This window comes from Antechinus flavipes, chromosome 4 (assembly GCF_016432865.1).
Source record: "Antechinus flavipes isolate AdamAnt ecotype Samford, QLD, Australia chromosome 4, AdamAnt_v2, whole genome shotgun sequence".
Taxonomy (NCBI): Eukaryota; Metazoa; Chordata; class Mammalia; order Dasyuromorphia; family Dasyuridae; genus Antechinus; species Antechinus flavipes.
The window spans coordinates 110,539,472-110,827,829 of record NC_067401.1 but is presented as its reverse complement, the minus strand read 5'-3'; the positions used below and the strand labels follow the sequence as shown (position 1 = coordinate 110,827,829).

At 35.9% G+C, this 288,358-nt stretch overlaps 3 protein-coding genes across 8 annotated transcripts; 2 read left to right on the top strand and 1 right to left on the bottom strand.

The window, feature by feature from the left end:
* Positions 1-6,818: 6,818 nt before the first annotated feature.
* Positions 6,819-15,910, top strand: FDPS (farnesyl diphosphate synthase). 2 transcript variants are annotated; one of them, XM_051993866.1, is made up of 10 exons: positions 6,819-6,917; positions 8,721-8,859; positions 11,849-11,989; positions 12,710-12,790; positions 13,011-13,133; positions 13,974-14,062; positions 14,171-14,243; positions 14,731-14,808; positions 14,899-15,033; positions 15,612-15,910. In XM_051993866.1, the coding sequence occupies exons 2-10, from the start codon at positions 8,722-8,724 to the stop codon at positions 15,810-15,812; spliced, it is 1,059 nt and encodes a 352-aa protein (XP_051849826.1). In that variant the 5' UTR covers positions 6,819-6,917; position 8,721; the 3' UTR covers positions 15,813-15,910. The 2 variants fall into 2 exon arrangements, with proteins under 2 accessions (XP_051849826.1, XP_051849825.1); XM_051993865.1 differs by lacking the exon at positions 6,819-6,917 and adding an exon at positions 6,979-8,601.
* A 521-nt stretch (positions 15,911-16,431) lies between these two features.
* Positions 16,432-25,631, top strand: RUSC1 (RUN and SH3 domain containing 1). 4 transcript variants are annotated; one of them, XM_051993860.1, is made up of 11 exons: positions 16,432-16,565; positions 17,558-19,080; positions 19,430-19,834; positions 21,953-22,051; positions 22,226-22,302; positions 22,483-22,657; positions 22,846-22,951; positions 23,337-23,383; positions 23,675-24,206; positions 24,751-24,879; positions 24,961-25,631. In XM_051993860.1, the coding sequence occupies exons 2-11, from the start codon at positions 17,646-17,648 to the stop codon at positions 25,127-25,129; spliced, it is 3,174 nt and encodes a 1,057-aa protein (XP_051849820.1). In that variant the 5' UTR covers positions 16,432-16,565; positions 17,558-17,645; the 3' UTR covers positions 25,130-25,631. The 4 variants fall into 4 exon arrangements, with proteins under 4 accessions (XP_051849820.1, XP_051849821.1, XP_051849822.1 ...); XM_051993861.1 differs by lacking the exon at positions 19,430-19,834 and having other exon boundaries at positions 16,434-16,565; positions 17,558-19,107; XM_051993862.1 differs by lacking the exon at positions 19,430-19,834 and having other exon boundaries at positions 16,435-16,565.
* Positions 25,632-55,833: 30,202 nt separating this feature from the next.
* ASH1L (ASH1 like histone lysine methyltransferase) lies at positions 55,834-272,521 on the bottom strand. Of its 2 annotated transcripts, XM_051993845.1 has the most exons (29): positions 272,425-272,521; positions 228,942-229,453; positions 228,536-228,607; positions 188,163-192,741; positions 164,295-164,396; positions 158,307-159,054; positions 153,039-153,218; positions 137,820-137,914; positions 116,062-116,135; positions 114,127-114,172; positions 113,835-113,943; positions 107,792-107,998; positions 107,492-107,638; positions 76,173-76,281; positions 75,577-75,738; positions 75,312-75,406; positions 72,105-72,262; positions 70,812-70,964; positions 68,366-68,420; positions 68,147-68,279; positions 66,714-66,962; positions 65,570-65,656; positions 64,883-64,973; positions 62,812-62,950; positions 62,502-62,674; positions 61,638-61,804; positions 60,522-60,562; positions 59,116-59,417; positions 55,834-58,300 (listed from the first exon to the last, which is right to left on the bottom strand). In XM_051993845.1, the coding sequence occupies exons 2-29, from the start codon at positions 229,356-229,358 to the stop codon at positions 58,209-58,211; spliced, it is 8,982 nt and encodes a 2,993-aa protein (XP_051849805.1). In that variant the 5' UTR covers positions 229,359-229,453; positions 272,425-272,521; the 3' UTR covers positions 55,834-58,208. The 2 variants fall into 2 exon arrangements, with proteins under 2 accessions (XP_051849805.1, XP_051849806.1); XM_051993846.1 differs by lacking the exon at positions 228,536-228,607.
* Positions 272,522-288,358: the final 15,837 nt, after the last annotated feature.

The window sequence follows — 288,358 nt, the reverse complement described above, 5'->3', positions numbered from 1 at the left end:
GCAACTGATTTCCTTAAAAATTTTAAAGACATTTTTTTTATTTCTAAAGAAATAAAGAAATTATTTTTTAAATAAACAAAAATTTTTAAATAAAGAAATTTGATCTGACATCTTGCAGGTAATAGAGATCATATTTGCTGGATTACTAATTCTCATAGACTATCCCACATAAAATATTTGTAATTATTTTAAAATCAGAATTCTATAATTTTATATTCAGAACTTTCAAAACTATAAATAAAATAAAATTTTATATTTTGTAATTATAATTATAAATACACATCTTAATTTGTAACTTTTTGGGGCAAAAGTATCATTATTGTTATTACAAATACTTAATGAATAAATATAAAATTATGAATAGTGAATTGAAGTAGTATATTGAAGGTTCATCACATATTTCTTTTGTTGAAAGGGATTAGCAGAACCAAAAATATTGGTAACCTCTGCACTACATATAATCATATAGTCAATAAGCATCTATTAAGCATTTAGTATGAGTGAGGCACTGTGATAAATGCTAGGGATGCAAAGAAAGGTAAAAGATAGACCCTGTCCTCAAGGAGCTTACAATCTAATGGGAACACAACAAGCAAAGAAATATGTACAGACAAGCTAAATGCAAGATAAATAATTGGAAATAATCAACAGAGGGAAGATATTAGAATCAAAAAAGGCTTTTTGTAAAAGATGGGAGTTTAGTTGGGACTTGAGGAAAGGCAGGAAAGAGAGAGCAAGAGGGAAAGCATTCTAGGAAAGGGGCCTTTCAAAGGAAGAGGTGTAAAATGATTCAAACATGCAACCTTATCTTTTGAAGTCGACAAGTTTCCCTTGGGATACTGGGTCCTATGATCCTATAGTCATTAATATATTCGCTATCTCTTTAATAATCTTTTCTGGAATTTTTCCAGGAATGAAAGCCAAGTTCTTACTGACTGATAATCTATTGATTTTATCCCCTCTTCCCTTTTTTGAAACTCAGGATAACTGGCTTCACTTTGCCATCTTGGATCAGGTATAAGGTAGTGAGGGTCCATACCAGAATGGTGGCAATGTCAGGCAGGAGAGAGGGCTCTTATTGGTTTTTTGGATAGATCAAGATATGTCCTGACACTCCCAGAAACTATCCACTTGAATCATTGATCTAGACTTTGTTTTCAATTCTGGTTTGTTATAATCATGGCAGAAAACATCTCAAGATACTATATTAGCAGTAACAATAGCAGTTACAGCTTTCAGATGAGTCTTTTCTGCTCTCAATTGCGTAGAATTGCATCCTGGTCTCCCAGGATAAACCTGAGAAACAACTTGTGGAGGGGAAATGGGAACAACAAACATTTTGCAGCATTTCTATAGATAATCTAGAGATGATCTGTCCCCTTCCTCCAAACCACCTGGTGCCCTAACAATGGAATACTCCCAACCAACTGTTGAAGAAGAAACTTAAAAAAATAAAATATGCAAATATGATGAGGATTGGTCAGGATTAGTAGGAGTCTTGGGAAAAGAATTGCAGGGAGGAAGTCAGTTCATACTCAAGAGAGATTTTGTGATTGGCAAGGAAGACAGACTTAATCTTTAAAGGACTATCAGCCACCTAGACAAAATGTCCCATATTGATACCATTGATGTTATGGCTTGAGTTAGTTTTTATATGTATAATTAACCACAAAAATAGACAAATAGCCATGTGCAGGGAGCTTGGCAATGCTACTTTCTTTTTTTTTTTTTCACTCAATCTTTTATTTTATTTTTTGTTTGTTTACAGTTATTTTATTTTTATTATAGCTTTTTATCGACAGAACATATGCATGGGTAATTTTTCAACATTGATCTTTGCAATCATTTCTGTTCCAACTTTTCTCTTTTTCTCCACCCTCTCCCCTACATGGCAGGCAGTCTCATACATGTTAAACATATTAAGGTATATCTTAAATATAATATATGTGTACATATTTACACAGTTCTCTTGTTGCACAAGAAAAATTGTATTTAGAAAGGTAAAAATAATCTGGGAAGAAAAACAAAAATGCAAGCAATCCACATTCATTTCCCAGTGTTCTTTCGCTGGGTGTAGCTGGTTTTGTTCATTACTGATCAATTGGAACTGATTTGGATCCTCTCATTGTTGAAGAGAGCCACTTCCATAAGAAGTGATGCTCATATAGTATTGTTGTTGAAGTGTATAATGATCTCCTAGTTCTGCCCACTTCATTTAGCATCAGTTCATGTAAGTCTTTTCAGGTTTTTCTGAAATCAGCTTGCTCATCATTTTTTTATAGAACAATAATATTCCAGTACATTTATTACAGTCGCAACTTGCTCAGCCATTCCCCAAATGATGAGCATCCACTCAGTTTCTAGTTCCTTGTCACTATAAAAAGAGCTGCTATAAACATTTTTTGCGTATATGGGTTATTTTCCCTCTTTTATGATTTCTTTGGAATACAGATCTAGTAGTGACACTGCTAGATCAAAGGGTATGTACAGTTTTATAGTCCTTTGACCCCAATACTTTTCAAGAAACTCCTGTCACCAGGCCTTGAGGATGAAGTATTCACCTTAGAAATATGGTTATTGGGAGTGATGTGACCTAGCCTTGGAGAATGTGTGTGAAAGAGAGGAAGTTGGGTCTGATATCTTTATTCCACTAAACTATCCTTCAAGGGTGTCTGGATTTTCATCCAAAAGGCTGAGTTGCTATCTTACAATCTGGACTTACACAGATTTCCTGAAAGAAAAAAGGGGATCATTGTTAGCCCCCATTACCAAACTTCGATTAGCATGTGAACCCCAATCCCATGATGTCATTTACTCTGCTCTGTTCTTTGTTCTATACTCCCTAACCCTTATAAATTTACCTGTTTGTTCCATGCTCTTTGCTACCTTTCTCTCTTGGAATTTTATCCACTTTAATTGGTAATGGAATTATAATAAAATTTTGCTTCTTGACTTAGAAATTATCTAAGTTTCCAATTGTTTTTTATATACCCACAACACTGGCCCCAAACTCCAATATATTTTTGGGATCCTCTGCACCCCAACAAATTTAGTTTCCTATCTTTGACCCACAGTCATTGGAACCTCCACTCTCCCAAAAAATACCATTCTGCTCAGTAGAAATAATTCCGTGACCCAGCAAAAAGAGGAAGAAAGGTTGCGTGGTATCCACACACAAGATTTCATCATGACCTTACTGCACAACTTCCTACATGTTCTGAACTGACACTCAGACACAGATCACTGTGTCTGAGTTACTTGTGTCAGTGGAACTGAACTAGTCTGTAACCTGAGGATAGCTGGAGTGGAACAGAGCAGGAGACAGGAGAGTCAGGAATCAAACATTTAATTTCAATTTGACGGAAGACTTGTAAGCAAAGAGGGAGATTAGACACTTGTGCCAGGGTCTCCATCCCAATGGGAAGATCTGAGGCAGAGAGGGGAGATTTTAATACTTATATCAATGGCTTGCAGTGAGCTGTAATGCTGACAATGAAGTGTAATAGCAGCAATGAGACAAGTTTGATTCATGGTAGGGTTTTGTAACCAGAACATGGGTACTTGTCCTAGCTTGTCTGAGCTCAGGGAGAACAGCTGATACTAGTCAAAGCCATACAATAATTATGTGGGATTTTGCCAGAGAGTAAGATCATCCATAAAATGAGTGCAAAGGATTGTTGTTATGCCAAGCTCAGAGCATTGCTTGCTTGCTGCACTTTAGCTCTGGAAAACAGGGTGTCTCCTAATATCTTGACACTTGTTGTGTAGCTTTAAAAATCTAAATTGGTAAGTTCAATGAGCTTTTAAGGGGTCTCTTTGGACATTTACTGCTTTTTTCCCCCATGCCAATCTAGCTGGCAAAAGGATCTTCCTAAAGTTCAGATATGATCATGTCAATCCTCTACTCAAAGAAGCCCTCAGTCCCTTATCACCTCCTGGATCAAATATAAAATGTTTGACTTTTAAAACCTTTCACAATCTTGGCTCCTTCCTATCTTTCCAGTCTTCTTACACTTTACTATTCTCCAAGTGCTGCTCTGCTGTTCATCAACAATGAGTTTGGGGTTTCTTACATGTGATACTCCATGTTGCTACTTTGTCCTTTTTCATTGGCTGTTCTATATGCCTGGGATGTTATTTTTTTCTCTCCTCCAAATTTAATTTCGTTCCCACCTTCTGAAAAAGGCCTTTGTTGGTCCCACAGCCACCCTGACAAATGCCTTCTGAGATCACTACTTATCTACCCTGTGTACATCTTGCATGTACAGAATATTTGTATATTGTCTCTACTTAGGTTCTTGAGGGCAAGAACTATTCTTGCTTTTTTCAGTATCATTAGAACTTAGCATGCTTGTTGATTTGACTTTTCCTCCTCATTGAAATGTTTTTGTGTCTTTAGAATTTCATTCTTGAGAACTTCCCATCCTTTCTGAAGAGATTTCTCCTTTAGAATATCGGTTCTCGAGAAACTACCCATCCTTCCTTATAAACCTTTGACATTTGCTTTTTAATAATAAGGGTTAGGGAATGGTAATTTCCCCCTAATGTTCTCATCGTTTTCACTCTGCACTTAGCTCCTATGAGAATCAGACTCAGAATAGAATTTCTAGATTGTCACCAAGGAAGGATTTTAGAAAACACAGATGAAGTCAGTAAGAATAGTAAAAAAAAAAAAAAAAAAAATTATGCTCTCTGAAGATTGTCCAAAGAAATTAATGTTTATTTTGAAGAACATATATACCTACACACATACATTTATATGTGTGTGTGTGCCTGTAATGGATGAGGTGGAGTAGGGAGGTGAGGTTATGTATGCGTCTAAAAATAATACTTAATTGTTAATGTTTTCTTCTTTACACTGTAAAGTTTCTTACACTATAAGTTTCTTGAGAGGAGAGATTATCTTTTTTCTTTGTATCTCTACAGGGTTTAGCACAGAGCTTAGTGTAAAGCAGGTGCTTAATAAATGTTTATTGATTGATATAAGGGCTGATACATCAGAAATGTTACACCACTTCTTTTCAATAGGGGAAAAAACTAGGAGCAATAGAGGGAAGATATAAGACAGACTTAGGCTAAGTATATTGCTACTTTTCTTCATAAATAGAGTTATCCAAAAGTGAAATGGGCTGCCTTCATTGTTGGTAATTCTTTCTCACCGAAGGTCTTCAGGATAACTATCCCTTAGATATGATGTAAATTATGTCCCCTTTAACCTTTGGAGGCCCTGAAATTGTGTCCCCTTTAATCTGTGGGGGAAAGGTGATTCAGGGTCTCAAATTCTCCCCTAGGAGGGGCACACCCTCATGTCCATGAAAGAAATGCCTATAATTCAATTTTGAATTGAATTGAATTGAATTGAAAAATCAGTCTCTCAGATTCATCCAGAGATTAGGTCCCCGGTTTGGGACTAAAGATCAAAGCAGCCCCAATATATGTAGAGTTGTATGTCCAGACGCCCTAAAAGGACCTTGCCCACTGTTGAAGATATTTTCTTCTCAGTGTAACCCACCTTTGCTGTATTCTTTGCCCACTAAGAAGTCTGTCTTCCTAGCAAGCTGGCTTCTTAGTGTAATTAAATCCCATTCTCTGCCACAAATCTCGTGCCTGTATTCATTGAGGTTTGTGAATTCTCAAAGCCTGCCACTGGATGTCTTTCCCTCTATTGTCGCACCTAGTCATTTACACCTCATCAGATATAGTTAATCTTGTTTAGGTCTGGGATAGAGCGTCTGAGATTTTTCCCAACATCTAGTTTCTGCAAAATGGTAATTTTTAGCCTAGAGATTTTAAAAAGAACCTGTCAGCTGACTTAAATATTAAAGGATTATCAACTGGAAAGAGGATAAAATGTATTCTGCTAAGGCCCAGGGAACATAACTAAGATCAATGAAAGTACAATCAGATTCCATCTTGATTTACTAAAAAGATTCCTTTGTGAGTAGAGCAGTTCAGAAGCAAGATAGTGGTTCTCTTTCACAACTGGATGACTCTCTTAGGGATTTAGCCCAGATTCTGCCATTTAGAGATTGGGCTGAGGTCCTTCCCAACTCTGGACTTCATCCAAAGGGATGCTAAGGGATGGAAAAGGGAATGAAATGGGGCAATCATAGATGGAACTCTTTAAAGCTCAAGAAATGCCTGAGACCCGATAAGTAGGATTTTGTAAGACTTCCAAGAATTGGGAGTGGGGTGGCAGGTTGATGGTAGGAGTCAGGGAGAAGGTGGAAGGTGCACACGCGTATATCAAAACGTGTTTGGGGGGGAATGATGACTGGGTTTAATGGGGAAACTGAGTCACAGAATTGGGCTGGGGCTCAGGCAGCCCACAATCTTCCAGACCACGCGCCCTCTCGGCCCCCTTTTTCAGCCTCCAATTCTGCATCTGTGAAATGAGGTCGAAAGATCATACATGCTCTAATATCTTTCGGGCCGATTCGAAGTGGGACACTTTCAGCCCAACTGATCAAAGTATTTATAGAAGGTCAAGAACGGACTTGCCAAATAGGCGGACCTAAGATGACTAAAGTTACCACTGAATACTTCCCCCCAGCCTTAGTCCAACCACCTGTCTAAGGCCAGCCCCTAGCTTGCAGGCTTGCCGAAGTGCGCTGCACTTATTGGCTATCTGTCCTAGGGCCCCATCCTCATACGAGATGGAGCAGCCAATCAAAGGAAAGATCCTGCAGACGCCGGGCTCTGACCCAAATGGAGTGGTCCTGAGGCCCCGCCCCCACGAGCCTCTGGAACTCTGGGAGGTGTGGTCCACAGTTGCGTCCGCGGTGTGGAGTTGAAGGGAGCGGAAACTACTTGCCCCAGGATGCTGTGCGTGGCTTCGAACTCGCTTTTTAGAAGCTGCGCTCCTCCTCCCTCCCCCCAACCCCTGAGAGAAGGCTGTGGCTGCATCCCGTTACCAGGTGAGTGAAGCCGGGACTGTGGGGTCTGGAGAGGGCGGCGGCGGTGGCTCCATATCTAGGGACCGCGCGCCCACCCGGCTAGTGGCAGCCGGGATCCTCAGCTTCCGCGGCAATCTTTGTTAGAGCAAGTCCGAGGGTGCCCACCCCTTCTGGGGTCCGGGCGTGCACTCTCGGGGGCCGCCTGCACGGACAGACTTGTCCCGGGCAGCGCCCGTTTAAAGGGCCTGCGCTTGCCTCCCGCGGTGTCCTTCTGTAACGTGTGTGCCCACCTGTAAAGCGGTGTGACCCTCCCACCTGTAACGTGTGTGCCTACCTGTAAAGGTGGGACATTCCCCTCACCTGTGATACCCGAAGTAAAGCTGGGACTACTCTTTCATTTGTGTTATGTGTGCCCCGGCGGTGCCCAACTGTGTCACTTATCTTGTGGTGTCCACCTTTATCTTCATTTGTCTCCGAAAACCCTTGTCTGCCAGGGCTTGTGCCCTCCTGCTTCTAGAAACCTCGGCTCTGCCCCAGAGCCACTGCCAGCGGGCTTTGTTCTGCACTCCCTGGAGGGCCATCACTGTGTCCCTTGGGCCAGGTGCTGTCCCCTAGAGCCACCTGCACTTTCCCCACTGACCACCACCTTGCCTGCAAAGAGCCTCCCATTGCTGCTGGCATCCTCTAGAGAGCGAGTCCTCTGCCATCCTTAGGACTCAGAGTCCTTGCAGGTCCTTTCTAGGTCCCTTGAGGTATCCCTCCTTGCACCAGTGCATCTTGTAGAGCCATCTCCGTTCCAAGTCTTTCTCTACTTTTCCTGCTCCACAGGTGCTTCCACATATTTCATCCTCGCCTACATTTACAATCCTTTTGACTCTATCCCTTGCTTAGGGCACAATATCTTTCACCAATACCACACCATTGACTTTCCACCATCCATCCCCTACCTTTCTCCACTTTTCAGACAAAGTCCACTTTTCCAGAAAAGTTGTCCTGGCAAACCTTTCCCAATGTAGATCATCTATTTTTTGCCACGAAAAGACCACTGGTCAGAGGCTTGATTGTAGTTTTAGCTCTGACATGGGCTCCAACCATTGCCCTTTCTAGGCTTTACTTGCATCCATAGGCATGAGATTAGATGAGATTTTCCAGTTTTGAGAACTTAAGATTCTGTTTTGTACCACACACTCCCCTTTACCACACACATTTACAACTTATGGATCCGCTACAACAGTGACTTGGTCTTTCATTTTTTATAGTCATCAATCATTTTTCCAGCTAGTCTCTAAGTAACATCTCAAGGATAGATTGTTTTTCTTTCTAAATATTACCTGTGTGCTTTCCTGCCTCCTCTGTCTATACCCTTTTCCTAGGGGACAAAGCAATATTGTCTGCCTAATTGTACAAATTAGTGAAGAAAGCAGGGTGGGAAATGGGCTGGGGTAGTTACCACTGTGCATCTGCCTCCAGTCCTTGCCCCTCTGCAGGGAATACCTGGTGCCCCCCCTTCCCCTGCTACCCCTTCGATGCCCCCAGCCCGCTGGCTGAGATCGGCAGGGGCCCTCCTGCTGCCAGCCCCCCGCTGGCTGCCTTGGGAGAGGCAACTGGGTCCCCCATGGCAACCCTCTCAGGCAAATGGGGGTCCAGCCCTGGGGGCTCAGCACAGTGCTCGCCACTGGTGCCAATCTTGGAGAGAGGAACCTCGGTAAGTGTATGTGTGGGGCTATTTTGAACTTAGGGGACAAGGGTGGGGGTGGGTCTAATGAATTATCATTTAGGTTTATAACTCTTTATTTCCCCAACCCCGATCCCTCTCCCCCACAGAATGAATGGAGATCATAAATCAGTTTTTGCCCAGGAGAAGCAAGACTTTGTCCAGCATTTCTCCCAGATTGTAAAGATCCTGACAGAAGATGGCATGGGGCATCCTGAGGTGGGAGATGCCATAACCAGGCTCAAGGAGGTGAGACATTGGGCATGATGGTAGAATCTGAAAGGAATCTCAGGGAATTTGGAAGAGAAGCTGGGGAGGAAGGGATGTAATTTACTCTTCATTAAAATTTCTTGTGTCCATAGCCCTTCCTTCTTGTTGGGAATGGAAATTTGGAGGAAGAAAATGCCTTGGGCAGTGTTAACTCATATTTAGATAATGCAAATTTATACAGAAAAGCACCCCCAAAATTCCAATCCCAAATCTGAGCCCTCAAGAAATTTTCACTGTATTGGAGAAATAGCATATATGCAAAGCAGTTTGATTAGAGAGCTCAGGAAAGGTTTCAGGGTGGAGATGATACTTGAGTTGAGTCTTAAAGTCAGACATGAGTAATCTTGGGGAATTACTAGGGATATTCACAGACCTAAGAGATGAGAGATCTGATTGTCCAGCACATATAGTGTCTGAAGGAATCTAAGGCTAGATTGTAGGTGGTTTTAAATGCCAGGCTGAGGAATTTGTATTTCACTGTAGACACAATAGGACACGAGTGAAGCATGTTTTTCTTTTTGAACAGGAGAATAGCATGGTAAGACTTCTGCTTAAGGAAGATTATGTTGATAACTGTATAAAGGATGAATTGGAAAGGGGAGAAAGTAGGGTAAAAGAAACAAATTAAAAGTCTATTGAAGAAATTAGGTCAAAGGATCATAATGACTCAAATATGACAGAATTTGACTACTGAGCATATGTAACAGGATGTAGGGAAAAGAGTTTAGGATAGCTCCAAGGTTAAAGTTCTTAGTGTCTGGGCAGCTGTCCATGGTGAGAAATTCAAATCAATTCTACTTAGTAATCGAATTGATTTCATAATGTAATTGATTCTATATCTTGCTAAATCCCATTACTATGCCCTTTAGTTAAATTCAGGAATTAAATTTTCCTTTCTGAGTTAAAGGTCAATCTGACCAGTTTTTTTGTTCAGTCGTGTCTGATTCTTCATGACCCAATTTGGGGTTTTCTTGGCAAAGATATTGAAGTAGTTTGCTTTTTCCTTCTCTAGCTCATTTTACTGATGAGAATATAGGGTTAAATTGCCCAGGGTCACAATAGCCAATAAGTACCTGAGGCCAGATGCACTGCATTTTGTTCACTGCACTACCTAGTTTGACTATAAGTCTCTGTAATTAAGTCACCTTCTTTATTAGGAGTTCTTAGGTAAATATCAAGAAACTTGGTGTTATCTTTAAATCCTGAAATTAACTCTTAAGAGATAGTATCCCTGAACTGTCCTTGTACCATTAAAGAAAGTTACATTCTTGACAAACCTTTTTAGGCACCAGATCTGCTAACTCAGGTTCACTAACAAGGTTTACAATATGCATATGAATTCCATAAATCAGTCAACATTCCTTTATGACCAAGGGAAGTTGTCACTAGTCCCATGTAAGTATTAGCCCACTTGCCTTGATGGAAATAATCATGTTATCTCTTTGCTCATGATGCTGTCTACCCTATAACCAGTCACGTCTTTCCCATGTATCCAACTATGTTCTTTGTTCTGTGCTTCCCTAAAACATGTTTTAAATTCCATAACTGGGTCTTAGCTTTGCTGAGGAAACTAGGAACCTATTTATTGAAAAACTCGCACTTTAAACTCTGGGAGATGACTATGAACCATTACATAGAACTCCCAATCCCTATATTTTTGTCCGCCTGCATTTTTGATTTCCTTCACAGGCTAATAGTACACTATTTCAAAGTCCGATTCTTTTTGTACAGCAAAATAACTGTTAAGACATGTATACTTATATTGTTTTTAATTTATATTTTAATATATTTAACATGTATTGGTCAATCTGCCATCTAGGGGAGGGAATGGGAGGGAAAAAATTGGAACAAAAGGTTTGGCAATTGTCAGTGCTGTAAAATTACCCATGCATATAATTTATAAATAAAAGGCTATAATAAAAATAAATAAAAAAAACCTCACACTTTATTAATAAATTAATGTGCTCAGAGCTTTGTGCCTGTTTACCTTAATTTTCAAATGTAACAATAAGAAGATTTCTCCCAGATACAATTTTATGAAGAAATTTAGGGAATAAAGAATGGATCATCTCTCCCTTTCCCCTTCCCTGTTATGTCCCAGAACTGAGAAGCAAGCATCATTAAGCAATTCTAGGTTCTAGGTACCATGCTAAACACTGAGGATATAAAGGGGAAAAGAAAAAAAAAACAACCAGTACCTGTTCTCAAGGAGCATATATTGTAATGGAGAAGCTATGTGTATATACATACACACAAATATGATGCATACAGAATAAATGGAAGATAACTTTAGAAGGGAAGTTATTAACAGCTCAGGAGACAAGACTTTCTGCAATAAATGACACTTGAATTTTGAAGGAAAGCTAGGAATTCTGATGGTTGTGAGGAAGGAGATTATTCCAGTCATGAAACTAACCAGTAATAAAAGACTATGAGTGCCCTCTACAGTGATAGGGAGGATGGAAGAGGCAAGGTTTTGGGGAAAACATAAGCTCTGTTTTGGGTGTGTTGAGTTTGAAGTCCGTGGAAAATCTGTTTCAGCGTTAGGAGACAGTAATAGCTCTGGCATTTGTATACTCTGTGGCAGGCAGTGCTAAGTATTGCCAGTATCTCATTTGATCCTTATAACTAACTTGGGAGCTATCTATTAGTTAACTAATTCTCCCAAGGTAGGTGCTTTATTCCTTATTTTATAGTTGAGGAAACTGGCAAATAGGTCCTTGGCCAAGGTCCCACAATTAGCATGTGCCTGAGGCTGGATTTGAACTTGGCTCTTCCTGACTCCAGGTCTACTGCTTTATTTACTGTGCACCAGCTTGGCAGAGTCACTAGCCACAATAGATAGATATGAACTTCATCTGCAACCTTGTTAAGTGACAGTAGAAATTTTGGAAGGCTAAGAGATGGGCCATAATGCTCAATGTTCTTTTCTCCTAAGTTTGCCTTCCCCAATCTTTTGCCCTTGCAGGTCCTAGAGTACAATGCTCTGGGAGGAAAATACAACCGAGGCTTGTCAGTGCTCATGGTCTTCCGGGAACTGGTGGAACCCCAAAAACAGGATGCTGACAGTCTACAAAGAGCACTAGCAGTGGGCTGGTGTGTGGAGTTGGTGAGATTCAGTAGTAGTGAAGCAGGGGAGGAATTGGGGGAAAGATTGAGAAATAATCCTGAACTCCACAGTGAGATGTCTTTTGGATAGATGAGTATATTGGAAAATTTAAATTTGTGCCTACAAGTTTAATTTGGGATACATTTGATGTTTCTGCATGAATAGAATATGTACTTTGAAAGACATAGGTAGTATAAACTTTCTTGCTGAAAAATATAATTAAAATTTGTTACAGAGGAAAGTTGGGGAATACAAGCCTTCTGAAAAACTTCTCTTCCAATAATTCCCAAACTAGAAAACTTTTCATTTTTTGATCTACAGAATGACAAAGGCTGTGTTTCCATTTTAGCAATAGAAGTCCTCTTGCTGAGAGTAAATATCTCTATTAGATAATTTTTCTTAAAAATTAGTTCTAGAGTTTTACGCTTTGTTGAAAATTCTGCAACACTGGCAAAAGGCTTAAATACATGTTACCTATCTCAGGTTTTCTATTTGATGTCCCAAATGCCAAATGATCATTTAACCTTCTTGCAATAGTGTATAAGATTGCTTAATAACAGTCCCACCACACTGACAGTTGTCCAGAGATTTTATAATGGACAGGAAGGAATTTGTTTGAGACCCATGTGCAGACTGGAAACCTTAGGCCTGCTTGACATAGCACATTGGGGAAGGCTGGTGGTTTGGAGGAGCCTTATATTCTCTGCTTCTCTTCTCTAGCTCCAGGCTTTCTTCTTAGTAACAGATGACATCATGGATTCTTCCCTTACCCGCCGGGGACAGCCATGCTGGTATAAGAAGGTAAATATGTCCTGAAGATGCCCCTGGGAGAAAGCAGCAGGAGTCAGGGAGTCGGGACTGGGCGAGTAGAGATTAGGTTTGCTAATGGATAGCTGGAGAAATGGTTAAGATGATTTTCATCACCCTGTAATTGCAACCTCTGGTTTCGTGCCTTGGGTACCAAGGTCTTCAAGATCTCCTGTGTCAGAGACCAACCTCTTTGCTCTCTCCCTTGACATAGCCTGGCATCGGCTTGGATGCCATCAATGATGCCATGATGTTGGAAGCCTGTATCTACCGCCTGCTGAAGCATTACTGCCGTGGGCAGCCCTATTACCTGAATCTCATTGAACTTTTCCTTCAGGTAAGTAGGCAGTGAGGATCAGACTGCATAGACTTTAGTCAGAAGTGGAGTATTCTGGGGCTGGCCTTAGTGAATTCTTTCTAGGACTCTGTTTTCTCTTGTGCAAGATGAAGGAAGTTGGACTAAATGATTTTCAAGGATTCTTCCACATCCAGATCATGAGTGGACTAAGACTCCTTTCAAACCCCTTTATGTAATTCTGATATCCCCACCATGACATGAGCATGGCCATCTTTAAGTCTTAGATGCTTGGTTCTGGGCAGGTCATTTTAAAAATGAATTCCAGGCTAGCTTTGAAGATGGAAAGAAATCACAGAAGGACAGAATGATGTGTGGAGGAGAGAGAGGAAGTAGTACCCTATTTCAGTTCCCTGAATTGGTGATAATGGGGCTCTTTGGAGGAGCTAATTAATCCCATTCCATCCATCCTGTAATTGGGATGATAGGATTCATTCAGACACAGTATGACGGAACAGAATGGAGAGACCGCTGGACTTAAAGCCCAGAGACCAGGGTTTGAATCTGATGCTAAGCACTTGATATGTATGTGTCCCTGAGTTACTTTTTCTTTTCAGTAAAATAGGAAAGGAAGGACAATTTTTGGACACAAGCTTTCTCATATTTTGTAGAGTACAGTAGAGATACAAGCTATTAGAAGCCCAGGGATCTTTCATGTACCAGCTGGAGGAACTATTTACCTCTTCTCCATTCTCACTACCTCTCAGCCTTCTCTCCACACCCCCTTCCCCCTTTTCCCCCCCAATTCCTGCAGCCTGTAATGGGGCTCCAGTCCACCATTCACTTTGAATGCTTTGATTTCTTTCTGTCTCTCCCCTCTAGACCACTTACCAGACTGAGATTGGTCAGACCCTGGATCTTATCACAGCCCCTCAGGACAAAGTGGATCTTACCAGATTCAGTGAGCAGAGGTGAGGGGTAGTGAGCACTGGGGTTGGGCTGGGGACAGCCAGGGGATGACTTCTGCCCTTCTGAAAGTTCCTTTCTCCTGATTCCTCTATCTTCTTTCCCTTGCCTAGATATAAGACCATTGTCAAATACAAGACAGCTTTCTACTCCTTCTATTTACCATTTGCTGCCGCTATGTTCATGGTGAGTAACAGTGAGTGCCATTGTTGGTACTGACACTAGTTTGTACCTTACTGACATTAAGAAAGGCCTGGGGAGAACGGGATCAGCTTTCCTTCACTGGAAAATTTTAGGACAGTTCAACAAGCATTTATTAACCTCCCTCTTGGTGCAGTACACTATGCTGGGATCAGAGATCCTACAATGAAATGGTCCTGAGAGGTAAGCAAAGAGCTCACAATCTGGTAGTAAGCTATTGTGCCTGCATTTTTAAGAGGTCGTGACTTAGGATACCTTCAAAAGGCAGGAGAGTAAGAAGGATAAGGGATAAGCAAAAATGTAACAGTCATTGTCCTTAAGGAATTTTCGATCGAATGGGTGGCGGGTTAGGAGTTGTAAACAATCCCTGAACTGTCATGAAGACCAGAACCCACAATTGCTGGATACAGAGTCAGAAGGAGAAGCTTTTGCACCATGAGCATTTTTCAGCCCAGTTTTTATTCTCTTGCAGGCAGGCATAGATGGGGAGAAAGAACACGCCAATGCCAAGACCATCCTTCTGGAGATGGGGGAATTTTTTCAAATTCAGGTAAAAAGCTTCAGGCTCTGATGCAGAATAGTGACCTCCTTGCCTTCCCCGGGTGCACCCTTCATTTTGTGTCCTCCTCTTCCCACTCAGGATGATTACCTTGACCTTTTTGGTGACCCCAGTGTGACTGGCAAGATTGGCACTGACATCCAGGACAACAAATGCAGCTGGCTGGTGGTGACATGCCTTCAGTTGGCATCCTCGGAGCAAAGAAAGATGCTGGAGGTGTCTGGGGGTAGGGGCTAGGGTGGAGGGAAGCATTCTAATCCAGCCTCATCTGGGACTCTGAGAAGACCCCCACAAATGGAAGGGCAGGAGAAAACTGTCTGGATTTGGAAGTTCATCACTGAATATTGAAAGCACATCTAGAATTGAGAGGTCCTGCACGTGTAGGATTGTGATTAAATGGAATAATGACTTTGTAAAAGTCAGAAACACATGACATTATGGATGTCTTATCCCATACCACAAAGTAAATAGAATGAAAATAGGGAGTATGTCCTTTCTAAACTTTGTGTAGCCCTTGGAATGGGAGCTTAGCAGCAGATGGATTTACTATATGCTTGTTGAGTTGAATGCATAAATTGAGAAGGTGTTATGTAGTAATAGAGATGCAGGGGAAGATCTTTGGGAGAGGATCTTGAAATGTAGGTACTGGGAATTGTTCTAGAGAGGAGGGGACTGGCAGAAATGAGTAGACTATTAGAGGGTGCTGGGCAGAAATTCAGCAAAGGGATAGGGCCATGGAGGGCCACACACTTCTCTTTATAACTCTTCTTCCCTTACCCTTTCCCCAACTGCAGGAGTGTTATGGACAGAAAGATGCAGAGAAAGTTGCCAAAGTAAAGGAACTGTATGAGAAACTTGAATTGCCTGCTTTTTTCACCAAGTTTGAGGAAGAAAGTTACAGTAGATTGATGGGGCTCATTGAAAAACATTCATCCCCTCTTCCCCCCTCTATCTTTTTGGAAATGGCGAAGAAGATCTACAAACGGCAGAAATGACCAAGGATTTGGACATAGGCTGGGAGGGGTTGGGAGGGCAGGGAACCATGTGTGGAGTTGGGACAGCACGTACTCTTAATAAATTAATGGCTTTTTGACTCCAGTGTTTCTTTATTTGTCAACCTTCCCCACTCCTACCCAACATAGCGAGATCTGCCCCGAAACAAAATGAGCCAGGGTGTGTAACCTAAGTTCTCAAGGCCCGATTCTCTCCACCCTCTCCTTCATCCTTCCCAACTTATGAACAGTAGAACTTGCAGAAGAAGGGAATGTTCTTACTGTAGATCCCTTGCAGTTGAAATGCCCCACCCTTCCCCCCTGAAAAGAGAGAAAATGCCGTTCAGCTGTCTGGGAAGCCTGCCCTACTGGTTGGGGAAAACCTCGGTATCCAAGGGGATGCTTTCCTCCTTTTCATCTCTGAATCACTGATTTCTGACGTCTCAGGAAATCTCTAGAATTGAGGGTGGACCGACTTACTAGCATTGCCTGACATCCATCTCCCAGCAAGAGCATACGAAGGCAGCGTCTGAGGCTTTTTAGGCAGGTCAGGGTTTGGGGAACCGCTACGGCACTGGCCTCGGGGGCGTGGCCTAAGGGAAAGCCCACCCCTGTGCGTAGGTGCGCAGAGGCGCCGGGAGGACTATGCTAGGGCTCCGCCCTCTCCCCACCCGGTACTGCGGGGCGGGGGCCGGAGCCCGAACCGGGGAGGCAGCCGGGTGGGGAGGGGGAGGAGGCGGCTGCTGGAGGACACAGGTGAGGAGGGGACCGGTGAGCTGGAGCAGGGGAAGGATGGAGAAGTGGGGCGGAAAGGAGGGGCGTATGGACGAGGGCACATCACTGACTGGGATGGAAACAAAAATGAATGAAGAGATGGGGTAAAGGTGGGGATGGACCGGCAGGCCGACCTCTGGTTTGAGGGTGGGTACGGATGAATGGACAGAACCACCGATCTGCGAGCAGGACTGAACCCAAGGTGGGACGAGCACGGATAGAGATGCAAGAACCTGGAAGAAGAGACTAACGGAGATTGAAGAGGGGGCTGCGGCGAGTGAACAAACAAAACGGGTCTGTGGGAGTCCAGTGCACGGCCTTGGAAGGACATTGAGGAGGGTTAGGCAGGGTGCGGATGGACTTCAAGCTATCCCCATTTCTCTTTCTCCGTTAACCCTCTGAGTGCTGCTTGCGGCAGAAGCATCCTGGGGCGGGGCTGCCTCCCTCCCCTTTAGCGTTGCCTTGGGCTCGGAGGAGGGCGGGGCGAGGCCAGGCTTGGGCTAGGGCCCGGGGTGCTGCAGAGCCCGGCACCGCCCTGTGGCTGTCACCCCCAGACCCATCCTCTCTAAGGCTACGCACACCTCCCTCCCCAGAGATTAGGAGATAAAAGCAGGCGCGCTGGGTGGGGGGAGAGGGGAGGGCCGAGGGGCGGGCGGATAGGGTATCCAGGGCGCAGCCGCATTCTCCTTAAGAATTAAAAGGACGGGGTGGGGGGGGGGTTGTAGAAAATAGGGGGAAGGTAAATGTCCGGTGGGACCAGTCTCCACCCAGTAAGCACTGCAGTTCTAATTAACGGCTACTCGATGCTAATTTTATGTCTACGATCTCTCCTTCAACTGGGATAGCCGCTTCTCAACCTCCAGACGACCAAGGTTCACCCCAGTGTCTTTCCAGCCCATGCCCACGACCCAAGAAAATGCTGGTTCTTCCTTTACTGAAATTCCTGTCTTTCTTTTCTTTTCACTCTCTTTCAGGTCTCCAGAGCCGCAGTCAGGTCAATCTGAAAGGCTGGGAGCCCCTTGTTTTCTCGGCTAAGGGTTTCCCCAACCTCCCCTTAGCACCATGCTTTCCCCACAACGGGCCTTGCTCTGTAACCTTAACCACATCCATCTTCAGCATGTCTCCCTAGGCTTGCATCTGTCTCGCCGTCCAGAGCTCAGGGAAGGGCCCCTGAGCACTCCACCCCCTCCTGGAGATACAGGAGGCAAGGAGACTGGAGTCCCCTGTAGTGGGACCTTGGTGGATGCCAACTCCAATAGCCCTGCAGTTCCCTGCCGCTGCTGCCGGGACCATGGTCCAGAACTGGAAAATCGTCAAGGGGAAACAGAGGAGGAAGAAGAGGGGGTGGTATCTCCCTCAGATCCTGGCTGCTCATCTTCACTCAGCACCTGTTCAGACCTCACTCCTGATGAATCTCCTGTCTCTGTGTATTCTCGAGACTTTCCTCCAGAGGAGGAAGCCCATCCGCAGCCTAGCATTATTCCTCTGGATGAAGGCTCTCCTCTGACCACAGGAGGTCCTGACTGTAGCCCAGACAGCTTCTGCTGCTCTCCAGACTCTTGCTCTGGAGCCTCCTCCCCTTCTCTCACCGGCCTAGACTCCAACTGCAATGCTTTGCCTACCTTCCAAAACCATCAATCCTCAGTAGCAGGTAAAGAGGGAGAAGGAAGAGAGCAGGAACCTCCTACCACCAAGTTCCCTGAACAGACCTTGGAAAATGACAATGGGAAAACTGATGCTGGTGGGAAAACTGGATCCACTTGGAAAATCATTTCCAGTTGTAAAATTGATCCTGTTAACACCGACTCTGGCTGGAAAACTGACTCTGAAAATAACGATCTGGGGTGGCAACTCAATGGGAATACTGACTCTATCTGGAAAACTAATACTGAGAATACTGACCCCACTCAGAAACTCACTGAGAATACGGATTCTACCTGGAAAACTGGCCCTGCATACACTGACTCCTCTTGGAAAACTAGCACTGAGAATACCGACTCTAGCTCGAAAGCCAATGCTGGGAAAATTGAAGGTGACGTCACTGGGGAACCTGTGCCCCATCGGACAATCACATCCTTTCACGAGCTGGCCCAGAAGCGGAAGCGGGGCTCAGGACTTCTTCTCCCCCCACAGGCCAAGAAGGACAGGAGTGACTGGTTAATCATCTTCTCCCCAGACACAGAACTGCCCCCCAGTGGGGCTCTGCATGGCTCCCCTGCCCCTCCCAGGGAGGTCACCACCTTCAAGGAGCTTCGCTCCCGAAGCCGGGCCCCACCTCCCCCAGTGCCACCTAGGGATCCCCCAGCTGGCTGGGCTTTGGTCCCACCGAGACCTCCACCCCCACCAGTCCCACCCCGAAGGAAGAAAACTCGATTGGGATTGCAGCCCATTGCTGAAGGGAAGCTTGAGGATGTCAGGCCTAGCAGCCCAGTGACTGCTGATGATGTTCCTGTAGGGAAGGAAGCAGCCCAGCCAAGAGAGCCCCCTGACATAGAGGGTAAGGGGGTTCCCAGCTTTGGGGGAGGTGAGTGGGGCGCTGGGAAGGGCCTGAATGTGGGGGGGCAGATCTGACCTGAGCCCTTCCTTTCTCGGAGCTTCTAGAACCTCTCCTTCATGTGCTGCCCCATTGTCTCCTTCCCATCCCAACTTTTCCCGTCCTGTCCTATCCCCTCCCTCTCCTTTACCGGGGCCTGGGGAAAGCTCTGGGAAAGGGGAGTAGGGGTGGTGTCATAAGGGGAGTGGGACTAATTTTCTGCTCCCCTCTTTCTCCTTGCCCCTCCTCGCCTGGCTGCCCGTCCCGCTGCCCTCACCCCATCCCGCACCTGCTCTGTCCCCACCGCCTGTAGCTGGCCCCCTCCTCCTCCCTCGGCCCTTGGTTTTTCGGTTCTCGGCCGATGGTCGTCCCGTCTTGGAGGGCGCGGGAGGGGGGGGAGCCGGCTCCCTGCTCTTGGCCCCACTGGCTGGGTGGCCTGGCCCGGGGCTGCGACTGCTCGGGGGGCCGAGCCCCACGGAGGAGCAGCTGTTGCCTGTCCGCCTATCACCCGTGGGGGCTTATTCGCCCCCGGCCCGAGGGGCCTTGCCCTGCCTGGCTAGCCCCGAGCTGGCGCTGCTGCTGTCCCCGCTCTTCCCCAGAAGCAGCACCTTTCCCTCCGCGGCTCCCCCATCCCGCCAGGTAGCCGCCCCCCTGCCGCCACCGCCACAGTCGAAGGTCCCGCGCAGACCCAGGAGCCCGCCACCGCCACCCAGGCAACGTAAGATGGACCGTGCCCCCCACATGGCCACGCCCCGCGCACCTGGACCGCACCCCCGCGTCCCGCCTTTCGCGGGGTCTGGGATGCTCTTGTCCCTGCGTGCGGTTCTTCCCTATCCCGGTAACCTCTGGGCTTACGGCTGGGGCTCTGGACCTCCCCGGGCCCAGGAAAGAGCGCTTTCCCCCGAGATCACCAAGAACACTTTACTTGTCCCGGTCCGCTCCAAACTCTTTGTGTCCCCCCCACCGGGTTCTAGTCCCGCCCCCTAGGAATTCATTGGTCCTTGGAGTTCTGGCCTCGCCCCCACCTCGCCGCCGGGGGAAGGACGGGGCCGGGAGAGCCCACGCGAGCCCATTGGTTTATGCAAAGAACTCGTCTGTCCTCCCTGTGGCCTTTTTCCCTGCCGTCCCCTCCCCAATGTGGGCCAGTACTGTAGGAAGCGAGGACAGACGAGGAGAAAAGGCGGGTTTGGGTCCTCGGTCTTCCCCTTTCCAGCCCTTCCCTCCCCCCTTGTCTCGTCTTCCCTTACCCCTGCTTCTGTCTGTCTGTCTGTCCTTTTATTGGCTCTGGTCCCTCACGTGCTCTCACGCCCCGGGTTGGGGCGTGGGCGGGGCGCGGAACCACCCTTCCCCCGGCCCTCGGAGGCCCCGGGCCCCTCCCTCCTCCCTCCTCCTCCTCCCTCCTCCTCCCTCGGCCCTTGGTTTTTCGGTTCTCGGCCGATGGTCGTCCCGTCTTGGAGGGCGCGGGAGGGGGGGGAGCCGGCTCCCTGCTCTTGGCCCCACTGGCTGGGTGGCCTGGCCCGGGGCTGCGACTGCTCGGGGGGCCGAGCCCCACGGAGGAGCAGCTGTTGCCTGTCCGCCTATCACCCGTGGGGGCTTATTCGCCCCCGGCCCGAGGGGCCTTGCCCTGCCTGGCTAGCCCCGAGCTGGCGCTGCTGCTGTCCCCGCTCTTCCCCAGAAGCAGCACCTTTCCCTCCGCGGCTCCCCCATCCCGCCAGGTAGCCGCCCCCCTGCCGCCACCGCCACAGTCGAAGGTCCCGCGCAGACCCAGGAGCCCGCCACCGCCACCCAGGCAACGTAAGATGGACCGTGCCCCCCACATGGCCACGCCCCGCGCACCTGGACCGCACCCCCGCGTCCCGCCTTTCGCGGGGTCTGGGATGCTCTTGTCCCTGCGTGCGGTTCTTCCCTATCCGGTAACCTCTGGGCTTACGGCTGGGGCTCTGGACCTCCCCGGGCCCAGGAAAGAGCGCTTTCCCCCGAGATCACCAAGAACACTTTACTTGTCCCGGTCCGCTCCAAACTCTTTGTGTCCCCCCCACCGGGTTCTAGTCCCGCCCCCTAGGAATTCATTGGTCCTTGGAGTTCTGGCCTCGCCCCCACCTCGCCGCCGGGGGAAGGACGGGGCCGGGAGAGCCCACGCGAGCCCATTGGTTTATGCAAAGAACTCGTCTGTCCTCCCTGTGGCCTTTTTCCCTGCCGTCCCCTCCCCAATGTGGGCCAGTACTGTAGGAAGCGAGGACAGACGAGGAGAAAAGGCGGGTTTGGGTCCTCGGTCTTCCCCTTTCCAGCCCTTCCCTCCCCCCTTGTCTCGTCTTCCCTTACCCCTGCTTCTGTCTGTCTGTCTGTCCTTTTATTGGCTCTGGTCCCTCACGTGCTCTCACGCCCCGGGTTGGGGCGTGGGCGGGGCGCGAACCACCCTTCCCCCGGCCCTCGGAGGCCCCGGGCCCCTCCCTCTTCCCTCCTCCCTCCTCCCTCCTCCCTCCTCCCTACGGGAGGTAATCCTGGCGCTGGACTTCCGGAAATAAAGGACGTGGGAGGCCAGACCGGGAACTAGGAAGGACCTTGGAATCACGCGTGGGGTTTACTGGGAGCCCGAGCTCTGGGGCCACCCCTCAGGCCCCCTGTCCTGCAGTGGCGCCCCCCCTTCCCCGAAGAGCGCTAGGAGTCGCTTCCTGGGGGGCAGTTTAATTCATGTGAAGGTGACTCTCTTAGCCAGGTCCTTCTGGTTTTACCTACCTCCAGAGCAGGGTCTAGTTAAGGCCACGTACACGGCAAATGCTGAATAACTGTTCCTTGAATTAAATCTCTTTTCTGCGTGCCCTGCCCTCCCCCCCAGTCCGGAGTTCCTGGTCTTTCGCCGGTGTACCTGGGGCCCAGTGCCTGTGGATGGCAGAAGCCAAGCAGGGACCTGGCCAGCTGCAAGAGGAGAAGAAAGGTAGTGACCTTGACTTCCGTCTCCGGGCCCCTTTAAGGGACCCTCTGCCAGCCCTTTCCTGCGCCCTTTCTCTGCGGGCACTCATTCTGCACGAGGGAGGGCTGCTCTTCCCGCACGGGAAGCACATCCTTGCGCTATAATCTGAAGGATGCGCGAATTTTCTTTTTCCTGAAGGCCTCCTGATTGCAGTTAGCGCCTCAGTGGACAAAATCATCTCCCATTTTGGGGCAGCCAGGAACCTGGTGCAGAAGGTTGGTGGGACTGGCGGAGACGGGAAGGGCTTGTGTTTGGTGGGAGGCCGGACCCCAGGGCCTTTCTATTAAGACACAGATGAGGAGTGGGGTGGGCGAGGTTCCTGGAGCCGGTCCAGGAGTTGGGAAACCCTGGGACCGAGGGGAGTGATTGGATGGGCCGTCTGTTCCTTTGCCTAGGCCCAGCTGGGGGACAGCCGCCTGAGCCCTGACGTGGGACATCTGGTGCTGACCACGTTATGCCCTGCCCTCCATGCCTTGGTGGCTGATGGACTGAAGCCATTTAGAAAGGATCTTATCACGGGGCAGCGGAGAAGCAATCCTTGGAGTGTTGTGGAAGCATCTGTGAAACCTGGTGAGGTGGGGCAGAGGCTGGCCCTGGGGCTGAGGGCATCCTGAGGGAAGGTGAGGCTCTGGAAGTAGAAGTAGTGTCAGAGAGACAGATGGAGGGGGAGAAAAAGAGAGAGAGAGAGAGAATGTGTGTGAGTGAGTGTGTTTTGTATTAACAGTCTCCACAGTAATATTGTCAGCTCTTGTCCCCAGGTTCCTGTACCCACTCCTTGGGAAACCTGTATAATCAGGTCAGCCGACTGACCCCTCTCAGCAGCAGCCGAAGCCGGTTTCATGCCTTCATCCTCGGCCTCCTCAAGTGAGACCCCAACACCTGTCCCCTGGGACTCCTGCTGCTGTGAGGCTCTCCTGAGTACCTTGTATAGAGTGTCCCAAGCAGACCCTAGGAGATCTTTCCCATCCCTGAGCTCCCACCTCTTCTCCCAGTTTGTTGTTGTATCTTACACAAAAGACAGAAGTGGTAAAGATCCCCTGGATTTGGGTCAGAGGACTTGGGTTAGAGATTGGATCTCATACTTATTTCCTATGTGATCTTTACCTGAATTCCCTCATCTGTAAAAGGAGAGAGTGGAACTAGGTGGTCTCTGACGTCCCTTCCAGATTTGCTCGTAGTTCTGTGAGCTTATTAGGTTTTTCAGGTCCCCAGTTCTCTAACTTCTTTTCTCATCTCTCTCCCCTTATAGCACAAAACAACTGGAGATATGGTTTTCCAACCTCCAAGAAGATACAGGTCAGAGGCCTAGGGATGGTTTGGGGAGCAACTATTTAAAAAGAGGGAGGGTACTTCCTGGGAATGTTGTGGGAAAGCATGTGGACTGCTGGGTGGGGACCATATAGTTGGACTTTATGAGTTTGGTTTTTCCCCCAGCCCCTGAATTAGGCCAGTAGAGCTCAGTGTATATTTTAAAAATAAATCTATGTGAGGATAGTAACTATGAGGGGGTGGAAACAAACTCAGGGGTCTGGATTCTGTGTTAGTATGTGGCTAGCATGTAACGCTTCCCCCCTTTGTCATCTCTAGGCCTCCTGTCCCTATTGTACCTGCCTACAGCCTTCTTTTCACTGGCCCGAGGAGGCTGCCCCTCCCTCTCCACTGAGCTGTTGCTTCTGCTCCAGCCCCTGTCTGTCCTCACCTTCCACCTGGATCTCCTTTTTGAGCACCACCATCACCTGCCCCTGGGACCTCCCCATCCCCCAAGCCCCCCGGGCCCTCCGCCTGCACTGCAGCAGACAGTACAGGCTGTGTTGGGCTGGGGGGAGCGGCTGGCTCAGAGCCTTCGGGGAGGTACAGGTGAAGCCCCCCAAGGTCCCTCTCCAACTAGTGGCTGGTGGGAACAGCTGACCCAGGCTTCCCGGGTCTATGCCTCGGGTGGGGTGGAGGGCTTCCCTCTTCCTCGCTGGGGTTCCCGGAAACAGGGTGTTCCAATGGAGAGCACCAAGGAGAGTCCGCCACCCGGAGACGAGCCGGTGCAGGCCAGACGCATGTGGCTGGGGAGACTGTTTGGGGTTCCGGCGGGGCCAGCAGACACAGACTGCGGTCCACTAAAGTCCAGGTAATTGGGGCTCTCCACAGGTTCCTAACGATCCCCTTGTGCCCTTTTACCTATAACCATTCCGCTTGAAGAACACTTGGAGACCCATAACTCTTCTCTTCCACCATCTTTGTGTGCAGATGGGTGTTTGACATTAATTAGGTCCGCAAAAACACTACCTCAGGCAAAAAAAAAGTTCAGAGGATCAATGTCAAAAAAGGTTGTTTATAGGAAGATGTCACATTGGATTTTGTTCCCTAAGATGGGATTTAGCCATGAGTTATAACAGAATGTGGCTGACAGGGGCAACAAGCAGAGCGTGCTGTATGTGCTTCCAAATATGGTCCCATGGTGAGAGGTCTCCTGGCCTTCCTAGCCCTTGTAGTCACCTGGGGTCCAGGAACACCGCCCTGGTTATCCCGAAACCTTTCTGATCCTATTGCAGTGACATTCAGCCTTTTGATGGCCCTTCAACCTCTCCTCTCACACCAAACTCCCAGTTTTTCCTAGAAGGGGGCATGGTGTGGGAGATGAGTCCAGTCCCTTAAACCTGGCCCCCCTCCAGGAGACCATCCAGCTGGCTGCCTCCTGCTGTGAGCGTGCTGGCCCTGGTGAGAAAGGGCGGCCCCCCTGAGCCAGCCTCCCCTCCAGAAGAACTCGAGGTCCCAGCCCCCAGCGAACTCCCCGTGCAGAGGTGAGGAGGAAAAGGGAAAGGATAACGATAATAGAGGCTTCAGGTGGTCTCGCTCACCCTTATCTCTGTGTATCCTCACAGGGCGGTGCGGGCCCTCTGTGATCACACTGCGGCTGGACCCGACCAGCTGAGCTTCCGGCGTGGGGAGGTACTGCGTGTGGTCTCCACTGTGGATGAAGACTGGCTCCGCTGTGGGCGGGACGGGGCTGAGGGTCTTGTGCCTGTGGGGTACACTTCCCTCATTCTCTAGCCTCAGGATCCTTTCTCTCTTCCCTCCCTGTGTATGTGCCACCTGGGAGCATCCTTCCCCTCACATAAAATGAAGCTTACCAGAAACATTTTCCCCATCTGTAAAATGGAACTATCCTCCTTGCCTCACTCGTATTTAATATGGAACGTTCCTCCTCATACCCCTATCTGTAAATTTCCATCCATCCCTGATCTGTAAAGTGGAACTTGCTCTTTTGCCCAACCCCTCCCAAATGTAATATGGAGCTGTACTCTTCTCCCTGTAAAATGGAAATTCTTATGTCGTCCCCATCTATGGGTAAGCTCTAAAATATACTCACCCCCATCCCATTTTCCCCCTCAACCAAGTGGATGGAATCTTAAATCTGTACCCACCCCTTCCATTGATCTGTATTTATTGAGCAATCATGGTGAATTTACATGCTGTAGCACTGACCTCATTCGGGGGGCCCTTGGAGGCTGCCCCATCTAAGTCACAGTCCCAATAAAGTGGGGGAGCTGAGTTTTCTGTTGTCTGCCTTGGAAAATGCTGCTTGGGTCAAGGGGAAAAAGCCACCCCCTTTTGGTGATTTTGAGGGATCCCCTGGCACTTCCACATCTCCCCAGCCTCGATAAGTGGCCAGTAGCTGGTAAACTACTGGCAGAATTGGAATCCAGATTTGGGGAATGATGATAAAACTAGGTCTGGAAGGGACCTTGCGAGTCGTCTGGTCAAAAAGTCCCCCTTTTCCCTGTTCCTCTCTCTCCTTCGATTTACAGAGGAGGACACTAAAGCCAAATGAGCTGAGGGTATTTGCCTAAAGTCACAGACCATCAGAGCTGGCATTTGAGCCCCAGTCCTGCTCTCCTCAGCACCGCTTTTGTTTTCTGTCTGCTTCCACATAGAACAGGATGCCAGAGACTTGTTCCTGGCTTTGGAGGGAAAAGGAGGCATTATTAATGGCTTAGATTTGGGGGGTTTAGCACAGTAAAGAGGAAGAAAAGAGCTGGATTTGAATTGTCTTGAAGGAAGCCAGGAAACCTAAAGCAGAGGTGAACGGTATAGCCTTCCAAGGCTCTCTGGAAGTAAGAAATGAAGCATCAGGTTCAAGGGATTGATAAGAAGGCTGCTGTTGATTTAAGTCTGGAAAAGTAGGGAAGAGCTGCATTATGAAGAGCTTTATTCTTTTTTTTTTTTTAATTAAGCATTGTCTTTTTACTTGCCCCCTCCTTATTTAGAACACAGGTAGAGAGATACACATTAACTTAAAATGAAGTTGAGCTAAACACATTTAGCCAATTTGCCAAGTCCAAAAACGTAGGTTCGCCTCATGCATCTTGAACACATCCCTCTCTGTCAGGAGGCGGCTGAAGCACACTTCTTCACTGGTCCTTTGGAATCGTGGTTGCTCATTGCATTGGTCAGAGTTCTCAGCTCTTTCAGAGTTTATCTTTACAATATAAATGTGTAAATGATTATCAGGTTTCTCCAAACTACTCCTTTCATCTTTTCTTATAGCACAATAGGATTCTGTCATGTTCATGTAACATGATATATTGAGCCATTCCCTAGTGCAGTGCTTATTTTCCAAGTCCTTGCCACTGCAAAAAGAGTTGTAAAGATAGATTATTAGATAGGTAGATGATTGGTAGATTGATAGCTAGATGAAGCATTTATTAAACCACATTGTACTGAGTACCTGGGATATTCATAAAAGTAAGCAGTGGCAATACCTAGGAACTTAACGACTCATGAGGGAAGAAAGAGAAACAGGAAAGTTGGGGACAAAAGAGTGAAAGGGAAGGAAACGTTTTTCAAAATGGTATGTCAAGTTTTCCAGTTGTTTAATAGCTATATTTAAAACTCTGACCCTCATTTGAGGTTTTTTTTGCCAAAGATACTGGTATGGTTTGCCATTTCCTTCTCCATTGCATTTTACAGATGAGAACTGAGGCAAAGAGGGTTACATGATTATCCAGAGTGATAGAAAGTTTAAGAGAAAGCAAACTGCAAGATAATCAAGCGTGTTAAATTCTGTAGAGAAGTCAAAAAAAGGGAATGAGAAAAGCAGTAGATTGGGTAAAGAAATTATTGGTGGCTTTGGAGAGGACAGTTTCAGTAGGATAATCAGATTAGAAATAAGATTTGAGTTTAGAAGAGACAGATTTTATTTCCAGAAAAGATCAGAGATTTGGCAGAGGGTTGGATTTGATGGCAGAACCTGGATTGAAATTTCAGACAGAGACAACTTTTTCACCACAATTAACCCTGAAGGGGATCCAGGTGAGAGCCAGGATGCCTACAGGACATAGCAGGAGAGAATGTGTGACAGCAGGATTAGGAGGAAACTAGGGCACAGTCACTAATGTTTGCTGCCCTCATGCAAGGACTGGGTTTGGGGGAGGCTTTTCCCCCACAAGATCCCAGTGCCCAAGGCACTCCTGCTGCTTGTCCTTAAGACACTGTAACAGGACCTTATCTTCTGCTCTCACTGAGCAGCCAGGTACATGGGTGGTTTTTACTAACACCTGTCCTGTGCCCCAGCCTCTACTCCTACCTAGATTGTATCACTGAACTCAGAAGGGTGGGACTTCTGAAGCCTGGACTGGCTGCTCTGAACTTACTGGCCTGGTTAAAAGTAGCACCTGCTTGTATCCCAGAGATCATAAAAAAGAGAAAGGGACCCACATGTGCAAAAATATTTGTGGCAGCCCTTTTTGTAGTGGCAGGAAACTGGAAACTGAGTGGATGCCCATGAGTTGGAGAATGGCTGAATAAGTTATGGATGTTATGGAATATTATTGTTGTATAAGAAATGATGAGCAGATTCCAATAGATTGTGATGGAGAGAACCATCTGCATCCAGAAGGAGGACTGGGGGACTGGGAGGAATATGGATCACAACATAATATTTTCACCTATTTTGTTGTTGTTTGCTTACTTTTTTTTTTTGTATTTTTCATTTTTTTCCTTTTTGATCTGATTTTCCTTGTCTAGCATGATAAATGTGGAAATATGTTTAGAAGAATTGCACCTGTTCAATGTATATTGGATTACTTGCTATCTAGGGGAGGGGATGGGAAAAATTTGGAACCCAGGTTTTGCAAGAGTGAATGTTGAAAACTATCTTTGCATGTGTTTTGAAAATAAAAAGCTATTCTTTAAAAAAAAAAAAAAAAAAAAGGAAAGAAATGATGAACAGGCTGATTTCAGAAAGCCCTGGAGAGACTTAAATGAACTGATACTGAGTGAAGTTGGCAGAATTAAGAAAACAGCAACAAAATTATGTGATGATCAACTGTGATGGACTTCAACAATGAGGTCATTCAGGGCAATTCCAATAGACTTGTGCTGGAGAGAGCCATCTGCATCCAGAAAGAGAAATATGGGGACTGAATGTAAATCCCCCTTTTTGTTGTTGTTTGCTTGTTTTTTCTTTTTTTCTTGTGTTCTATTTTTACCTTTTGATCTGATTGTTCTTGTGCAGCATGACAAATATGGAAATATGTTTAGCAAAATTGCACATGTTTAACCTATATTGGATTGCTTGCTATCTAGGGGAGGAAGAGGGAGAAAATTTGGATCACAAGGTTTTGCAAAAGTGAATGTTGAAAAATATTTGTGCATGTATTTGAAAAAATAAAAAGCTATTTAAAAAAAAAGAAAAAAAGTAGCACCTACTCTCCCCTTGGTTGTTACAAACCTCCCATTTCCCATCAGGCATTTAGGTAGCTGGGGGTCTCCATTAAGACCATGGCTTTTGCCTCTGTGTCTTCTCCCTTTCCTTTTACTGTTAGTCAATTAGGCACTGTGCCAGACCCAGGGATTCAAGAAAAGGTAAAGAACAGTCTTTGCTGTCAAGTCTTCAAGTCTTAAGAAGACAATGTGCAGACAATTAATTCTGAGCTGTGTAAAGGGAAACCTGGAAATATGCCATAGATGGAAATCACTAGACTTAAGGGGATCAGGAAATGTTTCCTGTAGAAGGTGAGACTTCAGCTGGGCGCTGAGGGAAGCCAGGAGGCAGAGATGTGGAGGGAGAGTTTCCAGGCAGGGAAAATGACTGCTTCTCAGAGTTGAGAGATGCAGGGTCTTGTGAAAAGAAGAGCAAAAAAGACCAGGATTATAGGATTGCTTAATATGTGGGGCAGGGAAAAGGGTGAAAGACATGAGATATAAGAATGAAAAACTGTTGGGGCAAAGGATCAGGAAAGTGTCAAACCATTTTATATTTGATCCTGGAGGTGACCCACAGGGAGCCACTGGAATAGAAGGATTACCTGGTTAGATCTTGGCACCTGAGTGGACTTGAGGCACGGAAGTTATTACAGTAGTCTAGGGGATGTGGGCCTGTCCCTTTGAGATGGTGGTACCCTGGAGAGAGACATGTGTCTGGGAGAGGCGTTTGAAGGTAAATGAGCATTACCACATCAGGCACTGTGCTAATCTCCGAGCAGATTGGAGATGGAGGGTGAGAGTGAAGAGTCTGGGAAGACACTTGGGTTTTGAACCTGGGAGGATGACGGTCCTCTCAACAGTAATAGAGAAGTTAGGAAGAGGAGAGTGTGGGGAGAAGAGTTTACTTGTGGGCATGGTGAATTTCTGATATCTAATGGGACATCCTGTGGGAGAGATTTAATAGATTTGGAGATGCAAGATTGAAAATGAACAGAGATCAGGGAAGGATAGGTAGATGTGAGAATTATCAGTACAGGGGCAGCTAAGTGACATTAGCTATGTGACCCTAGGCAAGTCACTCCCTCAAAAACTATTAATGTATACAAATCCATGAGAGATGTTGTTCTTCCTTTGTTCTCAAAGAGGACCAGTGACATCCTGAGGGTGTGATCTGGATGTGAATTGGATTTCAGTAAGGCAGAGGTGGGCAAAGCCCTGAGCCCTACTCTGTCCTCCAGGGTCACTGACAACCCATGGGAAATGATGAGATTGCCAAGTGAAGCAGCATAAAGGAAGGTAGAAAGGGTCCAGGGCAGAGCCCTGGTCAGTGGGCATGACCTGGATGAAGATGAGTAAAAGGATATTGAGCAGGAATGATCCGGGTGGGAGGAGAACCAGGAGAGAGAAGTGTCACAGTAAACCCGAGAGAGATCAGAGAATCAAGCAGAGGAGGAAGGTGATGGACAATGTCAGTGGCTGCAAAAAATTGAGGAGGATGAGGATGGAGGAAAGGGCCTAGATCTGTCAATTCAGAGATCATTAGTAACTTTGGAGAGAACAGTTTCTGTTCTGGAATTGATGAGCCTGGAAGCCAGAATATGAAGAGCTTGGAGGGGAGTCATTTATTATAGACAGCCTTCTTGTGGAGTTTAGCCAAAACAGGGAGGAAAGATATGGGATGATACCTGGAGGGGATGGATGGTTTTCTGAGGGTGAAGGATACAGGGTATGTGTGTGCAAACTAGGGAAATAGCCAGTAGACAGGGATAGACTAAAGATTAGTGAGAGAGGGCAGCCAGGTGGTGCAATGGATAGAGCACCAGCCCTGAAGTCAGGAGGACCTGAGTTCAATATGTTCTCAGATATTTAACACTTCCTAGCTGTGTGACAACCCCAATTGCCTCAGGAAAAAAAAAAGAGAGCGGAGATAAAAGAAAGCAACCCGCTGGAGAAGATGGGATAGAAGAGGATTACTTGTACCTGTAGAGGTGTTTACCTTGGCAAGAAGAAGGGCCTCCTCCTTATGTGGACAACTGAAGAAGGAGATGTTAGCAAAAGGTATCTGAGTGAGATAGGATGAGGAGGGCAGGAAACTCAGTGAATGATCTCATTTTTTTCCGCAGTAAAATATGAGGCACAGTTCAGAACTGAGATGTTACGGGGAGGAGAAGTCGTGGGAACTCTGGGGAGGGAGGAAAAAGTTTGGAAGAGCTCCTGTGGTGAGTGGGATAATGAGTTAATTAGAGAGATGTAAAAGGATTGTTTTGCAGCAGTGATGGCCCAGTTGAGGACATGTTACATAAATTTGTAGTAGACCCAATCTAGCTTTCTCTAGTTTCATTCAGTAGTATATTTTAAGGATTGAAGGCAAAGGATGATGGGAGTGATCCAAGGTTGAGACTTGGCAGGGTAAGAGTCATGATTTGCTAAGAGGGGGAGTGACTCAAGAGTAGAGTTGGTTCACCAAGGAGTGAGTAATGGTAATGGGTAAGGAAAGAAAATATAGCTAATGCAAGGGTGATATTCTGGGAGAGACCTGAGGGCTTGAGGGATCATGGTATGTAAGACTAGGGTTTGGGGTTGCAAGGCAGAAGTGAATTAATAAAAGATTTGATAGAGAAGGGAATTTTAGAGTTCATGAACATAGAAGTGATAGATTTGTAGGTGAAGACAAGATTAAAGGTATGACCTTTGTGTAAGACTAGGTAGGGAGGAGAAGTAGGAGTAAGCTGAGAAACTAAGAGTAGGGTGTTTGAAGTCCCCTAGCCAGGCGCTGACCTCGCTGAAGAAAGAAACGGGAATATACTGGAAAGTGGTCCACAATAGCTACGGAATTTTGATTCGGTGGTAGATATGGATTGAATCAAAGGAGCAGAGGTTCCTTCGTGCTGGAAGGTGGAAGCCACAGACAAATACTGCTGTTCTGGATTATAAAGTGCTTAGCACAGTGCCTGACTCATAACTCTGTATAAATACTTATTCCTCCCCATCATGTTCCTATGTCTATCAGACCTCTAGCTCCTCCTCTCCTCTCCTAATCCCTCTGATTTAGTCACCTAGATTACCTGGGCAAAACCTCCTCTTGTAGCATTCTGGAATCCACCTCGGCTCTATCCCTCCCCAGTCCCTGTCCTGGCCATGCCCGAGTTTTGATTTGTTCTCCTCCCCCGGAGGCACTAGAGGGTGTATGGTTAGAATAGCTCTTTGGGCTGCTATATCTGGGGGGGCCCCCAGATGGTAGGCTGAGGACGAACTCCCAGCTCCAGTCACCAGAAATGCATAGGTAGGGCTGAGCAGCCCTAAACTTTAAGTCACCGACTGCAGTAGCAACAAAAGCAAACCCTCTTGGGCTTTTCCAGATCTTTATATTTCCCCAGTTGCCTTTAAGGCAAAGAGGTAGTGCAGTGATTAGAGTGCTGTCCCTGAAATCAGGAAGGACCTGAATTCAAATCCTGCCTCAGAAACTTACTAACTATATGACTGGACAAGTCATTTAACTCTATTTCCTTCAGTTTCCTCACCTGTAAAATGAGCTGCAGAAGGAAATGGTAGAGCACCCCAGTATCTGGCAGGGAAATCTCAATGGGGTCACAGAGAGTTGGACACAACTGAACAATAAGTCGCCTCTTAATTCCTCCGTAACATGCACTCCTGATGCTATGGACTTTCTACCATATCCCTGTTCCAGAAACCTTCATCTCTTCCTCTCCATCCTTATTCCCTCCTTTAAAGGCAGAATGTAAGCTCCTTGGAGTCAGGAACTGTCTGCTACTATTCATCTTCCCAGTGCTTGACCTAGTGCCTGGCACAGAGTAAACACACATGCTTGTTGACTTAAATCGCCTCCATTTCTAAGCGTATAATAACATAATTTAATTGGTTCTTTATATTTCTTTTCCTGGTTAGTTTCTTGATTTGTTTACTTTTCTTACTATGACTCCACAGAAGAATTCTATTCAATGAGCATTTAAATTAAATTGTATTAAGAAACTAGAAACTGAGTGGATGCCCATCAGTTGGAGAATGGTTGGATAAATTGTGGTATATGAATGTTATGGAATATTATTGTTCTGTAAGAAATGACCAGCAGGATGAATACAGAGAGGATTGGAGAGACTTACATGAACTGATGCTGAGTGAAGTGAGCAGCACCAGGAGATCATTGTACACAGCAACAACAAGATTATACAATGATCAATTCTGATGGACATGGTTTTTTTCAACAATGAGAAGATTCAGGCCAGTTCCAATGGTCTCGTGATGGAGAAAGCCATCTCACCCAAAGAGAGAACTGTGGAGACTGAGTGTAGATTACAATACACAGTATTTTCACTTCTTTTGTTGTTACTTATTTGCATTCCGTTTTCTTTCTCATTTTTTTTCCTTTTGGATATGATTTTTCTTGTAGGTAATTGTAGAAATATGTATAGAAGAATTGCACATATTTATCATATATTGGATTACTTGCTGTCTAGGGGAGGAGGTAGGGGGAAGGGAGGGAAAAATTCGGAACACAAGGTTTTTCAAGGGTGAATACTGAAAATTATCTATGCATATGTTTTGAAAATAAAAAGCTTTAATAAAAAATTAAATTGCATTTACTGAAGCAAAATTAAAAGCAAAAGAAGCAGCTTTTCAAATCCTCAAGCAGGGCTGCTTTATTGTTCCTAAGGCCTATTTTCAACTCCCCCACTTCCCCCATCCCGCCCAGACACACCAAAAAGCATTTTTAGTAAGCATTTCATTGTCTCAGAATCACAGCATCTTCTCCATCATCATACCTTCCCTCAATGAGAGGGCTTTCTTTTTCTGGGGATCTTTCCTGATCCCTGGGGTTTCTTTTCCCACACATCCCACTCTGCCTACTATTTTCTTTGTTTCTTTTTCTTTTTTTGTATTTTTTCACTTTTCATTTTTATTTTCAGTTCCAATGTTCTCTTTCCCATTCACCACCCACTGAGAAGGCAAGAAATACCATATCCTTTATACATATGAAACCATTCAAAACATTTCCACCTTAGTCATGTTGCCAAAAAAAAAAAAGCAAGGAAAAAAAGAGATTAAAAAACAGACTTCAATCTGTATTCAGAATCCACCAGTTCTCTCTCTCTAGAGGGGGGTATCATTTTTCTTTGGAATCCTTTGGAATTGTCATGGGTCTTTGTGCTGATTATTAGAGTTGCTAAGCTTTTCACAGTTTAACATCATTAGAATATTTCTGTTACTGTATGCATTGTTCTTCTGGCTCTGCTTTCTTTACTTTGCCTCAGCTCATACAAATCTTCCCAGGTTTTTCTGAAACCAATCACCAACATCATTTCTCATAACACAGTAGGATTCTACTCCATTCATATACCATAACTTTTCCAGTCATCCTCCAATTAATGGGTATCCCCTCGGTTTTCAATTCCTTGATATCACAAGAATTGTTATAAATATTTTTCTCTATGCAGATCCTTTTTCTTCCTTCCTCCCCTCCTTCTTCCCTTCCTCCCCTTCTTCCTCCCTTCCTACCCTTCTCCCTCCCTCCTTCCTTTCCTCCTTTCTTCCCTTCTTCCCTCCCTTCCTCCCTCCCTCCCTTCCTCTCTTCCTTCCTTCTTTCCTCTTTTTCTTTCTTTCTTTCCTTTTTTTTAAAATTTCCTTGGTATATAGAACTAGTTAGTAGCAATATTCCTGGATTAGAGGATATGCACAATTTAAAGCCTTTTTGGGCATACTTCCAGATAGTTCTTCAGCCCATTTATTTTCTGTATTTCAGATATTTTAAATCTTATATGTATAAATTTGTTTAAATGTTAGAGCTTCTTGAGGGCAGCAATACTGTCTTTGTCTTTATGTTGCTGGCATTTAGCACAGTGTCTGGAACATTTATTGTTCAGTTTTTCAATCATGTCTGAATCTTTGTCACCTCATTTGGGGTTTTCTTGGCAAAGATACTGGAGTCATTTGCCATTTCCTTCTCCAGCTCATTTTACAGTTGAGGAAACTGAGGTAGATAAAGTTAAATAATTTTTCCAGGTCACACAGCTAAGAAGTGTCTAAGGCTACTGTAGACCTGGCCCTCTATCCATCACACCACCTAGCTGCACTCACTGCATTTCAGAAAAGACATAGATAAACTAGAGCACATGTGGGATTAAGGATATTTATTTTAGAGAAGGTTAACAGAAGACATGATATCTTGTCTTCAACTGTTCAAAGGGTTGTCATGTGAATAAGGGATTGGATCTGTTTTTTCTTAGTGCCAGTGAGCAGAAATGGGTGTAAAGGTTAGAAGTCAGAGATAATCCTATTTTAACTTTACCTGATGAAAAACTTCTGAACAATTACTGATCAACCAGGTTGCTCTGATCTGTTCTGTTGCCAATCTGGGTCTGTTTGTCCCTCTTAGACAATTTGATACCCCTTCCCCATATCTAGGGACTCTCCATAACTGAACTTAACATTGTTGAGTTTTAAATCCTATTGATATCAACCCCCTGCCCCTCAGAACTTCTTAGCTCAAGAGATCTACCAGCCTCAGCTTCCCCAAGAGCTAGGATTATAGGGGTATGCTGCCATGCTGAGCTTATCTTTGAACATAATGGACAGGTATACTGTATATGCCTTCATTCAAGCCATTGGTAAAAAGGTTGAACATCACAAAGCCAGGCCTGTCCAAGATATCCTAGTGAAAGCCAGCATGGAACCATTAATGAAGAATATTTGGGAATTAACATTCAATCAGTTACAGAAAAACAAATGAAGTCAGTCTGGTTTGACTTTTTGAGGAAGCCAAAGCGATTTTTTAGCGATTGCTACTACATTCTTTCCAGGTAACTAACAAATTATCCTTTAACTCCTGTCCCAAGGCCACCTGTATGAGACTATTTCCTTATTGGTAAAGGTGAACGGTCTGCTCTGTAGGACGTGCCCGGCCAGGGCTGCCTTTGGGGACTAGTGAAGTTTCTAGTGCAGAATTTTACTAAGACGAGGAGTTAACCTCATCGTCTATGGTTTGCAGATGGTACCTTCTTCCTTTCTTTGAAATTGTAGGTCACATTTGCCCTTTTCTAGTTCCTCGGTTCCTCCTCTTATTCCTTCAGGGATCAATACTTCTGGTTCTTTGGTGACCCTGGATGCAGCACATGCAAGCTGGGCAGCATGAAACCATTGTGGGGTAATTAGGGAATCTGATTCCAGTCTCTCTGTCTAAGTGGGTTCCACATTCCTTTCCCCTGTGCCCTAAATTCTCAAGCCCTAAATGATGTTCTCCATTCATGGCATTACCTCTCCTTTCTCCATAACTGCACAGCTGGGGGCTCATGGCTGGCATTCTCTCCACCCTGACCTCCACTTCTTGAGCCTTAGGCCCCTTCAAGTCTCAGTTCAAGGGCCATCTCCTTCAAGAGATCTTTCCTGATTCCCTCATTTGCTAGCCCCACTCCAAATCATTTTTCTTGGTGCCAGAGAGCAGAAATGGGTGTAAAGGCTAGAAGTCAGAGATAATCCTATTTTAAATTTATGTGACTAAAAATTTCTGAGCAATTACTGATCTGCCAGGGTGCTTTGATCTGCTCTGTTTCCAATCTGGGTCTGTTTGTTCCTCTTAGACAATTTATTTAGTATATAACCTGTATTTATCTGTAATTACTTTTACTCTCTGCTCCCCAGTAAAATATAAGCTTTTTGGGAAAGGGACTAACATGTACAAAAATATTTGTCACAGCCCTTTTTGTAGTGGCAAGAAATTGGAAACCGAGTGGATGCCCATCAGTTGGAGAATGGCTGAATAAGTTGTGGTATATGAATATTATGGTATATTATTGTTCTGTAAGAAATGACCAGCAGGATGATTCCAGAGAGGCCTGGAGGGACTTACATAAACTGATGCTAAGTGAAATGAGCAGAACCAGGAGATCATTGTACATGGCAACATCAATATCATATGATGATCAATTCTGATGGACGTGGCTCTTTTCAACAATGAAATGATCCATCTAATAGATGCAGAAAAAGCATTTGATAAAATCCAATATCCATTCCTATTAAAAACACTTGAGAGTACAGGAATAAATGGACTTTTCCCTAAAATAGTCAGGAGCATCTATTTAAAACCACCAGTGAGGATCATATGTAATGGGGATAAACTGGAATCATTCCCAGTAATATCAGGAGTGAAACAAGGTTGCCCACTATCACCATTACTATTCAATATTGTATTAGAAATGCTAGCTTCGGCAATAAGAGATTAAAGGAATTAGAGTAGGTAATGAGAAAACCAAAGTATCACTCTTTGCAGATGATATGATGGTATACTTAGAGAACCCCAGAGATTCTACTAAAAAGCTATTAGAAATAATCCACACCTTCAGCAAAGTTGCAGGACACAAACTAAATCCACATTTTTATACATTAACCACTATTTCTACTCATATGAAAGAGTGCTCCAAATCACTATTGATCAGAGAAATGCAAATAAAGACAACTCTGAGATACCACTACACACCTCTCAGATTGGCTAGAGTGACAGGAAAAGATAAATGACGAATGCTGGAGGGGATGTGGGAAAACTGGCACATTGATACATTATTGGTGGCACTGTGAACAGATCCAACCATTCTGGAGAGCAATTTGGAACTGTGCATACCCTTTGACCCAGCAATGTCTCTACTGGGCTTATATCCCAGAGAGATCTTAAAGGAGGGAAAGGGATCCACATGTGCAAAAATGTTTGTGGCAGTCCTTCTTAGAGTGGTTGAAAAGGTTCCACTTTTAAACAATCTCCCTCAAGTAGTAGTTCCATTGTTTGATGTTCTCTCCTTGCCCAGGGTCACACAACTAGGAAGTGTTAGTGTCTGAGGTCAGATTTGAACTCAGGTCCTCCTGACTTCAGGCTGGTGCTCTATCCACTGCGCCACCTAGCTGCCTCTGTTTGATCTATTCTTGCCCTTTCAATGTCACTTAAAAGATCACTTTTTGTTATCCCTAACATTCATTGCAATTGTCACCTCTTTCTGCACTTTAGCATTCCTGATAGTATCCTACTGAGACTTTGAGTCCATCTTCCACATGAAAATACTACTCCTTTGATTTTTAAAATTCATTTTAAAAAATGTAATATTTAATTTCCCCCCTCCCACCCACCCCCCTTATATGTATACACAATTTGTAACATTAAAAAAACTTTTTTTTTTTGAGTTTTAGAGTCTTTTTTTCTTCCCTTCCCACCCCGGCACATTGAGAATGGAAGCACTTCAATGTAGATTATACACAGGTATGGTCATGTTGTGAAAGGAAAACATGCACCAAAAAACCTGGAGACTACGGATGATTAAACAAGTCCACTTGATTTCATAAGCAACAGAAAATGTCATGAGTTTGACTCGATAAGGAAAATGGGCGTCCCTGTTCCGATTTTAGCCATGACGTATTCAAAGACCCCAGAGCAGAGTTCTCTCGGCAGCAGAAGGCCCCAGAAGGTGGGTTAGAATATGCTGACAGCAAGACCCTGGCTCTCGCTGCCGGTGGGTCAGACAGGCCGAGACTGGCAAGTCGCCCATCTTTGTCTCGCTGAGCGTTTGAGAGCAAGGCAACCCCTCAGAAATGCCTGCTGCCCTTTGCTGCCCCCCTCTGGTTCTGGGGAGAAAACCGCGGTGGCGTTCAGCCGCTTCCGTCTCCAGCATTCTGGCCCTGGGGTTCGGTGACTTGCCCCGATTATTCGGCGCGGCGGGCCTCGAACTCTCGGTTCTCTGCCTCCAGGCCGACTGTCCCCGCCTGGGGGCCGCTCTTCGCCCGCGGGGGGAGGAGCCGGGCCGCATTGCCCAGAAAGGCCGCTAGAGCCGCTCGCTGATTCTCCGGAGTGAGGGACCCGCCTCTCCGGGAGCGGGAAACGCTGCCCCAGAGCCCTAGGAAGGAGCACTCTGCAAAGCTCCTCCCTGCGTCAGCACTTTTACAGTAGGGAAGGAGCAGAGCAGTAAGGCTCCGGGAGGGAGCTCGTGGCCGAGAAACGGCGTCCCACAATGCAGTCTGTTCACGATGGGGCCGAGAACCCGAGAGATGAGAGTTGCCTGCGTGGGCTGTTGTCCTTCGTGCGTTTCCGGGTTAGCTCTCGGCAAGAATGTGCTGGAGGCAGAATATGATCCACACTTAGGGTAATTATGGTATTTATGATGCTTCATCTCTGCAGTCGCCATACATCGAGTACCCATACATTCTTTTTGCCTTAAGTAAATATTTAAGAGTTAGTGATGTCGTCACTGTGATTAAGTCATTCGTGTAGGTGACAGTCGTCATAGTGCTGGGGACTCAGGAGCCTCAGCGGTCAGTGGAAGTCATCTATCCCCTCACAACTATTTGCTATCTACGCGGCTTTAAAGAGGGAATTGTGTTAGACTTGGGATGGAAATTGCTTATCTAGACAGAGAACTATGGAGACGGAATGTAGATTGAAGCATATTCTTTTTTTTTTCATAAAATTTTAAAAATATATTTTAAAAATGTTCCCATTACATGTAATTTTTTTACATTTATTTTTAAAACTTTGAGTTCCAGATTCTCCCCTTTCCTCCTCGGTCCCAACCCCATTATGAAGACACATATGAAGTTACGAAAAATGTTTCCATTAGTTGTGTTGTGAAAGAAAACATAGATCCCTCCTTCCCCTCAAAAAAACCTAAAGAAAAATAAAGTTAAGAAAAAGTGTATGCCTCAATCTGTATTCGGACACAATCAATTCTTTTTCTGGGTCCGAATGGCATTTTTCATCATTAGTTCTTCAGAACAGTCTTGGATCACTGTATTGCTGAGAATAGCAAAGTCATTCACATCTGATCATCCCACTGCTATTGCTATTACTTTGTATACAGCACATTTTACTTTGCTTGAATTCATGGAGGATCTTCTAGGTTTTTTCTGAGAGCGTTCTGCTCATCATTTCCCATAGAATACTAGAATTCGATCATAATCATATACAACACTTTAGTCAGTCATTGTTCAATTGATGGCCATACTCTCAATTTCCAATTCTTTATCCTAAAAGCTGCTATATTTTGATCCATATAGATGCTTAAAAAAAAATTGGGGGGATTTATCCCTAGTAGTGATATTGTTAGGTCAAAGGATATGCATGATTTTATAGCCTTTGGGCATAGTGCAGATCTTTCGATCTTTCATCTTATATTATGGGCTATGCCTTTTTTAAAAAATTGACTCAGTTCCCTATACATTTGAGAATGAGGCCTTCAGAGAAATTTGCTTCAAAATTTCCCAGTTACTATTGCTAACTATATCTTTGCCCTGTTTATTCTCTTTCTCCTTTCACTCTAACCCTCCTCAAAAGGATTTTTGTTTTGTTACTGACCATCCTCTCCCCCCAAATATCCTCTTTTCTGTCACTCTGCTCCCTTCCCCTATCCTCTTCTCAGGCAAGATAGATTTCTATACTCATATTGAATGTGAATGTTATTTCCTCTTCCCGTCAATTCTGCCAAGAGTAAGGTTCACTCACTCCCCTTCCCCTTCCCCCTTTCCTCCTTCTTTGTAAACATTTTTTCTTGCCCCTTTTATGGCAGGCCTCTTCCGTTCCCATTTTTACAATTCATTCCTCTTAATTTTATTTTTTTAGATATTATCTCTTCATATTCACCTCAAACTGTGCCCTCTGTGTATATGTCCTCCTTCTAATTGCCATAATAAGAAAGTTCTTATGAGTATCATCCTTTTATGTAAGAATGTAAACAGATAAACCTTCCAAGTCCCTTATAATATCCCTATTCTGATTACCTCCTTATGCTTCTTCTGAGTCCTGTATTTAAAAATAAGATTTTCTAATCAGCTTTTGTCTTTTCATCATGAACCTTTAGTCCTGTTTCAGTGAATTCACTAATTCACTCAGTTTTGCTAGTTAGGTGATTCTTGGTTGTAATTCTAGCTCCAATGCTCTCCAGAATATTATATTCCAAGCCCTTCAATCCTTTAATGTAGAAGTTGATAAATCTTGTGTTAATCCTGTCTGTGGCTCCACTACACTTCTTAAATTGTTTCTTTCTAGATGCTTGTGATATTTTCTCCCTCACCTGGGAGTTCTGGAAATTGGCTATAATATTCCTAAGAGTTTTTATTTTGGGATCTTTTCCAGGAGGTGATTGATAGATTCTTTCAATTTCTATTCTACCTTCTGGTTCTAGAATATTAGGGCAATTTTCCTTGATAATTTCTTGAAAGCTGTCTAACCTCTTAAATTGATCATGGTTTTCATGTAGATCAATAATTTTTAAATGACCTCTCCTGGATCTATTTTCTAGGTCAGTTTTTTTTCTTTCCCCAATGACATATTTCACAGTTTTTCTTTTTTTCTTTTGGTTTTGTTTTATTGTTTGATGTCTCATAAAGTCATTTGCTTCCATTTGCTCAATTCAAATTTTCAAGGATTTATTTTCCTCAGTGAGTTTTTGTACCTCTTCCATTTGGTCAATTTTGCTTTTTAAGGTATTCTCATTAGCTTTTTGTATTTCCTTCTGCACCACTCTCAACTTTCTTTCCATTTTTTCCTCATCTCTCTCAATTTTCAAAATCCCTTTTGAGTTCCTCTATGGTCTGAGACTATTTTTCTTGGAGGCTTTGGATGTAAAAGTTTTGACTTTGTTATCTTCTTCTGAGTATGTGTTTTGATCTTTCTTATCCCCATAGTAACTTTCTATGGTCAGAATCTCTTTTTTGTTCATTTCTCATTCCTATTACTCAGCTTTTAATTCTTTGTTAAAATAAGGCTGTATTTCCAGGATGGAGAATGCACTGACCCACACTGTTTTCTGAGAGACTTCTAGGAATCTGACTATTAACATTCTTTTCTGCTCTGGAACTGTGAGTATTCCCACTCCACTGGGATATAAGATCTAGTGTGCTAAAGCAACAGAATAATCTCAGTGTTAGTAGAGACTTCCTGTGAGCTGAGGCCTTTAGGACTGCAAGCTGCCACCACTACCACTCACTCTGGCTCCTGGTAGGCCCTCCCACCCTGTCGATAAACTTTCCTGCTGACCTTCCAAGTTGTCTTTGGTGTCTCTGGGCTGGAGGTCTAGAAATCATCAGTACTGCCACTGATTTGAGAGGCCCAAGGCCCGTTCCAGATTTGCTGGCTTTGGGGCAAGGGCTGGACTTGCACTTTGGTGTCCCAGATCTTTCCTGCTGACCCAAATTGTCTTTGGCTGGAAAATTGTCTTTTTGTGTGTTTTGATGCTCTAAAATTTGTTTAGAGTAATTATTTAAAGGAATTTAGAATGACTTGGAGCTTGGTGAATTCCTGCCTTTACTTTGCCATCTTGGCTCTGTCTCTCTGAAGCATACTATTTTCACTTTTTTTTTTCTTTATGATTTTTCCCTTTTGTTATGATTTTTCATTCACAACATACTAACATGGAAATATATATGTACATATATAATCTATATCACATTGCTTGCTTCTTGGAGAAGAAAAAATTTGGAAAATCAAAATTTTACAAAAATGAATGTTGAAAACTATGTAGTTGGAAAAATAAAATGCTATTCAGAAATAAAAAATTAAGAAAAGGAATTGTATCTATTGCCAATGGCTTTTTCTTCGGAATACAGACTTGCCTATGAGAGTGCAGGTTGAAGTGAATTAGCCATCCCAGACAATGAATGGGTAGCCCATATCTTATCTAACTGTTATGCAAGAACTATAATATCTAGCCTTTTGAAAGTCTTTTTTCCCCTAATTTTATCAATGAAATCCTTGTAAATTTTGGCTCCACATTTTTCACAGAATTTGAGATTTGGAAGGCCATCTAGTTTACCACATGAATAGAGTTCTTACCAAAACATAACCTGGTTTTCTAGGTTCTTTTAGAATAGAATAGATATGTTAGGACCACTAAAGAGGAAGAACACCACAACTTTTAGAGGCTGCTGTTTCCATTTTCAGAGAGGTCTTCTAATTGTGAAGCTTTATATCATACTGAAATTTGACTTTTTATAACTTTGCCCTTTGGAGCCAAACAATAAGTCTATTTTTCTTCCAGGTGAAAGCCTTTCAAACCTTGAAGACAACTGTTGTGTTCCTATTGAGTTTTCTCTAAGCTAAAAATATTCAGTTCGTTTCTTCCCTCATCATATAGCATAGACTCAAGGCCCTTCACTATTCTGATTATCCTCCTTTGTATGTTCTTCAGTTTATCAATGTTCTCCATAAAATTTGGTGCTCTGAGCTGAAGACAAAAGTCTAGATATATGACCAAAAATAGTGGGATTCTCATCATCTTATTTTTGGAAGCTATAGCTCTCCTAATGTAGCTCTCGATCATATTGGCTATCATATCAAACTTCTGATTCATACTGAACTTCTATTTTGGACATATTAATGTGATCTTTTTTGTGTGTGTGTGAGGGGCAATTGGGGTTAAGTGACTTGCCCAGGGTCACACAGCCAGGAAGTGTTAAGTGTCTGAGGCTGGATTTGAACTCAGGTCCTCCTGATTCCAGGGCCAGCGCTCTATCCACTGTGCCATTTAGCTGCCCAGATCTGAGACTGTTTGTAGGATGTTTAGTTTAAAATGTCTAGTCCTCAGTTCATACTTTCCCAACAGAATATAAGTTTCTTGAGGGTAAAGACTTTCACTTTGGTCTTTGTATTCCTAGTACTTAGAACCTCCTGGAACACAGTAGGTGCTTAATACTTGTTGATCTGAAGTGCCACTACACACCTGTCAGATTGGCTAAGATAACAGGAAAAGATAAAGATGAATGGTGGAAGGGATGTGGAAAAATTGATGAGACACTGATACATTGTTGGTGGAATTGTGAATGAATCCAACCATTCTGGAGAGCAGTTTGGAACTATGCTCAAAGGGCTAAAAATCTGCATACTTTTTGAAACATCAGCAGTGTTTCTCTTGGGCCTATATCCCAGAGAGATCATAAAAAAGGGAAAAGGATCCACATGTGTAAAAATGTTTGTGGCAGTTCTTTTTGTAGTAATAAGGAGCTGGAAACTGAGTGGATGCCCATTAGTTGGGGAATAGCTGAATAAATTATGGTATATGAATGTTATGGAATATTTTTGTTCTATAAGAAAACAGTCAGCAGAATGATTTCAGAGAAGTCTGGAGACACTTACATGAATTGATGCTGAGTGAAATGAGCAGAACCAAGAGATCACTGTATACAACAAGATTATACGGTAATCAGGACTAGGTTCTTTTCAACAATGAGGTAATTCAGGCCAATTCCAATAGACTCATGATAGACAGAGCCATCTATATCCAGAGAGAGGACTATGGGAACTGAATGTGGATTACAACATAGTATTTTTATCTCTTTTGTTGTTGTTTGCTTGTATTTGATTTTCTTCTCATTTTTTTCCTTTTTGATGATTTTTCTTGTGCAGTAAGATATTTGTGGAAATATAGATAGAAGAATTGCTCATGTTTAACATACATTGGACTAGTTTTGAAAGGTTAAATGTTGAAAACTATTTTTGCCTCTGTTTTGAAAATAAAAAGCTTTTATTAAAAAAATACATAACACCGACTAGTGATATGGGACTGAACATTATAAAAGTGAATAAAGCTAGATATATAGATCTAGAAGTCCATCTACATTGAAATGAAAATAAAATCCAAATGGGTTGATGAGATCACCAACTGAAAGAATGTAGAAAGAGAAGTGTATTGGGCCTATAATGACATCTTGTGATATGACCAAAGTTAGGAGAGTAGGATTTGGGTAATTATTTTGTAAAGGAGACTGGAACTACTTATCACATAGGTAAAAGGAGAACCAAGAGAATAGTGTCACAAAAACTGAGGTAAGAAATATCCAGGACTGGAAGGTGGCTAACAGAATCAATGTTGCAGACAGAGATGGATGTTTGAAGTTTGAGGAAAGGTCATCATATCTGACAAGTGAGAAATATTGCTAACTTTGGAGAGGATAGTTTTGCTTGAGTGATAAAGTAGGAAGCTGCAATGAAAAAGACTGAGAAGTGAAGGCAATAATTGTAGGAAACCTTATCTAGGGAGTTTGGCTTGAAAGGAGAGAAAAGATATAGAACAGCAGCTTAAGGGGATGAATGAGTTGAGAAAGGTATTTTCATGATGGGCATGTTTGTATGCAGCAGGGCAAGAATAAGTGGATAGGGAGAGAATGAAAATGAGAGAAAGACAGAAATAGGGAAGGGAAAGACAGAAGGAGAGACAGAGAGGAAGGAGAGACAGAGAGGCAAGAGAGATGGAGAGAGGCAAGAGAGAAGGAGGAGGAGAGTAAAATGACAAATAGAGGCATTCAGAAAGAGACAGAAATAGATATATTTGATATGTATAAGAGCAGGATAATCTACTGGAAAAGATGGGAAGAGATGGGATCAGAAGTACATGTAGGAGCAGCTAGGTGGAGCAGTGGTTAGAGCATTTACCTTGAAGTCAGGAGGACCTGAGTTCAAATTTGACCTCAGACACTTAACATTTCCTGGCTGTGTGACCCTCAAGGGGGGAAAAAAAAGAATATCACTTTGCACAGTAGGTCAAGATGAGGATAACTAATGTAATAGATGCTAGAGATGACTGCTGTTTGGATAAAAATTTCCTAGCCTAGCATTCCCCTCTTTAAATCCTGAAGAGTTTTGCCTGACCCTGTGACTCATGGACATGACTTTAAAAGAAATATTTTTTCTATTAACAAACATTTAGTTTCTCTTCTTTCCCATCCTCACTATTGTGGGGGGAAAAAAAGAAAAACAAAACCCTTATAATAAATACAGTCAGGCAAAACAAATTTCCATATTGGCAACATCCAAATATATATGATTCATTCTGAATATTTAGAGGTCATGACTTTCTCTAACAAGCTAATCCCATTTATTCTGGTTTAGAGGAGGGAAAGCTGAAAATGTGGGAAGGATACTGTATAGGAACCAAAAAGATGAAACCTTGGAATTTAGCTACTAGGAATTCATCAATGTCCTCTGGAACCGAGATTAAATAGGCAATGTACTGGCAAGTGGAAATTGGATTTAAGCATAAAGGCAGGATGCAAAGGAATTGAATAAAGATGATGGCACACTAGGACTAGCGCTTAGCTCCATCAGAGATATCCTAGTAAAGAAAAACATGCTAAAAGAAACAATCATAAAGAACACTAAAGGCAATGCATTACACACTCCTATATCCATTCCTGGATGGCAAACAAAGAGCTAGATTCCTGTGTAAATTCTGAGCACAGACAAGCCTGGGCAGGTGGGAGGCCATGTGAATATTTCAAAGCAGGAGATAGGGCCAGAGTAGTGCCAAAAGTAGGTTGGCCGTGGAGACCCAGATTCAGTAGGACACAGGACCAGATAAGTACAGCTTTCATCCAAGCCACTCTAGGGTTCAGTTCAAATGGAGCTTCAGAGAAAAATAAAGACTGGACACAAAAACTAGGAGAGTACTGAATGAAACAAAAGATATAAAACACCAATTAAAGGAAACAACAATTAGAGGGGAAATTATGGCAAAAAGAATTAATAGTGTAGAATAGAGGGGATAAGGCTCATACAAGAATAGAACTGCTTGAAACAAAGAATGAGACAAACAAAATAACAATTCTATGAGACAACAAGAAATATTAAGCAAAATTTAAAAAACAAGAAAATATGAAATGCATATTCTCAAAAACAACTGACTTGGAAAACAGGTAAAGGAGAGATAATCTTAGAATTAATGGACTACCTGATAATCATAGGCAGCATTGCTCCCTCTTCCCTCAACCTGGATATCATATTCCAAAAAATTGTATTTCAAAAACATGGTAACTGTTCAGATTTCTTAGAAACAGAGGGCAAAGTAAAAATAATTTCAGGAGAAAAAGTTTTAAGATCCTACTCAAGTAGGATCTTCTTGAAAATTAAAATGGGTCAGAAAGAAATGATTGCATGAGTCAACAAGAAGCAATGGAACAAAACTAAAAAAGCGAAAAAAGGAGAAAACAAAGTATCTCAAATCAAGAATAACTGGCCTAAAACATATGCTAATGAGGGATAATGTAAAAATCATTTTGTTGTAGTTTTTCAGCTGTCTGACTGTGACTCCATTTGCCAAAGTGGCAAAATTACTGGAATTATTTGCCAATTCCTTCTCTACCTCATTTTATAGATGAGGAAACTTAGACAAACAAGGTTAAAGAAGTTGTCCAGAGTCACAGTCTGACTCTGAGTCTGAGGCCAGATTTGACCTTAGTAAGATAAATCTTCCTGACTTTAGGCCATATACTCTATCCACTGCTCAAGAATCACTGGATTAACTCAAAACCTTGACCACATCAAAAGTCTACATATATCAGATTTGATGAAATTAAGAATAAAAACTGATTAGACCTTTGAGAATTGGTAAGCAAAGTGAGAGTAGAAAGAATCCAATAGTCATCATAGGAAATAAAACCCCAAAATGAAAACTCCCACAAACATCATTCCTCAAATCCATAATATCCAGGTTAAAGAAAAATAGTATAAATAAACCAGAAAAAAAAAAAGACTTCGAGTACAGAGGCAGAATCACATAAGATTTGGCTTCTATGTTTCTAAGGAAGAGTTGAACTTGGGACAGAATATTCTAAAAGGTCAAAGATAAAGGCTTAGAAACAAAAATTAGATGTCTGGCAAAGTGGAGTATAACCCTATAACAAAAAAGGAACCTTTAATGAATCATAGAATTTTTCAAGGATTACTGATGAAAATGCCAGCGTAAATCAACATTAAAATACAGACAATTATCTAATCAACTGGAAGAGACTTTGAGACAATGATTTGCTTACATTCTTTTTCTCCCTACAAGACAATTAGGGTTAAATGACTTGCCGAGGGTCACATAGTGAGTGTCAAGTATCTGAGCTGGATTTGAACTCAGGTCCTTCTGACTACTGGGCTAATATGCTATTCTCTGAGCCATGCTGTTGCCCTACTTATATTCTAAAAGAATAATCAAGTGTTTTACAGAATCCTGATGTTTTCAAAGGACAGAAAAACAAAGCATAAGACAGAAAGAGGGATTAAGGATGGTTTTGTTCTGTTTATGATAGTCTTAGGAGAAGGAAATGGAAAAGAAAGAAATATGTTGGAGGGGGGAAGGAGGAAGGAAGAGGGGGAACTCACTATCTTACATCATAGGACTGCATTCAATAAAGTGTATATGAATATGTAGGAAGGGATGGGAGAACAGATATCCCTAAAACCTCATTTTCAACTGAACTGTACAACTCAAGGCAGAAATATTAAATGCATCCTTTTCAGATCATGATGCAATAAAAATTACGTGCACTAATGATCCATTAAAAGATAAAAATCCCCAATTAAATGCCAAATTAGAAATTCTGGAAATCAAAGGAAAGATTAATAAATATGAAACTAAGGAAACTACTGAACTAATAAATAAAACTAAGACCTGGTTTCATTAAAGAAAAAAACAATAAAATAGATAAACCTTTGATTAATTTGATTAAAAAAACCAAATTATCAATATCAAAAATTAAAAGACTGAATTCACCAATGAAGAGAAAATTAATTAGGAGCTATTTTGCCCAGTTGTATGCCAATAAATCTCACAATTTATGTGAAATGGAGGAATATTTACAAAAATATTAATTGCCTAGATTAACAGAAGAAATAAAATACTTAATCCCATTCTAGAAAAAAGAAATAGAACAAGCCATTAATGAATTAAGAAAAAATTTTCAGGACCAGAAGAATTCCTAAGTGAATTCACCAAACATTTAAATAATAATTAATTCTATATACTATATGCTATGTAAATTATTTGGAAAAAAAAAAAAAGGTGCAATCCTACCAAATTCTTTTAATGACACAAATATATGGTACTGACACCAGGAAGGGCCAAAACAGGCAGAAAATTACAGACCAATATTCTTAATGAATATTAATGCAAGAATTTAAAATGAAATGTTAGCATAGAGGTCATAGAGATTTATCACCAAGATAATACACTATATTGACTAGATAGAATTTATACCAGGAATGAAAGGGTGGAAAGGATTTATACCAGGAATGAAAGTATCAGCATAATTGATGTGGGAAAGATTCCTTTCTAGATTCCTACCCTCTCCTAGTTAATACTGCAAATTACCCTTTAACTCACAAATCCTGGTCCCTTTGAATTCCAATAGAAGATCTGACTTGTCCCCAGCCCCACCTGGATCTGAGCCAACTCTGGAGCTACACCAAAAGCCCCTCAAGCTAAATTTCCCATTATAAAAGGGAGAAACTGGGACCCCTTCTTTGCAGAGATTCCAAACATGCTAGCCATGTGAGGACCCTCTGTCCACTTTAACCTTGCTTACCCAATAATAAGCCTCTTGTTATCAATCTAGCTCTTGGGCCAACAAATGCTTTTATTGGGAACTTGAGCTGCTACTAGAACCCCATTTACGGCCGTATCCTTGCGCCGAATCCAAGGGGGTTGTAGGGGAGCTTTGCTTGACTCCCTGTATCCCAAACCTGCCACTAGACATCAACTAAACCCTAATTTCATTTAGGTACTCCAAATCTAGACAAAAATAACAGGAATCATATGATTAATTTAATAGATGCAAAAAAAAAAAGTCTTTGACAAAATACAACATCCATTCCAATTAAAAACACTAGATGTTTTTAACATTTAGGACAGGAATAAATGGAGTTTTCCTTAAAATAATAAACATTATCTATCTAAAACCATCAGCAAACATTGTCTGTAATGGGGATAAACTAGAAGCTTTTCCAATAAGAACAGGGGCAAAGCAAGGATGTGCTATGGGCCAGATAAAGACAATTGTTATCTAGTTTAGTATAATGCTTAATAGTTCTCTAGTTCAGTACATATACTTAGTACTTAATATAGTTCCACAAGATTCACACCTGTGATAAGAGAGCATATAAGCTTGGACAAATTCAGCCAGAATCAGAGGCAGAGAAGGCAAGAGCTTAAGCTCGCAGAGGGAAGAGAAGAGAAATTCATTTCCACCTTCGATCAGGCTCCTGGTGGCAGGCTCTCCTCCTGCATTTCTCCACTGAGACCAAGGCCAGTCTGAAAGGCTTTCCAGAAAGCTGCCCAGCCCCAGGAAGGAGATAATAAAGAATCCGGACTTGACCCCCTGGCTACTCTTGTGGTGATTACTCTGACTGAAACAAAGGCTGCTCCCAGAGATCCCCAGGAAAATCAAAACAAGAACATTACAAGGATGCCTATTATCATTACTGTTACTCAATACAGTACTAGCAATGCTAGCTTTAGCAATAAGAGAAGAAATCAAAGGAATTAGAACAGGCAATAAAGAAATAAAACTATAATTGTGTGTAGATAATATGACAGTATACTTAGAGAATAAACTAAAAAACTACTTGAAATAATAAACAACTTTAGCAAAGTTGCAGAATATAAAATAAACCCACATAAATCATCAACCCAGCAGCAAGAGATAGAAAGAAAATTTCTATTTAAAATAATTGTAGGCAATATAAAGTATTTGGGAGTCAACCTGCCAAGACAAACCCAGAGACTACATGATCACAATTACAAAACAATTTTCACACAAGTCAGATCTAAATAACTGGAAAAATATCAATTGCTCATGGGTAGGCTGAGCTAATATAATAAAAATGACAATTCCATCTAAATTAAGTTACTTATTCAGTGCCATATCAATCAAACTTGAAAAATTATTTTGTAGAGCTAGAAAAATAATTATTGATATAACTATCTGGAAGAACAAAAATTCAAGAATCAAAAAAAGTAATGAAAAAAATGCAAAGGAAGAGGGCCTAGTCATACCAAATCTAAAACTGTATTATAAAGTGATGTAATCATTAAAGAAATAGAGTGGGGGATCTGTGAAATAGGTTAAGTAATGAAAAAAAATGCAAAGGAAGAGGACCTAGTCATACCAAATCTAAAACTATATTATAAAGTGGTAATCATTAAAGAAATAGAGTGGGGGATCTGTGAAATAGGTCAGGTACACAAGACATAGTAGATAATAACTACAGGAATCAAGTGTTTGATAAACCAAAGACTTCAGCTTCTGGGAAAATTAGAAAATAGTATGGCAGAAACTAGACATTGACTGACATCTCATACCATATACCAAGTTAGGATCAAAATGGGTACATCATGTATACATAAAGAATAATACTATAAAGCAAGTTAGGAGAGCAAGGAATACTTTATCTGTCATATCTATAGAGAAGGGAAAAACTTATTATGACCAAATGAAATAGTGAACATTATGAAATGTAAGATAATCTCAATTACATTAAATTTAAAAGGTTTTGCACAAAACCAATACAATCAAGATTAGAAGGAAAGCAAAGAGCTGAGAAACAATTTTTGCAACCAGTATTTCTGATGGTCTCATTTTTCAAATATATAGAGAACTGACTCAAATTTTTAAGAATGCAAGTCATTCCTTAACTAATAAATGGTCAAAGGATATGAAGAGGCAGTTTTTAGATGAAGAAATTTAAGCCATCTAGTCATATGAAAAAATGCTTTAAATTACTATTGACTAGAGAAATGTAAATTAAACAATTTTGAGATATCATCTCATATCTATGAGATTGAATAATATGGGAGAAAAGGGAACATGATAAATGTTAATAGAGGATGTGGGAAAATTGGAACATTGATGCACTGTTAGTAGAGTTGCTGGAGAGCAATTTGGAACTATGTCCAAAGGGCTATAAAACTGTGCATGCCCTTTGATCCAGCAATACCACTACTAGGTCTCAATCCTAGAAAGAACATAAAAATTGGAAAGGAACCCATATACACAAAAACATTTATAGCAGCTCTCTTTGAGGTGGCAAAGAATTGGAAATTCCCCATAAATTGGGGAATGGCTGGACAAATTGTGGTAGATGACTGTGGAAAATTGTTGTTATATGATGAGCAGGTGGATTTCAGAAAACTATGGAGAGACAAGAACTGATGCTGAATAAAGTGAGCTGAACCAGAACATCGTACAGATCATCAACTCTGATAAGATTTTGTTCTTCACAGCCATACAGTGATCTAAGACAGTTCCAAAAGACTCATGATTGAAAATGCTATCTACATCCATTAAAGTATGAATCTGAATACAGATTGGAGCATATTATTTTTCCCTTTTATTTCTTTTCATGTGTTTTTGCTTTTGTTCAGATTCTTCTTTTACAATATGTAAAATATGGAAATGTTTAATATTAATTTTACATGTATAACCCACATCAGATTGCTCTCTATCTTGAGAGGAGAGGAGGGCATTATAAAAAATGGAAACCAAGATCTTATAAAAGTAAATGTTGAAAACTAATAAATTAAAAAAAAATTGAACTTAGGGTCTCCCTAACCACAAGCCCAGCACTCCTAGCACCATTGTACCACTTATTAGCACTTGCAGGCACAAGCTTTAAAATTTTATGTATTGGAAATTATTCATTTTTTCAACTTTTTCTCTTCTGTTTGGCTTTTCCATCTATCCATTACTTCCATTTATTTTATTTTATGCTTCATTTTTCCTTTTTAGGCTTCTTCCAACACTTTTGGCAACATACCAATGCCATTCCCATCCTTGGCACCCGTTAATCTGTGCCGTCAGGTGCCAGAGGGATATGAATGTAGGCCGAGGGAATCTTCAAGGAGAATCCAAGGAAGGATCAGTCTCCTGGGGTTTGGGTGGGCAACTTGCTGTGGAATTTTCAAAGGAGTTTGCTAAGGGAATCATTGCAGGGTAGGGGAGGGAAGGGACTTATTTCTAAAACTACCTAGAGCTTCCAACTTATAAGTGAAATGACACCAACCCAATGGTAACCTGGAAGACACCTGAGAAAGCAGAGATTGAGGGAAGAAAGGAGTGTGGTACCCGGGGGCAAAATTGGGTTCTATCTGAACCCTGGTGCTTGGCTCCGCATGAAGAAGTTACCTCTTGGCAATAACTTCCCATCAGCTCTGGTCCACAGGGGCCTGCTGAAGGTACAAGTTGGATATGACCCAAAACAGTGTTCCCATATCTGTGGTTCACACATCTCCAGGAATGCGAAGGCACAAGCCTGCTCGGAGTCTGGAGAGAACAGGTGTTGTCAGCTGGCCAGCTGCTGCTACCTGATGGTTCCAAGGCTTGAGTTAGAGCTCTTGTCCAGCTGGCAGGAAGAAAGCAATTGGTCAGGACTTCCAGTGCATGGGACAGTCAGAACTCAGATCACAGCTGTGACCTCATCTCTGGCCTGAAACTGGACATAAACCTCTAACTTCCAAGAGACTTGGAGTCTCCCTCTCTACCTGGATCAGTGGTGTGACTTCAGGATAATAGTAGAATGAGCCCTTTTTATTTTTCTGGATATAATCAACATGTCAGTTAATTTTGCTTTTCTATGCATGTTAACAAAGATTTTCCTTTTCTTTTTGGGGGGTGATGGTGATAGTTGAGGAGAGAAAATAGATTTTTGTGAATTAAAAAAAAAAGAAAACATGGTGATGAAGAGATCAAGAATCAAGGTGTAGTCCCATTACTTACTGGGTTAGTTACTTTGGGCAAGTTACTTTTCTCTGTTTATGCATCTGAAAATTAAGAGTTTAGGATCAGATAATCTCTTAAGATCTCTTCTGAGTTATATTATATATGAATCTTTAAACAGCTATACAGAGAGAACACAATGATCTCCAAAGACTCCAAAGAATAGAATATCACTTATCACACAGCTAGTGCTGAGCAGGCTGCACCACATAACCAAAATCTATCACCAGGAAGCAAATGTATGATAGTAAGAGTTAAACTGGCCATATGACAAAGAAGTGGGATGACAGATAATGACAGTCTTCCACTAGTATTCTTCTAATGTCAAGACGAAATGAGGAAGACCTCTAGCACTACCCCCAAGGATGAACTTTAATGGGGAGATTAGTCAATTCCAAACGATGGAAAAGCATGGATGGGTTAATCTAATATTTGGAGGGAACATGCATTTAGACTCATATACATTTAAGTTCAACAAATATGTATTACGTTCTTATAATGTAAAAGATAATTGAAATCAGCCTTATGTCATAATGGGAAAATAGCATTTAAAAATATTTTGCCCTGATGGCACTGCACTGGAAAAAATATTGAGATTTACAGCCTTAAAAAAAAAGTTAATGAATTTTGTCTGTATAATTTGTTTTCAAGCAAATGAAATCTGGCTCCCATATTCAGTTTTATGTTTATAAATCTATTCTATAATTTTGCGGGGGATTGACATCAAGTTTACTTATTTGTTTCTGGGATCTGTTCCCTCTTTCCTCACTTGAAATATTTTCTAATGGGGCATTTACCTATTAGTTGTTTTTCAGCATCCGCTGTTCCTCAAAGATCATTAGCTGCTGTTAACATATTGATCACATTTGCAGTTCATGAACTTTGTGTAGTTAGTTCATCTGGAGCAGGAGGCTTGAAAGGCAGCTAATAAGTCTCCTTCAGTTCCCTCAACCACATTTGTTTTACATTTTCTGTTTTGAAGATCTTTGATAAAAAGGGTGGAAGCAAACATCTGTTAATATTAAACTATCTGTTCCAAACAAGGCATTTCTCTCCCTGTTATCTTCTTATTCCAAGTTGACTTAAAATAATGTCCTCCTTTTGTTAACATTTTTCACTAAGTCCATTCTGAAGTTTAGCCTTTCAGATGCTATTTTTACAGGATCTAGCTCCTTTTTAAATATTTGTTTTTGCCTCTCTGTGCTTGGTACATTCAATAAATGCTTGATGACAGATTTCTAGCTCTTAAAATATATATGTGTGTGTGTGTGTGTATGTATGTATATAAAACATATATAAATCTGAACTCAATGGAAAGAAGTTGAGTTATTTTTACTTATTTTTCACTGGAAAGTCCAAGTGAATTCAATCACCAGATTTTTGATAGCCTCCTATTTCTATTACAAGCTTTCTTTTTAAGGACTCAAAGCCATGGCATCATACATAATTTTACTGGACTTCTAAAAGTGCAGGGTACAAAATCAGTTATTAGGATTTGGTGCTTTTATTCTTCTAAAACTAGCCACCCTCCCCACATTTGACTGTATCAACAAATTTATTTCTCTTATCTGGTCTAAATGAATATTGTCATTTTTCTAATATTTCTTTCTAAAATGGAATGAGAGTTCTATATTACGATTATTCTCTATATGGAAGCAGCAAAGAAGTTGATTTGAAATTCAAATCTAATGATCTAAAAGTGGAATGGGCCACCACTGAAAGAATAATTATAATGGGGAAGATTCCTATTTAGGTAACTAACTAGTGGATTAGATAGTCTCTGAAGCCCCTCCCAAAGCTAACATTCTTTAATTCAATGATGGCAAGCTGTTTTTTTCTCAACTGCCAAATTATAAGAATTCACTGTTTTTCTCTCAGGATCTCTATCACTTTCTCTTCTACCAGTCCTTTTCCTTGATGATCTGAAGTAATTTGCCTTGTTTCCTCTAAGAGAAAATCCTGATTGTGTCAAGCTAAAGACCTTAAGTTCTCTTAGTGGTGGGAAAATCAGGGAACTCTATGACTTGCTTAAATTCTAACAAAAAGTGATAGGATTTGAACCTTTTGGATCCAGCATTCTTATGACTAGATCTTAACAGCAGCCACATTTATATAGGTCTTTGGAGGAAAACACCCACTGAGATGAATCAATGAAATAAAGAGAAACATATTATTTAAGCATCAGTTCTATGACTAGCCTGGGCATAATTGCAATCTTACTTATCAAAAGTCTCTAGAGGTCTTTTATGGCTTCAGAGGTCTTTTCTGGGGTTCTATCCCATATCTATTCCAAAAGTTGTCATTCATATGAACATTTTCTTGTGTAGCAGAAGTAGAAATGGAGGGATCCAGAGAATTTTCATATTTTTGGTCTTTTACATCAACAGATTCCCCTCCCCCCACGTTGGGAGGTGGGGATAAGAGGTACACAGGCTCTGAGCTGGATTAGAAATTAGAAATCCCTTCCCGCCTTCCTTAGTGACAGATGGAAGGGAAAAGAGAAAAAAAAAAATGGAAAGCTCACCACTCCACAGTTAGGAAAAGTTTTCCATTTAATACTAGACTTTCAAGGATTGAGATGCAAGCTTTTTATGCAATTACATCCAATGTTAAAATTGGTAATACATAATTTACAAAGATTAACATCAAAACAATCATCTATTTAGATATGCTTTTGTAAAAAGGAAATATATTAGCAGCATTTATATTTTCAGCAATCACACAGCCTACAAACATGCAGACTAAATCCGTATCTATTTGCAGTAATGTAGTGCTTCGCCCCGTGTTTCAAACACCAAAACCCACCCAACAGTTGGGGGTTCTTTTTATTTCCGTTATTATAAAATAACCGAAAAATAAAAAAAGGCATTAATTTCTACACCAGTAAGAAAAAACAAGTTTTTGCACTTACCTAACATTTGATTGTCTAAAAAACGTTTCGGTTTTTAGTCTTTCAACAAAAGAAAGATAAAATGACAGAGCGTAGTGTCTTTTGCTTCTGTTTTGCATTTTACAAAGTTTTTTTTCCTTTTGTGTTTTTTTTAAGTGTTTAACACCATTAAAGGAGACAATGAATTATATTTTCTCTTTCTTGTCACTTTCCTGCTTTTGACTAAAAGGAGACCCCCCAAATTCCCCTACTATCCCTCCCCAACCCCCCACCCCCAACAACGAAAACCAAAAGAAACCACCCAAATGGGCTTGGACATGCGATTTTTCCAACTCCACACGTGAGTATTTTATACCCAGGTCTCTTAGTAATGTACAGTGCTTCTCTACAGTAAGAAAATACTCCAAACTATTTTCTTATTTCTCTCTTTTTTTTTTTTTAATAAAATATTTATTCTGCTTTTTCTCTGCTTGAGGGGGATTTTTGTATCCCCTGTATCTTTTGTTTTATTTTTTCTTCAAGATTGACATGGAAAGGAGAAAAAAGATTCAATGGAATGGGGAGGAGAGGAAAGTCAATGGTCTACCTAAAGGAATTAGAGAGAAAAAGAAAGAAGAAGAGAGAGAGACAGACAGAGAGAATCATCATTATAAGGGGGAAATGTACAATTAGGACTGCATTGGTCCAATATTTTAAAAAAAGGAATAGGGACAAGTTAACTATTGTATTGCTTACCAATCACGCAGCAGATATATATATATATATGTATATATATATGTATATATACAACTTGGCACATTTAAAAACGGTCTTTTTTTTTCTTATAAGAACATCTAAAACATATATGCATATGTACGTCTTGAGAGGACAACAACGCAAAGCTTAAAAAAATTTTTTTTTTAAAGAGACAAGTGTATTCTAGTAACCCCTGGCCAGAAGGAAAATGGGAAGAGAGAGAGATGCGTGGGTAGTGAACCCCTAAACCAACTTCATCTTAGACATTCAGGATGATAAAGGGAAGTAGAGATGTGACAGAGCAGAGAAATACACACTGTCTCTTTAAGAGATGGATAATTTGACTGTACAGTTAAGAACACAAGAGTAGTGTTTTCAGTTGATAATCTACAGCTCACAACAAATACTCTGGTAGGTGAATACTGCTTGACATTTCATGTAGTGACATGGGGGAGGATTAGAGTTTTTTCATTTGTTTTTTTTTTTTTTTCTTTTTTCTTTTTTTTTAAACGGATATCCATTCGCACAGCACAGCAGACACACAAGAACCACAGCGCATCAAAACAAACAGTACATGTGCTGGCGGGACCTGGCCTTCCCTTTAGGAAAAAAAATAGTCTGTAAGGGATAAAGGGCAAAACAATTATAATTATACTTGATGGACCCACCTCTTCCTTGATCCCTTGGGGGCTCTCTCTTTATGCCAAGACCCCATGGGTGAGTAGGATAGTTATTACAAGTCAGAGTAAGGGGTAAGGAGGTGGTTGGTAGTTACAAGTGCTTAGACTGTCAACTTATATTTTATTTTGTACTAACTGGGGTTAGAGGGGAGAAACTTTTTTTGTGTGGCTGGGAAGAAACCCTGGCTATGTCTTTTCTGGGTTCCTGTGGGAGCTCTAGGAGTATAAGGACGGCTGGATTTTGAGTCAGGGATGCCCCTTGGCAGTGCCCATAAGGTTAGAGAAAGTTATAAGAAAATAAAAGTCTAAGGGAAGGTATTGCAAGTGCCAATAGGCTCAAATGTGCAACCATTCCCTTGTTCTAATCCTCCATTAGTCCTCCTCTGGATGGGGATGTGGAGAGGAAAATAAATTACACTAGACTGTCTTGGACAGCTCTCCCTTTTCATCTTCTCCATTCAGTACCTAATGTCAGCTTCATGGCCCTAATCCCCTGCCTGGAGGGTCCTCTTCTTATCCCTGAATACACTCAAGTGGAAGCTGGGTCAGGAAGTTGAGTTGACTGGCAATGGGTCCCAGCAGCTTGAGGTCTGGCCTCCAATGGTCACTTTCGGAAGCTGCTCTCTGGGATAAGCAGAGTACGTCTTCGAAGCTTTCTTCCTGATCCTTCCTCCAGCAAGTATGTCACATCGATGGCTAAAAAGAGAGCCATGGAACTCAGTCAGGTGCTGACATTATTACCAAAGAGCTTTCTTGCTCTAAACTTCTCAGCTTTTTTCACCTCCCTCCACGTACCAGTGATATGGTTCACTTCTCCAAGACAGATTGGCCTTTCTCTAACAGGTCTTGGGGAATATAAGTATGGTTTTACCTCCAAATTATAACCACAAAATGGCAGCTAGTTTCTAACAATGGCTTATATAGGGCACTTAAGTCTACAGCCATCATTCCATGAGTTGAAGGAAACAGAGAGGTATGATATAAATGCCATTTTTGGTATTTCCTGATTTTAGTAAAAGACTATTCCCTTAATTTACCACCTTTTTATCCCAAATATCTTTTATTCTTTTCTAATTTTTTTTTTTGCTGAGGAAATTGGGGTTAAGTGACTTGCCCAGGGTCACACAGCTAGGAAGTGTTAAGTGCCTGAGGCCATATTTGCACTCAGATCCTCCTGACTTCAGGGCTGGTGCTCTATCTACTGCGTCACCTAACTGCCCCTATTCTTAAAGGACTAGATCTTTCCTAGTAGCAAAAAGTCTTTACTGTATAACTGTTCACTTCACTTTGACATTCTGCTGTTGGAAGTATATTAAGTCTCCCTCCCCTTCCTTCCCCCCTCCAACCCCCCCAGACACTTTCTTTGAGTGTCCATCCCACAATGGCCATTTTCAGTCTTTTTTTTTTTTTGAACAAACAATGCTGATTTCCTTAAGGAAGTATTCTGCCCTTTTATGGCCCCTTTCTAATGTCTACTTTAAGCTAAAAAGGATAATTTTCATCATTCTCACCATTCTTCCCAGGGATCTTCTCAAGGAGGTTGAGCAGAATCTGGTTGAGTCGCTCCCGTTGGCTGTGTCTCCTCTCTTCAGGTGTGCAGGACCTCTGAGGCTCCTGTCTGCCTTCATCAGTTTTCTTTTCACCCTCAGTTGTTTCACCAGGTGCTACCTCCCGATCAGGTTCTTCTAGGGTGGGCATCTCATTGGCTGCTTGCTCTTGACTGGCCAGTACTTCTTCAATGAGTGGTAGGGCATCATCCTCCTGGCCTAAGTCTTTGATGGGTGGCTTTGAACGTTCTGTCTTCCAGGATGATCTGTGGGAACGATGCACAAGTTCAAGTTAAGCTTAGCAACATAGTGGAGAAAAACAAAGGAGAATAATGAAACAAAGTTGGAGCCTAGGCTCCTCAGATTCTACTGGGTTTGGAGACAAGACACCCGGTTCTCCCCCTCAACTGATTCTAATTTTGCTCCTGACTTGCTTGATATGTTAGGTAATTTACTGATGTTCTTTGGACTTTAGTTTCTTCTTTGTAAAATGGAAAGAATTCATACCTAGAAGGCATAAGGAAATTAGAGACACTAAAGAAAATAAAAAAAACCTAGAGTAATGGCAGGCATTTCATTCTACTATCCTAAATCAATTCAACACAATTGAATCATATCAACAACCCAACAATAAAAATAATTTGTATTGTGCTTTTAATTTTTCAAAAGCACTTTAATTTTGATCAATCCTATAAGGCAGGTAGAGTAAGTACTACTATATCCATTTGACCTGAGGAAAAACTAAGACACAAAAAGATTACAAAGCTTGACTAATAGATTACTCAACTTCTACTCTCATCCCTTTCCTTCTGGACAATTCACCAAAAGCAAATATTAACTATTTACATACAAAGCACTCTAATAGGCACCACAGTTAGACAAAAGAGTGAAATATGAAACAGTTCCTGATCTTAAAGAATATGGAACCTAGTATAAGGGATGAGATATGTTCACATATAATATTATAAAAATAAGGAAGTATATAGGAGGGGATACAAAAGATTGTGATATTCTCAATAGGTTGTGGGCAAAAAAAATCTTACCCCTGGCTACTTAAAAGTTCTGTCCTTCAGGGCCCTGCTTTTTTTCCTCCAATATGAGAGGCATCCACAGTGGTACACTAAGGACAGTGGAAAAGGTTTATGGGCATATATGGAGACTATTATAAGTTTGTTCTGATTTCTAATCCAGTTTCTTCTTGCGTCTCCAGAAAAACTGGATTTGAAACTTCCTTTGTTTTAAATTGTTCTTCTTTGAAGCATTGGCTGGGCTACCTTCACAAAGGATCCCAATCCCTTATGAGGTAGTCCTGTTATTCCACTTTTAAGTTCTCAGTTTATCTGGATTTTTCCCTTCTCTAAGTAACTTACCTTCCTCCATTCCTCTTGTAGTTGTCTGGGACATAATGAGGCTGCAGCAAAGAGAAGAAAGAGATGAGAAGCATGTAGAAAGTGGCAAACTGACTGAGAAGACCTGGTCCCAATTCAAGTTGAGGCGAGAGTGAGATTAGAGCCTTGGCTCTCTTCATTTTCTAATGAGTTAATGTCTTCTTGAAAGACAGCATGGTCTAGTGTAGAGGTTGGTAAACTCTGGGCCCTCTGCAACCTGTTTTTGTACCATCCTTGAATTAAGAATGGTTTTTACACTAAAAAAAACAGGCAGCAGTAGTTTGCTGACCCCTGATTTAGTAGAGAGTTACCTTTAAAGAAGAGCTATCTGGATTCTACGTCTACCTCTAATGTCTATTGGCTCTGTTATCCCACTGAAATCCCCAATTCTCAACGATCTAAGCAGTTCTCAGGATTCAGATTGCAGAGAAGAGGCCAACTTGCATTGGAAGAGGAAGTTTTCTTAGACAGGAGTTGCCTATAACAATGTAATCACAGGCTCAGTCCCTAAGCATAGGTATCTTACAGCTTACCCTTGATGTGAGAAAGAGTCAGTGTGGTCTAAGGCACTAAATACAAGACTGAAAACCAGAAACTTTTGGGACCAGCTCTTATTCTTTTCTACTGATGGGCCTCAGTATCCTTCTGAAACTGAACACATGTATCTTCTGGTTGCTATGTTGTCTTTTTTATCCCAGCTCCTTTTTAGTACTGGATTAAGGAATCAGATCATTTTCCCTCTTGTTTTCACTGATAGAGAGGCTTCTTAGCCAGTGAAAAAGGATGGGCACAGCAAGAATCAGATTAAAAATGACAATTTAATTTTATGATAATTTAAGAATGGTCTCATTGCTCACACAGAAATATATTAAGGTAAATATAATTATAATTATTTAATATATATCGATGAGATTTTTGGAAAAACCTTGTTGGGAAATTAATTTTGGAGCTTCTTGTTTGCTTGAGATAACAAGTACAGTCTTGGTCTAAAATTAGGAGACAAGTAATATACTGGTTCGAAAACTAACTTCTCTGTAACTCAATGTGTAAACTTCTATTCTAAAACTCAGTGGGATAATGGGAAGGAGGTAAGCTTACTGAGAAATCTCTCTTGGGAGTGAGCTTCTTGGGGAAGTGGTCAAAGGCATAGGGTTTGGTGCAGACAGGATAGCGGTTCCGATGAATCTTGTAGAACAGGTGGGCTGATTTATCAAGTCGGTAGTCACAGATATATACATCCTGCTCTTTTACTCCTTTGGGCCTTCCTGAAATCATAGATATTTCAGAGATTCAATTTCTATCACCCTCTTTTATTCCAAATTGCTCATTAATCCCAAACACCACCTGGATGACAGGCAGCACAGTCAGTCTCTTTAAGTAGGTAGCCATTATTGTTCAGCAATTCCCAAGATCACAATAGGGACTAGGGAGATGCTAGATTCTAAAATACACACACAAAAAAATGAGGGATAAAGAGTTAAGGATATTTTGGACCTAGGAAGAGTGATTATTTAGGGAAAGTAGCAGAAAGGAGCCACTATGAAGGAAAGGGGTTGCAAAATAAGAATGATAGAAATAAAATGGGGTAAAATCTGAAAAGTGGGTTTACTTTTAAAAAAGTGACTAAGGGATGTCAGTGCTCCAGAATTCTATGGAATTGTACGAAATGGGCAGTATTCTATACCTTTTGGGATGTCCCTATTCTCATTTTAGACTTAGGATGTTCTGAGAAACAGACAAAAAGAACAGGCTTCTTTAAGTACTATTTGGTGGTGATATACTTAAGAAACAATACTATGTAAGGAAGAAGAGTAAGCAGCAGAGTTTTTTAGTTTTCTAAAAGTCTTTGGAGAATCCTTTATAGAAGACATAAAGAAAGCAATTAATGGGGGATGTTGGGGAGAATCTGAGTCAAGAAAGGGGTGGAGCCTGGAAGCTCTTAACCTAATCTCAAGTACTTACCTTTACAATATGTGTACAGATCTAACACGCAACAGGTCCCCACCACAGCCTCCAAAGGAATGATTTCATATAGTGGCACTCGGAACAGCTCATTATGATAAAATCGACGTGATGGGGAGTGGTGGGTTTCATGGGGACGAAAATAATGATGACCAAAGGCAAACCGCTCCTCTCTGGGGCAGAGAATGATGTGGAGGAAAGAGAAAGAAAAGTCTGGTTGATGGCTTGAAGCAAAAACCTAATAAAAATAATCAGTTTTATGCCTTGTTATTATGTAGAAACAGTTCACGAATTGGACCTATGAACATACTTTTCGTTCTTCCAAAGCTTCTCAATTCTAAAGATATCAAGTTTCTCTCGGTTGATATGGGATAACAATCGATAAGACTGACGAACTGGGTGGCCATCAGGGGTTCTCCGACTATCTCGCATCAGGTATACACAGTCACCTGAAAAGAAAATAAAGAATACATATGACTTCAGATGATGTGGGAAAAAAACTTCAATAGATCCTCTCAAACTCCTGTCTCTCTTCCCTTTCTCAGTCAAAACTCCTTGAAAAAATTATCTACATTTATTACCTCTGTTTCCTCTCTTCTCACTCTGCATTTGGCACTGTAACTATCTGATCATTCCTTTTCAGTCTCCTTTGCTGGTTCATAATTCACATCATGTGAACTGTCTAACTGTAGATATTCTATAAGGTTGTGGGCTAAGTCCTCTTTTCTTCTCTTCCTCTATGCTCTTTATTTATAATTTAAATATATAAATAAATGCCAGGGGTTTGGCTATCATCTCTATGCAGTTGATTTCCAGATCTACACATCCAGGCCCAATTGTTCCTTTGAGCTTCAGACCTATATCACCACTGTCTACTGGATATTTCAAATTCGACATCTTAAACTCAACATGTCTAAATCCAAATTCATTATCTTTTCCTCTAAATCCTCTCCTCTTCCAAATTATCTTATTTCTGGTTAAGATATCATTATTCTTCCACTATCTCAGGTTTACAACCTTAGTATTATCCTCTATTTAGCAAATGTAATCAGCTGCCCAATCTTTCCATTTCTAACAACATCTCTTACATATGACACATATGTGTCATTTTAATTCAGGGCTTTATCACTTCTCCCCTAGATAATTACAACAGATTCTTAATTAGTTTTATTGCCTCAAATCTTTCATTAACTACAATCCATTTAATATACTATTGCCAGATAGTTTTCTTTAAGCACAGATAGTGCTCACACACACACGCACACACACACACACACACGCACTTTATATTAATATTGTATACATGTGGATGTATATAATCTACATATACTTTCTCCCCAATTAGATTATCTATGTACATCCACACATAGATATATGTATCTCTATATGTACTTTCTCCCCCATTAGATTGTAAGCTCAATGTAAAGATATATAGTGCTTTAAAGTAGGTATAGTGTTCTACAAATATCTTACTTTAATCTCAGACCAATACAAAGAAGTAAATGCTATTATTACTCCCATTTTTAAAGATGAGGAAACTGAGGTAAGATAAGAAGTTCAATGACTTGTCCAGGGTTATGAAACTTTTAAGTGTCTGAGGTGAGCTTTGAACTCAAGTTGTCCTGATTCCAGGTCTGTCTCTCTAATCACTGTGCCACCTAGCTGCCAAAATTTTACCTAAGTATCTCATTTGATTCTCATAACAATTCTGTGAGTCGAGTACTATTATTATCTTTATTTTATAAATAAGAAAAACAATCTCAAAGAAGGTTGAATGACTTCCTTATGGTCACAGAGTATTTGAGTTAGGAATCAAATTTAGGTCTTCCTGACTCGTAGGAGCCATCTAGCAATCCCAAATTAATTCTAGTATCACCATTGTAATGCATAATATTTGACACACAGTGAGTACTTAATAAATTCTTTTTGGTTGACTTGTTTTCACTGCTATTTGTCAGGCATCTATGTTAAATACATGCACTCTGGGCTTATACTCAGAGAATGTAACATAGATAAATTTTAAACTGGACAGGAGGGGAAGTTCTAGAAAGAGTTCTGAGAATGCTGGAATTCAGAAATGAAGCGGTCTAAATAATAGTTTTGTAGTGGTGAAAATCAATTGCATGTCATGGGAATGAAGTAAGCTATCGCCTTTTCCTAGACCACTTTTCTTTGCCTCTCAGATTTAAGGTCTTGCTTCATTTTAAAAGGGAGATAAATAGTTTTCTTCCATTGGTAAGAATGACTTGAAATGTGGACTAGATGAAAAAAACTATAAAAAATGTTATCAAAGTTTAATGGACAACTCCACAAATATTAAAAGCTTCTTCGCATTTGAAAATGCCAACTAGAATGGATAGGGCCAAGTTCCACATATGTACCTTGACGTAGCAGCAAGTCATCCCGGAGTAGACAGATGAAGTAGACACAGCCAGGTTGGGCATAATGGGGCCGAGGTATCATGGGTACTTCCTGGTGAGAAGAAGAAACCAAACTGTGAAGGCTGGGTTTCTAATTTACCTTCCTACTAAGTTTCACTAAAGAGAGGTAAGAAACTAAGATTTGTATTCTATGCCTACCAAACATTAAGTTCAATTATATTAATCCACCAAGGATTGACTAAGAGAATTTTCAAACTCACTTTTGAAAAAATGAACTTCTGAGAAAAGATTAAAGCATAGATTTAGTTTGGAAGAGAGGTTGGAGATAGTCTATGTTTCAAAAGGCCATATTAGAGAGTGGTAGCCACTTGTTCTGTCTTTGTTAAAACAGAAAACAAGAAAAAATGAGGTAGATACAGGAGGTATTGAGGCAACAAAATGAACTTTTTGTATTGTCCTTAAATGAAGGAAAGGATAGCATTTCTTTTTCTGGAGCTATTTTAGAACAAGAAATCCTCTAATATACATGGATTGTAGATAAGTAACGGAGAAGTATGATTATCATATTCATTACACAAATGAGGCCCAGGAATTTGAAAGGATAGTGGGGGATGAAGAAGAGGTAAGGTCATATATGTCACATCCCTTGCTTTTTAGGTCACAGAATACTGACATAAGGTTGCTTACCCTGTCCACAGGTCTTGGATCACATTGTTCACAGAGGTAATGTTCTACATCTGAGTTTACTCCCATGCAATCACAGTGCTGCCACACCTGCAGGAAAAAAAAGCTGAAATTAGTGAAGAAAGTTCTCAGATTTATTGAGGAAAGCCCTCCTGAGAATGAAAACAATCAGGCTTAGAACCTTTGGATCTCTTCCTTCTGCTTGGTAGTAGCAAGACCATTCATTATGATGATCAAAGAAAATATATGCAGGAGGTACGGGATTCAGTTGGGGAGACAGAAGCAGAGTGGTAGAAAGGGAAGAAAGAATGAAAATATTTAATAAAGAAGCAAAACAATTTGGTATAAATGCAAAAGAAGAGGTCAAATTTCTAGAGTACTTTAAAGTTTACAAAGGGCTTTCCTTACTTATTCAATACAATTTTTCTAGATACCTGTTGTAAATATCTTTTTTTTTCAGAAGAGACTACTGAAGCCAAAAGAGGTTGAGTGACTAGTCTAAAATCAGTCAATAAGTACTGGAGCTAGGATTTTAATTCAGTTTTCTCCTGATTCCAATTCTCATCATTTCCCAACCATATTATGCTACCATTGCCAAGAGACTGGTAAGATGTAAATCTGTGCAAATAAAATGAAGGAATTAAAGGAAGGAGACAAATAATTGTTCTAAACTACTACTATATACTACTGTAATTTTCCTAAGGATATGAAAGATACTTCCAATAATATTTATATATCTGCATACTATCAATATTATTTCTCATGTCTACATAAGTTGTTACTTAGTTTTACATATTTTTCAGGTTGAAATCTTAGTACTGTACCTTCTGTTTTCTGATTTTATTCTTTCGAGTTCCCTTTTAACACAAACTTACTACTCTAGTTTCCCTTCACAAAGAAATACAGAAAATTAGAAGCATAGAGATATGTGTAGTGCCTTGCATGTAGGCCATTAGTGAATGTTTGCTGAATTGAATAGGAAAAAAGGATGAATAGCAACAGATGCTCCAAACCTTTATACAGCCATAATACATAGGGAGAAAATAGGATGACTAGTGGTATATCTAAGTCAAATAAAGAGTCAGGGATTTGTTGCTTGAAAACACAACTTACAGATCAAAAAATTTTCCATCCTGAATCTTCTTACCATGCACTTGTCACACTGAATCATGAGGCCTTCATCCTTGTAGAGGCCGCAGATACAGCGGATAACATCATCATCCTTCTCGTGCCCATTTTCCTTCTCACAGACTGAGGTTTCGCTGCTGTCTGCCTCACTTGCTGTTTCCCCCACAATCTCATCAATTTGAGCCGATGCCTCATGCCGTGCATTGTAGTATGCTTTGCGTAGTCGACATACATCTCTCCCAATTGGGGACTTGCGCCCATAATATTTCTGAGAGAGAGAAGAGAGAAACCAATCTCAGTCTCCTTAAGTTTTGGTTTCCAAGTATGCCTGAAGTGGGAGAAAGAGTGGCTTTGTCTTCCCATTTTGGTTGGAACATTTTTGGAACAGTGCATAGTATACTAGTAGGAACTTTGTAACTATTTACCAAAATTGAAAAGAAATGAATTGAAAAGCAGCTATGATCATCAAAGTCATCTGATGTACCCACTTTGATTGCCATGTAAATCTTACTATTCTCTATCTCTCAGTGGTCCTAAAGCCTATTTGATTAAAAAAAAAATTTGATTCATTTCATATTGTTGATATTAAGGGACAAGATTGCATCAATTTTATGAAGCTTTTAATACATGTAATGGTGATATTAAGTTTTAACTCACAATAGACACAAATCCATTAAATAATGAACTATGTTAAAATGAGATTCTACTATATGAACTGATTACTGTTTTTAGAACTTTCATATCCTCTCCCTACTTGTCAGTTATTACTTCTTCTTTCCCCCATATGCCCATATCCACACCTCCACTGAAGCTAAACAAATATCTTGTTCCCATTATTCCTCCTTGGCCTTCAAATGCCATACAATTCTTTGATTCCTTTAAATCACAGCTCTAGACTACCTATGACTTCTCCAAAGGTTCCACTAATACTACTATCTACACAATCTCTAACTTTTTTTCTTCAAGGCACTTCCCTAATACACTTATTATTGCAGATTTCTGTTTCCTTTGTCTTAGTCATTGTAACATACTGCAGAGACTATATATCTAACTTTTAATACATGTTCAAGTATTATGGAATTCCTTTATCATGTTGTATCAGTATATAAGCAAACCATGATATGCCAGACTTTTTAATGTATCAGTTTTTTTTTCTTGGGGGAGAGAGTATGATATCACTTGTAATTCACAGAGAACTAGGTTATAATGAATTATACTAGGACAGGTTTTTATTTAAAGCAATTTCCTTATGATTAATATGTTCTATACAGATGCTTAACAAATACTGATGAGCTACAACATCTATTTACTTTTGGTTCTACCCTACTGATCAGTAGGGAAAGCTGAAGGGAGAAGGGGCCAGTGTTTTTGCTTTATAATAGTTATGTGCACCACAAATTCCTTTTCTATGAGCTCAAACATAGAGGTCTCAGGGACTGCACCCAGCCTCACCTCAGCATTCCGGAACACCTTGAGCATGTCAGCATCAAACGCCTCTACTGTCTTGTAATACCCTGTCAGGATCTGCTTCTCAATGGTGATGAGATCTAAGGGGTCAGATATCTTCTCATAATAATCAGCATTCCTGGAACACAAAACCAGGGCTGTCAGTTTGGGACACCTATCTGTCCCCAAATACCCTGGTTAATCCCCAGGAGAATGTGAACATACTTTTTCTTTGGGGGAAGGTTCAACAGTGGAGTTGCCAATGCCTGTCGGGAGGAATCTGCAAAGGAAGGCAATGATTATTAGAAGGACTTTGTGGCAACAACACAATTCTCTTTTAAATAAGGGGAAGAGCCAGAAACTAAAGGGCAGAGGAAATTTAGGTTCCTTTACAGGAATATTACTTTTACACACAAACCAAAAAAATTCCAAAGAGTACATGTATATGTGAATAATAATAATAAATGTGAATTGTTAAGGCCAAAAATCTGCAAGTCTAAGTAGGAACACAAATTAAATACTGCAGATAAGGAGGCATGCTGATACAGTCTATTAGTGTAAAGATTAAGAAAGAAAATAAGTTTCAATTGCTGCATCAGGAATTTTAATTTGTGACAGTAGGAAAATTTTTTTATTAAAAAGTGAGAGAGAGACTACAAAGGAAGGATCTGGAATTCTTTTCATAAAATTTCCAGAGCATAGTGATATCACTTTCTGAAATGAATTAAGTATTACAACTTAATCCCTTACCAAGTACTGTTATAAAGAAAAATAAAAATTATAACAAAGATTATTTCCAAGTCCTGAACAGGGAGCCTGTAGTTAACAGTACTTGTTTGATATGAGAAAATCAAATCCTCCATAATAAAAAACTTAGGATGGTAAATATTTTTTGAACTGCATTTCTATGTAAAATATTGAAAAATATAGATATACTTGTTATAATCTGAATTTACTTGTTAATTCATTCAATTTCTGAAGTTCCTCCAGAGATAAGAGAACTATATAGTTCTAGCTCCAAATATAGCTTATGTCCTCAGTCACTTTCTTCCTGTCTCAGATGAAGGGAGCTGATGCTAAGATGGTATTATAAAAGTAAAGGGAAGAAAAGGGGAGCTAGGAAATTTAGGGCAGGCTGGCTTTTTTTTTTTCTCTTTCTCTTTGTTTGCTTTTATTTTACTCCATTAGGAGATAGGGTATAAAAGTAGCAAGTAGGAAGGACCCCAGAGGAAAAAGAAGAAAAGACCTAAGTTCCTCCCAGTTTCTTTGTTCTGTGTGGGAAGAGAGGCAAGAAGGGAAAGGGAAAGGGAAAGGTCAACCATAAACTGCAGAAAGTAGCACATACCCTTCAATTTCTTTTTTCCACATCAAAACATTCATTATCTTTGGCAGCAAAACTCAACCTAAGCTCACAAAAGACCCATCTTTAGGAATCCCCACTCCTTAGAGATTCCAAAAATTCAAAAAGATGATAGAAATGAAGATGTAAGACTAGAACTTAAAGGAAAATGACAATTTGTGTTGGGTTTCTTTTAATGGGTTTAACAACTTATCTTTTCATTTGTTGATTTGCTGCCCCATTGTGGGAAACCACAGAAAACAAAGATGAGGTCATTATCAATTTGACCTAGGCTCGCATTCTGAGAATGTAATTTCTAGCATTTGGATTACTTATTATAATGAAATCCTTTTGGAGGTTAGGCAGTAAATAGATTATAGATACATCAAACATAGTGAGTCTTTGGTCAGTTTTTGCCAGCTCAATACTTCTAGGTTCTGAGATGCAAAAAAGAATTTTAATGAACCCCAAATTCATATTCTTACAATGGAAAAATGTGGAAGAAGCAATGGAAAGACCTTAAGTCAGGAGAGTTTGGTTCAGCTTCCAGCCTTGCCACTTACTACCTGTGTGACATTGAACAAATCACTGAACCTCTCTTGAGTCTCAAATGTCTCAACTGTAAAATAACAATACCAACACTATCACAGACATTACTATATCCACCAAGAAAAGATATTCTGACTGCCAACTGGTCAGAGTGGGGAAGGCTGAAAAAAAATCAAATAGTTTGCCAGCACTGGGCTTAGGAACACCACAGAGGGTATAGTCACCAGCTTGGGATCCAGCTACTGAAGCAGGGTTTAATGATTAGATCTAAAAATCAGATCTAATGAGAAAACAGATGGTCTGGACACTATTAGGTAAAGCAGAGATGAGAATACATGGAATTTAGAGAAGAATATTTCTTCTTAATCCATTAGGACCAAAAAAAACCTACGATTTAAATAGAGAAATGATGGCAGTTTTTACTCAATAGGGAATGATATATTTTGCTTTTTTTTTTTTTGAACAATTGTTATTCATATGCATACATATACACATATATATTAAGTCTATGTTAACATATTTTATTGCTATCAGGTAAATCAGAAAATGCTGTATCATTTTATAATAATGTTTTTTATGTGCATGTTCAATTTAAATGATCTGTTTTATAAACCTCAAAGGGCTATTGTGAAGATCAAATGAGAATGTGTGGGAAAGCACTTTGCAAATTTTAACATGCAACAGAATGCAGGACATTAACTTCAGTTCTGAGGCAGATGAGAGGGAAAAGGTAACATGATGCGAAGGTAAGAAGGAAGGAACTTTGCTTGGGGATCTAGTCACCTTTGTAGGAGATGATACTGTCACATATCTCTTTGAATATCTGGGCCAGGCGGGCTGCCCGGGCCACTTCAATGTTCTCCTCTGCAGCTGCCAATCTCCTTGTACGAACTGAGCGGGCTGTCTGCAAGGCGGAGAACTGGGTCATGAAGACATCTGGAAAGGCAAAAAGATGACAAGTCTCATTCAGTGTTAAGCCCGAATTCTCTCTATATTTCCCTTGGTTCGACTGAAAAAATTCAGTAGTTTCAAGAGGCCCCTTTCTTTCCTTACAGAATGCAAGAAATATTAGAGTTTCTTGGAAAAACAAAAGATGGGAGTTAACAGTGATTTTAGCCCTTGGACTGATAGGAGACTTATTAAAAATAGAAAAACAGACTATGTAAAAGTTCAGAAAATCACTGCCACTTTAAAAATCAATCAAGCCACTGAAATATCTGGGCAAAGTTCTGAATTTATTTAGGACTTGCTCAGAATATTCTCTTATATATCAGGAAGAAAGCCTCTCCTTCCCCATATTAATGAAAATTCACTTCTTTCCCTTCTATTAACCCCTATTTCCTCCACTGGAAAAGAAAGACAAACAAAAAACTCTTTGAAACAAATATGTACAGGTGAGCTCTTTCCTCAGTTTTTTGAAAATGTTGCAGAGTAGCTAACTGAAAAACAAAAGTAAAGCTCCCAATGACTGTTAAGTATGTTAATTAGTAATTTAAAACTAACACTGGAACTCTCAGGAAACCCAAGAGGAACTAGAAAAAAATGTTCCTGAACATTTTTAACTAAATGGTTATTTAGATTTGCCAGTTATTCTACCTTTAGTCTATATAAAGAACAAAATTCTGAACTCGGCTATGTCTGACATATTAGATTGTTGAAGAATGACAACCCAACTATCTTCTATGTGAAAGGAAAGAAAAAGAAACTCAAAAGTTATATGTTGATTTGAATGAGAAAAATAGCTTATTAATTGCTACACAAGGGCCTTCCTTCCACATCCCTATTATACTTAATTATAATCCAGTCTCTCCTAACTCAGACAATATTTTAGACTAAAGAGTGATAGTAGAAAGAATAACAAGAAGGGGACCCATCTTATTCATAAAATATAGATCAGTATGCTATAGGATTGTGAAAGAAAACATTATTTATTCACACTAATCAATGAACCTTGGTATCAACTTTTCAATCCATTTTCTAGAACTTGGTACTGATTATCCCCTGGAAGATTTATTTGAAGAAAATAAGTTGTGGTCAGCCCTTTGAGATGTAAATGGGTCCCCGTCCATGACTCACCAGATTTGATGTTTCCATCATCTCGGCAGATACCATTCCAGCGGGTATATAAGGAAGCTGAATGGATATTGTCACTGGAGTGTTTTACCTCCTCTTGCTTCTGTCTGATTTTCTCCCAGTTCCGGACCAGGAATACATGATGTTTTAACACAAAGTTCCTTTGGGAAGGGAGAGGGAGCAGTTATCAGTACATTTTGAAGGTGTTACAAAGAGGTCTGCATGTAAATAGGGTTATAGGAGATCTATTTTTTAATTGTGAGGACTTTTCCTAAGTGTGATAGGTAAATATTGTATAGAACATACAAAACATACTTTCTTTCTTCTCGATACCTCCATTTAAAATCAGGAACTCAATTAAACATTATTCTCTAATGACCCCACTGAGGCCACTGTTTAGGCTATCAATGGGAGAGATATGTGATACATGATATGCCTCCTTCAAGAAAGGACTTTTCAAACAGGAAAAAGAATAAGCATTAAAAAAATACCTGAAACATATGAAAAGGTGTTAAACCAATATGGAACTGAATAATAGCATAATCAAAGATGATTGGGTTGATCAAAGCATACAATACAAAGGGACAAAAATCATGGACATATGAACTATATGGAGATACTGTAATAAAATATACAGAAGAATTCAATTTGCTTGCAAATCTCCTAAAGAAATTTTCTGAGATTCTTATTCAGTTCTGTTAAGTATTGCAAGACCTTCTATTCACACCTACCTCTCTCTTCTCCCAACATGCCTAACTGCACAGTATTATCTATAGAAAGTATTTCTTAAATCTGTTTTTATGCTGCGCTTTGTACAATCCAGGATTACAAGGACATAGAAGATCATTTATTCACAGAAAGACCTCAGATACTACCTAGTTCAACAGCACTTGAACCAGAATTCTAACACTTTAAAAAAGGGCTAACTGACCCTCAACAAGGAGTCATTAATTCTTTGCCTGAGATTCTCCAATGAAGGGGAAACTTCCTATTTCCTGAAGGAGCACATTCTATCTTTGCACAGAACTAGTTGAACTTTTCACACATTTTCTATCTGTTATTCCTTGTTCTGTTCTAAGGAGGATACTTCTTCCACATAACAACCCTTCAAATAACTGAAGATGCTTATCTCGCCTCTCTTAAGTTTTTTCTTCTCTGGGACATATATTTCCATTTTCTTTAACTGGTATTCTTGTGGCATTATCTTCAGGTCCTTCACTGGCTTATTGCTTTCCCATTCCCAATTCCAGGAAGTTGATGTATTTTTTAAAGCAAGAATTCCAGAATGGAATATAACATTCCATATGTAATCCAATGTGGATAATAAATCAGTTATTTGAGTTGGCATGCTATTGAATTACACTGAACTTGCACTCCACTAAAAATGCCAAATCTTTTAAAGATAAACTCTATTCTTTCTTGTACATGACTTTTTCTGTTTTGTTTCTTTTTTAACCCAGGTATAAGACTAAGTTATTACTACTAATTCTTTATTAGATTTGGTCCAATATTCCCCTTTACAAGATCTTCGTGGATTCTCTGCAATCCAGTGTGTTAGCTATCCTCCCAGGTTTGCATCATGTGCAAATCTGGTAAGTATGTCATCTATGCCTTCTTCTAAGTTAATGATAAAGATGGTGAACAGCACAAATTCAAGAAGAGCACCTCAAAGCATACTGTTGAATACTTTCTCCCAAGCTGACATCAAGACATTAATAATTATAATTTGCATCCAGTCATTCCATCAGTTTTGAATTAATCTTTACCATCTAATTCATATATCTTCATCTTTTCTAAAGCACAATATGAAGGATTCTATCAAATGTTAAATCTAGAAAAATCATTTACAAGATGATCCTGATTTAGCACTTTAAGAATCCTGTCAATAATAGAAAAGAAGTTATTCTTGACTATTTCTGAGGAGTCTTATTTTATTTTTACAATGCTACAACTTTTGGCTTAACCACTTGAGTTTCATTCAGTCTAAACTATTGTTGCATTATGTTTGGTGCTTTCTTTTCATATCACTTTGATATTTTTCAAAGATTCTCAATGCATTTCATTGTGACATAAACACAACTTTTCAAGAAATAATCCTCATCTCCCCAACTCTGAGTAGAGTAAGAAAAAGGTAGATTATCTCCCACAGTGGCCATGGTCATTGGGCTGAATTTTGTCATCTTTTAGTATTGCTTCCATCTATCATGATCAAGAGTTAAGACATGATGGACAGGCATGAATATGTTTCAAACTGGTCAGTGTAGGGCACAGCCAAATCAATCTGTGCTCTTCAGTATATGGTTCTTTGGTTCTGCTTTCTTCACTTTGCATCAGTTCACACAAGTCTCTCCAAGTTTCATTGTGTTCCTATCTTGTGGCATAATAATATTTCATTATATCCATATACTATTATATTTCCCAATTTGTTTCTACATGTTGCTACTGCAAAGAATGCTGCTGTGAATATTTAGCACATGTAAGGGATATCTATATACCTGGGATATAAATTTGGTAGGACTGTTCTTCAAATAAGAGAGTTCACCTCTTGGCTCTGGACAAAATTTTCTCTGGCTATCTTCATTCCCTGAATTCCCTTCTCACTTCGGCTTACTGGCTCTCTTGTCTTTCAAGTCCCAACAAAAATCCCAACTGCTACAGAAAGACTTTCCCAATTTCTTAACATAGTGTCTTCCCTTCATTAATGACTTTCTATTTATTCATTGTATAGCTGATCTGTACATATTTGTTTGCTTAGAGTCTCTCTCATGAAACGGTGAGCTTGAGGGCCTTTTTGTATTCCCAGTGGTTAGCACATAGTAGGCACTTAATAAAATTTTAGTGAAAAAATTACAGGTACTCAGAAATGAAATAAATAGGTTGCCTTAGGAGGAGTGTATTCTCTGTCACTGAGGAACCTTTAAGAAAATCCTAGATATCCAGTTTTTAAGGGGTGTTGTGGAAGAAATTAATGTTTTAAGTAGGAATTAAAATATATGATCTTGGAAATTACTTATAAATATGCAATTCTCCAGCTGTCCAAGCACTTTCTGTTTTGCTTTTATGTTTTGTTTTGTTGTTATGTATCATTAGGAAAAGAAATAAGCACCTATTAATAATGCTTAATAATAATGTTAAATGATATATATATATAAACTATAGAAAACAAATTCCTGAGCACAAAAAAGTATAAAACCAAATATGGCAAGCTACCTTTCACGGTTGGACATTGGCTTCATTTGCAGTTGGGGGGTCATTCTGGTTGGGGTACTGACATTTTCATTAGGCTCCTCAGAAAGATGGCCTCTCTGGATTAAAAAAAAAATCATGAGTTAGACTTGGGGAGAAAACATGAGAAACAAGAAAATATTTTCTAATAAAACAGAAACTTCTTTTAAGCTGCATATTGGTGCCCTCCCCTCATTCCAACAACGGCTTTAGGCAGCTCTTTAGGGAAGCCATTAGGATCAATATTCACCCTTTTCTTCAACTTGTGCTTGGATTTTCTCTTCTCTTTTGACCGTCCTGGACGTCTGTGTGTGGTCACAGGTTGGCTGCTTTTGCTGGTGAGTCCATTCATGCGTTGGCTCTTGCCTCCAATGATACCCCGGCATTTGTCAAAACCACACTTGCAAAGTTGCTTTGAGGGAAAAGCAGAGAATACTTAACTTGTATCTTAAGTCTACCAAAGAAACTCCTGGGGGATGGTCATCCCACAGTTAATTCATATTAACAAAGGATTTTAATGAGAGAAAGTAATCATTTTTCTCTCTCTCTCTACTGAAGGAAGAAAAATATTAGTATCAAAGCAAAAAGGAGAGAAATTGAACTTTAGTAAAACTTTTTGATTGTCAAGACAAATGAGCAACTAAAGCAGATTAAACAACATTTTTTCTTAGGGTTCTTTATGAAGAAGAGAGATTCAATTGCTTAATTATGTCAGATAATAGGTAAAATGACAAGCAAATACTGCCCAAATATTTTATGAGTTCTATGGACAATGTTAGTTAACAGTTTATCGGATAAACACTAGACAACAAAACCAAAAGTAAGTCCTTGTTTGGGATCTATTACCTGTTTCTCAACATTAAAGGAATGAAAATTGTAGTCATAGGTTAGTTCAGTACCAGCTGGCATATCTTTCAGGGCATAGAGTCCAATCCGGTAGACTCCATTGACAGACCTAAGAATAGAGAAGAGAGCAAGAATTTAAGACAGCGCCTGGGAGCAATAAACCATGAGGTAATCTTTGACTTCCAATTAGTCTTAAAGTACGTTAGAGCCTTAAAATATCTAAATCTATATATCTTAGACATCCTAATCCCTTTTCCTCAGTACCTCAATCTGAATTACAATACAACAATCTAATTGATTTCTTTGACTCTGGCCTTTCTCTTTAAAATATTCTGTGTATTACTGCTAAAAAATATTCATAAACACTATTAATGTATCACATCATTCATCTGCACTAGACTTATAATAGTTCTCTAATTTCAATGGCATCAAATCTAAACTCCATTTAGTATTTAAGGCCCTCCATAATTTGGCTCTGCCCTATGTCAATGCAAGTGTATTTCTTATATTCTCCAACAACTATTTTGTTATGCTGGCATTTTTACTGCCCTCTCTACAATGCTTTATTTATTCCATATCTTCCATATCTTTGCCCATGATTTTCAAATATTCATTGAGAGTTTAATATAAGAGTGCAAAGCACTCTTATAGAAGCTATGTCTTTATTGGGGAGAGTGAGAAAGAGAGACAAAGATAAAAAGATGTAGAGGAATGTCCTCAGAGACTATAATTTGTTAAGATGTAAGATGTGTATATGAATAAGTACATACAAAGAAGCGTATTTTCAGTGCCACAAGATTCATCTATAAAACATTACAAGATAGCAGAAGATGCTGTTTATCTTGTGTCTGATGAGTATTTTTTCCTGTCAATATTCATATATTTGTCAACAATGACCTGTCTGAATTTGGTTGAAGTGAGCTAGTTAATAAACTGAAACAATGTATCTATAGATTTAGTTGGAATCATTTGAATTTGTAAAAAGGGAATTAGAAAAAAAGGGAATTGTAGAATGTATCATCTAATAGGCAGGAAAAGTTGGATTCACACTTGGGTAAAAATAAAACATTTAAAAACTGGCTCATGAAGAAACAAAGTGAGTTTGGAAAGCTGGCAGTTTCCGCTCTAAAGAGGGAGTAGCAAAATTATATCATAAGTTTTATAGAGTATAAGCCATGTTGAGCTAAAGAGGAAGTTGATTCAGTTCAGGCACCATGAAAAAAACATAATAAATACAAGGCAGAAGTGGAAATTATAAAAGCACAACTCATCATATAGTAAGCATTAACTGTTCCTTTTCATAAGTCTTAAACGTGTACCACTGATACTTGGTTTAAATAAGGGGAATACAGTTTGTCACATGAATTAAAGGCAGACATAAAAGATGTAGAAGAGTGGGGGGAAAAGGTTGGAAGTTTTTTGAAAAGACTTTGTATGATTTTGTTGAATACAAAAGATGACTATTTAAAAATAGATGTCATGTATTATGTCATAGCTGTAAATTAATACCAATGCCTTCTGGAATTGACTTAAATTTTTTTTCTAAGTATTGATGTTATTTTAAAAATAACTAAGTACTATTTTAATTGGAAACAAAGGAACTTGCTATGAAGTGTGATTCCTTTAGAATACATATTTATGTTCTGCCTATGAGCTTATAGTAATTCTATTAAGTTTTATGAGACAAACCTTCAATCCACCATGGGGATGGGGTAGGGGCAGGAACCAACTGCTGCCAATTAAGAGTGCTGAGTAGCACATCCCAATTTTAAACCAGTTACAGGTGATTATACATTATTTGGAGCCGAGATAGTAATGGGATCTATCAAAACATCCTCATTGGCTTGTTGCTCCCTTTATGAATGGGAGTTTTTCATCTTTTCCTTTCCCCTCTTAAATTTGTTTCTGATCTTTTAGACTTCAAAATCAATACTTTTACTTCTGCCTTATTTTGAAACTTTCCTTGGTACCCAGGAGTTTCTCATCCTGGAATATTCTATAATCCTTCTGGCATATTAACTATAGAATATCTCTCTGCAAGGCCTGCCTCCATTTCCCATTAGTGGGCTTCTCTTGAAGCTTCTATTTTATAAAGGCTCTTTGGTCTGCATGTCTTTATTCCCCTCTCTCAGTACCATTCTAAATTTTCTGGATTTCAAAACCTGGTAACTTTCATTCCCATCCTAGTCCATAATAACTTTTCAGCTACGTTTTATATGTAGTTTTCCCCTATTAGAGTGTAAGAGCCAAGAAGGCAAAATCATCTTTATTTTGGTTAGTATCTGTACTCCTAGAACTAAGCACAGTGGAACAAATAATACATTAAAAATGCTTCCTTCCTTTTCATAGGCCCTTGGAAACTGCTAGGTTGTGATATATAAGTTAGCGATTAAAACTAAACCAAACAAAAACTCACCTTTAACCAGGATCAGAATATGTAATTGAAATGTCAGTCTTTGAATTTCAGTTCTAGACTTTACATTACAGTTTAAAGCTATTAAAATTCCTCTTTGCCCTAATAGTCCATTCCTCTGGCTATTCCAAGAGACATCCAAATGCAATGTTTCACTGAATCCTGAATCCAATAGAGATATAGTATGGAAAAGCTTTTTAAAATATCAGTTACTTTCTAACTATTGTATGTATCAAAGTTTAAATGGATAGTCAAATAGGATACAGAACCCATTAAAAAAAAAGGTTAATCTTGGTTTATTTAACTAGTTCAAAGTACTCTGGGAAAGCTCACTTGATTATTACATTCTCTCCTTAAATTGTAGATGTGGTCCTGTCTAAACAAATAGAAAGTTGAATCATGATATAAGTGGATCAATTAGGATGTAGAACTTAGTGGAATGCTCATTCTAGGACTTCTCTGCCAGAGCATTAAGAAGTTAAGTGACCTGCCCAAGACACATAGCCATTATGTGTCAAAGGTGGGACCTGATCCCAATCCTCCTGATTTGAGGCCAACTCTCTATCTCTTGTGTCACAATACTTTTCTCTGCTTTTTGTTGCTATTTTTAACTGTCAATTAGGCCAGGAAAACACAAAAAGGGGCACTGTGGGAAATTAAGTACCCTAGGGCCTTCTAAATATTTTGAGAACTATGGCATTTCTCTGGCTTTCTGATAAGTGAAAAATTGGTGAGCATATTGCCAAGATTATGTCCATGTAATCAGCAGAAATGATACAAAACAATGACAGAGATCTCCATATTTTGCACTTTTTTCATTTATTCAATTTTGTGCAGAAATTTTCCAGTTTGTAAATCATAGTTAAAATTTGCTTTAAGTAAAGTCCACTTTGTTAAAATGAAAAACTGGTCAACTGGTACCTTTCTCAACAATTGCTTGGAATAGGAATAAAATGTTTTTGACAGATTTTAAACACAACACAATGAAATCTGTTTCTTCTATATGGTGATTTAAAGGGCAATGGGAGGAAATACTGAGTGTGAGTCAAATGCAAGAAATAGTACAAAATATTATCATCTAGAAAAAAATATAATAAAAAAATAGATGTGTGCCAGTCAGGGGGAAAAAGAGAGCAAAATGAGTGTTTTTTGAAAATCTATGCAATGTTTTTAAAAAAAAAACCCAAAACATCTAAATAAATGAAGGCCATCTAGTGAGCTGAAATCTTCTTTGAAGGACTTTTAGAAGGACATAGACAAGAGACCCACAGTATAATCTGCACTATTGGAGGAACCACTGACATTAATTATACTTTGAAGTATCATAATTTTGAACTTAATTCAATATTGTCTTGTATTTTAATATGGTTTCTTATAAACTTATGATCCCAACTAGAGTCAAAGACAAAGATGACAAAACCCACAAACATATTAAATGGAAAACTGAATAGGAAGAAAATGATTTAAAAAAAAAATCATGTTAAGTACAAATAGATACAAACAAAATGCTATCAGAACTACAGGGGAAGGAAAAAGTATTTTTGGCTATGAAATGACTGAATTTCATAAAAGAAGAAGCTTTTAAACTCAGTCATAAAGGATGGGTTGAATTTCATATTTCTAAAGTGCTTAGCATAGTGCCTGGAACATATTATTTCAAAAAGTGAAGTCAGCAAGTGAGGTCACACCAGAGAGGCCATTCCAGGCAAAGTTTGAAAAAAAGGCAAGGAGTTAGATTGAATGGCTCTATTAAATCTTGACACTTCTAATCTCAAATCTTCCTTACTTATCCCTTTCTCTCTACTCACATACCTATGGTACTAGTTTAGGTGCCCATCCTCTCTCAAGTGGACTATTGCAATAGCCTTTAAGTTGTGGTCTCTCTGCCTCAATTCTCTCCCAACTCCAATCTATCCTTTACTCAGCTACAAAATTGATTTTCCTAAAGTGGAACTGTGATCATATCCCCTCTGCACTCAGTAAAATGCAGTGGTTCATTTTGTTTTATCTGCAGAAACAATTACAAAGTACTCTGGTGTTTAAACCTGTTCAAAACCTGATTCCTTCTTATCTTTCCATCCTTATACTTTGCTTTCCTTCACAGAAGTACAATTCAGTTACTTGCTATTCCTTGTAAACGATACCTTCTCCTATCTCCATGCTTTTGCATTGGCTATAGCAACAAGTAAAATGCTCTTCCTCTTTAACTCTCTCAGGTTCCTTGGCTTCCTTCAAAATTTTGCTTATTCCCCACCTTCTACAGAAGGCCTTCTTCAGTATATAGAACTGCTAGTGCTTCCACATCGGAAATTATCTTCTACCTACTTTGGATATATGTTGTAGGAACCTAGTCAATTACATATGGTCTCTCCTATTAGAATGACAACTTCCAGATGGTTAAGAACTTAGTAAGAACTTAATGTTTGTTAACTAGTAAATGACACTGAAAATGATTTTGCAAAACTGAGAATATTCTTATATGCAAAGAATTCTTTAGTGAAGTAAGGATATTTAATTTTCAGGGGCACAGGCCTTCGATGTGCTAATTTGTCAACCAATTCAAACAGCACTCTAAAATAAAATACAAATAAGTGTGACTCAGTGAGAAAATGTACTCAACTAAGCTTAAGTTATATCTAGCATAAGGGTAAACAAATAATCAAATAACAATTAAAAAAGGCTATCCTATTTGGCCAGGGGCCCCTTTTCTTTCTCAGTCTATGCTACAAAAGCACTTGAGTTTTGCTGAAATGCCAAGGGTTGAATAGTTCTTGATATAGGATTGTTTTATTATTTACAAATCATCTAGTTGCTGAGGCAGTAGATAGAGCCTAGACCTGGACCTGAAACCTTGAGTTTAAATCCAGTTTGAAAAACTTGCTTTTGATGTTGGGCAAGTCACTTAACTTTTCTCAAACTCAAGTGTTATCACCTGTAAAAGGGAAATAATAATAGTGTCTACCTCCCATGGTTACTGTGGGGATTAGATATCTGTAAAGTACTTTGAAAACCTAAAAGTGCTATAAAAATGATATTATTATTATTGCTGCTATTATTGAACTTGATATGCCACAGTAATGCAAGAGTTCATATTTACAATCAACCAAAGTAATGTATCCAGAAACTTGATACATTAGTAGGTATAAAATGAGATCCTAGAATTAATGAAGATTATAATTCAGATTGGTTTGTTCTGGGGAATAAAAGAATGGAATTTGGAAGCAAAATAGTACCATTTCTTCCTTTTTTTTCCAAATTGTTCTATGCCTGTGAAACCTGTTCAGTATACTAGTACTATGCCAGGATACGGAATTGCTCCATCTGAATTGTGTTAGGAAAATTCTGAAGATCACCTGGCAGGTTAAGATTCCAGACTGAGGTCCTTTCTTGAACTAATCAGCTATGCATTCCAATTCTATTAGAGAGAGCACAACTCTGTGGGGCTGGCCACATTGTTTGAATGCCAAATGTGTACATTTGTTAAGTGTACTTAACAAAAACTTGCATAAGGAAAGCACTTACAAAGTGGTCAGAAAAAGCGAATACAAGGAAGCTCTCAAGAATTTTAGAACTGAATGTATGATATTGATTAGAAGACACTGCCCAGCATGGCATGCCCTCATTAAAAGTGCTGTGCTCTCTATGCAAAGGAGAATTGAATTAGCTCAGAATAAATGCAAGATGCAGAGTTAAAGAATCGACCCCAAATGTTCACAGGGACACTATTTGTGTCTGATCTGTGGGAGAGCATTATTCCAAACTTATATTGGTCTGATCAATCACAGCTGAATATGTTAACTTGATTCTAATATAGCGATGTCATTTCCTCTTCAAGGATGAATGACAACCAGGTTACATATTACAATGACAACACTTTAGTCTAAAATAAAAACCCTTACCCAGCTTTTAATATTAACAATTAAACAATTAATCTTAATTATTAAATATTCTTACATAATTCTTATGGCAGAGTCCTGATCAGTTCAAGGACTCCCAAATACTTACTTTTTAAGGTAATTATCAGAGTAGGAGAAGGAGCCTTTTTGAACAACTTAATTAAAAAAAGTTTTTCTAGGATTGACCTTTTATTAGATTGAAAGAAAAATCTTCAGAGTGATTAAAGGTAAAATAGTTTTAGGAAAATAATTCTTCAGGCTCTGCCAAAAAATGTGATTTGTTCTATCTAAAGAATCAAATAATCACCTGAATTTTCTAAGTATATTTTATCTTATTGTGGAATTTTCCCTTTTGTTTTGGGAATACTACAAATTTTAAGTGGGCACTTTGATCTCAGAAATTTTTAAAGGCAGGATGAAGCTGTTCCTTTTAAGTTTTTGTTAGGAAAAATGTTTAGAATAATTTAATCTATCTTTGGTAGATTTGTATTAAAAAAAGATTAGGAACTTGAAGAAAGAATCTTTTAAAAAGGAATCAGACATAAATGGTTTCTAAAGTGGGGACTTGGGAATGATCTTAAAGTAATTCTTAAACTTTTGTGTATTTTGGTCACATCTGGGAGTCTGGTACCTTATTATATAATCAAACAAATAATAAACAAAGTATCAAAATATATTTTAAACAATTTTAGGAATCCCAGGTTTTGAGGATATAAAATAGATAGACTCCAAAGTTCCAGATTTTTGGGTAATGTATAGTGAATAAGATATCCTGACCCTTGTGTTCTTCAAAAAAAAAAATTTTTTTTTAAAAAATATTCTTATTTTATTCAGTTAACAGGGATCTAATGTATCTCTCTATTCTTCCCAAAGCCCACTAGAAAATCATAAAAACAAAATCCTTCTCATAAATATATTTAAGGATATACATACACACAACAGTTAAGCAATATAAACTATACAGCACTGGTCATGTGCAAAATGAAATTTTTCATTTTGCATCTTAAGACCATTCTTTGCCAAGAAGTATAGCATGGCTTCATCTTTATTCCAGTCCTTAATAGTCTAAAGACTTATTATATATAAATTGTTCTCTTGATTTCTACTCATCAAATTCTACATCAGTTTACAGCAGTTTTCCCAGCTATGTCTAATGCTCATTTCATTACAATTACATACCATAATTGGCTCAGCCATTTTCTGATAGTTAACCCCAAATTTCCATTTCTTTGCTACTGTATAAAGAGATGCTACACATTTGGATCCATTTCATTTGATTAATCCTTCATATATTTTGTTTGCCCATAATTATTTGTATGTTGTTTCTTTCATTACAGTTTCTTGACGTCAAGCTGTGTTTTTGCCTTTCTTTTTATCTACAATCCTTGGCACAATTCTTGGCATGTAACAGGTACTTTAATAATAATAGTTTTTTGTTTTCAAAATGCATGCAAAGATAGTTTTCAACATTTATCCTTGCAAAACCTCGTGTTTCAATTTTTTCTCCCTTCTTTCCTCCCACATCCTTCTCCTAGATAGCAAGTAATCCAATATGTTAAATATGTATAATTCTTCCATACAGATTTCCACAACATTAGGTACTTAAATAAATACCTGTTTCCTCTTTGAAATATCGTCTAATAAAGATTTTGCTGGGTCAAAAAAAACACACAGTTTAGTGACTTTAGGGACAGAGGTTCAGATTGCTCTCTAGAAGGATTAGACCAATTCTGAGTTCCAACAGTACTTTGATGTGCCTATTCTATCTGATCAGGAAAAAAAGAAGTTATGTTTGAAATTATTAGCTCATTGATTTTTAGATTAACATAGGAAGGTTTACATGAAATAATAGAGTGAAATGAGCAGAGCCACAAGTTGAGTTGATTTGTATATTACAAATATTCAAATGAATGACAAAGGATCTATGAAGAAGAGGAAGAAGTGTGGGGGAGATCTATCTATCTATATGGATATAGATATGGCTATATAGATATATATCTAATCTTAAACGGTGGCCTCTTCTAGTATGGGATAGGGAAGAAGAGAAAAGGTATACATCTTGGAATTTAAAACATAACCAAAAAAAAGTTAAAAAAAAAAAAAAAGCAGTGTTACTAATATTACTGGAAAAATTTTCTATTTTCCCAATATCTAAGACTATAATTGTGATTTTTTTTTCTTCCTGTTACCAATATGGACAATTATTTTTATTTTTATTTTCCTATTACTGCATCAGCCCTGCATTCCTGGAGTAACTCTAATTTTGACATAGTACATAATCTTTGTGACATGTTGCTATAGCACCATTGCTGATATGTTATTTAAATTTTTGGCATCAGTACTCATTACGGTTTTAGTCTATAAGCTCCCCTCCTTCCTTCCTCTGTTTTAACTTTTTTTGGATATCAAGAGCATCTTTGCATTACAGAAACTTTGGTAAGATACAATTTTTTCTTTTGCAAAGTCTGTAATTCTGGGATTGATCTTTCATAGAATTCATATGAAAATCTATCTGGTTTCACATTTTAAACCTTTCTTGGGATTCTTCAATTTTTTTTCACCCCAAAATTGAGTTATTTAAACATTTGATTTCTTCTCTGAATCAGGTTATTTAATGTTTTCATAAATACTAATTCATTTCACTTTTCAATTCTGTTGGCATACAGCTAAGCAAAAGAGTGCTAAAACATTTTTACATCATATTGTGATTTCTCCTTTTCTATTTTTGATACTGGTACTTTGATTTTCTTCTTCTTTTGAAATACCAAATTAACTAACAAATCTTCTTTTTTTAAAGCAGTTTTTAGTTTTATTAATTTTTTTTTTTTGCTTTTAACTTGTTAAGCTCTTCTTTATTTTCAGAATTTTTATTTTGATGTTTAATCAGGTTTTAAAAAATTATTTAACAGAAGGTTTTGCAAGGGTTAATGCTGAAAAATTACCGATGCATATGTCTTGTAAATGAAGTTATAATAAAAAAAATTTTTAACTTTTTCATTTTCTGTTACTTTGAGAGCCCAATTTAGTGATTGTTAAGTCCCCGATTAGAATCACCATATCATGAAAAAGCTCAACTATGCGGCTCACTCTCCATTTCCAGTTCATATTTTAGTCTGTTATATCACCACAGTGCTCTTTCTACCTCTAGAATAGCTGCCTGTCTTCTTGGACATTATCTTGGACCTCAATGTCATAAAGCTCTCCTTTATGTTTTGTCTCTCCTTATTAGGGTCTAATTTCATTGAGAGTAAGGATCAATCTCCCCTCCCCTTTTTTGTATCCACGGTGAGCACAATCATATCATATAATTTAATGACATATAATAAATGTTCTATCTACCTAGTATGCACAATTCATTGTTTTATCCCTTTAAATTTCTTGCTAAAAGATTGCTTTGGATGAATCCTAAAAAGTTTGGTATGTTGTCATATCTTGTAATTTTTTTAAAAAAAACAAAATTTTACAGTTTTTAGGATTTATTCTTTGAACTACTAGTTCTTTAAGATTATTACTGACTCACCAATTAATTTTAATCCTTTCTTTCACCATCTTTTATTTACTATAATTTTTATTACATTGTTATCACTAAAGGAAATGCTTAATTTTTCTTTTTACTTTTTTTGGTGAGTTTTTTAATATAAATTTTAATAAATGGGATGAGAAATCTATAATCTCATTTCTACTCCCATTAATAACCAAACATCTTTTATACCTAACATTTCTAAAATTCTATTTGATGCCTTAAGTTATTTACTTTATGTTTTCTAGGTCTGAATTATAACAGTTGGGGGAAGGACCTCAATCTCTATTTCTCCCTGTAACTCACTTATCTTTTCCTGTCAGTAGTTAGATATTATACAATTTAGTGTATATATATATTCAATATTAGTAAAAATGCAGTGCACATGATCAGCTTCCCAGATTATCCCTTTTAAGACTTTAGATTTACTTGTACACAGCAACAAGATGATTATATGATGATCAACTGTGATAGACTGAGCTCTTTTCAACAATGAGGTAGATCAGGCCAATTCCAATAGACTTGTGATGGAGAAAGCCATCTGCATCCAGAGAGAGGACTATGGGGACAGAATGTAGATTACCATATAGTATTTTCATCTCTTTTGTTGTTGTTTGCTTACTTTTTTCCCCCCTCTCATTTCCCCTCCCCCTTTTCCATCTGATTTTTCTTGGGCAACATGATAAATGTGGTAATATGTTTAGAAAAACTGCACATGTTTAATCTATATTGGATTACTTATTATCTAGAGGAAAGGGGAAGGGGGGAAAGAAAAATATGGAGCACAAGGTTTTGTAAGGGTGAATGTTGAAAACTATCTTTACATATATTTTGAGAAATAAAAAGCTATTATAAAGGAATGTAATTTTACAACAGCCTTGTCTGAGTTGATTTATTCCTTGATTTTCTGAGTTTAGCAAAAGCAAAATAGTTTTTGACTCAGTTACTTATTCCAAAACTTTATGTGAATCTTTGTGTTTCAATGTGTTCTGCAAAAACATATTGTCGGTATTATGGGCCAGAATTCTTATATTGAAACGAGGATTCTTACAAGACGCTAACTCAGTGGAATTGATGAGATAAGGGTTATCTAGTTTAGTGTGATGATTAATAGTTCTCTAGTTCAGTACATGTACTTAGTACTTAATATAGATTGACACCTATTCTACAAGATTCACACCTATGATAATGTAATTAGAATAGAGGATATAAGCTGGGACAAACTCAGCCAGATTCATTTCATCTTCATCAGTCTCATGTTGGCTGGCCTGTCCTCCTCTCTCCCCACTGAGACCAAGGCTGGTCTGAAAGGCTCTCAAGAAAGCTAGCTGGACCCCAAGCAAGGAAACTATATTGTGAAGGAGATAATACAGCATTTGGACTTTAACACCTGGCTACTCTTGTGGTGATTACTCAACTGAAATGAAGACTGCTCTAAGACCTCCAGAAAACCAATCAAGAACATTACATGTTGGAGTCTACTTTCTAGTGCATTCTGCTATCCTCTTCCAATGTAAGACTGAGTCCTTCTCATTAGTATTCAGTTTTTTTCCCCTGTCAACAGAGTTTATTTTTAAAAGAGGAGTTGGATTTTGCCAATCAAAAGAATGGAATACAAAACAGAAAATAAATGCAAATATAAGCTGTTTTGCAAACCATTTTATAAACATAAAAAAACAATATAGAGATACCCTGTAGAACAAAAACATAACAAAAGCTTAAAAGATTAAGGTGTTTCCTTGGCAAAGCTGGAAGTTTTCAGTGTTCAATACTTGGAAGTTAGAATAATCCATGCCCTAATCAGACCTGAATAGAAGAATAGCAATTTGGCTTAGGTAGAAATTGATGAAGCACTTGAAGTTTCTTGAATCATACAGCCACCAAAGTTCTTTTCCATAACACAGTGCCAGGTACTATTATTTGTACTTCTTATCAAATTTCTTTTAATATAGGTTATGTACTTCTCTCAGTTATTATTTTTCTAGGGCTTGCATTGCATATTCCTCAGTCCTGCTATATCTCACCTCCTCTGCTATGACTACATTTTTTATTATGTCCTTTCAGTCACTGCAAGTTATGAGTACTGGCAGTTTTGGGAAGGTACTGATAGGAGTATGTAGAGGAGGTATAACTCAGGCACTCCAAAAGTAGGTAGATGTTCATGCATGTGTAAATACTTACAGCTATGATAATTGTTTTAATTTGTTCCAACTTCTTTCTTTCTTTCTTTCTTTTTTTTTGATGTTCATTCATTTGCAATTTATTTTCTTACTCATTTTCTTTTTGATCTGCTCTTTCTTGTACAGCAAGATAATTGTTCAAATATGTTTAAATATATTGGATTTAACATATATTTTAACATGTATAAGATATATTGGATTACTTGCCATCTAAGTAGGGAAGGGGGATGGGGGAAAGGAGGGGAAAATTTGGAACACCAGGTTTTGCAAGGATCAATGTTGAAAAATTATCCATGCATATGTTTTGAAAATATAAAGCTTTAATAATAGAAAAAAAAATTTTTTAAGAAAGGCAGGTAGTCTATGGGAGGTGGGAGTCAGAAGCAAAATATGTATGATGGACAAGATAAAAGGAGGAAAGGGGAATAGGATAAATGGGGGAAATAGGATGTTAGGAATCATTCTCTGATAATTCAAGGCCTCATTTCTCAAGTATATAGTGAGCTAAGTCAAATTTATGAGAAAAAGAGCCATTCCCCAATTGATAAATAGTCAAAGGATATGACTAGGCAGTTGTCAGATGAAAGTTATCTATAGTCATATGGGGGGAAATTATCTAAATCACGATTGATTAAAGAAATGCATTTCAAAATACCTCTAAGTGGTTTTCAAACTTTTGTTCTTTATATCTTTACACAATTAAAAGTTTTTGAGGATCTATCCAAAAAGTTTCTGTTTCTTTTTTGTTTATAGATATTGGTTATATTAGAAATAGAAATTAATTTTGAATTTGTAAACCCCCTGAAAGGGTTTCAGAGACTCCCAGGATTCTCTGAATCACACTTTGATAACCTCTGCTCTACGATACCACCCCACACCTATTATTTTGGTGAACATGACAGAAGAAAATGAAAAATGTGAGAGGAGATGTGGAGAACATTGAGACACCAATGCATAATTGGTGGAATTGAGAACTGATCCAACCATTTTTCAGAGAAATTTGGAACTATGTTCAAAGGGCTATAAAACCATGCATACCCATTTGACTAAGTTATATATATATATATATATATATATACATACACACACACACACACATATATATATATCATAAAGATATAAACAACAAAAAAGAAAAGGACCTTACAAAACTTTTTATAGCAGTTCTTTTAGTGGTGGCAAAAATAATGAAAATTCAGGGGATGCCTATCAGTGTTCCAACTTATTTCTTGTACTCTCTTCAAACCTTTCTTTGCCTTTCAAATCCTTAGTGAGAATGTGTTTAGCAACAACCAAATCTCTATACTTAATGCAATTTGCTTTAGCTGTTCTTTTTATATTCCTCCCCTCCCTCCCCCTCCACCCCCCCCGAAAGTCACTTTATTTATTTATTTAAAATAACTTTTTATTGACAGAACCCATGCCAGGGTAATTTTTTACAACATTATCCCTTGCACTCACTTCTGTTCCGATTTTTCCCGTCCCCACCCCTCCCCCAGATGGCAAGCAGTCCTTTACATGTTAAATAGGTTACAGTATATCCTAGATACAATATATGTTTGCAGAACCAAACAGTTCTCTTGTTGCACAGGGAGAATTGGATTCAGAAGGTAAAAATAACCCGGGAAAAAAAACAAAAATGCAAGCAGTTTATATTCATTTCCCAGTGTTCTTTCTTTGGTGTAGCTGCTTCTGTCCATCCTTGATAAAGTGAAACTGAATTAGCTCTGTTTATCGAAGAGATCCACTTCCATCAGAATACATCCTCATACAGTATTATTGTTGAAGTATATAATGATCTCCTGATTCTGCTCATTTCACTTTGCATCAATCCATGTAAGTTTCTCCAAGCTTCTCTGTATTCATCCTGCTGGTCATTTCTTACAGAACAATAATATTCCATAACATTCATATACCACAATTTATTCAGCCATTCTCCAATTGATGGGCATCCATTCATTTTCCAGCTTCTAGCCACTACAAACAGGGCTGCCACAAACATTTTGGCACATACATCCCTTTCCCTTCTTTAGTATCTCTTTGGGGTGTAAGCTCTTTTTATATTCCTAAAACTTACCACAATGTTTGGCATATAGTGGGTGGTTAAAAATGCTTATTGATTATTCACAATCATTTAATACAGTAATTTTTTTGACTCTTCCTATCCTCTTTTTCTTTTAAAACGATTCAAATAAAACAAAACTACTTATAAGGACTCTTATTTAATTTCCTGTGATCCCCGATGACATTAAGATTCTGACACATTTCTCTTCTGCCTATTAGAATGTAAATACATTATTCTTGTATAACTCCTTCCAAATGCTCAAATATATTTGATTTCTTGACTCTTGTGTTTTTATTTTAAGATTTCTACTTCTGTCTTTTAATCAGTAATACTTAGAAGTCTTGTATTTCATTGAAGGTTCATTCTTCAGCTGAAGGATTATACTCAATTTTTAAAAGTTGCTACTGGTTGTAAGCTTCTATCTTCTGTCTTTTGAATATCTTCTTCCAAGCTCTGTTTCTTTGATATGGTAATTTCAAATCTTATGTGATTCTTGAACTCCCTCCCCGCTTCCCCCTTGCTTCCCAAGCCGGTTGCTGTATCATTTTTCTTTGACCTACAAGTTCTGAATTTTTGCTCTGATGTTTCTGTAATTTTCAATTTAGCATTCCTTTTCAGAGGTGACTAGTGAATTCTTTATAATTTCACTTTATACTTTAGTCTTGCTAGGTCTAAGCAGTCTCAATTTGTGATTTCTTGAAATATGATATTCAGACTCCTTTTGCTCATGATCTTTCAGTTATTCTGTGCAGATTTACTTAGCTGGATTATTTTTTCAGTACCCGTAGAAAGGCTATGGCTTATACTGACTTAGGAAAAATATTCCATTATGGGAAAAAAATCTCACTAGATTTTTGCTGGAATAACCGTGAGAGAAAGCTGGCTGTGTTGCTTACCTGTACTCTACAAATCTTTGACAATCTCCTTCTTTTCCTCCCTTTTATTTTCAGTGGGGGAAAAAGTAAGTTAAAAAGGATTTTCAAGTACAGATGAGTTGTAAACTATATATATCAGATCTCATTACATTATTTTTCTCTCCTGAAATACTCCCCTATCCTGTACTTTGCTATTTCCATGGCACTAAAATCTTTCTAGTCACTAATGCTTATGAACTTAGTTTCATCCTCAGATCTCAATTTCCCTCACTTCATAGATCTAATTAATTGCCAAATCTTGTTTCTATCTCCACTATATCTCTCATATTATCTTTTTATTTGATATTTTCCAGAATGATAGTGCTATACTAATTTCTATTCATCTCCAGACCATGAAACCTACATTCTGGCCTGCCTCTTCCTGCCCCCAGGGCCACTAGGTCCTTGGATTCTTTAACAGATGAGTTTTCTTATTTTGTCAGAAATTAAGCTACCATACCAATTCTCAGGCATTTGTAAATCATCATACCACCTCCCCAGCCTCCATTTTAAGTCTTACATTCTTATATTAGAATGTAAAGCAACTTGGAGTGATTGTGAAGACATTGTGAGACCCTAGAGGAGTCCAATGTACTCATAAATATCTGAATAATGCTTTAAAAATGAATCAGAATCAACAAAGATAAAGAAACACTATGTCTAATACTGCACAAAAGGATCATTCAGAATCACGTAGAAAACCACAGTAGGGACAAGATAGGGTAGTTGAGAGGTATACTATAAAGCAACCTGGTAACACAGAAGAGGAATGGGAGCAAACTGGTAGTCTCACCCATATTAAGAGCAAGAGATGAAGCTGGACCAGCATCTACCATGGTAAGGAGTGACCCAGAGATCTCATCAACATCTGGATCAAGAGGTGGGATCAGATTAGCTTCTAAACTGTCTGTATTTTATCCATGCAACAATTCAATGTACAACCTAACGCACTCAAGTACATAGATCTAAGCCACAGCAAGATTAGACAATTCATGAAGAAAGAGTGGTTTTAGCCACAGAATTCAGGATCAAGAGGACAGTCCAGTAAATCAATAGTGGAGTTTAATGCAAACACCAACTCTCAATACTGAAACTGAGGCAGAACATATGAGTAAATAGAAACAAAATGGTTAACACAAGGAATAAATATTTGGACCAAGAGAAGCCCAAGGGATAAACTCAGAAAAAGTATAAATCAACAACAAATCCAAGCAGAATTTCAGAGAAAAGACAAGGACTGGAAGACTACCAAGAAGAAAGCAAACAAGATATAAAATACAATAACTAGGGGGAAGAACATGGCAAAGAGAATGAAGAGTCTTAAAGAGTGGTAAAACTAACTCAAGAATTGACCACTCCAAAAAAAGAGATTAAGATAAAGAAAACTAGTAAGAGATAAAAATTCTGAAACAAGAAATAGTGAATAAAATAAAAAAGCACAAGAAAATAAAGTGTCCAAACAAGTGACTCACAAAATAGGTGAAGGAAGACAAGATAACATAAGCATAACCGTCTTACCTAAAAATCAAGTGGACTAAATTCTACAGATATGACAAATATCAAGAAATCATGAATGAAAAAATTTCTTAGAACTGGAGAACTAAATGAAAAACAGGAAGAATCTAATAGTTACAAAATGTCTCCAAAAAAGTCATAACCTCTAGGTGAAAAAAATATTGCTAACAGCCAAAAAGAAAGGTTTCAAGTACCATAAAGCCATAATAAGAAAACATAAGATCTGGCATCTGTCAATAGAGAGAGAAGAGCTTGGAATAGGAATATTGTAAAAGACAAAAAATAAAAGTTCATAATCAAAGGACAATGTGAAGTTGAAGTGTTTACATGATTTAAGAATAGAAGTAACAAGTATCTTCTCAGAACCCTAGTATCTTTAAGGATTCCAGAGAATAATAATAATAATAATATCTAACATTTACATAGTGTTTTAATATTTGTGAAGTGCTTTAAAATTAAAATATGAAGAAACGTGGTAGGAAGCAGTTAAATATTTTGTCCAGGGTTCACAAAGCTAGCAAGTGTCTAAGGCAGGATTTAAATTCCTATCTTCCTCATATCAACATCCTCTGTAACTCTGATTGAATTTTTTGACTACAGTCTGGGTCATAGATGCCACTGTCACTTTTAAAAGAGGTGGCTGCTCAGTTCAGTTTTTCTCCTATTACCCAGCAGTTGCACTGCTTTTATCTTCTTTGGAATTCTCCATCATGTCTTCCTTCTCTAGGAAAATAATCAATGGGAAAACCAATTATGTTGCAAGACTAAATCTGCCTGATACTCACATCTCATTAGTACCTTCTAGCCTTCTGAATAAACCTCTGGGGCAGAGGCCAGGGCCAAGGACTCCAGGACTTTTACTTAAAATGGAGCTTAGTACAATTTTTCTAACTTCCCACCAGCTACAAAGCTTTTGTACTTCTTCCATCACCTCCATCTGCCCCTCCCCTATATTGAGTAGCTTCTCCCTACTCTTTTAAGCTTCCTTTTGTGTAAGCTAAGCTTTGAGGGTAGGGCTTATCTTTGGTTTTTATTTTTATTCTTAGCACTTCAGGCACAGAACCTAGAATATAGAAGGTACTTAATACAGATTCAACAAGAAATGGAGAAGGGAAAGGTTGAAAGGGATTTTTAAGAGGAAGGATGGAAGCAAAAGGAAATGAAAGAAAAGAAGTAAAGTAAAGAGAGTAAAAACCTGTGGTTGATGGCAAGGAAGGGGAAGAGAACAGGAACAAGGAAGTAAAAACACAGCATAATTCTTAGAAGTATTAGGCAAACTCCCTCTCTTTTACAATCATTATTATCTTCACTGTAAATTGGAGGCTGGGAACAAAGAAAAGAAAAAGTACAAGTAGACAGATATAAAGAAATATAAAACTGACAATCACAATTATGAATTAAGCTAAAGTCACCCACAAAATAAAAGATGAATGCTTTAGAAAGAATAAAAAGTATACAAAAAATAAAGAATAGGAAGGTTCATATAGAGTTGAAACTAGACATCAGAGCAGAATCTATTATGATTTAGCTGAAGTTAAAAAAAAAAAAAGCAAAAATAGTGATCAGAATTTTGAACAACCCTCTAGTAAAAACAGATATGACTAGAGACAAGCTGGGAAACCACATTATTTTTAAAGGCATTTTAGATACCATACTTAAAAAAATTTTATAATAATATGCATAAATGTGTAGGTATTTTATACATATACCCAATGAACAAGATAAATTAAATGAAAAATTAACCAAATTACAGGAAAAAAATAAAGTAGAATTCTAACTGTGGGAGAACTCAATGTATCAATTTTAGACTTAGATAAATCTAACAGGAATAAATGAAATTAAGAATCCAAACTTTGGAAAAATTAGAGCTTGGCACAAATCCTGTGGAGAGGCGAATCAACTCTTTTTATCTCCTGCAAACCAAATGCCACCCACAAAGCAGACAGACCAGCCCAGTTGAAGTATTTGGGCAATCTGAAGGAAAGACACCTCCATCTTGACATTGCCTCCCCTTAGAAACTACTACAAATAAACTCATCATTGCCTTAGGGATTCATACCTCCTAAGTATATTCTGAACCTGGGAGGGTACAGGTACAAACTTTTAGCCTCCATTTTAGAGAGGCAGGCAGGGAAGGACACACATATAAACAGACATCTCACTTCCAACCCACTGCACTCATTTTGGACTTCTATGGTTTAGTTATTGAATTGTCCAGCATGGCAGTGTCTTCCCATGCACTGATACACTCCAACTTTTCAATTTTCTTTTGTATGTTGTTTCCCCCCCATTAATTTGACATTTTAGGCCAGGGTCTGTCTTTTTTTTTTTTTTTTTTTTTTTAAATTAATTGTATCCCCAAAGATTAGCAGAGTGTCTGGCACATAATAAATGCTTATTGGATTATTGCAATTACTGCAAGGTCTACAGAGCTATTGTGCTGATCTCATTATTTTATGATTGTGAAATTGGACAGTACAACATCACCATGCTAGGAAACTCAATTGCTTCAATGCGAATTTGTCTTAGGAAGATACTGAAGAAAAGCTGAAAGAATAAGGTACTAGACAATTGGAGCTACACTGCTAAGCATTTAAATTTTACTGCAAAGAGTGCAATTCTGATGTTCTGGACATTGCTTTTTGAATGCCAAATGTACATTTGCCCAAGACTATTTTACAGAGAACTCACACAAAACAAGTGCTCACATGGAGATCAGAAGAAGCAATACAAGGTCTCTCTGAAGAACTTTGGAACTGATTGTGAGACATGGAAGACACCGGCACAGGACTGCCCAACATGGTGTGCTCATATCAAAGAAAGCCTGTGCTTTATATCATGATCAAGAAAAAAAAGTGTAGCAGCCCAAAAGAATATGAAATGAACAAATTTAAAGACATCTACTACAAATGCTCATCTGACCTATTTATACATGACCTATGGGGAACTACCAAGTTCATACTGATCTGATCAGCCCTATCAGGCACACTGTACCTTGACTCCCACAAAGTGATGTTATTTTGGACTTCTCTGAGCACAAAGGACAACAATCAACTAACAAACTGCAATAATATTTATTCTATTTTGTTTCTCTGCTTCAAAGCTCACCTAATGGCAATCCATTTCTACAGAACAGTTGAATTGATATTTCTAAAGTGCAAGTCTGACTATATTACTAATCTGTTTCAAATTGCTATCAACTCTAGGGTCAAATGTTATTTCACATTTTAATTATATAAATTTTATGTTGAACATAATAGTACAGTATAGTGCACACATAATTTAAATAGATTTTTTTTTTAAACTAATATAGATGGATCAAAAAAGTGGATCACTTTCCCCCTACTCTAACATATACTCTTAGTCTGGGTCCTCAGGTTCAAGTTATTCTGTGGTCTATTCTAAAGGAATGAAGAGGATAAGAAAGGAAGAAGTAAAAGAACATGATTCCTAAACTATATTCTTATGGAGGCTTTGTAGGAGTGGTAAATGAAAAATTAAAATAATTCCATCATTAAAGGTAGAGGAGAGAAGAGATATGAGAGGATTAAGATAAGACCTGTCACAAAAATAACCTGATATTTATATCTGAATATCTAATTTAATAGCTATTACTATAAAGGAGTGGAGAATCTGGAATAAAATTGCAAAAGACAAAAGAACAGCAAGCAAAAATGAGTCTAGTCCCAAAGAGGTGGAAAATGGCCCTTTAATGAAAGAGAGGGACTTCTAAGCATTCCTGATTTAAAGAACATTATCAGCACGGACATTTTAAAATGCAAATGTCAAAGAATAAGTGAAATATAAGAAGGTAAACATGAGCAAGCAGCAGCTAGATGGCACAGTGAATAGGACACTTCTGAAATCAGGAAGAAGTATCTTCTGAATTCAAATCTAGTCTTCTGTCACTATCTTTGTGATGCTGGGCAAGTCACATCATTCTCTTTGTCTCAATTTCCTCATTTACAAAATGAGCTGGAGAAGGAAAATGGCAAACCATTCCAGAATCTTTGCCAAAAAAAAACAAAACCCAAATGGGATCACAAAGACTTAGAACTGAAAAAATGAAGAAACAACAATAAATATGAACAATCATAATGGACTAAAAGATGATAAAACTGTTTATTCTCATGGGGGGGGGGGTGTCCACTCTGAAAATTATCATCATCATAGAGTCTAGACAGAGAGAGTTTAGACATGAGACCTAGGAGTAGCTTTGTATCTTGAAAAGAAGAATGGAAAGGAAAAGTAAGACAGTTAAAGGAGTAATAAGAAAGGAAGAATCAGGAAAATTATTTCACATAATCAAAGTAGAAATCTATGAGAATAGGAAAGGGTATAGGGACAGTGGGTGACATCTAAAACTCACCCTCATGTGAATTGGTCAAAGGAGGGGAAAATATACAACTAACATAAGAGGTAAGTACAGAAATATATTTTATTCAATACAGAGACAACCAGAGAGAAAAGAAGGCAGGAGCTAGGGAATAAGAAAGATTATAGATTAAAGGAGGGATTGGTCATAAACAAAAGTATATATAAAAATATTATAGCAGCTCTTCTTGTGGTGGTGAAGAACTGGAAATGGAGAGGATGTCCATCATTTGGGAATGGCTGCATAAGGTGTGGTATATAAATGTGCTGGAATACTACTATGCTGCAAGAAATGAAAGGGATGGTTTCAGAAAAACAAGTTCATAGAAGAAAACTGGTAATGAACTAACACAATGTGAGGTAAGCAGTGACAACATCTTAAAGACAAATATATGGAAAGCCTTAGAAAGTGATCAATGCAGTGACCAATCATAACTGTACAGGATGCATGAAGAAACAAGCTAGCCAAACCTCCTAACACAGAGGTAATGAACTCAAGAGTTCAGAATGAAATGTTTTTAGACATGGTTGAAGTAAGATTTTTCTTATATATGGGGAACATAATCATAATGGATTTTCTTTTCCTTTCTTTCTTTCTCAATGGGTGAAGAAGAGATTGTAGATTGGGGAAGAGAAAAAGTAGATTTTTGTTGTTTTTAAAAAAAGAAGTGTCAAAGAAAAGTTAAAACCAAAGCTCAGAGTAGAAGGGATGATGACAAATGAAACAGATAAAAGAGCAAAGTGACTCAGTTTCCGTCTTAATTTTGTTTTCCAAGGCAAACGGGAATAAATAACACTTGGACTAGAAACAACAGAACACAAATGTCTAAAAGAGAGTCAACCCCCCAAATAATTAAGAAGATAGCCATCGCTGGTAAATTCCATTGTTGACCTGGATGAATTACATCCATAGGCAATGAAAAAAATGGCATATGTGACCAGAGTTGAAAAATAGCTAATATTGTCCTGATTTACAAAAAGGGAAAGACACTAATGTTTACAAAATATTGATTCTGATTTCTGACAAAATTCTAGAATGAACTATTAAAAAGATTATCTGTGAGTTTATTAGCAGAGAAAAGGATATAATCATCAAGAGTCAGGCATGCCAAGTTAAACTCATTTCCTATTCTGATATTGTTACTAAACCTCTACATTAGGAAAATGCTGCATGTTAAATTTACCTATATTTTAGCAAAACTAATTAAATATTTTATACTATTCTTATGGTAAAAACAGAAATCTGGACATATTCCAGTACAATTAGATGAATTTGGAACTAAATGAATGGTAAGACTAAAAGAATAGTTATTAACAGTTCAATGTCAAACATAAAAGGAGGATTAAAATTGGCCCTGAGTAGATTAGAATCAATGGATGAGAGCTGAAAAGAGGCAAATTTAAGCTTAATGTGAGGTTAAGACTTCCTAAAAACAAAGGCTAGCCAAATAACAGGAGGTAGCAGATGTTCCCTCATCAGAAACTTCAAGCTAATGCAGGAGTTACTAGCCATTTAGACTGAAGATTCTTGTTCAGGCATGGTTTGGTCACTGAGATAGCTTTTAAATGGAAATTCTGTACTTTTGTGATATGGAGAAAGAAAAATTAATGTGGAAAAATAACCAGGAAAATGGAAGACAACAGAAGGAAGAAGAAAAATTGATGATGATGATTTGGTGGGCTATGGAGGAATCATCATGTTTGGAGAGGAGAAATTTGAGAGAACTGAAAGAAAAACTGAAGGAGAAGGGATCAAGGTGAAATTTGGGGAGGATATAAAGGAAATGAAGGTGTAATTCTTGAGGAAGAGGACTTATGTTGAAAGTGCTGGGAAAAAAAAGAGAAAAAGGATCCAAAGAGAAAAATTGTTAAGACAGGGAAAGGGTTTAATGAGAGAAGAAAAAGGAAGTCTAATGTTCTTGTCAAGGTGTTCTTATTTAGTTATATTAACTCTTCATAACTCTATTTGGGTTTCTTGGCAAAGATACCGGGCTAGTTTGCCAAATCCTTCTCCATCTCATTTTACAGATGAGGAAATGAGGCAAACAGAATTAAATGACTTGCCCAGGGTCACACTGAGGCTGGATCTGAACTCAGGAAAATGAATCTTCCTGATTCCAAGACATTCTATCCACTGCACCTAGCAGTCAAGGTGTTAAAATAGTGCTAAAGAGACCATTCAAAGTATTAATGAAGAAAGTGACAACTCTGGGTTTTAAACACTCAAAAGAGTAGCTCAACTATTATTTTTATGGTTTTCTTTATAGCAAAAAAGAACAATCTCACCTCTGTCACCTCAGGAACCTTGGGCCTAGCTATTCCTTTACAAATGAGAAGGTTAAGTGAAATGACTCTTCTGATCCTTTCTGTGATTTTAAGATCACAGAACCTACCTGTTACAAATTAGGATAGTTACAGCTAGTGCAATGATAGAGTGCTGGTCCTTTAGTCAGGAGGACCTGAATTCAAATCTGTTCTCAGACATTTAACACTTCCTGGCTATGGGATCCTGAGCAAGTCACTTACCCCCAATTGCCTCAGCAAAACAAAACAAAACAAAACAAGAAAAGAATATCTGACATTGGAGACAAGTAAGGAAGTTTTAAAAGAAGAGTTACCTGATCACTCTTGACAAATCCAAGACAGCTGGGCCAGATGAACTATATCTGTGGGTATTGAAAAAACTGGCACATTTGACTGCTGAGCCATGGCCAGTGACATCTGAAATAGGAATGGTACTGTGGGGTTAGAAAAAGTAATTTTGTCCCAATTTCCAAGAAAATAGATAGGTCTATATAGGTCAAGAATCTTGACTTCAATTCAGGGCCAAATTTTAGACTGAGGCATAGTTAGGCACAGCCAAGATGGAGGAATAGGAGGAAGCAATATATCTGAATGACTAACCCCAAACTCCTCCAAATAGATCTAGAAAATTTACCAAATCGAAATCTGACAGAGAAATGCAGAAAAAAAAAATCACAATTCTTTTGTCTGGTCCAGTTAACACAGGGAGAACAAAGAGGTCTGTAGACACTGAGAATGGAGTTGGAAGCATGCTGACTAAGGAGCACTCAAAAGAAAGTTGTGCATCAAGGCAAGATGAGACCCTACACCAATACTAGAGCATCTCCAGCCCTCTATCGGAGTCACTGCAAAGAGACAACTTTGTTGCCCACTATGCAATCCTGGGGGCAGTTAGGTGGCACAGTGGATAGAGTGCCAGGTTTGGAGTCAGGAAGACTTGAGTTTAAATCTGGTCTTAGACACTAATCATGTGTCCCTCGGTGAGGCATTTAACCCTGTTTGCCTTAGATTCCTCATCTGTGAAATGAGCTGGAGAAGGAAATGGCAAACTAGTCCAGTATCTTTGTCAAGAAAATCCCAAAAGAGGTAATGAAGATTTGGAAATAACAGAAAAGAATTAAACTACAAGCCAATCCTGGAGTCACAGCTCCTGAGGGAAATGAGAGGGGAAACCCTTGCATAAGGCTGGCATTCTAAGTAGGGAGGCCCTAGGCTGTATTGTTACAAAAGGCGGGTGTTCAGACCCAGCAATTTGGCTCAAGACTGCAGGAGCAAAAGAGGATTTCTGTTCTAGCATCTAGCCTAACCTGCAAAGGAGTAACTTGTTCTGCCTTGAAATCCTGGTCAGGAACTTGCAGAGCTTAAATCAGGAGGTAGAAATCGAACTTTACTCTGGATTAGATTACTCTGGGATTACTGAAAATTTGCAGGTCCCCAGCCTATTGATGAGATACTGGAATAAAACTACTCACAAACCCAAGAAAAAAATAAGACAAACCTAAATCTTCCTTCCAAAAGAACACAGGCTAAGATCAAATCTTGGGTCAAGAGATAGGGTGAAAGAATGGGCAAACAAAGAATCCTACTATAACAAACTATTATAATGGTAGATTCTCTCAAGACACAAAGAAGAAAATGATTCCAAAGTATCGTCAAGCAATGAATCAAAGACAAATACAGCTTGGGCTCAACAAACTCAGTTAGAATTTCAGGAAGGTATGAAGTAAAAGTTTAAAAATGTTTTTATAAATGAAATGAGAACATTTGAGGAAAAATTGGAAAAGAAAGGAGTTATAAAAGAAAGAATTGGAAAGATAATGAACAGTTAGACATAATATTTATTGTTTAAGCAACAAACTTCAAAATTTGAATGGATCAAACAAAAATCAATGACTTACATGAAATAACAAGAAAAATTATAACAAAATCAGAACACTGAAAAATGAGAAAATCTTAGTTATCTCAAAACAAAACCAAATGATTTGGAAAATAAAGGGGAAAAAGTTTAAGAATCAATGAATTATCTAACTACCATGAACTTTATGTGGTTTGTTGTTGTTGTTGTTGTTGTTATTGAGGCAATTGGTATTAAGTGACTTGCCCAGGGTCACACAGTTAGGACTGGTTAAGTCTGAGGTCCTGATTTTAGGACTGATGCTCTATCCACTGTGCCATCTAGCTGCCCCTAAATACCATGACTTAAAAAAAAAAGGTGGGGCGAAGCCCAAGAACTAGATATAATTCAAGAAATCATAAAAGAGATCTCTTAGAGCCAGGAGGCAAAGCAAAAATATAAATAATAAATAATCCACTGGTAACTTTTTGAGAGTCCAAAATGAAAACTACTGAGAGCATCAGAAAGAATCCAAAGCTACCAGGTCAAAGAAAAAATGATGCAAGCTGTCAGAAAGAGAGAATTCATATACCAAGGAGCCACAGACAGGGTCATACACGATTTAGCAACCAACACTATAAATGAGGAGAGTGTTTGAAATATATTTCAGAAGACAAAGCATATGCGCTTACAGACAAAAATAATTTACTCACAAAAATGAGTATAATGCACAGATGCAAAGACCAGAGTTGAAGTTCAAACTCAGGAGTTAAAAAAAAAAAAGCTAAACATATGAACAATAATAATTGATTAGACAAATATAAATTACTAGCTCAATTATCTTCAGGGGTCATAGAAGGAGTCTATTCAGACAAGAATTGAGAATAATTCTGTTTTATCTTAATGACCTTGAGAAAAGCACAGAAAGAGGTGGGGAAAGGGAAGGGAAAATCAACTCATGCAAGAGCATACAAGCAGTTTTCTATATAAACAAGAAGATATGGAAACAGTTTCACACGAACTCTCAGATGAACTGATTAAAGAAAAGAAGACTTATACACACATTTAGGTACAGAAATATATTTCATTCATTAGGAAAACAGTAGGGAAACGGAAGGAGGAGAATGGAATTATAGGAAAGGTAGGCAAAGAGGATTAGTGATAAGCAAAACAAAGGATGTACAAAAATATTAATAGTACTTTTGAAATGAGAATGTCATTAATTAAGGAATGAAAGAATTTGTGGTATATGTGAGAAACATGGGGAAACTGAATACAATGAGAACAAATTATTTGATAATAGCAAAATTATAATGTTAAACAACTATGAAATAATTAAGAACTCTTTAATCAGTACAACAACCAACCAGAATTGCAGAGACCTAATAATGAAACATACTACCCCATTTACTCATAGACCTGTGAAGAATGTAAAAATGCAGAATGAAACAAAAATTTTTTAGACATGAACAATGTGGGAAGTTTTGACTGACATTAAAAATTTGAAATCAGATTTCTTTTTCTTTTTTTGCTGAGGCAATTGGGGTTAAGTGACTTGTCCAGGGTCACACAGCTAAGAAAGTGTTAAATGTCTGAAATCAGATTTGAACTCAGGTCCTCCTAATTTCAGAGTTGGTGCTCTATCCACTGCAGCAATTAGCTGCCTCTTTTCTTTAGTTTTCAAGGAGGAACCAAGTGAGCATGAGGAAAAAGGCAAATTTATACTAATTTTAAAAAATGAAAGCATCATTTGAAAATATTTGGAAAAAGCAAATGGTGATACCAAATATGATATGGCCTCATCAAGAGCAGACCAGGAAACCATAGCCTCATTTCTTTCTCCTCTGGACAGGGTTATTAGACAGTTTATATCAAAGAAACATTGTATATAATTTATGTTTGTTTTAAGTAAAGTAGTTGAAAAGTATCTCATGTTATTCTTTTTTGTTGCTTATTTTGCATTTTCCTTTTCATTCTGTTTTACTTTATTTTTAAAAATGTATTTATTTAAAATACAGAATAGAAAAAGAAAAAAATCATCATGTGCACAGCAGAACATGAAAGGATTAAAAATGTTACAATACTTTTTCATTCAAAATAACATATATAATAGAATACAATATAGTCAGAATTGTCTTGTCTCCTTGTAGGTTCTTTTGTTTTCTGCTGTGCATGTTTTACCTCCCCCCCCCCCATTTCTTCTCTTCCCCTTCTCCCTAACAGATTACAGATAACACATCTTTATGTACACACACACATCCATAATCATATATGTATATACACATATACATTTATGTGAGACTGTATTATGCTTATTTGTCCTTTTTCTCTGAAGATAGATAACATGATGCAACTTGCCTTCCTAGTACTTAATCTCCACCCTCCAACAAGGATCTCTTACTTTTCCTCTCCCTCTATTCTTTATTCTGTTTCCATTAATCTACACACTTTTCTATACCCCAATTTATCCTATTTCATCCCCTTATTTCTTTATAAATTTAGTTTTATATCCTTCTAGATGTTTGTGTGTGTGTGTGTGTGTGTGTGTGTGTAGTTCCTGCTTTAATCCATTCCTGATATCAGAGTAGGATTTCAGAACTACCCATCCTCTTCCCCATCTAATTTCTTCTATATATACAGTTTTGCTTTTTAGAATTGTATCATACTCAACTGTACCCCAATTTGAACTACCTACTTATGACAATCTCAGACATATAGTTTAAATTTAAAAACATAAACATATATGTGTGTGTATATATATAAATAAACATAAATAATTTGCCTTTATTGAGTCCATTAAAATTAATTTTTGACGTTTACCTGTATTATTCTTGGCTCTTATATGTAAAATTGTCTATTAAGTTCAGATTTTTTGGGCAACAAAATCCTGAAAATCTGGGAATTTATTGAATGTCCATTTCCCCCCCATTCAGAGTAAAGCTTAATTTTGTTGGATACTGTATTTTTGACTGTATTTCTAATTCTTTTGATCTGCAATACAGAGTATTCCAAGACCTATGGTCTTTTAGTGAACATGCTAAGAGGTCTTGTGTAATTCTAATTATGATTTCAGCATACTTGAATTTTTTTAAATTGTTGTTGCTTGTAAATTTTTTCTTTGATCTGGAGGTTTTGAAATTTAGCAATGATGTCCCTGTAGGTTTTCCTCATAGGATCTCCTTCAGGGGGGTGATTGGTAAACTTTGGGATAATTTTCTTTAATTATTTCTTGTATTATTGTATCAAGATTCTTTTTTCAGTTATAGCTTTCAAATAGTCCAATTATTCTTGTTTTCTCTTTTTGATTTGTTCTTCAAATTTGCTGTTTTTCTTATGAGATGTTTCCTATTCTCTTCTATTTTTTCTTTTGTCATTTCTTGGATTCTTCAGTGGTTTCCCCATGCCCAATTCTAATTTTCAGAGTCATTTTCTTCCTTAAGATTCCAGCTCTCCTTTTCTAGCTGGTTGAAATTCCTTTCATGATCTTCTCTCTGTGTCTCTGTCTCTGATAAGGACTAATAACCCTTGTTAGGGTAATAACCTCTAGTCTGGGGTACAATGGATGGTGTCATTGGCCTCAGGTTCTCCTACAATTCCCCACCAATTGGAAAACCAAGAACTCCATTCTTTTATAAGTGCCTCCAGCCTAAAGCATTTCTGCTCCATTGCTTCTATACTCACAGGATGTGTGCTGTTTTCCTTGTAGCCCAAGGCTACATCTCAGCCACACAGCTGGGCCTGGCACTCCTTACCAATAGAAGTTCCATCAATCTTCCCAGACTCAGACACCCAACTCCCCACACTGTCTGGGAAGTGAAGTAGTTTGGGGCTGAGGCTACTTCAACCCTGCTAATAACATCAGGACTTGTCACTTGTTGTTTCAGAGGAAATAGCTTGGAGGTATTTTACCCTTCACAGGGGCCAAACCTCCATTCAAATTTTTTCTGATAGTTCCAAGACTGCTTTGCCCCAACTCATATTTTTTTTTTAAAAATTGCTCTATGTTTGCTCTGAGGCATAGTTTTGACTTATTTGTAGGAGGAAATCTGAAAAGCTTGAAATGTTCTGACCTTCTCTGCCATCTTCCCAGAATCCTTTTCTCTATACTAATTTTGTAGAAAAAGATGAAGAGATGTACAGTAGAGGAAAAAATGAATTTAGAATTAATTGAATGGAAGAGACCTAACTAGTAGCTACTGATGGATTAAGGTCAACACTTGAGGTCTCTGAGTAAATCCTCCAGGGATATGTGTTTGTATTGGTATTGTTTAACAATTTAATTAATAACGTAAAGAAGTAGAGGGAATGCTTGATGAATTTGTAAATTATATAAAACTAGAAAGAATAATCATTACATGAGATGAAACTTAGGGTTGGAAAAGATATAAACAGGCTAGATTATTGGCCAAAATCAGTAACAGGACATTTTTATGGCAAAAATCATATTTTAGTTAAAAGCAACTCAAGATCAGAAGGACAATATAGAGGAAATAGGACCATGAAAAAGATTTGAAGATTTTAGTGTCCTGACAATTCCCTGTGTCAAAAATGTGATCAGCAATTCTGATGAACGTGGCTCTCTTCAACAATGAATTGATTCAGACCAGTTCCAATTGTTCAGTAATGAAGAAAACCATCTACACCCAAGGAGAAGACTGGGAACTGAGTAGTGAAGGGTGTGCTATGGACATAGCATTTTCACTCATTCTGTTGTTGCTTGCATTTTTGTTTTCCTTCTCATTTATTTTTTTTTCTAGATCCGATTTTTCTCGTGCAGCAAGATAACTGTATGGATATATATATACAGATATTGGATTTACTATATATTTTAACATGTATTAGAATACCTGCCATCTAGGGAAGGGGGTGAGGGGGAAGGAGGGGAAAATTTGGAACAAAAGGTTTTGCAAGGGTCAGTGTTGAAAAATTACCCATGCTTATGTTTTGCAAATAAAAAGCTATTATTAAAAAAAAAGTGTGATCAGGAAGCCATTATCAACAGGCAAAGTGATCAGGTATAGGCAGATGATAGTTTTATAGTTGCATTTGCTCTAGTCACTTCTGGAATACTTTGTTCAGTTTCTGGAACCAAATTTTAGTAAATATATTTATAAATTGCAAAGCATCCACAGGAGTATTAACATGATAGGTAAGTACCTCAGTATGGCAGAAGTATCTAAGTCTTTAAAAGGTAGTCATGTGGGAGAGGTGGGACAGAGGTAAAACTTCTTCTGTTTAGGACCAGAGGATGGAACTAGTAGGCATGTAGGAAAGATTATCAAAAATCAAATTAAGGGGGCAGCTAGATGGCATAGTGGTTAGATTACTGGCCCTAAAGTCAGGAGGACCTGGTCTCAGACACTTAACCCTTACTAGCTGTGTGACCCTGGGCAAGTCACTTAATCCCAATTGCCTCAAACAACAAGAAAAACCCCAAAACACTTTAAGAGTACATTTAGGCTTTATATAAGGAGAAATTTCAAAACAATTAGAGCTACTCAAAGCATTATGTGTTACTCTGAAAGGTAATTAAGTCCTTCCTCACTTAGTTTAGTCATTTTATAGTCATGTTCAACTCTTTGTAACTCATTACGGGTCTTCTTAGCAAAGATACTGGAGTGGTTTGTCATTTCCTTCTCCAGCTCATTTTATGGATAAGGAAACTGAGTTCAGAGTCACATAGTAAGTGTTTGTCTGAAGTCAAATTTGAACTCACATCTTTTTGACTCTAAGCCCAAAACATCCACTGTGCCACTCAGTTGCCCTTCCTCTCTCACTAGAGGTATTCAAAGAAAGACTGGATGACCACATCAGGTATATAGAAAGAATACCACTTATAATTCTGAATTCCTATGGTTATCAATTTTTGGGACTGCAAGGAATGAGTTCCATGCTTTTCTTGAATCTTTTTTAGTGCCAAATGCAGAACTAGGCAAGTAATATGTATTTGATAAATACTTGACATATGAAATTATTAAATGCTAAACAGATTCTTTACCCCAAAAACCCTGAAGTTAACCATCAATCTAAAATGCTTTTTGTGGAATAGGCTATGGAAAAGGACTACTTAACTAGCGAGAGCAAGGGAACCTACCTAATTTGCTTTGTGTAGAGTTGTCCATCCTTAATTTCTAAATCTAGAAGAATATAATTACTGCCAATTTGCAGTTTGCATTGGTGGCTAGAGTTTCCACACTAGAAAAATCAAGAGTCCCTAAAGTATTAATGATATGCAGATAGTTTCCTGGCGATACAAGGTACCATTTGATTCCCTGTACTTCTGGCTCCACCTTCCCTCTCTTACCATTTCTGCATTTCACAATTTGGGTTACAGCTGTGGTTGATGAACCGGGCCTCATTGCCCATTCGGTAGCTGTCAATCACCATTCCACTGTCCAGATTTAGGCAGTAATGGTCACTGTGATTATGGTACTGTTCAATCATTCGGTTTCTGCAGAGGAAGAGGAATGCGTGAAGACTAAGTTAGCTAAGAGTTTAAAATAAAAGTGTTTTGTTTTGTCTTTATATGTAACATTTGTAACAATGTGTGGCAAAAAGTATTTTGTCTTAATATATAACATTTTTCTGACTTGATTTACTGTACCTGAACTCCTGCTCACTGACAACTTCTCCCAAGTATTCAATAATGAACTGGCCAGCTTTCAAAGGTTCTTTGGTCCGGATCCCCCAGCCCTTTTCCTCAGCTCGGAACCGCTCAAGACACTGTACCCACTCGTGCCTTTGTATCCTCTGATTGCAGCATTGCTCTCCACAGGGGCAGGTATTGGGGGAACACTCAGCAAAGATCATTCTAAGGAGAAAAAAGAGTTAGAGGTCAAATCACAACTTTCACAAGATCTACTGGGTGTCCAACAAGGATAAATGATTAGAAAATGAGATAAATTGCTCATTCAGTGAGAATTAATTTTAACACACAGAAAATCTGAAAAGTAAACAGTATCTGTGAACTGCTGGAAGGTCTCTCGTTCAATGGATCAGTCTCTATTAAGGATTTATGGTAAGGCAATAACCAGAATCGCAGAGGGTGAATGAAGTACAGCCAGGTTGTATATTTTGGGAAGAATTCCAACACTGATGAGATTCCAAATCTGCTGAGGTATGGAAATTCTGTTATAAGGCTCTTAGCCAAGATGACTATCTGGATAGAGGCCCAGAGGCATACATCTAAATCTAGCAAAAATCTAAAAATGGTACCATGTCAAAAATAATCAAGAAAAGTCACTAAAGTGACTTTTTCCACCCCAGAACTTAAAAAAAAAAAAAAAAAGAAAGAAAATTAGTCTGAAGCTTACACGTTTTGCCTTTTGCCTATACTAAGACTTAGAGAAACAAGCCAGTAACTTCCCAGTGTACCAGAGACTGACTAAAGCCACATGTAATTTATAAGGTTCTATATTCCTCAGTAGAATGCCCCAAGAAAGCTGGAAAGACTGAGTTTTAACAACCAGTGTGTTGTGGCTGTATTCAAGGTAGCATTCAGATAAGGGAAACCCCAGACCTACAGTCTCTGAAGGTTCCTAGCTCTCAATTGTGAGATCTCACTGAAGGCTCTGAAAATCTAGAGCTTGAAACCTTAAAGCCTGGGGAGGACTAACTTCTTCAGAGAACACATGCTGACCCTCAGAGAGGGTGGCTAGCATGGCCAAAAGGGTTGGACTTTAAGATCAAGCTACATCGAGGGTCAATGTTGGAAAAATTATCCATGCATATGTTTTGTAAATAAAAAAGCTTTAAAAGGAAAAAAGAAAAGAAGAAAAAAAAAGATCAAGCTCCATAAAAACTGTAGAAATAACTGGCAGATTTCTCATGGAGAAAACTTGGGGAAGACTTGACAACTAACTTCAAGTATTTGAAGAGTTGTCATTTTAAAAAATTAATTTCTTTTTGGTCACAGAAGACAGAACTAGGGAAGTTGAAAATAACTAAGTAAATTTAGGCTCAATAGAAAGAAAAACTTTCTTTTTTATTCATTCATTCATTTATTTATTAATAGCATTTTATTTACAAGTTATATGCATGGATAATTTTACAGCATTGACAATTGCCAAACCTTTTGTTTCAATTTTTCCCCTCCTTCCACCCATCCCCTCCCCTAGATGGCAGGATGACCAGTAGATGTTAAAGATATTAAAGTATAAATTAAATACACAATAAATATACATGACCAAACTGTTATTTTGCTGTACAAAATGAATCAGACTCTGAGATACTGTACAATTAGCCTGTGAAGGAAATCCAAAATGCCGACAGGCAAAAATATAGGGATTGGGAATTCAATGTAATGGTTCTTAGTTATCTCCCAGAGTTCTTTTGCTGGGTGTAGCTGGTTCAGTTCATTACTGCTCCATTGGAACTGATTTGGTTCATCTCATTGATGAAGATGGCCAGGTCCATCAGAATTATCATATAGTATTGTTGTTGAAGTATATAATGATCTCCTGGCTCTGCTCATTTCACTCAGAATCACTTCATGTAAGTCTCTCCAGGCCTTTCTGAAATCATCCTGTTGGTCATTTCTTACCAAACAATAATATTCCATAACATTCATATACCACAATTTATTCAGCCATTCTCCAATTGATGGGCATCTACTCAGTTTCCAGCTTCTGGCCACTACAAAGAGACCTGCCACAAACATTTGTGCACATACAGGCCCCTTTCCCTTCTTTATGATCTTTTTGGGATATAAGCCCAGTAGTAACACTGCTGGATCAAAGGGTAGAAAGAAAAACTTTCTAATAAATAGGGATACCTTAAAATGGAACAGGTCACTTAGGAGATATTAGGTATCCCCATCAATGAAAATTTGTCTGGATGACTATTTCTCAAGTATATTGAAAAGAGGATTCTTGTTTAAGTATAGGTAATTATAATGGTCTTTGAGTTGCTGTGACAGTAAGAAAATGAAACCAGAACAAAGAGAACAGACTTGGGAATGGACAGGCAGGAAGGTACTAGAGGTCAGAGTACAATATTCTTTAATATCTTCTTTACTGTTCTAGTTAGGTTGGTCTATTAGTTAGGTATGGCCCACAATCTTGCCATAGACATCACGTCTTCCCTCATTTTATTCTCCTTGTTTGAAGTCTTCTCATTCAAATCCTACTAAAATTATTTCTTTAAGGTCAACCTATTTCATAAAGCAACCTCTGATTACTCCATTATTTTTTTAAAAATTCATTTAACAAATATTTATTAAAGAAAGTGAAAAAAGTATGCTTCAATCCACATTGAGAGTTCATCATTTCTCTCTGAAGGTGAAAAGCATTTTTCATCAGAATCAAGAGATCAAAGCAGTTAAGTCTTTCAGAGCAGATTATCATTACAACATTGCTATTACAATGTTTTCCTGGTTCCACTCACTTGACAGTAGTTCATATAGGTATTGTATAAGTATTCTTCTGAAATCATCCCCTTCATCATTTCTTATAGCACAATAGTATTCCATCATAACCATACACAACAACTTTTTCAGTCATTCCTCAATTTCCAATTCTTTGCTATCACAAAAAATTGCTGTCAAAATTATTTTTGTACATAAAGATCCTATCTCCTTTTCTTTGATCCTTTTGGGATACAAACCTAGTAGTGGCATTGTTAGGACAAAGGATATTCAGTTTTATGGCTCCTTTGACATAATTCCAAATTTTTCTCTGAAATGGATGGACTAGTGCACAAATCTATCAAAGGTATATTAGTTTTATCAATTTTCACATACTCTCTTTAGAATTTGTCATTTATGATAGGCATGAAGTGATACCTCAGAGTTGTTTAAATTTGCATTTCTCTAATCAACAGTGATTTGGAGTAATTTATGAGTACTGATAATTTTGATTTCTTCTTCTAAAAACTGCCTATTCATATCTTTGACTATTTACCAAATGGGGAATGGTTCTTTTATTTTATAAATTAGGCTCAGTTACTTATATATTTGCGAAATGTGATTACTCTATTTCCATAGAACTCACTCTGAACCATACCACTTAGTTATAACTTATGCTGTTCTCATTATTATAGGATCAAAAGAGTCAGAACATTGAGAACAAAGTTTCTTAATAGCTTGCTGATTAACCAAATACTGTTACTAAAGACCATATTACTTGTCTATTGAAAAGAGTTCCTCCATAAGATAGTTTATCTCTCAGACTTGTGGAGGAGAAAGAAATTTGTGGCCAAAGATGAACTAGAGACCATTACTGATCACAAAATAGAAAATTTTGATTACATCAAATTAAAAAGCCTTTGTACAAATAAAACTAATGCAAACAAGATTAGAAGGGAAGCAACAAACTGGGAAAACATCTTGACAGTTAAAGGTTCTGATAAAGGTCTCATTTCCAAAATATATAGAGAACTGACTCAAATTTATAAGAAATCAAGCCATTCTCCAACTGATAAATGGTCAAAGGATATGAACAGACAATTTTCAGAGGATGAAATTGAAACTATTACCACTCATATGAAAGAGTGTTCCAAATCATTATTGATCAGAGAAATGCAAATTAAGACAACTCTGAGATATCACTACACACCTGTCAGATTGGCTAAGATGACAGGAAAAAATAATGATGAATGTTGGAGGGGATGCGGGAAAACTGGGACACTGATGCATTGTTGGTGGAGTTGTGAACGAATCCAACCATTCTGGAGAGCAATCTGGAATTATGCCCAAAAAGTTATCAAACTGAGCATACCCTTTGATCCAGCAGTGCTACTATTGGGCTTATATCCCAAAGAAATACTAAAGAAGGGAAAGGGACCTGCATGTGCCAAAATGTTTGTAGCAGCCCTATTTGTAGTGGTTAGAAACTGGAAAATGAATGGATGCCCATCAATTGGAGAATGGCTGGGTAAATTGTGGTATATGAATGTTATGGAATATTATTGTTCTGTAAGAAATGACCAGCAGGATGAATACAGAGAGGACTGGCGAGACTTACATGAACTGATGCTAAGTGAAATGAGCAGAACCAGGAGATCATTATACACTTCGACAACGATATTGTATGAGGACATATTTTGATGGAAGTGGATTTCTTTGACAAAGAGACCTAACTAAGTTTCAATTGATAAATGACAGACATAAGCAGCTACACCCAAAGAACGAACACTGGGAAACGAATGTGAACTATTTGCATTTTAGTTTTTCTTCCCGGGTTATTTATACCTTCTGAATCCAATTCTCCCTATGCAACAAGAGAACTGTTCGGTTCTGCAAACATATATTGTATCTAGGATATACTGCAACATATCCAACATATAAAGGACTGCTTGCCATCTAGGGGAGGGAGTGGAGGGAGGGAGGGGGAAAAAAAATCGGAAAAGAAACGAGTCCAAGGAATAATTTTGTCAATATAAAGTAATCATTAAATAAAAAATAAAAATTAAAAAAAAATCTGTTGAATTAACTTAAATTGGATATCATTTTTTTATCCCCCTACTACACTCCTTACTATTGTGCATCCACACATAATTTTCAAAGTGATTTTCCTAAAGTAAAGGTGAGACCATACCATCTCCCTACTCAATAAACTCCAGTTATTCTGAATTAAAAAAAAAAAAAAAAGAAATGACCAGCAGGATGAATACAGAGAGGACTGGTGAGACTTACATGAACTGATGCTAAGTGAAATGAGCAGAACCAGATCATTATACACTTCAACAACGATATTGTATGAGGACATATTTTGATGGAAGTGGATTTCTTTGACAAAGAGACCTAACTGAGTTTCAACTGATAAATGATGGACAGAAGCAGCTACACCCAAAGAAAGAACACTGGGAAACGAATGTGAACTATCCTGCATTTTTGTTTTTCTTCTCAGGTTATTTATACCTTCTGAATCCAATTCTCCCTGTGCAACAAGAGAACTGTTTGGTTCTGCAAACATATATTGTATCTAGGATATACTGCAACATATCTAACATATATAGGACTGCTTGCCATCTAGGGGAGGGGGTGGAAGGAGGGAGGGGAAAAATCGGAACAGAAACGAGTGCAAGGGATAATGTTGTAAAAAAAAATTACCCTTGCATGGATTCTGTCAATATAAAGTAATTATTAAATAAAAATTAAAAAAAAGAAAAGAAAAGAAAAGAAAAGAGTTCCTCACAGAGTATAATGAGATGTTTCTTATTAAGAACTTTAAGATTAATTTATCAAGACTACTGCTTCCAAGCAGGACTAAACCACTTCAGACAAACAATAATTAATATAATTTTTAAAGATTGTGAATAATAGGAATTCCAAAATCTTTTTTTTCCCTAAAGTATTCATGTTGATAAGATTTTTGTATTCAACATGTCATGGATATTTACTATTTGTTATTCTAGCTAAGTTTGTAAGCCAATTTAACTTATTTCATTTATCTAACGGTATAATATGTTATGCATCTCATTTGGTTGTAGCAATATGGCTAATGATAGATGAGGATTTTCAGTGTGAGGAAGACTTGAGGCAAGTAATTTACTTTGGTAACCCTGCTTTCAGGGATAATGATAGCAATTACCTTTAGGGTAGATATAAGGCTCAAATGAGATGATGATGTAATGGAGTACTTTTCAAAAGTTTGTACACTATACAGATACTAGTTAAAATGAGATTTTAAAAATGAGATGAATATTACCTGTTGAGGCAGTCATCCATACAACCCTTCCTATCACCATCATCTGGTTTTTTACAGTTGCAGGTGGTAGCCTCATAGCCAGAAAGAGGTTTGACATCAACGTAGACATCTTGAGGAGGGAGGAAAGAAAAGTCTATGAGTCAGGATAAAATATAATTTTTCAACAGTAAAGCTATGTAAAATTAGGAGGGTGGGATGAGATGGAAGCAGAAAATAAAAGGGGACAGAAGTAGGTTAAGAACAAATGCAGACAAAAGTCATCAGAGTCCTTTGATAGTTACAAGTTACTCACTTGAACGGATTTTTTTGTATAGTGGGACATCTGGCTTTTTATATAGCTAGAAGAAGAAGAAAAAAAATGTCTTGATACAGCATTTAACTTCAAATGTCAGTCAGTAGCAACAATCACTACAAAGACAGGAAATTATCAGTAAACTCTGCTCATAAGAAAATATTTTAAAAGAATTTCTGTATAGAATATGCTTGAAGACAACTCTTGCTGAAGTTTTAACTTTGGATAGAGGGAACCTTCACTAGAAGAGAGGGAAAAAGAATTGGAATTACTAGGAGAAGCCAGAATTATATAAAGAACTGAGTGGCATTTTGTCTGATAGCCTTAACCAGAACCTCAAGAATAAAGAGATATCAATATTCTCTTTGCCATCAGGGTGTGAAGTGGGGTGGGGTGAGGAAAGAGGCATGCAGAAGACTTCTACTGGATTAGTTGGGTGGTCTGGGTGCATAGGATTGTAGTAGATGACTATAGGTATTCAGGCTCAGAATTGGAAGAAAGGTAATTTTCCTTTTCTAATTAAGGCAATTAAATCAATGAATTAGTGCATGAAAGGCCTGAAAAGGGAGCCCCCACATTTAAATATTTATCAATGCAAACAAGAATGTACTATAGAAGTGAGGCTATCTGGTAACATTAAGCTGTAGAACAGTTGGTATCAAACTCAAATAGAAACAGATCCCTGTGGGCATCTCGTTGACTTAGAAAGCCACAAATGAATATTATCTATGTGGGTATTTTTTATTTATTTTGTTAAACATTTTCCAATTATATCTTCGTCTGGTTCAAACATACTCAGGAGTTTTGCTGCCAATACCTCTACTGTAGAGGATAATATATATATATATAAAACAGCTTCTTAGCCCAAGTTGGTAGGATTAGCTTTTAGAACTGTCATTTCAATTGCATGGGGAACTTCCTAAAAGTAAAGAGTCTTAAGAGAGCTGTCTAGAACACTGAGAGGTTAAATGATTTGTCCAGTATCACAGCTAGTGTGTGCCAGAGGCAGAATTTGAATCCTGGTCTTCCAGACTTTGAGACCAGCTCTCTATCCATTGTAACAACTCTCAAGTTAGAAATGAATATTTATTAATTTGCTGAGAATAAGCCCAATATCATTTCTCAGTGGATATATTAAAATACTGATTTTCCTTCAGAATTAAATGGCCTTTCAGTTGATTATAATCTAACATAATTATCTTCCCAGAATCAAAAAAAAGTTGCTAAATAACACAGAGGGAAAAGTCAACAGCCTTTACCCTTTTAAAATTAAACTTTAATGGGATTTTGGTAAAGGCTGGGAATATATCCAGTTTATTTGCATGGTTAGTCCTGTTACCTCATAGTTATTTCTCATTGTGAGGCCGAGGGTCCAGGGCTGAAGCCTAATGCAAAATCAGTGGTGAAAACTTTCCAATTAGAGAAGGAAGAAAAGAAAAAAGATCTTCCTATTTTTAGTTTCTCACGCATTTAAAGCCCCTCCTCCCCCAATTTAAATGTTAAATAATTTCTTTGCTTTCCTTAGTAGAATAATCTTAATTTACAAGTGAATAATAAATTCCACACTACTGGTAGAAAGCCAACAAAAATAAGACCTAAAATTTCTTCATCCTGTTGGCAGTACATCTGAATTCTCCAGAGACTTGCCTCACAGAGGATCTTTGCAGAACATTTTGCTACCAAAATAAAAGTCTATAAGTTGTACAAGAGAAGGGTCAATTTGGGAATCTAGGGCCTATTATCATTTCTGAGTACAGGTCAAAGGCAAGTAGGCCAAATCAAAAAATAAGTGAAATTTCCTTCAGTCTCTAACCTTCACAGGGACTTTTCTCAATATTTGCTAAAATGCCAACATAACAAATAGATAAGGGACAAAGGTTTTAATTTTTCTTTTTCTACATGAGAATAACATCCAAAGAATCATGTTCTTTGTACCTGATTGTGTTTCCATTGCCAGAGGATGTCATAGGGAAGCTGAAAGTCAATTCTCTTTTGTCTCAGATACTTTCCTGAAACATAAGCATCGTGAAGTTTAACATTTAGGTAACAGTCATACAATAATCATAAAGTTCAATCTAGAATGGATGAAAAAGGAGAAAGCTTTCAATTATACATACATATACACATAATACCAATGCAAAACCCATTTATAATAAGAAAATACTTTACTCTTAAGCAAATGAGGTATGATAAATTAATTTTAGAGGGAATTCTCAGGTTAAAGGGCTGGCATCTTTTCTGCATTGTCTGGGAAACTGCTGATAAAACATTATATGTCCTTCTAGCTTTAAAGTCAGCTCTTTATTATACCCCATTACTTCTCTAATGTATTCAAAGTCAAATAAAAAGAATTTTTGTATTATCAACCTTTTTTAATTATGTCAATTACTTCCCTTAATTACTCTGTATAACTGGCAAGTGACTCTATAAGAAGGATTCTGAAAAACTTTCTACATTTGAAACTCCAAGATTCAGGTTAGTTGTTGCTTTCTCCCAAAAGAATCACAACTGTCTAAAGGTGATATTTCAACAGCACAAGTAGCCAAGAGAAAACAGTAAAAGGACGGCTATACCTTGCAGAGGAATAGAATTCATTCTTCCAGAACATCAAACTTAACCATTTTAAAACTAAATCTTAAATTAACATATAAGATTCTGACCATTTCAGTTGAGATTCCAGAGTTATTTTCCTCAAGAAACACAAGAAATAAGCCTTTGGATATTCTAAAATAATACTATTTTTCTGGGGAAAACATCCATGCCCAGTTCTGCAGTAGACCATTATTCTGCGTTCTCAGTCTGACATTCTGAATTTTAATTAGAAGGAAAGTGCAACAGGCTGCCACAGTTGTATCTGGCAGGTTAATGAATTTTCTATAGTCTTTTGCATTCCTCTTCTATATGTTTGAGGGTGGATTAGGGAAGGGATGATGATGGGTTCGTTCATCTTTACTTTCTTCTTTTAGTTTGTGAAAATGAAGTTAACTGATTTGTTTACAAAAGGTTGGAAGCATTTGGAGTGTACTACTTGATCATAGTTGGAGAGTTATCCTGGTTCAGTGATGCAATGAATAGAGTGCAGGACCTGGAGCCAGAAAGACTGAGTTCAAATCTGGCCTCACACACATACTAGCTGTGTAACTTTGGGCAAATCACTTAACCTCTGTCCACTTCAGTTTCTTCAATCATGATATAACAGTACCTACCTCCCAGGATTGTTATAAGGATTAATTAAGATTATCTTTGCAAAGTACTTAGCACACAGGAGACATTAATAATAAATATTTGCTCTATCTGCCTTCCTTCAATAGGAGAAAGAAAGATGGCTTTCGAATTTCATGTCTTCTACTCACTATTTTTGTTTCCTTGAGCAATTTACATCTATCTGGGCCTTAGTTCTTCATCTGTAAAATGAGAGGATTAAAAAAAAAAAACAGCTTCTACAGTCTCATTCAGCTCTTGTTTTAAAATTCTAGGACAGTCCAGGAAAATTATTCTTATTTATACAGCTCTTGTCTAAAGGAATAAAAGTTTATTTTCAGTCCCAGAACTAGATAAAAAGAAAAATCACTTAACTTGTCTTGATATTTTTCAGAGGAATTAGGAATATGTTTTGAGATACACATAATGTAGTAAAGTGGTTACTTAGCCAGTAGTAGAGAACGTTTTCTGTTTCATCCTATCCCCAACCCCAACTGAAAGCATTAAAATAAACTACTTAACAAAAGGAATGTAGGCAATCTTAGTCTGTATGCAGGTTTGAATTTCGAACACATAATTTGTTGGTGACATTTTAAGCTGGAACTAATTTTCTTTCCTCTGCAGAAGTGCAGGGAGTCTCTTATGAGAGAACTTTTATTTTGGGAGAAAAGAAAAGGAGGACAGTTGTAAGGAAAAAAGGGTAAGTAGTGATGGTGAAGCCAAAAAGAAAGAGCACCAATGAAAAATTATTTTTTAAAAATAAAAAGGACAAAACAGAAGGAAATTCAGAAGGGTACAGTGACAAAATGTGCAGTGTTGGTATTATCATGCTAAATTTAATGTATGTTTAAAAAACCCACTAAGCTGTAATTAGAGACTCAAAACTTTGCATACAATTCTTTTTCACTTCTTTGTTTAAGAAAATGTGTTTTTAAAGTTAATATTTTAAAAAAAGAAAATAAGAAGTACAGGAAATTCTATTACTTTTTACAACTCTGAAGAAAAACAAAATGACCATCTAGGCAGGGAAAAGAATAATCAGGTAAATCGCTACAAAGACATTTGCTGTTAATCAGGTACTAAAGAAAAAAAAAGGAAATAAAGAATGTTAATAGAGAGCTCAGAGAGAAGCATAAAGTGAGATAAAACTTAGGTCTGTTTGGCCTATTCTCTTAGCTATTTCCTATTCTCCTCCATTCTTAAACAACCTTCACATTGTCCTCCTTTTCATGGCTTAAATCCTTGAGAAAATCATCTACACTCAGTAGTGGCTCTATTTCTCTCATTTCTTTCCACATCCACTACAATCTAGCTTCTGATCTCATCATTAACTGAATCTCCCCTTTCTGTGGTTATCAGTGATCTCCTAACTGTTAAATCTAGTGACCTTTTCTCAATTCTTATGCTTCTTGATTTTCTACAGCAATCAATCTTTTCCCAATTTTCCTTTGTAGATTTTTATGACATTCTCTCTCCAACATTTAGCATAGTTCCTGGAACACAGCAGACTCTTAAATGTTTATGCTGACTGCTCCCATCTTAGTTTCCATTGGTTCTTCATCCATATCAAGTCCACTAAATATAAATGCTTCATACCAAGTTTTCTAGATGTGGTTGTTCCAAGGCTCCTTTTTCTTCTCATTTATATTATTGAACTCAATCTTATTAGCTCCCATGGGTTCAATGATTATCTTTATAAAGGTGATCCCTAGTTTTTTTTTTTTTAATCTAGCTCTAGTTTATTTTCTGAGTTACAAGTCAGGTACCAGCATGATATAATAAACTCAACATGTTTTGTTATCTTTGTTGAATTGAAATGTTTAATTGTAACATGTTCAATATGAACTCATTTCATGACAAAAGCCATCTGATAACTAATAAGAAATACTCGGGGAAAGGGAGAAGGAAAGATGGATAGTAAAGAATTTGTCAAGTGTTTATTCAATCAGTAAATAAGCATTTATTATGTCCTTATCTGTCATGCACTGTGCTATGTACTGAGGAGACAAAGAAAGACAAACATATGCCTGCCATTAAGGAGATCATAATCTAATGAGGGGCACAATTTATAAGTAACTAAGTACATATAAGACACACTCACAGTAGACAGAAGGTAATCACAGAATTAGAAATATTATCAACTTCAAGGAATGAGAAAGTTCAGCAAAAGACTGAACTTGAACTAAGTTCTTTTTTAAAAAAAGTTCTTTTATTAAAGCTTTTTATTGACAAAACATATGCATGAATAATTTTTCAACATTAACTCTTGCAAAGCCTTCTGTTCCAAATTATCCCCTCCTTCCCCTCATCTCCTCCACTAGATACCAAGTAGCCCAATACATATTAAATATATTGAACTGAGTTCTAAAGGAAGCTGGGGAACCTAAGGCAGAACATTCTACTAATGACAGGACATGCAGTGCAAAGATTGGAGATGATTTTTGAGGATCTGAAAAGTGACTGGTATAGCTTTCTTTATTTACATGGAAGGCACACGATTGGAATGGTATGAAGAGATCAGGTTCTTGTCCAAAGGACAAGGTAACTTCTGCTTAATGTTAATATTCTGGACACTAACAATATGTATTTTATATTGGGGCAGAGATAACAGCCCAAAGTCTATCATTACTTGGATATGAGATTATCTGACTTTCTATGAGTATCTCATGAGATTACAGACTTCCTATGACCTGATGCTATGGTTACCAAGCAACTTTGAAATTAATTTAGTTTTCTAGGTGCAATGATACTGGAAAAAAGGATACTTTGAAGGGTAGACAGAAGTATTATATTTGGCAAAATATAATTCTATATTAATAGATTGATATTCTGGCTTACAAATCAAATTGTTGTCATAAACATGACTCCCTTCCTCAAGAGGCTAATCCTTCTGAGGTACATTAATGAAAAAGTAAGTTCCTCAAATTCTAAGGCTTGAGATAAGACACAAAGATTTGTCAAAGTGGAAGACATTCTAAAAGTCATTTCTTTAAAATCTTATTAACTACAAAAGACTGATTTAAATTCAACAAACATTTAAGTCCTTACAACCCTCAGACAATGTGTGTTAAGGGTATTCAGACACATAAAAGCAGAAGTTGGTTTTTTTTTTTTTTTTTTTTTGTCTTTAAGGAGCTTACATTTTACAAAAGCCACTGAACCCTCAGAAAAGTCTTGTCCCACAACAATTTTCCCTGAATTTAAGACAAGTATGATAGACAAAAGAAAACAAAAACAATAACCACAAACAAGTCTTCCCAAATTTTTCTATGGACCAACTATCAATTAGTTCAATAATTTAAAGCAGTAGTTCTCAAAGTATGGTCTAGAGAATCCTGGGGATTTCTGAAACCCTTTTAGAGGGTCTACAAATTCAAAAATAGTTTTTATTTCCAATATGGTAAATGTCTATAAATATAATCCAGATAAACAAAAATGCTTTGGAGAGATCCTCAATAATTTTTAATAGGATAAAGATACTGAAAATAAAAGTTTGAGAACCACTGATTTAAAGTATTCTTGATAAGACTTAAGCATTCTATAAGGCAAGAATCTTTATTCTGAGTACCTTGCCCACTGTTTGGTTAGAGTTGCTGCCCTATTTCTAAACCTTTTGGATTTAAATAAGTTCCCCCAGATTCCTTTTGAACAGTCTTAGGCTTTATTCTAAGATTTAGGCTAACCAAATTGCCATCTCGGATCAAACTGGTAATAATCAAAATAGTCATGTTTTCCTTTAGAGCTGGTCTTTTAAAGTAGTACTTATTTTTCAAAGCTCTATTTATCCTTAGTAGTAGGTTCCAGGAAATAGCTAAATCTTCTGGGACTCAGCTTTCACTTCTATGACCTCACTAGCTTAAAACAAAAGGCTCTTTCAGAAGAACTTTGGCATTAAGCCCAGATATTATAGAACTCTTTTACCCTCATAAAGCAGACACCAGTAAAGTTTTCTAGCATAAAATTAAACCATGTAACTCTATTCTGCAGTTGAACCACTCTATAGCCATCCAATAAAGAACAATTTAAAAAGCCTAATCTTTATTGCAGAACTTATTTATGTCAGATGTTTCAAAGCTGCTGCTGGTGTGGCATTTGCAGGAGACTGAAAAAAGACAGACTTTTATTTTATAAAATTGAAGCCCTATAGTCAGGTGAAAATTAAGAGTTTTAGCGACTTTTATAAAGCAAAGACAAGCTCCTGCTAAGTGAGGAAGGTGCTTACTACTTATAAACAAGGCCATTATGGAAAATAAACATTTAAAAATTATAAGTTCACTTAAATCTTACTTGGTCTAAAAAATTAATATTTATTTTGACCATATTTATTATTTCCAAATTACTCCTTCTTATCAATGATAGATATCACTATGTTCCTGATGGTTCCTATTTCCATAGCAAAAAGAATGATAGAAAAAGAACTGACTCTGGAATCAGAGCATGTAGAGTTTAAATCTTATATGTGAGACTTAAAGCAAGTCAATCTCTCTAATCTCAGTTTCCTCATCTATAAAATAACAGGATAGCCTGTGAGGTCCCTTCTAATTCTAGATTTATACTCCCATTAAATACATTTAAATAATTGCCTTCTAGAAAGAATCTCATGAAAATGAACATAATGTTGGGGAGGGGTAGGGAAACAGGTATTTTTTCTTTCTTTCTTTCTTTTTTTATTCCTGGACTTAATTTTGAGTATGCTTTCTTTGATTTCTTGAACTAGGACATTAGGTCATTATTATTATTAGGCATTATTACCAAAAGGTAAAGAGGAACCCTGTGGAGAAAGCCAGTGGTTGGCAGAGAGCTTTTTCTCTTTTTCCACAGCTATTACTATGGGGACAGCTGCAAAGGGCAGTGAGTTTTCTCCAAAACCTTCTGGGTCCTTTTCCACAGTATTTTAACCCTTCAAGGAAACAAAAAGTCAAGTAAATATTCCACATGAGAAGTACAATATGCTAGCTATCACGGGAATTTTATAGTCTCCTAGGGGTAAATTTACCTTGTATTCATACTTCATTAATTCCTTTGGTCCTAATATGATAATCTTCTACGTACATTTACTGACATTATATACATGTGTGTATATATATCTCTCTCTATATATATCTCCTTTATACTTCTGTCATGATAATTTTTATCATGCAAAAATCTGTTTCAAATTCAAATTCAATTCTCTGTTTCAAAATTTTCAGTGGCTTCCAAATGCCTACCAAATAAAGTTCAAATTTATTTGCCTAATATTTAAGATTCACTATGACCTAAACTTTTCCAGCCTTACTGCAATCCTTGTCCCTATTCTCAACCCTACTTGGTGAATAAGAAGATGACTTTCTATCTCCCTGGTTCAAAACATCAGCACTATATTAGACTCTTTTAGGCTTCCTCATACAACACATCTAACCAAGTTGCCAATATATTGTTCTTTTCACTTCCACAAGATTTCTAGACTTCAGCTCCTTCTCTATTCCCACATAACAACTACCTTACTTCAGGTGCTTATCATCTCTCACCTATATTATTGCCATAGTGTGTGTGTGTGTGTGTGTGTGTGTGTGTGTGTGTGTGTGTGTGTGTGTGTGTGTGTGTGTGTGTGTGTGTTTGTCTGTCTCTCTCTTTCTCTCTCTATATATACGTGCCAAGATAATTTTCCTTAAATGCAGATTTAATTGTGTAACTTTTCTACTCAACATCAGTGGCTCTTTAATACTTCCAGAGTAAAATATAAATTCCTGTTTGGCTTTTAAAGTTTGTTTTAGCCTGACCCCAATCTAACTTACCTGCATCATGGAAAACTCTCTCTTATCCCACATCGAGACAGAGTGCTAAACTAACCTTTTCTGCTTCTCAATCATTACATTCCATTTCCTGTCTTCGTGTCTTCATGCTAGCTGTTCCACATCTCTGTTCATCTTTCCTTTCCTCCACCTTTTACAACCTTTCTCTTCCTTTAGGACACAGTTCAAAGCACCACCTCTACATGATGATTTTCTGGATTCCCCCCAAACTACTTTGTTTTCAGCTATTTTTATATATTTGCATTTATTTACTTTAAATGTTACATCTATGTAAGTATTTGTTTTCTCTCCTGAAAGCATATAAGCTCCTTACACTTAGAGACTTTTTCATTCTTTGTCCTTGCACCATCAATATTTAGAACTGTGCTTAGCACACAGTATATGCTTAATTAAGTTCTTACTGACTTCTTGAATGACATAACCTGGTTGTTTGGGCAAGATACTTAACCTCTCCATCCTCCAGATACTTAGGATTTTGAGTTACAAAAAATGTATTGCATTGGCATGAGAAGTTTTTTCCTGGGAGTTTTCTATGTTAATGACATCACAGATCTAGTTCCCATTCCCATCCTAACATATTTCAAATTATTTATAATTTGTTAAAATTGGTCATATTAATTTTAAAAAAATTTATATAATATTTTATTTCCCCCAGTAATGTGCAAAAAACAATTTTTAACATTCATTTAGAGTTCCTTCCCCTCATCTCTGTCATTGAGAATACAACCAATTCAACAACTGTTATAGATGTGTAGTCATATAAAACATTTTCAAAAAGTGTTATGTTGTTAAAGAAAACAGACCAAAAGACAAAACAAAACAAATCCAACCAAACCTTCAAGAAAAATAGAGTTTAAAAAAAAAACACAACACATCTGTACTCAAATACATCTCTGGGTTTAGATGCATCCCTCTCATCACTTCCCATAGCATCATTGCATTCCCTCACAATTACATAACACAATTTATTCAGTTATTCCTCAACTAATGGGCATTGCCATAATTTCAATTCCCTCTCCTATACTACTAGAGCTACTATAAATGTATTTCGTACACATCGGTCCTTTCTCTTCCATTTTCCATCTCTTTTGGGCTATAGACCCAGCAGTGGTATCCCTAGATCAAATGGCATACATGGTTCATCGGCCCTTTGACATTATTTCATACTGTAACACAGAATGGTTGAATTAGCTCACAACTCCACCAATATTGTATTAAAATTTCAAATTTTCCCATATACCCCCCCAAAACCATCCTCTCTCTCTGTCCTATTAGCAAATCTAATAGGTATGCTAGTACTTTAGAATAGTTTTAATTTGCATTTTTACAATGTATTAAAGCATTTTTCATATGGCCAAAGATAGCTATGGTTACTTTATCTGAAAACTAATCTTTTGATCATTTATCAGTTGAGGAATGGCTTCTATTTTCATAATTTTGACCCAGTTCTCCACATAACTTTAACAAAGTACCCCTTCCCAAGAAACCTCTCAAAAACCCAACCCTTTGTGTTTTCATGTTTCCTGATCACAGGAAAAATACTGTTTTGGGTTTGTTTGGTTTTTTTTGTTGCTGCTAATTTTTATATAGAGTTCAGTAAATATATTTTCCCAATTTCCTTTCTGGCCTCAAAAAGCCTTCTCTGCAAGAATGTGTTTTAAAATCTAACCAACTGGAAAAATATTAAATGCTCTTGGATTGGGCAAGCAAATATAATAAAGATGACAATACTACCTAAACTAATCTATTTATTTAGCGCTATACCAATCAGACTCCCAAAAAACTATTTTGATGACCTAGAAAAAATAACAACAAAGTTCATATGGAAAAACAAAAGGTCAAGAATTTCAAGAGAATTAATGGAAAAAAAAAATCAAATGAAGGTGGCCTAGCTGTACCAGATCTAAAATTATATTATAAAGCAGCAGTTACTAAAACCATCTGGTATTGGCTAAGAAATAGACTAGTTGATCAATGGAATAGGTTAGGTTCAAAGGACAAAACAGCCAATAACTTTAATAATATAGTGTTTGACAAACCCAAAGACCCCAGTTTTGGGGATAAGAACCCATTATTTGACAAAAATTGCTAGGAAAATCAGAAATTAGTATGGCAGAAACTAGGCATTGACCCACACTTAACACCGTATACCAAGATAAGGTCAAAATGGGTTCATGACCTAGGCATAAAGAATGAGATTATAAATAAATTGGAAGAGCATAGGATAGTTTACCTCTCAGACTTGTGGAAGAGGGAGGAATTTATGACCTAAGAAGAACTAGAGATCACTAGTGACCCCAAAATAGAAAATTTTGATTATATCAAATTGAAAAGTTTTTGTACAAACAAAATTAATACAGATAAGATTAGAAGGGAAACAATAAACTGGGAAAATATTTTTACAGTCAAAGGTTCTGATAAAGGCCTCATTTCCAAAATATATAGAGAACTGACTCTGATTTATAAGAAATCAAACCATTCTTCAATTGATAAATGGTCAAAGGATATGAACAAACAATTCTCAGACGAAGAAATTAAAACTATTTATAGCCATATGAAAATATGCTCCAAATCATTATTAATCAGAGAAATGCAAATTAAGACAACTCTGAGATACCACTACATACCTGTCAGATTGGCTAGAATGACAGGGAAAGATAATGCGGAATGCTGGAGGGGATGTGGGAAAACAGGGACACTGATACATTGTTGGTGGAATTGTGAACACATCCAGCCATTCTGGAGAGCAATTTGGAATCATGCTCAAAAAGTTATCAAGCTGTGCATACCCTTTGATCCAGCAGTGTTTCTACTGGGCTTATACCCCAAAGAGATACTAAAGAAGGGAAAGGGACCTGTACGTGCCAAAATGTTTGTGGCAGCCCGGTTTGTAGTGGCTAGAAGCTGGAAAATGAATGGATGCCCATCAATTGGAGAATGGTTGAGTAAATTGTGGTATATGAATGTTATGGAATATTATTGTTCTGTAAAAAATGACCAGCAGGATGAATACAGAGAGGACTGGAGAGACCTACATGAACTGATGCTGAGTGAAATGAGCAGAACTAGGAGATCATTATATACCTCAACAACGATACTGTTTGAGGATGTATTGTGATGGAAGTGGATTTCTTCGACAAAGAGAAGATCTAACTCAGTTTCAATTGATCAAGGATGGACAGAAGCAGCTACACCCAAAGAAAGAACACTGGGAAATGAGTGTAAACTATTTGTATTTTTGTTTTTCTTCTCGGGTTATTTATACCTTCTGAATCCAATTTTCCCTGTGCAACAAGAGAACTGTTTGGTTCTGCACACTTATATTTTATCTAGGATATACTGTCACCTATTTAACATGTATAGGACTGCTTGCCATCTGGGAGAGGGGGTAGAAGGAGGGAGGGGAAAAATCAGAACAGAAGGGAATGCAAGAGATAATGTTGTAAAAAAAATTACCCTGGCATAGGTTCTGTCAATAAAAAGTTATTTTTTAAAAAAATGTGTTTTAATGCACAATTGGCATGTGGTCATCAAATCTCTATATGATCATTTCCTATTACAAAAAAAGATCACTTTAAACAGCTCTACTGGAAGTTTTTCCTATGTTAGGCTACAATATGCCTCATTATTAACTTTTATTTCCTGGCCTCAGTTTCACCTTCTGTCTATATAGAATAAAGCAAATCACTTTTCCAAATAACAAATAATTTGACAGATATTTTGACGATTTCATTATCTTTTCAACATTATTACTTCCTCCAATAGTACAAAAAAATAAATCATCCTAGCCTAGTCTTCTCATTCCGTCCATATCTTGTTCATAATTTGCTAAAGAGTATCTAATCATGTATTAAGAAACATTCTTCCAGATATTTTAATATTCTATTAATGCAAGTATTATGACTGAGTTATTCAGCTGTTATCTGCCTTGCAACATGACAGGCCAATCTTGCTTCATACTTGATTCTTATTGATGTTTTCTATGTGCATAAGTCAACATTGCTAATATGCTACAGCTTACTTAAAACCACTGTAGACTTCTCTAGATTTCCTGAGACAACAGCATTTTATGGCTGGGTTTGAAATGATAGAGTTTTGTATCAAAGAGCTATTTATGATAACAAAGTACTGAACAATTTTTCACACAATTAGCAATTAAAATCAATAATCTTTTAACAGGAACACATACAGAATTTAGTCATTTGTAGGAAATTCTTCCATTTATAGAAAAATGCTGACTGAGATTGCCTTAAGTTCAGAAGAGATAAAATACAATAGAAAAAACTCAGTAGCAAAACCTATAACTTCAAATATCTACACAGAAATGTCCAATATTTAAGCTGAATATATAAAATGTCAAAACTGATTTGAACCCAATGAAAATAATGACAATTTTAAAAAATATTTTTACCTCAGTAATATATATGTATTACATAATACATGTATTACAAACTATGTATGTATATAGAGATATATCTATTATATGTCTATGTAATACATTATACAGCAAAAGAAAAGTCTTTTTCTTATTCAACTTTTTATTACAAGTACATATATATATATTCCTGCAGAATTTTAAAAATTAAAAAATTCCTGAAATTCTATCTAAAGATAAGCCTAACCTTAGATGATCAAAATGTTTTCACTGTTTTAAAATGTTTTTACCAATGTGAACTGAATTGTTTTTCTTTAAATCTACATATATTCAATGGGTGCAGAATTTTATCCTTTTCTTGGTGAATTTGTATGCTCCGATCAAAGTCAGCATTACTAATTTTTTGATTCACTATTTTTACAGCCTGAAAGGTAAATATAAATTCTTTGAGAATGAATTTCATTTACAACATTACCTGTTTCTTCTGCTTTTCCAAACATCTGCTGATGATGTTATTTGATGTCTAGTATGGTGAATATTTTTGATGGCAGATAAGTCAAGTAAGGAAACTTTTTATTATTTTATTTTCTCCTGTAGTTTTAGCAAATGACCATTCAAAAGTGTTTTGTTTTTGTTTTTAAAGTTAACAGATCTTAAATATTGCAATAGTTCATTAGTCTAAGGAAAAGATTTTGTATTTGGAGACAAAATAAATGACTTGTACATTCTCACATAATGAACTAAAGGTGACTGGATTATATGCAGTATTAATAACTAATTGGTAATGCTTTAAATATAATTTTACTATCTTGCAATATTTTTCAACAACTGTGCTAAAGTAACTTGAAAACAAGTCATCAAAACCAGTTTTAGCCATTCTATGCTTTTTTATGTCACCACTAAAGAACTTGAAATTATTATAAGCTCTCACAGCCGAAGTATTTTAAAACTTCCTTTAAAAAACAAAACAAAACCCAACGCTGGTTTCAATTTAAAATTCCTTTCCAGTTACTTTCATAAAACAAACAAACAAAAAAACCCCCAAAACTGTTAAGTGATCCTTAAGTCTTTAAGTCTAGGATGAGTTTTTTCTTAGAAATGTAAGTTCTGGAAGACACTGCTCCCAACCTCCCCCCCACCCACCCCAACCTCAATAAGCCTGTTTCATCTACATCAAAAATTTGTTGATTGTGTATCCACCTTCTTTGACTATGTTCTTGAAGTACTTAGCTGCTGCATCCTCATCTGCTCTGGCTACCTTCCAGTAATTTTAATATTATGCAATACTTTGATTTTTAAAGCAACAATCAAACCAACAAATGGTTTGCACTGCTTCTTTCTTTACTATCCATTCCATTTGTATTATCATTCATTTGCTTAAAATTAAAGCTTTTGTCTGAATAGTAGCTCTGCGTAGAATAATGTGTTTTCGAGTGCAATCTTCAGTCCATACAACTAAAAGATGCTCCATTTATGTAACTATAGCACTTATATTTTCTTGTAGGTGTTTGCAAACCACAGCAACCCTGCATTTTTCTTTTATTTTGGCTGCATGTTTTATAATATAGATCAGGCATTCCAACACATGCAGTAGATTTAGGCATTCCAATATCTTGTCCTATCTTAGAATTTTATGAGAACCATGCCATTTAATTATATCAAAGTTCTGTTTTAATATAATAACAAGTCTCTTCTTTTTTGTGTGTTGGCAGTGTTTCCATCTGGGGAAAAAAAAAAAAAGACTATTTTTTGAAAAAAATTATACAAAAACTGTTGGTAGTAATATGGTAGACTGTTATGGGCCAGAACTTGAAACAAGGTGCTAAGACAGTGGAATTGATAGACCCAATAATTATCTAATTTAGCATGGTTCAGTATGTTTGATTTAATCCTACAAGGAGATGTTATGGGCCAGAACTTGAAACAAGGTACTAAGTGGAATTGAAGAAAAAGTGGATAAATCTAGTTTAGCATTGATTTAATCCTACAGCAAATAATGGTTTCCTAGTGATATAATGATTGGTGTATACTCAGTGTGGGGCATATAAGGGGGAGCTCTCAGGGCCAAAAGGACAAGCGCACTAGCAGCTCTCGGAGCCTCAGCCAGGATTCAGTTGGGGAGATTCAGAAGCCAGAGCTCAAGCTCTCGGAACCAAGATTACAGAAGGCCTCTAAGAAAGCTAACTGGGCCACAGGAAAGGAGACAAGACTTGGAAAGAGACAATAAAGGATTTGGACTTTTAACACCTGGCTGCATTTGGGTGATTACACTGAACTGAAACTAAGGCTGCTTCCAGAGACCCCAAAAACCCCCAACAAGAGAAAATTACATTTTAGAGAAGAATATTACAGTAGACCACAGCATAACAAATCCACACGAGGCAAATGCAGAAAGATAACATTCTTTTATGTGCTACATTAATTGAATCTTTGCTTGCGTTAACTATAACATGGGATATTTTATGTGTACTAAATCCAATTTTCTTATTAAAACTTGTGTTAAATTACAATCTAGTTGCATATTATAGCTGAGATTCTTTTCAAATATGGGTTGGACTTTGGCTATTGAAGTCCCTTTCAATTCTAAATTGTGTGATTCTGAAGGATATCTATAATAATATTGGCAGATGTTTTTGGTATGTGTAAAGCTTTCTATTTTAAACCTTATTTGATAATTACAAAATCATTAGATAAGTCATCTTAATAACTTTACCAACTAAGCAATCTTTTATAATCTCAACTTACATAGAGAGGTCACCTAATTGGATAATCTTTCAGATTCAATTTTCATTCTCCTCCTAGTACTGCTTCTGACTTTCTGGACTTTGCCAGCATGCTTTGGTAACTGGAGTCTGCTTACCCAGGAATATCCATCAGTTTGTGATCCTCTATAGCCTTCTACCATGCTGATGCCTTCTCCTCCCTCCCTCCCCAATTCCTTTTTAAAAAGGAAAAAAAAAGTCTATGGTAAATGTGTATGAGGTAACATTTAAACCCAAATCTTCTTGATTCCACAAAGGGTATCCTATTCATAGCTGGTAATTGTTATTTCAGCCATTTCAGTAGTATCTGGGTCTTCAAGACCCCATTTGGGGTTTTCTTGGTAAAGATATCAGAGTGATTTATAATTTCCTTCTGCAGCTCATTTTACAAATGAGGAAACTGAGCCAAACAGGGTTAAAGGATTTGCCTAAAGTCACACAGTTAAGAAGTCTCTGAGGCCAGATTTGAATTCAGGGAAGATGAGTCTTCCTGATTACCAGCCTAGTGTTCTGTAAATCCACTATGCCGACTAGCTGTCTTTTTTTTTTACTCCCCTCCCCAATGTCTTACTTTTTTGATTGTATTGATGAATTGAACAGGGTGAATTCATCCTGACTTTGCTTTTGCATTTCCTGAATTTGATACCATAGTCCTGCAAGGGTATATTCTCCCTGCTTGTCCTTTTTGTTCTCTTTTATGAATTATTGTCCCCTATTAAGAGGTCTTTTGAAGATTCCGTTTCTTTTTTCCTGTTGTATTTGTTATCTCTAGCACTCAGAACAACTAGCACACAAGTGCTTAATAAACAGCATACCATGTCTTTAATTAAATCAAATGTTTTTTTAAAATAAGCAACAAATAAGAAATCAAATTTCGTGCTTATTCTACTTTTTCCACCTGTTTGATTATGAACATTTAGTTGTTGTAGAATATCTGCAAAATCCTGCCTACTGTGACTTAATTTTTTATAAAGGAAACCCTAAACTTATGGGTAATAAGTTCAGCTATATTTTATTCTGAAATAGCTTTTAAAGCATTTGTATACAGCTATCATGTTCTTTCCTAATTCCTCTTCCAGGCACACAAAAAATATGCTTACTTTTTAAACCTTCATTATTCTATTTTACCCTCCCCCCCCCTTTTTTTTTAAACCTTCTACATTGCCTTTTTTTTTTTTTTTTTTTTGATAGGGTTCAATATAGCAGTATCTACCTTAAAATGTAACATCTGGAAACCAACACAACCCTTTAGATATGGTTTGAGCAGTACTGAAAACAGGATAATTCCAAGAATCAAGAATTACTTCAAAAGATCAACAATTTCATCAATGTGAGCAATTCTTCCAGAAATAAACCCATCTATGCCTATGTTGGAACTTCTGACTATGGTTTTTCTTCTTTTATGAAGCAGTTGGGGTTAAGTGACAGGGTGATACAGCTAATAAGTGTTAAGTGTCTGAGGTTGAATTTCAACTCAGGTAGTCTGACTTGAGGGCTATCTACTCTATCTCTATCTACTCCCCACATCTATCTACTCTATGAACAATACCATTCTTGACTATGTTCTTTTACAAATCCTATATAATATGTTGAAGGGAGGGAGGCTTCTTTCAGATTTTTTTTCACAATGAGTGGATCAAAATCTGTATATGTGTGTATATAGTTTTAATCTGCATTTCTCTAATTATTAGTGATTTGGGACATTTTAAACTTGGATTTCCTGCACTGATAATTGATTATCCTTATCTCTACCATTTATTTTATTGTTTGTATCTCTGTCTACCTTCTGGGAAATGTCTTTTGTTCTTATAAACTGGAATAATTTTTTCATGTATCTTGGAAATGATACCTGTACTAGAGAAACTTTTTGCAAAGATTCAACTCCCCCTATTTCCCCAACTCAGCTAACTGTTTTCCTCCTAATTTTGTCTCTATTAGTTGTATGTGTACACAAAACTTTTAATGTTTTATAAATCAAAATTATCTTTTTTTTTTGAGAAGAGAGGTTAAATGATTTGCTTGGGTCACACATAGAATAAATAGCAGTCACATCTCAAAATTAGCCTATTATTTGTTTGGCCTGTAACTCTTTCTCATTATAGACATTTAAAAGGAAATTTCTTCCTTATCTCTAATTTTTTAAAAAATGTAATCGCTTATACCTAATTCAAGTACCTATTTAGAGTTAATCACATATGGTCTTTGGGATTACTGAACATTAGGTTACTTTTATTTTTTAACCAGTAACAAACTGTTAGTTTCTTTTGCTCCCCACATTTTATATTTCTTGACCTTTTGTTCCCAAAGACAAATCTCATTTACTCTCCTAACTCTGTGACAGAACTATCATTTATTTCCAATGACTTCTTTCATCCAATCTACAACACTGGGAAACTTCACCTGAAATAAGACAAAAATACCCTGTGACTTAAATAGCTTCAATTTTGGTGATGCTGCTTCCTAGTCATCCAGGGGCATTAGGATCTCGTCCTAATCACATGGAATCTGGGCTTCTCAGAATTGATGGTCACGTAAGACCACAGAATCATCATACCTATGACCAGACATGTTTCAGAAGGAGAAAGGAGTAGGGAAGCCCACATAAAGAGAAGCTAAAAGTCATTATATCCTTTATTACAAATATGTATTTCTACAACGTGTTTAAGTTATACTAATAGTACAACTGTCTTTATTTTATAAAATTTGTAGTTATTTAAAATGAATTTATCTGTTCTTTTTGGATTTGGTTCATAAACAGAAATGCTGGATTTATTTTACTACAACTTTGCTGAAGTTATTGCTTCAATTAATTTTTAGCTGACTCTCTAGGGTTTTCTAAGTAAACCAAATTATCTTTAAAATATATATATATATGGAAATATATTATATTATATTATATATTTATAAATATATTATTAAATTATTATTATATAAATTATTAAATAAATATATTTATTAAATAAATAAATTATATATATATATATATATATATATATATATATATATATATATATATATATATATAATTTTATAATAACTTTATATTGACAGAATCCATGCCAGGGTAATTTTTTAAAAAACATTATCCCTTGCACTCGCTTCTGTTCCGATTTTTCCCCTCCTTCTCTCCTTCCACCCCCTCCCCTAGATGGCAAGCAGTCCTATATATGTTAGATATGTTGCAGTACATCCTAGATACAATATATGTTTGCAGAACCAAACAGTTCTCTTGTTGCATAGGGAGAATTGGATTCAGAAGATAAAAATAACCTGGGAAGAAAAACAAAAATGCAAAAAATTCACATTCATTTCCCAATGTTCTTTCTTTGGATATAGCTGCTTCTGTCCATCATTTATCAATTGAAACTGATAAACCAAATTATCATCTGCAAAAAGCACCAAGTGCTTTTTATTTCTTTTTGCCACACTGATTTAGGTAACATTTCTTTTTTTCTTTTAAACATATTTCTATTTTTATCATGATGTGTAAGAAAAATCAGACCAAAAGGGAAAAAAATCATGAGAAAGAGAAAAAAAAAAACCTAGACAACAAACAAATACTATATTTTATTCCACATTTAAGTCTCCATAGTTCTCTCTCTGGATGTGTTTATTTTCCATCACAATACAATCCCAACTCGACTGGAATGGCCCTAAAAGTTTAATCCACACTTAAGTTTCCAAAGTTCTCTTTCTGGAAGGGGATGATATTTTCCATCACACAACAGTATCCTAATTCTATTGAAATTGCCTTAAATCATGGCCTTACTGAGAAAAGCCAAGTCCATCACAGTAGATCATCACATAATCTTATTGTTATTATGTACAACATTCTCTTGGTTTGGCTCCTTTCTCTCAGAATCAGTTCATGTAAATTATAGCTAACATTTCTAGTACTGTATCAAATAATAGTAGTGATAATATTATCTTTGCTTTATCTTATTGAAAATGCCTCCATTTTATTCTATAACACATACTGTTGGCCCACTTGGTTTCACATGGATACTATTTACTATATCAAAGGAAGGTCCCATTGTACAATTTCAAAAAATGCAATCAAATGCACTGTCTTCTTCCAATTCAATTTTGAACCTAGTTTACTAGTCATACTGCTTGTCCAATACATATTTATACTAAGGAACCATATTACACTCTGAACCACAGATACTACTCATCCACTTGGTTTTTCCTTTATGGTTAATTGTGAGCAAGGATCTCATTTAGAAGTTTTTGTAATACTGTGGTATTTGATTATATATCATCAGTGTTTTGTCATAACACACAAAAAATACCTATAAAACCTCACCATCTGTAGGGAAACCTTTTATTTGGACTATACTGAAGTTGCTCTGTTTATTCTTTGTTGTTATTTTCAAGGAATCTTATATGACTGAATATGTGTACTGGAGGTACACAGTGGGAGGAAAATCTTCAAAGGTGATCATAGTATCAAGATTTCTAGAGCTAGAAGTCAATATTGGATACTATCTAATCAAAACTCTCATTTTTTGAGAAAGGAAACATAAGGCCCAGGGAAAAGAGGTTAAATGACACACAGAATAAGTAGCAGTCACAGCTCAAAATTAGGTCCTCTAACTACAAATCAAATAGTACTCCCTCATACCATGCTATATCAAACAGTACTCCCTCATACCATGCTATATAAATTTCGTTCTACTGAATCAATTGCTTTATTATAGCAAATAAACAATAAATACAATCTATATTATCTTGCCTTTCAGCTAATTATAGCTGTATGGTTTGGTATCTATTATTATTCGTGAAAGTTATTTCTTTTCTCCAACTTTCATCAAGAATGCCCTCAGTACATGTTACTACTATTTTCATAAAGTATAAATATGATGGAGATGGGTAAGTAAATATTGGTCAGGAATTGCTAGAATTTTCTCAACTCCCCTCTTTGAGTAATAATAAAGATGGTGACATTATGCAAGCATTCAATATCCTCTTCTCCTTCAGGTATCTTGTGAATCTGAGGCAGCTAGGTGGCAGAGTGGATGGAGCACCAGCCCTGAAGTCAGGAGTTCAAATTTGATCTCAGACACTTAACACTTCCTGGTTGTGGGACCCTGGGCAAGTAACTTAACCCCAATTGCCTCAGGGAGGAAAAAAAAAAGATATCTTGTGAATTGATCCTTTCAGACATTATACTCCTATTAATAAATCCTGATATTATAATACTTTTTTTGGTCAGCCACTATTAGCACATGACTTTTCATTTAAAAAAAACCCTACTCAAATCAACTCTTGTTAGGTATTTTCCATTATTTGCATCTGTAGTTTATGTTTTAAATTCAAGCCTAAGACTTTTATTAACCACAAATCCTCAATCCAGTAACTTCCAATCCATTTTAATGCCAATCTTCTTTGAATTATTTTATTAAAATAGAGTAAACCCTGGGGGGAGAGGAAATCTTACTCCAACATTTCACACAGGTAGAAATTAGAATACTTCAGAAATTCCTGAGACATTGGAGATACTTAAGAAATAGTATTTGATTAGAAATCTACGAAAGCTTTGGTACTGAAAAGCAAAGGGCCAACTGTATTTGCTTAAGGAAATCAATGACAAAAGTCAAGTTTGATTTTCTAAGAAGCAGAATAATTTTTTTTTTTTTTTTTTTTTTTGCTGAGGCAGTTGGGATTAAGTGACTTGCCCAGGGTCACACAGTTAGGAAGGATTAAGTATCTGTCTTGAGATCAAATGTGAACTCAGGTCCTCCTGACTTCAGGGTTGGTGCTCTGTCTACTGCACCACCTAGCTGGCCCAAAGCAGATTGAATTTCAAATGAACCTAGACTAAATCTTTTCTACTCAAAATCAGAAATTCAGTTTCTATATGTTAAAGGCACACATACGATAAATTATGGATTTTAAAGAAAGGATGGATAAAGTAGATTAGTTACATTTGAATATCTACATACAAACATTTGTACTCTCTTGGATATTTTTACTATTTCTCCATTTTTATGTCTCTTGATGTCATGGTGATCATACACAAAATATTTCAAGTGTTTTCTGAAGATTTTTTCCTTTTCTTTTTCCTAAAGACTTTACATAGAGAGCTTTTCAGGAAAAATCATGGGATTTCTGAGTTCAATATGGTTCAATAGTTCAGGGTTTAAATGTCAAATAAATTCATAGAGTTCACATTTGTATTATGCCGAGTTTTAAAATACCAACCTTGTAAAGTAGGTGTTATAAACTATTTTTACTCTTCATTATAGGGATGAAGAAACTAAGACTCTTATTTTGGGTAATCACGTAGAATTTGTTAAGGAAGAAACTTAACAGAGATAAGGAAGTTTGAAAGACAGGAAAGTTAAATGACAAAGAAAATCAAATTTGTCTTAGTTAAGCTAAGTTTGAATTATCACTGAGGCATCCATCAGGTAATCAATAAACCTATCACTGGACTTGAGATTTCAGTTGAATATATAGATTTGAAAGTTATCAGAATAGAGGTGACAAATGAAAGCATAGAAGATGAGAAGGAAAATGTATAAAAGAGAGAAGAGGGTTCAGTATAAAACCATGGAAGAGGCCACAGAGGTATGATCATCATCTAGCAAAGGAGATTGAGAATGGTTAGATGTATAGAAAACAGGAGGCTCTGATAAGAAGAGATACTTTTTCTTCCAAATGATATAAAGAATTTAGAAGCATTTTATAGAGTACTCTTTCTCCTTTCAAGTACTCTGCCTCTTACTCGAATTGACTCATTATCTCCTATTATCACCATACCTTTTCTCATTTTCTCACTTTTGCACATAACATTCTATCTGCTTGAAATGGAGTATTTTCCCAACAGTTTGGTCTCAATTTGGGTGAGAATATCTTCCATGAAGCCCAATTTTCTAATCTGAATGTGATTTTTCTCATTCTTTTTGACAGTTATTGTGATATCTCCTTGAAACATTCCTTAATTTATATTTGTACATGTATTCTGTGTCAAGGATCCTTGATAATTTAGCAATTAAAACAAAGCATGTCAACCTCACCCCCATGATACAATGGAAGAAATATTTGTTTAATCAAATTTATTTTATTCCTTTTGAATTGGGAAAAACTTTTTTTTAAATTGCTAAATATATGTACATGAGTTTCGATGAGAAAACTGGTGATTCAAAAGCTAGGGGACCTTTCAATGGATTGTTTATTTTAAAATTTTTAAATAATTAAAAAAATTTTTTTTCACATCCATGACATATAGTCTTTGACATCTTAAAATTGTTCAAAAGGAAAAAAAAAATCCATAAAGGGCTGTTGGGAGTTGATTGCTGTCCTTTCTTGAAAAGAAACAAATTGACACCACTGTTTTGGGATCAAGGTAGTGTGTCCCACTGTGGTTGATCTGATCAAATGAGTTTGGAAGGATCTATCACAGATTAGACACATTTAAGAGAAATGTTATCTATCAGCAGAGGAAGAGCTTGACTTTGTATAAAGAATAGTAAGGAGAAGATAAAAGCAAGAAGTTTTACTTATATCCAAGAAATACCAGGTAGTTTTCAGCAAAATTAAAAAAAATCAAGTACTTACCAACATGAATAGGGGCTGGGAATAATCCATATTCATGTTCTCCAGGAGTATACTCCAGTTTCTCTTTCTTTAACTGTATCAGTCTGCTCTTTGGGCTAAGAAGGAAAGTAAAGAAAACAGGCAAATCAGAGAGAAACAGTTTCTTTTCTTGGATAAACAGTTATCTGTTTAGTTAATGAAAGCAAGAATGTAAATCAATATCTCAGAGTATAACTATAAATTCTTCCTCCTAACTAGATAGGAGTATTTTATTTCTTAATTTGAAAAATAGTAACTTTAATCAACATTCTTGGAAATTAAAATTCTTAGAACATTCCTAATTTCAAGGATATACTAGTCTCTCATTTCTTAATGCTGGATAAATGGTTAGGCTGTGACAATTATTCCTACTTTTAGCTCTCCTCTCTGTGACAGAAATGAGAAAGAGAAAAAGAGAATAGAAGACTGTAGGATCACAGAAGACTGAAGAATTACTTAATCCAACCTCCTCATTTACAGAAAGGGAAATTAAGATATCCCCCCTCCAAAAAAAAAGTAACTTGCCTAAATTCAAGTATGTAGAAAACAAGCAGTCGTGAAATTCTAACACAGAGCCTCAGACTACAGACCTATCACTGTTTCCATTGTACTATGAAAAGGAAATTAGGATATCTGTCAGTTCATTCCAATTTCACATTAGCCTAGAAATGGCCTAAAGGCAACTCAATAATTAGGGCTAATCACACGTTTTTTGCAGCTTAAATTTCTAAAACAAAATGTCTCCTTTAATTAACAAATCAAAATAACAAATTCTATTTGAGACAAATTGGCAACTAATTTCCCATTTACAGATGAGTAAATTAAGTGATTTGCTCAAAGCAATACAAAAATAAAAGAACCTAAAGCTCTTCACACTAAGGCCTAGCCATTAAATCCTGGAACCTCAGAATAGGAAAATTCTTTTGATGTTATTGAGTTTAATCTCTTTATTTTGCAGACAAAAAGATTAAGGTCCAATGAGGATATGCTTCATTATTTTCTACCTAGCTACTTTCCTAGATTTTATTCTGTAAAATGAAATTAATCTTGAAACTCATTCCTCCTTAATACTCCCTGTATTTGAGGCTCCTCCTTCCCTTTGCCTGGAAAGAATGAAGAATAAAAATTAAAAGATTCCTCCCAAGTCATCCATCATTTAAGGAGGGCTCTCTGAGAATTCATCTCATTTCCTACCTAATTTCCTTGACTTTATAATCTACAGAACTCAACATTCTGCAAAATGAATACAATTGAAACTTTCCACTTCTTCATATCATTTACCCCTTTGGCTACAGAATTTCATGCTCTTAGCGGTAAACCTCCCTTCCTGTTTCTTCCCTCTCCACCTCCACACCTTTTCAGTTTCTTTTTATAGGGGTTCCCTAAAAGTAAGGATTATTTTGTCTAGCTTTGTAGCCTTAGTGGTTAGCACTTGCCTAGCATGTGAAAGACATTTAATAAATCTTTACTGACTTTGACACTTGAGTCTGGATTCTATTGTGTAACATCACAAAATTTAGCAAAACGGATTAGAATTAGGTCTTCTGATTCTTAGGTGCATGCTTTTTTCACAACAATATGCTGCTTCATTTTACTACAGAAAAATGTGTATAGTTCTAAAAAATTATTTTATGCTGACCTGAATTAACACAGTGGTGATCATTTGTAAAAGGCTAACATTCTCAGAAAGGGTTTTAAATGCTAGAAATAAATGTCAGTATATAAATTTTAATTCTTTAGCGGAAGACAGATTAAAGAAAAGGGAAGAAAAACAGTTTATATTTTTGCTAAGTATTTCCAAAGTCTATATTTCTCATTTTACATTACTAAATAATCCATTCAGAACATTATAATCTAAGACAGAGAATGAACCATTTATGCAAACTTTAATTACGAACCATTTTTATTACCTTTTTCATTTTGGAAGTTCATTTTATTCAAATTTATCATCTAATACCAGAATCAAGTAGCAATTATTTATTGGTGCCAATTTTCCTTCCATTCTTGAGGATTTTAGTAACTGGCTGATAAAATTCTCCACTACAAATTCAATCTTTCTACTAGAGGAATTGATGTTATTAGTTGCCCTTAATGAATTCAAATCACACGATTCAAATGAATTATATCCTCAGACCCGTGGGACCTGACAAGAATGGGCAAGTGTGACTAGTGAAACACAGTCAATGATATCTGAAAGATCAATGAAAAGGGGAAATATTGGAGAAAAGTATGTATTGTTTCAGTGATAAGAAGTTTATGTAAATGAATACTTAGTGACCTTCTGACTTCAACTTCTGGTTCAATTCTAGAATGGAGCATTAAAGGGATAACTAAGGGTAACAACAATAATAAAAATAACTAGCATTTATATAGTCTTTAAGGTTTGCAGAATGCTGTATGCATATTAATTTAATTCTCATAAAAATTTATGAGATAGGTATTATTACTATTATCTTCATTTTATAGATAAGGAAACAGGCAAATTGCTCAGTATCAGAGGTGATTTACAAGAGTTAGCATGGCTTCATAAAGAACAAGTCATGGAAGACTAACTTTATTTTCTCTTTTGACAGGGTTACTAAAATGATGAATGAATGACTATTGGCAATATAATTTAGATTTTATGAAAGATTTTGATAAAATAAAGCATATTTTTTTCTTGTGTAAAAGAGGGAAAGATTTAGACTAGATGATACCAAAATTAGATGAACTCAAAACTGGCTGAAGGACCAGACATAATAGGAAGTTTCCAATGGAAATCACATATGATAAGGCATGTATGCCTGGCTCTTGACAAACATGTTTCTTAATGACTGAGATAAAGCTATAGCTGGTATGTTCATCAAATTTGAAAATGTCACTAACTGGGAAAGACTGGATGAATAAGTAATAATTTGAGATTTAGAAAGGATCTTAAAAGTTATCTAATCCAATCTATAAACAAAAGGAATGCTTGCTTTAATGTACTCAACAAGTGACCTTCCATTCTTTGCTTATATATACAATAAGGAAAACTACAAACTCTGAAGGCAGGTCTTTCCACTTTAAGAGATATTTGCTAGAAATTTTTTCCGGACATGAAGCCTAAATTTACTTTTTTGCTGTTTCTAGTCATTGCTCCTTGTTCCACTCTTGGGGATCAAATATACTAATTCTAATCTGTCCTCCCTAAGAAAGCTCTTCAAATAATTGAAAACATTTACTTTGTGGTTCTAGCATTCTGGAGAAAAATTCAGAATTATGTCCAAAGGGCAACAAAACCATGCACACTCTATGCCTGAACAATATCTGCTGCTAGTTCTGAATTCTAAAGAGGTAAAAGAAAAAGAAAGGATTTATATGTACAAAAATTTCTAAAACAACTTTTTTTAAGGTAGCAAATAATTTGAAATTGAAGGGATATCCATCAGCAAAGGTATGGCTCATCAACTTGTAATATTACTATGCTGTAAGAAATGACAGGAAGGATGGATCCAAAAACATCTTAGAAGACACATGTGCACTAATGCAAAATGAAACAAGTACAACCAAAAGAACACTGTACATAGCAGTACCATTCCAAAGGATTCATGATGAAAAATGCTATCTACCTCCTAAGAGAACTGATGAACTTTAAATGTACATTGAAGCATTTTTTTCACTTTATTTTTCTTGTCTTTTTGTGTGTGTTCACATATATGCACATGCATAAGATGGCTAATATGGAAATATGTTTCACATGAATAATGGATACCATATTGCATATCTTCTCAGTAAGTAGTAGAAGAGGGTTAGGGAGAAAATTAGGAATTGGAAGTTTAAGTATGAATTCTTTAAAAATAATAAAAAAAAGAAAATATTTAATCCTAACAAATAAAAATACAATAAAACTTTTTTAAAAAAGAAAAAACATTCTGCTATCAGGATTATTCTCTTCTTTAGACTAAATATCCTCCACCCTCTGGGTTAGAGTATTTTGATTATTTTCCAGCTTATTATTGTTATTTAAAGAAAAAAAATCTAATTTTAAAAAAATCAACAATAATTTATCTTCTTTCTCTCCCAGTTCCTTAGTTTCCATTAATGAGACAGAAAGCTCCTGCAACAAACATATATGATTAAGGAAAATCCCCAAATAGGCTATGTCCAAAAACAAGTATTTTATTCTTAACTCTTAAGTCTACCACCTCCTTATCAGCATATTTTCTGATGAATTCTCTATAACTGCGGTTGATCATTATACTGATAAGTATTTTCCCCCCTCAATTGTATCTAATTTTCCCAAATATATATAAAGATAGTTTTCAAAATTCATTTTTGTAAGACTTTGGGTTCCAAATTTTCTCCCTCCTTGCTTTATCTCCCCGCTCTCCAAGACAGTAAGCAATCTGATATAGCAATTCTTTTAAACTTATTTTCATACTTATCACAAGCAAAAAAGACCAAAAGGAAAAAAATTGTAAGAAAAAAAAAAGATGAAAATACTATATTTCAATCCATATTCAAGCTCCATAGTTTTCTCTCTCTGCATGCAGAGGGCATTTTCCATCTCAAGTCTATGAGAACAGCCTTGAATCACTGCATTGTTGAGCAGAGTCAAGTACATCACAATTGTTCATCACATAATTTTGTTGCTATCTTGTACAATGTTTTTCTGGTTCTGTTCACTTTATTCAGCCACTATTAAGTTTTTAATGCTTTCTAAATTGTTTTCAATTTATAACTGTCACTGTTCACCTCACCCTACATCAGTTCATGTGAGTCTTTTTATGTGAACTTGTTTCTCTGAAACTATCCACTTCATTTCTTACAGCACAAAAATATTCCAAGAACATTTATATACCACAACTTGCTCTGCCATTTCCCAAATGGTGGGCTTCCCTCAGTTTTCAATTCTTTAGTACCATAAGATGAGCTGCTAGAAACCTTTTTCTGTACATCTTTAGTTAGATATTTTGCTTAAGAAAAAGCAGGGAAAAAAAAAAAAAAAAGCAAAACCTTTTCCCATCTCTTCCTGCATCACTGCCTTGTTTTGGCAGAGGGGCTTGTGGAGTTCAATGAAACTATGAGCTATGCTAGTAGGTTACCCAAAACTTACAGAGTGTAAAAAGTTCTGACAAAAGGTGATCTGCTAGAGAAGGAAACAACAAACACTTTGGTATTTTCACTAGGGAATCATAAAGTCAGACATGATAATGACTGAACAACAACAAATCCCTCCCTTACTCTACATTCTTTCTTATTCGTCCCCCATCTCCTATCTTTTCTTTCCTGCCTATCTTCCCTATTGAGTGAATTGTATTTCTCTTTTCATATTATTCTCTCCTTTAACCTGTTCAGATTACAGTGAGGTTCAAATATGACCTACTACTCAAACCCTTCCTTTCTTAATTGTACAAACTTCTACCCTGATTATATGAGATACTTTTCTCCATAATTCCTCAAGCTATGCTATTTGTAAAAAAAATAGGACTGTAATCCTTAAAGCAGTGGTCCTCAAACTTTTGTTCTCAACATCTTTATCCTACTAAAAATGATTGAGGATCTATCCAAAAAGTTTTTGTTTATGTAGGTTATAGTTATAGATATTAATCACATTAAAAATAAAAACCAATTATGAATTTATAGACTCTCTGAAAGGATTTCAGAGATTCTGAGGATGCTCTAGACCAGACTTTGAGAACCACTGCCTTAAAGAGTCACATAAATACTATCAATGTCATTATCTTATACTTCCAAAACTGATTAAAAAAAATAAATAAACCAAGTATAAGACTATACATGTGTCCCTACTGAATTTCTGCCTGGACTTTATATCTAGTCTGATGTGTATGCTTTAGCTCATGTCTCTCTTTTTCCTGTTAATGTTCGCTTCTTGATCTCTATTGCTCTAAATCTCTCACTATTCTAATGTTACACTTCCATGATTAATTGGCCCAAAAGAAAAGCAAGATGCACAAAGTTAGAGTATTCACCCCAAATGTTCATATGGACTATTTGGTCTGACCCATGGCAGAGCATTCCAAGCTTATATTGGTCTGATCAGCCATAGCTGGACATACTAACTAGACTCATAACATAGTAATGTCATTTTGGACCTCTTTGAGAACAAAGAATACCAACCATCCAATCCAACAGGGAATTTTTCCTTGTCTAAATTCTTTTTTTTTTAATTAAATTTTATTTAATAATAACTTTATATTGACAGAATCCATGCCAGGGTAATTTTTTTACATTATCCCTTGCACTCGCTTCTGTTTCAATTTTTCCCCTCCCTCCTTTCACCCCCTCCCCAGATGGCAAGCAGTCCTATATATGTTAGATATGTTGCAGTATATCTTAGATACAATATATGTTTGCAGAACCGAACCGTTCTCTTGTTGCACAGGGAGAATTGGATTCAGAAGGTAAAAATAACCCGGGAAAAAAATCAAAAATGCAAATAGTTCATATTCGTTTCCCAGTGTTCTTTCTTTGGATGTAGCTGATTCTATCCATCATTTATCCATTGAAACTCAGTTAGGTGTCTTTGTCTTTTTTTTTTTTTTTTCCAATTTTTATTTAATAATTACTTTATATTGACAGAATCCATGCCAGGGTAATTTTTTTTTTTTTTTTTACAACATTATCCTTTGCACTCGTTTCTGTTCCATTTTTTTTCCCCTCCCTCCCTCCACCCCCTCCCCTAGATGGCAAGCAGTCCTTTATATGTTGGATATGTTGCAGTATATCCTAGATACAATATATATGTTTGCAGAACCGAACAGTTCTCTTGTTGCATAGGGAGAATTGGATTCAGAAGGTATAAATAACCCGGGAAGAAAAACAAAAATGCAGATAGTTCACATTCGTTTCCAGTGTTCTTTCTTTGGGTGTAGCTGCTTTTGTCCGTCATTTATCAATTGAAACTCAGGTCTCTTTGTCAAAGAAATCCACTTCCATCAAAATATGTCCTCATACAATATCGTTGTCGAAGTGTATAATGATCTCCTGGTTCTGCTCATTTCACTTAGCATCAGTTCATGTAAGTCTCGCCAGTCCTCTCTGTATTCATCCTGCTGGTCATTTCTTACAGAACAATAATATTCCATAACATTCATATACCACAATTTACCCAGCCATTCTCCAATTGATGGGCATCCATTCATTTTCCAGTTTCTAGCCACTACAAATAGGGCTGCTACAAACATTTTGGCACATACAGGTCCCTTTCCCTTCTTTAGTATTTCTTTGGGGTATAAGCCCAATAGAAACACTGCTGGATCAAAGGGTATGCACAATTTGATAATTTTTTGGGCATAATTCCAGATTGCTCTCCAGAATGGTTGGATTCGTTCACAACTCCACCAACAATGCATTAGTGTCCCAGTTTTCCTGCATCCCCTCCAACATTCATCATTATTTTTTCCTGTCATCTTAGCCAATCTGACAGGTGTGTAGTGGTATCTCAGAGTTGTCTTAATTTGCATTTCTCTGATCAATAATGATTTGGAACACTCTTTCATATGAGTGGTAATAGTTTCAATTTCATCCTCTGAAAATTGTCTGTTCATATCCTTTGACCATTTATCAATTGGAGAATGGCTTGATTTCTTATAAATTTGTGTCAGTTCTCTATATATTTTGGAAATGAGGCCTTTATCAGAACCTTTAACTGTGAAGATGTTTTCCCAGTTTGTTGCTTCCCTTCTAATCTTGTTTGCATTAGTTTTGTTTGTACAAAGGCTTTTTAATTTGATGTAATCAAAATTTTCTATTTTGTGATCTGTAATGGTCTCTAGTTCATCTTTGGTCACAAATTTCTTTCTCCTCCACCTTGTCTAAATTCTTACACCACAGTCTGAATCATATAATCTAAAGGTTCACCTTATACAATGACATAAACATGCCTCTACTTTCCAGCATTCTTTAAACAATAAAGGCTCTTTGCAGGTTATTTTTAAAAGTTTATAAAGCAAAGCTTCACTTCTTGAAAGAGACAGAGCTGACAAAATATTACTTATTTTTCTGCTTGCTGTCCCATAACTGATTATTTTTTTCTAAGTGAATCCTCTCCTCTCACCTCCCCACTTTTTTTCCCCCACTGAAGAGTTCAGGATTAGCTAATGAATATATATAAATGTAATAATTTATATTGAACTTAAAGCTGAATTTGGGTACAAAGCAAAGGGCTTAATTCCTTTTCCTTCTAAGATCATGCTCTTAAGAGCAGGTTTCTGAGATAATACACAGAGAGTTTGTCTAAATCAGCTTAAGAGCCTGGCCTCTGAGTCAGATGGGAAAAAAGTGACCTTTGGGAAGGCAAAAGGAACAATTACAACTTTGTTATGACAGGAGACATTGCCAGGGGAGTGGTTTTATCACATTAAAATGACAAACTATTTCACAAATGCCTGACTTTTTGCTGTTTTCAGATTTCTACAATATTTCAAAATCCCTAGACATTATCCCTCATTCTCTCTTCCTTTTACACAGTCTTTAACAATAATGTGATGCATCTAATTTGTCCAGTGGAATCCTTTTATATATCCTTCTTCAGTAGACTGCACATTCCTTATCTACTGGTTCTTTTTTGACTAGTTTCTAATGTATCCAAGTCTATCCTATCCCTAAAAGTTCTTTACTAGATGTTATCTTGCCTTCATTGTTTCATATTCTGTCCCTTCATATTGTTTTATGTCTCCCTTTCCATTTCTAAGCCAAACTCCTAGAAAAAGTTATCTGTATTTTTTACTTATACCCTTCTTTTACAGCTCAAACTTCTGCAGTCTGGATTCTAACCACCACTCGATTCAAATTACTTTTTCCACGGTTATCAAAGATCTTTTAATCACCAAATATATATATTTTGATGCTTCCCTTCACCAACCTGTTGACTTTCTTCCCCAAGATTTCCTTGCATCACTCCTATTTCTCTTCCCAATTTTCCTCTCCTTCTCTCAGTTAATTTTTAAAATCCTTTTTGAGCTTTTCCATGGCCTGAAACCAATGTGAGGCCTTCGGATCTAGGAGTTTTGACTTTGTTGTCTTCTCAGTGTGTCTTTAGATTTTCCTTGTAGACAGAATTTTTTCCTGTTGTTTGCTTTTTTTTCCAGCCTATTGCTAAAATGGGGCTCTCCTTCTAGGGTGAAGAGCTTCAGGGATTTGGTATAGCATTTTCAGAGATTCTTCTAGAAATTGGTTAAGTTTACAGTTTTTCCAAAGTGATATGATTTAAGGAAAGATGTATCTGCTACTGTTCTGGGCTATGAGCAACTATAAGCATTTTCTTCTGCCCTGGGACTGTGAAGAAGATCCCTGTTCCCCTGTGGCTGGGAGCTCTGCTAGTGCTCCTCCTTATCCTGGGACTGAGAATGCAGGACCATGACTCAGACCCAACTATGTGGAAAACAACAGAGTCCTCATCTAGTGCCAGCAAAGAGACCTCTGTAATTTCATTCTTTCCAGATCAGAGAATTACTATTTGTGGATTGAGAGCTCTGGAAATTGCTGCTGCTAATTCAATTGCTTCTAAGCTGGTTTGCTGGTCTAGTTTGGTTTGCTGAGGTCTAGTTTATACTGGCTCAGCCTGTACTGGATTGTGTTCCACTCTCATCCAATACAGCAGATCTTCTAAGTTATCTTTGCCTGGAAAATTGTTTTACTATGTTCTTTTGTGGGTTCTACTGCTCCACAATTTGTTTTGGGGCATTATTTAAAGTTGTTCAGAGTACTTTGAGGAGAGTTCAAGTAAGTCCCTGCCTTTTCTCCAGTATCTTGGTTCTACTCAAACGTCATACTTCTTGACTCAGAATATTCTTTCTTCTTTGGATTCTTGTCAATCACTTCTTCCTGGGGCTTCTATCTTTGCTCAGTCTTCTTAAGACAGTTTTCATCCATGTTGCATCCACTAAGTATGAGTGTATTTCAGCCCTATATTCTGGGCCTCTCTCTTCCTTCCTTTCTCTATTCTTTCTGCCTTGGTGACTTTACTAGCTCTCATCGATTTTATTATCATCTTGATGCAAATGTCTCTCAGATCTATATACCAAGACCCTCTTCTCTCTCTTGAGCTCTGATATTATATTACCAACGTTCTCTTGCACATTTAAAACTACATGTTACTCACACACAACATGGCCAACATGGTTCATAACCCTGCTCCGTTCTCTCTCCCCTTCCTCAATTTCCAAGAATTAGAGCCCTGTCTCAACAATGAGATGATTCAAACCAGTTCCTACTGTCAGTAATGAAGATAGTCAGCTACACCCAGAGAGAAAACTATGGGAAATGAGTGTGGACCACAACATAGTATTTCCACTCTTTCTGTTGTTTAATTGCATTTTTGTTTACCTTCTCAGGTTTTTTCTTTCTTTCTAGATCCAATTTTTCTTGTGCAACAAGTTAACTGTATAAATATGTGTGTGTATATATATAAAATCAGATTCAGCATATACTTTTAACTTATTTAACATGTATGGGACTACCTGCCATCTAGGGAAGGGGGTTGGGGAAAGGAAGGGAAAAGCTGCAACAGAAGGTTTTGCAAGGGTCAATGGTGAAAAATTACCCATGCATGTTTTGTAAATAAAAAGCTATAATAATAATAAAAGAATTAGAGCCCTGGCATTTATCCTTGATTTGTCATTTTCCCTTATCTTACATATTCAATCAGTTGCAAAAGTCTTCCACTTTCTTCCTCTACAACATATCTTATATTTGACCCCTTCCACTTATAGTCACCATCTCAGTTCAGGCCCTCATTACTTTTCACCAAGACTACAGTAGTAGCTAAATAGCTGGTCTCCTAGCTTCAAGTCATCCCACAGTCCCTTTCAGTTCATCTTCTAACAACTGCCAAAGTAATTTTCCTTAAGCAAAAACCTAATGACACTTCCATGCTCAATGAACTCCAGTACCTCCTTTGTTCCTTTGAGAACCCTGTTCGGCTTTTTTAAGCTAAACTTGACCACCTAACCCTAATAATGTATTTTCCAACTTCTCTTCCTATATATTAGTCTAAACAAACCTATGTCTCTATTCCTCAGACACAGTACTCCATTTTCTAACCTGGACCTTTCTACCAGTCATCTTCTTTACCTGGAATATATTCCCTGTTCACTTCTACCTCAAAATATTGTTAATTCTTTTAAGAATGAGCTTAAGTACCACCTTCTTCTGCACAATCATCTGCATGATTAGTTCCCCAATTAGTAATATCTTCCCTTAAATGATCTTGTATTTATTCTCTTCATACTTATTTGACAGATAAATTGATATACTAAGTATCTCCTGATAAAATTTAAGTTAAGAGTAGGGTCACTTCATTTTCTATTTGTATCCCAGGACCAAGCAAAGTGCTAGAATAAGTAACCTAACATAAACAGGCTCTTAATAAATAAGAGATGGGAGTTATATGTTGGAATTATGACATCATGATACTGGAGAAAGAATCTTCTAAATTTAATGTTGTAATTTATAATACTCATTAAAAGGAAAATAGGTTATCAGTTCTCAATTAATAATAGTACAGAAACAGAAACAGTGGTTTCTCCTGGAGCTACTTGACTCTTCTGACACTAGAGGGAGCTATAGTAACATAGCTCATCTATTTCCACACCAGCTTGCTGACATTTTTCTTAGCCATTTAAAATGGAAAGACTAAGCTTATAGAAAATACAAAAAGAATCCAAATGAAAAGATGAGCTCTACCATAACCTTCCCCCTATCTTATGAGGCCTCTTAAGCCTAGACCTTTTAGGAACTACCACCCAAATTGCTGGAAATATACACAATGACAATGCCTTATTCCATTCCATGCTAGTAGTAGAACCAAAGGGGGAAGATTTGCTCAATTGTTTTTTTTTTTACTCATTTGCTCCTCTTCATAAAAACAAGGAGGTTGTAGATACAGTTGCTGGCAGTTAGGTGCCATTTACTGATCAACACACAAAACCTGCTGTTTGTTTTCAGTGGAGATTCCTGGGAGGCTGGGGAGGAAGAAATGCTTGGGAAGAAAAAAAGGAGCGCGAATTTTGAGTGAAGAAGCAGTAGGTGGAAAAGAAAAAGGGAAAAAATGCTATTAATTACAAGAGGAACGGGAGTAGGGCATACGAGAAAGTATGATAATTATTTTTAAATCTTTTTAAACTATGAGCTATTTTTCAAGAGGATGACCGACCTGCTCTAGCTGGATCTTATATAGGCTCCATCATCACACTTTTATCTTATCAAACTTATTTTCATCAGATTGGGACTGAAACTGATTTTATTGGTTGAGGTCCAGGAAAATCATAGTTGAGGAAGCATCTTCCATGTACCTTTTATGCTATTTATAATCTTTAAAAATTACCTGGGCAACTGAATGTTTAGGTGACTTCCTCAAGGTCACACAGTACATGCTAGAAATGTGACCTAAATCCAAGTTTTCTTGGATTCTACATTGTTTCATTGCCCACTGTGCAACAAGAGTAAATATAAGTTAAGAGTAGGGATCATTTCACTCTTTCTATTTGTATCCCAGCTTCAAATAAATGATTTGATTATCACTTGATACTCTTTTCTCTTTTTTTTTTCAGCTGAGTTTTTTTTTTTTTTTTTAACTTTTTATTGACAGAACCCATGCCAGGGTAATTTTTTACAACAATATCCCTTGCACTCACTTCTGTTCTGATTTTTCCCCTTCTTCCCTCTACCCCCTCCCCCAGATGGCAAGCAGTCCTTTATATGTTAAATAGGTTACAGATGCTCTTTTCTCTAGAGACACTCAGCTCCTGAGGTTTTAATTATTATCTCTTTGCAGATTGATTTTCAGATTTATTTGTCCAGTTTGAATCTCTATGTAAATTTACAGTCTTGCATTTCCAACTGCCTTAAATTTATTTCCCATAAACTCATTTTTGTCCCTGTCCTCCCTTCCCCAGCACTCCTCTTTTCCTAACTCCCTTCTTACTGAAAACAATATCACCCTGCACCCAGTTATCCAAGGGGTCCCAAGCTAGCCATCACCCTCACTTCCTTATTCTCTCTCATTGTAATATACCTGATTAGTGGCCAAGTCCTGTCAAGTCTACCTTCAGAACATCTTTCCCATAGCTCTCTTTTGTCCTCTGATGCTGCTACCACTATGATGTAGGTCTTTTAATCACCTCACACTTGAATTACTACAACAACCTGTTAGTCACTTTGTCTCAAGTCTGCATACTTTGGTGAATTTTGAAAACATAAGTCAAAAAATCCAATGCATACAATGATTTCATTTTTTGATCAAAGAATATGCATACTTGCAATTCTAAACTGAAATTTGCTAAAGAAAAAGTCATTTTCATAATTTTTACTTTTATTTTCAAAATAAAATCACAATTGGGGCAGTGAATAGAGCACCAGCCCTGAAGTCAGGAGGGACTGAGTTCAAATCTAGTCTCAGACACTTAACACTTCCTAGCTGTGTGACCCTGGGCAAGTCACTTAACCCCAATTGCCTCAGCAAAAAAAAATTTAAATAAATAAAAATAAAATCACAATCAAACCTATTACAATTACTTATTATGAAATAAGTAACTACCAGAGTTTATTAAAGGGGGAAATGATCTGATCATAGCTATGTTTTATGGCACCTGTGTGGAGAACAGATACCCATATAGATAAGAACTTAGTATCATTCTTAAAGATCTACAATTAAGATTTCTAGTGTGGAATACCCTTTGGTGTTTGACTTTACTTGTATTACCTCTTTAACCAGAGGTGTCAATGTGAAATGCAGGCAGAATGTGGTCCAAAGAGGTGAAAATGTAACAAAATAAATTAAAAATACAATTAAACAAAGATACTGATAGGTGATTTTCTAAGTCAATCGTTAAGTACAGCTTAGTGGTTCCATTTCTGTTTCAGTTTATGCCACATGAGGAAGAATTTTTAAAGCACTCCTTCAGTAACTACTGAGAAACAGCATGTTTTAGAGTAAGACTTCTTCAGTAGATCTGGCTAGCACCCATTATCAAAGCTAAATCTTTGATTAAGGATACAGAGATTGAGGGGGGTAGTTTTCCAAATTTTTTCTGTTAGTGAATGCTTTTCTATCTGAAAGATGGAAAGGTATTATTTGGAAAAGAATCCATATTAACTATAAACATCAAAGAGATTTTTCCCTCCTACATATCCATATTTTCTCTAAACAGAGACCTTCAAGCATTATTACCCAATTTGTTTGTACCTGAAATTGGCCCTAATTATCTTAAAGAATCCTTTGCAAGATTTTCACAGAATAATCACATTTCATTCCTTTATAAGGGTCAATTTTCGGAAACTATAAAAACCTCTTCTTTCTCTAAATGTGACAGTGTTTTGGCTCCATGAAAGCAATCAAATCAACTGAATTAGACTTTACAACTTTAACATAGAGAACATCTGAAAATAATTTCAGAAAACAAAACCAAAAAAATCTCCAGAAACTAATCAGACCACAAAAGGTACTAGTTTGTATGTTCATAAGCAATCACATAGTAAGGTAATGACATAAGCAGTCTTTAATAAAAATCTGAAAGTTCTTGCTCTTCCAGTTTTGTGGAAAGAATTCTATTATTAGCAAAATTAAATTTTAACACAGTTTTGGAGTCAAAGAAGTTACTTTCTGATTGTAGTTACATCTTTTACATTATGGTTTGGATAAAAATAATAGAGGGCATTTTAGTCCTAGTTAAAGGTTTTATTTTATTTCAACTCTACAATACCAAGTGGGAAAAATCTGAAGTTAAGACAACTTAAAAAATACACCCTATTAAACTTTCTTACCCTCTCCCAGGCCTGCATCAAATAACAGTAAATTCCCATTTTTTATGCTTAGCAAACCAAAACCAAACCAGTTCTTTCTAACTCATAAATCAATTACCTTTTTTTTATATTACATTATATGAAAAAGAACAATGGTAAAATATTTCTCTTTTCATTTTACTCCAAACAGTAATTATCACTCACATCATTTTTGATATGGAAGGAATTTTACCCAACTATAAAAATGTTATTAGACTGAAATCTAAGAACTTTGGCAAAAGAAATATATTTAAACCTTTATATATTACCATGGAAGTACAATGGACATTTAAATACCTACAGAGCAGCTCAAGATGGACAAAAGTAATCAATCACCAAGGATTTAAGATCTTACCATGCAATAATAAGAGCCCACAAGGAAATTAGAAAATGAGGAAATTAGACAATAGCATATTGATAAGTGCTATTACTTACTCTGTAGTTTTGTATACATCAGAATAGAGCCCTGCTTTCTGATATTTCTTCTTTGGGGGACGTGGGGCCTTCTTTTCCCGAGGGATAAGAGAAGGCAAAGGCTGCAGGGTATTCTCAGGTTCAGGTGGCTTTGGTGGGGCTTCTGGAGGACTAGGAGATTCAACTGTTGTCTCAGGAAAGCTGGGAATAAAAGTTTAAATAATTTTTTAGTGAGAAACTATCCCCTATTAAAGTAATGTGTGTATGTGCGCACACAGTGTACACACACACATTTATTAAAAATCACATCCATTTGCATTCAAATTAAATGGTTATTTTTTCTCCTGTAGTGGCAGTTTGGGCCAAAGAGTTCATTTGAATACATAAAAATAGCTCCAACTCTAAGCCTTTTTTCATATCTAATCTAAACTAAATTTTTTTCTAGAAATGTTTCCTTGACTAAAAAGGACACACACACACACAAAGAAGAAATAAGACATGAGAAACCAAACTATCTTTTTTATTTTTATTTTTTACAAACCTTTAAAGCTCATATCTTTGGGGGAGGAGCCTTTTCTCTGGTGAGTTCTTTTTAGTTTAGAATGACTAATGCAACTTTCATGGGTCATACATATTAATTAGTGATGAGGAGAAAAAAGGTGATATGCTTCTTTGGTTACAAATAGCTTTCTAAGAACAATGACGTACTAACCACCATTTCTAGTCAACATTTCCTGAGCTATGTTTTTTGTGCATCTTGAAAGTTCTCCTAGTTTGAAAATTATTTACAGAATTTTCCAGGTATGAACTATTATAGAGTGTAACTTATATTTGTTGAATGGCTGTGAAGTAATTTACACTTCTGGAGGAGGGGAGAGAGACAAGGGAAGAAAACAGTAACGGTATTACAATTGTTATCAAAGCAGTTTACCCAGCCTGTTTTGTGGATGTAATGCCACCTGATCCTCCTATTCTCAAATGACCAATGGTTTGGTAATAACAATTTATCTGGTGGCAGAGAGTTATCAATAAAACATGTTATAGAAATTTGTCTCATTGTTTGCAGTAACCTAAGTTCCAACAGGGTATAAGCTCTACTAATCTTCATTACAGGTTTAAACACTGAGAAAATTATTAATTCCTCTTTCTTTGGTTTTTAGTTTATAAAGAAATGTTAATCTTAACATAGCCCTCAGGGCTTCTGTGAATAATAATTAGTAAATAAAAATAAAGCAGCATGCCATTACAAAGAACAATTTCAATGATTATGATAATGATAACAGCAATTAAGATAGGGATTGCTGCCAACGTGACAGCTGTAAAAGAAATACATTTTTGTATTAAAAAGTTACCTTTCTAACCCCAGGGGGTTTGCTTATGTTCTAAGCAAAGGGACTAACAAATGAACGATTCATGAAAAGAGGTTATTTGTTGAAGTTGATAAATGATATTACTAGAAATACCTTTCACAAATTCCTAATAATCATATAAAGACAAATAATGGATATAAGTGAAGCAATAGCTAAGAATTTTTTTTCCCCAAAAAAAGACATTTTTTAAGAAGAGGTTACAGACAAAATGAGGTAAAAATATGCACCAGAAGTGACAGATATGAAGAGATTTTGGGGGAGCAATAAAGGTTAGCAAGGAAAGGAAACTAAAGTATTTGGAAGATTCTATTATAAGAATATGCCTGAGTACACCATTGACTGTCAAGTTAAATCCATAGTGGACTTTAGCAGACTAACCAAAGTTAGCTACAGTAAGGAGAAAGATATCATTAAAAGGAAAATGCTATAAATAGGTTGAGAGAGTACCTCACAGCAGGCTTAGTCCTCCTGGAAAGGACTTAGCTGGTAGCTAAGAATTAAAACCAAATGCAGTGATGGTATGGAAGATGATCCAAAAATATATCTCACTAGCAATTCAGTATGACGTAGAAAATAAGTCCATGGTCGTAGAAAGAAAAAGATTTTCTGAAAATTGGTAAAGAAAATGGGAAGGCTATAACAGTGATAAGACTGATAAGCAACATGTAAAAGGAAAATGATATTCAATGCCTTACTTAAGACAATGCAGCAAAAAAAAAAAAAAAAAAAAAAAAAAAAAAAAAAAAAAAAGGAAAAATCTCATCTGAAAACTAACATTCAATGGCGTTCTGTTTCAAACTGAACATTTTAAAGATAAAAATAATCATCTTTCCTACAAAACTGCACCTCACCTCTCAACTTCCTTATGCCCAGTAATAAGATTAACAGCTACCCTAAAGATAAACATTCTATTGTCCAAATTTTTATTACTTGATAAAATACTTTGTAAATAGCAGGAAATAAATATTTGTTGAATTTATTATCTGTAACTCATTCTGCTTTCTGGTTACAGAGTCCAACAGATTTTTTTCTTTGAAATAACATTCTTATGTCTGATAATTCCTCTTTATTTCCATTGCCATTGTTCTGGCTGAAAAACCTAAGGACTAGAAAGACTTTCAGAATCTATTCCAGCCTGAGAAGAATCACCCTTTACAATATAACTGCCAAGTGATTATGCCCAAAAAATTTTCAGTAAGGAAGAACCTTCAGCGGCAATATATTAAACTTCTATGTAGTTGTAACTGTTATGAAGATTTTTTTTTTTTGATCAAGAACACTACTTCTAGTTCTGCCCTCTAGAGACAAGCAAAATGTGTTTTATTTCCTCTTCTGTATGACAACTTTTGAAATACTTCAACAAAGTTATCAGAAGTCCCTGCCAAATTAATTTTTCTCTAGGCTAAACATCTCTAGATTCCTTCAAAGTGATTCTTGTGAGACATAATCTTATGTTATGCCAAAAACAAACAGTTTTGGAAATGAGATTTGGAAATGAGCAGAATATATCAAGGTTATCCATTACCTTTCTACTTCTAATACAATCCAAAAACCTCTCAATGCACCCTTAAAACCACTTTTTGGGCTACTATTACAATGGCGATTCCTACAGGAACTGCAGTCTACTAAAATTATTGGATCTTTTTCAGATTAATAGTGACTAGTCATGTTTTCCTCATCTCATAATTTAGGCCTTCATCATTTAATGCTTCTTGAATTCTAAGGCTCTCCTCTCCTTCCTTTCTAATTTATACTATGGATTTTTGCCAGACTAATCTTCCTTAAATACTACTTTTATCATGTCATTTTTCTACAAGAGAACTTACAATGACTCCCTATTGTCTACTGTATCAAGTCTAAATTTCACCTAGCTTTCAAGGCTATCTATAACTTTATTCTCCAGCTATAAATCTAACTTATTTCCTGTTCATCACAACAAGAATCCTACCTCAGTTTCTCTACCTGTAAAATGAAGGGTGAGCTAGATTAGTGCTTAAGTCTCCTCTAGTTCTAGACTCCACTCCAGTTACCTGCTTCTGCTACCCTCTTCAGTATAAGGTTTTGTGTTTGTATTTAACAAACACAATGGCATCTCTGACTTTACTCATACAATTCTTACTGGAATAAAATCTAGGGGTTAGAAGGAAATCCAGAGACCATTAGACCACCTATAACTGAAATAGAATTCCCTCTACAAATCTTGAAGACCTCTAGCACGAGAGAACTCATTAGGGAGGTAACTAATTCTATTTTGTGATAGTGATTATTTTAAGGTTTATTTTAAATGTAGATGAAATTTGGCACAGTAAAATGTCCATACACTCCTTCAAGTTGTGGCCTTTGGGGACAAGCAAACCAGTCCAATCTAACTTCCATATGAAAGCCTTTCAAATATTTGAAAGTGGTTATCAAGATACCATTACTATGTTCATATTGAATCCCTTCAATCAAGTCACTGTCCCATTTGCTTCTCAAATTCAGTATGTCCAAAAGGAACTTCATCTTCTCTCCACAAAAAAACTCCTTCTCCTCCAAACTTGCTTATTTTTGCTGCAGACACTAATATCTTCCTAACTACCTTGATTCAGACACTACAAAATTATATTATTATGCTTTACTCTTACTTCTCATCTTCCATATCAAGTTAATGGACAAATATTGTTAATTTCCCCTCCACATATTTTTTCTGCCATGTATTCATTCACATCATCACCACTTAAGTTCAGTCCCCTTTTATATCTTGCCTTACGTATTGCAATAATCATCTTTAACATCTTCTTGCCTCTAATCTCCAGAGAAGGGAGAGAGCTGCAGTCAATGAAAGAATAACTGAATTATTATAGTTGACAGAAAGAAGACCTCTTCCTTTTCTGGATTCTGGAACAGTTTTCTTCTATAAGCTTTAACAAAATGTCCTTTATTTGAATGTACACCATCCTAATGAAAATTAGCTGGTACATTCAAGAAACAATTTGAATAATTCTTTTTATTCATTATTTTTTGGAGGACATTTAAAACGAACTAGAAAAGATAAAAATTTTAGATTCTGTTGCGCTCTGAGAATACATAAGACTGAGATTCAATCTAAACATACTCATTTTTAGGCAGCAACATAGGTCCCTAAATTAGGATAGAGCTTAATCTTACTGGTAGAAATCAAATAAGTTTATTTCACTTTTTCCCAGACTTCCTTTTTTACTCTTCTTTTAAGTATTGTCAGTCAAGATTCACCTCTCAAAGATGGTGCATCTGTTTAAATAATGTCTTATATTTTTATTTTATTTACATATTTTATTTATGTCTTATTATATATTTATTTATATTTATGAAAGGAGAGGGAAATAAGGAAAAGAAAGAATGAGCAGATTTTATGATTTTCATGACTATATATAGATTGTAATCTATGGATTCTGCAACCCAAAAGCATGGCAAAGAGAATTAACTTAGTATGTAAATAAATATACGATATTGGGCTTTTAAAAGCTAAATAGCAATAGAATTCTACTTAAAACAAGTTATGAGCAGAGAAAGGAGAAAAAAACAATATAATATAGGTGGAAAGAATGTTGGATAGGGAGCCAGAAAACCTGTATTCTAGCCCAAATCTATTACTAACTACTACCTATTATTAACTAGTTATATGACATTTCCTTTCTCTGGTCTTCAGTGGCCTAAACTATAAAGAGACAGAATTGGACCAAATATTCTTTAAACCTTAAAATTTTATGATGCTATAACCTTAAATTTTTATGATGCTATAAAAAAGTTACCAGGGAGATATCAGTAATGAAATATACAATATAGAAAGAATAACTTACATAGTTCAAAATAAGACAGAGGGTCAAGAAATTATCTGTATAAATGGAATGTGTAGATAAAGTAAAGTTGAGGTTTCTCCTCTTCAAAACAATTGAGTTACCTTTTATTATTTTCCTGTTCTTCCTCTGGAAGTATCTTCTGTCTTTTCCTTGCCTCTTCCTCCAGAAGCCAACTTTTCCTTTTCCATCCTTTTCTAAGTTCTGGGTTCAGGTTCACACTCTGAACAACAGCCTCAATGACATCTGTAACTGTATCAGGACCAAGATGCAGTGCTCTGCCTTCCTCCCCTTCATCTAATTCTGGGCTGGCAAATTGGGCAGCCTGGAATGCCTGCATTGACACCACAGCCTGGAGGGGATATTTTCGGGGTCGGCCTGGTCTGCGCTTCACAAAATTGTTACCTGTCCTTGCCTGTCTTTGAAGCTTTTTGGCTTTTAAGATTTTATTGACATGGTCTAGGTTTTTCTTGGTGGCCAAGATTTTGTCATAATTGCACATTTTCCGGGCTTGGCGTTGCATGGCTTCTACCACACTCCTTTTGAGATGATGGGGGGAACAGCTGCTTGGCAACCTCTCAGAAAGGAGTGAAATGGTGGTGGTGGTGTTGCTGCAGGAGTCACTAGGTGCTGTGGGTACTAGCAGACTGTCTGATTTCCCCAGACCTCGTTCCCTACTATGAGTATGGCCTGGGCTTGAGGAAGGTGGGATGGACACTGTGGCAATGACAGCATCAATGTTTTTCTCTAAGGTCCCTTGGCTTTCATGTTGCACCATACGCTGTAGCAGGCTATCCACAGAGTCATCCACAGATGATCCTAATCTTGTACCTCGGGAAGGGATTCCAATCACTGAAAGAGACAAGGAATCACACACACGCAAAAACAGAACTCAGCCAATTATTTAGAAATTGTATATTTTGAAAGAGGCAATGTAATTATTTTATTCCTTAATAATGAAATTAAATTAATTAATTCAACTCATTTGCCTTTCATAAACTGTTGACTCTCCCTGAATCAGATAAATGTTTAGGGCTTACAATATAATCAAAATTACTAAAATTTGAATTTCTCTCATACCGACATCTGAGAATACCACAAAGATATGTGGATTATGAAAAAATAATCCAATTCTCATTCAGGAGAGTAAAAGAAAAGCAGATATTTCCAGTTTACTGAACTATATATTCAGGTGCAAAGAAAATGACTCTACTACTATCACACATGAAATATAATGCAGAAAGTGTATTAGAGCTCAAGACACTTAAATGACAACCTAGAGTGCTGTCTAATGGAATCTGTTAGAGGTAAAGTAAGACTAAGAGTGAGGAAAGGATAACTAGAGGACAAGAAAAATTATGAAATTTCTTTCCCTAGATAATTAAGATAAATAACCAACTTTCTGTCTCATTTAGATGTAATACATATTTAAATAAAGAAGAAAAAACCTCAGTGATCTCTGGAAGACCCAGTCAGCTCAGTGACTAAATTATCTAGTAAGTCTTTCATTTCAGGCATCATTTAACTATTTTTCTAAGTTATTATTTATAATCCAACCATGCTCTTTATACAACCACTATGCTAAAACTCCTGCAAAAGACATTTAAAATGTTTTTTCCTCTCAAGGTGTCCAGCATGATGCTGGAGAGCAGATTTAAACTTTCTTCATTTTCAGTTAAAAGATTGCTTTTATACTTTTCTGATCTGTACAGATGAAAATATACAGATCATTATAGATACTTCCCCTTTAACTCTATGTGATCTAGATTCAATCCTAAACTCTTCTTAAATTATTCCTTTTGTTCTCACCAATCTCTTAATTAAATTCCATAGTCTTTTTAAAGTTTATGCATTTTTGAATTCTCAACTGTACAGAATACCAATGATTATCCTCCTCCTTCCCTGGTTTCTAAGATTATGTTTTTATTCTTCATCTACCTTTTCAACTATCTTGCCATTCTTTCACTGACTGCTAACACTCTCCATTGACACAGTGAAATTTATTTCTCTCATCCTGTTATCTCACTTTCCCTGAGAAAATGAAAGAATAAGGAAAAAAAACACATAAGCTGGCATTTCCCAAAGCTGCATTTCTTAGCACAGATCTCTTTTAAATATAAAGTACATTTATATGTACTTTGTACATAGTACAAACTATGTATCCCATTTGCATAGGGTTTTACAATTTATCTCATTTGATTTTCACAACAATCCTGGGAAGGAGATACAATTATGATCACCATTTTACAGATGAGGAAACTGAGGCTGAAACATCTGTCTGCTGTCACATAGTAGGTTTGTGTGAGGGAGCATTTGAACTTAAGCCTTTCTAACTCTGAGTCCAATATGCTATCCATTTAACTACATAATTATCTAGTTGTCTATTACCTGCTATAACTTCTACTTCAATCAACCTGTTTGTTGTCACTTGTACCTCTAAGCCTATGCACCCAATAATTACTTCCACTTAGGATGTCCATCATTTCTTTCAAAACAACTTCAAAGTTTACATTCTCTGGGAAACATTTTTTGATAAAATTATTCCTTTAAATCATATTTCACTTAGTATTTAAGTATTCAATTTGTATTATGTTTTTGCAAAATATGCATATTTTGAGATTTTTATCCATTGAAAAGTATTTTTAACATTATTTGAACTAAACCGTAATATCTTCAATAGTACAGACTGAATTCTATTTGCAATCTCTTATCATAAGGCCTGGAATTCAATGCCCCAGAGTCCAGTAGGCACTCATTGTTTTTTAGTTAGCTAACATTTGGACCTTATTCTAAATTACAGTAACTACATTTGCCAACTATGTGAGCAGAGATTCCATGAAATCCCACTGTGGAAGTGTAGTCTTCTGGCAATGACAAACTGACATGAATTTAGGCGCCAACTTTAGAGTCTCATGGGTCAAATTAAATCTTTCAGAGATTAAAAAAAAAAAAAATTGAACATAGACTAAGAGATATTCCTAAAAGCTACAAATGCAAACAGCAAGAGATTTCTAAGATAGTAATCAACTATACTGAAGAATTAAGAATTTCCATTTCTTTTCTCTCCCTATTATCAAATTCTAAAGATCTAACTACAATTTAAATGCCTTTGGAAAGAATATCTTAACAAATAAGTGCATTGTTATTTGACTCATTTACTTTCTAACAATAAGAAAATCAGAAGAATCTTTTCTGATGTCCAATATAATTTGAAGGATAAATGATCAAGAATCATAACCCAATCCTTTAGGTATATCCAAAGAAAATGGAACATGTTTGGGGTTTGCCATCTGTTTAGTAAACTGAGATATGTAAACAGCTGTGCTGCCCCATAGTAATTAAGCTCTGGTAACACATATTTTTTTGGACAAGATGTCTGATAGACTGCCCTTGAACTTGTGTCCTAGTTTTGAAAGAGATCCAGAAGGATAATATACTAATAAAGTATACAATTGCACTGACAGCTGCAGTCATTGTCTTGCATATTGAAAGCCTGTAGTAACAAAAGCAGGTTTTTTTATGACAGAGTATTTTGATAGCACAATCCATTCAACAAAGGCAACAGTGGTCAAATTGCCAAACGCTCCCAATTTGGTATCTGTAGATCTGAACTGTTTTCCCAAATCCATTTTTCTATTTTTATAAGATTTCCAGGCTTCCTAGTAACAGATAATGAAAATTATTTCCTCTAGATCTTTAAATGAATATGAGAATGTTAAGTAGTAATCTAATTTGTTGAAGAGAAATGACAAGAATAGGTTTTCAATTATACTGTATTGTGACCCATTTTATAGTTAAGAAATTTTCTACATGAGAATAATGATCTTTACTACTCATCACAAAGGGAAATTCTGGCCATAAAATGAGCTGATATATTAAAATATTTTAATACAAGCTCCAATAATAGTCAACATTCATATGATAGCTTTAAGATGTATAAAAAGCTTTAACATATTCTCATTTAATCCTTACAACAATCCTGTGAAGTAAGTGCTATTATTACTTCCATTTTTATAAGTGAGGAAACTAAGGTGCAGACAAGATGAGTGATATACCTAGGGTCACACAATTAGTAGATTTCTGAGAGATAATTTGAACCCATGTTTTTCTGACTCCAAGTCCAGCACTCTATCCACTACACCATTTAAATCAAGATGAAGCTACATTATCCAGCTCCAGCAATAATTAGGGTGGAGAGCAAATGTCTAGCTAAAAATGAGAATTATGTTCTTTTTCCTTTCAGTATTCAATTGGCTGTCTTATTCACTTTAGTACCATTGCTTAAATTAGAAATGGGAATATTTAGTATAGCATATCGACTTGAGATTATAAAGACTGAGGTATAGGCAGAAACAAATCTGTAAAGCATTGAGCAAAAAGCTCTCATCAATGACTAAATTTCATTTCTGACATATAGTTTTGCTGCTCACTCCCATGATATATAGCCATGCCTCAATTCGAGCAGTTTTTTGTCTTTTTATAAATGGAATAATAAGCAACTTTATCATCAAGCCAATGTTTCTGAAGATTATCATCAAATTGCAACCAAAATACATCAAGACCCAGAATCAGACAAATGAAAACAAGAATGTTCAGATTTCCAAGTGATAAAAAAATTAATAATAAAGGATGAGGTAATAGAAACTTAAAATTATGACCAATGTTACTTCCAATAGTTACTTATAAAATTATGATAAAAAAGCTTTGTGGATTTTTTTTTGATGTTCTATAGTGACAGATGTTTTATCCTAATGGCTATCACTCCTAACAACAACACTCATCTGTCTTGTGGGATGCTTTGAAGAATAACCCTTCCAGGTATTGAACAAAGAATTCATTTAGTCTTGCTGAGGTTAACAGATATCCCAAAGTACTGCAAAAGCAATGTGTTATGGAACACATAAGACTGCCATAGCATCTGAGCTTGCCTATACCTCTGGCATGTTGTACTGATGAAGTTTCAGATGTAGCAGGAATATAAATCGATGATCTGATGCATATTTTAAGTACTATTTACCAAAGGCAAACAGCACCAATGCAGAAGTTAAGAAACTGATATAAAGCAGGGATGGAAATGTGGGAATGAGGAGAGCAGATAAGCAAGAACCCATATGAGACAGTTATAGAAACAAACTGAGAAGTGCACAGAAAAGTAGAAACAAGAAAAAAATCAAATCAAGAGATCCTGGTATATAACACTGACAGGTTCCAAGAGAGACATAAGCAGAAATAAAAAGGGAAGCAGACATACTATGGTACATGGACTTGGATGGACTTGCCAGAAAGATAGGAAGTAGCTACATAATTACACTATCCAAATAATCTTGCTATACTTTATACAAGACATGCCTTTTCAAAGATGTTCACAAAGTTTTGATGATCTTTATGAATGCCCATGTGAAAATTCCTGCATTTGCAAGATTCTTTCATATTATATAATGAATACAGATTTTGGGTGAATACAGATTTTGGGAGATTATAGTAGCTATGGGATTGTTGTTATAATGAAATCCCAATTAACTTTAACAATGTGAGTTGTTCATAGAATTCAACCACTTTTTGCAGTAGCTTTATAGAGTTTAATAATTTGTAGTATTGAGCTCTTCTTTCATCTAAATCCCTCTTGCTGCCATTTGAAATTAATTTTCGTCTTTAATCCCCAATAGAGGGAGAAGATTGAGGCATACCATCCTTTATTGAAAAACTGCATCATGCATAAAAGTAAATATTAAACCTCTTTACAAGTGACTCCTTTTTCTTTAGGATCACAGGCTACATTTTTTAAAACTCCATTTTTCTCACTTGTCTCCTTTCCAATCTATTTACTTTGGATGCTTTTCTTTGAGTTCAATCCAAATTTCCATACCCTTTTAAAGTCAGAGTATTTCTAATTATATTTAATCTAGGATGGAATGAAAGGATTACTGTCTGGTTTATATGTATATTTTAATACTCTTGCAATATAGTTATCTTTTTATCACATAGATTATGCTTGTTATTCACTTAAGTTAGGCATCAACAGGAATAAATAAATTATTAATACCATTGAGATAAGATGATCATAAACATCTGAAAAAATGAGTATTACTTGCCTGTTGAAGAAGTGCTCTCTGATGAAGATCTCTTTCGAGTAGGGCTACAATTTGTGCTCTCTGATGGCCTTTGGGAAGGCTTGTCTAGGACTGGCTGGGAGCCTAGAAAACAGAAGAGAAAGATCATAAGACAGCTTATATTTACTTCAGTATATAAAAGAGAATGACAATACAACATCTTTAGTTGTTGCTATTTCCCTGTATTTTAAAAGCCGTGACTTGTAAACAGCCTTAAATATAGCAGGTAGAAAAGAATAGCACTGGATTTTACTAGTAGAATGTCACAATTACTATGAATAGCAATCTTTATTGAAGTAGCAATTGCTTTAAGTCAACAGAGGGGAAGATTTTCAGGGAAACAGAATGTATAAAATTATGGTAGTTCAGCTTCTTAGAATTAGTATTCTAAAATGGAAAAACAATAAAATAGCTTAATTTATAAGATGACCAGTGGTAATCTCAAAGACGTTAGCACTATCAATGGTCCATGTAAATCCTATGACATAATTTTAATTTAAAATTAAAATGGAGATGGAAGGATGTGAGATTCAAATTTAATAATACTTCATTGATGTTCTATACCAGGAATTGCCAAGTTTTTACCTTTTCAGATAGGATCCTGTAACCATAAACATTTTCACCTCAAGCATTTTTCAGCCTTTTATAAACCATACACTAGATGCAATTTGCAATTAACATACCATAAGTTACCTAGAACTTGTGATTTTAAACAGCATAGTCTATGTCTTGACAGATAAATCCTAGGGATTTAAGTTGTTGGAGGTTCACAGAGATTAAATGACTTGTCTGGAGCTGAATAATCAATAAGTATCAGAGAGGAATCTATGTACAGGCATTTCTACCTTATAGCCTACTGCTCTAGTCACTACACCATGCTGCCTCTACATCATGCCAATAGTGTCTAAATAAATCTCTTAAAAATTATTTTTAATAATAATAATTTTAAAAATTATTGTTAGTCATAGGTTTAAGTATAAAAAAGATTTATAAGGCAAAGTCAAAAGGCATTTGAGAACTGCTATGCTCAAATCACTGCAATAATCTAATCTAACCCAAACCAGAAAAGCTCCACTAAAACATATCCAATATGTGGTTAGTTAGCCTCTTCCTGAATGCCTCTAATGTGGGGAATCTATGATCTAACTAATGCAGTTCATAATACTTTTGAAAAATTCTAATTGTTAGGAAGTTTTTCAAGACATCAAGCCTAAATATTATCCTTCTGCCTTTTGCAGACATGCAAACTGCTCCATGACACACAAGCTATCCTGTAATCAAGAGAAAAGTCTATTTTTCAGGAATATTCATTTTCCTGAAGGAAAAAAATTCTGATAGTTTTCCTGTAGTCTAAAAAACAACAATCACCAAAAAAATCTAGCTGGAAAATCAAGGTCCCCATTCTTAAATCATCAAACACTTTATTAAATCAAACTAGCAACACTAAGAAAAATTTTACTAGTCTAACTTTAATAAACAGAATAAAACATTATACTTTTTATAATGACTCCTCCCAACTAAAAAAACAACCAAACAAGTAAAGTACCAAAGAAAAAAACAGAATCTGAAAATACTAAAAAGTATAATACAAATTGTGAGATATTAGAACTGTATGTTATGCGATCAAACTGCCAAAAACTTAAAATAAAATTTATCTCAAAGAACAAAAGATCAAGAATATCAAGGGAATTAATGAAAAGAAATACAAAGGATGGTGGGTTAGCAGTACCAAACCTAAAACTATATTATAAAGCAGCACCATTTGATACTAGCTAAGAAACAGAGAGGTGGATCAGTGGAAAAGATTACACATAGACAACACAATAATCAAGACCTATATTAATCTAGTATTTGAAAACCCTCCAAACTCCAGTTTGGAATAAGAATATTTGACAAAACTGCTGGGAAAAGTGGAAAATAATACATCAGAAGCCTGGCCAAGACCTACGCCTCACACACCCCATACAAAAATAAGGTCAAAATGGGTGCATGATTTGGGCATAAAGAATGACACCATAAACAAATTAGGAGAGCAAGGAATAATTTATGTATCAGATCTTTAGAGAAGAGAGGAATTTATAACTAAAGAAAAAGTAGGGAACATTATGAAAGGCAAAATGGACAACTTGGACTACATTAAATTAAAAAGTTTTTGCACAAACTAAACCAACAAAAATAAGATTAAAAGGAAAGTACAAAGCTGGGGAAAAAATCTCTATAGCTAGTGTTTCTGATAAAGGTCTCATTTCTAAAATATATAAAAAATGGTGTCAAATTTATAAGAATAGAAGTCATTCCCCAATGACTAAATAGTCATTAAATGGATACATTTTCAGATGATGAAGTAAAAGCAATCTACAGTTATATGAAAAATTCTCTAAATCACTATTGATTAGAGAAATGTTAATTAAAACTATCCTGAGGTATCACCTCACAACTCTGAGATTGGCTAAGATGACAGGAAGAGATAATGATAAATGTTGGAGGGGATGAGGAAAACCTAGGAAATTAACGCATTGTTGATGGAGTTGTGAAATGATCTAACTATTATGGAAAAAAAAATCCACAGAATTAAAGCAGGAATTTTCAAGTAATCAGGCCATCGAGTCTAAAAAAATGCAAGAAAACCAGAAGCTGCAGCAAAAAGAAGTCAGAGTTACAGTAATCTTGAAAGGCCATTCACTATTCTCCTAAACGACAAAGTTACCAAAGGAGCCACTGAGCCACCCCAAGATAAACACAGACCAAGCACTGGCCAGAAAATAAATGAAGGGCCAGAGAGTCCTCCCGCTTTCCAGATCCAAAGATACCTAAAGGGCTATAAAACTATGCATACCCTTTGACCCAGAAGGGTTATTACTGGGTCTGTATCCCAAGGAAATCCCAAAGGAGGGGAAAAAAACCACATGTGCAAAAATGTTTGTAACAGCTCTTTTTGTGGTAGCAAAGAATTGGAAAAGGAGTGGATGCTCATCGATTGGGTAATGTTTGAACAAGTTGTGGGTGTATGAAAATAATGGAATATTATTGTTTTATTAAAAATGATGAACAAGCTGAAAGGCCTGGAAAGATTTACATGAACTGATGCAGAACAAAACAAACAGAACCAGGAATACAGTATATACATTAACAGCAAGAATGTGCTATGAACAACTACGAAAGGCTTGGTTCTTCTCAGTAGTTCAGTGATCCAAAACAATACCAATAGACTTTAGTCAGAAAATGCCATCTGCATCTAGAAAAATAACTAAGGAGACTGAATGTAAATCAGCACATGCTACGTTCACTTCTTTTTTCTGTTGTTTTTTTTTTTTTAAATCTCTCCCTTGGTTTTCTCTTTTGCTCTAATTTTTCTATCCCAATATGATTCATAAAATAATATGTATTAAAAATAAATTTACTATAAGGGAAAAAAAAGAATTCCTTAAAGAATAGTTTTTCTGTTACAGAAATAAGTAAATCATGAACTTTGACTTAACTCAAACCAAAGGTTATACTCTTAATAGACTAAAGGGAGCATTAAGTAGGAAGGGAGGTCAAATGCTTTCATCAATTGCAAATACTTAAAAGGATTTTGTTGTTGTTGGGAGATGGGGAGAGGAGAGGAGTTGGAAAGAGAAGGTGAAGAAGTGCTAATTATGCATCTACTTCATGCTAAGCACTTTACAAATATTAACTCATTTAATCCTCACACCAATTCTGTGAGATAAAGTACTATTTATCCGAATTTTAAAGTTGAAGAAAATGAAGTAGACAGGAGGTTAAGTGACATAAAAGGGACATTTTAAAAGGCAGAAACAAATACACTTTGAAATATTATTATCAGGTAAGATTTTTGCTGACAAATTAAATGTCATAAAATGCCACATTAAAATCTAAGATTGGGGTATTCTCAAATAATCCATCATAGGTTAAGAAATTAAAACCTAAAAGTTAATGAGGCTAAAATTCTATGTATTTATGTGTGCGTTATATAATAGTAGTATATATAGGGTTGATCAAAAGACATTTTTGGTTCTTGATTTGATCTGTCAGTATCACTGTGTCACTGTATCATAAGAAGTAGTAACATCTCTTTCTCAAATATGAGATAGGTGGCACAATGAACAAAAACTTGACTTGAGGAGTCTGGAAGACCTGAATTTAAATTCAGTCTCTTACACTTGATAGTTCTGGGAGTTTCAGTAAGTCATCTAACCCCTGAGCTTAGATCTTAGAACTATATTTTTGATCATCAGAATATCCTAAAAATCATCCTCCTTCAACTTCAGGGTAAGAAGGCATAGTCTCTTTTTTCAAAGTTCTTGGTAGGTGATATCTGGAGCTTCTAAACAGTCAAAAGGAATTAGAAAGGGGTGGGAGTGCAGGGCAAGGAAGGACAATACAGATTCTTAGAAGTTACTGGCTACCTTGAATGGTGTTTCCCCCTGCAATTAAAACAATTGAGAAAGATATGATTTAGTTCATTTCATTTCTGAACCATTTGCATTTCCTAACAGCAACAGAAGCTTGCAGCTCATTTTTTGTTTACTTATTTTTAAAGAATAGCTTTTAATCTTCAAAATACATTCAAAGATAGTTTTAAAATTCACACTGAGAAACCTTGTATTCCAAATTTTTCTCCTTCCCTTCCCTAAACAGCAAGTAATCCAACATTGGCTAAACATGTGCAATTTTTCTAAACTTATTTCCATTTTTGTCATACTGCACAAGAAAAATCAGATCAAAAAGGAAAAAAAAAGGTAAAAATACTATGTAGTGATTCACATTCAATCTCTACAGAACTCCAGCTTTTAATCTGTTTACTTGCTTTCCAACTTGTTTAAGAAATTATCACAAGTCTATTGGAATTGCCCTGAACCACCTCATCACTGAAAAGAGCCAAGCACCAGAATTGGTCATCACATAATCTTGTTGTCATGTACAATGTTCTCTGAAATCATCCTGCTGATCATTTCTTATAGAATAGTATTCCATTACATTTATATACTATAACTTATTCAGCCATTCCCCACTGATGGTCATCCACTTAGTTTCTGTTCCTTGCACTACAAAAAGGGCTGCTATATTTCTGCACATGTGGCTCCTTTTTCCATTTTTTTGTTCACTTTAAGACACAGGTCTAGTAGAGACACTGCTGGATCAAAGAATATGCAACCCTTTGGACACAGTTCCAAGTTGCTCTACAGTTGGAATAATGTATTGGTATCCTAGTTTTCCCAAACCCCTCCAACATTTACCATTATCTTTTCCTATCATCTTAGCTGTAGAGAGCTGAAACTATTGGGTTGATGCACTGAGGATCAGGACTGCTGAGTACTTGAGGCTAACTACTGATTGGACAATAAATACTCTATGGGCATATGCTTGGAAAATGGCCCTTCCCACTATCCTGTGCTGGCTCAACGATTGGTGTATACAATGGATTGTAGGAGGGTTTAGAGGGTGGAATAAGACTAGCCAGGCACGTACTCTTGGCTGTAGACGAGAGGGAAGGCGGTTGTGGAGATTCTGCTTCCATCCTGTTCAATCTTGTGTCTGGGGACCAAGAATAAAGACTGAGGACTTTTGCTTATCCTGACTCCGGCTGATTCTGAAGTATCCTGGGAGCTAGCGCCGTCATTACACTTAACCAATCTGAGGGAAGTGTAGTGGCACCTCATAGTTGTCCTAATTTGCTTTTCTCTAAATCAATAGTGATTTAGAGGATTTTTTTAATGTGACCAGAAATGGCTTTAAATTTCTTCATGTGAAAATTGTCTGTTCATATTCTTTGATTATTTATCAAGTGGAGAATGGTTTGCATTCTTATAAATTTAAGTCAGTTCTCTATATATTTTAGAAATTAGGCCTTTTATCAGAATCCTTGGGTGTAACATTTCCCTCCCAGGTTTCTGCTTCATTGGTTTTATTGGTACAAAACCTTTTTAATATAATAAAAATTATCCATTTTGCATTTCATAATGTTCTCTAGTTCTTTGGCCATAAATTCCTTCCTTCTCCACAGATCTAATTTGCTTATAGTATCACCTTTTATGTTTAAATCATGAACCCATTTTATCTTGGTATAAGATATTAGAGATTGGTCAGTGCCTATTTTCTGCCTTAATTTTTTCTAATTTTCCCAGCAATTTCCGTCAAATTTTGAGTCTTTACTCCAGAAGCTGGAGTCTGGGTTTATCAAACACCAGATTATTATAGTTATTGACTATTGTGCCTTGTGAATCTAACCTATTCCACTGATCCATTATTCTATTTCTTAGCTAGTATCAAATGGTTTTGATGACTGCTGCTTTATAATACAATTTTAGGTCTGACACACTAGGCCATCTTCGTTTCCATTTTTTTTTTCATTAATTTCCTTGAAACTCTTGACCTTTCATTCTTCCAGATGAATTTTGTTATCTTTTCTAGCCTTATAAAATAATTTCTTGGCAGTTTGATAGATTTGGTACTGAATAAATAGATTAATTAGGTAGATTTTTAAAAAAATTATATTAGTTCACCATATACATGAACATTATTATATTCTTCCAATTGTTTAGATCTAACTTTGTGTTAAAAGTGTTTTGAAATTGCATTCATATAGTTCATAGGTAGACCCCCCTCCCCGATATTTTATATTATCTACAATTTTTTTATTAAAGCTTTTTATTTTTCAAAACATATGCATGGACAATGCTTCAACAATAGCCCTTGCAAAACCCTGTGTTCCAATTTCTCCCCCTTTCCCCATGCCCTCCCCTAGATGGCAAGTAGTCCAATATATGTTAAACATGGTAAAAATACATTAAATCCAACATACATATATGTATACATATATACATATTTATACAATTATTGTGCCACACACACAAAAAAAGAAGCAAAATAAAATGCAAGTAAACAACAAAAAAGAGTGAAAATATGTTGTGAACCACACTCAGTTCCCACAGTCCTCTCACTGGATATGTAGATGGCTCTCTTCATCACTGAACAATTAGAACTGGTTTGAATCATCTCACTTTTGAAGAGAGTCATGTCCATCAGAATTAATCATCATATAATCTTGTTGTTGCCATATCTACAATTATTTTAAATGAAATTTATCTCTTGCTGCTGGGCTTTGTTGGTAACATATAGAAATGCTAATGATTTATGTGGATTTATTTGGTATCCAGCAATTGCTAAAATTGTTTCTAATTGGTTTTTAGTTGAGTCTCTATATCATCATATCAACTGCAGAGTAATAATTTTGTTTCATTATCTACTATAATTTCTCCAATTTCTTTTTCTTCTTTTATTGCTAAAGTTAGTATTTCTAATACAATATTGAATAGTAATGGATAGTGGGCAACTTTGTTTCACCTCTGATCTTAATGGGAATGCTTCCAGTGGATCCCCTTTATATATGATGCTTGTTTTTCTTTTTAGATAGAAGCTACTCAGCATTTTAAGGAAAACTCCTTATTCCCGTGCTCTCTAGTGTCTTTTAATAGAAATGGGTGTTCAAATCAGTTCCATTTGTTCAATAATGAAGAGAACTAGCAACATCCAGTGAAAGAACTATGGTAAATGAGCATGAATCACAACATAGCATTTCTAGTCCCTCTATTTTTGTCCACTTGCATTTTTGATTTCCTTCTCAGGTTATTTTTATCTTATTTCTAAGTCCAATTTTTCTTGTGTAGGAAAATAATTGAATGGATATGTATACATATATTGTATTTAACATATACTGGTCTACCTGCCACCTAGGGGAGAGGGTGGGAGGAAGGAGGGGAAAAGTTGGAACAGAAGATTTTGCAAGGGTCAATGATGAAAAAGTACCCATGCATGTATCTTGTAAATAAAAAGCTATATTTTTAAAAAATAGGAATGAGTGTTTTGTCAAATGCTTTTTCTACATCTATTGATGCAATCATATGATTTCTGTAAGTCTGGTTATTGATATAGTCGATTATGCTAATAGTTTTCCTAATATTAAACTAACCCTGTATTCCTGATATAAATCCTGTTTGATCACAGTGTATTATCTTGGTGATAAATTGTTATAATGTCTTTACTAACATTTTAAGATTTTTTTGCACCAATATTCATTAGGAAAACTGGTCTGTAATTTCTCTGATTTGTTTATAGTTTAATAACTAAACCTGGTTTAGTTATCAGTATCATATATATTATAAAAGGAATTTGGTAAGACTCCTTCATTTTTAATCTGTGTGGTCTGAGTAGTATTCGAATTAATTGTTCTTTAAATGTTTGGTAGAATTCCCTTGTAAATTCATCTGGTGCTGGAGATTTTTTCTTAAGGAATTCATTAATAGATTGTTCAATTTCTTTTCCTAAAATGGGAATGTTTAAGTAATTTATTTTATCCTTTGTTAATCTGGACAATCTAAATTTTTTGTAAGTATCAGATTGGCATACAATTGGCAAAATTGCTCCCAATTTCTGCTTTGATTTCCTTCTCACTGGTGATAAGTTCACCCTTTTCGCTTTTGATACTAACAATTTGATTTTCTTCTGTTTCTAATCAAATTAACTAAATGTTTATCTATTTTGTTGATTTTTTTCTTAAAACTAACCCTTAGTTTTGTTGCATTTAATTTGCAGTTTTGTTTTTGGGTTTTTTTTTCTCCTAGCAATTTTAGTTGCATATCTAATTCATTTATCTTCTTTTATCTATTTTATTCAAGTAAGCATCTAAAGATATAAAATTTCCTCTAAGCATTGCTTTAGTTGTATCTCATAAATTTTGCTATGTTGTCTCATTTATTCTCTTAGATAAAGTTATCTATTCTTTCTAGGGGATGTTGTTTCACCCATTCTTTAGGATTACTTAGTTTCCAATCAATTTTTGTTGATTGTCTCCTGGTCCTTTATTACACACAATTTTTATTGCATCATGATTTGAAAAGGATGCACTCACTATTTCTGCCTTTGATTTTGAGGGATTTATGCCCTAATACATGTTCAATTTTTGTGTAGGTTCCATGTACTGTAAGCATATTCCTTTCTGTCCCCATTCGATATTCTCTAAAGATCTATCATACTTAACTTTTCTAAAATTCTATTTAGTTGCTTCTTTCTTATTTATTCTGTGGTTCAAGATGATTGTGGCTCCTTGATATTTGAATTGTTTCTTTCTGGTTACTTTCTGCCTTTTCTCCCCAATTATTCTGGAATTTAGCTACAATATTTCTTGAAGTTTTCATTCTGGGGGGTCTCTTTCAAGAAGTGATCAGAAAAGTCTTTCAATGGCTATTTTACCCTCTGGTTCTAGGATATCAAGGCATTTTTCCTTGATGATTTCTTGAAAAACGTAGCCCAGGTTCTTTTTTTTCATCATGGCTTTCATGTAGTCCAATAATTCTTAAGATTGTCTCTCCTGAATCTATTTTTCAGGTCAGTTGTTTTTCCAATGAGGTATTTTACATTTTCTTCTTTATTTTCCCCTCAATTTTTTTTTTTTTTTGAGGGGTTTTGTTTGACTGATTCTTGCTGTCTCATCCGGTTCTATTTGTTCAATCCTTAATTTTCAATAAATTATTTTCTTCAGTTAGCTTTTTTCAAATCTCCTTTTGTATTTGGCCAATTGAACTTTTAGAGGAGTTGTTTTTTGTTCATTGGATTTCCCCCATCACCCCCCGATTTCATCAATCTATGCCCTCACCCCGGGTAATTGGGGTTAAGTGACTTGCCCAGAGTCACACAGCTAGGAAGTGTTAAGTGTCTGAGATCAGATTTGAATTCAGGTCCTCCTGACTTCAGGACTGGTGCTCTATCCACTGCACCACATAGCTGCCCCACCATTCTATTTTTTAAGGAATTGTTTTCCTTTTCCACTTAATCAAATCTATTTTTTAAATAGTGGTTTTCTTCAGTATTTTTTCTTCCCATTTCATCAAATGTATTTAAGGCATAGTTTTCTTCAGACAATTTTCTTTTCCAAAATCTCCTGCAAAGCTTTCCTTTCCTTTCCCCATTTTTCTTCTCTCTTTTAAGATCCTTTTTGAATTCTTCCAATAGAGTTTTTTGACTCATATCCCCCACTTTGAGGTTTCATCTATAGGCATTTTACCTTTAGTTTCTTTGAGATTTAAGCTCTGTTCTTCACGTCTGCCTAATACCTATCTAATGAGAGCTCTTTTTGCTTTTTTTGCTCATTTTTTAAAAAGCTGAAGTCTGTTTCTAAGACACAAAGAAGATTGTTCCAAGCTTCTTCTTACATTGCCCTGGGACTGGTGGTACTACAGGCTTCTTCCCCATGCTGTGTGGGCCTGGCCAAGTTCTATATGTTTTGCTGAAGGTTAGGGCTCAGTATTTGCCTTCTGTTAAATAATTGCATTGTAGATCTCACAGTTTGTCTGCTGATCCAGTGACTTCTGAACCAGGACAGAGTAGTAAATGCTACTGTATTTTGGCTAAGAGCCTCCTGATATATTCCCTGTGTTGGGTCTCTCCATGCTGGCCTTCCATTGCTATGCCTGCATTGTGCCTCGTCTCCTCCTTGCCCACCTCATCTGATTGAGGCAAACCTTTCCTGAAGTTCTTTGAAGATGATTACTGCTAGAAATTTATTATACTCCAAATATGCATGGGTTGTCACTCCAAAATCCATTCAGAGGCTTGATCTAGTGTTAATTCTGAGAAAAACCAGGAAGAACTCAGGCAAAATCCTGTCTACTCTTGGTCATTTTGGCTCCCCATCCTTACCAACCTCTCCCTACCCCCCAGCCAACTCTTGACACTTAAAAGGAGATGGGGGGGAAAGTTTTGTGGTATGTGGTTTTGTTTTTTAATTTGGGAAGAGTTTCTTTTTCTTCTTTTAAAAAGTTTGTTCTAATCATCCAGAACAATCGTCTGGGCATTAATGAATACTTACAACATTCTGTATTTAAGGAAAATAAAGTTGTGCCTCTTAGTTACAAATCTTCAGGGATTGACAAACATCAATTCTGAGCTCTTACCATATTTAAAAACACTGCCTAGCACAGTCCTAAGAAGGTAAGGGTGCTTCATAAATATTATTTAGTGATGAAAATCAAACAAAGAGATACTTTTCTAAGCTTAAAACGAGTAAGTGAAACTATGATTAATGTAGAATGGAAACACAATAAGCAAGCTGTTTAAGGACAAAGTACTTGAATGAATTTTTATCCCAGTTGGTAAATGATGAAAAATAATGAAATCTGGGAGACCAGACAAGTTTGATCAATTTTGTAAACCTAATCCTGTTAACACTGCTAAAAGCATAGTAATCGTTTTTCAACTTTTATTTAGAAATAGGTGACCAAAGATAGGTAGATGTGGGAGATATTTCTAGACAAGGAAAGGTTTTTTCATTCAAATACAAGTTAAAATCACATTCTATTTTGTATTTCAGAAGCAAACATAAGATATACTATGGGGACTGATATATATATATATATATATATATACACATATATAAATAAAATACATATTTAGTAGGAAATATGATTAATGTCAAATTTAGATCTTTTTGAATTTTGTTAGAACATAAGAAGACTGGCTTTATGTATTTGTTTAATCCACAATACAACAACTGCTTACCATGTCACCAACTTACATGAATTAGGGTCAATGAGATAAAATTTAAGATAAGGTAGGGAGTCACAGACAAAACAGATTAGGCAATTTGTCTCTAAGAACTGATATGCCAACTTGAAATAATTTGCCCCATCATTAGGAACCTTCAGTTCCTAAATACAAAAATGAATAAAATGATAAGATACTAAGTATTTTACAAGGTAGGTACCTGGAGTATTAGGCTCTTCTTATCACCTGAAAGACCAGGAAGTTTTCACTGGGAAATTTTCCAGCACTGCATCTTTGCCCCAGGTTCTCCATAATGAGGGTAATATCCTGAGTTAGAGCAATAAAGTCAGATATCTCCAGAAGCTGGGATGCCAAGAAAATTCTTGGTCTTCTTTCTGTTTAGTTCCCTAGCAAAGAGTCATGTAGATTTCTATGTCAAAAGGTAAAGTTATACTCTTTGAGAGACTTTTTTGGTGTTTTCTTTCCTCAAGAAAGTAAGTACTTGCAATCTTGATCTCTAATCAAGCAATGTGCTAATAAGTATTAATCCATATTTAACTGGATAGATGTATAGATAAGCTGGAGATTCTGCTGTTTTGAGTAAATATTGTCCACCACTCAAAAGGCAAAGTCTATTTCTCAATCCAAAAAAAAAAGGAGACAGAAAATGTAAACATTCCTTCCAAGAACATTTCTAGGAAACATGTATAATTCAAAATCACAAAGTGATTCTTCATTACCTATTTATTTTCATGTAATAGAGAATACAGTGATGGCCTGTCTTCAGATATAAATTCAGGATAAAGGTGGAGATTCTCCAATTAATAATAATGTAACATATAACTGGAACAAACATTGGTTCCTGAAATAAACTGAATTCTATTCAGTAGAGGAAGAACAAAAAGTAGATTTCAATAAGCTAAGTACCCAAATAAAATGAGGTTTATCAAAAACTGGAAGGATTATTTACTGTATTTAATACAGTAAAAAACAAAAGGTTATTAGGAAAAGTCAACAGCAAGAGGAAAAGAACTGATAATAGATAAGATAAATATCAATATTAATGAGAGATTCTACAAATTGAAAGAAAAAAAATCTAAGTAACAGATTTGATTCAAGTTAGACAAAGAAGGTAGGTCTTTTTTGTTAAAATCATAAGTTGAAATCATGCATAAAAGAGAAGCTGATGAAATGAAATAAACTAAAACGGGGAAGTTATAGAAAATATTTAACTTAAATATGGATTATTTGGCACAAGAAATCCTTACCAACATCTATATACTAAGATCTGTGTCCCAGATAATATAACTGGAATAACAACACTGTTACTAGCAAGAATGAAAAGGAACTGATAACTGTTCAACATTATAATAGAGAGCATCATGAAAAAAAAATTATGAATAAAAACCCAACCTTTGTAACACTATCCTGAGGAATCTGAAGGGAAATGACTTAATTTTCCTTGGGCCAAATACTCAAGGTAGAAAATAATTGCTGGTTGGATTAAAAAGTCTTTTAAAACATATCTTTAATATAGTTTTTGTCATGCTTTTATAACTTTAGGAATATGGCTCAGTTAAAATATATTAAGAATTCAGAATGAAAGACTAAAGAGATAATTTTCAGCTTAAATACATACTCTTCTATTTAAAGTCTCACAAATATTCTTTAGGGAAAGTGTGGAAAAACAGGTCCATATGGTTCATTAGAAAGAATACCACAAAATTAAAAATATACAGAATATTTAAATATATTCTTTAAAAACAAAAGTTGAAATGAAGCCCTCTGAAAGTAAAGTTTAGTTTCTTCTTTCAATGGACTCAGCTTCAACTGGTTACATTTTTAAGATGTATAACTAAGGTTCCACTAATTTCTATATTTTTAATGCATGTAAATTCAAAGGATATCTTGGAATGCTGTACAAAAAAATTAATCTGTCATCTTGATGTTTTGAAGATCTTCAGAGAGGTCACAGACTTGTGACTGCATTGCTATAGGGAATTCTTGGTGAGAAAACTCTATCAGATCAGTATCTACTCTGCAACTTACAGTTTTGGTCACTAAGAAGTCAAGATGTTTGCCCTAGATCACAGAACAACATGTTAAGTCCTATGAGGCAGGACTTGAACTGCTATATTCTTGGCTATGAAACTAGCTTTTTCTCTACTATAACATGATGCTTTACAAAATAATTATGACAGTTAAAAAAAAGAACAAAATGTCAATCTCTTTAGAAACCTCTAATCTGGAATTGTAAATTGGTTCAACTTTGGGAAACAATTTAAAATTACACGGAAAAAAAAAAAAAACATTTATATAACATTTATATAAAGGACTTTCTTTACATATAGTATTTCATTTTAGCTGCATAGCAACCTTATTAGGGAGTAGGTACTCTGTTTTACAGATGAGAAATGAAGCAGATGGATTAAGAGACACAGTTAAGTGTCCAAGGCAAGATTCAAAGCCATATCCTTTGACCTAAAGAGTCTATTCCTTAGTCATATACTATAGTGACAGAAAAAAAAAATTCAAAATATTCAAAACAGAACTATTTTTGTAAATAAACAGTTGAAAATAAAATATGTGCCTATCAACTAAGAGAGTAGTTAAACAACTTAAGAATGCAATATAAATATTACTGTGCCATAAGAAATAACAATTACAAAGAATTCAAAGAAATGTGAGAAGACTTAAATGTAATGATGAAATGAAATAAACAGAACCAAGAAGGCAATATGATTATAATGTAGTCTACAATGACAACAATGTAAAAGAAAAAAAATTAACAAAAACTCAGCACTAAGTAACCATAATGATCAAGTTTGGCTCTGGGAAAACACACACACACACACACACACACACACACACACACACACACACCCCTTTCCTTTCACTGAAAGAGATAGGTACAGAACATTGTATTGCTGAACTGGTTTTTGTTTTGTTTTCTTAATTTTGGGTACTAAGGGAAGTCTCAGGACGTAAGGAAAGATGAAGTTTCAGAAATGAGCATGACATAAAACAAAAGATAGCAATAAAATGTTGATGGTTTTAAAGAAAGCACTTATAATGCTTCTTACTTCTAGGTTTTAGTCTTGGAACCCTTGCTAAGTTCACAGCTGGTATGTGAACCTGGAAGCTTCTTGTGAATGAGTTGAATGCTGGGATAAAAGCAAATTCCATAATTAAAACAGCTGTTTCCAATTGTAGGAAAGGCACTTATTGAAAGCAATACATCTCATCTGATTCACCAATTAAATGAGTTACAAGAAAGAGTGATTCAGAGCCTATGCTGGTGGTTTTTATACATCTTTGCTCTTCCTCTAATTAGGCTCTTTCTCATAAAACTCAAATAGGATCATTCACTATGATGAAATTCCTTTGGAAATTCCCAGAACTGCACCTCACCACCACAATCAATTTTCTACAACTCTTTTAGATACTTATGCACTTGCCCATTTATGATTACCAGTTTCCTTGTGTCTAATGTAGTTCTAGAAAATAAGATAATCTAAATCAGTTCAGATTGTTCAATTATTTTGTCTGTGGCATAAAAACAGAGGAAAGGAAAACATTTTTCTTCAGCTAATATCACTATGCTATTTCCAATGAACATAATTTTTTCAAATAAAAATGAAAATTCAATCCTAACTTCATTCCCAACAGATAATGTTTAGCACAAAATAATATTTATAAAAGAAATTAGCTGCAGTAATAATACATTCTTTGCTTATTCTCCTATTTGTAGAAAGAGGTGATAGGTATTGTTTTTATTTCTCAATTATATTCATTTATTATTTTATTTCATATCATTTAAAAACCTGGCTTGCATGGCTTTTATTTGCTACCAGAAGTTGATATTGTTATAAAGAAGAATGAATATCTGACACTGCTGTTCAGAAACTCATTACCACCATGTCTAATATGTGATAATGATAATGATGATGACAATAATGATAATGCCGATAATAGCTAGAATTTATATAGCACCTTAAGGTTTGCAAAGTGTTTATAAATTTATGAAACACAAATGACTTAAATTTTCCTACATCACTCATTAGGCTTGTATAAAATCAAACAATTTTATATCACTTCTGTGTTATTATTTCACTTGGAGGATTTGATTTTATTAATATCAGCATGAAATTAAAAAAAAAAAAACTACCACTCCCTATAATACTGACATTCAAGTGATTTCACCTTTCAATTGAAAGTGATCACTTAAATCACTTAAAAGTGATTCTGGAGCCTTAGTATATTTCATATTTTAAAAATGCCCAAGAGATGTGTGTCATTCTGCTTTCCAATCTGTAAAATGGGAAGAGGGAGACATGTAAATGAAACAGAATTGCTCTAGGCTACTGGCAAGAGCTTATTTTGTGCACACACATTCTTATTAACACCAGAATATATTTGGTACACAAAATTTACCAAATGCTAACCTTACTACAATATTCTACTTAGGATAAATCCATTTGTTAACAATAAAATTGCAAATTAATTTTCTTTAACTTTAGTTGTACTAGTTGACAAAACATGGTTCATATCAATTCATATATTTTTATATAACATATGTATAATACACAAATGAGCAGCTAGTGAATTAATAGACAACAATTTATTAACTGCTCACATGCTACACCCTGTGCTTAACACTGAGAATATAAAGAAAGGTAACAAGGAGCCTTCATGGACCTTACATTCTAATGGGGGGAAGACAACATGCAAACAATTATATAAAAGATATACAAAGGGTAAACTGGAAGTAACTGGATCATTAACTAGTATGCAAAAAATCAAGTCATGCTTTTGTAGTATTATAAAAAGCATAGCCTTGGTTTTATAAATAAAGATGAGTAATATACTGACTGAAAGTGGAAAAAAAGCCAGAAGCACACAAATGTTTGAGTTGAGAAGTTTTAAGACTCCTAGAAAGGCTTAACTTAGAATCTGATGTAGCTAATAATTATAAGAAGAAACTGAATAACTAATAAGAATCAGCAGCTGAACAACATGAAAGAAACAGAACAATTATTGAGTTGAGTCTTGATCACAAATGACCAGAATTGTTTTTCCAAACCTATTTTTCTCTTCAAGGTTCCCCTACCCTCTAGTCAAATTATTTCCTTTCACACTTTCACTGAGGAAAGTCATACATTAAGATTCCCTATTATCTCCTACTCTTTCAAAAACCATTAATACTTTCCTCCATTCTCTTCTACTCTGATCTCCAAAGAAGTGGCCCCTTCTATTTCCTAAGGCCAATTCCTCCACTTGTACTCTGGATCCCCTTTTCTTCCATTTCTATCAGTATATATCCTCACCTCATCTACACACACAGAGTTGAATCGTCAATTTTTTTCTATCTACAAGCTTATTCCTTACTTCATACAAATATGCTCAGTTCTCCTAATTAACAAAACAAAACAAAACAAAGCTTAATTCTACCACCCATCCCCCCCAAGCTATTCTATATATAATTTTCCCGTTTTTCCAAACCAAATTCTTAAAAAACTTTGTTTATATCCTTGTCTTTATTTCCTCTCTTCTCAATGACTTCTCAACTCAAAATCTGGCATCTAAACTCAATACTCAACAAAAACTGTTCTCTCCAAAATCATCTAAATTGCTAAATTGAATGTCCCTCTTTGCCATGCAGCCCTTATCTTTCTTGACCACTCCAGCATTTGACACTTTTAACCATCCTCTCCTCTTTGAACTTTCAAGATTTCACTTTTAGTTTTTCTATTACTTGTTTGACCACAACTTTTCAGATAACCTTTATGTCTGGTATACCAAATGGTAATAAGTCCTGGGTATTATTCTCTTTTCTCTATATATATCTTGTTAACTTCTATGGTTTCAATGGTCTCTATGCATATGATCTCTAAAATTTTTTAGCTAGCCCTAAATTCTCAAATGAATGTTGTTCTATAACTGTCATGTCAAACTAGATGTTCATAATGTATGTCAAACAATCTGTCAAAACAGAACTCGCCTTCTCCCAAATCCTCTTCTGAGGGCATCATAAATTCTGCTTGACTGCTCATATTCCCTCACAGAATCACACAGAGTAAATGAGACCTTAGTGGTTTCCTACTTTAACTCATTATTCAAAAATAATTCCTACTATTACATACCCAACAAGTATTATTCTAGTCTCTGCTTTTGTCTACTTCCAATTAGGTAAACAAAAGTTTTTCCTAATATTTAACTGATTTCGTTGAAGTCTTTTCCCATTATGCTAGGTTCCACCCACTAGAGTCAAATAGAATAAATCTAATGCCTCCTCAAGACAGACCTTCACATACTTAAAGATAGCTATCATGCCCACTTCTTAGTTTTCTCTTCTCCAGACTACTACAGTTACTGTAACTGATTTTCATTTGTCATTGTTTCAAGGACCTGCAACATTCTGGTTGGCCTCCTCTGACCATTGTATAGTTTATCAATACTCTTTATCAAGCCACAATATTCATAATAGAACATGATGCTCCAGATGAGATTTGACAAAAGCAAGGTACAGATTATCACTTCCCTAGTCCTAAAAACTACATGCCTTTTAATGCAGTTAATGACTGCATTAGATTTTTTTGACTGCCCTATCACATTACTGACATATTTAGCTTGCAGTCCTCTGAAACCCCCATATCTTCAAAAGTGCTTTTTATCCAAGCCTTGTCCATCTTATACTTCTGAACCTTTATTTGTATGGATTTCATCTTATTAGATTCATCCCAATGATCTAGTTTTTCAAGACCTTTTTGGATGACAGCTTTCTTAGTCACCATTAAATAATTCTTAGCACTTTGTGTCATGTGTAAATTTTCTGGCCACACCTGTGTTTTCATCCTACTCACCAATAAAAAGGGATCAAAGAGAAAAGGATTTGACAAAAATCCTCAGAATACTTAAATGTACTTCTCTTGCCATTGACACTAACTCCTTAGTAACTCTTTAAGATCAATTTATCTCTTCATTTTCTTTATAAGAATAGTATAAGATACCTTGTTAAGGGTTGTTAGATTGGCTAAGATGACAGGAAAAGTTAATGGTAAATGTTGGAGAAGATGTGGGAAAACTGGAACACTAATACATTGTTGGTAGAATTATGAACTGATCCAAACATTCTGGAGAACAATTTGGAACTATGCTCAAAGGGCTATCAAATTGTGCATATCCTTTGATCCAGCAGTATTTCTGCTAGGGTTATATTCCAAAGAGATCTTAAAGGAGGAAAAGGGATCCACATATGCAAAAATGTTTGTGGCAGCCCTCTTTGTAGTGGCAAGAAACTGGAAACTGATGGACGCCCATCAGTTGGAGAATGGCTGAATGAGTTATGGTTATATGAATGTTATGGAATATTATTATTCAGGATGATTTCAGAAAGACCTGGAGAGACTTACATGAACTGATGCTAAGTGAAGTGAGTAGAACCAAGAGAACATTATACATGGCAACAAGATTATGGGATGATCAATTCTGATGGACATGGCTCTTTTTAACAATGAGGTGATTCAGGCCAATTCCAATAGACTTGTGATGGAGAAAGCCATTTGCATGCAGAGAGAGGACTATAAGGACTGAATGTGGATCTCAATATTGTATTTTCACCTTTTTTGTTGTTTACTTGCTTTTTGTTTTCTTTCATTTTTTTCTTTTTAATTTGATTTTCCTTGTGCAGCATGATAAATGTGGAAATTTGTATAGAATTGTTCATGTTTAACGTATATTGGATTGCTTGCTGTCTAGGGAAGAGATGGGGGAAGGGAAGAAAAAATTTTGTAACAAGATTTTGCAAGAGTGAATGTTGAAAATTATCTTTGCATATATTTTGAAAATAAAAAAGCTATTTAAAAAACAGCTTTGTTATATAGGTAAAATATATCTACCGCATTTCAGGCATCTAAAAACTTAAAGATTTTATTAAAAAGGGAAATGAGGTTAGTCTAGAATGGCCTGTTTTTTTTTTTTTTTTTTTTGGTAGTACATTTACTTATTTTTAATGCACATTGCCTTATGAATCATGTTGGAAGAGAAAAATCAGAGCAAAAGGGAAAAATCATAGGAGAGATAAACAGAAAAAAGAAGTGAACATAGCATGTACTGATTTAAATTCACAGTCTCCTTAGTTCTTTTTCTGGATGCAGATGGCATTTTCTGTCAAAAGTCTATTGTGATTGCTTCGGGTTGATCATCATACATTCTTGCTGTTATGTGTACAATATATTCCTGATTCTGCTTGTTTCGCTCAACTATCACTTCATGTAAATTTTTCTAGACCTTTCTATAATCAGCTTATCATTTTTTATAGATCAATAACATTCCATTACCTTCATATACCATAGCTTGTTCAGCCATTCTCCAAGTGATGGGCATATAATCCTTTTCCAATTCTATGCCACCACAAAAAAGAGCTGCTACAAACATGTTTGCACATGTGGGTGCTTTCCCCTCTTTTATGATTTCCTTGGAATACAGACCCAATAATGGCTCTGCTGGGTAAAAAGATACGTACAGTTTGATACTATGGGCACAGTTCCAGATTGCTCCCCAGAATTGTTGGATCATTTCACAACTCCACCAACAAGTGGAATGGCCTGCACTTGATGAAGTTGTACTGCATTTATTACCTATCTAAATGTTTATTAGTCAACTCTGTAATTATCTAAAATTTCCCAGAAATTTAAGTGGAACAGACTATGTATTGAAGTCTATTCTCTTCTCTTTTTTGAAATCTGCATAACATTTGTCCTCTTGCGACACCTTTCTGTTTTCCATAATCTTTAAAATATCAATGATAATGGATAACATAATGGCACAAAAGCTTATCTGGCAGTTCTTCCAGAGCCAAGAATATAGGCCATCTGGACCAGATATTTGAACTCATAAAAAGCAGGGAAGTATTCTCTTAATATTTCTCTTAATATTAACTTCCCCTTCACACATTCAATCAGTTGCCAAAGCCCCTCATTATCTCCATATTTTTGCCTCCATCCCATTCACAACTTACCCAACCATCACCTTAGTTCAAGCATCTTCTTTCATTACCTCTCATCTCTCTGCATCTCCATCTCTGTCCCCACCCAGTGGCCAAAATGATTTTCCTTAAGTTCAGTTCTGCCCATTTAAATCTCCCATGCAATAAACTCTCCCTTCTGCATCTGCAAATTTCTCTGGTGTTTTTATCCACTGATGACTTGACAACAATTTATCTTTCTAGTCTTGTTATATATACCTATAAATACTAAAATGTATATACATGTATCAGTCCCCTTCCTGCACCCTACAGCTCAACCAAACTGACTTTTTTTTGCTATTTCTCATATGGCACACATAACTCCTAGTGCCTAGAATATGGTCCTTCCCCTCTAACTTGCAGAATCTCTGATTTACTCTGATATTCAGCTTAAGCTCCACCTTTTACAGCCAGAGTTCTAAACCTGGGATCTATAAACTTGGTCTTTAAAAAAATGTATTTGATAACTATTTTAATATATTGATTTTATTTGTAATCCTACGTATTGTTCTTTATGGATTTAAAAGTAATATTCTTAGAAGAGGTCCATAGGTTTTATTTAACAGACTACCAAAGGGGTCCATGACATAAAATGGGTTAAAGAAACCTGTTCTATGGGAATATTTTGTTTCCTGTTCTTTTCAATGTCTCACACACAGAAACAGAGCTAGCTGCTAGTGCTTTTCCATCCCCAAATTATGATCTACCACTTCTAGCTACTAATCTTTCCATCTCAAAACTATGATGCATTTATTTTTCATATACTTATCTCTGTGTGTATATATGGAATCCTCTAACAGAAAGTAAGCTCCATGAGAGAAGCTTCTTTTCAATTTTATCTCTGTATCTACTATCTAGCACAATACTTCACATATAATGGATATAAAGGTTGAGAATGTAAAGTGATGACTAATAAAATGAAATCTTCTTTATATGTCCTAGTGTGCTGGCTTATCAAGACTGATTTTGAATCCTGATTCTGTTTATCCAGTGTATTAGGTATTCCTCCAAATTTTGTCACCTGCAATTTGATAAATATAATATTTATGTCTTTATGCATTTAAGTCATGCATAAAAAGTTAAATAGAATAACATTGCAAAATATCTGTCAGTTGGCTGGATCTTTATTTAAAGATAAAAGATTGGGTTTTTTCCTTGTCCCCAAGAAGTTTACATTATGATATAAAGAAAACACATACAGGGAGAATTATAGGGCAAGTGAATTATGTGCTCTTTACAGAATCAAGGGCAATATTTACTTATAGTTCTCATAGAAAGAGATTAAGAAGTGTGGGATGGAAAGAAGTATATGTGTGTTGCATGGTGGAAAAAGTGGCTGGAGATAATAAATGAGCCAAATGTAGTGAGCTCGCACTAAACAACCTAACCTAATAACACTACTACCAATAATTATAATAATGGGTCCTTACAATAATAAGGAAAGATAATTATATATATAAATTAGAATGTGGTTTTTCGTTTTGTTACATTATTTACCAAATATAACACAAGATCATTTTTTCTCTTCCACTAGAATAGTTCTTATTTTCCAGGTATATAAAAAATATGAAAACTGGAAATGCCAATATGATATTCACTCATAGTTTCTTGGTTCTGAAGCTTCTATTTGTTCAGGTGAGGCTTTCTTCTTTTTTTGCCCCAAATAATTAACTTCTATCTATTTACTTAATTTATAATAATTTCCCAATCATTACAAACAGATTCTTTAGAAAAATTTGTTTCAGTTTTATGAAGAACAAAACGTATTCTAGTGAAACAAAATTCTACTAAGTAAACAAATGCTTACCCTCAAAAAAAAAGGAAAGCAATAACAGCTCATTGTAAGTATTTAAAAAAAGATATGTTTAACTCGGTACTCAAAACATCAGATTTCTGAATGATCACAATCTTGGTTCTATGAGGCAATAAAATGTAACATTGAATATGTGGTCAGATATGGTCTTATTTAAATTATAATTTGTTGTTTCAAGGGAAGAATCAGAAAGAGGAACAAAAAAATGCATTAGCAAGTGACTGGTATAAAAAACAAAAGAAATAACTTGTTAAAAACCAATTTACTGGTATAAAAGTTAAAATACTGTGATTGATAGACAAACTTCCATGCTATGATCAAAATATAGATGATTATGTCTAAAAAGAACAAAGATAACTTCTCTAAACAAGTTATCATGTTATTTACTCATTCAATAAATAACTTGAGTGGCTCCCTATTGTTGATAAAATATAAAACCTTTTTTTGGCTTTCAAAGCCAGTCATACCCTAATTCCTGTTCTATATTTCCAATTCACTTGCATCTTATGATCGAGTGACACTGGCTGTCATTATACTTGCCTCCTGACTACCTTCAGGTTTCAGCTAAATTCCTACTTTCTTGTCTTTTCTGATTCTTCTTAACCTTAGTGCCTGCCTTTCTTTTGAGACTATCCTCAATTTATCCTATCCATGTCTTATGTGCTTAGTCATTTACAATGTTGTCTTCCTCCATTAGACTCGAGTTCCTTGAGAGCAGGAACTGTTTTTATTTTTGTATTTCCAGTGGTAGAAAAAGTAGATGCAGTGTTTTGGGATAACTGTTAGAAATTTCTTTTCCAACACCCTTTTCTACAATTATATTTAATTTATAAAAATTAATATTTATTAAATTTGATGTTTCACAATTTACTAGTATTTTAACAATCCTGACTTTGTTAGTATAAATACACCTCCTTCCTGATACAAACAGCTCAAAGTTCTATAGCTTATTAGACGAGTTGCTGAGGCTGAAAAAATTCACTACCTGATGGCCAACTATATAATGGGTTTAGCTCAACTGGTCCTCAAACATGAAATCCAGCTTGTATTCAAATTATTTTGGTAGAATATTACCACCAATGCTTAAGTTTAGATGACATAGCCTTTAAGAATTGAAGATTAGCTCCACAATGAGGCTTTGATAAAAATAAGTGCAGAAATCTAAAAATTTAAGATGTTTATTAAGCATTTTGCATAGTAACACATTCTCTCTCAAAAGAAAGTGTCGTATGGTATTATTATACAAAGGTAAGAATCCCTTTCTCTTTCCTTTATAGTTTGAATATCATCTGACTTTACTGCCTCTGCTATCAAAAATACTGTAGCATGACCATGTAGATTCAAGTCCTTATTTCCAAGTATGAATATAATATTAAAAATAAGATTCAAAAAATGCTAAGAATAAATTTGTTAACTATATGAACAACCTAATTCTTCTGATAGCACATAATTCTGAAAAGAACCCTCTTACCTGTCAAAGTTTGCAGTGCCCTTTCATTGGAAGGCAAAGTTTCCTTTCTAAGAGGCCGATTTAATGAAGTGTCCTGTGCGGTAAAGAGTCCTGGACTGTCAGTCAATTTCTTCCGGCCACTTGTATTAGTAGAGTTTGATACTCTGCAGCTGCCTATTGCACTTGTGAAAAGGTTTGTGTGTTCATCACTGCTGGCTGGCTCAGAGCTAGGTGTAAAACCTCCCAGGGACAAACCTGGAGACGTTTCTGAACAGTCAATCTGTAAAGGTGTCTGCAACCCCAAGGCCAATGAAGTGGATTCTGAAGGCTCTCGGTGGACCCATTGCTCCTCTCGGCTTAATAAGCTTTTTGATGGGGACAGGTGAGGACAGGACATGTGACAACGATGCTTCTCTTTGTGTTTATATCGCTCCCCAACAGCATCTTTACCAAATCGATAACGCTTCAAAGATTCTAGGACAGTTCTGGAAGAGCTATTGGTAGCTAAAGTATCCATGGAAACCTGGGGTTGCTCAGAAGAACGGTGTTCTCTGTGTTTGTGCCGGTGCCGGTGTTTATGCTCCACCATCCAACCATAAGCCATCTCAGGAGGGACACTGGGGTAGGTGCTCATGGAGAGAAGGGGTGTTCTACTTGTTGTAAGAAAGGCTTCCTGACGAAGCAGCTTATGTTTCTTCTTGTGGTACTTGGCAGGATTGAGAAGCAAATGACCAGCATGCATGTAAGAAGGAGGTGGCAAAGGAGTGGTGAAAGAAGGAGAGGGAGGTGGTGGATAAAGAGTTGGAGGGTACCTTCCATAGTATCCTAATCCTATGGGAGCAGCTGCAAGTGGAGAGGGAGAATAAGGCATGCCATAAGAGGGGTAAAACCCAGTACTAGAGAGAGGGAAACTAAGGCTATGCATAAAAGGCATTTCAGCCATTGCTTCCCTCATCTTGGGAGGCCTCCCTCTTTTTTTCTTTAAGTCAGGTTTTCTAATGTAGTGCAAAGGGTCTAAGGGAAAAGTGGGGTGCGTATAGAAACTGTTAAAGTTAATTCGAAAAATAGTGGGCAGGAGATCACGGGGAATAAAATGATGACTTCGATGAGTGATCCGAATTTCACTTAAACGACTTATTAATTCCTCCAGCTCAGCAAGAAAATCTGGATCCTGTCTGTTTCGTAACTGGGGATACTTCTTTTTCCGTTTTCGCTTCTGTCTTTTCATTTTGTCATAACTGAGGTAATCATGACTCCTACGTTTACATTTGTGTTTATGTTTCTCTTTGAGACTACTTAGGACTGTGGAGGTTTCAGGGGGAATGAGAGAAACATGTTCAAAAGAATGCCTCCTCTTTTTCTGCCCACAAAACTTTTCTGCCCTGTCTGATGTGCTATTATTATCTGTTCCAATTCCACTATCACTAGGAATGGTCTCATCACTATGAGATTCACTAATTGGGGAAGGAGTAGCTTCCTTCAGAGAAGTGAGTTCACTCAAGTGAGAAGGAGAATTTGGCAACAAAGTAGGAGGAGACAACCGTCTCCTTCCCTTTGAAGCCTTCTTCATAGCAAGTGTCTGAATCATACTGCCCTGTCTGGAGTGTATATGTAAATATGGCACTGAACTGGGCTCAACAAATCCTGCATCACTGCTGACAGGACTCTGGCCCCCACTGGTCCCAGAAGACTGAGAACAGATGGGGGATGGAAGAACCTCAGAACTACCTGCTGCTGAAGGCAAGAGTGGGGGGAGAATCTGTCCTAATGCTGATCCAGCTACCTGATGAGCTGTTTTCTCTAGGACAGCCAGACTAGTTGGGCTACTAGTTAAGATGCCATTCAGCACAGCTTTTGGTTTCCGGCCTCGCCTCTTTCCTATATAAATGGTTCCTTTCTTGCTAACATTTATCTGTTGACCCAGTTTGGAGCCAAATGTGGCAGCAAGTGTTGACACTGTATTGTGGAGTTTGGATTGCACTTTCCCTTTGTTACTTGATTCAACAGAACTTGAGAGAATCTGATTCAGGAGTTTCTTTCTCTTCAAAGTCTTCATCTTATTTATTTTGCGAATGATAGTTTTCATTAATTGGCCATTGTTTCTCTTATTAATTTTTTTATCAGGTTCCATCTCAAGGTCACTCATACCACACACACTTGGTTTATGACTGTCATCTGGACCCTGAAGTTGATCTTTCCTTTCAAAGAAGTCACTACTACTTCTATGTTTATCACTCTCAGACTCTAGTTTACTTGGACTTTCAGTGGCCACAAAGGGTGCCACTGATAGCACAGGTGGTTTCATCTTGACTGGTGATCTGATTTGTCTTTTTGGCCTTCCTCTTTTTTTGGGAAAGGGTGATACTGATAGGCTCTGCTTGAAGGAAGGGATTTCAATTTCTGGCTGCAAAATAGGGGGCTCTTGCTCCTCTTTTGACTGTAATGAAAAAACTTTAGAGGCTGGGATTTTTAGGGTCCTTTTGGGTGGACCTTCTAGTTGGGGCATCTCCTTAGTTTTAGGTCTTCCTCTTTTAGGTTTATAAATGTCAGGTAAAAGGTCACCAGACATGCATATACTAGAGGAAAGTTTGTGGCTGGCAAAGGACTTATGAGACTGCTTGTCAGTTTCAGTTAACAGAGCAAGAGATGGAGCTGTGCTAGATTTACTCAGCTTTGGCAATCGGCATTTAAGGAAGTCATGCTCCACAAATGAAGATGGCCCAATGTTTTTCATAAACTTGGCTGGCTCGGAATTGCTATTTGACAAAGAGCTACATGAAACATTTTTAAAAAGCTCTGACCTTTCTAATTCTAGCCCTTTTGAAGGTCGGCATGTGTTTCTTGCTACCACTTTAGTCCATCGTGGTTTCCTTCCTTTCCTTTTTTTTAATGGTTTGGACTGCAAACTAGTGCTCAAGCTTTCAGCAACTTGGCAGTGTTTCTCTGATGCAGTTACTGCACCAATCTTCAGAAAGGGTTTACTGCTAAATAAACTAGTGAAACTAACAACTGAGGGAGTAATTGTAGCATGAATACTGGATTCTGAAGCCAGACTTGGCTTTTTTCCTATGGAGGAGCTGATTCTTGAGTTATCTGTGTGAGAAGCTTTTGAATCATTTAACTCTTTATCACTTCCTTTGCAATCAGTGTTCATGCTGTGAACCAGAGACCTGTGACCAAGGTTCATATGGGAATTTTCAGAACTGAATTGGGTTTTTCCAATAGATTCAGCAATTCCTTCTATGAGTTCTGTGGAAGGACCTAAATGTAATGGATTAGTAGCCAACTGAGAAGAAGTTCCAGGGGGACTTCTGTTTAAGGGTGTAACAGACATGGCTGGTGAAGGGGAAGGGAGATTACTCTCCCCTATTGCACTAAAGGGAGACTTAGCTGTAGATGCATCAGAAGTGCCTCCCATTTGAAAATCTGGTGAAGTGCAATATACTGGAGGCTGCTTCTCATGCTTTGTAGTTTCAACATAGGTCCCCCTTTCACTGGATAAGAAACTGTCCTGCTGTATGCAAGTTCCTTCATTAAAAATGTCTTTGTCCAAAGTAATGATTTCTTTTCGAATTGAGAACTTTTCTAATAAGCTATCTTTATTCTGACGAATAATAGTCTTCTCAAAAGCTTTGCTGGTGGCACTATCTTTCAGGGATTCAGAAAGCTCCTGACTTTCATGACTACTAGTATTTGTATTGCAAGAAACCTTAAGTGGTTCTTGAGCAGGGAGCAAGGCTTCAGCTTTTAAATTTACAATATCTTTGTTGACCAATCCTGCTACAGGGCAAGCCACCAATTTCTTTGCAGGGTCCTTATTAACCAATCCCACTGCTGAATTTGTTATAGTCTTCTTCCCACAGTCCTTTGCAACCAGTCCAATGGCAGGGCCAAATTTCTTTACTGAATCTTTATTAACAAGTCCAACTACAGTACCAAGTCCCAATTTCTTTCCTGATTCTTTACTCACCAAACCTGGGACGATACCAATTCCTAATTTCTTCCCTGAATCTCTGCTCACCAGTCCCACTGTAGTTATAGTCCCTGGTTTCTTTCCTAAGTCCTTGTTTATGAATACTGCCGTAGTCCCAGTTCCTAGTTTTTTCCCAGAGTCTTTACTGACCAATCCTACTGCAGCACTAAAGATTGGCTTTTTCCCAGGGTCTTTAGTTACCAACCCAACTGCTGTGCTAATTGTTGGTTTCTTAATCAAGTCCTTGTGAATAATTCCTGCCATAGGACCAATGCCTGGCTTTCTGATCAAGTCTTTGCTAACCAATCCTGCTGTAATACCAGCCCCTAACTTTTTTGGCTTTGTCTTGGAAGACTTGGAGGGTGGACAAGTAGCAATGAGCTGTGCCAATTTTTCTGTTACACTTGTTGCTCCATTAAGTAGAGCTCTGTCCTTCAAGTCAGGATCACGGTTACCAACAAGAGTAGATGGTGCTGATTTAACATAATCTGTCATTTCAGAGTGTAGTGGAGAAAGCTTCTTTGACACAGGATTATTTTCTCCCTGTGAATGAAGGTGGATGCCTTCTTCAGAGCGGCATTCAACAGCTGCAACATCATTTGCTTTCTTGTAAAGTTTTGAAGGGTCCTAAAAAATGAAAAAAAGAAATATTTCAGAGAAAAAGAAGACAGGAAAATACTTTAAAAACTATAATAAGTGGTACATCATACTATACCAATACATTTTAGTGAACATTTTCCTATATAAACTTGTTCTAAAAAAATACAATTACTACTATGGTCTTTCTTTTTGTTCCCAATTAACTGCACCCCCTCTCCTCCACACCTAAACAACTAAGAAGTCTCTTCACTGAATTTATAAAACATAATGTTCAAATATATGTGAGCAAACATTTAGAAAAAAATCTAAGGGCAATTAAGTATCTCTTCTCTCCCCATACCATGTCTTTTTTCATTAAGTAAAGCTTAATGCTCATATTTTGGGGAAGATTTCTACAATGACTTGAATTATTCCAAATCATCAGCATAATACCAGACCAGTCCAGATCCTCAACTTTTAAACTTGTTCCAACTAACTGTTGGCCTAATGATAACTTCAGGGGATGTAAAAAGAAAAATAGGTTAACACCCATTTATTCAAAATCATTTATATTTGATTTTTAAATGTCTTTAAACATTAAAAATAAATTTTACTCTTTTATTTCAATATGTTTCTGATTGAAATTCATAATATTTCCCAAAAAAATAATAGTTAAAGGCTTGCTCAAGAGGGACTAAAAGTTTCCCATTTATCCTACTCTAGAGAACCCAGTGTGACTGCTCTCATTACATGTTAGAGACAGGCACCTTTCAGATTGATTCAAAGTATATACCTGAGAAAGCACATATTCTCATAGTTATTATCTAAAACATCTTCATTTAGGTTTTATGAATGGCTTTCCAAATTAAAATAAGACATAGATCTTCAAAAAGCAAAGGTGGTCTTTTTACAATACTGTTAGCCATATCTGCAATGGATACCTTATTATCAAATTGGAGATAATCAATTAACTTAATAATCATGAACTTCAGTTTCAAAGATCTTATAGCTCCTGCTTTTAATTGAATAAACAAATGATTACTTTTATAGAGAATTTAATCAAACGTTAAAAGAAGCATTAAACAAGAAACTGAAATTAAAGTAAAAAGGTTATTTTTTAAAAGTAAAGCTTGTCTTTTTTTAAAAATTCAAAAAAAGTGCTTATCTTTTGTTTTTAACCTTTTTTTTCCAAACAAATCTTTCTTGACTCCCCTACTGAGATAGAAAGCCCTTGAAACAAAAGAATTTTAAAGGAAAAACAAAAAAGGAGGTAAAGAAGTGATTAACAAAATCAACCAATATATCAAACAATGTAAGCAATATTTCACAACAACAATCCCCTACCCCAAACAGATTAGTCTTAATACACTCTGGATACTACTATCTATTCTTTGACTGGGCACTCCATGACATAAGAACAGAATCTATTCTTTAATAGAGCCAACTATTGTGAACATTTTAGAGAGACAGACAGACACAGAATGTGTGTGTGTGTGTGTGTGTGTGTGTGTGTGTGTGTGTGTGTGTTTCCTGTTCTGTATATTTCCAATGTATCTCTCTCATCCCAAAATAAAGAAGGACAATCTGGCAAAATTAAATAAGATCTGACAAAGTCCAATTTGCAGTATATACCCATATTCTCCTCTTCTTACAATCTTGTACTACCATAGCTACTCAAATACTTAAGTCAGTAAATAACCATTTATTAAGCCTCTATGTAAAGGGGTTCTTTCTATAAGGGGCTATAGGTGCTACAAGTGAGGGATACAAAAAAGAGCTAAAATACAATTTACCCTTATGGAAATCCTTTTCAAGGAGTTTGGCCTCAAAGAGCAAAAGAGATATAGGATGATGTTATTGGGGAAGGAACACTCTCAAGTAAAATTTTTTGTAGTTGAGGGGACATGGGCATATTTGTAAATGGTGGTAGTTGTTTGTCCTTTGTTTTTAAAAAGTACCATGACATAAGGAGGTGATTCTATGACAGGCAAGTGAACTGGATTTAAGAAAGGAAGGACTTTGCAAGGTTACTTTCCCATCCAGAGCCATCTGGGTCCAGTAGTCAGATATAATCATTGAATGGGTATGGCCTCAGTCAAATTGAAACCTCTTAAAAGACTTTAATTTTAAAAGGTCAAACTTGTCTCCCCACTGTATCCAATGCTATTTCCAGACATCCTGATCTTTTTGGAGATAGTAGGGAAGGAGTCATTAGGCAGGGAGACCCTGAAGATAGGGAAGAGAGTAAAGATGAAAGAGGAGACCATCTGTTGGTAGGCACAATATGGAATGGAATTATTTATTCAAGTAAAAGGAGAGACAGGGTGAAAGAGAAGATAAGAACTGAAAGTATCTGAATGATATAAAATGAAGATGAGTGGAAAAGAGAGCTCACAATGAATGGTTTACATTCTTTTTCTGTAAAATATGATGCAAGGTTTGCAGCTGAGAGAGTGGGCCATGGGAGTTTTGAGGAAGGATGAAAAGATTTAGAAGACTTGTTATGAAAAATAGGAGGAACATAAGAATTGTTTCTTGTCAGTAGGGGCCCAGTTGGGTTTAGTGAGGATATATAATTTTTTTCAGGTTTTGATATAGCTCTGAAGAAAAAGTAATTTTTACCATTAAAAAATACATTTTTCAAATCTCTAGCTCTCCAGTGTTTATATTGTCTTTTTTTTTTTATTAAAGCCTTTTCATTTTCAAAAGATATGCATGGATAATTTTTCAACATTAACCCCTGCAAAATCCTGTGTTCCAATCCTCCCCCTTCTCCCTATCCCATCCTCTAGATAGCAAGTAATCCAATATAGGTTAAACATGGTAAAATATATATGTTAAGTCCAATATATGCATACATATTTATACAATTATCTTGCTACACAAGAAAAATAAAATCAAAGCAGGAAAAAATGAGAAAGAAAATAAAATACAAGCAAACAACAAAATGAGTCAGAATGCTATATTGTGATCCCCACTCAGTTCCCACAATCCTCTCTCTGAGTGTATGTAGATGGCTTTTTACAACACAAAACCACTGAACTGGTCTGAATTGTCTCATTGTTGAAAAGTACCACATTCATCACAATTGATCATTGTATAATCTTGCTTTTGTACCATGATCTCCTGGTTCTGCTCATTTCACTCAGCATCAGTTCATGTAAGTCTCTGCAGCCTCTCTGAAATCATCCTGATGATCATTTCTTACAGAAGAATAATATTCCATAACATTCATATACCATAACTTATTCAGCCATTCCCCAACTGATGAGCAGCCACTAAATTTCCAGCTTGCCACTCACTACAAAAAGGGCTGCCAGAAACGGTTTTGCACATGTGAGTCCCTTTCCCAATGAGGATATATTTAGTGAAATAAAAAGTGAGTCTATTGAGTAAAATTCAATCACCTACTGACCACCTTTAAAAATCACTTCCTTTTCATCCCACTATTCTTTATTATTGATGGATAGTGCTTTAAGAATTTATAAAACCTGTCAATAAAAAGTTATTTAAAAATTTATAAAACCAATAAATTATGAGAGTAATTATAATTTTACAAAAAAGATCTATGCAGATAGAACTATCCTATTCTATCAGTTTACAGCCCACAAATTATTTGATATATCCTGTAGGGTAATGTATCTTTTTCAATCTAAAGTTTTAGATTAATGAATAAGAATGAATGGGGATAGAGCATTCTTGCAAATATAAAGCAAATGTATATGGTTTACAAGAATTATATAAATGTATTACTTTTCAGGAAATCATATTATCCAAACTAAGATCCTCAAATTTTGCTCAATAACCACAGAAACATACAAGGTAATTATAAACTAGCAAAACACAGAAACATGCATGGTAATTATAAACTAGTAAAACAAAAAATCCATGGTCAATTAGTCATGTTCTACGGGAGTATTTCAAAACCATCATTTTGTTCTATGGTTTAAAATTTTTCTGACTAGCTTTTACTAGAAATATTCAACACTGAAGAAGTATGATATAGAACAAACAGCCATAAAGAGAGGGCTCAAGTTCAAATTTTGACAACTTAAGTGATGTTGATTCAAATTTTCTGGGACTCAAGATTACTCATCTAGAAAAGAAGAATACTGAGTTCAACCACATCTAATGACTCTTTCAGTTCATAATGTATAATCCAATCAAAGAAAAGGAAAATATTTCATATGGACAAAAATATTTATAGCAGCTCTTTCTGTACTGGCAAACTGAGAGGATGCCCATCAACTGAAGAATGGCTAAACAAGGTATAGCATATGAATATAATGGAGCACTATTATATAAGAAATGACATTATAAGAAATGATGAAGGGAATGGCTTCATATAAACCCAGGAAGACACATAAGATGCAAAGTAGTCAACAGAACCAGGAGAACAATTTACATGCTAAAAGAAATACTGATAATCAAATGTGAAAGACTTAGTAATTGATCACAGTTACAAAGGATTCATGACAAAAAATACTATCTACCTCCAGACAGAACTGATGGCTTCAAAATGAAGACCAAAGAATATAGTTTTTTTCTTTTTTCTTTTCCTGTTTTTTCCCTGTCTTGTCCCCAATATCACTAAGGAAGAGTTTCTATTTCTTTCTTTCTTAATAGATAGGGGAAAATGAGGGATAGGGGAAAAAAAACCTAGAACTGGAAAAAAAAATTTTTAATGGAATAAAAAACAAAATCTTTAACAATCTATGAATCTATAAAAAAGTGGGAATTTTTAACTCTAACAGAACTGTATACTTTCAAACAAAAGCGGATCTATAAAAGAAGGAAAAGTGTTTTTAAAAATTTTCCGTTCTTTGAACTTAAATAAATAATACCAAATTGAAATATGCTACGGATTATTTGTATCTTTGTTTTAAAGATAATGAAATAATATGTCAACTACAACAGATAAACAAAACAAAAAAGAAAAGGTAAAACGAATGGTAATACGGTAAACTAGAAAGATAGTTACTACTAGTAAATCTCTAGGGACTCAATTTTTTCACCATTCACTTCTAAAGTGAGTATTTCAGAATTCAGATAACTTTATTTTTCTGTTAGAATTTGGAATTTCTAAATGACATTAATGACTTTTACAAAGACTCAAAAAACTTGGATCCTTGTGACTAGGGCAATTTTTCAGAAATGCATATGAAGTGAAACATTCAATTAGACTATAAAACAACTAAAAAACAAGGCTGTTTCCCACTCCTCTATCTCATCTATCCTGACCTTACACTTGACAGATTCAGGAAAAAATGTCTGATGATTTGTTCTTACCTTACACAACATCCTAAAGATCATGCAAAGAAACTGACGAACAATAGATCATAGCTTTTGGTGTCATGGATGTCTTGGAAAAGCTTATGAAATTCTTTTTCTTTTTTTCCTCAATAGTATTTAATTTTTCCAATTACATATAAAGATAATTTTCAACATTCATTTTTATAAGATTTTAAGCTCCAAAATTTTTCTCTCTTCCTCCTTTACCACTCCCCTCCCCAAGACAGCAAAAAATCTGATATAAGTTATATATGTGTATATATCAATATTTGTTCTATTGTAAAAGAAAAATAAGGACAAAAGGGAAAAACCATGAGGAAGACAAAACAAACCAAAAAAAGTGAAAATGGTATGCTTGGATCCTTATTCAGTCTACATAGTTCCCTCTCTAAATGCAATTGCATGGAAATGCTTTTCAAAATATTTTTAAATACTTAAGATAAAATGCAAAGGACTACAAAAGAATCCAATTACACTAAAATGTATTTGAAGTACATTTCTCAAACTATTAAAAAAAAGAGAGAGAGCTTAACTAAATTTCTCAGTTAAGATGAGGGGCCAGGGGATGGAAGGTTCAAGAAGGAATGAAAAATTTGATAAGAACAACTGTGGAGAATGGAATAGTGAATTGATAAAGTAGAGATATAAAAGGATTGACTAGCAGTAGTGTGGACCCAGTTGAAGCTGTGTAACTTAAATTTTTAATAGAGGACTAAGAATGCTTGTGTGATTAGCACACAAGTGCTGTCCTTAGGGTAACAATATCTACACTTGATTATCAAACATATGGGGCTGAATCAACAATTATTCATTCCCTTAATTTATGGCTCAAAGTAAATCTATCATAATTGTTAGGGGTATAATAATAGCTTCTTTAATCATTCCTTATGCTAAAAAAGATTTTCAATCTTGTCCTTATAGTTGAGTATTTTCTTCAACTTCCCAGAGTGAACACTATTATGCACTTGCACTGTGACCTTCAATTTCTCAGCCTTTCAATTCTCTCCAGGCCATCACTTGAAGTAGTTATTTTCTCTCCTCCTTTCCCCATCTCAGCCCATTGGGTTGAGAGTACAAACTGAACTCTGCATTGTACTCTTGAAACTACATGTCCTATTACCAACTGTGGTGGGTCAAGCCTCCTATTTGCCACCTTTGTTCCTATACGTGAATCTAAACTCAGGTGGAGAAAATCACACAAGCATTCTTAGTCCTCTATTAAAAATTTAAGTTACACAGCTTCAACTGGGTCCTCACTACTGCTAGTCAATCCTTTTATATCTCTACTTTATCAATTCACTATTCCATTCTCCACAGTTGTTCTTACCAAATTTTTCATTCCTTCTTGAACCTTCCATCCCCTGGCCCCTCATCTTAACTGAGAAAGTTAGTTAAGCTCTCTTCTCCCCTCCCTCATCCTCATCTCATAAACTCAAGACACGTTTTGCCATTATCTTTCAACCCATCTCACATAATTGAGGTGGATCTTTTCCTTAACAAAGTAAATCGCTCTAGCCAAATAAGTGATTCCATTCTATACCATTTCCACCAAAAGACTGTCCTCTCTATCATCACTTATCTTCAATCACTCCCTTGTCCACTAGATATCTCCTTATAATGTACAAACATACATGTCTCCCCTATCCTGGAAAAACAAAACAAAACAAAAAAAAAATCCCACTTATTTATTGATTGATCCTTCCATCCAAGTCCAAGAGATCATTTACAGATAGGCCTCTCTACAATGTGGCTTCCAAACTCATCATTCAATAAAACTTCTCCCTCCAAAATTGCCAATGACCTTTTAATTGTTCAATCCTATGGCCTTTTCTCAATTCATTTCTTTCTTGATTTCTTAGTAACTTTTGACTTTTGTTTCCTTGATACTTTCCTCTCTATAGGTTTTTGGATACACCACCGTTACTTGGTTTTCTTTGTCTATTAATCTCCTTCTCAGTCACCTTTACTGATCAGGCTCATTCATTGTCACCATACCTTGGGCCTCTATCCTGGACTCTCTTTTCTTTTTTCTATACAACTTCACTGAGTAATTTCGTCAGCTTCCATGAAATTAACTATCATCTCAATGCTGATGATTCTCAAATCTACTTATCCTCTGCTAATCACTCTATAGACATCCAATCTGGCATTTCCAACTGCTTTTCAAAATCTCAAATTTGATATTCAACACACATCTTAAACTCAACATGTCCAAAATCAAACTCATTTTCTTTACTTCTAAACTATTCCTACCTCATAATCCTATTACTATTGAGGGTTCCACCATCTTCGCAATTCATCAGATTCACAATCCATGTCCTCTTAAACTCCTCCTTTCTTATCCTGTCCACATATCTAATGTTGGAAAGGGCTAATCTATTCAACATCCCTTCTTTCTTCTGATATTGCTATCATCATGGTACACACTCTCATCATCTCATGCCTGGACTATTCTACTTGAACAAGATAAAATGAGATCTTTCAAGACAGTTGTGAAAATCGAGTAAGGCTTCATCTATTTCAAAGTTTGAGTAGGCCTGAAGGACTTTAAGGTCAAGGGCATACTTAGTGTCTTCTCCCTGCAAAGTGTCTCCTCCCTGCTATCTCAAGGACATACTTAAAGTCTCTTCCTGCTATCCCCTCCCTGTTAGTCCCCTAAGGGCATACTTAAGTCCCCTTCTTGTTATCCTCCCTATTTCAGCCAAATATGGGCAACTATGTACTTGTTGGCCAAGTTCAATTTCTTGGATAGTTCCCGTGTTTAGAATGTAAGATCCTCAGCCAATAAGGATGAGGGCCAGTGGTGGGAGGGGGAATTTGCGTTAGGGATAAAAGCGCTGACCCTACTCCCTACAGTGCCTCCTCCCTTCGATTGTCTGCTCGATAGGTGGGATGCCCGTTCTGGAGAATGTAAATAAACTTTGCTTTGCTTCTAGAGATCTATCCAGTTGTTTTATTAATGGTTTCTGACCCACACATACTTGCCTACTGATTTGCTGACCTGCCACAAGTCTGTCCCAACTCCAGTCCATATATAGTTTGTATAAAATTGTCATCACAATATCTCTTCCTATATATTATCTTTCTTTAAATCCCCATTGCCTGGCACATAGTAGATGCTTAATATGCTTACTGACATTTTTGGCCCGTCCTAGTCACCTGTGTTCCAAGTAGCAATAATTTGAACTCCCTTTCTAAGATTCCAAGGTTAGCATTCTCTCTACTGCACCATAAACTCATATTTTACATCCATTATAATTCTACCTCACCAATATACAGGAATCAATAACTCTACCCTTTATCTGATCATCACCCAAAATTTTTCCACTTCCATTATTCATAATTCAGAAATTCCTGTGATCATAATATAACCTTTGATCTCTCCCTGGATCTCACCACTCTTTAATCTATTCTTTTTAATCTGTCCTAGTTCCATATACTCCTCCCTGTAATTGTAGTACTTAATTAGGTACAATTCTGATGTGTACAATTTCAGTCCTATGGATGACAGGTTCAATCACTCACTTACAGCTGCTCTCTGAATGCCTTATTTGTCATCTTTTATTTCCAGTCTTATCTCCCCAAACTCAAACTCTGACTCAGAATCATAATGTGCCCTGCTTCTATCCATCTGTAATTAAGTGTTCTAATGTTCTAAGAGAAAGTATAGCACCACTGACTACATGTACAATAAATTTATGTTACTTTATTTCAAGTGGGCTTTTCTGCTTAAAACTAAGTGTTTTACTTGGTAGACTATTAAAGGTGAATGCAGCAGTGGGGATCATGAGCTACAGACTCAGAATACACTGAACCTGGGGAAGTCATTCAATAGAAGAATCACCCTCTGAATGTGAGTGGAGCTCAGACAGAACATCACATACACAGTAATTACAACAATGTAAATGTACAGATAATCAAAAGGAAACTGATCTCTTGAATAAGTGAAAAAACAACGAAGGTCCTAGAAGAGATAAGGAAAAATAGCCCTCCTATCCCTCAAGAGAGATGGGTAATAACTACTAATATAAAGAAATAATTTGAACTCCCTTTCTAAGATTCCAAGGTTAGCACTCTCTCTACTGTACCACAAACTCCTATTTTATCTGTATTTTCATTCTTCTTCATTAATACACAGGGATCAATAACTATACCCTTTATCTGACCATCACCCAAAATTGTTCCACCTGCATTATCTATAATTCAGAAAGACATGAGTATACAGTTCTAAAACACCATTCCCACTGGCCCTTTCGATTCCCCTTAGGGAAAGGACATGAATAAACACTGTCAGGCAAGATTTCTGCACCGAATATTTTTGTTCCTTTTGTCACAGAAGTTTCAATCTGGGATTGGGTGAGAAAAAAATAACTGTGATGTAAAAACAAACAAAAAAAATCAATAAAACTTTTTTTTAAATGTACAAACTATAATGTCCACTTCAAAAGAGATGAGAAAATGTACATCCGTTCCTTTTTGACAGTGACAGAGAACTGTTTATGAAATATCACATATACTGTCCATAGTGGATGAGATGTTAATTTATTTTATTTGTTTTTCACTTTCTTATCTATTTTTTGTTAAAAGAAGTAGACATTTTGGCAGGAAGGAGGGAGAGAGATATATTCAAAAAGGAAAATAAATATATAAAGAAAAAAAGATATAGGTATAAATAAAAGATATGAGAATTAAAGCCATGTAAAGCCTATTAAAAAAATCAAAGAGAGAGAAAAGGGAAAATCCATGATGAGTCAGTATGGTACCAATAATTAAAAATACTATGAGGCAGGGGAAAAGTTTTGAGGAGGAAAAATCCAAGTTTTTGGTGGGGAGGTCTAAGCGATAAGCTTTTTAAACCCACAATCTGAGAAAATAGACTATACCGTTCAGTTATACAGATGGGCAGCCCATCCACGTCTGCTCATTTTGTGCAATGTCAATCTACATCCTATGATACAATACAATCTTCCCCATGTATACCAATGTTCATTGGTTTGCCCTTGTTTTTCACTGTGACTTTAACCACTTATTTTTCTTGGTAGGACATTTCTATAGTGGCATCTTTTATTCTGCTTATTCCGCTTAATTCCTCATTTGTAATGTGTTGTTACTGACTCATACCCATTATGCACCTTTTCTCTGCTAACAATTGGATGATACTTAACTTCAGGAAATTAGAGTGTTCCATGATTTGAAACCATACAACTTTACCAGAAGACTAATAATATATTAAGATGATCTTTTCAGGGATAAGCTTTAGATCTGAAAAACTGCTTTTGGAAAATTGTGTGATTTACCTCATGTTCCTATTTTCTTCCATCTATTCAATTCTAGATCCATTCAGTTTATCTTCCATTTCTAGTGTCTGGTCATAGAGTGGTAGACACATAGATACACAAATGAATGGATACACACACACACACACACACACACACACACACACACACTATATATTTCTAGACATAAATGTATACATAAAGCATAAATGAACATAGATACACCTACACCTAATTATAATAACAAACATGCCTTAAACCAAACATTTGAAGGTTCTATGAAACAGAACAATATGATTTGCAAACAATATCAACTTGAAGACAAAGATATATAAAGATTTTCTTTGCTGAATATTCTATCTTGGACCTTCTCCATAATAGTGACAAACATTTTCAGAGAATATAAATATTTATTTAAAGCCTTTTTTAATGTTAATAATCAGAAGTTTGTTGAACAAAGTTGTTCACAACTTTAAAGAAATCTTATATGATTTTAGCATAAACATGGAAGATGTATCTTTTAAGGCAACTTTTTGTTCCATCAAATACTTCTTTATAGTCAAAAAAAAAAATAAGCATGATGAGGTCTTATAGTTTCTATGCCTTTTAGGTAACAGTATAACTAAAGATGTAATCCAATACAGAATGGCATTTGCTCTCAAAAATGCCCTCATCTTTGGAAGGTAGTCAGATGGCAAAAATAAAAAGCAATGGGTCTGGTGTCAGAAAGATCTGAGTTCAAATTCAACCTCACCAATTGTTTGACCTTGACAAATCAGTTAATCTCAGTTTCCTCAACTATAAAAATTTAATTATAATAACACCTACTTTACAAGGTTGTTGTAAGGATTAAATAAGGTATTTGTAAAGCACTTAGTATAATAGTACCTGATATATATAGTAGACACTATATACTTATTCTCTTCCCCTATCATTATTTGTATCCCCCAAAAGTTCAAATAATTGAAAATTAAAATGAAAATAAAAAGAGGAAAAAAAAATTGTGAAGAGCTTACTATATGCAAAGCACCATGTCAAGAAGTATTTTTTAAAAGGTTGCTTTCAAAGAGCTGTCTCTAGGCAGTATTCTAGTAGATGGCCAAGGAAATCAAAGAGTATATTCTCAGACAAGTATCTGGATAATGGTCTATGAGATATTGAGGTTCACTAAGAGTTCCAAGAGATTGGTCACAGGTCATTTTTCCCCAGTAAGTTAAATTTGGGCCAACTGCTACAAATCATTGACATCAAGTCTTCTCTCACAGCTATCAATAATTTAGCTCAAGCTCTTAGCTAGATTATTATAGTAGTGTCCTTATTAGTCATGCTCTCCACATTGTATTCCATCCTCCCCACAGTTAACAAAATTATTTCTCTTAAACACTAATCTATTACTCTTCTCAAATTCTAGTGATTTCCTTTTGTCTTAGATAAAATTAACTTTAAAAGCCTTTAAAAAAAAAAAAAAGAAAAGAAAAGAAAAAAGGATCGCTTTCCTGGATGATAGCTATGGAGGTTGTGTATTGGAAGCAGAGGTAGGAGTCTGACAGAAGAGAAGCAGCTTGGCTGTTGCCCAGGTTTGCCTGCCTTTCGATAGCAGCTACTTTTGGTGAAGACAGAAGGCCCCTTTCCACAATGGAAAGTAAAGCTATAGGCATAAATTTAGTTACAGTCTCTAGGTTCCTTTTTTAAGGAAATAAGGTTCTAGATTTTCCCCCATGTCTTTATTTCCCATTCTTTTAGAAGCCTTGAGAATTCCTCAATATTCTCCTTTATTTGATGATAACTTTATCTTTCCATCTGCCTTATAACTTTTATGTCTACCCCTATTCTTTGTCTTCATCATGACCTCAATTTAATTCACACTTTAACTCTTCCTCTGCATTGGTTATATTCTTTCTATACCACAAATTTTGGTGAATCAGTTCACCTACACATTATCCACTACACTTGAGTGCCTTGACACCAAGCTTTTCTAAATCCCCATCATAACAGTCCTAGCAAACAATGTCTTTAATCCTATAATGTGCTGCTAAATTAAAATGGAGAAAAATCTCAAAACTGAGCTTACTGAATTCACTACAAAGTGGTTAAATAATTTCAATTGGGCCCTTACCATAGTAGAAAATACTTTTTAATTTCTCTAAATGATCATCATTTGGCATTCCCCTCCCGCTCTTCAAGGTCAGGAACTCAGCTCCTACTTCACTGAAAAAGAATGGGGACCATTCCCTGACAATTCTTTTCTGTCTTAACACATCATTCAGAAAACTTCCCTCACCTCTTTTTCAAACTCTAGTGACTATCATCTTGGAAGTTTTATTAGGTATTTACCTAATTCACAATTAAGTGCATTCCCCCTTTTTAAATATTCTTATACATTATTCCTTCCTCAATTAACTATGCAATGCAACTACAATGGCCTTTCTTACCCAATACTCCCAACTTCTAATTCTATGCTTTTTCAATGACTGTTTTCCCATTCCTGGAATATTCCCTTCTCATTTTCATTCTCTTTCCTCCATCAAGACTCAATTCAACTCCATCTTCTTGCTGGTTCTCCCATTACTAGTTGTCTTCCTTCTAGAATTTCAGTCTATTCATAATGTGAGTATCTTTTATGTACAATTTTTTGTATGCTGTCTCCTCCATTTGAACATGAGCTCATGAGAGCATAAGAATTTTTTCCTTTCTTCATATCACCAAAGTTTAACGTAATGCCTGGCACAAAGCAGGGATTTAATAAATGCTTGCTAACTGATATTTAAAACTATATTGCCCTCCCATGAAATATTTACTCTATATGCTAGGTCTAATCCAGATAGTTTTCCATTTTTGTTTCCTTCAGTACTGTTTTACATTCTTGCATGAAAGGTAGTAGCTCCAATGAAAAGAGATTTTATTATGAAAAATATTTCTATACTAATATTTTTATTTGTTATTCTTCTAGATCCCTTTGAAAGTATGCTTAGTTGATTATTTCATAGAATTTTTAAAAACCAGTTATTCCCTCCATTATTTCTCAATGTGTTAGGAAGTGATTATAGCTCAAATTTCTACTAACTCTCAAATGCCCAGCAGCTAGAGAGAGAAAGAAAAAGCATATTTAACATAACTACAGACCACAAAATATTTGGGAGTCTTACCTGCCAAGACAAAGTCAGAAACTATAGGAACACAATTTTAAAACATTTTCCACACAAAATTAGATCTCAACAATTGGAAAAATATCAACTCATGAGTAGGCTGTTAATATAATAAAAATGACAATTCTTCCTAAATTACTCATTCAGTGCTATGCTGAATAACAAAATTACAGTGCGAGGAAAAAATAATAACAAAATTCATTTGGAAGAATAAAAGGTCAAAAACATTAAAGGAATGAAAAAAAAAATGCAAGGTAATGTCACCTACTTATACCAGAAGCAGAAGTCATTGAAACCATTTGGTACTAAGAAAAAGAATAATGGATCAGTGGAATAGGCTAGGTACATGTGACACAATAGTCAATAGCTATCATAATCTACTGTTTGATAAACCCAAAGACTCAACTTTTGGGATAACAATTCACTATCTGACAAAAATTTGTGGGAAAATTTGAAAATAGTATAGCAGAAACTAGACCCTTACCAACATCTTACACCTTATACTAAGGTAAGATCAAAATAATCTCATGATTTAGATATAAAGAGTGATACTTTAAGCACATTAGGAGACTAAGGGATAGTCTACTTGTCAGATCTGTTTAAAAGAGAAGGGAGGAACTTATGACCAAAGAAGAACTTATGGACATTGTGAAATGCAAAATGGATAATTTTGATTATATTAAATTAAAAAAATTTTGCAGATATAAAATCAATGCAACCAAAATTAGAAGGGAAACAGAAAGTTGGGAATTAATTTTTTTACAGCCAATATTTTTAATAAAGACCTCATTTCTCAAATATGTAGAGAAATAATTCCAATTTACAAGAATAAAGTCATTCCTTAATTGACAAATGATCAAAGGATATAACAATTTTCATATGAAGATATTAAAGCCATTTGTAGTCATATGAAAAAAATGCTCTAAATCACTATTGATTAGGAACATGCAAATTAAGACAATTCTGAGATACTACTTCATACTTCTCAGATTGGCTAATGATAAATGCTGGAGGGGATGAAAGAAAACTGGGACACCACTGCATTGTTGGTGGAACTGTGAATTGAGCAGTCCAGAGAACAATTTGGAACCATATCCAAAGGGATATCAAACTGCATATATCCTTTGACCCAGCAATGTCTCTATGGGGTCTGTAAACCAAAGAGATCCTAAAAGAGAGGAAAGGACCCACATGTGCAAAAATATTTGTAGCAGCTTTTTTTATAGCAGCAAGGAATTGCAAAGTGGAAAGATGCCCATGTGTATGACTGAGTAAGTTATGGTATATGAATGTACTGGATTATTACTGTTCTATAAGAATTAGTGAGCAGGCTGATTTTAGAAAAGCCTGGAAAGACTTAAATGAACTGATGCTGAGTGAAGTGAGCAGAACCAGGGAGATCACTGTACACAAAAACAAGCAAGATTATGTAAATCGACTGTGATAAATTTGGCTCTTCTTGGCAATGTGGTGATCTGTACAATAATTCCAATAGACTGAGGATGGAAAATCACATCCAAAGAAAGTACTATAGAGATTGAATAGGAATCAAACCAGAGAATTTTCACCTTTTTATTAATTTATTTGTCTTTTCTTTTTCCCTTTTGGTCTGATTTATCTTACATAGCACAAAAAAAAAAAGGAAATATGTTCAAAAGGATTGCACATATTTAACATATCAGATTGTTGTCTTGAGGAAGGAGGAAGTGAGGAAGGGAGGGAGAAAAATTTGTAACACAAAGTCTTACAAAAGCGAATGTTGTAAACTATCTTTACATATATTTGGAAAAATAAAATACTATTTATTGAAGAAAAAAGAGATCGAATATTTGTTTGTTGAACAGTTCTAAGCTCTTTTGGTTTTCTTATAATATCAAATGATTAAAACTGGTTATTTTCTGTGATGGTGCCTCTTCTTTTTTCTCTCAATTTGTCATCAATAGCTTCTTTAAATATTTCAGTATGGAGTTGTTTTAATCGTAATACTTTAACCACTTTTTCAATTTTATTCTAGATTCAACTAAAACAAACATTTATGAAGTATCTACTATGTACCAAATAGGATTTATTTTTCTACATGAAGCATTTGCTATTGGAATGGACTCCAGCAGGGCCTTTATTATTAGCTAATTGAAGGGGCAAAGAAACAAGATGTTATTGTTAGCCATATGCATATGGGTTGTGGTAAACAGATGTGGAGAGTTTAAATTATACTACATTTCTAATTTTTTTTTTCACAAGTTCTGATCAATGATTAAGGAGTAAACATCTCCCTTGAGAGAGTCTAACCAATGGCTAAAAATTAAACATCTCTCTTCTCCCCCTCATTGGGAAGAGATAGCCCCTTGCCTTTTCCTATAAGAACTGATCCCAAATTACCTCCTCCAACTCCTAGTATCACTTGGTCCCCCTTCTGCTTTTACATTAATAAAGCGCCTTCCTTTGAGAAACCAATCCAGTTTCCTGATAATTATCAAACCTGCTCTTCTACTACACTATTATAAATGGAAAGAGAGTGAATGGGACTCAGTAAGATAGACAGGTGAAGCTTTCTCAAGAAGTCTAGGAGAGCACAATGATCCATATTCCCAGAGGTCTTTAGAGTCAGAATATCAGGAGAAAAAGAGAATGGGTAACAACATTGAGAAGTTTTGAGAACTGACAGGATTTGAAATGAATTGATTTACTAAATGAAGGAAAAGAGTTGAAATTGAACAATCCTTTCAGATATTCTCTCTCTAGTTCTAGAAGATGTCAAAAACAAGGGTCCAGGATAGCAGAAACTGTCTCTAAAAACCTAAGGAGAAAGAACAGCAATTGCAGAAGCAGCAAAACAAGGTAAATGCAGAAAGAGGAAGTGGATTTGTGAATTCAAATCCTAGTTTTACTGTTAAGTCCTTGAAATTTCTCTGAACCAAAGCTTTTCTTTTTGGGTTTTAAAAAAAAATGCTAATTTTTTTGTAAAACAGTTTAAATAATTGGATCAGATAATCTTTGAGGTCCTTTTCAACTGAAATTCAGTTCCTTAAGGGATAAAAGGAATACATTTAATTCAGTCCATCAAATATTTTTAAATTTTCTATTTTGTACTCCTTTTTAAAAAGATTATTCCAAGGGCAGATAGGTGGTGCAATGATTAGAGCACCAGCCCTGAAGCCAGGAGAACCCGAGTTCAAATCTGGTCTCAGACACTTAGCACTTCCTACATGTGTGATCCTAAGAAACTCACTTAACCCCAAATGCCTTAGCAAAAAATAAATAAAAATAAAAATGACTTCACTCTAAGATCCTCTATTATTCAACAGCCCATATATATTATTCAGAAAATATAATAAGCTCCAAAACAATGTGAAGATCAAATGAAGATACTTTAGATAATCAAGAAACTGGGTGCAGAGGAATATATTTCTACACATTTGCAAAGCAAAATCTTTTTATCATGTGATAAAAGCCCTCTATAAAAATGCTTTTAAAAAATTTGATCTCAAATATCCACCAGGTTACTAAAGACCATTGTTGATTTTCACTAATTAATGACAATATGATTTGTTAAGTTTTTGCCTTCCTGAAATAGTATTATTTCTGAGAAGTAATTTAGCTGCCCTCTCTGCCTTTTACATAAATTCATCTTGATAATGAGCTAGTTCTTTTGATAATTGCAGGAATGCAACAATCACTGCATATGTGACTTGTAGGTTAGTTATCCAACATAAGATAATTCATTTCCTTTAGACTTAATTAACATCTTGCAGACTATTCATCTTGCCCCTAAATTCTCTTCAATATAAGTTCAGAATAATTTTCTGATCTTGCTATTATTAAAAATGTCAATCAAACAAGTTCAGGATGGAAATTCATACTTATTTAGTCCTGGGTGAAACACTTAACCTCACTGTGTTTCATTCAGTCTGTTCATCTTTAAAATAGAAAAACTAAGTTTAATAGCCACAAAGTTCCTTCCCAGCTCTAAATCTATGATCTTCTATCAAAAATGAATGACTTGCAAATTCTAAAATTAAGGTATATAAAATGAGAAAAGGAAAGAAACACAAAGATTACCATTTCCATTTAATAGGTATTTTGGATTAAACCTTCAGGTAATGACTTAGATTTTTGAAAAACAGATTATAGCCTGAATATAACTAAATACACTCTAAAACAAGTCCAATTTATGTATGTTTTTTAGATAGTAAGGTAATAGTGGGAAATTAATTAGTGTACAAGTAGAAAAGTTAGATGGAAAGGGAAAAAGAGGGAAAGTTACATTTGCAACAAAATTATTTCAAAGAATTTCAGTTACAAAATTAATGAGGCATTTGCAAGTATAAAAGAATTGTAATTCAACCAAAAAATGAAGGTCATAAAAATTAAAATTGTTGGTAATTAAATCAAGAATGTTTGAAAATGTTACCAAGAGCAAGGTTGTACTTACAATTTAGGTCTAAGAAAATAATATGAAGACCATGTAGGAATTCCCTAAAATGATGAGATAATCATCAAAATGGAAATTCTATTATAATAATTTCAATCTTAAATTAAAGAACTACTTTGAATAACAACTTGCTGAACTTAAAGAATATTAATGAGTGACTGAATTTTAATACCTTCCTGTGATGGTGTCTTTAACTACAGGAAAGGAAAGATGTCAATAATCAATTCAATCTTACATTTTTGTCATAGAAACCAAAGTTCTATTTAATATTGCTTTTTTCTTTTGAAGTGGCTTTAAGAAAAACTTATAAAGAACAAGGAGCATAAATCTCTCTCTATACTTGGCTAAAGAAAAACAATGCTATCAAAATGGCTAGATATTTATATAGTGTTTTAAGGTATACAATGAACTTAGCATACATTATTTATCCTCAAAACAACTCTATGAAGTAGGCACAAAAGATATTATTTATCACTTAACAGATGTAGAAACTGATGCAAAAGAAAAAAGCGACATGCCCATGATTAGATTATTAAGTGCCAGAATCCAGTACTGAACTTATATCTCTCTTAATTCCAAGTATTATGTACATTCTATTATATTATGCTGCTTCTCTAAAAATGAAAAATGTTAGGGAGAAAATGTTTCAAGAATAAAATAAATAAGCTTCATTCCAAGTCACCTTTTAAGCCTGAATTATTTTGAAGTATGCCAATGATATAGATAGATGGATATAGGTACAGATAGTACCTATCTGTCTCTACCTATTTATTTAGAAATTTTAATTATGTTAGAAAGCATATAAGGTGACCTTTGTTAAGTCTGGAATAGATATATCTATTAACATTTTATGAAAACATTCTCTGAATATCGCTGACTAATCATCTCTTTCTACACCTGGCACTTCTCTACTCTACAACTTCCGGAGAGTCCACAGGTCATCACCACGCTGGGCATACTGCCTTGTCCAGGAACACAGCCAGCCCATTTTAGGAAGTAGACAGCAGGTTCTTTAGATGAGAGATCAAGGTGATAGTAAGTAAGAAAGAAAACTCATGCACATGAAAGTTAAAGAAGAATGATGCATATTGATGCCTTTTGGGAGCATATCATTTATACAATGGAACACAATCTGCCCCTCTGTTATCTCCCCCTCCCCCAAATAACAAGCAATCTGATATATCATACGCGTACAGTCATTCTTAACATATTTCCATATTAGGGAAGGGGAAATAAAATTGGAACGCAAAATCTTACAAAAATGAATATTAAAAATTATCTCTATATGTAAGTGGAAAAATATAATACAATTGAAATGAAGAATTTTTTTTTTTTAAAAAGCTTGCATGGTTGGTGTATGTAACTAATCTAAAAGTTAGGCCAATAGGTCTATAGATAATGCTATTAGGTAGCATTATCATGAAGTTTCTAGTATCTTGCCATATTTCTGCCTTTATGTTCTGATATATTCTCCAAAGCTTTCTTTATAGCTGATATCTTAGAATTAATATTATATAGTTATTGAGCAATCTATATGTGAACATTACTGAATGATTTATAGTTATTAAAATGAAATCAAAGAAAAGAATTTTTGACCATAAAAAGAAGCATGTCTATTACTAGTATGTCAAAGTAATGAGACATTGGGCTTAATTTTCCAGGACTTCCACAGACTCTACCTTCTATCATTTCAGTTCAAAAATAACTCACTCTATTAGATAGATCAGCATTGAAATGAGAAACTTCTACCTTTTCCAAATCTTATTATGTGAACCATTAAAAATAAACTATAATATAAACCAAGCAGATTGCCTAACCCTACACTGCAAAGAAAAAAAAGAGAACTAATTCTATTAGCCAATCACAGCATGGATTGTAGAAGTGCAAACAAAATGAAAGCAAGAACTGAAGATGAACCTGATTAAATAGATTACAGCAGTTTTTAACTGTCTGGTATATTTATGCCAGAAGCTGAATGGTACAATAGACAGGATCCCTGGATCATCTTCCTCCCCATTTAAAAGAGCATGTGCTTCCACAATAGAAGTTATTTTGGGAAGAGAGTGGCACCTTGTTTCGTCTCCAAGACTGTAGGACAGATCATGGCTGCCCCCTCAGCTGTCTGCTTTGTGTACGTAAAGAAAGGGGGAAAAAAGCTTCACTGAAATGTGAAGCTTCAGGAGAATTTGCATAATAGTGCGGCTGCCATGGAGAAGCTGGGCTTCCTGCCAACTGTTCTTTTATCCACTACTACAAAATACCTCTAGCTCATACAGCTTCCAAAGCAAACAACCAAGACAGACCTGGAGGTGTCAGAACTCCATCAGAGCAGGACCTGGAGGTAGATATGTACAGCATCAGGTGTTCTTGCTCAAATAACTGTCTTCAACAAGACCTCAATGCTACTGGAAGTGTGGTGAGGTGGAAAATTTGGGCTCATGCTCTGGACTTGTTCCTAGAGCCGAAGTGAGAGAGGCTGGCTGGAGAAATGGCATATAGCCAATAGGGGGGCAGGCAGAAGGAAAGAGTGTACCCAGCTTCTTTCAGTTAGCAAGTTTCAAGTTCCTTGGCTGGAGCTAAACCACCAAATCCAAAACAGGGTTAAAGAGGGGAAAAAACCATAGCATATACTTAACATCCAATAGTAGGAAACCACAACAGTTTCTTCTGAATTCACCTAGTTAGAGGTCCTCCTCAAAGGAGAAATCAATAAAACAAAATAAATAGCCTCAAAAAGGTGTCTGTCATTTTAAATGTTTCCTTAAACTAAAAATAGCCTAGCTTTCGGCTAAGGAGATATTGTACAGGCAGTTCAGTTTAACATGTGTATAATCTACTAAAATAGAAAGGGAAAGTTTTGTTGTTTTTTAACCTTTACAAAATAGAAAAAATTCTTGTTATCTTAGGGCTGGCACATCATGGGTGTTTTTTCCATCTCTGGAAAACAATAATATTTTAACTGAGTGTGGGAATGGTAAACAGTTGGCATAATCCTTCAAAAGTTGAAAAAAGTTACTTTCCCCTGCATTGAAGCCCAAAAATTATCCTTTTTTTTTCCCTACCAAAAGAATGCAAGCCTTGACTTGAGGGCAGGAATTATATAATAATTATAAAAACAATTTTTAAAAACCAAAGCTAGGAATCTTCACTGAATCCTAGATACCATGATCCTAGCATGCTAGCCTTTATACACTCTAACAACATCATAAAATTTTAGTGCTGGAAAGGAACTTAAAGATCAAATATAGTTCAAACTCTTTAATTTTGAGATCAAGAGTCTAAAGTAAAGTACAAAAGGAGCTAAGTCACTTGATTAATATCATACTGAAAAGGTTCTGAACAAGAACCCATGGCTCCCAACATATGATCCAGGGCTCTAACCATGCTAATATTTTTGGCCTGACAGAGAAAAAACATTCTATAATTTTGTGGAGACAAGTGCTCTGTAGAAATTCCTTTGAAGTTCTGCTCTATAAGAAGTCATTGTTGAATACATAGAGACTGTTACCTTTCCATTTTCATACCTAAGAAATTCATCATAAAGGAGAGAGCATGAAGAACTGGAGTAATTGTAAAATTGGGATAATAAAGAAAATTCCCACATAAAGATCATAAGATTCTATGATTCCATGATGCTAGCTTCAGAGTATTTATTTTTATTAAAACTTAACTACAAAGGTCCTTTCCTATATTTTTACCTAGGTTCAAACTTGAGGGCTAAGATTTCAAGTGGAGAATATCTATACAAGATCAGGATAGCAAGTTATGATATGCTTTAGAGAATTTGTCTTTTAGTCACCTTTGGGCTTGGTAAAAAAACAAAACAAAACCAAAAAACTCTCGCTAAAAGCACTGGTCTTAGGGTAAAATAGAAAAAAAGAGGAACTTTGTTTATATTAAATATAGGTAGATATGTGCTTCCCCCACCCCCACCCCATAAGAATGAGTTTCTTCCAAACAGAGATTCTTCATTCTTTGAACTTATATAATTAACACCTACCACAATGCTTGGAATAGTTTTTAACAACTAAGAATGACCTAGCATAAAGAGAAAATATGTAAAATATTAATTATTGGAGGTGAGGGTGAGATTGCACCTCTGTATGCAATGCAGAAAAGACATTAACAGTTATGTGCCTACTATGTGCACAGAGCTATTTTAAGCAATAGATAAAAAGGACACAATCCCTGTATTCAAGAATATGTGAATATGTTTAAATTTAATAGAAATAATTCCAGAATTGACTGGCTCTTCATAAAACCAATTCCCCTTCACTGTATAGAGCAAGACACTGAGGACCAAAGAAATTGCTCTCTCATGATCACAAGAAGAACCAAGGTAATCTAGAGACTGCTATTTCTATACTATTCCCTTAGAGTAGTAAAGTCGAAGTTTTTTTAAAGTGACAATTGAAGTCTTTATTTTAGCATGTGAAGAAAACATATTGAATATAACAACACTAATAAGAACCTCCAACTTGGGCCAAAGAGAATTTGGTTTTCTCCAACAGTAAATTACAAATTTTAGATATCTTTTATGCTTTGTAAGTACTAAAGAATAGGGACTTAGTAATATCACCATTCATCATCATCGTTTTTTATTTGCCTCAGTACACAATTATTTATAACTACACTTTTTTCTCCTCTGGTCCAAGTTTTTCCTTCTTTGTTTTAGGAAAACACACTGATTTCTTGAATGTTATCAAAACTCAAGTCATTATATTTTGAGGAGGAGATGACAATTTTAAAAAGGACAGAAGAGTCAATTTCTTCCTTTTTGGCCAGAAGGAAAGATGAAAAATAACATGCACAGTAAGAATATACATTTATTTCAAATTTTCAAAATGAGAAGAAATAATCTGTACACTTCCTTCCCAAACTGTTGCTGACAGCATATACCTAAAACAAATAAAAACAACTGTTGCCAAACTATTCCACCTTTTGATAGAAAATTTTCAGTATCAGCTGTGATTTCACCAACAATCTTCTACAATCTTCTATGCATACAAATAAGTACAATACAAGGAGCTACAAAAACATACACATCAATTTTGTACAGAATTGAAGAGGTGGACTCCAGAGGCAGGTTCCATCTTGTTTTATTGTTTTAAATATGAACAGTACTGTTAGTGTCACTTTTCTGCTTCCACACACTTTTAAACGCTAGTAATTCAATGTAGTTTGACTATAAATAGCTAGAATATTCCAATGCATATATTTACCATCTGTGCTTTAATGACAAAAAGCTTTAGTACTCCTTCTGTTTTAACTTCCTAAGAAAGTAATAGGAACTATACTAGGCTTCAAGCTATTTGAAAGAAAAAAAAAAAAGAAACAGGGTATGGTATACATGCAAGATTTGAACTTTTCCTGCCAGAGAAATCAAAAACATTATTAGATAACATCTAGATTTCACAATTCAACAATGGTTACTATTTAGGAACTTTCTAATTAATTTTCATAATTTTTGAAGGTATTAACTTGTGTCTAATCATCTCTATTTTCTTATTTCAGACAATAAAATACAGCAAAATTAGAGCTTTATTTAAGAGCAGATATATAAAACCTTAAGATAGTTCCATATGTTCAAGGCAATAAGAATAACAGGCAATATGCTACTCTACTCCCTAGACAGTACTAGCTGAACAACAGCATGCTTCTCTTATCTAGTCTCACTAGAAACTTGTTACTGGAAAAAATACCATAATTTGTCAAAGAAAGACAAAGCATGTCTTTAGTTGTTTAAACCCTCATATCTGTCCTATTTTTTTTAAACATATATAGAAGCAAAATTAGTATTAATCATGAAAAAATTTCTAAGAAGAAATGAAGACCAATAAATCACATGGTTTATTGTTAAGATCATGCATCTGTTTTCTAAACTCAATAAATAACTACACATCCCTCTTCACTAGTCCAATAAGAGCGATTACTGAACCTTATCTTTTAACCTGCTCTATAATGCCACCTGCTGTTCCAGTTTTGTGTCCTCAAGAACACCTATTCCACCTATGTCCACCTATGTCCACCTATTCCACATGAATATTGTATTTATAAGATTCTAGAATTACAAGACTTTAAACGTCATTTAATCCAAACTCCTGCATGAAAACCCCTATTTATACCTCTCTTCAACCAGGATACCTTTTTCAATCTATTTACAATCAAATCTTTGGGGAAAAAAGTTCCAATTTAGTTATTATTATAAACTAACAAGCAATTCAAGACAACCAGAAATTAATTTTAAGTAGTCCTTCCTAATTTTAATGTTCATTACAATAATATTGTAAAAGGGCAGAACTAGAACACTACCCAGAAAACTTTCTCTCCTATATTGTATTTTCTACATTTTATTTTCTAACTATACAATGTCTGAAACAGCATTATACACATAGAGCAGATGCTCAATAATTGCTTTAAGCCTTTAGTTATAACAAAAGAGAAAAGGGAAAAAAACAATTATTCATGAATAAGCAAACTTTGAGAACTAAAGAATGATTTATTCTTGGTCATTACTTAATTTTCTGACATCTTGATCAAAAAACTATATTCAACTAAAGAATCTAGTGAAAATAAAGGAGAAAATGAAACTACTCATGAATAATAAGAAAGAAAAAAGTTTAACTGAGTTCTATATAAGGTAGTTATAAATTATGAGATTATGAATGATCACCTTTGGTCATTATTTTGTCATATACCTTGAGCAAAAGACTATATTGAGCTAAAGATGTTTAGGGCTGAGATGAAGAGAAAATGTTTTAACTCATTCCTGTAATGTAACAGCTTCTTAGTGGCAGATTGAGAAAAAACATCAGCAAATTTTGAATTTTTAAATTAAATACAAAATTCTATTTGGGGCAAATGGAAATATCCCATTTAATAGCTAAATTTGGTTTGGGATCATTGTTCAAGATACTATTCCCAAGGGGCTGCTAAACATGATCCACTTTTCTCTTAATAAAAAGCACAAAATTAAAATTGATCCCCTTGCCCTATAATAATCACAAAACAGAAAGGACACCAGTTGAAAATTTTAAAACTCAAGGAAAAAATATTCAAACTAATATGTAATTTGAATCAGTTATCATGGTTTTTTATTAACAAAAATGTGAAAAGAATCAAAATTATAAATTCAAAACAATTATTTTCTGAGCTATTGTATTTCAAATTAATAGAGGTCATGCATAGTTTCAAAACTGCCTAATTTCTATTAAAAGAAATTGAGGCAGAGCACTGAACCAATGGCACTTTATAAAGATTTCATGGCCCTTCTAATGAAGTGGTCCTCTGATCTTTCTTATAATCTGATATGTTCCTTGTTTTTATAATGCTCAATACCTGGACAATACAGATGAAACAAACTAAAAATATAGAATCTCATAGGTTGACAGATCCTCAAGAAGGGTCTACATAAAATACAGAATCCCAATGGTTAACAAATGGGCTAATAAATGAGCAAATCTTGACAAAGCTATCTTGACCTTTCAGGTCTTAATGAACATGGTAGAAAGACAGGTAACAAACAGGCTGACAACCAGGGTCATTTGCTGTCAAATGCTCATGGTCATCTCCTCAAGTAGGGCTATTAAAAGGATGGCAAGGAATGGAAGGGCAACAAAAGTAGCTGGGGGGCCTTCCATGTAATTGAATCACCTCCACCACAGATAGGCTTGGTCATCATAACAAAGAAAAACAAGAGTGAAAGTCCTGTAATTAGCTCCCTATGATCGAGCAAATGAACTTACAATCTGCAGTTCACAGCTCGAGGGCTATTAATCACTGCTCTTATGGAATCATATCAAACTGATTAATACTGATTAGAACAAAATAGTAACAAAATTGGGTTCAATTTAATCATCTATCTCAGTTAAGTATTTGCTCATCATATTCAAAAATAAAACTGTTTAATCTGTGTGCATTTTGGAAATAGTTTCTACATCTACGAACAAAGGCGAGACAGTATTAAAAATCTGACTATCTTTTGCAGGAATCTGAAATATATTGAAGGACATATTGTGAAGATCATAGAAGAGTCCTTAATGTATACAGTCATGGAGATAATTTTGTGCATTTACTCTCTAAGAAGTAATATTAAGAATCTTTCCTCCTAAATGCCACCCCCCCCAACCTTCCCTCTTACTAGAAAGAGCAACATTAATCTCCCCAGTCCCTGAGTTTCATAATACAGGAGGCATCCCAAATTCCTCACCATATCTCACCCCTCATATCCAATCTGTTGCCAAAGTCTGCTCTCTTCATATTTACATTTTTCACAAAACCATTTTAGCACAAACCTTCATTATCTTGACTACCACAAAAAGTCTGCTAGTGGGACTGCCTGTCTCAAGTATGGCCCTATACTTACTAATACATCCTACATTCAACCATGAAAATGATTTTCTTAATGTATAGGTCTGATCATGTCACCCTCTACTCTAACTCCAAAAGCCTCCTATTGCCTCTAGGATAAAATATAAAATGTTCTGGTTGGCATTCAAAGCCCTTCATAATCTAACTTTCTCCTACCTTTCCAGTCTTCTACCTTATTCTCCAACACATACTCTTTGATTCAGTAACATTGGCTTTTTCATGAAGATACTCTTATCTTTTGGTTCTAGGCACTTTCTCTAGCTTTATCTCACAATGCCCAGAATGCTTTTCCTCCTCAGTCCTGCCCAGTAACCATTCTGGCTTCATTTAAATTCCAACTAAAATCCCATTTTTCTCTTACGTCTCTTAATTCCAGAGCTTTCTCTCTGTTAATGAGAGAGAGAGAGAGAGAGAGAGAGAGAGAGAGAGAGAGAGAGAGAGAGAGAGAGAGAGAGAGAATATGTGTGTGTGTGTATATTTGCATGTTCTCTCCCCCCTTTGACTTGTAAGATCCATGAGGACAGGGACAATGTTTTTCTTCTTTTTGTATGTATCCCCAGGATTTAACACAGTGGCGGATTAACTGATAAAAGTAACCTTGTTAGATACAATTACAAAGGTAATTTTGTTCACTGATCTCTAAAAAACAATATATTCAGCAAAACTCAAAGTAGACATGACTGCTTAAAGGTTTTTCCACTGTCATGAAGGATGCCCTAATCAAAATATAAACAGAATTCTTTACAGTTTTTCAGATGCTCTTGTTTATGGATAATTTCATACTGATTACAATGAAATCTGAAAGACCTAGTGGTTCTCCTCAATGGAGGAAAACCAAATCATTAAAAAATGTATACTATTCAAATTATGACATTCAGATTGTTGGTCAAGTCACTATATTAGTCCAAGAAATCCAGACTACAGACTAGACAATGAGACTAGAACTAAAAGAAGAATGAGCAGGTTGCAGTGAATTTGGCAAACTGTTCAGCATTTCAAATTTCAAATACTTACCAATACCAGAACCCAGTTAACAATAACAAAAACAACAATAACTAAAAGAACCACAAATTCTTAATAATTAAAATTGAGGGGACATCCAAGGGCAATTGAAAGACATATGATATTCTGCATATTACCAACACTGATTTGCATGCAATAAGTGATATAAAAGATATAATCAAGAATACACAAAACTGGAAAAATTACTGGCAAAAATTATAGGTGATACAGTGGAATGAGTGTTAAACCTAAAGTAAGACTCGAGTACCTATACAGAGTAAGTTCAAATCTTTACTCAAGCTTTTAGTTATATGATCTAGACAGATCACTTCACCTTTACTGGTTTTAGTTTCCCCATCTGTAGAATATGGAAAATCAAAGCACCTACTTTTCTGGGGTCTTGGGAGATAAAATGAGAAAAAACTCCCTTAAACTCTCCGCTTTCTGATGTGTATAGTTTTTAATTTCCCCCCATTACAATATTAACTCCTTAAAAGCAAGGAATGTCTGTCTGTCTTGAGTTTGTATCCATAGGGCTTTGGATAATGCTTCCCACTTAGTAATCACTTAGGTCTTATAGTGGCATGCATAAAAAAGTATTTAAAGTGCCAGAGACAGGCTTCTTTTTAGGGAAACACTGACAAGGATTACAGAGATGAGAAGGTAAAGATAGCTTACCATCTGCACTGGTGGAGAAGGTTAATCATACTGACGAATTTATGGATCCAGTGAAGTAAATGTCAACATATTTTATTATGTAGGAAACATAAACAAACCTAACACTACAGTGTACCTCAAAGTATTAAGCTGATATCAAGTCTTAAACCTTGGTTCAGATGACCTCCTCTGGCTCTTCAGAATAATCATTTCAGTATAATTGAAATATTAGCCCATTGTTTCTAACAAAGTATGTTAATCTATTGTTTATACTGGATTTTTCTTTTGTCTCAACAAAATTGTTTAGAAATGTTCTTTTATAATTTGTTACAAAGAACAAAAGAATATTTTGGTAGCTTAATACACAACTGAACTTATGCTCAAGGTCAAGGTCATCTTTCATAATTTCAGGAATAGAACTATTTTCTCCCACTTGTTGGAAAAGAATATTCAATAATTTCTTCTTTTTGCAATTAGTTATGCGTGAAACAGGAAACTGAGGACTACTCAGAATAATAACCTTGGATAATTCAAGACTCAGCACTAAGACTTTATTTAATCATTAGGCTCTGGGAGAAGAGCAAAGACTTGCTCTTTCAGCACAAAATATTTAAGAGATCACTCCTTGACCTTTACTCAACTGCTTAGAGAAAAACCTACTAATTGTTTAATGGCCAGGAGATATCCAAGAAAGTTTCCATTCCTTTCTAATTGATTAAAAAAAGCCTGAAAGAGACCAAATCTCAGTTATTAGCTCAGTAATTTAGAAACCTTTAACCCCTCTTCCTTAATTGATTATTTACCTTTGAAGCAAAACAGATCACTTTTTCTTAATAACATTTTTGAAACAGTTATTACTTAAGTAAGACCCTGGTACCACAAAAAGCCCAATCGTATTCCAAAAACAACTAAGAAATAAAGATGGAGTTGTCCAACGACTGTAAGAGGATTAACAGGAGATGGGTGGGCAAACAGAGTTTCTGTAAACCTTGACTATGTAACTATGCTCATTATTTCTGTAAAATTGGCTTTCCTTGCTCCAGACTTTCTAGTAAAGGAACTGCTCCACTTCTCGGGAGAATCGAGTTAAAGAAACTTTCTTTATGTACCATGCCTTTGAGAAGTCAATTTGAGTTAGAATCTTTGCATCTCACACAGTTAGCATATGATAACTACAAGTAAATACTATGCCTGCCACCTTCATTTTTAAAATTTTTTGAAAATACAACTGAATCTGTATCAACATTCCTTTAATTTTTTGAATAAGTTAAGACCCTGTACATGATGAGAAACTGTTCAAATCCCATTTCTGCCCTATTAAAAATTAATTCTTTACTAGTTATTGGAGAGTAAAGAAAAATCACTAAGATTAACATGGATCTGGGTATTCATTTCTAAACATTGGGGTTTAGTTTAACGTTTTCTGGTTCTTTTTAACTCTCAAGGTAAAGGGATAATGAATAAATTTACTTTGGTCTCAATAGGACTACTAGATACTTTTAATTTGAAATACATTGTATCCTAAAACTAGATGGCTTGGTATCTAAGTCTCTTTGTCTAGTTATCTGGATTTTTCTTTCTGAATCACAGAATACAGAAAATAGGAGAGATTTTAATTTTTTTTTAACCCTTTTATTTTACAGGTAAGTAAAATGAGGCCTGGATAAAGTAACTTGCCCAAATTTACACAGCTATAGTCTGGAATGAACCCAACTCTATCTTTCTCCATTTTATGTTTGCTATATGTAGTAAGTGCTTAATAAGATTAAAAGTAAGTTACCTAGCAATAACTAAGTGGTACAGGAGATACAGTACTATACTTGGAATCTGAAGACCTAAATAAAAATCCTGCCTCAGTCACTTACTAGATCTCAAAAAGATACTACACCAAGTAGTAATCAGCAAAACTATGTAGAACCAGGTAAGACATTGAGTGGTTAGTCAATGGAATAGATTGAGTATACAATACAGAATGAACACAGTAATCTAGTGTTGAATAAACCTAAAGATCAAAGCTAGAACTCACCATGTGACAAAAACAGCTGTGAAAACTTGAAAATAGTCAGGCAGAAAGTAGGCACAGTCCAACATTATTTCACACCCATATATCAAGATAAGGCCAAAACAGGTACATGATTTAGACATAAAGAGTGATATCATAAGAAAATTGGGGGAACATGAGAAAAATTACCTGTCAGATCTTTGAATAAGGGAAGAGTTTATGATCAGAGCCAGAAGATCATGGGAGGCAAAATGTATAATTTTGATTATACGAAGTTAAAGTTTTATATAAACTCAATGCAGTCAAAATCAGAAAGAAAGCTGGGAAATTGAAGGGGATGGGAAGGGGTTGGAGGCAAGAGAAATTCTATCAAGTTTCTCTGATAAAGATATCATTTCTCAAATACATAGGAAACACTCAAATTTCTAAAGATAAGAGACTCATTCACTAATTGAAAAATAGTCAAAGGATATGAACAGGCAGTTTTTGGATGAAAAAAATCCAAGTAAAAAAAGGTTCTTAAATTACTAATAATTAGAGAAACAGAAATTAAAACAACTCTAAGGTACTCACAAGCTATTAGATTGGGCAATATGATGGAAAAGGAAAATGATAAATGTTGGAAGATTTGTGGGAAAACTGGGACATATACACTGGGTGAAATTGTAAACTGGTCCGACTACTCTGGAGAACAATTTTTATCCAAAAGGTTATAAAACTATGCATACCCTTTGACTTAATAATACTGCTATTAGGTCTCAAAATCAAAGAGATGAAAAAAAAATGGAAAGGATCTATTTACATATACAAAAATATTTATAGCAGCACTTTTTGTGGTGTAAAAGAATTGGAAATCAAGGTGATGTCCATCAACTGGGGAATAGCTGAACAAGTTGCAATATATGATTCTTGTAAAGAGTCATAGATAGTGGGGAACCCTGGGCGAGATAAAAAAAATCTTTAATCTTGTAAAAGAAACCCTGCCTGGCTTGGCTCCTCATCCCCTCTATGGGCATCTCAGCCTTCCTGAGAAGTCAGGGAGCATGACAACCTGTGTTGTAATTAAAATAGTTACACTAAAGTAGCAAGGAGACATCTGCACATGATAGCAAGTTGTTTATGTGGTCCTGCATGCGCAGTATATAGTTAGTACATGCACAGTATGCTATAGTTATATGAGAAAATTCTGAATAAATGGACTCCTCTTTGACCATCTTTGTGAGTTCACTCTGCACTCCTCAGCCACAATCAGGATTCGGGCTGATACCAAAATCCTCTAGTGAGCAGGTCCAGACAGATTCTAATAGAATATCACTGTGCTATAAGAAATGATGAAGTGGATGCTTTCAAGAAAAATCTTGGGCATAAACTAACATGAGGTGAGCAGAACAAGAACACTGTACATTGTGTAACAACAAAATTATGGTAATCAATTATGAAGTACTGATTACTACAATGATCCTCCGCAATTTCAAAGGATTCCATGAAAAATGTCTTTTCCGGACAAAGAGAGAAATGATGAACTCAATACAAACAAAAGCATCTTTTTCACTTTTTTTCTTACCATTTCATTTAGCAAGGGAGAAGGGAAAGAACATGGCTAATGTGAAAATGTTTTGCATGACATCACATTTATATAATGGGTATTATATTTCTTACTTCTCAGTGGGCAGGGGAGAGGATTGAGGAAAGGAAAGAATTTGGAACTCAAAAATAAAAAAGGTGAAAAAAAAGGCTATGGGAACTTCATGAAGGAACAGATCAAGTGAGAGATGATAAAGGTCTGAACTAGGATACAATGGAATATCATTTAAATATATTATTTATTATTATTTATACATATTATATATTATTATTCATATTATTTAAATATATAAATCAAATATATTTGATTTTATCAAGAATCACTATGGATTGTATAGGTCCATAAGGGGGTTACTTGATTCTTTAGTAGATTCTGCTAAATCACTTCAGTAAATGTTGGGGCATATTAGCCTTTATCTCCTATTTAAATATCCCTTTAAGGACATAAGAAAGCTCCATTACCCAGTGATCTCTCAATGCCCAGATCACTCAGTTCAACAGTTGACTACTTTACCTAGTATGTGCTGTGATCTTTCACAAATAACTATAAAACTGAACTAAAGAAATAAGAAGGGTATAACCTAGAGCAACTCCAGTTTATGAAGGATAAACGTGGAGAGAGGTGGATACTCTCTAATTCCCCACAGTCACTTTTAGGCTCTCCCTCTAACACCATCACACAATGGTAGAATACAGGGAGTGTGACCTAAAAATATTCTCCCAGATTGGCAATCTCAGAATAATTTTGAATTCTCAACATCACTTCATGTATCTATTTAATGTCAGATCTTGCCATTATAATCTCCACAACATTTCTCACATTTAACCCATTCTCTCTATTCACACAGATACCACCTTAATTCAACTCTTTATCACTTATCACCCAGATTACTGAAATAGCCTTTTAATGTCTTGCCCTCAAGTCCAGTCCATCTGACAAACTGAAGCAAATGATTGTCTTTAAACTTAGATATGATCTTGTCACTCCTCTCTTCAGTCAACTCTTAATAGCTCCCTACAATAACAATTTCATTTGAAATGATTACAATGATTGATCCAGTCAGAAAGGATTTCTCTCTGTTCCTCACATTCAACATTCCATCTCAGTCTTTATGCCTTTTCACTGGCTGACTGTCCCTCATACTTGAGATGGATTTCCTATTTATTTAGCCTCAATGAATATCTTTTTAAGACACCAATCAAGTACCATCAATATATGATGGAATTTCTTCTTGTATTTTGTATATTTTACAATATTGTTGTCGTCTTATCAATTTTTGTCCTGATCCTGGCTCACTTAATTCTCCTTACTTCATACAAGTCTCACCAGGTTTCTCTGAAGCCATCTCTATTACCAGTTTTTGCATTAATTCTCCAATTTATGGCCATCTCCTTCATTTTTTGTCACCACAAAAAAAGCTGATATAAATATTTTGGCATCTTTTTCCTTTCTATAGGGTATAGGCCTACTTAGTAATATGCTGAGCCAAAGAATATGTACAGGTCAACTAATCCAAGGTCTGCCTAATTTCACTATTGCTCTGTAAATAGCATCATCATTCAACTAATCTTCATTTTTTTTTAATCAGAGCATTATCTTTGGATATTTTCCCTCTTGCCCCTCATGTCCAATCAGTTACTATAGCACATAAATTATATTTCTGCAATGTCCCACATTTAACCTTCCCTATTCCTGAAGTACCCACTTCATTCCAACTGCCATTATCTAATGCAAAGCACTTATTAGCATTCAGTTGGACTAAGAAAGTAGCCTCCTATTATATTTTTCCACCTTAATTCGCTAATCACTCACATCTATCCTTTATTATGATGTCAGATTACTATTTTCATATATAAATCTAGTCAAATCATGCCTCAGCTCAAAAATCTTCAACGTTACCCACTACCCTCCCAAGTAAAATCCAAACCCTCTTCTTGATATTAATGATCTCTATAATCTGACACTAATCTACCTTCCTGTCTATGCAGTCTACATTCCAGCCAAACTAAAACAAACTCTGTCCCTGAATTATAAATATGAATCATTAACTTTATTAATTTTACTCTTATTCTCATATCTAAATAATATGAATTCAGAAATGCTGATATTTCAAATATTTACCAATTAAAATGATGACAAAGGAAATTATTTTCATATAGAAGCTAAAGTATATCAACTAAAAGTCTTTTATTCACATCAAATTTTGACAATACAATAAATTCTGTTATCTGGCACTGCAACAGAAAAATATTAACTGAAAATTTTCATACATATTTAATACAACATTCATAAAGCTGATACTAAAACTCTTTCAAAGAGACTCAAGAGTCTTCTAAATCAAATATAAAAATTTGTATAATATTTTATGATACCATTATTCTCCCCAAACTAATAATCTATGCATGGTATTTTATGGTAACTATTACAAACTATTACAAACATTTTATGGTAACTATTACAAACTATTACATACAAATGGAATATCTTGATCATGACCTGTATTTACTATATTTTACAGTCTCCTTTTCACAAAAAGTTCTATTTTCCTCAAAAAATAAATAAAACATTAAGCAAAAACTGATTAGAATCAAAATCACTACAAAGAGTGTTCTAGTCAAAACTATTCTGAGCTCGGTCATCCACTTTTTAAAATTCCAAGATAAAGAATATGGTTGAACAGAATATGAGAAGTTCTGCTTCTAAGAAACAAATGTTGTAGTCTCAAATATGACAATCTCTATAAATTTAAATTTTTCCCATTTTAATTTTATCCTAATAAGATCTTTGAGCTAGGAACGGAACTATGAGAATCTTTTACTGATCTCATAACTTCTGGCATTTGCTTAAAAGAGAAAATGTCTCATAATTATTTATCAAGGGCACCTCATGAATTATCATCAGTGGAAATAAAGCCATTAAATGCTGTTTTTATTGATTCTGGGAGAAAAAAAACACATCACATTTAAGTGTAAGTATACGCAAAAGTAAGGGGAGTTGGTAAAGACAACTACTTTTGAAAGAACTAGAATTCTAAACCTCTATGTTGCTATTTAGGAAATTGCCGTTGGAGGGTGCTATTATTCCAGAATCCAGCCATATGGTACATGACAGTAGCCATCCTATATAGCATATGAAGCAGCTGAGGGTTCATTATTCAGTGTACTTCATTTTCTTACTTCTTTCTTTCTCTGATTTTTTTCCTTTTTCTTCAATATTTAAAATGACCTTTTGGAGAGCATTATTTAAGCCTCTACTGATGCTGCCCTTTTATTAAAATCTATTCAATGATACCTATTCATGGAGCTTGTAATTTGGAAAAACACAGAAATAAATATGTGTAATAAAGTATTTGCTTCTATTTATTTTGAAAAATAAAATGCTATTAAAAAAAAAAAAAGGGAGGGGGCAGCTAGGTGTTGCACTGGATAGAGCACCAGCCCTGAAGTCAGGAGGACCTAAGTTCAAATCTAGTCTCAGACACTTAATACTTCCTACATGTGTGACCCTAAGCAAGTCACTTAAGCCCAACTGTCTCAGCAAAAAAAGAAAAGAAAAAGAGAAAAGAAAAGATGAGCAGGATGCTCCCAGAAAAAGCTGAAAAGTCCTTCATGAGCTTAACCAAAGTGAAATGTACTGTGTATATATAGTAAGGAGCAAAGTTGTGGGATGAGCTGTGAATGACTTTGCTATTCTCAGCAAAACAATCCAAGAATATGCTGAAGAACTTACGATGAAAAATGCTATTCATACCTAGAGCAAGAACTTATTGTATCTGAATACAAACCGAAGAATAATTTTTTATTTTTTTATTTTTACTTTTCTCCCCCTTAAGATTCTTAAGGGGGAAATCTATGGCTTAGGGTTTTTTGCAATATTACTTTTATGGAAATGTTTTATACAACTTCACAAGGAGAAGAATCTGGAACTCAAAATTTTAAAAACAAATGTAAAAAAACTTTTACATGTAACTGGAAAAAATAAAACTATTAAAACATAAAAAGGTAATAAAAAGAATAAAATCTAGACATGTCACAAATTCAGTCAGTGAGGTTAAGATTTCAGTTCAAATGTTAAACCTACTTTTTCTCCCCTCCTCCAATGTGTAACATACATGTTGTTTTGCAATGTGGAGATATATATTCCCGACATGGTCTAAAATAGAAAACAAGTGAAATGAAACATTATCTGATCCTATTAATAAACACAGTAAAAAGGGGAGCAACTCTGAGTACTTTGCCTAAATATCTGCCATAATTACATAGGATGTGAACATTTATAAATCTATATGCAATACACTACACATACATACAAATTCCCTTAATCTTTAATACTCTTCATAATGCCATGCTCTTAAATGTATTGCTTACACTACATGAGAATTGTATAACATTAATGTTTTCTGTAATACACAGAATATAAGAGTCAACAGATAAATTCACAGATTAATAATGGGAAAAGAAATTCAAATTTTAAAAATCCCACTTACTCGTTTTGAAGGGCAAAGTTCATTTTTTTCATCTGTCATCTTCCCACTTTTCAATGCTTTCCTTGGATGCTTAATGCTTGTTTTTATAGCAGGTCGACATACATAGTTCTCCAAGTTTTTAGGAGGTTTTTTAGTTCTCTTAGCCTGAAGGCCAATTTTCAACTTTAAGTTTCCCTCTGAAAAGTTTGTTTCTTTCACGGAAAACTGCTGTGCATCAGTCAAACCATCATTTTTCCCTGTCTCAATGTTTCTGTCCCTATTCCGCCTCCAAAGATCCTCTTCCTCCTTAGTGCTATTCTCTAGTTCCACTTCTCTCTTACTAACCAGTGTTCCAGTGCTGACAGCAGAAGGACTCTTTCTTGAAAATCCTTCGGAGTCTGAACCCACTCCTAACATAGCAGTATTCCTATGGTCCATCACAAGTCAGGCTATTTCCAAGGAATCTTGTAAGAAGACTTAAAAAGTTGTGTTAAACAAAAATGGCTGTTCTCCAAAACTTGCAACCAGCATCTCTGTAGGACAAACAAAACAAAACAAATTAATCAGAAAAAAATTTTTTTCCTTCAAAAAGGGTCATGAAACATTTCCCCCAAGTAGATATTTACAAAGTAAACTTGCCATAATTTTGGTTATTCAAGTTTTTTAAACAGTGATTTTTCAGTAGTCTAAATTGCAAAGATTTAGATCTTTAAAAATGAATACCAAAAATTGTCAGTGTTCTCCAAACTTTAAAATCTCTAATAAGTTTATTTCTGGAACTTAAAATCAGTTAGTAGGAATTCTAAAATCATCAGTCAGAAGATTCCTTCCTCGACAAACATATTTTAAAAATATAGGGAAGAATAAAAAAATCAATTTTAAGGAATCTTTCATTCCTAGATATATCAGTCAATAAACACATTACTGGTCAATTATAGTATTAGAGATCTATCTAAAGCAGTCAGTCAACAAGTGGACATTTGTGTGAATAGATATACAAAACTGTTATATACACATTATTATGGTGTATACTATATTTGAGTAATTCTCAAACATTTTGATCGCAGGACTCTTCAAAGAGTTTTTGCTTATGTTTACTTACAAATATTTCTTGTTAGAAATTAGATTATGAAAAGTTTTAACCTCAATGACCCCATGAACTTTCAAAGGGGGAGCAAAGATGGCAGAATAAAACCAGGAAGCTGCTTGAGTTCTCCCAGTTTCCTTCAAATACCACATGAAACCAAGCCTCTGAATAGAGTCTGATGGAATGAAATAACTCTTCAGCTCAAGATAGACTGGAAAAACTTCAAGAAAGGTCAGTCTCACTGAGGTGAAAACGGTGTTCAGCTCAGCTCAGCTCAGACAGACTCTGGGAAAGCCAAGGTGACAGTCTTAATCACAGAAAATTAGCAGCTACAACCCTCAGTTCTGGCTCAGTAAAGGAACAAATCAATGAGGCAACTTCCAGTTGCAGCTCAAAAGGCAAACTATGAACAGAAAAGGCAAAGCTATAAACACAAGGGGTCCATATGCTCAATGCCTAGGCTCAGAGCTGTACAGGAAGCTTGGGACAGTGCCCCTGTTATTCTAGAAGCAGAGCTCCACTTTAAAAATTAAAAAAAAAAAAAAAAAGGAAGGAAAAAAAGGAAATAACAAAAGAAAAGAAAAAAATAAGCAAGAAACAGAAAAGAACCTTGACCACAGAAAGCTACTATAATGACAGGGAAGACCAAAATACAATCTCAGACAAGAACAAAATGTCCACCCAAGAAATTTCAAAGACTGATATGAATTGGTCTCAAGTCCAAAGAGGCTTCTTGGAGAAGAAAGGTAAGAGAGGTAGGAGGGAAAAAAATGAGAATAGAAATGAGAGATTTATATGAGAGACTCAACAGCTTAGAAAAAGAAAATAACTGACTGAAGAAAAAACTCCTTAAAAAGTAGAATTAACCAAATGGAAAAAAGATACAAAAGCTAACTGAAAAAAATCACTAATGACTCTTGAGACAGCAAGAGTAAGTCAATGATCCCATGAAAACTGGACCACACTTTTGAGAACTGCTTTTCTAGAGCCTTTCTTCAGTGTTAAATTCCAATTCAGCCTATATAGATCTTGTTTACACACAGTTGTTTGTATGGTCAAATACATCTAAGGTTAATACTCTATTCACTAATGCATACTAATCAACTGTAATAAAAACATAAGAGATACAAAGTATCTACAGTTAAGATATCAGTCAAATAAATCAACAATATTAATCAAAAGCCTATTATGTGTCAGGCTCCATGTTGTACACTGGATACACAAAAACAAAAGTTTAATAGTCCCTGCCTTCAAGAAGTTTATCATCAAATGATGAGTTGCATGCATGGGTGTGTCTATGTGTGTATAATGTACAAAAATAGACTATAAACAATACATGTATATCAATATCATTAATCTCTTTTACCTCCAATCTGCTTATATAATAGTGCAGAATAATGTTTTATTAAATATAACTTTCATGATCAAAGGACCTTGACAAAGAACCTTTAAACACAATTCCATGCTTTCTACAATAGGTGTCATATATGGTCCACAAAGGCAACTCAAATCAGATTTGAAAAAAACTTGCTAAATAAAAATACAATAAATTATAGGCAACATGAAAACATTAAAGTTTTCAGCATAATGTCCCAAAAGGATTCTTATATTTGGATAAATGGTTCCGGTTTCTATTCAAATTTGACACTACTGTCCTACAACCTTGAATCTAAATTCAGATATGGTTTTAAAGCCGTCTATAATCTAGCCCTATCCTAATCTAACTTCAGTTTACAGAAGCATAGATCTAGAGCAATAAAGGATCTTATTCATGTAGAACAAATACCTCATTGTACTGATAGAGGTCTTCACTAAGACCCAGTGAAGTTAAGTGACATATACAAAGATCATAGAAGCAAAAAAAAATGAGAGAGATAAGATCTTATTCCCACTATAACATGACATATATTTTCATCTGTAGGCTGATCTCACAGTATCCCACATTTACTATCAGCCTTGGCTTCAGCTGGCTATCTCTTCCTCTATTTCTCCTTCCACATCCTCTCTCTCCAAATCTCAAATTCTCTCTAAAGTCTTCCCTATCTATTATAGCCCACTGTGATTTCTTCCTTTTCTGAACTTTTTATTCCCTTTATAGTCAGGATTTAATACAATTTTTTCTCTAATTAGTTTATTTAATTGTCTCCCAATAATGTAATAGGTTTCTAGATGACAAAAATCTTGCTCATATTCCTTCTGTATCTTCTACAAAGATGTTTTTCCTAATGATTTCAGGACTCTTGGGAGTCTCTGAGATCCTTTCTCAAAGCTAAATACTGCTTTCATAATACTAACATTTTAAATTTCTAACATGGTAAATATCAATATATATAACCTATAAACAAAAGTTCTTTACAGGGAACTTAAGTAGTCCTGAGACCAGAAAGATTGAAAACTGTTGCTCTATAGAAGTAATAGTAATGAGTGTGTGTATATATCAGGGGTGTATAAATATATAAAACATACATGCAAATGTGCATGTATATTTGTGACTTTATTACATCTCAAATTTCTCAAAAACTCAAATCTCATACATAAAAAGATCCTTAAAGCAATTTTGTCCAACCTTTTACTAAATATAAGTAATGCTTGTCATCTAATAACAATCTTCAATAATAATGAACTCATTATTCTCATAGAACAGTTTATTCCATTTTCAGACAATTCTGATTGTTAGTCATCATCATCCCCATTCTCTCCTTATGAGAGCAAGAATTCTACATCAACTGTGTGTTACACTTTAAACCAAGTCCTTTAGGCATCTCAATTTTAACATAACCAAAAGAGAACCAATTATTTTTTTCCTCAAATCAACCCTGTCCCATTTTAAATTTTGTAACCATCCAGGTTTTCAACTTTAGGATCATCTTCAACTTTTCATTTTCCCACACTTTCTATCAAATCAGTTTCCAGGCTTTATTAATGCTACTTTCACAACCTTTCTCAAAACTGGTCCCTTTCTTTCCATTTATCACTCAAGTTCAGGCTTTCATCACCTTTCACTGAAAAATTTCAGAAGTAGTTTTCCTACTTCTAGACTCTCATTATTCCAATCTCCAGTAATCATGTTATATCCAGACTATGTCATCCCACTTACTGATTTCCAAAACTCCTATTTGTCTCTAGGACAAGGGTTCTTCACCTTTCCTACCCACCCCACCCTACCCCCATTGTCCCCATGGGCAATCTAATGAAGTCAATAAACCCATTATTTAAAAATGCATAAAATACACAGTACTTTAAAAAAAGAAAAGAAAGAATTCTATTGAAATAGAACTGTATGAGAAAATAAAACAAAAATATCATGGACACCAAGTCTGAACTACTACTATTACGATAAAATATAAACATACTGCTGCTAAGATTTTTAATTCGTTATATAAATGTGATTCCAAGTTATGATTATAAACTGGTAAGATAATGTCCCTTAGGAACTCTTTCACATAAGATGTTTCATCTGCCTCCTCCACTAATCTGTACAGGTTGGCCCCCTTGCCTAGAATGTTTTCCCTCTTGTTCTCCTCTTATAATCCTTAGCATCCCTTCAAAGCTGTCTTTTCTGACCTACTTGCACCCACCCTACCAACCTAGTTGTTAAAACTCTCTATTCCCCACACAAATTACTTGGGATTTTAACATACATAAACACACACACACACACACACACACACACACACACACACACACACACACACACACAAAACACCTATCAATGGCCACATAAATATATATCTAGAAGCTATCAACAATCTCATATATATAACTTACCAAGAATCATCTGTATCTATATATGATGTTTACTTATCTGGGTAAATGTTATAACACCATCCAACCACTCTCAGTATTTATTTTTGGGGGAGCTAAAACTTTTTACCTCTGCATCTCTACCATTGAGAGGAAGTGCTTTGCAGATAATAAAAAAGTAATAAATGATAAGTTTCACTGAAAGTTCTTTATGACAAGTCAAGATCTGCTGCCCTATAGTTCTCATCTACTAAATCTTTGCTACATTGAATAAATCTAATCTCTTTTTGACATGGTAATTCCTTCAAATATTTGAATATTTCATCTTCAACTACTCTTCCCCCCCCCCCCAATCAATGAAATAGATCTTTGCTAGGATAAAAAAAAAAAAAGAGGATACTATATATGTTTATATGATATACATGTAAACTTAGACACACAGAGCATAGAATGAACTCTGCTCTGCTACTTAACTGTCCATGGGACTGAAGGCAAGTCAAAAGTCACTTTACCCCTGCAACTTTTCAGATCTTCATCTTTAAAATAAGAAACTAAACTAGTTGATCGTCAATATACTTATCAATTCAACTTATGATACCAAATAATATCCACTATATGAAAGTCACTGTGCATAAAGTATAGAATATAAAAGATTACCATAATCCTTCAAGTTGGCTAGATCTTCATGTCAACATATTTTTAAGTGTTATGGATTAAAATTTTAGATTCACAAATTACAATATATTATTTTAGCATAACCAACTAGTTAAAGGGACATCTTATTTTAATTATTAATATTATATTTATTCTGACCATTTTTATTCATTACTTTCATAGTACATAGGTTTCTGTCAGGCTTGTATCTACATTATCCATATCTTATAAATAGCTATTATGCTTTTTGGAACACAAGCTCCTTGATGGGAAAGACTAATTGATTTTTGTTTAAATCCTGTACTTAAACTTACTGACTGAACATTTAATAATGCTCCTTTACAATCTTTGCAATTTTTACCTATTCCTTACTTTATAATGTTAATTCCTTACTTTTCGATGTTCAGAAGGAAAACCTATTTATCTAAAATTTTAAAAGCAGAAAACTTTATAGCAAAAGGTCCAATTTCTAAGATATACCAGAAATTCATTCAAATTCATAAGAATAAGGGCCATTCCCCAATTGATAAATGATTCGAGATGAACAGCCATTTTTTCAAAAGAAAAAACCAGAACCTATCAATAGTCATTTTAAAAAATAACTAAATTATTAATAGAGAAATAAAAATTAAAATAACTGAAGTACAACCTCACAACTATCAGACTGGTAAAGCTGACAAAAAAGAAAAATGAAAAATGCTAGAGGGGCCAAAAAAATAGGTATATGAACATATGTGAATGTACTGTTGGTGAAAATGCAAACTGGTTAAATCATTCTAGAATTATGCCCACAAAATACTACTAAACTGTGAATAGCTATTTGACCCAGGAAAATTTCTATAAGATATATATTCTAAGAGATCAAAGAAAGACGTAAGATAGTTCTTGCCCTTATGGAACTCACAGTTTAATGGAGGAGACAAGTAAACAAATATGTATAGATGCTTGTATTTAAACACAGGAAAAATAGGAAATAATTAAGAGGGGAAGGCACCAGAATTAAGCAAGATTGGGAAACGCTTCCTGCAGAAGGTGGGATTTTAACTGGGACTTGAAGAAGAACAGGGAAGTCAGAACGGAAAAATAAGGAGAGAGATCATTTCATGCACAGAGAACAATTAAAGAAAATGTATACAACCAAGAGATTGGTGGGTGGGGGTTGGGAGTTGGACAGAAAGGAGCCAATTTCACTGGGTTTAAGATTGGAAAGTTGTGGGGAGGGGTAGGCTAGGTTTATGAAAGATGTTAAACATCAGATTTTACATTTTATCCTGGAGATGATAGGGAGTCATTAGAGTTTACAGAGAATGGGAAGAATTTGGTTGGATTTATACATTTTGATGGATGCCTAAAAGCTAGACTACAGTGGGGGAGAGCCTTGTGGCAAACCAACTAATAAATAGATTATTTCAGTAGTTCAAGCATGAGGTGATGAAATCCTATATCACCAGAGTAGAGGCAGAGAACGGAAATGGGCATATTCAAGATGTGTTAGAATGGTAAAATCAATAGATCTCGGGAACAGATCAGATATGGGGATGAAGGAAATTGAAGACTCAAGTGTGTTCTTAGATTTCCAGCCTGAGGTCCTGGGAGTAGATTTGTAGGTTTGATAGTAATAAGGAAATTCGGCAGAGGAGAAGCTTTAGGGGGAACAATAAGGAATTCAGAAAGGTGTTTGGAGATTCAAATTTGGAGGACAGTAGAGAGGTTTAGACAAGATAGGTAGATTTGGGAATATCAACATAGAAATACTGCAAAAATTGCAAAGCTCCTTTAAATAGTTCTAAATTTCTCTCTGAAGCAAAGACTCCTCCCCCCCACCCCCAATGTTCTTCCAACATGTTTACCATTCCTGGTGTCTACTGTATCTTTCATTTTATTTGTAATCTATTCCCTAAATAAACCTATCATATGAAATGGCCATTGTGAATTCTTCACATGATCCATTTGGTGTCTACCATCAGCCACATAACTGGGACATGGAAGTAGCATACAAAATAAAATAAATTAATATAAATATATTTTTAAAAATAAAATGGGAGTGACAATACAATGAATACTAGTGAATAAAACTAAAATTAAGTGTTAATATTAAATATCACAATTTTCTCAAATCCATTAAGAAAGCATAACAGGTAAAAATAGTACTTTTGCCAGAAGTAATTACATTTAAGCAACAAAACAAAGTTACACAATGAACTTTTTATATACCGCATATACTCGAGTATAAGCCGACCCGAATATAAGCCGAGGCCCCTAATTTTAACCCAAAAATCTGGGAAAACTTATTATATCAGTAGGTTTAGGTAGCGCACTGGTGCCCACAGAGGAGGACAGCGGGTGCCGGTATATGTATGTAGAGCGGTTGCCAGCATTAGTATACAGTCCGGTTACCGACTGTGATACTACAGGAACACCCGCATCACCGCAGCAACGGCTGGCCCTGTAGTATCACAGTTGGCACTCGAGCTGTATACTACACAGCAGGGGGGGCATTCAAAGGGATATTTACACATGTTTTATCTAGTGACTCGAGTATAAGTCGAAGAGGGGATTTTCTGCCCAAAAATTGGGCAGAAAAACTCGGCTTATACTCGAGTATATACAGTACATATAAATAATAGTAAGCTATACATAATAGTGATTCAAAGTTTGAAGTACAATCCTTTTTCTGTTTTTACTCTGTACATCAAAGTGCTCATTTTAGTTGAAGTTTATTAAGGTCAGAAAAAACTTCTTTAAAATTATTTAAAAGATACATTTTGTTGCAAAGCAATACTTAGTGTAAAGTACAGAGCACTGGTATAAACAGTTTACAATTTAAAAGATATTTTCATTTCTTTATCTCATTTGAGCTTTAAAAGAACCTGTGAGTTAAATAAGACAAGTATTATTTTTAAAATGAACAGACTCAAAAGGATTTAGTAACTTGACCAAGAACATATGGCAAGAAATGGGAAAGCCAAGATGCGCACATAAATGCATATCCATACCCACAATCTTCTGATTTTATTCTCTGGATTTTTTTTTAACTTTATCATACTATCTCTGAAAATTTTAAGGTCCTTATCTAATGAAACCTAAGGCTAAAGTTCTAAGAAAGGATTTTTAAGGGGAAAAAATTACATATATTAGAGTTCTAAGAAATAAAAATGGAAAGTAATAAAAACCTAAAGCTTTATGGCTCTGCACTATGATTACTGACAAGGAAAAAAATAGTTTAAGTCCAATAATCTATGACCCAGTCTGCTTAATCACTGAAAATATATGAAAGATACATTTCAGAATGTGACAAAGAAAACCATGATGACAAATTGCAAGCAAAATATAAATTCTCTCCAGCTTCTCTGTATATTATCAAGCTAGATGTGACAAATCAGGTTTTTATTCAATTGCTGCAAAGACTATAGGTAAACATTCCTAATACTTAAAAAAAATCTATCTCCAATTAAATTGTTTATTTGTATAAAAATTAATTTTTATTCCAAAATATCTTTAAATGAGTTATGGTTGTACAATGAAAAAGCAAGGTTTTTAAAATAATATTTACAAAGATAAAAAAAGTTATCTATATGTAAAAGCTATAACAGCTCTAAACATCAAAATATAATGAAAATCACTTATTACTAAGTTATTACTGCTGATAAACTTAGCAAAATTTTTGATAATTTTAACAACTGTATTTTGGGTATACTATAGTTCTTATGTAAGTGATATGAAATTTTTATGTAAGGAAAACTAAACAGTTTTCCTTGAAAATATTACAAAATAAATGACAATTTATGAGAAATACAGGTTTCCACCCAATGAAGAATAAAATGATAAAAAAAGATTTAACTTGGACATTAAGAATACCTTCCTGTTAATCAAATTTATTAAAAACACACAAAATTTGGAATGTAAAATTAATCACTAAAAATATTTTAAAACAAAACATGCTATATGTGCAAAACTTGACAAAGCTTTAGCTCAGATTCTGGACCAACTAGATAAAAGCCAAGTAAATGACCAAGAAAAATAATAAAAACGGGTAAGAAGATGGCCAAATTGTAACATCTCAAACTATATTGCAACATATTAATTTTTTTTTTTTTTTTTGCTGAGGCTATTGGGGTTGAGTGACTTGCCTAAACTTAGGCAAGTATTAAGTGTCTGAGACTACATTTGAATGCAGGTTTTCCTGACTTCAGGACTGGTGCTCTATCCACTGCACCACCTAGCTGCCCCCCATAGTAATCGTTTTAAAAAAAACAAAACTTGGATTAGTTTAATAAAAAATAGAAAGGTAGATCATTGGAAGATACTTGGTATACAAGATATAGACCCAACCAAATACTGCAGAACAGTGTTTCATGAATCCACAAATTTCAATGACTAAGCTAAGAACTCATTCTTCCACAAAACTACTGGAAAAAAAAAGCAATCTGATAAATTACCTATTGGATCAATATCTTGCACTATATACCAAAATAAGAAACAAATAGATATGATTTAAGTTGTTTCATAAAGAATTACAGTAGCAAAGAACAAATTACATTTCAGATCTATGGATAGAGGAAGAATTCATAACCAACAAGAATCACAGAAAATAAAATGGGTAATTCTTATTCTGTAAAAGGTCTCATAATTAAAATATATAATGAGCTAAAGTAAATTTGTAAGAACAAGAGTTATTATTCAACATATAAGCAAGCAGTCAGAGGATATGAACAGGCAGTTGTCAAAGTTAAAAATCCAAGCTATCAACAATTATATTAAATTCTGGCCAAATCACAAATAATTATAGAAATGCAACTTAACTCTGAAGTTATGTTTTATATTCATCAGATTGGCAAAGAAGACAAAAAGAAAATTACAATTGTTACAGGGATGGAAGAAAACAGGCACACATTGATGCATTGTTGCTGAATTGGTACAGCCACTTTAGAAAGGAATTTGAAAGTATAACCATAAAGTTACTAAATTAAAATTTCTCTTCTTGACTCAGTACTATTACTAGGTGGTGGTGGTTATTCAGTCATCTCATTTGTGTCCAAATTTTCATGACAACACTTGGGGTTTTCTAAGAAAAATATGGGAATGATTTGTTCCCATATGGGAATATGGGAGTGATTTGGTCAGGTTTCAGAGACATTAAGAATCTGAAGCTACGTTTGAATTCTGGAAGATGAGCTTCCTGACTTCAGACCTGACACACACTCCACCTAGCTAATTTACCATCACTAAGTACACACGCACATACAACAAAAATTAAGGAAAATAGAAAAGAATGTACAAAATGTAAAAAAAATAGTTAAAGCATCTGTTTTTGTAGTGAAAAAATAACTGGAAACTAAGAGAAGTGCCCTTCTACCGGGGACTAGCTGAGTAAATGATGACAGAAATGTTATAGAATACTATTAAAATATTATGTAAAAATAACAAAATTTCAGAAAAACATCGGGAATACCTGTAAGAATTGATGAAAAAAAATGGAAAGGGCTATTAAAAAGGAAAAAAAAAAAGAGAGGGGGCCCACTGAAGCATTTTTTAAAAAGCAAAAAAGGCCTTAAGTAAATGACAAGAAACTTTTAACGTCAAATATTGAATTTATGATACAAATTAAAAGAAAAGCAAGCTAAACACAACAGCTTTCTTCACTTTTATGTATAATTTCTTTGTGTTCTATTATATATAATATTGCTTTATTTTGGTGTTTTTAAAGTTCACATTTTTTTTAAACTTAAAAAATTACCTTTGGAGGTCCTTCCCAATGAAATTATTCAATAATTATAACACTGTTATTTTAGTAATATATAAAACACTACATTATACACTAAACTGTATACTCTTTGACACAGAAATAGGTATTAAGGATACTTTCCTAAAAGAGAGAAAGACCCATAAGTACAAAAATATTTATATTTTTTTCTAATAACAAAAACTGAAAACTAAGTATTTATATATTTGGGGAATAGCTAAATAAATTATGTTACCTTAACTTAATTGTCAAAGTGACAGTTTTGTCAAACTTATCACATTTTACAGGTCTGGGCCATGTCATTCCCCCCCATCATTCACTAAACCTTAATGGTTCCCTATCACTTCCAGCCCTTCATACTACATTATGACATTTAGTTACATGCTTCTTGTTTTTGTTGTTCCATGCTTAGATCATAGTTTTAAGAAAACATGAGCAAGTTCTGTCAATCCACAGTATATAAAAAGGAAAAGTATTACATTTTGAGGCTAGGTGATAGAACAGCCAAAGAATAAACAAGTTAAAACTGTCAGACACTATACCAATGAAGCTTTGACTAAAAATTAGTTTCTGAATGCTCCACTTTTGTTTTGTCTTCTCAGCACTCGGAACAGTGCCTTATACAGAGGAGGTGTTTAATAAATATCTATTCAATGACATTAGGTATTAAATCATGCCAAAATCATCAAGATAACATCTCCTGTTAGAGTAAACAATTACATTTGATTTCATATGGGTTCTAAGCCATTTGAAAACTTCAGTAGGCACTACATGTGGTGGACTCTATCAGAAGGCTATATACTATTTAGCATTGTAGTGATATATCCTCCTTTCAATGTCACATGCAATTAATGTTTCTTACTTTAATCTGTAATAAAGGATTAAATAATTTGGGATCTTTAGTGATCTTCCATTCCTCTATAAAATGCCAAAAACAATAACAACAACAACAAAAGTCACATTTAAACAGTGAGACAGTGTAGTATGTAGGGAATATTTCAACATAAGTTATCTGGAATTAATTTCCTCATCAGAAAGGTGACAATCCAAAAGCACTGGTCTCTTGGGAACAATATTCAAAGCAACAGAAGGATTTTCTGTTCTTTTGATGAAGGAGGGTTTTATACATAAGGTCATTTAGAAAAGCAAAATAACATCTAATTTTTAAAAATAAGCATTGTCAAGCTATAATTACTCTTGTCATTTTTTAAATTTGTTTTTTAGCTACTGATTACTCTTATAAATCTATCATTCCAGAGTTTACATTATGGTCCATTACTAGAGACAATCTTCAGTGGCAGATCAACTGGTATGTGAAATTAAGTTCTGTGTTTTCTAACAAAGATCCTTATATTTTTAAATGCTGATTCTCACATAACTAAATTAAAAGTAAAATGTTTTATTGCTATCATTTCCTAACAATTTTCCCCAGTAAAGCCCTTCTTTGTAACACAGAAATATAGTTAGTTAAGCAAAATAAACCAATACAATTACCAGGCCAAGGCATACTTTTATCACCACCTCTAGTCTACCACCTCTCTACTGAGAGTAGAATTATGTATTACTATTAGTATGTTTTACCAATATTAGATTATCTGTATCTAAAGTCATAATGCAACACTGCATTATTCAGTATTCTGATGCTTCTAAGTGTTGTTTCTTACACATTATTGTTGGCAATGCTTAACTTACACATTGATTCTGCTTCCTCTGCTCTTCATCAATTCTTTCACATACCTAACTGCAAGACTTTATATGAAGCAATAGTGATATCATTTTGGTCCCATTCAAGAACAAAGGACAACCACCACCAATTAAGACTTTAAAGCTTAAAATGGAAAGCAATAGGATGATAAAAAGTTTATTTTCAGGCTCGTAAAAATGGTTTATTAGGCAAAATTGTTTATGACTGAATAAGAAAACAATTGGCAGCTTTTTTGAACAAAAAATGTTATCCAAGGTCATGTGCTCTTTGTTGCTTCACCATTCCTTAATATTATCATCATTGTTCTAATTTATCTTTTTTGGAACTTCAGAGCATATATATGATAGCAGCAACAACGAACCTTCTGGTCATTTTAAAATAATCAAGTGACAAGAAATACTTGCGTTTCTGCATTTTCTAAGAAAAAAAAAATCAAAAGTCTCTTTGGCAGACAAGAAATAATTGCTTACTGATGAATCACTCTTCTCTTACTTGTTGAACAATTTGTACTTTATATTTCTGTTATATTTTCTTTGTTGGAAGAATACAATATTCAAGAGTTGTCTAACTGTTTTCTATTCAGGTACCACTAAAGCCATAACATTCCTGTTATTCTCTTTCCTTTTAGAAAAGATGAGAAAAGTACAAAAGTGGCTGAAAACTATCTTATGCGGGATGTCCTAAAATTATTTATTGCTTAAAACTGAACTTAAAGACTCCCTGTGATTGAAGTGGCTTAAGCTTGAAATGAACATGCACTTTTATCAACTAATCTCTTTACTGGCACCTTTTATATTCTACCTCTTGGCCTCTAAGTTAAATCTAGGCTTTCCCTAGCAAGATTATGCAAAAATACTTTCTTATAATTAATTTGATCTGTAAAAGCTAGAACTTTGCTTTGTTATTATCTTTTTATTATTAATTTATTTATTTCAATGCACATTGCTTTATGAATTATGTGGGGAGAAAAAAAATCAGAAAAGGAAAAAAAAACTGAAAAATGAAATGAACATAGCATACATTGATTTATATTCACTATCCATAGTTCTTTTTTTGGATACAGATGGCATTTTCCATCCAGTTTATTGGAATTGCTTTGGATCACTTTGAAGAAGAATCTAGTCTTTCACAGTTGATAATCACACATTCTTGGTGTTATTGTGTACAATGTATTCCTGGTTCTGTTTATTTTGCTCAGCATCAGTTCATGTTAATCTTTCTAGGTCTTTCTAAAATCAACTTTTTAATAAAACAATAATATTCCATTAACTTTATATATCACAGAGCTTATTCATTCATTCCCCAATTGATGGGTATCTACTTATTTTCCAATTCTTTGCTACCACAAAAAAGCTGCTACAAATATTTTTGCACATGTGGGTGTTTTTCCCTCTTTTGGGATTTCCTTGGGATATAAATATAGTAATGGCACATCTGAGTCAAAGGGTATGCACAGTTTTATAGTCCTTTGGGTATTGTTCTAGATTGCTCTTTATAATAGTTGGAGCATTTCACAACTCTACCAACAATGCATTAATTAGTGTCCCAGTTTTCCCACACACCTCCAAGATTTATCATTATTTTTTTTCTGTCATTTTAGACAATGTGAGCATTTTTCCACATGGCTATAGATGGCTTTAATTTCTTCATCTGAAAATTGTCTGTTGATATCCTTTGATCATTTATCAATTGGGGAATGACTTGTATTCTTATGAATTTGACCCAGTTCCTTACATTATTTTAGAAATGAGACCTTTATCAGATTTTTTTCTGTAAAGATTTTTTCCAGCTTTGTGCTTCCCTTTTAATCTTGTTGGTTTTGTTTGTGCAAAATCTTTTTAATTTAATGTAATTAAAGTTGTCCATTTTGCCTTTCATAATGTTCTCTAGCTTTTTGCTTATAAATTTATTTAGCCATTTTCAATCATGATGCCTTTTCATGACACCATTTGAGATTTTCTTGGCAGAGATACTAGAATGGTTTTCCATTACCTTACCCAGCTCATCTTGGAACTGAGGCAAATAGGGTTAAGTGACTCACCCAGAGTCACACAGCTGGTAATTAAGTGACTGAGACCATACACTTGAACTCAAGATGATGAGTTTTCCTAACTTCAGGCCTGGCACACCATCTACTGCACCACCTAATATACAGATAATGAAGATTACAGGGGATTTTATAAGTCTCTGTCTGATTTACAACTAAAGAAAAGAGACACCAACCTTAAAGTACAAAACCAGCAATATATTAAGTTTAAAGATGCAACGCTGCAAAAACAGGAACAGTGGGAAGTCCTATTGAGAGTCTCCTGAGATGTGAATCCATGTATTTTCAGCTTCTGAATACATGCTTTCTCAAATAAATAAGCAACGTTCACAGAGCCAAGTCCATTAAAGTTGATCACCAGATAATTTTGTTGTTACTGTAGCCAATGTTTTTCTGGCTTTGCTCACTTCACTTAGTAAAGTAAGTCTTTTCAGGCTTTTCTGAAATCAGCCCGCAAATCATTTCTTAGAACAATAATATTCCATTACATTCAATTACCATAACTTTATTCAGTCACCCTAAAGGTTCATTTTGTAAATAAACCTCTTGTTTAATGATAAACTATGGTTAAATATAGGAAGGTTAGAAAAGATATAAATATGCAACAGTGTATCATAAATGAAAAGAACATATTATCTTGCAAAAAAAACCCCATAAAACCAAAAAAAAAAGGGACAAACGATGACAGAGATGTAAATGTAAATATATTTCCATATATCCTATTTTCCCCTCATCTGCAAAATATGTAAAACATTTTATAATAAAGTTCCATGTAAATACCAGCTATTTTACATATTCTTACTCCTTTAGGAAGAACATATTCCCTGAAATGTTTCACTATATTTCAAAATATGTGATGAAATATTAATAATCAAAGCTGATAACCAGTTTTTATAAACTAAAAAGTAAATCAGAAAAATAATTTTTAAAAAGATTAAATAAATAATAGAAATAATTCTACAAATACCTATCATCCAATAATACAAAGAACACAAATTACTGAAAGAGCTATGAGAATTATCAAAAAGACTGGAAAGCAATGTGGTAGAAAACTGGTTTGAAATTTCCTGTCAAGATGGCAGCCTGAATAGGAAACAAGTTTATAATTCCCACATACTTAACTGCAACAATACCCTGAAGTTCACACTAGATTGAATAATGATCAAGAAACTCAATAAAAAAAATAAGACTGGTATTTTCCACTCTAAAACTGCATTAATAAATCAGACCAAAAAGGAAAGCAAATGAGCAACAGCTTGAACAGATACTAGACACTACTAATCTCCAAGAATTAATTCAGAAACAACAAGAACTGAAGATTCAGGGGAGAAGAGACTCAAATAGGTTAAAAAAAAAAAAAAAAACTCAGGTGGGAACAATGGAAGCCCCCAGGATCAGCCCCCACACTGTGCCATAAAAGTCTGAGCCCTGGAACTTCAAGTTTGAAAGAGTCTAAAGATACCTAAGAGGACCCCAAAGAGCTGAAGGAAGAGTGGGATTGGGAGCAACTGGTAGTCAGCAAAGAAACCCAGATGACTGCATTGGAAGGTCTAAGCATCACATGCGGATTCAATTAAAAAATGTAGCAGAGAACAGAGCTTGGCCATTCCCATAAAGCCTCAATTCATGAAGTAAAACTTGAGAGATCAGTAAATTAAGGAAGACTTGGTGGCCAGCATCAAAAATTATTGAGGGAGGGGGAAGAGAGGAGGATACTCTACAGGCAGAGCCCAAGGTAGCAGAGAAAAGGAAGGGACTGGTCTTGGGCTTCTCCTCCTCTGCCCCAGTCAACTTATAATGATTCCCAAAAACAAATTCTGGGGTAGCAGAATCCATAAGAGAGTGAAACAATTTTCCAGACACAGACAACTTAGAAGATTGGCAAGAAAGGGCAGTTGCAGCAGAGTGAGAATGAAGTAGTCAAATGCAGGCCACTCCAACAAGCCAGCAGTCAGACTCAGGGGCAAATAAATCAGACAATAATGGCAGTTTTCTTTCTTCTCAGCCCACAAACAGTCCACAGCCTTTGCTGGCACCAGGCAAAGGACTCTGCTGCATTGTTCATACTTTGATCTGGGTCACAGTTCTGAGCCTCAGTCCCAGGGAGAGGAGAAACAGCACATCAGATCTTACAACCACAGGAAAATAGTGACACTCCTCACAGTTCCAGGGTAGAAAAGAGTGATTGTGTAAAACACAGCTCTCCCTAAATAATAGCACCTTGGAAGAACTAAAACTTAAAAGTCTCCAGAATTATTCCTGAAAACAGCTACACAAAATCCTGACAATGGGGACAGTGCTCCATCCACTCTAGATGCAGAGTGCCACTTTAGCATAGAGATAAAAGTCAACAAACAGGATGGAAAAATGAACAAACAGAAAAAGATCCTGAATACAAAAAGTTACTAGAGTGACAAGAAAGATCAAAACACAAACTCAGAAGAAAAGAAAATCAAAACTGCCATATTTAAAACTTCAAAGAGAAATATTAATTGATCTCAGGCTAAGGAAGAACTCAAGGATTGTTAAAACCAAGTAAGAGAAGCACAGAAAAATTAGGAAAAGAAATGAAATCCAAAAAATTCATGAAAAAAGTGCTCATTAAAGGAGGCACCAAAAGAAAAAAAAAATCACTCAAGAAAATAACACATTATAAAAAAACAACAACAGAATAAGCCAAATGGCAAAAGAAATAAAAAATCCAATAAAGAACACTTTTGAAAAGCTGAACTGGCCAAAGGGAAAAAGAGGTACAGAAATCCATTGAAGCAAAGAACTTCTTAAGCAGAACTAGCCAAATAGAAAAGAAGGTATAAAAAGTTCACTAAAATACTTCCTTAAAAAATCAGAATTGAGCCAATAGCAGCTAATGACTTTTTGACACATCAAAAAGCAATAAAACAAAATCAGAAAAATGAAGAAATGGAAGAAAATGTGAAATATGACATTGAAAAAACAACCGAACTATAAAACAGATCCAGAAATTATTAAGGTGGGGCAGCTCATATTGACACAGTGGATAGAGCATCAGCCCTGTACTCAAAGAGGACATAACTTCAAATCTGGCCTTAGATACTTAGCTCTAGCTAGGTGAAACTGGACAAGTCACTTAATACCAATTGTCTTGTCCTCCCCCAAAAATTATTAAGACCCAAAGGATAAAATAGGAATTGAAGGAATCCATCAATCACCTTCTGAAATAGATCTCAAAATGAAAATTCCAAAGAATATTACAGGCAAATTCCAGTATCTCCCAGGTCAAGCAGTCAACAAGAAACAATTCAAATATCATGGAGCCACAGTCAGGAGAACACAAGATTTAGCTGTTTCTATATTAAAGGACTGAGGGGATTGGACTATGATCTTCCAAAGGGCAAAAGAACTAAAATTACAATCAAAAATCACCTAGTCAGCAAAAGTGAGTGTAAGCCTTCAAGGAGAAAAAAATGGATATTCAACAAAACAGAGGACTTTCTGAGTAGAACCAAGAGAACACTGTACACAGTAACATCAAGATTATATGATAATCAATTCTGATGGACATGGCTCTTTTCACAATGAGGTGATTCAGGCCAATTCCAATGGATTCATGATGGAGAGAGCCATCTGCACCCAGAGAGAGGACTGTGGGGACTGTATATGAATCATAACATAGTATATTTCCACTGTTTTTTGTAGTTGTTTGCTTGCTTTTTTTTCCTTTCTCATTTTTTTTTTCCTTTTTGATCTGACTTTTCTTTTGCAGTATGGCTGTAGAAATATAGCTGCACATCTTTAACAAATATTGGATTATGTGCCTTCTTCTAAGGGAGAGAGAAAAAAATTGGAATACAAGGTTTTTCAAGGGTGAATGTTGCATATGCAACTCTGCATATATTTTGAAAATAAAAAGCTTAAAGAAAAGAAAAGAAAAATACTGTGCTACAACAAAGAACTTTCAAGCATCTCAACCCTGCAATACTTACGAGAGACCATGGGCAAGTAAACCACTTAACTCTTAACTGCATTATGAAAAGAAAATTAAAAAAAAAAAAACTGAGCAAAAGTAAGTATAAGCCATTAGGAGAAAAAATGGGTATTCAATGAAATAAAGGACTTTCACACATTCCTGATGAAAAAAGCAGAACTGAATAAAAAATGTGATTTTCAAATACATGACTCAAGAGAAATATAAAAAGGTAAACAAGAAAGAGAAATCACATGGGATTCAAGGCTAAACTTTGACATTCCTACATGGGAAAATAAATACTTTTAACTCCTAAAACTTTCACATTATTAGGGCAAGTAGGAGTATATAGATAGAGGACATGGTATGAGTTAAATATGATGGTACAATCATATTAAAAAAACTAAACTAAGGGATAAGAAATGGAAATATATTAGGTGGTAAAGGCAGAAATAGAATGGGTTAAATCAAATTATCTGACCTAAAAAATGTGCAAAAAACCTTTTATAGTGGAAAGGAAAATGGAGGTGATGGGGAAGAGTGAGAATCTTATTCACATCACAAATAGTTCAAAGAGGATAAATCTGTTAGGCACACAAATCTATCTTACTCTATAGGAAAATACTTGGGAAGGCTAAGAGAAGGAGAGATAGGGGCAGATAGAAAGGAGAATGAATTAGGAAAGGACAATATCAGAAGCAAAACACTTTTGAGAATGGACAGTTTGAAAGGCTAAATAAAGGGAAATAAAACAGAGGGAAATACATAGTAATCATAATTGTGGGGGGAAAAAACACAGCAAATTATTCTGATAAAGACCCAATTGCCCAAATACATAAAGAAATGAGTTAAGTTTATAGAAATAAAAAAACATTCCTCAATTGATAACTGGTCAAAGGATATGGTCAAAGACAATTTTCAGAGAAAATAATCGAAGCTATCTCTATCATTCTAAGTCACTACTGATTAGAGAAATGCAAATTAAAACATCTCTAAACTATCATCCCACACTTATCAGATTGGCTAATATGACAGAAAAGAAAAATGGCAAATGTTGGAAGAGATATGGAAAAACTGAAACACTAATGCACTGTTGGTAAAGTTGTATACTGATTCAAACAATATGTAGAGCAATTTGAAACTCTGCCCAAAATACAATATATATACTTTCATAGAGCAACACTACTACCAAATCAGTATCCCATAGAGATAAAAAACAAAAAGGATAAAGATCAATATGTACAAAAATATTTATAGCAGCTCTTGTAGTGGTGGCAGTAATGTATTCCTTGTGGGAAATCTGTTTTTTTTTTTTTCCTTTGAAAATAAACTACAGAATGACTGAACTGTTGTATATGATTGTGAAAAAATACTATTGTGCTATTAAAAATAACAAGGAGGATACTTTCAAAATACCTACGACCGATGCAAAGTAAAATGAGTAGAAACAGATCACTGTCTACAATAACAGTAATATTGTGAATGACTTGACTATTAGCAATAACGTGATCCAAGACAATTCTGAAGAACTTCATAATGAAAAATGCTACTCATCTCCAGAGAAAGAATTGATAAACTAAATGCAGACTGAAGCATTTTTTTCCTTTATTTGTTATATGTTCTGTGTATATTTGTATGTGTTTCTTTTACAATATGACTAACAGCAGAAATTTTTCATATGACTACACACATATACCTGTTATCAAATTGTTTTTCTTCTCAAGGAGGGATGGAAGGAAAAGGGATGGGAGGGAGAGAGAGAATTTACAACTCAAAAAAAATTTTTAAATTATATTTTCCATGCAATTAGGGGAAAAGGTTAAAATAAAATAAAAATTACTGCATACCTGACACCCTAAGATTTTCCAAGGGGGGAAAAATGGATTTTCCATAAGGACTATATTTAAAAGAAATGAAGGTGAATTTATTTGAGCAACTGGAGGGAGTTTTATGATGAGGTAGTATTAACATTCTTAAAAGGGAGAGAAGAAATAAAAAGTTTCTTCAGAACTTTAATATCTTCAAAAAATACTGCAAAGTTAAAAATGAAAAACTGAGGTACTAACAGTTGGGATGGTTCTTTTTTTTTTTAATTTTAAGAGAGACAAGGAAAAAATAAAAGGATATAACAGTATAGAAAAAGTGGAAGAAAGGAGAATTTGCTACTTGTTATATGTGTGCCAAGACAAAAACATTTAATGAGGAAAAACATCAGAGAACGGGCAGCAAATAAATCTCACTTTTATATGAAATGGACAAAGGAAGGTAGAACATGTACACATACACACAGAGTTGTTGGAGAAATTTATCAAAAAACAGGGAAACAAAAGGAGATGAGGGAAGGGATGAAGTGTTAAAGAAAAAATTACCAAGAAGGGAATAGTCACAAGCAAAACAAATATCTTAATCCTAAAGGTATAAAAGGGGGGGGGGGGGGAGGAGGGAAACTGAATGTAAGAGTGTACCTTAGGACTGCTTTTTTAAAAAATCTAACTTTTTTTTTTTTTTTTTTTTTTTTTTTGCTGAGGCCATTGGAGTTAAGTGACTTAACCAGGGTCACAGAACTAGGAAGTATTAAGTGTCTAAGGTCAGATTTGAACTCAGGTCCTCCTGACTTCAAGGCTGGCACTCTATCTGCAGCACCACCTAGCTTCTAAATCACTACAAATCAGAGAAATGCAAATCAAATCAAATCTGAGGTACCACCTCATATCTATCCAATTGGCTAAGATAACAGGGAAAGATAATGTTGGAGGGGATGTGAGAAAAGTGGGACACTAATGCATTGGGTGGAGTTGTGAACTAATCCAACCATTCTGGAGATCTATTTGGAACTATGCTCAAAGATCTATAAGACTATACATGTCCTTTGACCCAGTAGCACCACTACTGGGTCTGTATCCCATGAAATCATAAAGGAGGAAAAATGATCCACATGTGCAAAAATGTTTATAATAGCTCTTTTTGTGGTAGCAAACTGGAAATTGAGTGGATGCCCATCCATTGGAGAATGACTGAACTATGATATAAGAGTGTAAGGGAATATTATGGTTCTTTAAGAAACGATGCTGCTTGCCATCTGGGAGAGGGGAAAAGTTGGAACAGAAGCGAGTGCAAGGGATAATGTAAAACAAGTTACCCAGGCATGGGCTCTGTCAATAAAACGTTATAATTTAAAAAAAGAAAGAAAGAAAGAAAGAAATGATGAAAAGTCTGATTTCAGAAAAGCCTGGGAACTTGTATGAATTAATGTTGAGTAAAGTGAACAGAACCAGGAGAACATCATACACACTAACAAGATTAAATGATCATCAACTATGATAGACTTAACTCTTCTCAGCAATACAATGAACAAACCAAAACAATTCCAATAGACCCGGAACAAAAAATGACAATCACATTCAAAGAAATCATTATAGAGACTGATCAAAGCAAACTATTTTCACCCTTTTTTTGTTTCTTTTTCCTTGGGATTTTTTTCCCATTTTATTCTGATTTTTTTTGTAATATGACGAACATGGAAAAATTGTTAAAAAGAAAAAGAAAACAGACAAGGATAGTTTTGAAAGTAAAGTGTAGAATTTTACTATGTGTGTGTCTTTGTATGTGTGAGTAAATAATTTTTTTAATGGTAAGCATTGTAAAATGGAAATGCATGATTTCATATAAAATTCATTTTTTTAAGTACTAATGTATATATGGAAATGCTCTCTACTTTTGGAGTTGAAGCTTGGAATATTTTAAAAATATATTAAAAAGGGTTTTGACCAGCATCATATATCAAATATACCACAATTCCAAAAGGATTGGTAATGTGAATAAAGATCAAAATCAATTAAGTTAACAGTCTTTTAAGAAAAATGGACTGGAATAGGGAAAGACTTTTGGCGAGGAGACCAAGCAGCAAGATAAACTGGCAATAACACAAATGTGAGGTGATGAGAGCCTGTACCAGCATGGTAGCAGAGTCAGAGGAGAAAAGAGAGTATATGCAAAAGATGTTACAAAGGTAAAATTGACTTTGGCAACACTGGATATGAAGAGTAAGAGAGAATGAGGAGTAAAATATGACATCCTGGTTTCAAGCCTGAGTAACTGACAGGATAGTGGTAAGCCCAAAAATAATACAGAAGAGGGTTTTAGAGGAAAGATGATGACTTTAGTTTTGTACATATGAGTTTAAAATGTCAATGGGATATCTAGTTAGAGATGTTTCATTCATTAGGGAGTAGTTATTTCAAAACTAGAAGTTAGCGGTGAAGTCTAAGTAGATATGAGAATTAAATGATAATTAAATCCAAAGGATCAGATGAGATAAATAAGTAAAACAGTTTAGAAGAAAAGAAGGCAGTCAGGATAAAGGTCCAACAAGAGAGGCTGAGAAGGAGCAGTTAAATAAGTGAGAGGGGGAAAAAAGCACACACATAAATAGGTAAGAGAACAGAATACAACAGTGTCACAAAAACTTTACAGAGATATTAAGGTGACCAACAATGTCAAAGGCTGCAGAGAGGTCAAAAAGAAAGAGAATGGGAGGAAGGAAAGATTAGATCCGGCAATTTAAATATCAGTGGTTTTAATTCATAGATGCTGCTGGAAGACAGGCTAAAGAGTCAAAGAGTGTAAAAGGAAAGGAAATAGAGACCAGTATAGACAGTCTTGAGGAGTTTAGGCACAAAAGAAAGGAGAGTTACTAGGAGGATACATAGAAGGGATGAACAGAACAAGTAAGAGTTTTTTTGAGGATGGAGGAAACAGGCATATTTATAGGCAATAGGGAGGTAGTCAATAGACATAGAAAGATTGAAGATGTGAGATAAAGAGAACTACCTTTCCATTATGTGAAACAGAAAAAGGAGATAGTGGCAGAAGCATCTGGATAATTCAAGATGATGAAGAGGGGAGAAAAGGAAGCTCTTAACCAGTGGCCTCAATTTTTCTTAGTAAAATATGAGGTAAGGTACTCAACTGAAAGGATGAGAGGAAGGGGAGGCATAATAGGAGATTTAAGAAAGGAGGAAAAGGTTTGGAAGATCCACTGTCCTGAATGGAAAAGTGAGTTAATTAGGGAGGTAAAAAGGATTGCTAAGCAGCATTGAGAGCATATTTGAAGTTATATAACAAAATTGTAATGGGACTACACAGAAACATTTCATGCTTTTCTCCAGGTTAATTCAATAATACATGTGTAGGAACATAAGCAACAGATGGGGGAAGTGAACCAAGGCTAAAGTGTAGCAGAGCAAGGATAAGGGTGCAAGGAACTGAAGAGAAGATAACAGTGTAGAAAAGATGTTAAAAACGTGTAGTCCAACAAAGAGAAGGGAGGAGAATGTAGCTAGTGCAGAGGTGATGGTCAAGGAAAAAAAAAATGAAAAAACTTGAAGAACCAAGAAAAGGGTTTGGACTTATAAGACAAAGGGATAAGAGGAATGATAAAAGATTATGATCAAATAAGGACATTTCAGAGTTCATGAGCATGGAAGTTAAAAGTATTTGTGAGTGACAAAAAGATCTAAGGCTATGACCATCTTTGTGGGTGACTGAGGTAAGATGGCAAAATAGATCATGTAAATAACTAAGCTTATGAGGGTGTTTCATGGAGTATTAATATGTTGATGTCCCCTAGTATGAGAACATGAGAACAAATGAAGAGCATCCTAGAGGAATGGCACACAAGAGTTAACAGGATTTTGAATGGGTATTTTATATGAATTGAGTCAATCTGAATATAGGAGAAATTACCAAATGATAACAGTAGAGAGGATAAAGTGGCAATGAAGAACAAAACAATATTCCAACTTCACCACCTAGACTAATATGGAGAAGTGGAAGGTATTGGAGATAGGGTATGGGGAAATGAGTGAAAGTGCAGCTAGGAGTATTAAAAAACGACTACATAAGCAGGAGAGCCAAGCCTCAAAAGAGCAAAAACATGGACAGATTGAGAAAGATAAAAGATTTAAGATCAAAGAAAGTTCATGGCTTATGGAGCAGGAGGCACTCCAGAGAGGGGGGCAACATTAGAATAGGACATCAGAAGTTAAGAGAGAGAAGTTGGGACGTTAAAGACAGGAAATAGAAACAAAGGAAATGGCAGTGAGGGTTGGAGAATAAAGACTGAATGGTGGATTCCAAAGAGGGAGGGAGGAGGCATGTGAAGCCAAGATGGCAGAGAGAAGCCAGGAAATTGCCTAAGCTCTCCCTAGTTTCCCTTGAAAACAACATTAAATCAAATCATTAAAAGAATTCTGGAAGCAACAAACTCCATAAAAAGAAAGTGAAACCATTCAGCATTTTAAGATATCTTAGGACTTCCAGAAAGATCTGTCTCATTTGGGTAAAACAGCAGAAGAGCTCAGCATGGACAGCAAGAGGCTCTTACTCACAGCAGAGATAAACATCCAAGACACCAGGGTCCTGGCTCAACAGGTCAGTGGAAAGCAGGCCGGCTGTGAGGCCTTCAGCCTTGCAAGCTCTGGAAGCCAGGGCACAACTGGAACAACTATCTTTGGGCCACATTCGCTCAGTGAGCAAGCTGTCAGTCCCAACACAAAAAGCCAGTGACTAATAAGTATCTGGTTCTCAGTGCAAAAGGTTTGGGACAGTACCCTCTGTATCCCAGGAGCAAAGCTCAACCTTTAAAAATGAACAAAAGTAAAATAAGAACCCTGACCACTGAAAGCTTCTATGGCAACAGGGAAGATCAAAACCAGAAGAGGAGAAACATGACAAAATGTCTCTATGCAGAGCTTCAAAGGGGATTAAGAATTTGTCTCAAGCCCAAAAAGTCCTCTTAGAAGACTTCAAAAAGAATTCCAAAAATCAAGTAAGATAAGTAGAAAAAAAAATTGGGAAAAGAAATGAGAGCTAGGCAAAGAACTGTAAAAAAAAAGAAGCATCAACAGCTTGAAAAAGAAAGCACAAAAACTGAAGAAAGAAAACAATTCCTTTAAAAAAAAAAAAAAAAAAGAATTGACCAAATGGGGGGAAAAAATTCAGTGAAGAAAACAATGCCTTTAAAAGCGGAATTTGCCAAACAAGAAAAGGAAGTACAAAAACTCACTGAAGAAAATAATTCTGTAAAAACTAGGACTGGGCAAGTAGAAGCTAATGACTCTATGAGACATCAAGTACCAATCAAACAAATCAAAAAAATGAAAAAAGATAATGCAAAATAACTCAATGGAAAAAATAACTGAAAACCATATGACTTAAGACATAAGACTTAAATATTACTGGACTTATAATATGAAAGCCATGATCAAAGAATTTGGACAATATCTTTAAGACAATCAAGGAAAGCTAGAAGCATTCCCAATTAAGATCTGGGGTGAAATAAGGATATCCATTATCACCATTACATTGTATTACAAATGTTAGCCTTAGAAGTAAGAAAAGAAAGAGAAATTGAAGGAATTAGAGGAGGTAATGAAAAAAACAAATTATCACTATTTACAGATATGATGGTATATTTAGAGAATTCTATAGAAGGAACTCAAAAGTACTAGAAAATTATAAATCTACATAAATCATCAGCATTTCTATATGTTACCAACAAAGCCCAGCAACAAGAGATAGAAAGAGAAATTCCATTTAAAATAATTGTAGACAATATAAAATATTTGGAAGTTTACCTGTCAATAAAAAGCCAGGAATCATTAACACAATTACAAAATACTTTCCACATAAAGTTAAATCTAAATTACTGGAAGAATATCAAATGCTCATGGGAGTCCAAGTTAATATAATTAAAAATGACAAATACTACCTAAATTAATCTATATATTTAGTGCCATGACAATCAAGCTGCCAAAAAACTATTTATAGAGCTAGAAAAAATAACAAAATTTATCCAGAACAAAAAGATCAAGAATATCAAGGGAATTAATGGAAAAAATGCAAAGAAAGGTGGCCTAGCCATAAAAGATCTGTAATTATATTATAAAGTAGCAGTCATCAAAAGCATTTGGTACTGGCTAAGAAATACAGTAATGGATCAATGGAATAGGTTAAGAACACAAGACAATAGTCAATGACTACAGTAATCTAGTGTTTGATAAAACCAAAGACTCTCGCTTTGGGGATAAGAATTCACTATTTGACAAAAATTGCTGGGAAAACTTTAAAAAGCATGGCAAAAAACTAGGCATTGACCAACATATCTCACCCTATAACAAGATAAGGTCAAAATGGGTTCAGGATTTAGATACTGTAAGTAAACTAGGAGAGCAAGAGATAGTGAAGCTGTCAGATTCATAGAGAAGGGTAGATTTTATGGCCAAAGAACTATGAAATGGATAATTTTGATTCCATTAAATTAAAAAAGTTTTGCACAAACAAAACCAATGCAGCCAAGATTAGAAGGGAACCAGAAAGCTGGGAAAAAAGTTTTTATAGCCAGCATTTCTGATAGAGGCTTCATTTCTAAAATATATAGAGAACTGAGTCAAATGTATAAGTCATATAATTGATAAAGGATATGAAGACAATTTTCAGATGGAAGAATTAAAGTCATTTCTAGTCATATGAAAAAATGCTCTAATTCACTTAGATCAGATTAGGAAAACACAAATTAAGACAACTCTGAGGTACCACTTTACACCTCTCAGATTAACTAAGATGACAGAAAAAAATGATGAATGCTGAAAGAGATGTGGGAAACCTGGGACATTAATGCATTGTTGGTAGAGTTGTGAAATGATCCAACAATTCTGGAGAACAATTTGGAATGCCCAAAGGACTGTCAAACTCTGCAAACCCTTTGATACAACAGTGTCTGTATCTCAAAGAGATCATAAAAAAAGGGAAAAGAACTCACAATGCAAAAATGTTTGTAGCAGCCCTTTTTGTAGTGGCAAGGAACTAGAAGCTCAGTGGATGCCCATCAATTGGTGAATGGATGAAAAAGTTATAGTATATTAATGTAATGGATTATTATTATTATTCTATAAGAAATAATGAGCAGGTGGATTTCAAAAAAGGCTGGACAGATTTATATGAACTGATGCTAAGTGAAGTGAACGTTAAGCATGGCAACAAGATTATGTGATGATCAACTGTGATAGACCTGGCTCTTTTCAACAATGAGGTGATTTAAGGCAATTCCAATAGACTTGTCATGGAAAAAGTCGTCATCCACAAAGAGGATTCTGGAGACTGAATGTGTACTACAAAATAGTATTTTCACCTTTGTTGTTATTGGTTTGCTTGGGATTTTTCCTCATTTTTTTCTCTTTTGGTATGATTTTTCTTGCACAGCATGATACATGTGAAAATATGTTTAGGATTCTGGGAAGATGACAGAGTAGGTTGGTAAATTGCAAGCTCTCCTGATTTCCCCTACAACTAGAACAAATTTGTGCCTAGGTGAATATAGATTAGTGAAAAATAAAGAAGATTGGGTCAGAACAGAGGTCCTCCTGATACAACCCAAGAAGATCTGAAGAAAGTCTGGAGATTAATCTGTCTGAGGTACAAATACCTTCAGGCTAGCTCCTCAGAAACACCAAGTGGGGAATTCTGGGAGGAGCTGGGTATGCCTGAAGTCTCAGCAGAAACTGCAAAAACTTTCACCTTCCAGACTGTTCCTGGAGTTGGACATTGAGTCCAGGAAAATGAAGTGAACTTCAGCTGATTGGGAATGCCATGCCCAGTTGTACAGCTGAGACATGGCCCTGAGCAATAAGGAACCAGTTATCTGCTGAGTGGAGAAGCAGTGGGACAGGGATGTGGCTGGCTGTGGGCACTTGGAGGAGGGTGGAACTCTTGGTTTAGGATTTCTGATCAGAGTGAAAAGCTGAAGGGAAGCTTGAGGCACTCTCCCCCCACCCCAGGATTAGAGGTACTTACATTAATATATCTTTTGTTAAAAAAGAAAGAAAGAAAGAAACCCCAAAGAAGTTAAAAACCCAAAGAAGGAAAAAATCCTAAAAAAGGAATAGGGAAGACCAGGGTTCACCTTCAGAGAAGGACACTTTAGTGTTAAAAAAAAAAAAAAAAAAGTCTTCTATCCCAAAGAGTAAAGTGAAATGGCTTCCTATCTAGAGAGAATTTATAGAAGAAATCAAAAAAAAAAAGAATTTAAAAATCAAATGAGAGACACTAAAGAAAAACTAAAAAAAAATTTTTACATCTAAGAAAAACAAGATTAAAAATGTTAACCAACTAGAAAAGGAAGAATAGAGTCTCAAAGCTGAAAATGATTCTTTGAAAACTAGAACCGGGCAAGGGGAAACCAGTGAAGCTATGACAGACCAAGAAATAACAAAAAAAATTACAAAGAATAAAAAAATAGAATACTCTATGAAATATAAGAAAAATGACAGATCTGGAAAACAGATCAATAAGAGAAAATATAAGTGCCAGAAAGTTGTGACCAAAAAGAGAATCTTGACATAATACTGCAAGAAATAATACAAAAAATACTGTCGTAGAGTGATAGAACATGAGAGGAAAGTAGTAAGAGAAAAAAAAAAAAATCTAGTGATCACCACTTCAAAGAGATCCTGTGTGGAAAATACACAGGAATATTACTGCCAAATTTTGAAACCCCCAGATCAAAGAGAAAATTTTGCAAGAAACAAGAAAAAAAAAAAAATTCATATTTGCCGTAGCTACAATTAGAATTGTACAAGACTTAGAAGCAGCTACAATAAAAGAGTACAGATCCTGGAATCATATCTATTGACAATCAAAAAAACTAGGCTTGCAGCCAAAAAAATCATATCCAGCAAAATCACTGATAAATTTCAATGAAAAAAAATGTACCTTCAACAAATTTGCAGATTTTCAGGACTTTCCATCAACCAAACTCAAACTTACCAGAAAATTAAACATATTAAGAGCCAATATCAAAGATCAATTTTAAAGAATCATGGACAAACTGCTTAAACACATACAAATTTTTATGTTATTTTTACATGGGAAATGTATATTATATGTTTAAGATTCACATCAACAATAGGGTAGCTTTAAAAAAAAAAGATTGACAGAGTTAAAGTAAAAATAGTAATCATGATACATAAATGAGGTGCAGAGGAAAAACAAACAAGCATTAGAGGAGGAAAGAGGGTTCATAATTCTGAAAACCTACTCACATTGGGAATAGGCTACACTACATATATACCATGAAGGGTAAAGCACCCTTGAAAATCTATAAAGAAATAAGGGGTGAGAGATGGGCTGATGGGAAAGCAAAGGGGAGGGAAGAAGACCAGGGAGGGATCCTTGGATGAAAAGAGGTTAAAATAGTAAGTCAAGTTAGGGAGCAGAATTTAATTAAAAAGTCAGCAAGGATGTGTGTATATGCATATATATATTTACATATATATGCATAAATATATCTTTTCTTACTGTAACTCGCTTAGAGATAGGGAAGCTGAATGGAAGGAAAAAGAATAAAGTAAATAAGGTACAGGTAGAGAAACAAAAAAGGGGAGAAGGAAGTTGGGAAGGGAGAAAGAAAAATTTGGAACAAAAAGTTTTGCAAAGGTGGATGTTGAAAACCATCTTTGCTTATATTTTGAAAAATAAAAAACTATCATTATTATTAAAATAAATAAATTTTGCATAGAAAATGCCATTTGTATTCAGAGAGACAACTAGGAAGATTGAATGTATATTAAATAATTATGGAAATATGCATAGAAGAATTGTACATGTTTAACATAAATTGGATTACTTGCCACCTATGGGAAAGAGTGCAAGAGTGGGAGAAAAAAATTTTTGGACCACAAGTTTCACAAAGGTGAATGTTAAAAACTATCTATGCATGTGTTTTTAAAATAAAAAGCTTTATTTATTAGAAGAATGTGAATCAAAGCATATTATTTTCACCTTTTTCCCTTGTTTTTTCCTTTCTCATGGTTTTCCCCTTTTGTTCTAATTTTTGTCTCCCGACAAAACTCATGGAATATGTAAAAAAAAGAATGGATATGTACAACCTAAAAAAAACCTTAAAAAAGAAATTTTTGTATAAATAAAACCAATCAAAGATTAGAAGAAAAGCAGGAAATTTGGGGAAACCCTATACCGTATTTCTAATAAAGGTCTCATTTCTAAAAAATATAGAACTTAACCCCATCGCCTCATAAAAAAATCATCAAATGGTCTAAGTAGACGAACAGACTATGAGATAAAGAAATCAAAGTCTCCCATAGAAATATGAAAAATGCCCTAAAATCACTAATAATTAGGCAAAGGCAAATTAAAATCACTTTCAGACCCCACCTCAAATACATGAGATAGGTCAAATGAGATGACAAATGCCTGAAGGGATTTGGAAAAATAAACTAATGTATTAATTACACCAGGGTAGATCTGCAAAGTAATCCAACCATTCTGATGAGGGATGAAGGTACCGAAGAAGAGATTAGCCAGGAATGGGTGAGGTTCAGCTCTCCAAGGCACCAGTTCTGTTGAAGGAATTTCACTAACCCCAAAGGCTATGGCAAAAATAAATAAATAAATAAATAAAGCTTTATTGTTAAAGAAACACCAAGAGGGATTCTTTTGGGGGGCATATCATTCTCAAGAGAGAAGTGATCTGCAAAGAGTTAATTTTCTGAAGACCCATTTTATGCATGAGTCTAAGGGAAGACTCTGAGCAGAGGTGAAATTAGAGAGAAGAGGAGGGGGGGAGGCGTAACTTCCTCCAAGAAAACTTATCTTGCTCCGAGAGGATGCAAGACTTTTTGGGTTTGTAGATCAAAGGAGACTTTTTTTTTGATTTTACATAATTTTACAAGGCTCCCTCAGGACATAGAGTCTTACTCTCATCAATTCTAGACTGTTATGTTGCAACTAAGCTTGAAAAAAAAAAAAAAAAGGCTACTAAACTGTACAGAGCCTTTGACTTAGCAAACATGAAAGGGACACATTTATAGCAGTTCTTTTTGTGGTGGCAAAGAAGTGGAAATTGGACAGAATATCCATCAAATAGCTTAAAAAGTTATATGACATATGACTATGATGGAACTTTTGGGTTATAAGAAAGGGCAAAGAGGATAATTTTTGAAAACCTGGGAAGGCTTAAATGAACTGATGCAAAGTGCAGTAAAAGAACCAAGAAAGCAATTTAACGGTAACAATATTTAACTTTTAAACACTTAATTGGCTGTAAAAACCTTAGTAACTTTGGTTTACACAATAACTCACTGAATTCCAAAGGACTTATAATGAAAAATATGTCCACCTCCAGATAATTGATAATTCAAGACTGGATTACAGCAATATTTTTTCCTTTTTTTTTCTTGTTCCCGACTACCACCATAGAACTGAGCTAATGTAGAAATTTGTTTTCTATAACATCAAATCAGTAATAGATTTTGAGGTTGTATGTTTCTCAATGAGTGGGGCAAAAAGAGGGAAAGAATTTGGAACTAAAAATAAAACTGAAAGAATTTTCAAAACAAGTAACAAAAAAAGAGAAACTAACTCAGTGAATTGGGCATACAACTAAAAAAGAAAAAAGAAAAAAAAAAAGAAAAGTAATATATCAAAAACCCTCAACTAAACACCTAAGTAACATTTTTAGAAATCAAGAAACTGAGGGAAAAAAGTTGCTTGGCCAAAAGACTACAAGAATATATGAAAGAAAAAAAAAATACCTGGAAAAAATGAAGCAAGAGATTAAAAATGAAACTGTAAATGAAATATGAGTTCTGAAGAAAAGAATTAGCCAGAGAATAAGTATCTTAGGACAGAAATTGGAAAATTTTACCTAATAAGCAAAAGCAAAAACAAACCCCAATTCCCTACAAATTAAAATAGACCAACAAGAAACAATGACTCCATGAGACTAGAGGTCATATCAAAGCTTGGAAAAAAGGAAGAAAGTATAAAGTTGGAATACATGGGAGAGCTGTTGGAATACATGGGAGCCACCTCACAGTGGCTGCTGGAGATCCAACCCAGAATGGATCTCCTCTTGTGAGAGGATGACACAAGGAGACTGAGAGGCAGTTGCTGTTCTGTGACCTCTCTGACTGAGAAGCTATTGGGTTGTCTCCATGATATCTCACAAGATCAACATCTGTTACAACCATCCAGAAGTGATAATGCTGCTTGCATTCCTCAGTGTGAGGACCACGCTGTGGGGGGGAAATAACAGCAAAAAACAAAAAACGGGGAATTGTTAATGGACAAGTCAATTCTCCAAGAGCCTCCACAGCTGTGGACCATAGCATCTGAAAGAGTTGCAGGACAGCTTTTGCTGACACAGTTGTTGCAGACTGGGAATGAGATTAAATTGGAGGTAGGGTGAAGAAGAGAGAGATAAGACAACACAACAGCCTCTCAGTCAAAGGAGTCAGAGAACAGCAACTGCCTCTCAGTCTCCTTGTATCATCCTCTCGCAAAAAGAGATCCATTCTGGGTTGGATCTCCAGTAGCCACTGTCAGGTGGCTCCCATGTCTTCCAACAGGTATCCATTATTTAAAACAAACAAAAAAATTTTAATTAAAAAAGATCAAGGAGAAATAATTTTAAGAATAATCACACTAGGCAAGTATGTGGGTACAGTGGATAGAGCACTAGTCCTGAAGTCAGGAGGACCTGTGTTCAAATCTGGCCTTAGACACAACATTTCCTAGATATCTGATCCTGGACAAGTCACTCAAAAAAAGATAATGAAAATAATTACACTCCTTGAAAACCAAATTGCAATCACAAAACCTGTAATCCATGTTTTCCAAAAAATAAAAAAAAAAAAACAAATAAAACTACCAAATTTACCAAAACACAGAAAGAATTTACCACCACCTCATTAAAAAAAAAAAAAAAAAAAAAAAAAACTCCACAAGGAAAAGTCCTAGAAATAGCATAGACAAACTCTCTAAGCTTCCAAGTTAAAGAAAAGCAATCAAAAAAAAAAAAAAAAAAAAAAAAGAATGCAAGTACAAAAAAGGAACCACAGATTCTGCCATAGATGAAGGGAAGATCTTGGAATATTCATTCTAAATATTAATTCTTACAATATTTCAAAGGCTTACAACCACAAATTATTACTTTCTAAAATTTCTAAAAATTACTTTCTAAAAAACACTTCCTGCTAAAAAGATTACACCTGAGACACTAAAATGCAAATAGAACAAAGAGAAACCTAGAAAAATAAATTTATATGAACATCTGAAAAGTGCTGTACATAATGATGAAAAAATGCCACTATATTGAGGAGAGAAAAAACAAGTTTCTCTTTAGAACCTTAATGTCATCAAATGGGATTGAGGAAATTATAGACAAGTAGAGATCATGGAGCTAGACTGGTTCTTTTCAAGGGGGTTGAAAAAGGGAGATTAAAAGGAAAAATATACTAATGTCAAAAGAGAAAGAAGGAAGTGGAACTTATTATTTCTCATGATAGATGTGTGGGCTTCTGGAGAACTTTACTTTCATCTAAACCAAATAAAAGAATCACAGTTAGACACACAAATAATTTCATCCAGAAATACAACCAATTCAACAGGAAAATTACAGCATATGAATGGAATAGACTATTACACTATATGAAATTATCAAAGAGCCCATTTTATCAATATCAATAGATGATTTTCAGATGAAGAAATTTAAGTTATAAGAAAAAATGCTCTAAATCACTATTGATCAGAGAAATGTAAATTAAGACAACTCTGAGGTATGACTACATCTCTCTCAGATTGGGTAAAATGACAGGAAAAGACAATCACAAATGCTGAAGGGATATGAGAAAAGTAGGACACTAATACATTGTTGATGGAGTTGTGAACTTATCCAACCATTCTGGAGAGCAATATGAAACTATGCCCAAAGGCTTATCAAAACAGTGCATCCCCCTTTGATTCTGCAGTGACTCTACTAGGTCTATATCCCAAAGAGATCATAAGAGAAGGAAAAGGACCCACATGTGCAAAAATGTTTGTAGCAATCCTTTTTGTGGTGACAAAGAAGTGGAAATTGAGTAGATGCCCATCAATTGGAGAATGGCTGAATAAATTATGGTATATGAATGCTATGAAATACCATTGTTCTGTAAGTTATGGTATATGAATGTTACAAGATATTATTGTATAAGAAATGATCAGCAGGATGATTTCAGAAAGATCTGGAGAGACTGACTTGAACTGCTACTAAGTGAAGTGAGTAGAATCAGGAGAACATTGTAAACAGCAACAAGAAGATTATGTGATAATCAATTCTGATGGACATGGCTCTTTTCAACAATGAGGAGATTCAGGCCAATTCCAATAGACTTGTAATGGAGAGAGCCATCTGCATTCAAAAGAAAGACTGTGGGGACTGAATATGGATCACAACAGTATTTTTACCAATTTTTTGTTGTCTGCTTTTTTTCCCTTTTTGATCTGCTTTTACTTGTGCAGAATGATAATTGTGGAAACATGCATTTTAAAAACCGTGTATGTTTTAACATATATTGGATAACTTGCTGTCTAGGGTAGAGGGTGAGCAGAAGAGAAGAAGAAAAAAATCTGGAACACAAGGTTTTGCAAGGGTGCAAACTACTTTTGCATACATTTTGAAAATAAAAAGGTATTAATAAAAAAGAGAGTAAGCCCGTTTTAGAGAATCCTGGGAAGCCAGTTATTAACTGTTGTAGATTGAAATTAGCACAAATATACAAAAACACTGCTTTCCAAAAATTTTTGGAAGATGTATGATCTCAGATTAAAGCAAAGATAAATCACTTCACTAAAGGACTTATGATGAAGGGTATTATCTACCTCCTGGGAACTGATAACCTGCCAGGGGAGATTAAGACTATCTTTTTTTGGACACAACCAACGTATGGATTTGTTTTGCTTAACTATGCTTACTTTTTTACATAGGACAATTTTTTTTTAATTGGTGGGGGAACAAGGCCTCAAAATTAAAGAGAAGAGAGGAATACCTAATGACAGTGATAAAAAATGAAGAGAAATGAAAAATGATATATTTTAAGAATTTTTTTTAAATGATAGAAGCAAAGAGAATGAAATTTGGAGGAAAATACAAACATAACAGTTTTGAATTTAATGTATTAAAATTAAGAAAAAAAAAACCACAAGATTTATTTTATTACTGTTTTACCTTCTAAGAAAATGCCGATGTTTACTGAAGTTTGCCAAGTTCAAAATAATGAAAACAAAAATTCATTTAAAAAGAAAGTAATGTGCCAAAACAGGTATTAATTCTTTTTAAATGCAGTAATATTCTTTTCTGACCATACTGCACATTGATAATGAATGTAAATATACATACTCAGGCTAAACTTTTAACTCTTTAAGGATTCAAAATATCTTAGAATAATCACAAATACTACTTCATTCATATCAAAGAACATAGTAGCTATAGAATATATATATATATATATATATATATATAGAAGACAAATGCTTACTTTTCTCATTTAATTTCTTAACTAAACCTACTTCACATGATGATATTTTTGATAACTTGATTTTCTCTTCAAAAAGAAGCAAAGGGGGAAAAAAAGTTTTCATTCAGGTTAAATAATAACTGCTAATTCTTCATTGATCTCTCTAAGTAAGCTCATATATTTTAGATCAAGAAATGGAACTTAAGAGGTTACTCATGACAACTCTTTAATTTTGTTGATGAGGAAAAATGAGGTCCAAGAAGCTTAACTGATTTGCCCTAGGTCTGACTCAATAAGGAAGAGTCAAGGTTCAAACTCAGGTTCTGCTATTCTAAATTTAGCACTCCTTCTAGGCATACTTGACATCCCTGGCATTAAAAAAAAAATTGTATAACTTTTTTTTTTCTTCAATAGAACAGGTTTCCTTTTCAATCCTATGTATTCTACTTCAAATATTTAAAAACATTTTTCTGAGGAGGCCTTACATTTCACAAGACTGGCAAAAGATTAAAAAAAAGGTTAAGAACTGGGGCTCTATTCTCTACCTTTACTATTAATATGATTAGGTAAACTAGATTATTCATATTATATAAAATCTAAAGTCACCCTCATTTTTTCATTTCATTCACATTTCAACTCACTTCATTAAGAACTAAGAACTATTCAGTTTCTCAATCAACAAATAATTAAGCTTACATACCTTTCACTTTTTAAAATAAAATTTTATTGTAATCTTTTGTTTTCACATCATCTACATCCTCCACCACATCTATTCTCTCTTTCTATACCAAAAAAATATAAAAGAGAAAAAATATTATTCAACTCATCAAAAAAGTCTGATAGTGTATGCAGTGCTCTTCACTCATAATCCCAAACTGCAAAAAGGAGGAGAATGTGGTTTCTTGCACCTCTTTTCTTTGGACCAAGCTTAATCAATATCATTTCACAGCATTCAGTTTGAATAGTTTTATTGTTCTTTCCATTTTTTATTGTTCCAATAATTTTGTATAATGTTTTTACTGGTTCTACTTATGTTGGTTTTAATTAGTTAAGCCTAACCACATTTCTCTATATTTATCATATTCATTGTTCCTTCTAGAACAACAACATTCTATTACATTTACCTACCACAATTTGTTCAGCATTCCTCTAAGTGATGGGCATCTTTGTTCCAAGTTCTTTGCTACCATAAAAAGTACTGCTATAAATACTTCAGTGTATCCGATGCCTTCCTTTTTAACACTGACTTCCTCAGGGTAAATATGCCTACCAGTGGAATTAATCTCTAGGTCAAAAGGTAAGGATTTTCTATTCCTTTTGTTAGCATAATTCCAAATTGGTTTCCATTATATTTGGACCAAAGCAACACTCCAACAATACCACATCTTTCAATTACCATCAACATAAAGTTCATATATTCTTCTGTGCAACTTTGTTACCTTCAGGGTAACATATTTCACTTCCTTCTTCCCCTAGAGAGCTAATTGTTAATATAAGAAGTATTCAATGAAATTAACAGTGCAGAACAAGTTACATTCTGGCCCACAGTCTTTAGAATATTAAAACTAATATTCCAATCTGATTTTTTTTTAAGGGGCAGAAAAGGTCATAGGATCATAGACCTATGAAACAGTTAAGAAACCTCAAAGATGATTATTTTCAACTCCTCCCTTTACAGACCAAGAAACTGAAGTCCAAGTCATTCGGTAAGGATAATTAACTATCATGGAAGAAAAAAATGTACTTAAAATGTACTTTGAAGCTAGAATGGTAGCACAAGGAATAACAAAGATTCAAGTCTTGCTGTAACTGTAACAGAAAATGAATTGAGTTTAATAAATTTTAATCAATGAACTTTGCAGCGCAATTGTAAGGCTTAATGCTAGTACTGTATATTTTTGCCTTTTGTGGGAAAAAACTACAGACTACATTCCACACAACTAGTAAAATCACTAAAACTCATTCACTCTCTTTGTAAAAGATATGGCAATATTTACTTTCCTTTTCTACAATATCTCTAATCATGATAAAGTCACATAAAGCCTTGTAGTTCATTTGTGTGCTCCTCCTTAAGCAATTTAATAGATTTTTCAAACGTCCAGAAAGAAGTTACAATTCAGCAACTATTAATGCTCAAAATTGTGTATTTCTTCCTCTGAAAAGACAGGCTGACTTGAGACAAATGTCTGTTCTTGTTCAACATTACCAATATCATCTGATTTCTTTGGTGGTGGCTGGCTCCATTTAGAAAATCAAGTGGAACTAAAAACTAGAAAATGTTTTAGCATCTTGTCACTACAACTAAAAAAATACACTATAATAAGAGACACTTTATTTCTCACTTGTGCATTTGAGAAAAGCTGATAAGCTTTTTTGGCAAACATAGGAACTAACTGTTCTCATTTTTCAATGCAAACATCTAAAAGCACTGATCTTGATTTCTACTCACCTCATCTCTTTTAGTTTGCAAAAGGAATCCCATTAAATACAAGTGAAGTTGGAATGATTTTTAATTTTGGCCAAATAGTTTTGTATATTAGAACCTTTTCATATAAACAGTTCAATTCTGATTAGCAATGCATTATTGAAAAGTTCTTAAAATTGACACTGGAGAAATAAAGTCTAGTCCATTAGGGGAAGGATGTAAACAATACTAAGATAATTCAACCATACACATATACATACACACACATTTATTCACACAAAAGTGACTAGCTAATAAATAGAAGGAAATAAATACTTTAAAGACTATTTTAGAGATATTTCAAAATACTCAATTTCTAATTCAGTAGTTATTAAATAAAATTTTAAAATGAGATAGATATTGAAATTAACAATATTAGTAAGATCTTCAGTTAAATTCAATTTTGAAAACCTGAATTCACAGCTGGTACATTCACTAATCTGAGTCAAAACCAGACTATGACTGTAAAATTCTGAGGTACTCTAAAAGAATGTCATTTCCAAAATGTGAATTACAACATAAAAAATTATCTTTACAGAGAAAATGACAAATCTTAACAAAACAGTAAAATCTGGCTTTTCACCAGTGACTAAATACAAAGTAAAAAACAAGAATTATTAGTAAATTTTAGGGAAATATCCTTAAGAATTTTGGCAACACTTCTTAAGCTGCTCTTTGCTTATGTTTTCCTCTCTTGTGGCAGCCAGATGTTAAAGACTAAATTTTAAGAAATCTCAAAGATTCCAGGAAGACTGGCAAAAAGAAAACCACATAGCAGACACAATCAAGCTAAAGATTATTCCTCCATATGAGAATCTTAAGACTCAGAACAATACACATAACTCAATCTATAGAATTTAATAATTAGAACATTAGACCTTTAAAAAGCACAAAATATCTATTTAAAAATCACTCTGTGCTACACACTAAAAAATAGTACTGATCAGTTTTTGAGTAGCAATAAATCAAGACACCCAGAGAAATAAATGTTAGAAGCAATGGTAATTGGGCAGCTAGGCTGCACAGTGAATAGAGTAGCAACTCTGAAGTCAAGAGGATCCGAGTTCAAATCAGACCTCAGACACTTAACACTTGCTAGCTGTGTGAACCAGGGCAAGTCACTTGACCCCAATTGTCTCAGGAAAAGAAAAAAAAAAAAATGGTGGTAATTAAATTAGTACTGAAATAATGCCCTCAAAAGTTACCTAGTAAATAGCCCTGTATTTGATATCACAATGAAAACTAAGCATCCTAAAATTAATCTTGATCCTTATGAATTCCAGAACAATTTAAAAGAATGCTTCACTGTCCTCTCCAAACTTGTCATTTGTGCTATTAAAATAGTTTCCTGAATTTATCACCTTAAATAAGAAATGGAGTAGCATGTGTTTGTGAGGGTTTTGGTGTTTGTTTGTTTGATTTTTTAACATTTCCTATCCCAAATTCATGTATACTCACTACAGCTGTCAAGCAGCTGCTACATTTCACCCCAAGGATAAATGAAGTGTTTCCTATAGGCATATAAATCCAAAAGGACATTAGGATCTATAACATACACTGCCCTAGAGAAAAAGGGTTTAGCATGACAATCAAAATTTTAAAGGACTAACAAGTGTTTGCTTCCCAATGTTTATACCAATTTTAAGACAGATGGTATATTTAACCAAAAACATCAGATGCTACCAAAATACATTTTTAGTTATAAAGTTGCTTATACAACCTGAAAATTTTACAGATAATAAGAAAAAATAATTGATAATATTGAAAATATACGATTTCCAACATGATGGTTTCTCTCCTAGTTCCTTCTACTACCCTAACAGTTTCAAACATTTACAATTCCTAGTCTCAAATCCTAACATTATTTAGATGGTAAACTCAAAGAATAAAAAAATACTCATATGAGTATAAATAAAACTATAGATAAAAGGGAGGAGTCATTGAAAATTAAAAGAAACAAGGTAAGAACAAGGCAGGCCATAGGTAAGCAATTACCATATCACTTATTTCCAGGTTCACATACCAAAACAATATTTAGAAGTTAGAGGAACAGAAGTTTGTAAAACAAGGTTCAAAAAATCCTAAACAACTCTGTCAAAACCACCCAATTCTATCACAGGATCTTCAAAACTTTTTAGAAACACCATACTACCATTTTCTTTCATCTTATCTTCTCTCATTCCAACTATAAATACAGCCCTCTGGAAAATACTTCAGCATATACATCAAACCCTATAACAATTAACTTCCAAGGACTTAGGGATGGGAGTAGGAAGAGTCCAATTTTCTTACAAATATTCTCTAATGGGGCAGCTAGGTGGCTCAGTGGATAAAGCACCAGCCTTGAAGTCAGGAGGACCTGAGTTCAAATCTTGCCTCAGAAACTTAACACTTCCCAGCTGTGTGACCCTGGTCAAGTCACTTAACCCCAACTGTCCCAGCAAAAAAACAAACAAACAAAAAACAAATATTTTCTAATGTACATAGACTGCCTTTTAATATCTGAATGCCAGTTGTATCATACAGAAATTTTAATGGCATTTGCATTTGTTAATGTAGATTTTACATATATATATTTATCTAAAATGTGTGGATATATTTGTGTGTATGTATAATACATGCCTGAATCAAATCAAGAAACCACCCATCTTCTCACAGGCACTATTACGTGAGCTCAGGAAATTTTCTTTATACTTAGAGGAAGGCTTTGCGCTGTACACATTCACTTTTCGGAAATTATGGAGTCCCAACTTTCAAAGGTATTAAAAAATGGCAAAAGGCATCTCCTATACACAGTTTAAACACTGGTTCCTAAAACCAATACATATGGACTATACAAGCTTCTGTACTACATATGCAATCCACTCTACTAAATAAATTCTTCTAGATCCTTACTATGCCATCTTGGCTTAAAGACAATTTTCTCCAGGCATACTGAACAAAGTTTGAAGGAAAAAAGTTTTAGTCTCAATTCTACACAGGTTATTTTGTCTGGTAGATGAACTTCTTCCCCACAATGCAGTTCTGCAGCCCGCATCCAACCCATTCTATCAGGTTTACTCAAATGTACTTCCCATAATCACAGACCAAATAATGACGATTCTTCTTCCCACAACACAAAACACAATATGACTGAGTTCACAGCTCAGAACACAAGCCAAAAGGTAAAGGATCTCCCTCACTCATACACACAAACCATCTGACCAGAAATGCCACCTCCTCCAAAAAGTAATGGTAAACAGTATCTAGTTTTTCTAAACACTTAGGGACAGATTAGTCTTAAAAAAAAAAAAAAATAACCTTTAACATTCACATAATGAACACTCTTAGATACAAGCCAAGTAAATATAACTTTTTTCCCTATGTAAAAATCAAACCATCCTGATAATGGCCCTTTATCTCAAATATAAGCAGCAAAACAAGAATCAGAAACCTTGGATTGTTATGGAAGCAAGAATTAACTTGCTGAATGAATAGCCATTCAGCCATTTAAACCTTTTTTAATCCTCAATATATGCATTTTTAAAATAAGGAAAATTTTATCTGCCCTACCTACTTTACCAGACTATTTTCAAGAAAAATCAAGTTAGAGGCAGCTAAGCCACATAGTGATAGAGCACCAGTCCTTAAGTCAGGAGGACCCGAGTTCAAATCTAGCCTCATACACTTAACATTTCTGAGATGTGTGATCCTAGGCAAGTCACTTAACCCCAACTGCCTCAGCAAAATAAAGTTAGAGTAAAATATGCATAAATAGCATTCAAACAATTTATTTCAATTCAATGGAATTCCATACACTCAAGACAACATACTAATTAGCATTCTCCTTTATGCATTATAAGCTATTTTATCGAAGATATTCATCACATTAATCGACGATATGAGTTACGTTATTAGTCCTAAATGAACCTCCCCATAAAGAAAAACTAATCAGATAATTTTGTTCCTCCATTAACTATAAACAGCTGGTTAAGTAGGAAATACCTTCATCCGATTGCAAAACATTATTAAATACATAAACCAATCTATTTTGGGGATTCTATCATCCCTAATACAAAGAGATGATTCTGGAACCCCTTGATTCTTGATTAAATACATGTTGTCCTATGAAGTGAGTTACCCCTTCGAAGGTGATTATCTACATGACTTATATAATGTTCTATTATAAAATAAATATCAACTGTTCAGACCTCGAAAGGACTCTACTAAGTCATCCCTAACATCTCCAAACATGAAGATCGGCTAATCATTAGCCTATAAACCTAATATTGTGCACACAGGCCCATCCATCGTAGATATCCCAATCCCAATCTTATTAATCACACGAGGACCCCCTATCCCCATCAAGATTACCACTGCCACCCACTCCACCCCCATCACCCTCACCAATTTCGTCCAGGACACTCTATTCCCTATACGAACATAGGCCAGTTTGTGTCAGGGTTCCCCCCAAGCATGCCAATACACGGAGACCAACCTGTCAGGGACATCCGCCCGACTCCGCCTCTACTACCTCCCTTCCTTCTCCTCCTCCCCACCCTCCCCTCCCCCCCCCAGGAACCGGCCTGTCAGGAACACCCCTTGACCCCCTCCCGGCGGGACTTCCCGGTCGGCCTAGGATCCCCTCCCCTCCCCCAATCCTGCCAACCCTCTCCCAGAGGTCCAAGACCGAGAAGGACGGTGGCTCCCAGGAGGCCAAGGCCTCGCTGCTGGGGGGTAGCCTGCAGGCTCGGAGGCCTCCCAGGCTGGCTTCCACTCACCGTGTCAGAGGCCGGGGACGAAGGAGATGAGGAGAGGGCAAGGAGTTGGGGAGGGTAGGCGGCCGCCTTGGGGCTCCTCCGCTTCCCTGGGTCCGCGGCGGGTCCCTCCCGCTTGTCAGGCGGCGGCAGGCGGGTGAGCAGACTGGCGGGAAGGAAAAGGAGGAGAGGGGAACAGACTGGGGCAGGGGGGAAAAGCTGAGGGGAGGCGGGGCCCGCAACCGAGAAGGGGGATCGTCTCCCCCTCCGCAAAACGAACCCAAAATGGCGGCGGGAGCGGCGGCGGCAGAGAGGCAGCGGCGGCAGCTCCTCGGGAGGGAGGGATGGAGGGAGGGAGCGAAGGGCGCCTCGCGCCCCCCCACCTCCCACTCCTCCCTCCTCGCGCTCTCCCCCCACGTCCTTCCCCGCTCCTCCCCCCGCCCAACTCCAGCCGACGGGAGAGCGCGCGCGCGCACCCGCGGCTCTGCCTAGCTCACCAGCTCCCCACCAACCACTATCTTCCGTAGCCCCGCGCTCCTGCCCACAAGCGCTTCGCTTGTTCAGGGACTTCTCGCGCGTACCCCCTCTGCTCGTTCTCCCCTGTCAAGCCGGCTCTGGCGCGGACCCACACGCTTACCTCAGGCGGCGCTAGCTGTAGCCGCCGCCTCCGCCTCTTTTTCAGTCCTCTCCCCCCACCCCGCCCCCACCACCACCAACCGCCTCGGCCAACGCCGCCGCCGCCTCCACCTCCACCTCCTCCTCCTCCTCTTCCACCACCACCTCCTCCTCCTCCTTCTCCTCCTCCTCCTCCTTCTTCTCCTCCTCCTCCTCCTCCTCCTCCTCTTCCACCTCCCCCCCAGCGCGTGCGCCTCCCACAATCCCCGCCTCCCACAATCCCCTCTGCGGGACTATTCCATTCCGGTCGGCTGCAGGGGCGTAGGTAAAGGAGGCTGGGGAGAGCTGCCGGAATTTATCCTCTGCTCAGTTGTACACGATTTGGGAGGCGCGATGGAACACGTACCTACGTCCTCTACCCGGAAGAAGGGCGAGGAAGTTTAACCCCGTCGCGCCTTCGGTAGCCACCTTGCTCACACACCCTTCTGGGCCCTGGTGAGCCGGCCAGGGACGTCCTCGCGCCCCCTTGGCCTGCGGGCGGTTGGAGGCAGCGGCGGCTGCGCGCTGAGCAGCTTCCTGCTGTAGGGCTCGAGCCTGGCTGCCGCTGGGACCGCGGGTGAGTGACTAGGGCTGGGGCCAGGGAGCTGAGCCCGAGGGGGCCGGCAAGGGCCGGGCTTAGGGCTTGGGTGCGCGTTGAAACGGAAGCCGACCCGGACGTGCGCGCGGCGCAACGGAGGGCGCTGCGCCATGAGGGGAGGCGGGTGCGAGAAAGCTCCGGATCCAGCGGCTGCAGGGGGCTTAATCTTGCGTGGGGGCCCAGAACTTTTGGCGGGGGCCGGGAGATGCTAGAAGGAGCCTCAGAGTGTTGGCTACGTCTGCCTCTCCAGCGCACCCTACCCCCTTTTAACGATTCTCGGCACTCGGGCACATAGCCCCAGACTGGCCACCCCAAGGCGGGGGAGATGGATGTGGTGCAGAGTGGGCTCCGTGATCACTTCTAGATGATCTTCTGCAAGTTATGTTTGTACCTCCTCGGGCAAAAGTGGGCGGGAAAACTGCCCCAGATCTGCCTTCTGGGGTTTACGTGCGACACCTGCATGCCTAAAGTCGCTGGGGAACTTGTGATGGTGTAATGGAAAGGTTCCTGGAGGTAGAAATAGAATCGACTTCTCAATTAATAATGTGATCTTGGGCAGGTCATTTTCCTCGTCTGTAAAATAATTAGATTAAGTAAGCTAAAATTCCTATCCATTTCTATTTATGATTCTACTGCCTTTTCATAGCTTTTGAGTAAGCATTATGTGGTTGTTTATACTGTTGCTTATGTTAACATCATTTGTGGGTGTAATTAGTTCTTTGTGCTCCCTCTTCCGAATCTTTTAATAAAACTGAACATCACCCAAGCTACAAGTTTCTATGTCTCAATTTGGTTCAGTAAGCATTTTAATAAAAATGTCAGTCCCTGTGATCCGAGCTTCTAGTATGAAGATAATAACTAGTGGTGGTTATATTGCCCTCTGATATTTGCAAAGTGCTTCCTTACATCACTTTATTTGAGAAAATAGATTCTATTGATATTAGAATTATGCTGTAGAATCAGACACCTAAGGTGATTCTCATTGTCACCCCGTTTAAATGTGGAAGACAGAATTTTAATAATGTGTCTTTTCTCACTGATTCCAAATCTAGCTATTGTTCAATTAACACACTACCTCTAAAATTGAAAATCAATAAGTCTCTCTTCTCCAAAAAGTTAGGAAATTTTTTTACTCTTAACTTTGTTATAGGCCATCTAATTTTTTTAATGAGAATTATGATTGTCAACTATCTTTTCATGTCTTTTTTCAAATTTAAAGTTTGTTGTATATATAAAGTTTGTATATATTCCTTTTGATTTTCCAGAAAGATAGAATAAACAAGTAATTGCCTTAAACATAAGAGATTTGGTAGAATAGGTAGGCCTATTCTGGAAAAAATGTTCCCCAAACAGAACTTTTCTTATTTAAAAAAAAAAAAAAGTGTTGACTTTGAAAGGGAAAAGGAAATTTAGGAAGTGAGGTCACTTTTGGAGGGAGGGAAGGAAATGGAATAGGAGTTTTCGATTCAGACCTGACAAAAAAATGAGGCAGTAACTTTAAACTTGGAACCTCCATGAATGGATATTTAGAATTGAGGAGGAGAGAAACATGGTAGCATTCACAAGAGTCTTTCTTCCCTTTAAATGAATGTAATCTCCATGTGGGCAGGACCTTTGCCTTTTTTTTTTTTTTTAAATAGTTTCTAGCTTGGTGCTTTGCACAGAATAACTGTTTATAAATGTCTAGTGAATTAGAATTTACTTTGATTAAGTAGGTATTCTTGCCCTTTATGTCATCGTGGACAATAGGCATCGAGGTGGCATAGAGAGTAGAACACTGGATCTGGAAGCAGGAACACCTGAATTCAAGTCCAACCTCGGACTTTTATTGTGACTCACCTAACCTTTCTGAGCCTTATTTCCCCAACTGAAAAATGGGAATAATAGTATCTATTTTATTACATGGTTGTGAGGATCAAAAGAAAATATTTGTGAAGTGCTTAACACGATGCCTGGCACATAGTAGGTACCTGTATAAATGTTCGTTCTCTTCTCCTTCATAAATCCCTTTGTGAATCATCCTTAGCTTCTAATTATTAGAATAAAAATTTTAAATGCATAAAGTAAGATATAAATGATTATAAAGGGAGTCAGTATATTGAAATGCAGTTATCAAAATAGTGAAAAACATTCATAGACCCGAAGATTACCTGGTCAACCTTGATTTCTTGGGTCTTTTGATTCTTTCCTAAAATCTAATTTACAATAACATTTCTAGCTGAAGCTGCTTCCTTTAAATAGTACACTCATTTTTCTCTGATCAAGTGAAGTTTGAATATTTACACCTAGATAATAGAGAAACCTTAAGCCAATAACTTCTTTCTTACCAAAAAATTTAGCTAGGAAAAATTATCACTTCTTTTAAATTTCATTTCTCCCTCTTGCCTTTGTTCTAGTGATCACTCCTACCCCCCAAACCCCAGGGAAACAGTTAAAATGGCCCAAGGTTCTGAATCTACAAATTAGATAATTGAACTAAGAAAGCCATATGGTGAAGAGGTTCACCTAAAAAAAACCCAGTTACCAGAAACTAGTGAGTGTCCTGAGTTTTATTGATGCCCTTTGTTTTTTTGTTTTGTTTTAATGATACAGTCATTACTTTTAAATGTAGATGAATTTTTTGTAAAGAAAATGAGTCATCTTTAATGCCTTTCTCCTCACTCTTCCTATTCAAATCCTTTCAAGTTTACTCTCTTATGAGAAGTCTGATGACCCACATTTATCTTTTTTTCCCCCTTATCTCCTATAGGAATCCATGATACAATGTACTTGTTATCATCTACTAAATTGTAACCTCTTTGAGTATAGGAATTCCATCAGATAATGCTTTTCATAATTGTAGTAGACATTTACTTAAATTTAATTGACTGTCTACTATAGTAGATATGTGTATAAAATACATAATTCTACATGGTACTTTACTAAATATTCTACACATACCATTTATATACAGATAAAACTCTGCCACATCAGGTAGTCACCTGATCGCACAGATTCAAATAATCATGCAGAATATAGAAACATTATAGAAAGCATTAGAATCTTCTTATTCCTTGAGGAAATGCAATTTGTAAACTATAGAGGCATATTTAGTAATACACAGTAAAGTGTGTTTTATAAATACAAAACTGACTATAAAAACTTATATATATGCCCTTTGAATAAATTATTCCATTGGGAATGTATCCTGAGAGTGTGATTTAAAGCAACAACAGCAAAAACAAAACATTTTTCCAGTTGTTTAGATCTGACTTTATTTATGTGGAAAGTGGTTTGTAGTTTTGCTTTGTTCCTAACTTTCCTTTAGTAGATAGATTCCCAATTATTTTATGCTATCAACCGTTATTTTGAATGGAATTTCTCTTTGTATCTCTTGATGTTGGATTTTGTTGGTGATGTATAAAAATGCTGAGGATTTATATGGATTTATTTTGTATCCTGCAATTTAGCTAAAGTTGTGAATTATTTCTAAGAGCTTTTTAGTAGAATCTCTGGGGTTCTCTAAGTATACCATCATATCATCTGCAAAGAGTGCTAATTTGGTTTCCTCATTACCTACTTTAATTCCTTTAATCTCTTTCTCAACTCTTATTGCCAAAGCTAGCATTTCAAATACAATATTGAATAGTAATGGTGATAGTGGGCAATCTTGTTTCACTCCTGATCTTATTGGGAATGGTTCCAGTTTATCTCTATTACATATGATGCTTACTGATGGTTTTACATACCGTGTTTCCCCGAAAATAAGCCTTACTTACTGTGTAAGATTCCTCTAAAATAAGCCCTCCCCCAAAAATAAGCCCTATTGAGATTGCTACTGTAATGAAGGTGATCTCCTGCACTACACGCTACATTACGGTACCCTCTGTATGCACCGTTCCCTTCCCTCCCCCCCGGGTGAAACACACGCGCTCCGAGCTGCATCTAATCAGAGCTGCAGCAGTGAGCGCGTCATCCTGTTCTTCCCCAGTGATTTGCTTACTGGCGCCACTGAGAGCAGTTCCGTGGAGCAGAGCTGAGGCAGGACAACATAAAAACCCGGTATGTAAGTGGGAGTGAGGGGGCATGATGGAGGATAAAAGAAGAACTCAGCCAGCACTCACCGCGCTAAAGAAATGAAGAACTTCCTTGCAGAGAGAAGAATAGATCAAGTAATGATTCCTGCAGGAATGACTGCCTATCTCCAGACCCTTGGTATTGCAATAAACAAGCCATTCAAGGACCATTTGCGCATGGAAGTCAATGATTACATTGAAAATAGAATGGAAAGAAATCAGCGTGGAAACTTTGTGAAGCCCTGTCTGCAAGAAGTCGGGTGAAGAAGTCATGGGATAAAATTACTGACAGCTGTGTCACCAAGGCACTACGAGCAGGTTACCTGGACAAGACATGTTCGTTTAAAGAGAGCTATATTGCTGGACATGACAGATTGGGTCCACTTCTTCTGAAGGAAATAGAGGCGCAAGACATCCAGGATGGAATTCAGGGTATGGACACTTATGACGATGTTGTTGAAGATGACATGATCATTATTGAATAAAGGTACTTTTTTTTGTTCACATTTACCTGTTTATTAAAATTGCTATCAATGTTCATTAAAATAAGCCCTCCCCTGAAAATAAGCCCATTGGAGTTTTTCTGTCCAAAAAAATTTAATAAGACAGTGTCTTATTATCAGGGAAACACGGTAGATGCTACTGACCATTTCAAGGAAAAGTCCATTTATTCCTATATTATCAAGTGTTTTTATTAGGAATGGATGTTGGATTTTATCAAATGCTTTTTCTGCATCTATTGAGATGATCATGTGGTTTTTGTTAATTTGGTTTTGGATATATTCAATGGATATAGCTAATAGTTTTCCTAATATTGAACCAGCCCTGCATTCCTGGTATAAATCCTACTTGATCATGTTGTGTTATCCTGGGGATGATTTTCTGTAATCTTTTTGTTAATATTTTTATTTAAGATTTTTGCATCAATATTCATTAGGGAGATTGGTCTAGAATTTTCTTTCTCTGTTTTCAACCTACCTGGTTAAGATACCATGTCTGTGTCATAAAAGGAATTTGGTAGGATTCCTTCAATCCCTCTTTTTTCAAATAGTTTATATAGCATTGGAGTTAATTGTTCCTTAAATTTTTGGTAACATTCACATGTCAATCCATCTGGTCCTGGGGATTTTTTCTTAGGGAGTGGATTAATAGCTTGTTCTATTTCTTTTTCTAAAGTGGAATTGTTTTACCAGTTTACTTCTTCCTCTGTTAATCTGGGCAAGCTATGTTTTTGAAGGTATTCATCCATTTCATTTAAGTTATCAAATTTATTGGCATAAAGTTGGGCAAAGTAACTCCTAATTATTGCTCTAATTTCCTCTTCATTAGTGGCAAGTTATCTCTTTTCATTTTTAAGACTAACAATTTGATTTTCCTCTTTCCTTTTTCTAATCAAATTTACCAAGGGTTTATCTATTTTGTTGGTTTTTTCATAGAACCAACTCTTAGTTTTATTTATTAATTCAAGTTTTTTTTGCTTTCAATTTTATTAATCTCTCCTTTTATTTTTAGAATTTCAAGTTTAGAGTTTGACTGAGGATTTTTAATTTGTTCCTTTTCTGGCTTTTTTAGTTGCAAGCCCAAAATTCATTGACCTTCTCTTTCTCTATTTAATGCAAGTAGGCCTCTAGAGATGTAAAATTTGTCTTTATTACTACTTTGGCTGCATCCCACATTTTGGTGTGACGTCTCATTATTATCATTTTCTTGGGTGAAATTATTAATTGTGTCTATGATTTGCTGTTTCACCCAATCATTCTTTAGGATGAGATTATTTAGTTTCCAATTATTTTTTGGTCTATTTTCCCCTAGCTTTTTATTGAATGTAATTTTCATTGCATCGTGACCTGAAAAGGATGCATTTACTAGTTCTGCCTTTCTGCATTTGAATTTGAGGTCAAAATGTCTTATAGACAGTTCATGATAAGATATTGGAATTTAGAAGAGACTAGGACTAGATAGAGAGGTTTAGGAGTCATCTGCTAAAGATATTAATTAAACCCATGAGAGCTGTGATCCACAAAAACCCAGGTTTTTTAGGTATTATTGCCCTATTTTACAGATGAAGAAAATAAGGGAAACAGGTGAAGTAATTTGCCTAGAGTTGTACAGATAAAAAGTCTGGATTTGAAGTCAGAATTTCCTAATTTCAGACCCAGCACCATCTCATTGCATTACCTACCTACTTCAGTCTATAGCTGACTAGTCCATAGAGATGCCCTAGATCAGGGGTCCTCAAACTTTTTAAATAAGGGGCCAGTTCACTGTCCCTCAGATTGTTGGAGGGCTGGATTATAGTAAAAAACAAAAACTTTGTTTTGTGGGCCTTTAAATAAAGAAACTTCATAGCCCTGGATGAGGGGGATAAATGTCCTCAGCTGCTGCATCTGGCCTGCAGGCCGTAGTTTGAGATCCCTGCCCTAGATGATAACAAAATGAAAAAGATTCTCTTACATTAAGCTCTCAAATTCACTGTGTTAGGAGTCAGAGCCAAGATAATGGAATAAAGGCAGGGATTCACTGAATTCTACCCCAAAATGCTTCCTTTAAGTAATTACTCTAAATAAAATTCAGTGTCAGAACACACAAAAAGACTGAGTGGAACATTTTCTAGCTGAAGACAACTTAGAAGGTCAGCAGGAAAGGTGGCAACAGAATGGGAGTCCAGTGTTCAATTCTGACCCCAGCTCCAGTGCCAGCAAAACAGGAACAGGCCTTGGGGCCTCTGAATCAGTGGCAGAACTCATGATGTCTGGACTTTTCAGCCCAGAGACACCAAAGACGACTTGGAAGAAGCATGAAGGTCTGTCAAAGGGGACTTTAGGAAACCAGCAAGTCAAGTGTGATCATGAGTAGGAGTTGCAATTTGCCAATTCCCAGAGTCCTCAGCTCACAGGAAATTTTTTTGCTAGTGTTGAAAAAGGACTCTGTTGCTTAACACAATTGACCTTATACTTCTCACAATTCCAGGGCTTGTGATCAGGTCTCTAGAAGGAAACAGTCCCCTACTTTAACAAAAAATTCAAGGCCAAGTAATAGATGAGTAAACAACAGAAAAAGATTCTGGCCATAGAAAGTTACTATAGGGACAAGGAAGATCAAAACATACTCAGAAGAAAGTCAAAGCTCCTACAGCCAAATCCTCCAAGAAAAATAAGAATTGGTCTCAGGCCATGAAGGAGCTCAAAAGGAATTCTGAAATCAGGTAAGAGAGATAGAAAAAAAAATTGGAAAGAAAATTGAGAGTGATGCTAAAGGAAATACAAAAAGCTACTAAAAATGCCTTAAAAAGCAAAATTGACCAAATGGGAAAGGAAGTATAAAAGCTCAGTGAGGAAAATAATTCTTTGAAAAAACTTTAGAAGCAAATGGTTTTATAAGAAATCAAGAAACAATAAAACAAAGAATTAAAGAATAGCGAATTAAAGAAAACAAAGAATAAAACAAAAGAATTAAAAAAGAAAACTGAAATATCTCATTGGAAAAACAACTGACCTGGAAAATAGATCCAGGAGAGATAATTTTAACATTATTGATCTACCTGAAACTATGATCAAAAAAAAGTATGAGCATCATCTTTCAAGAAATTATCAAGGAAACTTTTGATATTCTAGAAACAAAAGATAAAATAGACATTGAAGCTCCCAGGAATGTTATAACCAATAAGTCAAAAATATTGCAAGCATCCAGAAACAACTTAAGGATAGTGAAGCCATAGTTAGGATGACACTTCTACATTATCAACTTCTACATTAAAGCATCCAAAGGCTTGAAATATGATTTTCTGGCTAGTAATGGATCTAGGATTACAACTAAGAAGTACCTACCTAATAAAACTGAGTATAATCCATCAGAGGAAATTGTGGGTATTCAGTCAAATTCACTATATCCAAAACAACTCATTGTCTTTGACTGTAAACTATCTGCTTCCTCTTGTAGGCACCACTATCTATGTTTCCAGTCACCTAGGTCCTTACCCTTAGATAATCTCTTAGCTTACATATCCAGTACATTATCAATTATTGTTAATTATTGTGCAAATGCACAATATCTTTCACCTCTCCTTGAAATTAGAATCACTCACTGCAGTAATTGGAATGAAGGGTTTTTTGGTAAATTACAGAAGTTTTAAAATGAGATCATTTGGTCACTCTCTTTTAATCTATTTCAATTCCTACTTTTGGTGGCAAATGCCTTTCCAAATGAGTCATAATATGGTTAACTAGGGTCAGCATCTGAGAGGGGAAAAGAAGCAAATACCTTTCTAAGTGAATCATAATATGGTTAACTAGGGTCAGCATCTGAGAGGGGAAAGGAAAAAATCCAGCCACAATATTTAGATGTTTAAAAGAGATTGGAAATTAAAAAAAAATTTATTGGCATCTTTTATTTTTATATCACATTCTTAATATATCACTCTACCTTGCATACCCAGGATTTTAACAAATTATAGGGAAAAAAAGCAAAATCAACAAAACTAACCAGACCGCTAAGTCTGACAATACCTGCCATGTTCCACATTTCTGCAAAAAAAGGAAGATGCATTTTCTCATCCCTTTTGGAAGGGAAAGGGTTATACTTCTTTCAATTTCATTTTATTCTTCCTGTTTACATTGTTATGGTCATTGTGTTTAGTTTACTTATTCTTCCTACATTAATAAAAGCTTTCTTATGCTTCTTGGAATTTATGTTCTTTGTATATTGTATAATAGTATTCTCTTAAATGTACTATAATTTATTTAGCCATTTTCCTAGTCAACAAGCTTTTATTGTTGTCATTTAATCATTTCCATTGTATCCTACTCTTTGTGATCCCATTTGAGGTTTTCTTGACAAAGATGGAGTTTATTAACCATTTTGTTTTCCAGATCATTTTACAGATTAGGAAACTGAAGCAAACAAGATTAAGTGACTTGCTCTGGGTCATACAGCTGGTAAATGTCTGAGTTCAGATTTGAATTTAGGAAGACTCATCTTCCTGACTCCAGGCCCAGCACTAGTCACCATTCCATCTAACCTCTTTTATTCCTCCTTATTTCATTACCTACCTCACTTTCTGAGGATCAAGAATCCTCAAACCTGTCAGTGGTTTAGGAGAATGTCTACTGCAAACATGTGAAGACTTTCCCCAGTGGTAGTACAGGTAAGAACAATTTGTTCCAACAACCATGAAAGCAGCAATCAAGACATCATCTCATGATGTCATTGCTCTTTAATTCTATTAGGGAAAAAAAGAACCAGATTACCAACATCAAAAATGAAAAGGGTAAACTTGCTAACAGTGAAAAAGAAATTAAAGCTAAAATTAGTTACTTTGTCAAACTGTATGCCAACAAATCTGACAATCTAATTGAAACGGATGAATATTTACAGAAACATAAATTGCCCAGATTTAAAAAAAAGGAAGTAAAATACTTCAATAGCCCCATTTTGGCAATTGAACAAGTCATTGATGAATGAACTTAAGAAAAAATCTCCAGGGTCAGATAGATTTGCAAGTGAACTCTATCAGACATTTAAAGAACAATTAATTCCAATACTATATAAACTATTTTGAAAAATAGGCAAAGGATTCCTGCCAAATTTCTTTAATAACACAAATATGGTATTGATACCTAAACCAAGAAGAACTAAAACAGAAAATTACAGCCCAATCTCCCTAAAGAATATTGGTGCAAATGTTTTAAATAGAATATTAGCAAAGAGATTACAACAATATATCAGCAGGGTAATATACTGTGACCAAGTGCAATTTATACCAGGAATGCAGGGCAAGTTCAGCATACAGAAATTAATTGGCATAACTGACCATATCAATAACAAAACTAGCAAATCACACGATAATCTCAATAGTTACGGAAAAAGCTTTTGACAAAATACACTGAAGTTGTCCTTTAAAACATTAGCGCCTGTACCTAAAATCATCAGCAAGCATTATATCCATTATCACCACTATTATTCGATATTGTACTAGAAATGTTGGCTGTAGTAATAAGAAAAGAAAAAGAAACTGAAGAACTAGAGTAGGCAATGAGGAGATAAATCTATTACTCTTTGCAGATGGTATGATGGTATATTTAGAGAACCAACCAAAATACTACTTCAAACAACTTTACAAAGTTGTAGGATACAAAATAAACCACACATATCATCAATATTTCTATATGTTACTAACAAAGCCTAATAGCAATAAAGAGAAATCCCATTTAAAATTACTTTAGACAATATAAAATATTTGATGTGTAATCAAGACAAACCCAGGATGTGAGCACAATTACAAAACAGTTTTTACACAGAGTCAGATATAAACAAAATTGGAAAAATATAAATTGCTTATGTTTAGGCCAAACTAATAAAATAAAAATGACAATTCTACCTAATTTAGTCTGATCAAACTGCCAAAAAACTATTTTATAGAGCTAGAAAACAACAAAATTCATCTGGAAAAAAGAAAAGGTCAATATCAAGGAAATTAATGGGAAAAAAAGGTAAAGGATAGTGGTCTAGCAGTAGCAGACCTAAAACTTTATTATAAAGTTGCAGTCATCAAAACAATCTGGTACTGGGTAAGAAGTAGAGTAGATCAGTGGTTTAGGTTAGGTACACAATTCAGAAATTGTCAATGACTGTTGTGATCTAGTATAAACCCCAAAGACTCCAGCTTCCTTGATAAGAACTTATTTGACAAAAATCATTGAGAACGCTGGAAAATAGTAATTGTCAAGCTTGGCATAGACCTACATCTCACATCCCATACCAAAATAAGGTCAAAATGGGTACATGCTTTAGATGTAAAGAATGATATAAGTATATTAGGAGAGCAAGGGATAGTTTACTTTATGGTCAGAGGTCTAGACCTCTCTGAAATCATCCTGCTGGTCATTTCTTATAGAACAATAATATTCCATAACATTCATATACTACAACTTATTCAGCCATTCCCCCACTGATGGGCATACATTCAGTTTCCAATTTGTCACTACAAAAAAAGCTGCCACAAACATTTTTGCACATGTGGGTCCCTTTCCCTCCTTCAAGATCTCGTTCAGATATAATCCCAGTAGTAACACTGCTGGATCAAAGGGTGTGCACAGTTGGATAACTTTTTGAACATAGTTCCAAATTGCTCTCCAGAATGTTGGATCTATTCACAGTTCTATCAACAATGCATCAGTGTCCCAGTTTTCCCACATCCCCTCCAACATTCATCATTATCTTTTCCTGTCCTTTTAGCCAATCTGAGAAGTGTGTAGTGATATATTAGGATTGTCTTGCATTTCTCTGATCAGTAGTGATTTAGAGTACTTTTTCATATGAATAAAGTGGTTTTAATTTCTTCATCTGATAATTGTCTGTTCATATCCTTTAACCACTTACAATTGGAAAGTGGCTTGATTTCTTCATATTTTAGAAATAAGACCTTTATCAGTACCTTTAAATGTAAAAATGTTTTCCCAATTTATTGCTTCCCTTCTGATGTTGTCTATATTAGTTTTGTTTATACAAAAATTTTTTAACTTTTTTATGTTTTATTTTGTGTTAGGGATTGCCATAGCCAACATATTCATTACCAGTCAGCCTACTGGTGATGAGGTAGGCTCTCTTTCTTAACTAGCAAAAAGCAGTGTTACTAGAAATATACACAAAGCCTTTCCAATGTGGTAGAGCCTCCTGGAGTTTATATTGTAGCCTTTGAGTTCCACCCTCACTCAAATAAGAAATTTGGGTATACTCTCATCCCACAGTTGTCCCTGAGTTGACCAAAAGTGATTTCTCAGTTCTTCTTACCTCTTCATTGTGGAACATATTTTGAGTCACTTCAGTTTCTCTAAGGAAAATCAATAGCCCATTATTCATAATCTGTAAATGGTCACATTTTTTCCATTCTCCCTCCCAGACTACTTTGTACTTAATTATTATGTATTTGTTCTTTATATACTCTCAGAACATTAAAATTAACATTCTTTCCTTGAGAGTAAGAATTATTTTGTTCTTTGTATACATACTGAACACTATTAAATGCTTATAGATTTGAGTTAAATAAGTCAGATTGGAATTGTTATAATTACACTCCCTCTAGTCTCATCCTGATCCTTGCCTTTTGATTTAGTATTTACTCTGATCTTTTGTAACCAGTTAGTAATCTGACTTGGCACATAGCTGACTTGAAAATCACTACTCAGTCTGTAACCATTCGTTTTTTTTTTTCTTTTAAGTCTTAGATTTCCTTCTTTATACTGTTCTGTTCTGCAGCATTCCCCACTCCTTTAAAGGAAATATTCATGACATACAAACTTCAGGTATCTGAAAAGCTTGCTAGATTTTGGCTTTTGCATTTCCCAACCCAATGTCATACCACAGGGAATTTGTGAATGTTGTCTTTTTTTTTTACATTTCAAAACATATTCAGCACAATATCATAAAGTACACGTGCCCACTATTTATTATTTGGTGGTTTAGTAGACATTTAAACAATTATACTTAAAGATAGTAGAATATAAGCTTCAAAGAGAGAAACTTTTATTTTTGTCTTTGACATGACCATTTGGCTCTGTCCTATTCCACCTTCTCTCCTCCTTTCTCTTTTCTATTCTCCTCCTCCACCACCACTACTTTCTCTATACTCTTCCACTTGGTGATATTATCATTTCTGGTAAGTTTATTTATTATCACCTTGCTAAAAACTTTCAGATCTATATGTCCAACTCTAGGGTCTCTCTTCTGAGCTCTCGTTGTTCCTACATCTCAGTTTTACAGGTCCAGAACACAGTTCCTAATTCCCAAAAGAGCTCCATCCATTTGTTGTTTCATTCCAGAGGACACCATCTTTCCAGGTACAGAGTAACAACTCCAATGTCATCCTTGACTTCTTGCTCTTAGTCACTCCTCCATATACAGTCAATTGCCAGATCTTGGGAGTTTCTCCCTCCATTCATATGGTCCTTTCCTGAAGTCAAACTACTTAGTAGGAGGAGAAGGGAAATAAGGATTTCTGTATAATGCTATGTTCCAGGCACTCTATTAAATGCTTTACAAATATTTAATCTTCACACCAATCCTGTAAAGAAAAAACTGTTATTTGTTGCTTGTTTTACAGTTGAGGAAACTGAGGCTACATGTGCAAAACTGTTTGTGGCAGCCCTCTTTGTAATGGCAAGAAACTGGAAGCTCAGTGGATGCCCATCAGTTTGAGAATGGCTGAGTAAATTAGGGTATATGAATGTTATGGAATATTATTGTTCTATAAGAAGCAGGATGACTTCAGAGAGGCCTGGAGAGACTTATAGGAACTGATGCTGAGTGAAATGAGCAGAACCAGGAGATCATTGTACATGACAACACTATACTAATATTAATTCTGATGGGCGTGGCTCTCTTCAACAATGAGATGATTAATACCACTTCCAATGATCTTGTGATGAAGAGAGCCATCTTCACCCAGACTGTAGAAATTGAGTGTACATCACAACATAATATTTTCACTCTTTTTGTTATTGTTTGCTTGCATTTTAATTTTCATTCTCATTTTTTCCCTCTTTGACTTGATTTTTCTTGTGCAGCAAGATAATTGTGTGTGTGTGCATATATTGGATTTAACATATATTTTTATCATGTTTAATATATATTGAATTACTTGCTATCTAAGGGAGGCGGGGAAGGGAAAAGTGGGAAAATTGGAACCTAAGGTTTTGCAAGGCTTAATGTTGAAAAATTATCCATGCATATCTTTTGAAAGGTCCTCCTAAATTCAGGGCTGGTGCTCTATCTACTATACCATCTAGCTACCTCATAATCAATGATTCATAAATTTTTCTTTATTTTACAGGTCATTTGTTTTTTTTTCTATGAGATATTTAACATTTATTTATATTTCTTTTTCAGTCTTTGGCTTTGTTTTATTGTTTCTTGGCATGTTGTAGAATCATTAGCTTCCTTTTAACCAATTCTGATTTTAAGGGGTCATTTTTTTTTCAAGATGTTTTCTTTTCATATCTTTTTCCCATTTTTCCTCTACCAATCTCATTTGTTTTCTCATTCTTCTAGTCTACTTCTTGACTTTGGACTTTATGTGAGTTCTGGGTTCTCCACCCTTTGTAAAAGATATTTGGCCAGAACTTCTGCCTTCTTAAATCCTGCTGCTGCTTTTACACCTCAGGTTGGGAGTCTGCAAGATTTCAGTGTTCCCAAAGTAGTGTGGTCTGTGGTGAGGTGTGTTAACTGCTTTCCTGATCTAAGCTCTTCAAGTTCTTGACCTGGTTGGGTCTGTCATCTTGTCCTTTGTTGAGAGTTTGAGTAGACTGCTGTTCGAGTAAGGCACAATTAACTCATTAGGAGGCTCTGTGAAATTCAGAGAGACTTAACTGCCAAACTCCACTTTGATGTTGTATTCTTGCCCTGCTTATTCAACTGCAGGTTTCCATTCTGAGCTCAACACTAGCTAGAATTGTTATTGTTCTGGATCAGAGTTACACAGTGAGGGCCCACAATCCTCTCCCCCCTGCACCTGTGACTTGGAACTAGGTAATGGATGACAGGGATCCCCCATATGGTACATCTCCCCTACTTTGGTGACTAGTCTAAGCCCTCTTTTAGTTTCTGAGCACTGGAATGCTCCCAATACTGTCATGTACTTGCTCCTAATCAAACTCCA

Coding starts and splice junctions, on each gene's coding strand:
- FDPS (XM_051993865.1), top strand. CDS start 8,423: ATGCCCCCAGCCCGCTGGCTGAGATCGGCAGGGGCCCTCCTGCTGCCA. Junction 8,860..11,848: donor CCATAACCAGGCTCAAGGAG/GTGAGACATTGG, acceptor TTGCCCTTGCAG/GTCCTAGAGTACAATGCTCT. Junction 15,034..15,611: donor AGCAAAGAAAGATGCTGGAG/GTGTCTGGGGGT, acceptor CCCCAACTGCAG/GAGTGTTATGGACAGAAAGA.
- RUSC1 (XM_051993860.1), top strand. CDS start 17,646: ATGCTTTCCCCACAACGGGCCTTGCTCTGTAACCTTAACCACATCCAT. Junction 19,835..21,952: donor GCCACCGCCACCCAGGCAAC/GTAAGATGGACC, acceptor CCTCCCCCCCAG/TCCGGAGTTCCTGGTCTTTC. Junction 24,880..24,960: donor AGCGAACTCCCCGTGCAGAG/GTGAGGAGGAAA, acceptor GTATCCTCACAG/GGCGGTGCGGGCCCTCTGTG.
- ASH1L (XM_051993845.1), bottom strand. CDS start 229,358: ATGGACCATAGGAATACTGCTATGTTAGGAGTGGGTTCAGACTCCGAA. Junction 66,963..68,146: donor AGGTGTTCCGGAATGCTGAG/GTGAGGCTGGGT, acceptor TCTCTCTCTCAG/AAATATTATGGGCGCAAGTC. Junction 59,418..60,521: donor TACAAGAGGAATGGAGGAAG/GTAAGTTACTTA, acceptor TCGTTCCCACAG/ATCATCCTGGAAGACAGAAC.